The sequence below is a fragment of the Homo sapiens genome, chromosome 8 (assembly GCF_000001405.40).
Source record: "Homo sapiens chromosome 8, GRCh38.p14 Primary Assembly".
Classification (NCBI taxonomy): Eukaryota; Metazoa; Chordata; class Mammalia; order Primates; family Hominidae; genus Homo; species Homo sapiens.
The window spans coordinates 102,764,821-103,020,242 of record NC_000008.11 but is presented as its reverse complement, the minus strand read 5'-3'; the positions used below and the strand labels follow the sequence as shown (position 1 = coordinate 103,020,242).

Below are 255,422 nucleotides of genomic sequence, written 5' to 3'. Positions count from 1 at the left end.
AGCCTGTTCACATGCAAAGTGGTGGTAATAATACCTTACACAGGTATTGTGAGGATTAAATGAAGCCTGTGGTTAGCACAGTGCCTGGTACATAGGAAACAACCAGTAAATGGTCGTCATTATTACTATGTATTATAGGACCCAGGTTTTCTGACCTATACTATGCCTTTTCTGCTGTGTCCCCCTACAGAAATTCACCACAGAATTTCTCAGAGCCTCAGTATTAGGTTGGACAGAAAGTAACAACCACCAGACTATCCCCAACCTGACGCTTTCACCAGTTTTGGATGAAGTTCATGCAATTACAATAACCAGTTCTATAACATGGCTTCAGAAACTTATCAGAATTCCAGAGGCTTTTATCTGCCATCACGAAATGAGCCTAAAGGCATTTTTTTTTTGGTTAGGTCCACTAAAACTTTCTGCCATGATGCAAATGTTATCCTGTGCTGTCTGTACAGTACCCACTAGCTACATGGAGCCATTGAGCACTTGAAATATGGTTAGTGTGACTTAGTAACTGAATTTTAAAATTTATTTCACTTTAATTAAAATTTAAATAGCCACATGAGACCAGTGACAACAGCCTTAGACAGTGCAGTTTTAAGGTCCATGCTTGAACTATCTTGGTTTCTTCGTGCTTGTGTGTGGTCCTGAGGCAGACTTTTTGTCTTGGATTCTTAATTTCTAAACTGAATTATACCTCGCGCAACTTTCCAACATTTGGGGTTTTTTTTTTAGTTTTGGGGTTTTTTTTGAGATGGAGTCTCGCCCTGTCGCCCAGGTTGGAGAGCAGTGGTGCGATCTCAGCTCACTGCAAACTCCACCTCCCGGGTTCAAGCGATTCTTGTGCCTTGCCCTCCTAAGTAGCTGGGACTACAGGCGTGCACCATCACACCCAACTAATTTTTGTATTTTTAGTAGAGACGGGTTTTCCTCATGTTGGCCAAGCTGGTCTCCAAGTCCTGAGGTCAAGTGATCTGCCCACTTGGCCCTCCCAAAGTGCTGGGATTACAGGGGTGAGCCATCGTGCCTGGCCTCCAGTGTTTTAATTACCATGTTATACTTGGGAGGCAGTACAACAGAGTGTTCAATAAATGTTAGCTCTAATTTTTATGAGGTTTAATGTATCTCACTTAAAAATTTAGGAAACATAGCTGGGCATGGTGGTGCATGCCTATAGTCCCAGCTACTCGGGAGGCTGAGGTGGGAGGACCCCTTGAGCCCAGGAGTTCGAGGCTGCAGTGAGCTAAAATTGCACCATACACTCCAGCCTGGGCAACAGAGCAAGACCCCATCTCAAAAAATCAAATAAAAATCTAGCAAAGATGTTTAATATAAGCAGGGCATGATTGCTCTCCAGTGGTTTCTAATAGTAAAGTAATATGTTTTTACAGAGAAGCAACTCACTTTTTAAAAACTGTACTATGCATAGAAGCATACTAGGTAGCCATGGGCATGTCACACCTTTTCCTCCATTTCCACCTATCTAAAGACTACTCATCTCCAAACATCTAAGTTTAAAGCACTCCTAAGATGCATGGGAGAAGATTTATTTTTTTCTTACAACTTTTTCCGGGGAAAAAATTTATTTTTTCCTTTATTAAAATATTGAGCTTATTTCAGTTACATATTTTTGTCTTCCCACCATTTCCATTTGTCTGACCACAGCTACTACTATGTCCTATCATAATATTCCATACATACATATATACTGAAAACCAAGCAAAGAGCCAGGCGTGGTGGCTCACACCTGTAATCCCAGCACTTTGGGAGGCTGAGGTGGGCAGATCACTTGAGGCCAGGAGTTTGACACCTTCCTGACCAACATGGCAAAATGCCATCTCTACTAAAAATACAAAAATTAGCTGGGTGTGGTGGTGCATGCCTGTAATCCCAGCTGCTTGGGAGGCTGAGGCAGGAGAATTGCTTGAGCCTGGGAGCCAGAGGCTGCAGTGAGCCAAGATAGTGCCACTGCCCTCCAGCCTGAGTGACAGAGCAAGACTCTGTCTCAAAAAAAAAAACAAGCAAACGATGGAGTTTCATCTTTAAAAACTACAGGGGCATTTTGGACAACACATTTTTGGCAATGGAACCTGGACAATATTTATCCAACGTGCTAGGGAACTTCTCACTCTGAATTGTAAAAAGGACAGTTAGATATCAACTGTTACAGAAATGAAATGACAGATAATTTTTTTCTCTAAAAGAACTATTAACGAAATGACAGGTAATTTTTTTCTCTAAAAGAACTATTGGGTTAAAAGATTTAAAAAAAAAAAGAAGAAAGAAAATTTTAACAAGCTGTTTAAACTATTTTTTTTTTTTTTTGAGACAGAGTCTCACTCTGTTGCCCATGCTGGAATGCAATGGCGTGATCTCTGCTCACTGCAACCTCTGCCTCCCAGGTTCAAGCGATTCTCCTGTCTCAGCCTCCCAAGTAGCTGGGAATACAGGCATCCACCACCACGCCTGGCAAATTTTTTGTATTTTTATTTATTTATTTATTTATTTTTGGAGAGACAAGGTTTCACCATGTTGGCCAGGCTGGTTTTGAACTCCTGACCTCAAGTGATCTGCCCACCTTGGCCTCCCAAAGTGCTAGGGTTACAGGCATGAGCCACCACGCTTGGCCTAAACTGTGTTCTTAAAGAGACTTCTTCCACTGCCAGAGATGGTGAATAGCCTCCTAGTTGGTCATCCAGAAGTAATTCTTCACATAATTGATGCACTTAGCTTTGGGAAGAGAACCAACTTTTTCTATACTTGCTTGCATTTTTGCTTTTAATATATTCTACAAAACTAGGTCCTTTTGGTGTTTTAAGAGGTTTTTTCCCCCTGTTTTTGAAGGATTCTTGACCTTTTGGTCTTAATCTTGATAGTTCTGAGTCTTTTTTATTTTGGTTTGATCTTTGTGCATTTTTTGGATGGAGTATCCTGTATAAATTTCATCACTAGAGCTTTTTCTTCAGTTTTCCCTTCATCAAAATGTTCTTCCTCTTCATCATCATCATGATTTTCATCAGCAAGAAGTTTTATTTTTTTCTTGTAGAAATGTACCCACTTCCAGGGGCAGATCACTTTCCAGATATACTGAAAAGTCTCACATCTCCCTCCTCTTCATGTCCTGCTTTGTATCTTCCTTCATACCTGTTAAGTGCTGTGTACTCATATGCCCAGGCCCTGAAACACACTGAGTGTAAGGCCACAGGCAATGTTATTTCAAAGCCCCCAAGATAAACCATTGACTGTACATACCTTTTTAAAGTTGCTAGTATTACTTTAATTGGACTGCCTTCATAGTTCATTACTTCTGCTTCAACAATATAAAATCCATCCTTTCTACCAGCCCCTAAACTGACCATTCTTAAAGATAACTTGTGCTCATTTTCATCATTATCCACCTTAAAGTGATAATCTTTGTTGGCCTCTAGTCACAACCAAAAAGATAGTTCTGGGGCCTCAGGAGGCTGATGTCCATGTCCGTCAAATCTTCCATGGGTGGCGGCAAGCACTTAGGTAGGAGAGAAGCCAGGCAGAGGTAAACAACCACGCTCCAGAGAACAGCTGTGCAGGATGGAATCATACCAGCAACCAATTATTTTGTTTTTTGATTACTGTTTTCTTTTTTTAATTTTTTAAATATTTTTTAACTTTTATTTTAAGTTCAGGGGTACGTGCGCAGGTTTGTTACATAGGTAAACTTGTGTCAAGGAGGTTTGTTGTACAGATTATTTCATCACCCAGGTATTAAGCCTAGTATCCATTAGTTAAACAAAGTGGAGAAAGTATTTGAAGCAAATAGGGCAACAGGATTCAGAACTCTTTTTCACTCTGGTATAATAGTCAAGATATCTTGAAAGTTGTTACTGGCATTTCCCTTAGGAAACTAAGTGTCCTTGTTTAAGAAAATACCTTGATAAACTAATATCTTCCACTAGGGTGGAAGAAAAACTGAGAGTATGGTTAAATGGAGGCAAAGACCAAAGAAATAACTTGAGCTAGTTTCCACTGAAAAGCAACAGAAATTGGAGAATGAAGAGATGGGAGAGAGGCATAGGGAAGAGAAGGAAAGAAAGAGAAAAGAGAAAGACAAATGACAAGGGACTTATAAAAAGAGGAATATTTAGAACTCAATTTGAGCTTACTTCAGTTGCTGTGATTTAAATCCTTTGCCATCTTCCCAGAGCTTTAATAAAGTCTACGCTCAAATGCCTTTATGCAAAATTCTTTTGTAGACATATATGCTATCCAGGTTATAATATACAGAGAGCTTGAACAAATTGATAAAAGCAATACTAAGGGCTGAGCACGGTGGCTCATGCCTGTAATCCCAGCACTTTGGGAGGCCAAGGAAGACGGATCACTTGAGGCCGGGAGTTTAAGACCAGCCAGGCCAACATTGCAAAACCTTGTCTCTACTAAAAAATACAAAAATTATTAAGGTGTGGTGGTGTATGCCTGTCATCCCAGCTACTCAGGAGGCTGAGGGATGAGAATTGCTTGAACCTGGGAGGCAGAGGTTGCAATGAGCCAAGATAGCGACACTGCACTCCAGCCTGGGTGACAGAGCAAGACTCTGTCTCAAAAAAAAAGGAACAATACTAAGACCATCCAAAAGACAAATGAGCAAAAAGCACAAAACAGTTAAGAAAAAAAGAAGTGCTATTGGCTATAACATACGGGGAATATTCACTCTTACTAGTGCTCAAAAATATAAATAAGAACAATACAAAATTTTATAAACACAAATATTAAAATAAATAGAAATAACTCATATTAGCAAAGATAGAAATATACACATAATAGCCAATGCTGGTGAGGGTGTGGTAAGATAGACTCTTACACTACTAGTAGAAATGTAAATTGGTACAACTCTTTGGTCAGCAATTAACAGTATGAATGAGAGGCCTTTAAAATGTTTGTTCCATTTGACTGTCATTAGAATGTTAATCATGCAAAAGATAGAAAAGTATTTATGCAAAATATGTTTATTACATCATTATTTATGTTTGTTTTCATCATCAACACCATTTATTAAAGATTTCATTAAGAACTAAGCCCCTGTGAAGGTGAAGTGTTGAAAATGGTATTGAGGTTTATATCTTGAATTTTCGGAGTTCATTGCTCAAGGGTAATGAATAGAATATACTAGACCCATGATTCTCAACCTGAGGACATTTGGCAATGTCTGAGACATTTTTGGTTGTCACAGCCTAAGGGTAGGGATGCCACTAGTACCTGGTGGGTAAAGGCCAGGAATGATGCTAAACGTCTTAAAATGCACAGGACAGACCCCAAACAGAATTATCTGATCCAAAATGTCAACCGTGCTCATGCTGAGAAACCTGGTACTTGACTTATAACACTCTCAGATTCCCAAATTCATGACTTACTGCATAATGTATAATACCCTCAGTTTTTTAATCTGTAAGGTGAGACAATAATATCTACCTCTATTGTTATGAGAATAAAATTGAATCATATAATAAATTGTAGTCACATCGCCACTTTGAGATGTCAGCTAGGTTTGATGCAGGGCAGGCAAGCTCCAAAGTGGAGCTTAGCCCATGAGGATTCTTGGCTTTTCCCAGGAAAGAATTCAAGGGCAAGCCAGAGGTAGAAGAAAACAGCTTTATTGAAGAGGCATTGTTACAGTTTGGTGACTACTCCTGCAGAGTGAGGCTACCCAGTAGACAGAGTAGGGCAGTTTGGGTCATATTTATACCCACTTTTAATGGCATTCAGATTAAGGAACAGTTTTTGAGGAAATTTCTAGGGAAAGGGTAGTAACTGTTAGGTCATTAGGTCATTGCCGTGGAAAGAGGTGGTAACTCCCGGCTGTTCCCATGGCAGTGGTAAATTGACATGGCACACTGGTAGGTGTGTCTGACTGAAAGCTGCTTTTGCCCCTGCCCTGGTTTAGGTAGTCCTCCATCCGATTCGGAGCCCTGCCTCTGGAGTCGAGTCCCGCCTCCCACCTCAGGTTCACTCACTAGCTAGGAGATCCGCTCCTATATGCCAGCCTCATAGTGAATTTCTGACTTGACATGGTCACACGTTTCTACAGATTGAGTCCCTTGCCGAGAAGACTAGAAACAGAAATTGTTATATCAATAAATGTCAAGTATTTAGTGAATACCAGCTTTTTTTGTTTTGTCTTGTTTTGTGTTGTTTTGTTTTGGAAATGGAGTCTCGCTCTGTCTCCCAGGCTGGAGTGTGGTGGCGAGATCTTGGCTCACTGCGACTTCCGCCTGCCTGGTTCAAGCAGTGAATACCAGCTTTTTAAGCAATGTTTTTCTTTATTCTTGTTTTAACAATTAATACTTATTAACTGGTTAATAATTGGAAAGTATAGACAAGCAAAAAGAAGATATAAACATCACTCATTATTCCACCACTCAGGAAAAATCACTTGGGCACATCCTTCTAGAATTTTTTTTTTTTTTTTTTTTGGGACAGAGTCTCGTTCTGTGGCCCAGACTGGAGTGCAGTGGCACGATCTCAGCTCACTACAACCTCCACCTGCCTGGTTCAAGCAGTGAATACCAGCTTTTTAAACAATGTTTTTCTTTATTCTTGTTTTAACAATTAATACTTATTAACTGTTTAATAATTGGAAAGTATAGACAAGCAAAAAGAAGATATAAACATCACTCATTATTCTACCACTCAGGAAAAATCACTTGGGCACATCCTTCTAGAATTTTTTTTTTTTTTTTGGGACGGAGTCTCGTTCTTTGGCCCAGAGTGGAGTGCAGTGGCACGATCTCAGCTCACTACAACCTCCACCTCCCGGGTTCAAGCAGTTCTCCTGTCTCAACCTCCCGAGTAGCTCAGATTATAGGCACACGCCACCACACCCGGTCTTAATTTTTGCATTTTTAGTAGAGACAGGGTTTCACCATATTGGTCAGGCTGGTCTCAAACTCCTGACCTCAGGTGATCCACCCACCTCGGCCTCCCAAGGTGCTGGGATTACAGGTGTGAGCCACCGCGCCCGGCCTCTTCTAGAATATTTCTATTCATGTTCATGCACTTATGCAACCTGTGCTATGGGCTCAGTAAGTTAGTAAGTGGCAGGTATGAATTCTAAACCAAGGCTGTCTGGGTCCCTTGGGCCATGCTTTAGCATGACCCCATGTCCTCTGTGATGTAAAGCCTCTTCTCACTTCTTTCTTTTTTTTTTTTTTTTTTTTTTGTATTTTTAGTAGATACGGGGTTTCACCATGTTGGCCAGGCTGGTCTCAAGCTCCTGGCCTCAAGTGATTCACCCACCTTGGCCTCCAAAAGTGCTGGGATTACAGGCATGAGCCACCGTGCCCGGCCTCCTTTTTTTTCTTTTTCTTTTTCTTATTTATTCATTTATTTATTTTATTGTCTCTCAGACATACTCCTTTTATACTCTGAATTTTCATGGCATGTTTTGGCATTTAGCTAATTCCACTTGCATTATATTTTATCAGCCTCATCAAGACCACCCTGTACCAGAGAGTCCTGAATATGCATTGTACCTGGTAAGCATTCAGTAAGGGTAGCTGAATAGATTTCACAACCAAATGAAAGACCAGATTTCAAACATTTTATGACAGAGGATGAGGAAGGGAAGAGGTACTGTGTTGTCTGAGTGGTTAAACCTGTCAGTTCCTTTCCTCTGGTCCTCATAGTGTCGGTCCTTGAACTAATAGAAATCATCATTTTTGTCATTGCATCCTTAGAAATGGTATGAAATCTTAGGAGCAGCAAATGTTCATAGAAATAGGAAGTTATTTTCTTAAAAAATTAGTTCTGCTCTCCCGCCTTCATTTCAGGATTTTGTTCCCTTTATTACTACTTTTTACTTTGCTTAAATGACACAGTGAGAAAGATTTTGAACAATTCTTAGTACTGTGCTATACTAAGAAGTAGTCGCCTCTGGACTAAATCTAATTTTCATCTTATTTACACCAAATAGTCTAAAAGTGACAGAACTGGAAGTTAGTATTTAGTAGTTATAATGTACCAATCTGATTAGAAAAAAGAAATGAAAAGAAAAAAACTGACAGGGCAAGATGGTTCACGCCTGTAATCCCAGCACTTTGGGAGAACAAAATGGGAAGATTGAGCCCAGGAGTTTGAGACCAGTCTGGGAAACATAGCAAGACCTTGTCTCTACTAAAAATTAAAAAATTAGCCAGACATAGTGGTGCACACCTATAGTTTCAGCTATTACAGAGGCTGAGGCAGGAGGATCACTTGAGCCCAGGAGGTGGGGGTGGCAGTGAGCTATGACTGTATCACTGCACTCCACCCTGGGTGACAGAGTGAGAACTTGTCTCTAGAAAAAAAAACACAAAACACTGATGCACTGTATTTAATGATTATAAGCAGCATCCCTTTAGTCCCCCATGTGTTGTTACACCTAATTCCTGAATGTACAAACATATGTCTTTCAAAATAGTTAACGATACATAGGGCAACTGATTTACTAAAGGGGAGGGTGTGGTTAAAAAATTATCAACAGGAGGCCAGGCTTGATGGCTCATGCCTGTAATCCCAGCACTTTGGGAGGCTGAGGCAGGCTGATCACTTGAGCTCAGGAGTTCAAGATCAGCCTGGGCAACATGGTGAAACAATGTGTCTACAAAAAAATATAAAAATTAACCTTTAGCTGGCGCGGTGGCTCACGCCTGTAATCCCAGCACTTTGGGAGGCTGAGGTGGGCGGATCACGAGGTCAGAAGATGGAGACCATCCTGGCTAACATGGTGAAACCCCGTCTCTACTAAAAAAAAAAAAATACAAAAAATTAGCCGGGCACGGTGGCGGGTGCCTGTAGTCCCAGCTACTCGAGAGGCTGAGGCAGGAGAATGATGTGAACCTGGGAGGTGGAGCTTGCAGTGAGCCGAGATTGCGCCACTGCACTCCAGCCTGGGTGACTGAGTGAGACTCCATCTCAAAAAACCAAACTAAACTAAACTAAATAAAATAAAATAAACCTTGTGTGGTGGTAGGCACCTATAGTCCCAGCAACTTGGGGACTGAGGTGGGAGCATCACTGGAGCCCAGGAGGTTGAGGCTGCAGTGAGCCGTGTTCCTGGCAGTGCACTCCAGCCTGGGTGACAAAGTGAGAGCCTATCTTGAAAAAAAAAAAATTACCAACAGAAATAATGAATACTCATCTTAAGCACAGTTTGAGAACAACAACCCCAGCATCTGGAAAACAACACCTTAGACCTCAGCCAGGACTGGGGAGGGAGACCTTAATGATCATTGTCTTTTGAAATCATCACCAGAGCTTTCTTCAGGAAGGAAAACATCTTAGTGTGATTCTCCTAAACTTGCACCTTAGGAGAAGCACCTTAAATTTAACTCACTGCTGGGTCAGCCATCTCTTGCCAGATGGCTGTGACCACAGTTTGATCATCACTCCTCTTAATCTTACCAAGAAGCCTATCCAAAACAGCAGGGGATAGCCCCAGCTCCTGCACCTCCCATGCAAATCCCTGTCAATACCTCCAGATGTCTTCCTCAGCCTTATTCCTATCGCTATTGCTCAGTCATTCCATGGGGTTGACAATGTCACCCTGCTGGTGACATGAACAAACAGGAGAGTCTGGGCTGACTGCCCTCAGGCAGTTCCTCCATAAATAAGGATTAGATTCAGTTATTTAAAGTGACCTTAGAACTTTTGATTTAACAGCTGACCCAGAGGTCATGTTGGTGTTACTGTCGATCTGTGCCCACCGAATGGTATAAGTCTCATTTGGGGGATGCTAAGAATTGTAAACAACATTTTCTTTTTTTTAATTTTAATTTTAAATTGTTTTAGAGATGGGGTCTCACTCTGTCAGCCAGGCTGGAGTGCACTGGTGCCATCATAGCTCACTGTAGCCTCAAACTCCTGTGCTCATGGGGTCCTCTCCCCTGAGCCACCTGAGGAGCTATAACATGCACCACCACACCCGGCTGATTTTTATTTTTATTTTTTTGGTAGAGATGGAGTCTCACTATGTTGCCCAGGCTGGTCTCAAACTCCTGACCTCAAGCAATCCTCCCACCTTGGCTTCCCAAAATGCTGGAATTACAGGCACAAGCCACCGTGCCCGGACCTTTAAACAACACTTTGTTCCCAGAGCTGCCCTGTGCATCCCAGGACAGTATGGAAGGCAGGCATTATCTTGACTCTCTCCCCAAAATATAGTGACTTATACCTTGTAAGTCATCATAAAAAACCTTCAAGTGTACACCACTAGTAGCTCACATAGCCCTCAGATGATTGTGGAGATTTCTCCAAAATGAAGCTTCCTTTGATTACCTGGAGGAACTCCCCAAAGTGATAACAGGCTTGTTATTTATCCACTATCAGTGGCCACTTGTTGCTGCAGTGGAAGTCATCCCATTAGAAGAAGCAGAACAAAATTTGCCCCTGACTTTAGCTGAAGTGATCAGTGATACCAGCTTTGCCCTTGAAGTATTCGCATTTGCCTCAACTGAGTAGCCAGGTGTGTTATACGTAATACAATTGCTTTAAACTTCTTCCTTGTGGGTCAAGGCGGAGGGGTCTGTACAATTATTAATACATTCTGTCATGCCTACATTAATGTCTTGGACTGAGGGAAAAGGTCAGTACAGAAACTTAAGGAAAGATCCCACTCCCTGACTCTTCTTAAATGAAGCCTTGGTGGCTTCTTGAATTTGTTCAAGGAGTTGATTCTGAGACTCTGACAGGCATATTTGAGGTCAGTGCCACAAATAGCTTCCTCCTGCTTTGTGGATTCTTGTTTATAGTCACCTTAATAAGGCCATATTTGACAAATTAAACAGACTTGGTCCCAGTCTTTGTCAGCTGGGTTAATTGGAGAATGCCAGTGGCATATCTATGGGAAACTTCACCAGAAGCAAGACAGTGTAAAAAGGAGGGTGAGCCACTGTGCCTGGCCAGTTTTCTGTCAATAAACAAAAATTTGGCAATCCAGGAGGAAAGAATAGTCTCTCTCTACAGCTATAAGGTTGCTGGGTACTATAAACTATGAAGAAATCCAATGGAATAAATTGGTGTTAGGGAACAATAAATATGAGAAAATGTTTTCCATTTGTTATCAAAGAGCAACTTGATAATTTTAAGGGATTGTATTCTAAAATAAAGCAAATACCTTCAAACCTGAAAATATTGTTTCATTATTCAGATATAATTCACCTTTTCATCAGTCAATAACTATTTAGGCCCAGAAGGGAAAAGTTGTACAATCCTTTGTACATATGGTTCTTTGATAAGAACTACTAAATACAGGCTGGACGTGGTGGCTCACCTATGTAATCCCAACACTTTGGGAGGCCAAGGCAGGTGGATCACCTGAAGTCAGGAGTTCAAGACCAGCCTGGCCAACACAGTGAAATCTCGTCTCTACTAAAAATACAACAATTAGCTGGGCATGGTAGCGGGCACCAGTAATCCCAGCTACTCAAGAGGCTGAGGTGGGAGAATCACTTGAACCCAGGAGACGGAGGTTGCAGTGAGCCGAGATTGAGCCACTGAACTCCAGCTTGGGCGACAGAGTGAGACTCCATCTCAAAAAAGAAAAAAAAAAAAGAACTATTAAACACTTTTTTTTTTTTTTTTTGAGATAGAGTCTCTCTGTGTCACCCAGGCTGGAGTGCAGTGGCATGATCTCAGCTCACTGCAACCTCCCCCTCCCGGGTTCAAGCGATTCTCCTACTTCAGCCTCCTGAGTAGCTGGGATTACAGGTGCGCACCACCACGCCCAGCTAATTTTTATATTTTTAGTAGAGACGGGGTTTCACCATGTTGGTCAGGCTGGTCTCGAGCTCCTGACCTTGTGATCTGCCCGCCTCAGCCTTCCAAAGTGCTGGGATTACAGGCGTGAGCCACCGCACCCAGCCAAACACTATTTTTTGGATCTTAGCAATCACTTTACAAATATCAGAAGGTAAACTCGTAGGTCTTTAATTTGATGATTTATTAAATGATTTTGGGAGTGGGGAAACAATACCTATTTACCCTAACCACACGCTGCAGCTACCTTCCCTAACACTAATGGAGGTTGTACTGAAATTCTTGTTAAATCTGCAGTCCATGAAAACACTGAATCCAAGTTTTGGAGGTTGTGGCCTGGGTATCTGCATTGTCACAAGACCTCGTGAAATTTGATGAATCATTGCACTAGAACTTCTTGAGCAGTCATTCTTCTGAGCCTCTGTGGCATAGCTGTGTTATTCACTTAGCACCCAAGGTGTAATATTAGTATGTGTTCATTCATTCAGTGAATATTTTTAGGTGCCTACTGTGTGTTTAGAACCTTACTAAACATTCTTTTGTCATTTTTTGGTGTGTCTACCCACAACTAGATTAAAAGCCTCTTTCAAATAGGGATCCTAAGTAAACATGTCTTTGTAGTCCTAGAAACTGATAAGCAATGTACCCTCCACCCAGGGTCCCACCCAGAGTCCAATTCCCTCTTTTTGCTTCCTAACAGAACCACAGTTTTGTTCAGGGACCCATCTGTTTAGCCAAGTATGTTGGAGGAAACTGTCAGGAATGGTTCTAAATGATTGCTTCAGGTATTTGCATGTGACCTAATTCTGGCAGATGAGGCATGAGGGGAAATGTGCTGGAAAGCTTCCATGAAGTTCTCTTGCTCTTAGGAGAGACCTACAGGACGAGGTGGTCTCTCTTTTTCCTCAAAATAGTCATGCTTCTGTTGCGATCTGGAAGTGCTACAGCCATCTTGCTACCTCCCTGAGAATGAAGCTTCCACTGGGGATGGCTTCCACTGGAGAAATGGAAAAAAAAGTGAGTCCTTAATTACCCCCCTCCTTTTTTTTTTTTTTTTTTTGAGACAGGGTCTCGCTCTGTTGCTCAGGCTGGAGTGCAGTGGCATGATCTCAGCTCACTGCAACCTCCTCCCCCAAGACTCAAGTGATCCTCCCACCTCAGCCTCCTGAGTAGCTGGGACTACAGGTGCTCACCACTATGCCCAGTTAATTTGTAAATTTGTTGTAGAGATGAGATCTCACTATATTGCCCAGGCTGGTCTTGAACTCCTGCGCTCAAGTAATCTTCTTGCCTTGGCCTCCCAAAGTGCTAAGATTACAGAAATGAGCCACAGCACCTGGCCAAGACTGTGTTTCTGTATTTGCACCCAACTGAGGGTCAGTAAATATCGGTTCCAGATGATGCTGACAATGATGTGAAAAATAAAATGATAGAATTGCCATCTTCAAGGATGTTGCTACTGACCATGATTAAGATTTATTTGTGAGGTTTTGAGTAAAGTTATCAATCCAAGACCTACAATCTTGACTCCACAGAGCTACCCTCTTTCTCTAAGACCCTAGAACACTTTGTGATATGATGATACACTAAGAAATACATATTTGGTCTTCATCTCTGGTTCCTGGCATTGAGCTCTTAAAACCCTTGTAAATTCCTGAAGGATAGGTATAAGAAGAGCATCTTCATCATTCATAATAAGCTCCTTTTAATCATACCTGAGTTTATGCCAATGAGATGACTGGTGGCTGGGGCTCTTAGATAACTTCAGGTTGGGGGTGAGTCAGCAGAAAGACCAAGTGATTAGAGGGTTGCAACTTTCAGCACCACCCCTAGTCCCAACCTATGGGGAGGCAGAGGGGCTAGAGATTAAGTTTATCTCCAATGTCCAATGCTTTAATCAATCATGCCCCAATAAACCTCCATAAAAACCATAAGTGGGGTTTGTGGATCCAGAAAGCTTCTGGGTTGGTAAATATATCCATGTGCTGGGAGGGTGGCACACCCCAAACTCCACAGGGACAGAAGCATCTATGCTCAGAACCCTTCCCAACCTTACCCTATGTACCTCTTCATCTGGTTGTTCATGTGTATCTTTTATAATATCCTTTATAACAAACCAGTAGTAGTAATGTGTCTTCCTGAGTTCTGTGAGACTTTCTAGCAAATTATACAATCCAAAGGGGAATTGTGGGAACCCCCTGACTTTATAAGTGGTTGGTTATGCAAACCAAAAATAAAATTCAAAGCCCCTCAACCATCTGAATGGACCCTTCCTCTCAGCCAAGGGCATTACCCAAAGTTAACCTGAAAAACTAGTTCAGGCCATGATGCGAAGAGGGAGTTGGACTTGCCTCATTATACCATCCTCCCTTTTGGAATTCAGGCACAGCTGACCAGCATTAACATTAAAACAGATCTTAAGACAGACAAGCCAGACAAAACAGACTCTTTGTAGCAATAAGACACCAAATTTCAGCCTGACTGTAGTATAGCATCACATGACAAATAGCAGCCTGAAAGAAATTGAAGTATTTTACCCCCAAAATTATATTTTTTGACGTATTTTGAAATGGCCCTGTAAAGCTGTCTCTTGTGAGGAAAAAATCTACATTTTGTAGAGAATCCCCATTCCTTCTTTTTCCTGATCCAGGAGAGAATCAACTCTGATAAGAAACATTTATGATCTATTCTCTCTGAAGCCTGCTACCTAGAGGCTTCCTCTGCATAGTAGAAATATCAGTCTCCATAACCCCTATCCTAACCCAGACATTCCCTTCTATTGATTCTAGGTGTTTAGACAATAATTTAACTCTTTCAGCCAATTGCCAATCAGGAAATCTTTGAATCTACCTATAAGCTGGAATCCCCTCCCCACTTCCCCCCGACTTCAAGTAGCCCCGCCTTTCCAGACTGAACCAATGTACATCTTGCATGTACTGAGGGATGTCTTACATCTCCCTAAAATGTATAAAACCAAGCTGTAGCCTGATCACCTTGGGCACATGTTCTCAAGGTCTCCTGGGGCTGTGTCACAGGCCATTGGTCACTCACATTTGGCTCAGAATAAATCTCTTCCAATATTTTACAGAGTTTGACTCTTTTCATTGACAGAAGTACAGGTTACCCAGGCTTTTGACTGGAATCTAAAGTGAGGGCAGTCTTTTGGGAATGAGTCCTTAACCTGTGGGGCCTGTACTAACTCCTGGTAATTAGTATCAGAATTGAATTAAATGGTAGGACATCCAGTTTGCATCTGGAGAGTTGAAGAATTGGTTGGTGTTTGGGGAATAAACCACAAACACATTTGGTGTCAGAATTAGTGTGGTGTTATAAAAACGTATCATAGAATCATAGAAGTAGTACCTTCTGATATATCATCCAGAAGCAGGGAGGTCAGGAGAGCAGGAGTGCCCCCCACAGATATCTACTGCCTCAAGCTTTTCTCCTCATTTTTGACCACTTCCCATCCCCTGGCTTGAATCTATCTCCTCTCTTGACTTATGTGATGCTACTTTCTATGTCACTTCTCTTCCCACATATCAAACCTCTCCTCCTTCTCCTTCAATGGCTCCCTTCCTCCTTTACCCACAAAAGATGAGTCTTTCCACACAAAAGATTCTGCATTCTTCTGTTCCCCTAGAGTTTACACTATTTACCCATCCTCCACTTGCAACTGCTTAGTAGACAGTTTCACTGAGATGGTCCACTCTAATTGAAATCAATGTGTTCAAAGTCAGGTTACCAATTTATATCTAAAAATCATCTCCCTTTTCTGGAAATGATACTACCATACTTTCCAGATTAAGACCTTTATACCCTCTTTAATTTTTCCATCTTCCTCATAATTTTCACCTGATGTTAAGTCCTAACAAGTTCTCTGTCATGCGTGTCCATGTGAAGAGACCACCAGACAGGCTTTATGTGAGCAATAAAGCTTTTGAATCACCTGGGTGCAGGTGGGCTGAATCCGAAAAGAGAGTCAGTGAAGGGAGATAGGGATGGGGCTATTTTATAGGATTTGGGTAAGTAAAGAAAAATTACAGTCAAAGGGGGTCGTTCTCTGGCGGGCAGTGGTGGGGCTCACAAGGTGCTCAGTGGGGGAACTTCTGAGCCAGGAGAAGGAATTTCACAAGGTAATGTTATCAGTTAAGGCAGAAACCAGCCATTTTCACTTCTTTCGTGATTCTTCAGTTGCTTCAGGCCATCTGGATGTATACATGCAGGTCACAGGGGATATGATGGCTTGGCTTGGGCTCAGAGGCCTGACATTCCTGTCTTCTTATATTAATAAGAAAAATAAAACAAAATAGTGTTGAAGTGTTGGGGTGGTGAAAATTTTGGGGGGTGGTATGGAGAGATAATGGGCGATGTTTCTCAGGGCTGCTTCGAGCGGGATTAGGGGCAGTGTGGGAACCTAGAGTGGGAGAGATTTAGCTGAAGGAAGATTTTGTGGTAAGGGGCAATATTGTGGGGTTGTTAAAAGGAGCATTTGTCATATAGAATGATTGGTGATGGCCTGGATGCCGTTTTGTATGAATTAAGAAACTAAACAGAAGACACAAGGTCTGAATAAGAGAAGGAGAAAAACAGGTATTAAAGGACTAAGAATTGGGAGAACCCAGAACATCCAATTAGAGAGTGCCCAAGGGGGTTCAGCATAATTACTTCCTTGATTGGTGAGTTTTTGGTCTCTATCCTTGACAGAGTCCTCGTTTTTAAGTTGGAGGCTGAGCTTGGTGAGGTGTGTTTTTAAAAGACCATTGGTCCATTCTACCTTTCCTGAAGATTGAGGACAGTAAGGGGTATGAAGGTTCCACTGAATACCAAGAGCCTGAGAAACTGCTTGGGTGATTTGACTAATAAAGGCTGGTCCGTTATTGTATACAGCTGGGACTGTATAGAGGTGGGAAGGCCAAACCGAGGGATTATGTCTTACAGAAGGGAAGAAATGACCACGGTGGCATTTTCAGACCCTGTGGGAAAGGCCTCTACCCAGCCAGTGAAAATGTCTACCTAGACCATGAGGTATTTTAGTTTCCTGACTTGGGGCATGTGAGTAAGCCAATTTGCCAGTCCTGGGTGGGGGCAAATCCCCGAGCTTGATGTGTAGGGAAGGGAGGGGGCCTGAACAATCCCTGAGGAGTAGTAGAATAGCAGATGGAACACTGAGAAGTGATTTTCTTGAGGATAGATTTCCACAATGGAAAGGAATTGAGAGGTTCTAAGAGGCAGGCTAGCGGCTTGTAACCTACATGGAAGAGGTTATGAAATGACGATGGAATAGAATGGGCCTGTGAGGCTGGAAGAAGATATTTTCCTTGGTCCAAGAACCATTTGCCTTGTGTGGGAAGAGATTGATAGGTGGAAGTTTCAGTGGGGAAGTAAGTGGGAGTGACTGATGAGAAGGAGAAAAACTGCCATGAGGGATAGAAGTTGGAACACTAGCTGCTTTTTTAGCTACCTTATCAGCATAAGTGCTGCCCTGAGCAATGGGATCTGATGCCTTTTGATGGCCCTTGCAGTGAATGACTCTAGTTTTTTTTGGAAGTAAAGCGACCTTGAGAAGAGTTTTTATTGAAGAGGCATTAACGATGGAGGACCCTTGTGTAGTGAGGAAACTTCTTTTCGCCCATATAACAGCATGGTGGTGCAGGATATGGAAGGCATATTTAAAGTCAGTATAAATATTGACGCGTAGTCCTTTTACAAGAGTGAGGGCTCAAGTTAAGGAAATGAGTTTGGCTTGTTGAGCAGTAGTGAAGGGGGGCAGAGCAGTAACCTCAATGATAGGTGTCGAAGATACTATAGCATAGCCTGCCTTTGCTGGTGAATGGTGATTAGGCATGGTGGAACTGCCATCAATAAACCAAGTATGATCAGGGTGAGGAACAGGAAAGAAGGAAATATGGGGAAATCGAGTGAATGCCAGGTGGATTAGAGATATACAGTCATAGGGGTCAGGTGTGGTATCAGGGATAATCCTGGGTTTTGGCACCAAATGTCACGCGTGTCCATGTGAAGAGACCACCAAACAGGCTTTATGTGAGCAATAAAAATTTTTAATCATCTGGGTGCAGGTGGGCTGAGTCTGAAAAGAGAGTCAGCAAAGGGAAATAGGGATAAGGCCATTTTATAGGATTTGGGTAGGTAGTGGAAAATTACAGTCAAAGGGGGTTGTTCTCTGGCAGGCAGGGGTGGGGTGTCACAAGGTGCTCAGTAGGGGAGCTTCTGAGCCAGGAGAAGGAATTTCACAAGGTAATGTCATCAGTTAAGGCAGGAATCAGCCATTTTCACTTCTTTTGTGATTCTTCAGTTGCTTCAGGCCATCTGGATGTATACGTGCAGGTCACAGGGGATATGATGGCTTAGCTTGGGCTCAGAGGCCTGACATCTTCTTTCTTAATTTCTTTCACACATACCCCTTCCTTTCTGCTTCTATGGCCGATATCCTGGTTCAGCCCCTGACTCTATCACTTTTAACCTGAAATAACTGCAATATCGCTAAAACGTATTCCTCTTCTTGTTCTCCTCCCACCCCAATCCTTCCTGCATACTCCAGAACAGCTCCCCATTCAGAAACTTTTTTTTCTTCGAGATGGAGTTTTGCTCTTGTTACCCAGACTGGAGTGCAATGGCATAATCTCGGCTCACTGTAACCTCTGCCTCCTGGGTTCAAGCAATTCTCCCACCTCAGCCTCCCGAGTAGCTGGGATTACAGGTGTAGCAGGACAAGCTACTGACAAAACCCCTCAGACACCGAGTTAAAGAAGGAAGGGCTTTATTTGGCCAGGAGCTTCGGCAAGACTCATGTCTCCAACAACCGAGCTCCCTGAATAAGCAATTCCTGTCCCTTTTAAGGGCTCACAACTCTAACGGGGTCCACGTGAGAGGGTCGTGATCGATTGAGCAAGCAGGGGGTACATGACTGGGGGCTGCATGTACCGGTAATTAGAATGGAACAGAACAGGACAGGGATCTTCACAGTGCTTTTTCTTATGCAAATAACCAATTAGGTCAGGGGTTGATCTTTAACTACCAGACCCAGAGTGTGGCGCCAGGCTGTCTGCTTGTGAATTCCATTTCTGACTTTTAGTTTTTACTTCTTCTTTCTTTGGAGGCAGAAATTGGGCATAAGACAATATAAGGGGTGGTCTCCTCCCTTGCAGGCATGCACCACCATACCCGGCTAATTTTGTATTTTTTTTTTCTTTTAAGTAGAGATGGGGTTTCTCCATGTTGGTTAGACTGGTCTCAAACTCCTGATCTCAGGTGATCCACCTGCCTCAGCCTCCCGAAGTGCTGGGATTACAGGCATGAGCCACCACGCCTGGCTGTTTCAGAAACTTAAATGTGAGTTCCCATTGTCTTTAAATTCATGTCCAAGCTCCCTGGAGTACCAAGCTTCCAAAATTAGACCCAAAGTAATCTTGTTAGGCATGACTCCAAATAAGCATGCTGTATAGAAACTCTTCATTTCAGACAAGATACTTTACTCCTAATCACCCACACACCCCTTAGAGCCTCCTTCCTTCAGCCTTGGATTTACGTAAGGTCGCTCTTTGCCTCCTTTTACCTCCATCTACTGAAACTGAACCTGTTTTCCAAGGCCCAAATCAAAGTCTGAAATTTTCCCATCACCTGATATGGAAGTTATTTATAAAATTAATAATGATGATTAAAAACAATAGCTACCATTCTTTGGGCATTTACTCTGTGCCAGCCAGGGTAAAATCACATTCTAGAAAACATGGAAGAATCAATGAGCCCACGTACGTAAAGGGCTGAGCCCAGACCCTGGGGCATGTGGAGGGTGCCCAACAAAAATTGGCTGAATTGTCACCAATTGTGCCATTGAAATGTCACAGTGACATTTGCTAGCAGTCAAAATGCCATATCTTGTCCACCTGAAAGAGGATGAGCACTGAGGAAGTGGTTTGGGAGAGGAAGCCAACCAATTCCTTCCAGCATTGCCTGGCACGACTTTCTGAGCCTTAGGCAAATAAAAATATCTTTGTTCCAAATTACATCTATCGTCTGGTGGTATTGCTTGTCTTTTACATTTCTATTATGTGTGTCTCTTATGTATCCCTTCACTTCCCTGTTCTGGCACCAAAATGCAAAACTCAGACAGCATTAGGAAAAAGAGAAGTTCTTCCAATGTGATCCATAGTACACAGTCATGTGGGAGACTCAAGAGAAAGCTCCTTCCTGGTGGGCAGAGGTGCTCCCTAAATTCTCATTCCCTTTGAGATCAACAGCAAAGTTTCCCCCTAATGCTGAATTTGTTCTTGCTGTTTCTCAAACCAAAATGCAATTTAAGAGAGGGTTATTACATAGGAATGTTAAATACATGGCTTTCATGCTAAATCTGTGACAATCTTTCCCCACATTCCAGTGCCGGGAAATTAGCAATTTAAATCTCTCTTTGAACTGTATTGTGGATTCACTCCTCAGAGCTTCTAAAAAATAAAAAAAAAGAAAAAACTGTATTCAGTTAAACTAATGTTAGAATGTTGTGATTTACATAAGTATTAATTAATAAGTAAATACCTTACTTTTATAAAACAGGGATGGGAAGTGTAGTAAGAGCTCAGACCTATTTTAAAAGATTCATCTAGTCCAAGGAGAGCCCCATCCTAGGGCTTTGAAAAATATGGCAGCATACATTCATGAATGACACAGGAATTAAAATTCCTGGAGGTGGAAGGTCCACCTGCCGCGGTAGGGGACTGGATTATAACCCCACAGGGGTTGCAATAATCATTTCTTGGAAATTCAGATACAAATTAGCATGTCAAGGGCAGCTGAGGTTTTCACTGGAAAACTACAGCGTTTTCTTCTAGCCCAATATTCTCATATAAGCAAGATCTTCTACTTAGGCTTTATCCCCAAATCACCTGGGTGCTTGTTAAAAATACAGACTCGCACACTTTACATCCAGTTTCACCTATTCCTTTTGTGCCCCCAGGCCATCCCACCCCCATCACCATTATCTTGTTTTGAAATCTTCAGCTGCTCCGGAGGGACCTCCGTGGACCAGGCCCCACTTTCCCTTTGATATTGATATACAAGCTTGATGCTCCAGTTCGTGCCTGGTCCACTCCCTCCCCTTCAGTTTCTTCTTCCCCCTGTGTCTCAAGAATACTCTTATCCCCTTGGGGAGCTTATCTGGCTACGGTCACCAGTCTGTCAATAAATGCTTACAAAACCCTTCAGTGGCTGGGCGCGGTGGCTCATGCCTATAATCCCAGCATTTTAGGAGGCCGAGGCGGGTGGATCACCTGAGGTCGGGAGTTCGAGACCAGCCCAACCAACATGGAGCAACCCCGTCTCTACTAAAAATATGAAGTTAGCCTGACGTGGCGGTGCATGCCTATAATCCCAGCTCCTTGGGAGGCTGAGGCAGGAGAATTGCTTGCACCCGGGAGGCGGAGGTTGCAGTGAGTCGAGATCACACCATTGCACTCCAGCCTGGGCAACAAGAGCAAAACTCCATCTCAAAATAACAAACAACAACAATAAAAAAACCCTTCAGTGGTCTAATCCCATGGGATACAGAAAAATCACTATTTCTCTTGCCCCAGTGATCAGAAAGCTTGGAAATAATTTACTTACTCCGTGGCCACAGATGTCAGTGATAGACACTTTGGAAAGTTATTTAGCTGCAGCCTCACTGTGTGCCAAGGCTGCAGCCCAGCCCACTGTCTAATTGAGTACCCTCAACACACACCCACATAAAACAGGTCCTTACTATCCTTTAGAGAGATTATTTTCCATGTTTTACAAAGGAATTTAGATATAAGAGACTCAATAACATGTCCAAAGTCAAACAATGAGTCAGTAACAGATCCAGGATTTTAACCAAGGTTCTCTGATACCCAGATCCATACGGTAAGTGCTCAAGAAGGGGTGGTTGTCAGAAAGGGAAATGCTCATACACTGTTGGTGGGAATGTAAAGTAGTACAGCCACTATGGAAAACAGTATGGAGGTTCCTCAAAACATTAAAAATAGAACCACCATATGATCCAGCAATCCCATTGCTGGGTATATATCTGAAGGAAAGGAAATCAGTATGTCAAAGAGATCTCTGCACTCCCAGGTTTATTGCAGCAGTAGGCACAATAGCCAAGATAGGGAATCAACCTAAATGCCCACTGATGCATGAATGAAGAAAATGTGTGGCTGGGCACGGTGGCTCATGCCTGTAATCCCAGCACTTTGGGAGGCCGAGGTGGGCAGATCACCTGAGGTTGGGAGTTCGAGACCAGCCTGACCAACATGGAGAAACCCTGTCTCTACTAAAAATACAAAATTAGCTGGGTATGGTGGTGCATGCCTGTAATCCCAGCTACGCAGGAGGCTGAGGCAGGAGAATCGCTTGAACCCAGGAGGTAGAGTTTGCAGTGAGCCGAGATCACACCACTGGACTCCAGCCTGGACAACAAGAGCAAAACTCCATCACCAGAAAAAAAAAAAAAAAAAAAAAAGAAGAGAAAGAAAATGTGGTATATATACACAATGGAATAGTATTCAGTCATTAAAAAATGAAATCCTACCATTTGCAGCAACATGGATAAAACTGGAGGTCATTATGTTAAGTGAAATAAGCCAGGCACAGAAAGACTAATATTGTATGTTCTCACTCACATGTGGGAGCTAAAAAAGTGGATCTCATGGAGACAGAGAGTAGAATGGTAGTTACAAGAGGCTGAGAAGGGAAGGGGGTGGAGGATGAAGAGAAATTGGTTAAGGGGTACAAACATACAGTTAAATAGAATAAGTACTAGTATTTGATAGTACAGCAGGGTAATCACAGTTAACTGTCATTTATTATACATTTCAAAATAGCTAGAAGGTTTAGAATGTTCCCAACACAAAGAAATGATAAATGTTGGAGGTGATGGATATCCCATTTACCCTGCTTTTATCATGACACATTGTATGTCTGTATCAAAATAGCACCTGTACCCCACAAATATGTACAACCATGATATTGCAATAAAAAACCAAAATAAAATTTAAAAGAAAACGTGGTTGTAATAGTAATAATAATTCCAGAGTTGGTAGTATTTTTCATTTGGATTCCTCAGAAGCAGATTCTGAGACGAGGATAATGCATATGAAAATGGCTTAAATAGAGAGCATTCTCAGGAAAAATCATTAAGTAAATAAGAAAAGGGAGCAGGAAAGGGAAGAGGCCAAATAAGCAAGCAGAGTTGTCTCAGGGATGGGGTAGGTCTCATCTCAGAGTTGTCCCCTCAGAGGAAAAAGAATGGAAACTTTTTTTTTTTTGAGACGGAGTCTCCCTCTACCACCCAGGCTGGAGTGAAATGGTGAGGTCTTGGCTCACTGCAACTCCCGCCTCCCAGGTTCAAGCGATTCTCCCGCCTCAGCCTCCCGAGTAGCTGGGATTATAGGTACCCACTATCATGCCCGGCTAATTTTTGTATTTTTAGTAGAGACAGGGTTTCACCATGTTGGCCAGGCTGGTCTTGAACTCCTGACCTCAGGTGATCTGCCCACTTCGGCCTCCCAAAGTGCTGGGATTACATGCGTGAGCCACAGTGCCTGGTCCAGGAATGGAAATATTTCTATTTCATACCTGTCAGTCATTGATTAAGGGCTGCTTTAGGGGATGGGGAGAGGGATAATCTCCAGGCACACAGGGCTCTCTTATGATCATAGGTAATGTGGGCTCTGGCAGAGAAGGTTCAGGGTGGGAGGAAGACATGCCCAGAGCCAGTGCGCACTGATGGCATCTGCTACAGTGATCTTGAAACTGGAGTAGCATCATGAAAAGAAGCAAAGCTGGGCAGAGGGATAGCATTAGGAGATGTATCTAATATAAATGACGAGTTTAATGGGTGCAGCACACCAACATGGCACATGTATACATATGTAACAAACCTGCACGTTGTGCACATGTACCCTAGAACTTAAAAGTATATATATATAAAAAGAAGCAAAGCTGTTACCTCGCTTTGTTTTATAACCTTACGTATACCACACATACCATTCAGCGCTGAAGAGAAACCTGAAGAGAGAAACAAGCACCATCCTGTGTCAGGAGGGCTGGGTTTTGGTCCCAATTTTGCCAGAAATGAGCAACATGACCTTGGGGAAGTCATTTAGTCCCTGTGGTCCTCAGCAGCCACTCAGGACCTCTGGAGCCTCAGAGGCAATGCTGAAGACACTAAGTAAACTTGTTGGTGGACTGAAATCATTTTATTATTTCAGCATGTTAGGAATTCATGCTGTGGTTAACCTCTGAGCTCCTTTCCCGCTACATCTGTAATGGTGGGCCTTCCTCCCATTTTCCATGTTTCTATTATTCTCCTAGGGGAGTTTACTTTTGTAGATGTGATTCAGCTCTGCAGAGGGAACCCATGACAGTCATGTGAGATGTGTTTAATTTTGTACAGTGTAACTGCATGTTAGTAACAGGGTTTACTAGATGACTCTGCTTTTCCAGTGATACTGAAAAGGAAAAATTATTCCTTTTTTTCTAGAAGATTTATTTTAAATTTAACTTTTTTATTTTTGGAGACAGAGTCTTTCTCTGTTGCCCAGGCTGGAGTGCAGTGGTGCGATCTCGGCTCACTGCAACCTCTGCCAACCGGGTTCAAGTAATTCTCCTGCCTCAGCCTCCTGAGTAGCTGGGATTGCAGGTGCCCGCCACAACGCTTGGCTTTTTTAATTTTTTTTTTTATTTTTAGTAGAGACAGGGTTTTGTCCTGTTGCCCAGTCTGGTCTCAAACTCCTGAACTCAAGAAATCTACTTGCCTCAGCCTCCCAAAGTGCTAGGATTACAGAAGTGATCCACCACGCCCAGCCTTTTTTCCTGTAAGATTTAAAAGAGGAAAATATATATGACTATTTTTTGTGAGTATCCGTGTTGTAATAAAGACATAGCAAAGGTTGTTTTTTTTTTCCCCAAAAATGTGTGAATAAATGACCCTTTCTTTTCCACTTAGGATGAGATTTATGCTATTAGACTTGTACTCTGGTTTTATAGTATTCTACAATTGGTTTGCAACTGGAATGAATTTTTGTCAATGTTGCCATTTGAGGCAGAGCTGGGTGTGAGGAATGTGACCCCCAAAATACGGCAGACATAGAGCTGTGTCATCCAAATCCTCCTCCAAGCAAGGGCATGCTGCTCGGCTGTGGGAGTGTGGTCAGCAAACGGCTTTCAGCTGTCAGCTCCGACAACGTTAGCCTCAGCTGTGTGAGCCGCTTCATCTGAGGTCATGCCCAGGACAGCCTGAAGCCCGTGATTGAGGGAAGTGCGGGTGTAAAGGCGCAGCCATTTTGACCTAACTGGGGAGACTCTGAAAAGATACACCTGCTCCAGATTTTTCTGCTGGGTTGGCCAAAGGCTTTGATGGGCTGACATTGTGGTTATCTTTGTTGTTTATCTTCTTCCTCAGCACAATCCTGCTTCCTTTCACATTTTTAATAGATATTGATCTCTAATAAATATCTTATAACCCAAATTTTCAGTCACTCTAACCTGAAACAGTTGATGCCAGGAGTGGTCCAAGAAAACAGGCAGTGAGATGGTTTTGGAAATGGATGATACACCACTGGGTTGGCTGTGAGGACCCCATCACTGGTGGCAGGTAGAGCCCAGGCACCTTTGGCACAGTGGCCATTCAATTGTTACATCTTTCACTGGAAGGACTTGGGAGTGTACTAATGGGAGTGAATGCACTAGCAGGTGCAATGTATCAGGCATCCGAGACTTTGAAGGGAAAGGTAGGTATAAGGATAATGGGATTGTATGGCTATTGCTAAGTGACACTGATGTTCCACAGAAAGATGGAATAGCTAAGGGTGAAAGCGAGGTGTGAAATTCAGGTGTGAAAGCCAGACTTGGTGGATGCATGCAAAGCTCCTTCAGCCCTGCAGTGGCAGTACAGAAAAAGTTTAGGGCTAATAGTCCAAGTGGCTGAACTTCAAAAAAATATAGGCAGATCTGTGCTAAGGTCAGGGCCCAGGTTAGAAAAACCTTTAACCCTAACAGGTGGAATGGAGACATGTTGGTAGATAGCCCCAAGGATTTTAACATCTCAGTCTCTGACTTTCCTAAGCCATCAGCTGCCTTGGATTGGCATGGTGAATGCATAAGTGGAATCGCCACAGTGACAGAAATGGAGTCCCCATATACTTCCAAGAGCATATAAAAGCACTCCTCGGCCAGGCGCTGTGGCTCACGCCTGTAATCCCAGCACTTTGGGAGGCCGAGGCGGGGTGGATCACGAGGTCAGGAGATCGAGACCATCCTGGCTAACATGGTGAAACCCCGTCTCTACTAAAAATACAAAAAATTAGCCGGGCGTGGTGGCGGGTGCCTGTAGTCCCAGCTACTCGAGAGGCTGAGGCAGAATGGCGTGAACCCGGGAGGCGGAGCTTGCAGTGAGCCGAGATCGCGCCACTGCATTCCAGCCTGGGCAACAGAATGAGACTCCTGTAGTCCCAGCTACTCGGGAGACTGAGGCAGGAGAATGGTGTGAACCCAGGAGGCGGAGCTTGCAGTGAGCTGAGATCGCGCCACTGCACTCCAACCTGGAAGACAGAGTGACACTCCATCTCAAAAAAAAAAAAAAAAAAAAAAAGCAGTCCTCACCTTGCATAGTAGTGTAGGATGGTAAAAATAACTGTTCAACCTGAAACTATGCAGAAATCTCTTTTTAATGCAAATTAAAAAAATTTATTTTTAACTGACAAATAAAAATTAGGTGTATCTATGGCAGTGGTCCCCAACCTTTTTGGCACCAGTGACCGATTTCATGGAAGACGATTTTTCCATGGACCAGGGAGGGGATGGTTTTGGGATGATTCAAGTGCATTACATTTATTGTGCACTTTACTTCTATTATTATTATATTGTAATATATAATGAAATAATTATACAACTCACCATAATGTAGAATCAGCAGGAGCCCTAAGCTTGTTTTCCTGCAACTAGATGGTGCTATGTGGGGGTGATGGGAGACAGTGTCAGATCATCAGGCATTAGATTCTCATAAAGAGCACACAACCTAGATCCCTCACATGCACAGTTCACAATAGGGTTCATGGTCCCATGAGAATCTAATGCGGCTGTTGATCTGACAGGCAACAGAACTCCCATGGTAATGCAAGCGATGGGGAACAGCTGTAAGTACAGATGAAGCTTTGCTTGTTCGCCTGCTGCTCACCTCCTGCTGTGCAGCCTGGTTCCTAACAGGCCATGGACTTGGGGATTCTTGATCTATGGCATACAACATGATGATTTGATATATGTATATCTTGTGGAATGTCTAAATCAAGCTACCATACCTACTATCTCACTTTGTGGTGAAAAGATTTAAAATCTACTATCTTAGCAATTTTTAAGCTATGATACATTGGTATTGACTATAGTCACAATGTTGTACAATAGATCTCCTGAACTTTTTCCTCCTGTCTGACTAAAATTTTATTTTTTTATTTTTTTTGAGACACAGTCTCACTCTGTCGCCCAGGCTGAAGTGCACTGGCATGATCATGGCTCACTGCAGCCTCAACCTCCCAGGCTCAGGTGATCCTCCCATCTAAGCCTCTCAAGTATTATGTTGATGCAAAAGTTATTGCAGGTTTGCCCTTAAAAGTAATAATGGCAAAAACTGCAATAACTTTTGCACCAAGCCAATACCTGGGACCACAGGCACGCGCCACCATGCTGGCTTATTTATTTATTTTTTGTAGAGACTGGGTCTCCCTATGTTGCCCAGGCTAGTCTCGAACTCCTGAACTCAAGCAATCCTACTGCCTCAGCCTCCCAAAGTGTTGGGATTACAGGCGTGAGCCACTGTGCTCAGCCCTGACTAAAATGTCGTACTCTTTAACCAACATCTCCCCAATCCAACCCTTATCCCCCAGACTCCAGTAACCACCACTCTACTCTTTATGAGTTTAACTCTGTTATACATTCCACATACAAGTGAAATCATGCAGAATTTGTCTTTTTTCTTTTTTTTCTTTTTCCACGTTTGAAAGAATTTCCGTTTCTGTGCCTGGCTTATTTCACTTACGTGTCCTATAGATTCACCCATGTTGTGATAAATGACAGGAATTCCTTCTCTTTCACAATGGACTGCTGTAGAGTATTCCATTTTGTGTATACATCACAGCGTCTTTATTCATTTGTTGATGGTTACAGATTGATTCCATATCTTGTCTATCGTGAATACTGCAAAGCAATCTTAATACTCAGTGGGAAGAATTATGATTATTCTGCAACTTTTAAGAAGTTTTGTCAAAATATTAAAAACTCTCTGTCAGTTATGAAAGAAGAAATGAAAAAATCATACTAAAACTAATATTTGCTTAGTATATATATATATATATATTTTTCTTTTTTGAGATGGAGTCTTACCCTGTCACCAAGGCTGGAGTGCAGTGGGATGATCTCAGCTCACTGCAACTTCCGCCTCCTGGGTTCAAGTGATTCTCCTGTCTCAGCCTCCCAAGTATCAGGGATTACAGGTGCCCGCCATCATGCCTCACTAATTTTTGTATCTTTAGTAGAGATGGATTTTCACCATGTTGGCCAGGCTGGTCTCGAACTCCTGACCTCAAGTGATCCGCTCACCTTGGCCTCCCAAATTGCTGGGATTTCAGGCGCGAGCCACCATGCCTGGCCTACTTAGTACACTCTTATTAATTGTTTAAAAAAATCATAATAGGGAGGGCATTAAACAGAGACAGGCCAGTATTTTAGCTTCTAGGTAAACAGAGCCCAATATAAAACAATAAAACAAAACTAACACCAACTGACCTCTAACCAGGGCCTTCCCACACTAAACCAATCAGGTACATTTTCATTGTCTTCCCTCCTTGTAAAAGCTCACAGCTCATGCTGCTGCAGCCAAGCACTCCCAATCTCTTTTGATTCTGAGTGCTACCTAAATCATGAATTGTTCTTTGTTTAAAATAAACTCTATTACTTTTATTTTGTCTAAAGGTGTTATTTTTAACAGATTTGGTGTCAGAAATGGGATCCAAGGCATTCTATGGCAGCCCCGGGAACACAGAGCTACCAGGGGAGGTACCCACAGACCACACTGTGCTCACTGTTCTCTTGTTTGTAACTGGAGGCCGTGATTAATTTCCTCTCAGACTGAGCTTCATGAATTATATTTTGAGCTCTCCAGACTTCATTTGAGCAAACAGGGTCCAGGATCAAATTGGATTTGATGATTAACCAGATCAGATCCAGATACAGTCCTTGGCTAGGTACCTGTTGACAATAGGTTCATCTGAATCAAATGAGTCTGGCACTCTATCTTCTGGAACTCCAGCAAATTTTATGTATAAGAATTATAGACTCAGGACTTGCACATTTTTAGAAAAATGGGTTAATCTTACAAAGATAACTTAGAATTAGAGTGGTCACTATGGGGAACTTTCAACCTAAATAAAATCGTTCGCCTGTGAGGCACATTGGAAAAGGAAGAATCCAAAATGCAACGGGATGCATTTTTTAATTGGTACAAAGAAACATCTAGAAGATAAAATGAATTAAAAATTGCCTCCCTAAAAAATTCCTTACAGGAGGCAAAGGAAAATCTTAAGCAACAAACTCAGGACATTAAAAAAAAAGGACTGTACCTTGACTGAATTAACTCTGACTGCTCCTTCTCTTTATCTGTCCTTACCTCAATGTTCTGAGTTCTCTAACCCTTTTGCCCAGCTACCCTTTCACCCTGAAGACAATGAAAAAAGGGAAGTTAGGCAAATGCTTGCAAAATGAGACCCTCTGATCAGGCAGGCATGCCTGCCATAATCACCTTTACTCCATGGTCTAAAATTGAGCTTAGGGCCATTGTAAATGACTTCCCTAGCCCCAAGAAAACCTCCTGGAAATGTACTAAGGAATTCAGAAACCTTATTGGAGCATTTGATCCAGTACTCCCTGATCTTTACCAATTTATTCATATGCTATTGGGACCTGGTGATGCTTGAAGACGGATAGCAGGAGTGGAATGGGACCAACCTGGGGAGGATGTGAAAGACCCTCCAAAACCTCCTTAAAAGAAAGGCAGAAAGAAGCTGGAAGAATTGCCAAGACCTTTCAAATTCAGTTCCTAAGATTTTTCCACAAAAAGTTGATTGGTCCATCATACAATCTTATAGACAAAAAAAGATGAACCAATTTCAAATTACAGAGCCCATTTAGAAACACTATTTATAAAACATGCTGGACTTGAAATACCATAAGGGGCGCTTCCTGCAGAGACTGAAATGGCATTAGCTTCTGTATTTGTAAATGGACTTCATCCTAAATTTAGTGATTTAATTAGAAAACATACACCAGGACGGAAAGTTATAGATATGATTGAATTGGTGGCCCTAGTTGAAAATTCTGAGAGGATTCTAAAGCAAGAGAAAAATCAAAAGACAAATAAAGGGCAACACAGAGAGAGACCCCATCTCTACAAAAATAAATGAAAAAATTAGCCAGGCATTGTGACATGTGCCTGTAGTCCCAGCTACTCAGGAGACTGAGGTGGGAGGATCACTTCAGTCCAGGAGGTTGAGGCTGCAATGGGCCGTGATTGTGCCACTGCACTCCAAGCTGGGTGATAGAGCAAGACCTTGTCTCAGAAACAACAACAACAACAACAACAACAACAGAGGCAAATAGGCTCATGTCTTTATGTTACCAAAATGCCAGGGGTTTGGTTTAGGTCTTGCTGCTCGCTGCACAGAAAGCCAATCACTGAGACAGTGAGTATTGCCAGAGAAGAAGGCCTTCATCAGGTGCCACAGCGGAGAAGATGGGAGACTAGTCTCAAATCCATCTCCCTGACCAAATAAAATTGGGAGTTTATATAGCAGGGAAGCAACGTAGCCATGTGTGGAAAAACAGGAATTTAGAAAGGGTAAGGAGGAGGAGTTGGTCAATAGGAAGCAGGTGGTCAGTTAAGCCAGCAGTCCCCAACCTTTTTGGCACCAAGGACCAGTTTTGTGGAAGACAATTCTTCCACACATGGTGGTAGGGGTGTGAGATGGGGGATGGTTTCGGGATGAAGCTGTTCCACCTCAGATGATTAGGCATTAGTTGGATTCCCATAACAAGTGCACAATCTGGATCCCTTGCATGCACATTCACAACAGCGTTCCTGATCCTGTGAGAATCTAATGGTGTTGCTGATGCAGCTCAGTTGGTAATGCTCACTCACCCTCCACTCACTCCCTGCTGTGCAGCCCAGTTCTTAACAGGCCATGGATCCCAGTCCATGGTCTGGGGATTGGGGACCCCTTAGTAGGCAATCATCATGAGCAAAGGATCTGGCATTTCATTGTCCAGATGTGGTAATCTGGTAAGTTTCAGCTCCTTAATACTATTGGGGAGGGCTGATGTTTGATTTCCTGAAAAAAGAACTCAGATAAGACAAATGAAACTTTCTCAAGTTTCAAGACTGGAGGGTCAATTTCTTTTTCTTTTTCTTTCTTCCTTTTTTTTTTTTTTTTTTTTGAGACAGAGTCTCACTCTGTTGCCCAGGCTGGAGTGTAGTGGCATGATCTTGGCTCACTGCAACCTCCACCTCCCAGGTTCAAGCGATTCTCTTGCCTCAGCCACCCCAGAAGCTGGGATTACAGGTGCATGCCACCATGCCCAGCTAATTTGTGTGTGTGTGTGTGTGTGTGTGTGTTTGTGTGTGTGTGTGTGTGTGTGTGTGTTTTTAGTAGAGACGGGTTTTGCCATGTTGGCCAGGCTGTTCTCAAACTCCTGGCCTCAAGAGATCCACTCACCTCGGCCTCCCACAGTGCTGAGATTACAAGCATGAGCCACCATGCCTGGCCTGCGAGGGTTAATTTCTATGTTTATTCAAAAGAAACTATAAACATCATTTATATGGGATGATTGGGCTGGTTTAAGTAATAGTCACAGCAACTACAATAAAGGCAGACATCTCGAGGCACCAGTTTCTTTAGTTTGGACCTCTTAGTATTGATTTCAAATACATGAATATACTGGAGGAGGACCAAAGAAACTTCTGCCTCAAGATGTCCTTCTTTATTGTAAACAGCCAGGCCACTGGAATCAAAATTGTCCAGTCTTTTTTTTTTTTTTTTTTTGAGACAGAGTATCACTCTTTCTCCCAGGCTGGAGTGCAGTGGTGCAATCTTAGCTCACTGCCTCAGCCTCCTGAGTAGCTGGGACTGCAGGCACACACCACCATGCCCGTCTAATTTTTGTATTTTTAGTAGAGACGGGGTTTCTCCATGTTGGCCATGGTGGTCTCAAACTCCTGACCTCAGGTGATCCACCCGCCTCGGCCTCCCGAAGTGCTGGGATTACAGGCATGAGCCACCGTGCCTGGCCAAAATCATCCAGTCTCGCACTAGGCATGTGAGGAACCCATTTCTTTTGACCCAGACATTTTCCCCTCCAGATGAAGCCCCTGAGGGTTTGACTCCTGGAATAATAACACTAATGAGGCTCCCAGGGTTTTTTTCCATAATACCTTTAAATGAACAAAGGGAAACTAAAATTAAGATTAATGGGAAACAGGCAGGGTGATTCATGCCTGTAATCCCAGCTATCTGGGAAGCTGAGGTGGGAAGATCACTCAAACCCAGGAGTTCGAGGCTGCAGTAAGCTATGATTGCATCACTGCACTTGAGCCTGGGTGACAGAGGGAGACCCTGTCTCAAAAGGAAAAAAAAAAAAAATAGATAAAGTGGCTCCCGTATTTACCAAAACTGTATAAGACTTCCCATTACTCCTTTTTTTAAGAGGCAGGGTCTCACACTGTCACCCAGGCTGGAGTGTAGTGGCGTGATCACAGCTCACTGCAATCTTGACCTCCTGGGCTCAAGGGATCCTCCCACCTCAGCCTCTCGAGGAGCTAGGACTACAGGTGCATGCCACTGTGCCTGGATAATTTTTTAAAAACTTTTTTGTAGAGATGGAGTCCTGCTAGATTGCCCAGGATGATCTCAAACTCCTGGCCTCAAGTGATCTTCCCTTCCCTGGCCTCTCCCAAGTGTAATGATTACAGGTATGAGCCACTGTGCCCGGCCACGTTATGTACTTCTTTAATTTTTTTATTTTCATTTTTTTTGAGATGCAGTCTCTCTCTGTTGCCCAGGCTGGAGTGCGGTGGCACAATCTCGGCTCACTGCAACCTCTGCCTCCCAGGTTCAAGCGATTCTCCTCCTTAAACCTCTGAGTAGCTGGGACTACAGGCATGTGCCACCATACCAGCTAATTTTTGTATTTTTAGTAGAGATGGGGTTTCACCATGTTGGCCAGGCTGGTCTCGATCTCTTGACCTCAAAGTGATCCACCTGCTTTGGCCTCCCAAAGTGCTGGGATTACAGGCGTGAGCCACCACGCCTGGCCCACCTTATACACTTTAAAACCCCACCTTATATACTTTAAAACCCCACCTTCGTAAATCAACAACTCCCTTGCAGTAAAAAGAATAGTTTCATGGTGGAGGTTTCAAATCAAGTCCAAATGTCTCCATGTCTGAACCTGTTCAAATGATACTTGGACCATTTTCAGAAAAACATGCCTTCTTACTTTGTGATGCTGCCCCAGTGAATCTATGGGGACAAGACTTGCTAAGAATGTACAGAAAATTATCTTCAGAAGGAGAGATAATCTTATAATTTCCTAACTCTCCTGAACCTGAACTGCTCTGTTACATACTAGTAGAAGCTGATAACACTGAAACTCAAATCTATAAAAACCTGTTCTTTCTGAAGAACCTAGATATTTGTGGGCTTCCTCCTTAAATGACATAGGAAATATTTAAAGTGCTGAACCCACAAAAATCAAAACAGGAAAAAAACCAAATAAATCATTCTAAGCTGCTACCTAATTTACCTCAATACCCACTAAAACCAGATGTATTCAGGGGCTGTCACCAGTTGTAGAGGAATTAATTATACAAGGACTTCTAATGTTTTACACTAGTCCTTGTAACACCCGAGTCTACCACTTTAAAAACCCAGTGGACAAGGTTGGAGATTTGTTCAAGACCTACATGCAGTAAATTAGATTGTAATACTGACGTTACCAGTAGTTCCAAATTCTAATACCTTGTTGTATAAGGTACCCCCAAATTTAAAATGGTTCACAGGGATGAAACACAGTATTCCAGCTGATAGAGTCACTACTTATTTGCTTTTACTTGGAAAAAAATCAACAATATAATTGGACTGTAATGCCAAAGGGATTTACCAAGGCCCATCTTATTTTTCTCAGACTTTGCATCACGATTTGCCAAATTTGCAATTTCCTAGGAATTCTGCTCTTATTCAATATGTTGATAACCTACTGCTATGTTCTTTCTCATACTAAGGCAGAGTCAGAAATAGATTCAACTTACTTCTTTTTTTTTTTTTTTTTTTGTGATGGAGACTTGCTCTGTTGCCCAGGCTGGGGTGTGATGGTATGATCTTGGTTCACTGCAACCTCCACCTCCCAAGCTCAAGCGATTCTCATGCCTCAGCCTCCCAAGTAGCTGGGACTACAGGAGCATGCCATCACACCCAGCTAATTTTTTGTAGTTTTAGTAGAAATGGGGTTTCACCACATTGGCCAGGCTGATTTCAAACTCCTGACCTCTAGTGATCCACCTGCCTCAGCCTCCCAAATTGCTGGGATTACAGGCATGAGCTATGGCCCCTGGTCCCCAATCTACTTCTTTTTATTATTATTATTATTTTTTGTGTGTGTGTGTGTTTTTTTTTTAGACGGAGTCTCGCTCTGTTGCCCAGGCTGGAGTGCAGTGCCGCGACCTCAGCTCACTGCAAGCTCCGCCTCCCAGGTTCACGCTGTTCTCCTGCCTCAGCCTCCCGAGCAGCTGGGACCACAGGCGCCCGCCACCATGCCTGACTAATTTTTTTGTATTTTTAGTAGAGACGGGGTTTCACCATGTTAGCCAGGATGGTCTCGATCTCCTGACCTCGTGGTCCGCCCACCTCGGCCTTCCAAATTGCTGGGATTACAGGCGTGAGCCACCGCACCTGGCCTCAATCTACGTCTTACAACAATTAGCTTACAAAAGCCATAGGCTTCCATGGAAAGACTCCAATTTTCTAGAGGAAATGTCCACTGTTGCCTGCAGAAGAAACTTTCCTGTCACCTGAAAGAATGAAAATTATTCAAAGTTTCTCTTGATCCATGTCTAAAAGACAACTAAGAGGTTCCTTTGAATTTGCAGGATATTGTAGGTCTTAGGTCCCAAATCTTTCCTTGTTGGCATCTCGCTTGTATGAACTTGCACAAAACTCTGACCCAGAGCCTTTAGCGTGGGAGGATAATCATGAACAGGCTTCAGCCAACCAAAACTGGCCCTACCACAACCTCCAGCCTTAGGACTCTGAAATTATAGCAAACCTGTATCACTTTCACTTCATTCATTCATGAACATAACAACGAGGCTTTAGAAATTCTTACTTAAGAACACAGAGGAAAACATAGGCCCATCACTTAATAGGCTGCAATTAGACCCAGTAGCTAAGGTGGATCCCAATTGTTTAAAGGTAGTAGCAGAAGCATCCAGATTGGTTGAGGTCTCATCTGAGCTGATTTTAGGAAATGAATTTTATTCGCAAGCTCCACACGCTTTGGAAAGTCTATTAAATTCCAGTCAAACTCAACATTTCTCAGCAAGTAGACTAACATCTTTTGAAATTCTTCTCCTGTCTCCTTCTAATCTCATATAAAATGCTGCAATCTTGGCTGGGCATGGTGGCTCACACCTGTAATCCCAGCACTTTGGGAGCCTGAGGTGGACGGATCAGTTGAGGTCAGGAGTTTGAGACCAGCCTGGCCAACATGGTGAAACCCCATCTCTACTAAAAAAATACAAAAATTTAGCCAGACATGGTGGCAGGTGCCTGTAATCCCAGCTATTTGGGAGGCTGAGGCAGGAGAACTGCTTGAATCTGGGAGGCGGAGGTTGCAGTGACCCGAGATTGTGCCACTGCACTCCAGCTTGAGCGACAGAGGCTCCGTCTCAAAATAAAACAAAATAAATAAATAAATAAATAAATAAATAAATAAAATAATGCTGCAATCTACTTAACCCTTCTACCCTACTACCCTTACTTGACAAAGGTGAGGACCACAACTATGTAAATCTCATATCACAGCTATTGACTCCTCAACTGATTTATAAGATGCCCCATTAAACACCTTGAGATAATACATTTTGCTGATGGATTTTATGCTAAAAATGCGGAAGTAAAATACCAAGGAGGGCATGCCTGGACTACCCAGAATGAATTAACAGAAAAGGGAGCTCTTCCCCAGTTGAAGTCAGCCCAACCAGCAGAGGTACATGCTCTCACTCAGGCCTGTCAAATATCTCAGGGCAAATCAGACAACATTTATACAGACAGTAGATAAGCCTTTGGGGGTAGTCCATGATTTTGGCATGTATTAGAAGCAAAGAGGGGTCCTCATTTCAAGTGGGTCCACCACCGAAAATGAGCCCCAGGCAAATGAACTTCCTTCTGCTATTTTGCTGCCCTCACAAGTTGCTATTATTAAAATTGAAGCTCACTTGTAAAACTGAACCTAAATATCAAGACAATGCCTTAGTGGACTTCCATGCTAAGGTAGCTGTCACTAAACATGTTAGGATATATAATTTGGTTGAACTCTATAACATTAATTCAGATCAAATCACCTATGATAATTTGTTAAATAAACGATTCTATGCACCTGAATTAGAAAACCAAAATTGGCACTTAAAAGGATGCAAATTTAATACCAAATGTGAACTCACTGAGGGCCCTGACAGCCACCTAGTCCTCCCTAAGTCCTTAAAACTACCAGTATTAAAGGCTCTGCACTCCACAGCTCACCAGAGTGTAGACAAAATGGTTCAAATTATGAAAAAGTATTGGTGGAGTAATTGTTCTAAAGTTGCAAAAATGGTTCATAACCCAAGTCTGATTTATCAGATTCATAATTCTGTGAAAACCATTAAGGTTTCAAACGGTACATTTCTACCACCTGCTGGACCATGTGAACACCTACAAAAGAACTTCATTTAGTTGCTACCCTCAATGGGCTACCAGTATGTTCCTGTAACTGTATGCCTGTTCTCAGGGTGGATTGAGGCCTTGCCATGCAGGAAGGCTGATGCCACAACAGTAGCAAAAAAAAAACAACACAAAAAAATACAAAAAACAGAGCATATGTTTCCTTTATGGGATATCCCTAGAAAGATTTCCAGTGATAGAGGAACTCATTTTACTGGACAAATTTATTATTATTATTATTATTATTATTATTATTATTATTATTATTGTTATTGTTATTTTTGAGGCAGAGTCTTGCTCTGTTATCCAGGCTGGGGTGCAGTGGCATGGTCTCGGCTCACTGCAACCTTCGCCTCCTGTGTTCAAGTGATTCTCCTGCCTCAGGCTCCCAAGTAGCTGGGATTACAGGCATGTACCACCATCTGGCTAATTTTTGTACTTTTAGTAGAGACAAAGTTTCACCATGTTGGCCAGGCTGATCTCAAACTCTTGACCTCAGGTGATCCGCCTGCCTTAGCCTCCCAAAGTGCTGGAATTACAGGCATTAGCCACCACGCCTGGCCTACTGGACAAATTATTAAACAATTTTTTTAAAGGTTTACAAACAAAATAGCATGACCATTGTCCTTATCCCTAGTCTTCTGGAAAGGTTGAATAGGCAAATGGCAACCTAAAACTAAAATTGGCCAAAATGATGGAATCTTCTGGATTGCCTGGCCAAAAGTTTGAACACTGGGCTTAATGGCAATTATATCTACCCATGCTGGAAAGCACAAGATGACACCTCATGAAATAGTACTGAAAGACCTATGCCCGTAATAATACAGCTTCATGTACCTCCCATATTTGTAACCTGTGGTATGACTCAATATTGCCAGACCTTGATAAATTATGCTGAAGCATGCAATAAGTTCTCACAACATCATTGATCAGCTCTTGGAAAGTGTGATTTTAAGCAAAACAATGTATAATAAAACAAATTTAATTTTTCTCATCAACGTTAAAATGAAACAACATTGAATGAAATACATTATTCAAGGAACACTGTTTTGCTTAAAATCATTGTTTCCATAAAACTATCAACGACGACATCAATTGAGGACTTACTGTATTTCTATCTGGTAATAGTAGCTTTCTGTGACCCACTGACTGATTATCAGAATCCTCATGGTCTAGAACTTGGAAACTGGGTCTTTTGGAATTTATATCAAAGAAAGTCTGCCCTTGAGTCTCACTGGAAGGGACCACACCAACTTCTCACCACTTACACTACAGTAAAGCCTTGAGTTTTGGACCAATGTTTCTCAACTCAAGAGGGCCCTTCCAGACTCTCAGAACTGACCACCAGTTAAGGATCTCAAGGTAAAGTTGGCCAGGAACATCTCTCCCCAAAGCAGATGGCATCTTGAATGTAGACAGCCTTCCCAAGATCAGAGATCAAGAACCTCCTCTTCCTGGGGTGGGTGCAGTGGCTCACGCCTGTAATCCCAGCACTTTGGGAGGCCGAGGAGGGCAGATCACGAGGTCAGAAGATCAAGACCATCCTGGCTAACACAGTGAAACCCCGTCTCTACTAAAAATACAAAAAATTAGTCGGGCATGGTGGCGGGTGCCTGTAGTCCCAGCTACTCGGGAGGCTGAGGCAGGTGAGTGGCGTGAACCTGGGAGGTGGAGCTTGCAGTGAGCCGAGATAGTGCCACTGCAATCCAGCCTGGGTGACAGAGCAAGACTCCATCTCAAAAAAAAAAAAAAAAAAGTACCTCCTCTTCCTATCATGGAACCCCTGTTCTTTTCATCTCCTGTTTCTTACTCTTCCTTTCTGTGTATGGCACGATAATGCCATAATTAGAATCTCACAGTCTATAGCTTCTGCAGAAAATTTAGCTAAATTCTGGATTTTCCATGCTAAGTCAAAATACTTGCATGGCTTTTTAGAGACCCATTAGTATATCTTGTGACTCAATTTGCCAGAATCTCAAATGCAACAATCTGTTTAGATTATACTGTTGGTCCCTTTATAGAGTTAAACTTCTAGACCCCTTTATTCTTACTTCTTGTTTAACCCAACCATAGAATAGGATGGCCAGGTCTGCTGACCATATTGCAAGGAGGCTATGCACAAAAAAGGAGAACATTAACAGAGCTATTTACAAGAATGCCTATCTACATACGTATTTTGGTAGCCTTCTAGGACGTAATAACTCAGTATCAGTCTCTTGGTTAGAAACTGCTGATGCCAACTAATTACTCCATAACTGAAGTCTCCCAAGGAGGAGGCTTGTTCACCCTAGGTACATCCTTCCTACCACTGCCCTCCGCCACCCCACAACCAGGCTTTCAGGAATGTCCTAGGTACATCTTTATAAGCAGAGAATTTAACTGTCAGCCATATGCTTGGACCACCCCATACCTTGACAGATGGAGAATGAAAGACCAATGGGGACTAGGGATTTTAATGGTGCCATTGTCACTACATAACCAGTCAGAAGCTAAACATCAGTACACCCCTCTAAACCTGCATCATAGATTAAAAAGAAACTGACCAGCAGATGACAACCCTGCCAAGGGGGCATCATATGTTAGGTCCATTTTTCCATGGCTTGGGATGACTACAAATGAAATAAAGGTCAAAAATTTTTCTTTGACATTAGTTACTATTGCGGGTTCTACAGCTAAGGCTATAGCTATCCAACAAAAATCTCTAAATTCCCTTACTTGAGTAGTTTTAGATAATAGACTTGCATTGGACTATTGGCTGAACAAGGAAGAGTCTATGCAATATGCTCATTTTATCCTATTCCTCCTGTTGTGCCTGGATAAATACCTCTTGTATTAGAAACTCAATCACAAGAAATTAACAAACAGGCCACCTGGTTAAAACAAGTTGAATCCCCCTCTGGTTCATTCCTTGATTTATTCAATTTTAGCTGGTTTGATTCATGAGGACCTTGGCTAAGGAGCATACTCTAGTCTCTTGGTATTATCCTCCTGATGGTCATCATTGTAATCACCCTGTTTGCTGTATTCTGTCAAGAGTCTTAAATGCATGCTCTCAGCCATCAGTGGTACATTAGATGCTCTCACCTTGATCAGAGTGACAATAATGATGTGAACAACAAAGGGAATCTTTCTTCAATGAGCCTAACATCATGACTTGTGAGTTCCACAGAGACAAAGACAACTTACCTGTGATGGTGACAGGGAGGGGTGCCTATGCCTAAGTATTGTTCAGTCTCTCATAAGAGGCTGACCAAAAGCAGAGAATAATTGTTTTTAACAAAAATTCTAACAGGGAGGGCATTAGACTGTTAAAGCAAACTAAATATGGCCTGAGAAGGACTTCGTGCTTCTATATTTGAGTCCTTGTGGACAAACTGTAACTTAGCTTAATAGGCATACAAAATTGAAATCCTAATTTAGAAGCATGCACCTGTAACAATAGCTGCATTTTTGGCCAATCCCAGCAGCCATATTTCAGCCACTCATAGCCTGCTAAGTGTTGAAACCATGTTCAAATAAAGCAAATGCCAGCCTGTAACCAATCCAGCTGTTTCTGTACCTCACTGCTGATTTCTGTACATCACTTCCCTTTTTTTGTTTATAAATTTGTTCTAACCACAAGCCTTCTCTGGAGTCCCCGAATCTGCTGTGATTCTGGGGACTGCCCAATTCGTGAATCATTCATTGCTCAATTAAACTCCTTTAAATTTAATTCAGCTGAAGTTTTTCTTTTAACAAGACGGAGGCAACCCTACCACTTTAGGTTCCTATATGTAAGCAGACTGGAGCCCAGTGTAAAGAGTAAAACAAAACTAAAGACTACCAATAAGAAAACACCAGCTAACCTCTAACTAGGGTCTTTCCACCTAATCCAATGAAGTACACTTTCATCTTCCCTTTGTGTAAAAGCTCACTGCCCATGCTGCTGCAACAAAGCATTCTGAATTTCTTTTGATTCTGAGAACTACCAATTCATGAATTGTTCTTTGCTCAAAATAAACTATTAAATGTATATTATCTAAGGTTTTTAAACGTTAGTAATTTAAACATTAGAAATATTAAATTTCTACGTAAATAAACAACATAGAAAATAAATAGCAAGAGTAGACCGGGCACGGTGGCTCACGGCTGCAATCCCAGCAATTTGGGAGGCCAAGGCAGGTGGATCACCTGAGGTCAGGAGTTTGAGACCAGCCTGGCCAACATGGTGAAACCTCGTCTCCACTAAAAATACAAAAATTAGCTGGGCATGGTGGTGTACACCTGTAATTCCAGCTACTTGAGAGGCTGAGGCAGGAGAATTGCTTGAACCTGGAGGCAGAGTTTGCAGTGAGTCGAGATTGCGCCACTGCACTCCAGCCTGGGCTACAGAGTGAGAGTCCCTCTCAAAAAAAGAAAAAGAAAACAAATAGCAAGAGTAAATAAATTGTAAATGAAACAACAAGAGTCATTTGGATAGTGCTTACCTTCTTGTGTAACTTACGACATGGAGAGAGCATCTTTTCTCTGACGTGATGAATTGTTCTCCTTTCTAAGACTGGATCAGCTCCCAACATTTTATCCTTTGTGTTTTCAGCGTCATGAAAAATTTCCCAGAGTTGCTTCAATGTGAAGTTTCTGCCAGGACCGCTTCCTCTGAGACAGCATGCTTTTTGCCACACTTCCTTCCTCATTTATGTTAAGTTTGCCTTTGCTAAGTTCCTCTGGCTGCATATCCTCTTGAATGATGCAGTGGCCACATTCTCACAGTGAACTGTTTTTCTGTAACTCATTCAATTTGGAGTTCATTTCTAGCATTACTACTTTTTGGACTTTTTTCTGCGCTTTCATCTTTGTTGGCCAATTTCCTCTTTTGAGTATCCATTATTGTAAACCATCATGTGGCTTCATTCACAGGAAAATCAGCAACACAACTACACGCTTTGCTGTGTAGGAACTGAACATATGTGCAGTGGCCAATCATTAGTGGACTTTGAAAGGAGAGGTGTGATTGGTTATTGATCATGCTATGCATCTGTTATTTACATAGTGATTTGTGGACTAAAGAGCTGACAGTGAGGTTTGTACTTTGTGTAATTGTGCACAGTTAATAACGTTGTAGCTGAAATTTGAACCATGTTGTTGGGGTTCTGGTGTGATTTAACTAAATGGTGGTAACTAGGATTTGTGCATATTGGGACCATGCAAAGTGAGGACTAACTATACTTCCAACCCTTACCAAGACTGATCCAGCTGCTGCCATTATCAAATGTCTGATATATCTGCAACAGAGACCAACACTGAGCCCTTGATGTGACACCATTCCTCAATGAGACCAACTGGCCGCTTGATGGAAGCTGACTACCTTAGGTCTCTTCCACCCTGGAAGGGTCAGTGGTTTGATCCCACAGGACATATTCAGGTTATGAGTTTTCCTATATAAATGTAAATTGTCTAAACATCATTCTTTGTCACTGAATAGAATGCTTCAGAATATATATACTATAATATTATTTAGAAAAACATTTAAATAATGTAAAAACAATATTAAATATTGATACATATATAGAACTTTTGAAGTATTTTTTAATAGATTGATTAGATACACACTACACTCACTGCAAGGATTCAGGTGGTGGAAAATAAAGCAGTGAAGATCTCTTGCTTTGCAGAAATATTTCTTGGATTTCATATACTTTTAAGGCCATATTGGAAGCTGGCAAAGATCCCACTGAGTCCTGGTTGGTAAGTAAACACAGCCTGCTTTTTAGCTTCCAGCTCTTTGCAGAGAACCATGATCCTCCTTTTCCTTTCTCCAGGGCTAACCCACTTCTTCCTACGCTCAGATTTCTGATTCTGGAATACAAAACGTACACTGTGAAAGCCTGAGGGAAAGGAATGCCCTCCCACCCCTATCCCAGCCCTCCTATCCCCTCAGCCCCCACTCCTGTCACAATTAAGCACAATGGCAATGAGCACTAGGACCCCGCACTTGACCGTTTTAGGGACCCTCTGTCTGCAAGTGGGTGAAGAACCACTGAATCTTTCTTGTTTTTTAAATTTTTTTTTTTTTTTAGAGGCTGGTGTCTTGCAATGTCGTTCAGGCTGGAGTGGCACACTCACAGCTCACTGCAGCCTCGAATTCCTGGGTTCAGGCGATCCTCTTGCAGCAGCCTCCTAAGTAGCTGGGACTACAGGCGTGTGCCACAGTGCCTGGCTGAATCTTGTTGAGAGGAGCTTAGTCAGAACTGGAGGTCTACTGAAAACCACCCTAGTGAGTGAGGCATGGGCATACTAATCGTGCTCCACTATTGCCCAACATCCCAGCATCGGGGTTGCTGCTGGTACTCCTTCTACCCTGTTCGGTATGGGCTGTACGCTGAGCTCAGGGAGGGGCAAGAAGGTACAAGGACTTCATGTTTTCCAGTCTGGGCAAGGAAAGGGCAGACTGTCTTACTGCCTTCTTTGGAAAGAGAGGGTTTGGCCCTCCCTTTTTGCATAAACTGCTTAGACACGCAGCACTGTAAGAATACCCAGACTTTATTGCAAACTCTCTAAGATTTGGTTCAATCTGATTTATCATTTCCAAATTCCACTTAATAGAGTGTATTTCTTGCTGATTTTATTTTATTTATTTTTTACCCTGTCCTAACCAGAATGCTTTTGAGTTTCCCCTTGTGTTTTTTTTTTCCTCTCTCTCATAGGTTGAAATTATCAAGGAGTTTGAGATCTTCCTACCTGTAAGAGTTTGCAACCCAGCCAACGAAGGGAGTAAAAAAAATTATGTCAAAATATTTTACATACTGAATTTCAAAAAGCAATTATTTGAGATTTTTGAGACACTAATGTATTCTTTATACCAACTTCAACCAAAGGGATGGCAGAAAGCAGAAAAGACTGTTTCATTATTGAGAATAAAGATCAATTCTATTTTACAAAACTGGGATCTTTCAGATAAGTAAGACAAGGTTTGCAAAGCACCTGGTAGTTTGCCTGGCATATAGAAGGTGCTTAATAACTCAGTTGTCATTATGTTTTATATGTGCCATATTAACTCTACAGTGCAGTTTAGGAAGACTCTCACTCTCTCTAAACCAGCCTTTCTCACAGGTTAATGTGAAATTAAATTACCTGGAGTTTTGTTAAATTGCAGATTCTGATTCAGTGGGTCTGGGCTGAGGCCTGAAAGATGCTTTTTTTTTTTTTTTTTTTTGAGACAGGGTCTCATTCTGTTGCCCAGGCTGGAGTGCAGTGGCACAATCATAGCTCACTGAAGCCTCAACCTCCCAGGCTCAATTGATCCTGCCGCCTCAGCTTCCCAAGCAGCTGGGACTACAGGTATGTGCCACCAGACCTGGCTAAGTTTTTGTATTTTTTGTAAAGACAGGGTCTCATTATGTTGCCCAGGCGGGTCTTGAACTCCTGGGCTCAAGCAATCCTTCTGCCTCAGCCTCCCAAAGTGCTGGGATTACAGGAGTGAGCCACAGCACTCAGAAAGATGCATTTCTTTCTTTTTTCTTTTCTTTTTTTTTTTTTTTAACTTTTAAGCTCACAGGTACATGTGCAGATTTGTTACATAAGTAAACTTGTGTCATGAGGGTTTGTTGTACAGATTATTTCATCACCCAAGCATTAAGCCTAGTACCTATTCACTATTTTTTCTGATCCTCTCCTTCCTCTCACCCTATGTGCAGTTCTAACAAGCTCCCAGGTGTTGCTGATACTGCTGGAATGAGATCCACACTCGGAGTTATCAGGGTTCTACCTCATAGGTTGAAATGACTATTCCTACTCATTTCTAACCCTACAGTTGTATGCTGTTTGTTTCATCTCGTGTGCCTTGCTTTGACCCCCAACCATCCATTCAGATCCCACATAACATCCACGATACAGTTTATGCTCCACTCTCTTGATTAAACCTTTCTGCCAAATTATTATCTTAATAGATTAGTATTATCTCTAAAACGCTGAATCAAATTTAATTGGATTCCTCTTATCAGGATTGGTAAGAGGTTGGTTAGTTAACCTGAAAAGTTGGTTAAGGCAGGCAAATCATAATTTAAACATACCTACTTTAAACGTTTAACAGCGTTTAAATGTGCATTTGTTGGCCAGTTTTTTGACATGGGGCCTAGTCCTTTTGTTTGAGTAGACCTCCCTTGAGAAATATTCTGCCTCTTCTTTCTTACGCAAGCCATCCCTATATATATTGATTAATCCTTCTTGAGTTGTGAATTATTGTCTAAAACTTTCATAGATTTCCTGGCCACACCTAATTTGACCACTTTTTTTTTTTTTTTTTTTTTTTTTTTTTTGAGATAGTTCCTTGCTATGTTGTCCAGGCTGCACTTGAATGCCTGGGATCAAGTGATCCTTCCTCCTCAGTCTCCTGAGTAGCTGGAACTACAGGCACATGCTACATACCCTATGTGACCATATTTCTTTAGTGACTTACCTTAGTTCATTTTACTTGTTTTCATACACACTGCAAGTCTTTCTTTTTGCCCTCAGATTTCACTGGTTTCTTAATTTTTAAAATTAGTTACAAAAGCGAACACAAATCAAGTCCAAAAACAAACACAGCCAACTATTCTTAGGCATACAGCTCAACTGTGGGAGGAGAAGATGGGGGATAGTATCTGTGGTGGGCTGAATAATGGCACCTCAAAGATGTTCGTGTCCTAATTCCAGAAACTTACAAATGTTTCTTATATGGCAAAAGGGATTTTTCAGGGTGTGATGAAGTTAAGAATCTTTCCCGAATTATCTGGATGGGCCCAATGTACTTCCAAGAGTCTTTGTAAGAGGCAGGCAGGAGGGTCAGTAAGTAGTAGAGGTGACTATCTTAACCTTTTTGTGTTGCTATAAAGGTATATACTCAGGGCTGGGTAATTTATAAAGAAAAAGAAGTTTAATTATTCTAAGTGAAGTAACTCAGGAATGGAAAACCAAATATCATATGTTCTCACTTATGAGTGGGTGCTAAGCTCTGAGGATGCAAATGCATAAGAATGATAATAATGGACTTTGGGGACTCGGGAGGAAGGGTGGGAAGGAGGTGAAGAATAAAAGACTACACATTGCATACAGTGTATACTGTTTGGGTGACACGTGCACCAAAATCTCAGAAATCACCGCTAAAGAACTTATCTATGGAACCAAAAACCACCTGTTCCCCAAAAACTATTGAAATCATTTTTTTTAAAGCGATTTATTTGGCTTACAATTCAGATGGCTGGAAAGTTAACGATTGGGCATCTGCACCTGGTGAGGGTCTCAGGCTGCTTCTATTCACGGTGGGAAGAAAAGGGGAGCTGGCCTATGCAGAGATCCCATGGTGAGAGAGGAAGTGGAAAGGTGGGGGAGGTACCAGGACCATTTTTTTTTTTTTTTTTTTGGAGACAGGGTATTGCTCTGTTGCCCAGGCTGGAGTGCAGCGGTGCCATCACAGCTCACTGCAATCTCAAACGCCTGGACTCAAGTGATCCTCCTGCCTCAGCCTCCCAAGTAGCTGGGACTACAGGTGCATGCCACCATGCCTGGTATCCAGACTCTTTTTAAACAACCAGCTCTGATGGGAATTAATAGAGTAAGAATTCACTTGCCTCTGAGGGAGGCCATTAATGTATTCATGAGGGATCCGCCTTCATGACCCAGACAACTCCTATTAGGCCTCACCTCCAACATTGGGGATTAAATTTAACATGAGGTTTGGATGGGACAAATATCCAAACCATAGCAATGATGATAGAAGCAAGAGGTTGGAGTGACACCAAGAAACAGCCATGAGCCAAGGAATGCTGGCAGCCTCTTGAAGCTGAAAAAGGCAAGGAAACCAATTTTTCCCTCAGACCTCTAGAAAGAAACAGCCTGTCCAAGACCCTGACTTTAGCCTGCTAAACCTGATTTTTGACTTCTGAGCTCCAGAACTGTAATGTGATAAATCCATGTTTTAAGCTATTATGTTTGTGATAATTTGCCACAGCAGCCAAAGGAAACTTAATACAGTACCCAAATGTCCTGTTCTCAAGAGGCACTCAGAGTGCAGTGTGGTACTGAGGGAACGTGTTCATCTGTCTGGCAGCTGGAGTAAGTGAAGGGTAATTGAAAAGCACTTCTGCAATTACTCTGGGACTGTATTTTTGTTCACTAGTTATTACATATGTCTTGCCAAACAGATGGCAAGTTCTTTGAGAGCATCAACAGGTTCTTTTGCTGACTTTGCATTTTGAAAGATAGCATTTTTAAGAGGGCAACTAATCACTTGAGGTATTTATAATTTAAAAATAGTCTGTGCGGAGCCAGGCATCTGCCTGGAGTGCTTGTAGTCCCAGCTCCTCAGGAGACTGAGGAGGAAAGTTTGTTACACCCAGGAGTTTGACTCTACCCTAGGAAACACAGTAAGCCCCTCATCTCAAAAAAAAAAAAAAGTTTGGTGTAGAATTTTTGTCACTTAATCTTTAGTGTATTTAAGGTTTGATTTTCTCCCTGTCAAGACAATTGGATTCTCTACTGTGCTTTTAAAAAATTCTTTAATCAGGCCAGGCACGGTGGCTCACACCTGTAATCCCAGCACTTTGGGAGGCGGAGGCGAGTGGATCACCTGAGGTCAGCAGTTCCAGACCAGCCTGGCCAACATGGTGAAACCCTGTCTCTACTAAAAATACAAAAATTAGCCAGGTGTGGTGGTGGGTGCCTGTGATCCCAGCTACTCAGGAGGCTGAGGCAGGATAATTGCTTGAAACAAGGAGGTGGAGGTTGCAGTGAGCCAAGATTGTGCCATTGCACTCCAGCCTGGGCAACAGAGCAAGATCCCATCTCAAAAAAAAAAATATATATATATATATATATATATGATGTGAGATGGAGAAAACATAGCAAAGGTTTTAGAGTCACACTGGCCTGCTTTAGATGCCTTGACTCCCAGTTCAAAGGCCGAATGAGGCAGAAGAGATGACAGCTTCCCTGTGAGTCCAGTTCAAAATGGGGTGCTTGGCGGAGTTTGGCTCTGATTTTGGCTTCTAGGAAAGGGCTGCCAAGTGTCTTCCCCAGACACCCGTAAGTTGGTTCCACCTCCTTGTCCTGACATGTGCAGCTGGTAGACCTACCCTACAAGAGAGTCCTTTAAGTGGAAATGAAAGGGCACTAGACAGTAACTTGAAACCATGTGAGGAAATAAAGAGCACTGGTAAATGTAACTACCTAGGTAAAAACAAAGCCAGTGTTATTATACTTTTAGTTTGTAATTCCTTTTCTTCCCTGTATGATTTCAAACACAAGTGCATAAATAATAATCATAGGTCTATATTAATAGCCACATAATGTCTAAAGATGTAATTTGTGACAATATAGCCGGGCGTAGTGGCTCACGCCTGTAATCCCAGCACTTTGGGAAGCCGAGGCAGGCGGATCACGAGGTCAGGAGATCAAGGCCATTCTGGCTAACACGGTGAAACCCCATCTCTAATAAAAATACAAAAAATTAGCCGGGCGTGGTGGTGGGCGCCTGTAGTCCCAGCTACCTGGGAGGCTGAGGCAGGAGAATGACATAAACCCAGGAGGCGGAGCTTGCAGTGAGCCGAGATCGCGCCACTGCACTCCAGCCTGGGGGATAGAGCGACACTCTGTCTCAAAAAAAAAAAAAAATTGTGACAATACTAATAACCTAAAAAGGGGATGGAGCTATAGGAGCAGAGTTTTTGTATATGTTTGAAGCTAAGTGATGTGAATTCAAAATTGATTGTTGTATGTTTAAGAGTTGAATTGTAACCTCCAGGATAACCAATAATAATGTAACTAACAAAATACAGAAAAGGAAATAAGAAAAGAATCAAAACAGTACACTACAAAAAACAATTAAACATAAAAGAAAACAATAAGAAGGAATAGAGGAACACTGTTTTATTTTGTTTTTCAGACAGAGTCCAGCTCTGTAGCTCAGGCTGCAGTGCAGTGGCATGATCTTGGCTCACTATAACCTCTGCCTCCTGGGTTCAAGCAATTCTCGTGCCTCAGCCACCCAAGCAGGTGGGATTATAGGCGCATGCCACCATGCCCAGCTAATTTTTGGATTTGTAGTGGAAACAGGGTTTCACCATGTCGGCCAGGCTGGTCTCAAACTCCTGACCTCAAGTGATAGCCTGCCTCGGCCTCTTTCCAAAGTGTTGAGATTATAGGTGTAAGCCACCATGCCCAGCCAAGGAACACTGGTTTTTTTCCCCAGGTTCTTTGACTTAGCCTTTATTACAATAATGACTGCAAAACAAGATTAAGATGAGATGCTGCTTACTTAAGAATATTTGGAAACGCTTCTTAAGCGACTGAGTGTCACAAGACAGCAGCCATCATTGGTTCCTCTTTGGCTTTCAAGACTTCCCTAGTTCTTTCAGTGGGCTCCTGGGTTGCTTGTTCCTTACAGTGGTTCTGTAGGGCAACGCCAACACTGATTTAATTCATTTCTTCAGGTTTTATTGTGATGTTTGACAGATTTTTGAGTTACCTTTTTTGTATTTTTTTTTTACCATCTTCTTACACATACATTGATAAAAGATTCAAAATACCTGAAGAAGCTCAGATAGACCCTCAGTGAATGAAGAGAAACTGGCTTGTTACATCAGGATATAACAATTAATATGAACATTTGAGATTATTGTGTCCTTTTTAATAAAATTAGGTGCTATTAAAACAAAATCTGGAAAATTAGGGCTCTTTCTGCATGTGACAGAAAACCCAACCTAAGTTAAGCCAAGAAGAAAGCCTGATGGTTTAATAACTGAAAAGTCTGGGCCAGGTGCAGTAGCTCACACCTGTATCACACCTGTAATCCCAGTACTTTGGGAGGTCAAGGCAGGAGGATCGCTTGAGCCCAGGAGTTCAAGATCAGCCTGGGCAACATCATGAAACCCCGTCTCTGCAAACAACTTAAAAATTTGCCATGCGTGGTGGTGCACCTTGTAGTCCCAGCTACTCGGGAGGCTGAGGCAGGAGGATCTTCTGAGCCCAGGGAGGATGATGCTGCAGTGAGCCATGATCGAGCCACTGTACTCCAGCCTGGGCGACAGAGTGGGACCCTGTCTCAAAAACAAACAAACCAAAAAGCCTGAAAAGTCCAAGACTTCAGGCACTCAAATTATGTCATCAAATCTGTTTATGTTTCTCCAGCTCTTGTCTTTGTTGGCTCCTTTCTGAGATAGACATTCCCTCTCCTTTGGTGATAAACTGACTATAGCACCACTAGCTCCACAGCCCCCCAGCTGCAGGTGGAAAGGCAGTCTCTTCTTGGGAGAGCAGAAGTTTTGGGATTCACTTTGATTGGGCCAGTTATGGGTCCTGGGTGTTGGGGTCACTGATTGTCCTGGCCTGGAGTCTGAGTCAGAGCTCCCCCACCCCAAGCACATGGACAGAGAGTGCATTCCCCTAAAGGAATGCAGAGTGCCGCTACACTAGAAGGGGGCATGGCTGCTGGGTGGTCTCTATACTCCTTCCTCACACAGAATGACAGATGGGAAGAAGACCACCAATGTTCACACATTTTTCACTCAGAGGGCTCTAAGTGGAAAGGCGGTGGGGGTTGGGGGGAAAAGAGAGATTGATCAAGAAGGGAGTCAGAGCCCCAGAAAGTCTGCAGTAGCCACATCCTTGAGTGTCCTCTAGTCCATTGTGTAACTGAAGAAACTGAATCCAGAGAAATTAATCACTTCCGCAAGGTTACAGCTTCTTTCTAGCACTATGGGGAGAAAGATTCAGGCATCCTGATCCCTCATTGCAGACCACTCCACTAAGAAACCCTAGTAGGGGTGGGGCACAGTGGCTCATGGCTCATGCCTGTAATCCCAGCACTTTGGGAGGTCGAGGTAGGCAGATCAAGAGATCAAGAGATGGAGACCATCCTGGCCAACATGGTGAAACCCCGTCTCTATTAAAAATACAAAAATTAGCTGGGTGTGGTGGCATGCACCTGTAGTCCCAGCTACTTGGGAGGCTGAGGCAGGAGAATCACTTGAACCCAAGGGGCGAAGGTTGCAGTGAGCTGAGATCATGCCACTTCACTCCAGCCTGGGCAACAGAGTGAGGCTCCATCTCAAAAAAAAACAAAAAACCAAAAAAACAACAACAAAAAGAAACCCTAGTAGGAAGGGGTAATTAGTAGAACTTCCTAAGAACTTAGATCAAAAAAATCTTTCTCAGAAATAGACAAAGATCATAACTTATATTTTCTCTACCTCCCCATATAACCAATAAGATGTGTATACACTCACGCACATATATGTCGTATATTAATATATATGTATGTGTATATAGGTATGTATATAGATATAGGTATATGCATATAGATACATATTTGTAGATATATAGTAAGAAAGGAGAGAGAGGGGTTGATTGCATTTTAGACTCAGGTCTGACTAGAAACGCTTAAGAAAAAACTTTTTTTCCTTCAAAATGGGAGAATTACAGGATAATTATTGTTCAACACCAAGGAGAAGGAACTGATTATCTTGAAGTTTCCCTGCAGTTTGTTATCTTTATTGATTTTTCCAAAGCTCATTTCCAAACATCTGAGTAAATACACAAAATAAATATCTCTCTTAAGTCATTACTATTGTCGCTAGTGCTGGAAGCCAGGCCCTGGCATCTGTGAGCTTTCCCACATGCATCAGCAAAGTGCCAAATGAACAGATGGATTGTGTGTTCTGCTGAAACATCTGGCAAGCCTGGATGTGTTTGGCTAGATTCATGCGTGTGGCTGGGTGCTGCATTATACCAGAGGCCCGCCTCAGCACAGCTTCATTTGACTATATCATTCTGGGACAGAGCTAAAGACCCAGAACCAAAGGCATGAACACAGAAATCTCACACTTGAGACAGAGGGATGTTTTTTTCTCTGATTTAAGCAACACCAAATGAAATCTAATCCAATAAACATTTGTACTAGGCCCAATATTTAGCTTTTTCTTCCTAGAATAATCCAACATGCAACAGACCCCACCAAAAATAAGCTTTGTTAAGACCTCCATCTGTAACTTGGCTGCTCACCTGACCTTTTCACTCTGGTCTTTAGTCTGGGCTACAATTTGTAGGTGTAGTGACTTCTACATTATGGGTATCTAAAGAGGTTTTTTGACTTAGAGCTTTCTAGATGTAAGTAATAAAATGAACTCTATGCAATCGTCACCAGTGAACTGGTAAAAACCCTTAGACATTGTTATCCAGAAGGCTGTCTGTTGCTCAACTCAGCTGCTTTTCTTCTGTTGTCCAGCAACCCTTTTCATCCTCTCAAGTGTTTGTGCTGTCTGGTTTTCCACCCCAATTACAGAAAATTCAAAGTCTCTCCATTTATACATACACCAAGTTCATTCTCTAAGTTCAGCTGTCTCTTTGTCAATATTCATGTATGTTGGTTATGGTGGGAATTCATATAATGCTAGAATATAAGAAAAGAGCTGGGCATGGTGGCTCAGGCCTGTAATCCCAGCACTTTGGGAAGCTGAGATGGGAGAATCACTTGAGCCCAGGAGTTCAAGACCAGCCTGGGCAATATAGTGAGACCTCATCTCTACGAAAAATAGAAAAAATTAGCATGGTGTGGTGGCACAGGCCTGTAGTCCAAGCTACTCAGGAGGCTGAAATGGGAGGATCGCTTGAGCTCAGGAAGTTATGGCTGCAGTGAGCCATGATCGTGCCATTGCATTCTAGCCTGGGCGACAAAGCAAGATGCTGTCTCAAAAAAAAGAAAGAAAGAAAAAGTAAAAAATGTCTTCTTTTTCAATACCTATTTTTCACAGCTTGGGCTGCCACAAGGCGTCCTGTCCTCCCCTTTGCCTGGAAACACAGCTCACCACCGTCCACCTGAAGCGCAGGATAGTATTAGGAGGGTTTTCACAATCACACACTCTTAAGGAAGTGAAGAACTTCCAAGTTGAGAACAAGTTCCAGGTACTTTCATTACCTGGAGGAGTCTCCTCTTTGCTCAGAAGTTCTTGGACTCTATGAAACTTCCTGCTCAACATCATTAGCTGTTTCCTCTGAGTTTGGCATTCCTCTTGACTCCCCCAAATTGACATAATTCTCTTCCCTAGTTACTACCTGAAGTCTGAGATTCCTAGCATTAAATACTTTGGTTAGCCCTACAAACAGGAAGTATATGGTCCTGGGGGTGGGTAACTGAGAGAAAGTCAACCTGTCTCCTTAGGAGCCTCTCAGGAGACTCATCTGGCCTTATTTCCATCCCACCTCCTTCCCTGACCTGCTCAACTGGACAGACTGCCTGAGTCTTAGCTCAAGGCCACTTGCCATAGGTCAATAATAAATCATTTCTATTCCTTTCTGCATTTTAAAGAAAATGTTTTAACAGTCATACTTTAATGTCAAGAGCACAATTTTGAAAACTGCGTAAAGATGACAGTTTCAGAGGCAGATTTGGGTTGAGCTAAGTGATTTTCAGCTTCTGCTCTAGCAAATTATCCGAAGGCTGCTTCTTCTGAAATTCACTCTTCATCACTGCTAGGACTTGATCAGGTCAGCTTGCCACAATTGGCCAGGTTTATTATTTATTGGCTAGAGGTAAAATATTCAAATGATTATCTAGTACATGTGACTATTTGCTATCAACCTCGGTTTCCAGTAGTGGAGGAAAGGATGAATAAAATGGGTGGATTGCATACTATGGAGTCTTGTGCAGTGATAAAAACAACAAATGAAATGCATGCACGGCAATAATTTTAGTTCTTTAAAATATAGTACTGAGAAAAAATAGCAAAAAACAACATTTATAGCACATACACTAACACAATACACTTTATAAGACAAAGGCATATTTAAGAAAATATATGAAAATGTGAAAGTAGTAACTTATGGTCAGGGGTAGGGGTTAGGGGTAAAATAAAATAAAATAAGAGAAACCTTCCCAAAAATGTGATGATAAGGTAGCATGAACTGAGTAGTATGATTAACTCTTTTGAAGTCTCAAAAACTGCACAAATAAGCCTGGACAACATGGTTAAAATTGTCTCTACAAAAAATACAAAAATTAGCCAGGCGTGGTGGCATGTCTCTAGTCCCAGCTACTCGGGAGGCTGAGGTGGGAGGATCACCTGAGCCTGCAAAGTCAAGGCTTCAGTGAGCCGTGATGGCACCACCACACTCCAGCCTGAGTGACAGAGCGAGACCTTGTCTCAAAAAAAAAAATCATAAATTAGTGCTTCCCAGCAGTGTTCCAGTCATAGAGCATGAACATTCTGAAAGATGCTAACGCGTGTTACCAAAAAGCAGATTCCATGATCCTGTACATTAGGGAAACTTAGGTTAAACAAAGTTAAACAAGTTTCTTCACTTCAGATCTCCTCAGAGTCTGTAACAGTCTAATTTATGATGGGTATACACAGTATTTCCCAAACTTCTTTGGCCTTGGAACTATTTTTGGCAAATGCTGTTTTGCAAAACACAGATTGGGAAATGCTGCCCTCACCGTTTACCCCAGTTACTTTCTTCTCTCAAGACAGCCTCAGTACTCCATTCCACCTGTCCTCCAGGTCTCCTCTCTTCCAGGAAACCCCCTCTGCAGCCCATAATCATCTCTATTCTCATCTTATTGCTGCAACTCTTTGGCCAATAAGCAGTAAGATCAGAGTATTTTACTGTTGCTGCAGAAATGTATTAGTGCAGCAGGAGGTTCAGAATACAGCAGACATACTCTACTGTTGCTTCTGTATCTGCTATTGCTTTCTTAAGGATGAGGGCGACACAGTTTTTTATCTCTACCTTAACTTTTGGTGATGTTGACTTGAATAAATTACATGGAAGGACCTTTCAGCCAATCATTTCACAGCATCTATTCAAATCAGGTTAAATTAATACTGTCTGAGGTGAGGGTGAAAGAGTCATATTTACAAAGCATCCCAAACAACAGAAAACAGCTTTTTTCATAATGTTTTGATGCTTTAATACATTTAAGGAAAAGTGAGAAGGTGAAACAAGGACAATTATACGCTTCCCAAAACAGCTTTAAGTCAGTTGAATGGTTTCTTAGCTTTGCCTAGCCCTGCTCTACACCAGGATTCAATGATGATGATGATGATGAACAACAAGGAGGGTGAGGGAGATGAAGGAGAAGAACAACAAGGAGGAGGCAACTACCTTTATAAATTCCAGGCCAGGCGCAGTGGCTCACACCTGTAATACCAGCACTTTGGGAGGCTGAGGCAGGTGGATCACCTGAGGCCAGGAGTTCAAGACAAGCCTGGCCAACATGGTGAAACCCCGTCTCTACTAAAAATACAAAAATTAGCCAGGCATGGTGGTGCATGCCTGTAGTCCCATCTACTCAGGAGGCTGAAGCAGGAGAATCACTTGAACCCGGGAGGCGGAGGCTGCAGTGAGCCAAGATTGTGCCACTGCACTTCAGCCTGGGTGACAGAGGGAGATTCCGCCTCAAAAATAAATAAATAAATAAATACGTAAATTCCAGATTTCAGGACCAGTACTATGTTAAGTACCTCACCTACTTCATAGGTTTAAAAGAGTGGCCACCTAGTCCGGGCATCATAGCAAGACCTCATCTCTACTAAAAGTAAAAAAAAAATCAGCTAGATGCCGTGGCGCATGCCTGTCATTCCAGCTACTTGGTAGCTGATGTGGAAGGATCGCTTGAGGCTGGGAGATCAAGCCTGCAGTGAGCCGTGATCACGCCACTGCATACCAGCCTAGGTGACAGAGCGAGACCCTGTCTCAAAAAAAGGAAAAAAAAACGTGGTCACTGAAAAGCCCCTTTTACCAACATGTCTTTCTCCCATGGCTTTCAGAGACCTAAAATTTCCATCTTTATACATCTGTTCCTACAGCCCCTTTAACATCTGTAAAAACTCCAGAAGTATTATACTGGTAATACCCTTGTATGAATGGATTTGTTGTAGATTTTTTTTAAAATCACCTATCAGAAGACCTTGGGAAAATATTTAGCATTGCTCATGGTGTAAGGGGTACTCTCTGGGAGGCTAGAGACAGATGAAACAAAGCAATGCAGCTTTTCCTCCTAGTTCCTGCTTAAACACTGTGACATTCACTAAGAACTCACAATTTACAAGATATCTTGAAGGCACATAGGGTTTTAAAGGTGAATATAGATTGCAATATTTGCCCTTAGAACTTAGCAGAGAGACAATCACAAATACTTGTAATATGATGCAACTGCTCTAATAGAAGCATGAGAATTATGTATGTAAAGCACCCAGCCCAGATGCTTAGCACAGAGGAATTGCTTTCTTCTCCCTGTTCCTCTGTAGGAGTCCAAGAAAGCTTCAGAGAGAAGCACTCTGTCTTGGAGGATAAGTAGAAATCTTCCAAGCAAAGAGCTGGAGATGACAATGGTGTGCTGGTGAATGTTCAACTGGCATTCCAGGAGGGGGACAAAAGCCGTGATTGTATCACTTGCCAATTTCCATGGTGTAAATACTCCTCCTGCAGCAAATCTCAAGCTACCAACATGATGTCACTGAACACGGAGTTGGGACTAGAAGTGTCTAAGCTAGTTAGAGCAGCTCCAGCACACCATAGGGAGACCAGATGAAAGAAACAGCCCGTGAACTGAAAACATCTGGTGATGAGTTGGCTATTGTCCCACATAGTGTGAGAGAGGGGCTGGGAGAGAGATGAAAATAGAGAAGCATGCACAGTCTAAACCAGAATCTGCAAAGAGAAAAGCAGGTATAGCCTGTGATGGGAGAAACAGGTCAGGAAAGAAGAATTTGGAAAACAGTTCAGAAATAGATCACAAAACGCAGTGAACTTTTGTAATTTTATGTTCTATGCAACTAATCATGATCTAAACAATCCATGTTTTAAAGAAATAACTCAGCCAGGCGCGGTGGCTCACGCCTGTAATCCCAGCACTTTGGGAGGCCGAGGCGGGGGGATCACGAGAACAGGAGTTCAAGACCAGCCTGGCCAACATGGTGAAGCCTTGTCTCTACTAAAAATACAAAAATTAGCCAGGCATGGTGGCATGTGCCTGTAATCCCAGCACTTTGGGAGGCTGAGGCGAGTGGATCACTTGAGGTCAAGAGTTCAAGACCAGCCTGGGCAACATGGCGAAACCCCATCTCTACTAAAAGTACAAAAATTAGCCAGGCGTGGTGGTGGGAGCCTGTAATCCCAGCTACTCGGGAGGCTGAGGCAGGAGAATCCCTTGAACCCAGGAGGCAGAGGTTGCAGTGAGCTGAGATCACGCCACTGTACTCCAGCCTGGGCAACAGAGCAAGACTCCGTTTCCAAAAAAAAAAAAGAAAGAAAGAAAAATGAAAAGAAATAACTCTAGGCCAGGCATAGTGGCTCACGCCTGTAATCTCAGCACGTTGGGAGTCCGAGGTGGGAGGATCACCTGAGCCCAGGAGTTTGAGACCAGCCTAGGCAACATGGTGAAACCCCTATCTCTACAAAAGAAAAATATATATATATAAAATTAGCCTGACATGGTGGTGTGCACCTGTAGTCCCGGCTACTGTGGAGACTGAGGCGGGTGGATCACCTGAGCCAGGGAGGTTGATGCTGCAGTAAGCCAAGGTTTTGCCACTCCACTCCAGCCTGGGTGACAGAGTGAGACCTTGTCTCTCAAAAGAAAAGAAATAATTCTAGTGGCAGTATAGAGGATTAACCAGAGGGCAGAAAGACTGGGAGTAAAATGACTAGTTAATAAATTTTCAGGCTGGGCGCAGTGGCTTACGCCAGTAATCCCAACACTTTGGGAGGCCGAGGCAGGTGGATCACTTGAGGTCAGGAATACGAGACCAGCCTAGCCAACATGGAAAACCCCATCTCCACTAAAAAAAAATACAAAATTAGCCAGGCGTGGTGGATCAGTAGCCTCTGATCCCAGCTACTCTGGAGGCAGAGGAAGGGGAATCGCTTGAACTCAGGAGACTGAGATCACGCCACTGCACTCTAGCCTAGGTGACAGAGTGAGACTCCGTCTCAAAAATAAATAAACAAATTTTCAAAATAAAGATCTAGGCTGACAATGTTTGGCATCTTTGGGACACAACTCAGCATTTCACAGGGTGTGTATATCCCACCTCAAGGGGTTCTTTCACTCAGGCCTTTAGAGAACAAAGAAAGGAAACAATAAAAATAACTAAAAAATACCAGTAAATATAAACTATACAATGTACTGCATAGCTTTACCAAGCATAAATGTGTATGTGTACCTTTTTATATGGTGAATTCTTTTATGAATCCCTGTTCCTCCACAACAGGGAATATTTCTCCGCTTCTGCTTCTTATTGCTAATTCTTCTTGCTTGTTCCTGAGAATAACACTGGTCCTATTAAGCTCTCAGATCTGTTCTGTATTTGCTTGATGTTCAATTATGTAAGTGCTCACCCCCTTTAACCACAGGAACGTTTGTTTCTGCAGCTGCAGTGCCCTGCTGCTTGCATGCCAAGCCAGATTTCCATGGCCGAAGCATTGGAACTGAGTGCAACATTTACCTTGGAGGTGCCACAGTTTCTCAGGTCTCCTGCTTCTGTATTTGACACTGGCGGCATGGCCACGTGGTTGATGGGCCCTGGGTCTACATTAGCTGACTGGTCTAAAGCCTCCCTGACCTCGTTCTAGTTCCCTTGCTAATAGCAGCCCACAAGATGGTCACATAAGTGCAGCTGCTGTGGTTTTGCTGCAGGTTTCTGTGATCGTTTTGTAGGTACAGGCATCTACCCGTGGGAGGTCCTGCAATTTATACAGGAAGATGTGCATGTGATAGTGTCTGCAGATCCCATACTGACTCATTTTTTCCTGTTTTCCTCTTCCTTCTGTTCTTGGTGTCAGAACCAAGCACTTGTTACTAAAGGCTGGGACTGCATAGCCCAGGGCCTTTAACTCTATCGCCACCAGCAGGTGGGTGTAGCCGCAGTATCAAGGGAGCTGGGGAGAGCAGGGGAGGGGAGGGAAGGAATCCATTGCTCCTTCTCAGGTTTCCTCAATCTAAGCGCAAATCCTAGGAGGAAAGGTCCACTCACTTCCTCCCACACATGCTGGTATTAGCGCTGACCCTTCTTCTCCAGCCAATCTGGAATGCGGTGGTTATGAGTGTGGGCCCTCAGTCAGACCACCTGATTCAAACCTCGCTTTGCAGGGTGACCTTGGTAAGATTGCCAAATTTAGCAAAAACAAACAAATGCAAACTGGATACCTATTTAAATCTGAATGGCAGATAAACAATGAATTTTAGTATGAGTACATCCCATGCAATATTTCTACTAAGAGATTATTTATTATTTATTACATTTATCTGGGTGTCTAGTATTTTACCTGGCAACCTAGACCTCAGGCAAGTTACTTTACCCCTCTAGGCCCACATTTCCTTATCCAGAACTTGAAAATAATTGCACTGCCTACCTGAAAGTGTTGTCTTGAGGATTAAATGGGATAATGTAGAATGTTAGGGAAGTGCCTGCAGGCACACATTTGATAAGTGTTAAGTGGATATTCAACATAGTATGGTGGATATTCAGTATAGTATAGTATAGTATAGTATAGTATAGTATAGTATAGTATAGTATAGTATAGTACAGCACAGCACAGCACAGCACAGCAAAGTACAGTACAGTACAGTACAGTACAGTACAGTATAGTATAGTATAGTATAGTATAGTATATGCATGGCCTTGGGAGGCACACAGACCAGGTTCAAACCCTCCTCTGTCACTTGCCTGCATTGTGACCTTGGGCAAGTTATTTAACTTCTCTGCGCCTCAGTAATCATCTTCTACAGAATGGGGATAATTGTAGTCTTTACCTTATGATGTTGAGTGGAGTAAATAAGACAATACATGGAAATCAGCACAATGCCTGGTAAATGTAATAAATAGTATTCTACGTATTAAATAGTGATAAGAACATTATATAAATTGTTTACCTCCTCCAAGACCCTCCTTACCCCCTCCATCCACCATCTTTGTTGCAAAGCTTCTCTGTCCTATTCCAGCGGGCACTGATTTTTCCTTCCTCTGAATTTCTGCAGTCCTTGCTGATCTTACCACCACAGGAACCTTGATTATACTCTGCCCTGCACTGTTTGTTAACTATCCCATTTATGGATGCCTTTTCTCATTGGTCAAAACCTGGAGGCCTTGGGCTTCTTCTCCAGCTCCTCCCTTAACTGCTGGGCACCACTATCAGTAGATATCTGTTGCCTAACTTATTAGTGCCATTGTCATGGATTTGTGGGCCAAGAGAAAAAGTCAAACCTACCTATCCAATGACCTACTTCTTGAAATCTACCGGCAGGGAAAAAAGGTCCTGTTTAAAATGTTACTGTAGGCTGGGTGTGGTGGCTCATGCCTGTAATCCCGGCACTTTGGGAGGCTGAGGCCGGTGGACCACCTGAGGTCAGGAGTTTGAGACCAGCCTGGCCAACATGGCAACACCCCATCTCTACTAAAAATACAAAAATTAGCCAGGTGTGGTGGAGGTGCGTGTAATCCCAGTTACTTGGGAGGCTGAGGCAGGAGAATTGCTTGAACCCAGGAGGCTGAGGTTGCAGTGAGCCGAGATCGCTCCACTACACTCCAGCCTGGGTGACAAAGCAAGACTCTGTCTCAAAAAAATAAATAAATAATAAAATAAAATGTCAGTGTAGGTTTTCCTGCGCATGTAGAACCCTGGAGAAATAATACCAAGTGTCAGGTTTGCCACTGTCCTGAGCATAGTCAAGCACAGCATTAAGGGGCATGCTGTCCCTGGCCTGTGTCTAGGTTTCTTTCATGGGTAGGCAACTTCTCTCGAATCCTGCTATTGGTGCTTGAAACATTAAGATACTCAGCACAGGGCTACTCTATCAATGACAATGCATAGGAAACATTGCCTGACTTTAACAAGATACAAAAACAGGATTTTTTTTTTTTTTTTTTTTTTGAGGAGACAAAGTCTCACTCTGTCGCCCAGGCTGGAGTGCAGTGGTGCAATCTCAACTCACTACAACCTCCGCCTCCTGGGTTCATGCCATTCTCCTGCCTCAGCCTCCCGAGTAGCTGGGACTACAGGCACGTGCCACCAAGCCCGGCTAATTTTTTGTATTTTTAATAGAGACGGGGTTTCTCAGTGTTAGCCAGGATGGTCTTGATCTCCTGACCTTGTGATCCACCTGCCTTGGCCTCCCAAAGTGTTGGGATTACAGGCGTGAGCCACCGTGCCTGGCCCAAAAACAGGATTTTTTTTGGTACATCTGAAACATGATAACAATAGTAAAATCGCTATACCAGCGACACTCAACTTTGGCTATTAGAATCACCTGGGGAGCTTAAAAAGCTACCAAGATGCTGATTGATTTGGCCTGTGTTGGGGACCTGCATATCAGGAGTTTTAAAACCTTCCCAGGTGATTCTCATGAGCAGCTTCTCTGCAGTATGACTGCTTTAAATGTAAACTGCATGGCTTGCCTGACGTGGTTTTTGCAAAGTACAGAATGTTTCAGAATTGGCTGTAGGTTAAGACCTAAATACCTTTTTTTTTTTTTGCTTCTGGACAGTAGGTAAAACAACTCTAAAATGACCTGATGTTCTTCCAAATTACTGTGTAATTAACTATCGCCAAACAAACTTCTTGTAAGACTTTGCAGCGGTATTTTCCAATATCCTGTTCAGCCACTAACTGAGAGCCAGTTTTCCAGTGTGGGGTAAACCTTGGTTCATGGACACTGATTACTACAATCACCTGGTGGCCCAGGAAGGAAAGAACAGAGGTCACAAAACTAGTCTGCTAGAGAGGCTGGGAGGCTTGGAGCAGAGCTTTCCAAATTTTAACGTGCACATGAATCACCTGGTGGTGGTGGGCAGGGGTCTTGTTAATACCCAGATGCTGATTCGGTAGGTCTGGGGAAGGGCCTGAGAGTCTGCATTTTGTTTTTGTTTGTTTGTTTTGAGACGGAGTCTCGCTCTGTCACCCAGGCTGGAGTGCAGTGGTGCGATCTCGGCTCACTGCAACCTCCGCCTCCCGGGTTCAAGCAATTCTCCTGCCTCAGTCTCCCGAGTAGCTGGGACTACAGGTGCCCGCCACCACACCTAGCTAATTTTTTTTGTATTTTTAGTAGAGACAGGGGTTTCACCATATTGGCCAGGCTGGTCTCGAACTCCTGACCTTGTGATCTGCCTGCCTTGGCCTCCCAAAGTGCTGGGATCACAGGCATGAGCCACCGTGCCTGGTCGAGTTTGCAGTTTTAACAACCTCCCAGGTGGAGCCAATTCTGCCAGTCCAGGGACCACATTGGGATAGCAAAGCCTTGGAGAAATCTGGTTTACACAGCTTTTTAAAATTTGCAATGCCTTAGGCAAGGACTTCATGTCTAAAACAACAAAAGCAATGGCAACAAAAGCCAAAATTGACAAATGGGATCTAATTAAACTAAAGAGCTTCTGCACAGCAAAAGAAACTACCATCAGAGTGAACAGGCAACCTACAGAATGGGAGAAAATTTTTGCAATCTACTTATCTGACAAAGGGCTAATATCCAGAATCTACAAAGAACTTAAACAAATTTACAAGAAAAAATCAAACAACCCCATTAAAGTGGGCAAAGGACGTGAACAGACACTTCTCAAAAGAAGACAATATGCAGCCAACAGACACATGAAAAAATGCTCATCATCACTGGCCATCAGAGAAACGCAAATCAAAACCACAATGAGATACCATCTCAGACCAGTTAGAATGGCCATCATTAAAAAGTCAGGAAACAACAGGTGCTGGAGAGGATGTGGAGAAATAGGAACACTTTTACACTGTTGGTGGGACTGTAAACTAGTTCAACCATTGTGGAAGACAGTGTGGTGATTCCTCAAGGATCTAGAACTAGAAATACCATTTGATCCAGCCATCCCATTACTGGGGATATACCCAAAGGATTATAAATCATGATGCTATAAAGACACATGCACACATATGTTTATTGCGGTACTATTCACAATATCAAAGACTTGGAACCAACCCAAATGTCCATCAATGATAGACTGGATTAAGAAAATGGGGCACATACACACTATGGAATACTATGCAGCCATAAAAGAGGATGAGTTCATGTACTTTGTAGGGACATGGATGAAGCTGGAAACATTCTGGGCAAACTACTACAAGGACAGAAAACCAAACACTGCATGTTCTCACTCATAGGTGGGAACTGAACAATGAGAACACTTGGACACAGGATGGGGAACGTCACACACCGGGGCCTGTCATGGGGTGGGGGGTGGGGGGAGGGAAACCATTAGGAAATATACCTAATGTAAATGATGAGTTAATGGGTGCAGCACACCAACATGGCACATGTGTACATGTGTAACAAACCTGCATGTTGTACACCGGTACCCTAGAACTTAAAGTATAATAATAATAATAAAAAGTCTTTCATAATTCGAAAAAACAAAATAAAATAAAATAAAATTTGCAATGCCTAAGCCCCACCCAGATCAAGTGAATTAGAATCTCTGGAAGTAGGGCCTGAGCATCAGTGTTCAAAGTTCCCTGACTGATTCTTATGTGCAGCCAAGACTGAGAACACCCATCTGGCAGATGAGGAAACCAAGACTCAGAGAGGAGAAAGAGTAAAAGGGCTAGCTGGGGTGGGAGGGTCCCACGTTTTGAAACCAGCACCCAAGCTTCTGGCCACAAAAACCTTCTTCCTCAATTCTATAGAGACATAAAGCATGAACCCAGGAGGCAGAGGCTGCAGTGAGCGAAGATCATGCCATTGCACTCCAGCCTGGGTGACAGAGCAAGACTCCATCTCAAAAAAAGAAAAAAGAGGCTGATACCTGATTGGATATGGACTAATCCAGGAGTGTTTCCAGCTGAGTTTCCTTAGCCCTTAAAAGCCACCCCACTCTCCGTACACTATTAACTACTATCGTTTTATGACCTCCTGGGACCTCCATTCTGTATGGGCTTTCAGCTGCAGGGTGAAATTTGGGGTAGAGTTATTAGCTTTCAGTCACTGTCAGATTACTCGAATCTCAAAGGTAGACACCCTACATTTAGGGGAAGAAGACTTTTCTCCTATGGAAATTAGGGCTACAATAAGATAATTTCCTTGAGATGACTTTTCATCTTCTATTTCTGGGGACAAGGAAATAGGAAGTAAAACTTTTTCCCATAGAACCCGCTAGTATCATTTTTTTTTTTTTTTTTTTGAGACAGAGTCTCGCTCTGTCACCCAGGCTGGAGGGCAGTGGCTCAATCTCAGCTCACTGCAAGCTCTGCCTTCCTGGTTCACCCCATTCTCCTGTCTCAGCCTCCCGAGTAGCTGGGACTACAGGCGCCTGCCACAACGCCTGGCTAATTTTTTGTATTTTTAGTAGAGACGGGGTTTCACCGTGTTAGCCAGGATGGTCTCAATCTCCTGGCCTTGTGATCCACCCGCCTCGGCCTCCCAAAGTGCTGGGATTACAGGCATGAGCCACAGCGCCCGGCCTTTTTTTTTTTTCCTTTTTTTTTTTAAGACGGAGTCTCGCTCTGTTGCCCAGGCTGGAGTGCAGTGGCACAATCTTGGCTCACCACAACCTCCGCCTCCCGGGTTCAAGCAATTCTCCTGCCTCAGCCTCCCAAGTAGCTGGGACTACAGGCGTGCACCACTATGCCTGGCTAATTTTTGTATTTTTAGTAGAGACAGGGTTTCACTATGTTGGCCAGGCTGGTCTTGAGCTCCTGATCCTGTGATCCACCCCCCTCGATCTTCCAAAGTGCTGGTATTACAGGCATGAGCCACCATGCCCAGCCCCTCATTTTAACATATTTAAGGTTCATGCATATTTGTATTCAATATAAGATTGAATATAATCAATCTTATATATTATGTAATATATTACATAATATATCAATATAAATCTTATATTTATTATTGGGATCTTCCTAATCTTATATAAAATCTTAGATAGGTTTAGGGTGATAAACACTTGGCAATCTGCCGGTAACAGGCAGACAAAAGTATTTAAAAGTAAAGCGTATTTTTAATCTTTCATCCTAACTGAAATAGGTGAAGACATTCTTAATCTTATAGCAAAAGATGGAGAAGTGGCTGGGTGCAATGGCTCACAGCTGTAATCCCAGCACTTTGGGAGGCCAAGGTGAGCAGATCTCTAGAGGTCAGGAGTTCAAGACCAGCCTGGCCAACATAGCAAAACCCTGTCTCTACTAAAAATACAAAAATTAGCCAGGTGTGGTGGCGCACACCTGTAATCCAAGCTACTCGGGAGGCTGAGGCAGGAGAATCACTTGAACCCAAAAGGCAGAGGTTGGAGGCAGAGGTTGTAGTGAGCTGAGATCACACTACTACACTCCAGCCTGGGTGACAGAGTGAAACTCCGTCTCAAAAAAAAAAAAAAAAAAAAAAAGGTGAAGTTAGGGATAAAATGTCAGCATAGCATCTTGTTGTGTGTCTCCCTTTTCAGTTTTACCCAAAAGGGGTTTCAAAAGACTCAGGCTGACAGATTCCAGAGCATTCCTTGTCCACCTGGAGGGACAGTCTATCTCTTCTAGTTAATTCCTGGAGTGCAACGCTAGCCAATCAGGAGAGCATTTCCTCCATCTCTGGACTCAGACTAATTGTTAATCCACACACAATTTCAAGGCCGTTAACCAACAGAAGATTTCTTTGTACATGCTCCTCAAAAACTGTCTCCAAGAAATAGGAATGTGAAAGGAGAAAGCTGTATTATTAGTAGAGACGGGGTTTCACCATGTTTGCCAGGCTGGTCTTGAACTCCTGACCTCAGGTGATCCGCCCACTTCGGCCTCTCAAAGGGCTGAGGTTACAGACATGAGCCACTGCGGCTGGCCATAACTTGTAATTTTTATAATTAATTAAGTACATATTAAGAGATTAATAACATCTCTTAAATATATAAGGAACTCGAACAACTCAAATGCATGAACACAACCTGATTAAAAATGAACAGAGGACCTGAAAAGAGATTTCTCAAAAGAAGACATACAAATGGCCAACAGGTATATGAAAAAAATACTCAACATCACTAATCATCAGGGAAGTGTAATTAAAACCAAAATGAGGCCGGGCATTGTGGCTCACACCTGTAATCCCAGCACTTTGGGAGGACGAGGTGGGCAGATCACTTAAGGTCAGGAGTTCGACACCAGCCTGGCCAACATGGTGAAACCCTGTCTCTCCTAAATATACAAAAATTAGCCAGGTGTGGTGGTGCATGCCTGTAGTCTTTCCTAGCTACTCAGGAGGCTGAAGCAGGAGAATCACTTGAACCCAGGAAGAGGAGGTTGCAGTGAGGCAAGATCATGCTGTTGTACTCCAGCCTGGACGTCACAGCAAGACTTGGTCTTAAAAAAAAAAAAATGAGGCTGGGCACAGTGGCTCATGCCTGTAATCCCAGCAATTTGGGAGGCTGAGGCAGGTGGATCACCTGAGGTCAGGAGTTCAAGACCAGCCTTGCCAACATGGCAAAGCCCCGTCTCTGCTAAAAATACAAAAATTAGCTGGGTGTGGTGGCTGCATGCCTGTAGTCCCAGCTACTCGGGAGGCTGAGGTGGGAGGATCACTTGCCTGGGAGGTGGTGGTTGCAGTGAGCCAAGATTGCTCCACTGCACTCTAGCCTAGGCGACAGAGTAAGACCCTGTCTGAGAAAAAAAGAAATATATATATATTATTAATTCAAGTCCTAGTTTATTCAGATTTCCTTAGTTTTTACCCAATTTCTTTTTTCTGTTCCAGGATCCCATCCTGGATCTCACATTTAATCATCATGTGTCCTCAGGCTCCTCTGTGGCAGTTTCTCAGTCTTTTCTTATTTTTGATGACCTTGACAATTTTGAGGAGTTCTGGTCAGGTAGGTTGTAAGACACCCCTCTATTGGAACTTGTTTGATGTTATTCTTACATATATACTGGGGATATGGATTTTTGGGAGGAAGGTCACAGAGGCAAATCACCATCTTTATCACATCATATCAAGGGTACATACCATCAACATGATTTCTGACTGTTGATATTGATCACCTGGCTGAAGTAGTGTTTGTCAAGTTTCTTCACTGTACAGTTACTTTCCTCTCCTTTCTACATTGTACTCATTAGAAGGAAGTCATGATGTACAGTCTTCCTTTAGGGTGGAGTATTTATATAAATTATTTGAAATTCTGTACAGGATGTTCATAATGGAATTTTAAGTGTGGAGGTCATAACTGTATCAGGCAAAGTTTGTAATTAAATTTCATCAACTTTTTGCTCCAGGGAAAGAAAGAAAAGGATCAGAGGCCAGGCGAGGTGTTCTAACCCTAGCATTTAATAGGGAGTAAACGGCTTGGGTAACTTGGATTGTCTTTTGTCTCTTGAGGATCCGATCAATGTGTGGGGTTATCCAAAATGAGGTATGTCTTAATTTAGTACTCCTTAAAAGACGGTGACAAAACAAAGGGACGTTTTAGCCTGGTTTCTCCAACTGGGTTGAAGGAGAGACTGGGGGCCGCTGAGTTACTCCAAGCATAAGGGGATGAGGGTCTGAGGCAGTGTGGGGGCCATGAAAATAAAAAGTGGTAACTTCATGTTAGAATTTAGTGACTGATGAAATATGAGGGAAGGGAGGAAGAAACGGTATTTCTTTTCTGAAACTTTGTTGAATGGAAGAACATGATACATAGAATATAGGAACAGAAAGAGCACTAGTAAATGCGAAGTTTAATAGCCCATATCTACTCAGAAATGTTTATCAGAACATCGGAAAGGAAGGATTGGCTCACACAAGATAAGGGTATAGATTTTGGAGTTATCTATAAAAAGCAGAAGGAATTGATGGATTCTTCAAGAACAGAGTACATGTAGAGAAGAACGGAAGGCAAGAGTGAAAGTACGTGATGCTTGATGAAGAGCAGAGATGACTTCTACAGCAACTCGAAAACCAGAGAATGGTGGGATAAGGGATGAGTAGGTTTTCTTGCCTGGAGGCCAAATACAAGCCTGTTTTTGTTTTCTTTTGCTTTGTGTTTTGAGACAGAGTCTTGCTCTGCTGCTCAGGCTGGAGGGCAATAACACAATCATGGCTTACTGCGGCCTCGACCTCCCAGACTCAAGCAATCCTCTTGCCTCAGCCTCCTAAGTAGCTAGGACCACTGGTATGTGCCACCTTGCTAATTTTTAAATTTTTATTTATTTTATTTTTAAGAGACAGAGTCCCTCTATGTTGCCCAAGCTGGTCTTGAACTCCTGGGCTCAAGCGATCCTCCTGCCTTGGCCTCCCAAAGTGCAGAGCCACTGCACCAAGCCCCAGCCTGGTTTTTAAAAATATATATATTTTAGCTTCTTTATAAAAATAGAGATGAAGTCTCACTACATTGCCCAGGCTGGTCTCGAGCTCCTGGGATCAAGTGATCCACTCAGCACTTTGGCATCCCAAAGTGCTGGGATTATAAGCGTGAGCCACTGCACCTGGCCCAAGCGTGGTTTTAATGACTGATTCAGGTTTGAGGGGATAGAAAGGTGGCCAACTGATAGAAACCCTAGAAGTGCATGATTAGCAGAGTTCATTGGCATTGAGAAGAAACTGGAAGCTTAGGCAGGAGCACCCTGTGGTGTTCAGGTACTACTGCTGTGCTTCCAGTTTAGTCACTACAAGATTCCTATCAGAATTTTCTGTTGGAATTTAAATTGGGAAGGGGAAGGGAGAGGGCCGGGGACTGTGTGTATTTAATTCACTTCATGTCATGCCAAGCATCCTGGCTAGATGAACACTTGCCACTGTTTGATATGCTGATACAGCCAGGCTTGATAATTTATTAAGAGTAGCAGAGAAATACATGTAGGGTATGTTTCTAGAAAAAAAATGTGCTTAGGTCTCCTTTAATATATTTAATATTGAAACTAGACAGGTTTCTATGCTTGTCTTTTAAATAATGGAGTCTCATTTGATTTTGTAAAAATAACTGCAATAACCTTTTAGGACTTAGATGCCCAAACGTTTTGTCTTGAAACTCAAGTATTGTTAATCCTTATCCTAAACTCTTAATCTGTTCAATTTTGAAAGCCACAATCCTTAATGGCCGACAAGGCCCTCCTCAATTTACTCCCCCTCTCAGCCTCCATTTCCATTACCTCTCTAACCTGGCCACCTATAACTCTCACCTTTTTTTTTTGAGACAGTGTCTTGTTCTGTTGCTTAGGCTGAAGTTCAGTGGGTTAATCATAGCTCACTGCAGCCTCATAATCTTGGGCTCGAGTGATCCTCCTGCCTCAGTTTCCTGAGTAGCTAGGACTACAGGTGCTCACCACCATGCCCAGCTAATTTTACCTTTAGCCTCTTCTATCCAGCCCAATGGCCCACTTGCTGTTCTGTAAGGATGCTGGGCACACTCTCAACTGGGGGCTTCTGTACTTGCTGTTCTTCTGCTCAGAAGGTCTTCCTCCCAGCTCCCACTGTGGCTGTTTCACTTCTGGGGGGGTGTTTGTTCAACTATCATCTTTTCAGAAAGACTTTCTCTGACCGTACTATTTAAATGGTGACCCACCTATTGCTGGCATAGTCTATTTTCCCTTTCCCTCATTGATTTTTGTCTATATCACTTAACACCATCAAAAATACTAATACAGGCTAGATGCAGTGGCTCATACCTGTGATCCCGGTTCCTTGGGAAGCTGAGGCAAGAGGGTTGCTTGAACCCAGGACTTTAAGACCAGCCTGGGCAATGTAGCAAGACCCTAACTCTACAAAAAAATTAAAAATCAGCCTGGCACTGTGGCATGTGCCTGTAGTCCCAGTTACTCAGGAGGCTGAGACAAGAGGATTGCTTGTGCCTAGGAGGTCAAGGCTACAGTGAGCTATGACTGCGCCACTGCACTCCAGCCTGGGCAACATAGCAAGACCCTGTCTCAAAAAAAAAAAAAACCAGGCTGGTCCAATGGTGGTGGGTTATCACAGCTTATTAACATTAGTGTCACTAAAGTTGGTATACAACACCCCCACAATGTTAAATTTGACTGGCAAAAAAAAAAAAAAAACAATAGGCTGAGCTTGGTAGCTCACGCCTGTAATCCCAACACTTTGGTAGGCTGAAGCAGGCAGATCGCTTCAGGTCAGGAGTTCAAGACCAGCCTGGCCAACACAGTGAAACCCCATCGCTGCTAAAAATACAAAAATTAGCGGGGCGTGGTGGTGCACACCTGTAGTCCCAGCTACTCGAGGGGCTGAGGCAGGAGAATCGCTTAAACCTGGGAGGCAGAGGTTGCAGTGAGCCGAGATCGTGCCACTGCACTTCAGCCTGGGCAGCAGAGTGAGACTCTGTCACACACACACACACAAAAAAGTGTGTGTATATATATATATATACACACACACACACACACACACTAACATATATACATATATATACACATACACACTAATACACTGTGTAGTTTGCAGTTTGCTTATTTATTTTGTCTGTCTTCTCCATGCAATTATAAAAATGTAAGCTCCCTGAGGACGTGGATTTTTTTGTTTGTTTGTTTTACTGCCTACAACAGTGTTTGGGACATAGTAGTTATTCAATAAAAAGTCATTGAATGAATAAATTTGATTCCATGTATTAGGGACAGACTTTTTCTTGTTATGTTTATAGGGAAGTTATTTTCTTTCTTTCTTTTTTTTTTTTTTTTTGAGATGGAGTTTCTCTCTTGTCACCCAGGCTGGAGTGCAACGGTGCAACCTCGGCTCACCACAACCTCCGCCTCCCAGGTTCAAGCAATTCTCCTGCCTCAGCCTCCTGAGTAGCTGGGATTACAGGCATGCACCACCACGCCCAGCTAATTTTGTATTTTTAGTAGAGACAGGGTTTCTCCATGTTGGTCAGGCTGGTCTTAAACTCCTGACCTCAGGTGATCTGCCCGCCTTGGCCTCTCAAAGTGCTGGGATTACGGATGTGAGCCACCGCGCCCAGCCAGGAAGTTATTTTCTGTAGAGAAGCTTAAAGCATTTTAGGGTGATTCTACAGACACAAGAAACAGGGTTATGCGTGACTCTGATTAAATTCACTTTACCAGCCCTTACTGAGTTCCTACTCTGTACCAGGTTCTGCTTGTGCTAAGGCTTAGGCTACTGACACAAGGACATGGCCTAGCCGATGTGAATTTCATTAGTACCTTTCAGGGGAGACTGATGGGTGAACAGTTGGGTTCACTGTCTTGTAGCTAATGTTGTGGTAGGTATATGCCTTGGTGCTAGGGTAGCATGCAGATGGGGCCCTGTGCCAGGCCAGACAGGGAAGGGGAAAAGGGATGAGAGAATCCAAGGGTTTTATGGAGGTAGTAACATCTGAACTGAACCTTTACGTTTGAGTAGGTGTTAGCTAGAGAAAGCAGGTGGCAGCTGGAAAGGAGGGAATGTGGAGAACATTCCAGGTAGAAGGAAAAGCATGAGCAAAGGCATGGAGATGTGATGCCCAGGAAGTGTGGTGGAGGTGGGCATTAACTCAGGACAAATTCTGTTGATCAGTTGGGTGTCATCAACTAGCAGGAAAGAGAGGGGCAGAAAGAACCAGCAACCTATGAGGCAAATGCTGGTCTTCCTTCATGGACAAGGAATCCGACATAGAGAGGTTTTGTATAAGAAGTGGTGTGGCATAGTAGTTAAGTGTGTGTGTGCAAAAGCCAGTCTACCTGGTTCCAATCCCAGCTCAACACCCAACAGTGTGGTTTTAGGTAAGGTTCTTGTCCTGTCTGGGCCAAAGTGTCTTCGTGTAAAAAATGGAGCTGATAATACCTAACTCAGAAAGGTGATTTTGAGAATTAAATATCTTAATACTGCAAATCATTCAACCCAGTGCTTGAAACAGAGTAAATGTTCATAAATGTTAGCTATAATCATTACTAGTAACTTGTCCAACTTTGCCACTAAGCTCATAAGGAGCTAGGATTTGAACATGGGTATATTTAACTTCTATGTCTTGCTCTCTATGACACTCTGGCTTTCAGAATCATGTATATTTCTGATGCATAGACATGCTGCACTTTTAATAACACTCGTATATTTCTTGCATATTTCCATCTTCTTTTTCTAAAAAATATTAGAGTTCTAGAAATTTATATGTCCCACAGTAAGAAATAGATTTGAATTCCAGCCCAGTATATGTTCTCATATAAATAAAACAAGCAAAATTTTCACAAAGCAGTAGTGGCACCCAATCCATGTGCCATATACTCTGATATGTCTATTCTATTTTTTTTAAATAATAGTAAATAACAAGTTGGGGGTGGTTTCATATCCATGAGTAGACTGAGACTCAAAATTTAAAGAATATTATCCTATAGGAATGTCCAATTTATGTTCTAATTCCCAGCCAATCTAGCAACCTTCTGTTTACTAAGTCAGGAAGGGAGCAGCCTGGTTGGAAGACTCTAGTCCAGGATTTAAAATTCAAATGCCTTTATGGGACAGGTGTAACACAAATGTTTATAAGGCTATCAAGATGCAGAAAATGATGAAGGCTTGCCTTTCTGAAAGCTGGATTTTGGTTTCGTTTTGTTTTTTAAATTAAGCCCCTCTATCCTTGGAGAGAGACACATTGGTTTACAAACTGGTTTTATTTAGTGAGAACTAGTTTCTACCATCCTATCTAAAATAAGTATTGATATGGTTTGGATCTGTGTCTCTGCCCAAATCTCATGTCAAATTGTAATCCCCAAAGTTGGAGGTGGGCCTGTTGGGAGGTGATTGGGTCATGAGGGGTGGGATTTTCCCTTTGGTGCAGTTCTTGTGATAGTGAGTGAATTATTGTGAGAACTGGTTATTTAAAAGTGTGTAGCACCTCCTCCTCACTCTCTTCCTCCTGCTCCAGCCATGTAAGACATGTCTGCCTCCCCTTTGCCTTCCACCATGGTTGTAAGTTTCCTGAGGCCTCCCAAGCCATTTGTTCCTGTACAGCCAGTGGAACCATGAGCCAATTAAACCTCCTTTCTTTATAAATTACCCAGTTTCAGATATTTCTTTATAGCAGTGTGAGAACTGACTAATACAAGTATCTTCTCTCTCACCCTTTATTTCCTACTTCAGTCTCTTATTTATTTCCTTCTTTGCTGATAGAAACTTACAATTAATTTGTCTGTTTACTTGTGTTTTGTCTGTTTCTCCAGTGAATATTGGCTATACAAGTACAGCCATGACTCTCCTATTCACCGTTGTATCCCCAGTACCTACACTCAGTACACAGCACATATTAGATGCTTAATAAATATTTGTTGACTAGATGGTGGGATGGATGCATAGATAATGTAAGGATGGATGGATGGAAGGATGAACAGATGGAAAAGTGATAAAAAATAAGATTTCTGGGCTGGGAGCGGTGGCTCACGCCTGTAATTCCAGCACTTTGGGAGGCAGAGGCAGGCAGATCACGAGGTCAGGAGCTCGAGACCAGCCTGGCCAACATGGTGAAACCTCATCTCTACTAAAAATACAAAAATTAGCCGGGTGTGGTGGCAGGTGCCTGTAATCCCAGCTACTTGGGAGGCTGAGGCAGGAGAATTGCTTGAACCTGGGAGGTGGAGGTTGCAGTGAGCTGAGATTTCACCACTGCACTCCAGCCTGGTGACAGAACAAGACTCATCTCAGGGAGAAAAAAAAAAGTTTCTGAACCTACAGAACTGAAGATCTATGATGACTGGTGATTCCACTATGTCACATCTACCCACTGAGACCTATCGTGAAACAGTTCCAATATACCTTTGCTATGATATGTTTTCAAATTTGTTTAAACAATTGTAGTAAACATCTATATTTCTTATTGATATACAAGATTAGCCTACAAACCTAAGAACATTTCTTATATGTGGGATGGGTATCATCTATCATTTGGAGGAGTGGTCTGCCTACTCTTCCTTCTCTGTAGAGATTCAGATGTAAAATACAGCAATGCTAGTCACTATAACCACAGAAATCAAATTCCACAAGACAAAGTCACTTTTCTCTGCATTGGAAAGTAACATTTGTGTTCGGGTAAAATACCTACATAATTAGACTCATTCCTGCTCCTGGAGTTACCCACTGGTATTTTTATACTATATTTAAGAGAATCAGATCTGTAATCACACATGATTTTCTCTCCCAAGTCTCATGATCCCACTCCTTGAGGCCAGTTGAAGAAGATTAATCAGACCATGATTCAGCGTGCAGTGAGGTGCTTTTAAAGACATCACAAGTTTCTAACGTTGTCCCTAGCACAAGGCCCTTTTAATCTTTGAGGGGAATTCTCATTTTGGAAGACTAGATGAGAGGCAGGACACTTCCTGCCACCATGGAAGCTGGAGGATGGTCATGCTAAATCAATCAATCAGATACTCACAGCAGGACTTGGCCTCTTGATGCAATAGTGGAGGGAGGGGTATTTTTCAATAGGGCAGCAGCAGGCTGAGGGTCTACTGGGTGGTGAGCAGAGGTTCTAGTACCTGCAACAGCAACTCAGCCAGATTGTGACTGTGGTTTGACTTTATTCCTGCTGCTTAGCTCTTATGTCTTTTTTTTCCCCCGAGACAGAGTCTCACTCTGTCGCCCAGTCTGTAGTGCAGTGGCGCCATCTCAGGTCACTGCAACCTCCACCTCCCGGGTTCAAGCGATTCTCCTGCCTCAGCCTCCCAAGTAGCTGAGATTACAGGCATGTGCCACCACGCCCAGCTTATTTTTATATTTTTAGTAGAAATGAGGTTTCACCATGTTGGCCCAGCTAGTCTTGAACTCCTGACCTCAGGTGATCCACCCACCTCGGCCTCCCAAAGTTCTGGGATTACAGGCGTGAACCACCACGCCCAGCCTCTTATGTCTATTTTCTGAGGCAGATTCTCTATCCCTCCCATTGATTCTGTGCAATACAATATCCTCCCAGTACATTCCAGCCGAGAGTCAGTTTCGGCAGCAGACACTGTGATGGGCTCTCCACGGTTCCCTTCCAGTCTGAAGGACTTATTCTCTCAGCTGTTGAGTGGGCTGCTGGCAGACAGCCCTCAGCTGTCAGCCCTCTTCAGCATGGCCTCAGTGAAGAGGGTCTCTTTACCTAAGGTTACACCCCCTCACTGGAGCAATCTGAATCCAGAGGCTGGTCAACATAGGTCATAAGGCCCCCTTTCCCACTCAAGAGGGGTTGTCAGATAACATGATACTCAGTTAATTTAAATTTCAGATAAACAGTGAAAAAGATATATGTATGTTGAAAGTATTACACGGAGCACACATATTAAAAATTATTCATTGTTGGCCGGGCGCGGTGGCTCACACCTGTAGTCCCAGCACTTTCGGAGGCTGAGGCAGGTGGATCATGAGGTCAGGAGATCCAGACCATCCTGGCTAACACAGTGAAACCCCGTCTCTACTAAAAATACAAAAAGAAATTAGCCAGGTGCGGTGGCAGGCAGCTGTAGTCCCAGCTGCTTGGGAGGCTGAGGCAGGAGAATGGCGTGAACCTGGGAGGCAGAGCTTGCAGTGAGTCGACATCGTGCCACTGCACTCCAGCCTGGGGACAGAGCAAGACTCCGTCTCAAAAAAAAAAAAAAATTATTCATTGTTTATCTGAAATTCAAATTTAACTGGACTTCCTGTATTTTTATCTGCTAATTCTGGCAACGCTACGCTCACGACAACTCTGGCCATGGTAGCCTTGAGCATCCATGGGACTGGCTGAGGCCTACACTGAGACTTCATTGCAGCCCCTCTCCTCCTTCTGCCCACTCCTGCTTCCATCTCTTTTTTTTCTTTCTTAGGTGGTGATCCCAGGAGCACTTCCTAACGTACCTGCTGCAAGCTGTTCTCCATTTTATTTATTTAATTTTTTTTTTGAGATGGCATCTCGCTCTGTCACCCAGGCTGGAGTGCAGTGGTGCAATATGAATTCACTGCAACCTCCGCCTCCCAGGTTCAAGCGATTCGCCTGCCTCAGCCTCCCGACTAGCTGGGATTACAGGCACCTGCCACCACACCTGGCTAATATTTGTATTTTTAGTAGAGATGGGGTCTCACTATGTTGGCCAGGTTGGTCCGGAACTCCTGACCTCAAGTGATCTGCCTGCCTCAGCCTCCCAAAGTGCTAGGATTACAGGCATGAGCCACCACACCCGGCCTGTTCTCCATTTTAGAGCCTGGTTCCCAAGCAATCCAAACTGTGACAGTTTCTCTTCCTTGCAAAAGGGTGATCAATTGTCCTGGTATGCCCAGGACTGAGGGAGTTCTTGAGATAAGATGATTGCCCACCTTGCAACCAAGAATTCTAAGAGATATAACTCTCAATAGCTTGGGTGACCAAAAAGTGTCACTGTTTATCACCCTTTGAGGAGTCTGTGATGTAAATAAAAATATATTTGGTCTTTGCCCCACTGCCTGGCACAGAGCTTTTAAAACTTTTGGCATTTCCTGAATGATGGGAATGTCTTTTGTTACCCATGACAAGCTCCTTTTTTTTTGAGATGAAGTCTCACTCTTGTTCCCCAGGCTGGAGTGCGATGGCACGATCTTGGCTCATTGCAACCTCCGCCTCCCGGGTTCAAGCAATTCTCCTGCCTTGGCCCCCCGAGTAGCTGGGATTACAGGCACTTGCCACCATGCCCAGCTAATTTTTGTATTTTTAGTAGAGATGGGGTTTCACCACGTTGGCCAGGCTAGTCTAGAACCCCTGACCTCAGGTGATCCACCCGCCTCGGCCTCCCAAAGTGCTGGGATTACAGGTGTGAGCCACCGTGCCCGGCCACAAGCTCCTTTTGATAACACCTGAGTTTATGCTAGCAAGGTAACTTAGGGTGGGGCCTCCAGATAGCATCAGGATGGGGGCTGGTTACCAGAAAGACCAAGTGTTGGGAGGGTTGTCATTTTCTTTTTTTTCTGAGACGGAGTCTCACTCTGTCGCCCAGGCTGGAGTGCAGTGGCGTGATCTCTGCTCACTGCAATCTCTGCCTCTTAGGTTCAAGCGATTCTCCTGCCTCAGCCTCCTGAGTAGCTGGGATTACAGGCACGCACCACTATGCCCAGCTAATTTGTTGTATTTTTAGTAGAGATGGGTTTCACCATGTTGGTCAGGCTGGTCTCGAACTTCTGACCTTGTGATTCCCCCTCCTCGGCCCCCCAAAGTGCTGGCATTACAGGCGTGAGCCACCGCACCTGGCCAAGGGAGGGTTGTCATTTTCAACCCTACCCTCTGACCTCCTGGAAGGAGTAGAGGGGCTGGAGATAGAGCTCTACAAAAGTTCTGCATGAGATGTGATGAGCTTCCAGCTTGGTGAACACATTGAGGTGCAGGGAGGATGGTGTGCCTGGAAGGCCATGGGAGCTCTGCATACCCCTCCCCTCCCCATCCCATGTCTTGCCCTGTGCATCCCTTCCATTGACTGTTCCTGAGTGGTAGCCTTTATAATAAACCAGTAAATGTAAGTAAAGTGCCTTCCTGAGTTCTGTGAGCCATTCTAGCAAATTGTCAAACCTGAGGAGGGAGGCATGGGAGCCCCCAATTTGTAAGCTAGTTGGTTAGAAGTACAGGTGGCCAACCTGAGGTCAGGAGTTTGAGACCAGCCTGGCCAACATAGAGTAAAACCCTGTCTCTACTAAAAAATAACAAAAAATTAGCTGGGTGTGGTGGCACACACCTGTAGTCCCAGCTACTCAGGAGGCTGAGGCTTGAACCTGGGAGATGGAAGTTGCAGTGAGCCAAGATTGTGCTACTTAACTCCAGCCTGGGTGATAGAGGGAGACTCCATCTCAAAAAAAAAAAAAAAAAAAAAAAAAAAAAGAAGTAAGTACAGGTGGCCCAGACTTTTGATTTGGGCATCTGAAGTAGGGCAGTCTTGTGGGATTGAGCCCTTTACCTTCTGGGATCTGACACTAACTCCAGGTAGATAGTGTCTGGATGGGATTGGATTGGACTGGATTGGATTGGATGGGATTGGATGGGATTGGATGGGATGGGATGGGATGGGATGGGGTGGGATGGGATGGGATGGGATGGGATGGGATGGGATGGGGTGGGATGGGATGGGATGGGATGGGATGGGATTGTTGGACACCCAGTTGGTGACAGCAGTGAATTGGAGAATTGCTTGTGTGGAAAAACTCCACACATTTGGTATCAGAAGTGTTGTATGAGAAGGGCAAAAGAGTTTTTCTTTAGTGCCTAATGCTCACTGTAGGCTAGCCACTCCATCGGCCTAGGCTTTTGCCATGTTATCTTTGTTCAGTACTCCTCAGCCCTGCCAGGACCAAATATTTGTCCTGAATCCCAGCCCTTTCCTCTGAGGCCCTAAGATCCTGCCTTCTCGCACATGAGGTCAAATCCTATGTTGTCTAGGACCCTGAAGCTGTTACTTCCTGAGTTGGACAATTGTCTAGTGGTTAGACATCCCCTCTTTTAACTGTAGGATTGACTTATCCATCTCCCACCCCACTCTTATGACTTGCCTTCAACTATACGTGAGATTTCTGTTGATTGATAGTTCAGATGTCTTCTGTAAGGCCAGGCTCTCTCCTTCCAGAGTTGTCTTTTTCTCTGTCTCAATAGCCCATGTTTCTGAGGCCATATGCCTGAGCATCCCTATGTTATGGATAGAAGCATGAGAAGGGTGAAAAAGTATACAGACTCATGTTTCCAACAACATTAAGTGAACACTTCCTATATGCCACACACTGCACTAAGAGCTTCCTTCATTCATTTAAGAAAGTAATTGATTGCCAGCTATGGGGCAGGTACTACGCAAATGGCATTAGGGATATATCAGTAAACAGGAAGATAAGGTATCTGCCCTGGGGAGCTTACTTTCTATTGTGGGATGTAATCGATAAGCCAGTGTAGCCAGTGCTGTCCTGGTCCTGTTGGCTGGATCCTACACTGTTTCTCTGTGCCTCTCCCCCAGCTCCTGTGTGTGTTTTCTGCGATGGCCGCACCTGCAACTTTCCAGAGACATGTTCTTGGGCAGCTGGAGGAAGATGGAAGTGCATGGGAGTCTATCCCACTCTAAACCCTACCCCAGTGGCCCTTAGCCACTGACTGACTGCTACAGGAATAAAAACACAGTTTATTTGCTTCAAGTTGGGATAAACTCCAAGGCAGAATTTATACTGCAGAGCTCCCCTGTGGGATCAGGTTTAAGCTGAGACTCTGCCTCAAATCCCACCCGCACTTTCCTCCTTGCCTACCCCTGTCCTGCTCCCCCACTCCCTTACTGGCTGCCCCTCCTTAATAAATCACTTGCCCATGTATCCTCATCTCAGGATCCATTCTTAGAAAGCCTGATATAAGACAGCAAGTCCTCAAATAGATAATGATAAGCTGCAATTCGTCTATGAGGAAAGGAGTGTTGTGATAGAGAACGATGGAGGAAACTACATTAGACAGGAAAGGCAACCCAAAAAGGGGATATTTCAGCTAAGAAGGAGCCAGATACATGAAAAGCCAGGAGAAGAGTATTTCTGACAGAGGGAATGGAAAGGGCAAAGGTCTTGAGGCATGAAAGAAGCAGGCATTGCATGGTGGCTCATGCCTGTAATTCCAGCACTTTGGGAGGCTAAGGTGGGCGGATCACTTGAGGTCAGGAGTTCAAAACCAGCCTGGCCAAGATGGTGAAACCCCATCTCTACTAAAAACACAAAAATTAGCCAGGCATGGTGGTGTACACCTGTAATCCCAGATACTCAGGAGGCTGAGGAAGGAGAATTGCTTGAACCTGGGAGGCCGAGGTTGCAGTGAGCCGAGATCACATCACTGCCTCCAGCCTGAACGACAGAGTGAGACTCCATCTCCAAAAAAAAGAACCAGGATTTAGGAACAGAGAAGCCCATACATCATCTAATTTATCCCCAACAGCCCTTTAATCAATGTGGAAACTGAGGCAGGAGAAATGAAGTAACTGGTTCCAGATTACCACCGACACACAGTATTGGAGAATTGAAACCCTGATCGGAATACTGACCTTGGTGACTCTGGGCTGTCACAGCTGGCCACCAGAGTCTTATTTGCATGAGAGGCCCTCTGTCCCCAGGGAGGAAGATGGGGGAGGGCTCATAATAGATGCCGAGGTTTAAAGAAAAGGAGGAGATAAAAGAGGAGACTGATCAGGGGGCTCACCTTGGAAGTTATTTTTAACTCTTATCAGAGGTTGGCTGAAAAATGCATCTAACAAAATTACCTTCCATTTGGGACAAAAAAGTGATGCCTCTTTGCAGCTGTGGGAGAAATGGTGGGTAGGAGGTGGTTGGGGTCGCAGGCTCACATGGCCAGACTCCAGGGGACCCTTTCCCCCGAACCCCTTCCGCTTCAGCACTACCAGGCCCCTCCCCCAACCCCCACGTAGCCCTCACTCCAGCAGGACCATTACCTGCTGCTTCATGAGCACAGCAAGCTCTTTGAGGCCTTTGTCCAAAGCACAGGCTGTTACCTCTACTGGGGGACAGGGAGCAGGGTTCCTTCCAACCCTTTACCTGCTGGCAACACCTCCTTCACTTTTAGGACTTAACTCTAAAATTAGCTTCCTTGTGAAGTCTTCCCCCCTCCCAGGCAGTATTAGTCATCTTTCTGTGTTTCCAAAATGTTCTGTTTAGACGTGTGTTATGGATTTCACTACCCCTGTTTTTCAGGTAGGGAAAATCTGAGCCTAGCAGCAACTGAACTTTGAGAAAAAGTTGTAGGGCTGGCAGTGAGCACTAGAAAATTCTGTATCATAAGAGCCAGATGGGGCAAGAGAGTTCCTGATGACCCATGCAGACCCGACTTCTTGAGGACAGGGGATCCAGGAAAGATGGCAGTGAAGGCAGAAGAAGGGAAGGCCCATTTAAGAGGCTACGTAGGTCATTTAACTCTACTTCTGAAACCTTTTCCTACTGAGATTCACAAATTAAAATTAATTTTTTTTTTTTTGAGATGGAGTTTTGCTCTTGTTGCCTAGGCTGGAGTACAATGGCGTGATCTCAGCTCACTGCAGTCTCTGCCTCCTAGGTTCAAGCAGTTCTCCTGCCTCAGCCTCCCGAGTAGCTGGGACTACAGGCACACGCCACTAAGCCCGGCTAATTTTTTGTATTTTAATAGAGACAGGGTTTCACCATGTGGCCCAGGGTGTTCTCGAACTCCTGAACTCAGGCAATCTGCCCACCTCAGCCTCCTGAAGTGCTAGGATTACAGGTGTGAGCCACTGCGCCCAGCCTAAAATTATTCTTTGATGAGCCTATTCTCTGGAACTACTAAGAGGGACTGTGGCCATGAATAACTAGTTCCATTTGTCTGCTTTACTTATGAAAATCCTCAATGTGGCTCTCCACCAAAGTATCCTGAATTAGTCTTGTGTGTCTGCACATGACACTATGTGATCCAAACTAAGAAGAACTATTCCCTGCTTTATGTCTGTCACTGGTTTCCTATTAAAGTTTGCATTAGTAGCAACTCCCATTTTTGTAGTACTTTACAATTCACAAACTATCATATTGTTTCAGTTTAGTTTTCACACTGTAGGGACCAGGGGAAAAAATTCCCCTCTGCCCTTTAAAGAGTCACTGAAAGTCACTGACAAGAGGCAAATTGATAGGAGAAAAGGCATACAAATGTATTTGATCAGAGTTGTATGTGACATGGGAGACTTCAGAATGAAGACCCAAAGATACAGAAGACGCTGCCCATTTTTATGATCAGGTTTGAAGTATGGACAGCTGTGTAGAAAAGTGATTGGACAAAAAGGGGTGATCTAATGCTCACAGGCTGGGGAAACTGAGCCAGCCCTGTCTAGATTCTTATTGGCCTCTCTGTGCAGCATTCCTTCCTTCTGGGTATGGAGCAGGGCCCTCTCTGGAATGAGGATCCAATAACCTACAATTAAATAAGACAGGTCAGATAACTTCTTTAAGGCCAGTTTTTACACAAAAAGGCTGGTGAGGGTAGAGAGGTAAGGTTAGAGTAATATTTTTAGGTTTTATGGTGGGCTTTGAGAGAAAAGGGGTTCTGGTTTCTATGATCTCTCTTGGAGATGAGAGCTTCTAACTTTTTCTTTCTTTCTTTCTTTCTTTCTTTCTTTCTTTCTTTCTTTCTTTCTTTTTCTCTTTTTTTCTTTCTTTCTTTCTTTCTTCTTTCTCTTTCTCTCTTTTCTTTCTTTTCTCTTTCCCTCCCTCCCTTCTTTCCTTCCTTCCTTCTTTTCTTTCTTTCTTTTTTTTTTTTTGACAAGTCTCAGTCTGTTAGTCTGTTGCCCAGGGTAGAGTGTAGTGGCACGATCTCGGCTCACTGCAACATCCACCTCCCTGGTTCAAGTGATTCTCGTGCCTCAGCCTCCTGAGTAGCTGGGATTACAGGCATGTGCCACCATGCCCAGCTAATTTTTTCATTTTTAGTAGAGACGGGGTTTCACCATATTGGCCAGGCTGCTTTCAAGCTCCTGACCTCAAGTGACCCATCAGCCTTGGCCTCCCAAAGTGCATGCATGAGCCACCGTGCCTAGCCAGAGACTCTAGTTTCTGTGGCTAGCCTAGTGGCAGAATGAGGTGCCAAGGACAGAACAGGATAAGGTCAGAGAAAAACTTTTGCTTCTGAGGGCTTCATTTTGGGTATCTTTTTCTGAGAACTTACAACACAACATCAGAATAATGCTACTGTACACCCATGTGATAGATGAGGATATTGAGGCTCAGAGAGGTAAGGTGACTAGCCTGGCAGCTACCTGGCAGGAAGTAGCAGAGCGAGAACTTCACCTACACTTCACCAATTTTAAGTCCAGTACTTACCTAAGAACTTCCAACAGATGCTCCCCTGAGGCGAAGACTGGTTTCCAGAATTCCACTCTTCTACAAGCCTGAGAAAATTCTAATTGCTTGACCTTCAGAACTCAGGAAGACCTTTTTTGACTGTGGTTTGTGTCCTGGCCAAAGAAAGCATTATTACAGGAGCAGTATGCAGCATGCCCTAACCAAACCAGGAAGAGCTCCATCACAGGTTGATAAATAACCCTGCTTCCATGAAGGAGAGATGATTCCAAAGAAAATAAACATACAGCAAATTGCTCCTTGTCGTAGGAAAGTTCCAGAGTATGGGCACAAGAAGAAGAATTTCCTAAGGAAGGAAGAAAATGGTGTTGGGGGATAGGAATAGAAAGTATTATGAAAAATAACTAATAAGAAATAGGGAAGGAGCAACAATCAGGATGGAATCATTTGCAAAACGAAGAAGTAGAATGTGGTCCAAGGGAAAGCCCATTCAATTCAGAAATTAATATTTATTTAACAATCCAAAAGTAAAAATGAAGAAATTTGAGGCTCTTAAGTAAATTAATGTGCATTGAATCCCATGGGGTGATTGTGCCATGGGAGACACCAATGACAAGAGAGGAAAGTAGTGGTCATTATAGCTACATTTATTAGTTCTTGCTATGTGCCAGGTGCTGTCCTGTGACTTCAAAGATATAATTCCAGCCAGGTATGGTGGCTCACCCCTGTAATCCTAGCACTTTGGGAGGCCAAGGTGGGTGGATCATGAGATCAGGAATTCGAGACCAGGATGGCCAATATGGTGAAACCCCATCTCCACTAAAAATACAAAAATTAGCTGGATGTGGTGGTGCGTGCCTGTAATCTCAGCTACTCGGGAGGCTGAGGCAGGATAATCACTTGAATTTGGGAGGTGGAGGTTGCAGTGAGCTGAGATTGCACCACTGCCCTCCAGTCTGGGCAACAAGAGCGAAACTCTGTCTCAAAAAAAAAAGAAAAGATATAAGATATAATCGCATTAAATGTGCACAATGATCCTCTTAGCATTTTGCAAATTGTACAAATGAGAAGCTAAGGCAGGTCGCTTAGCTAGTCGGTGATGAAGGTAGAATTTGAACCCAAGGCTCTTGAGCTGAAAATCTTCAACCCTATCTTTTATCACCTCATGGAGAGTTGCCTGCTTCAATGATTTAAAGTTTACATGTTTAGTATTCAGATTGCTGCTTAAATCCAATGAATTCTACAGTGATCCTAGCAAATGTATGTGGAGTTGAGGGGGGTGTACAGGAGGATTCTCTGGATAAGAAATAACAGAAACACAACTTAAACATTAGTTTAAACTTAAGCTAAAAGGGAATTTTTGGTTTTATTTTTTGAGATTGAGGTCTCACTATATTGCCCAGGCTGGTCTCAAACCCCTGAGTTCAAGAGATCCTCCCACCTTGGTCTCCCATGTAGCTGGGATTACAGGCATGAACCATTGCACCCAGCTCAAAAGGGAGATTTTTGGCAGCAGGCTGAGGTGGCTTCCAGAATGAAGGGTGAATTTGACAGCTGAGCCTTGGGAGGTCAGGAAACAGAGAATCTCTGAGATTTCAGCTCCTGAAATCAGGAATTTGAAAGCTCTCAGGACCCTCCCACTTCTCACCCTGTTTCTCTCCTTGGGTGGGCTGCTTCTTCTATTGCAAGACAGCTCCTTCACGGGGTAAGGGATGGCCTCTGATAGCTCTGGACTTCCAGCCAAGCAAGCAACTTCACAGAGTGGGGAAAAAAGCCCTCTTCTTTCCCAACTTATTTTCCTGTTTTTCCCAAGTAAAACCTTTTGGAGGGAAGAACCATGATTGGTCCAGCTTGGGTCATGTGCTCAACCATGGGCCAATCACTGTGGTCCTGGGGGTGAGGTTCTATGATGTCACCTTCCCCACATACTAGGGTCACATGGGGTTTTGATGGAGCCTTTCTCAGAAGGGAGTTGCTGTTCTGAATAGTCAAAACTATAAGTGTCCATGAGAAATCGGACTACCAGCAAGAAAATTACAAACATCAGAAGAGATGCAAAAAGAGGTAAGATCAAACAGTTTGGTAGCAGAATAAAATGCTCAGTAGACTTTCGAAACACTATATCACGAAAACAGGATTTGGGCACAAGGAAAGGAGATTTATTTAACAATGTAGGGGGCATAAAAAGCAATTTAAGAGATGAGTTAGGATGCCGGCTCTGAAACCTCCAAATAGTTCTATTATGAAGAGAGATGCATTCTTGGAGAGTTGACTAATACAGGGTTCGTGCTCCTAGTTTGTGCCTACTAAATATTAATTCATTTTGATGGCAGGTTTTATTAAGAATTATTGCTTAGAGCACTTACATATTTATAACATATTTTAGCAGAGTAATTTGCATATATAAAGCTCTGCATAAATGCAAACGATAATAATGACAGTGTTGTTGGGCTTATATTTACTCTTTCATACATGCATTTATTCATTCATCTCTTGTCTACCAACTGAGTGGATACTCTATTCCAGGCACTCTGTTGGACATTCCTAGCTTCTGCCCTCATGATGTGTCTTAGTTTGCTCAGGCTGCTATAATGAAATACCATGGATTTGGTGTTTTAAACAATAGACATTCATTTCTCACAGGCCTGGAGTCTAGGAAGTCTAAGATCCAGGTGCTGGCAGGATGAGATCATGGCAAATTCAGTGTCTGATCCCATCATGGGGATACCACACTTGATATGGTTTGGTCCTGTGTCCCTACCCAAATCTCATCTCGAATTGAAATCCCCACATGTCAAGGGAGAGACCTGTAATCTCCACGTGTCGAGAAAGGGAAGTGATTGGATAATGGGGACGGTTTCCCCCATGCTGTTCTCGTGACAGTGAGTGAGTTCTCATGAGATCTGATGGTTTTATAAGGGGCTCCTCCCACTTCACATGCAAGCTCTCTCTCCTGCTGCCTTGTGAAGAAGGTGCCTGCTTCTCGTTCTGCCATGATTGTAAGTTTCCTGATGCCTCCCCAGCCATGCAGAACTGTGAGTCAATTAAACCTCTTTCCTTTATAAATTACCCAGTCTCAGCCGGGGGTGGTGCCTCACACCTGTAATCCCAGCACTCTGGGAGGTGGAGGTGGGCAAATCAACTTGAGGCCAGGAGTTCAAGACCAGCCTGGCCAACATGGTGAAACCCCATCTCTACTAAAAACACAAAAAATTAGCCAGGCATGGTGGTGCACACCTGTAATCCCAGCTACTCGGGAGGCTGAGGCATGAGAATTGCTTGAGCCTGGGAGGCGGAGGTTGGAATGAGCCGAGATTATACCACTGCACTCCAGCCTGGGAAATAGAGGGAAAATAAAATTTTATTTTATTTATGTATTAAAAATAAATAAAATAAATTATCCAGTCTCAGGTATTTCTTTATAGCAGAGTGAAAATGGGCTAATACAACCCTCATGACCTAATTACCTCCCAAAGGCCCCACCTCCAAATACTATCACACCGGAGATTAGGACTTCAATATAAGAATTTTGGGAGGATACAAACATTCAGTCCATAGCAAGGTGCTTAGAGTACAGTGGAGGAGACAGAGCTATGAACAGATTATGTCTAGATAGGTCTATAGTGGACACTGTGGTGCACTGCCCAGATCACCGCTTCAAGATGGAGACACTCTTCCTCCCTATGCAGAGTTGCCCATTAAAGACTCAGATGAGTCCATCCCCAGGAATTGCCCTTGGCTGAAGGGAGCTGTCTTCCCCAAGGTTAATGCCCCTTCCTGGAATTGGGGCAGTCTGCATCCAATGACTGGCCAATGACTGGCCATTGAGGGAGTACCAAGGCCAGTCTCCTTGTCTCAACTGGAGTAAACACTGAAAGGTTACCCAGTCAGCTGAGGCCTCTGCTGCAACTGCACCACAGTTCAACTCTTCCTTTACCCAGTTCTGCTTCTCTCACTCCCTTATAGGTGTTGTTCCTGAGAACACACTCCAAAACATCCCATCTGCATATAAATCTCCATCTCTGAGTCCATTTTACAGGGAACCCCACCTAAGACAAGATGCAGCTTAGAAAATTATTATTAGGAAAAGCTGTCCTATTCACAGTTGCCAGAGCCTACTTTCCAAATAGAAAACACTAGTTACCTTGGAAGAAGTCTTTGGAGAAGAATCACCAGGATGGCTTATCTACATTGTATAAATATAGAGAAGGAGGCACCCATTACCTGGGAGAAAGAGGGGACAGAGTATTTGCAGTGTGAGAAAACCTGGTCCCAGTGTACAGAGCTGGTCTGTTGGGGAGAATGTGGATAATTTTGCATAGAGGACAAGAAGCTTCCTGGGAGGGGAGGAATGGAGACCTGGAACCCTCTCCCTTTTGAGGTTTATATAACTCCTCTGATAAATGGGGCAGTCCCAACTGAGGTCCCCTGGTGAGAAAAGAGAAAAAGGCTCTAGAGAAGAACTCACTAGGAGCAAAGGAGAAGTCCCTGGGAAGCCCCTCACGTCCCAGTCATCCTGGTGTGAAAGTGGGCTTTGGGGAAAAGAATGATCATAAGATTGTAAGTTAAAGAGCCAAAGAGGGAAAGATTTCTAACAAGACAACACTGAGGGCATGGGATCACCTTCCCCCCGAGGACCTCTTGGCCGGTGAGGAATATTAACTTGAAAGACTGTCATCTCAGCAGCAGCAGACAAGCACATACTGGACTACAAAACCAACTTTTAATACCAGCACTGTAGAGTAGTAACAGAATCAACCACAGTGGAAAACAGGGGCCTACTGGAAACTGGTGAGAATTTCCAGTTCTAGTTCTCTAATGTGAGCCACTAGAGTTTCCACAAATTGGCGAAAGGAGGCTGTTACCAATTTATTTAACACTCAAAAAGAATGTGATTTTATTGGTACTTTAATCTGGTGAGGGGGGTCATATGGTTACAAGTAATTCCAAAACAAAGTGAATAGTACATTAGGAAGAGGAATGGCTGGGCACGGTGGCTCATGCCTATAATCCTAGCAATTTGGGAGGCTGAGGGAGGTGGATTGCTTGAGACTATGACTTTAAGACCAGACTAGGCAACCTAGCAAGACTGTGTCTCTAAAAAAATTTTTTAAAAATTAGCCGGGTGTAATGGTGCATACCTATGGTCCCAACTACTCAGGAGGCTGAGATGGGAGGATTGCTTGAGCCCAGGAGTTGGAGGCTGCAACGAGCTGTGATTGTGCCACTGCACTCCAGCCTGAGCAACATAGTGAGACCCTTTCTCAAAAAAAAAAAAAAAAAAAAAGAAGAGCATGACTACTGCCAAGGAGGAAATCTTCCCAGAGGATATGAACCAAGCTAAGTCCTGTAGGCTTAAGAGGAGTCCCCAGGGGGATTATGAGGTGTGGCCATTCATCAGAAGGGCATCCTAGACTTTTCAGGACCAAAGCACAGAGGTGAGAAGAAGCACTGTCTCCTGTAAATAATCTACATGGCTCTAGAGCCCAGGAGGCACTGTAAGCAGGATGAGATGATGGAAGGCCCTAGCAGCCATGATCAGACATGTAAACTTGATTCCCATGACCCTGGAGTTCAGGACTGAAGGATAAGTAAGGGAATGAAGAAGGCCCTGCTGGGATTGAAGCAAATCTGTCAAACTGAGTCTATTCCCAACTAAAGGAAGTAACGGTCAACCAGCTTCTGCCAGTTGTTGCCATGGAAGGGTACAGACCCAGGGTTAGCAAATCTTCGAAATCGTCAAGAAAAGCTGGAATTCCCAATATTTATAAGACAGGCCCAGATTTTTTAAGTTGGCAATTATTCCAAAAACAACGACAACAACAACAACAAAAAACAAAACCACTGAGGGGGCTAAACAAAACACCTTTAGATGCAGTCAAGGGCCTCCAGCTCACCACCTCTGCTGGACTGAAGGGAGCTCTCAGGCAGAGAAATGGAAAGTTCAGATTTGCATATTTAGTCACTCTTGGGCAGTATGATTAGAGGGAGTAAGAGACTAGAGATAGGCAGTCTGGTTAATTCAACAACAGACTTTTTGAGACCTCTGTGTGTGTGACAAGAGCTGGAGTCACAATAGTGAGGTTTTGGAACCTCAAGTCTGGTGTGGGAGAGCAACTTAATGAACAGTCCCACAAATGTGTAATCACGCACTATGAGTGTACTCCAGGGAAGAAAAGAGTAAGGCCCAAATTGTGGGGAAATATGGAAAAGAACAGACTAAAGAGCTATTTTGGAAGTTTGGCAACAACTTAGATGGGGGAGAAAAGAAAGGGCATTTCAAGGTCTTACCCGGGTGAGTGGGTAGATGCCGTTGTGGAAAGAAGCAGAAAAAAGAGCATGGGAAACCCTGTCACTATTGAGAGTTACATAAACAGAGGAAAATGTGGTTTAAACAGATGATGACGCAAAGGAATGAGTGAAGTCCTACATTTTCATTTTTGTCCTCTTATGGAGGCTTCCAAACTGCCATATTTGCTTCTTTCTGGAGATAAACCTGCCCTGCCTGTCTCATAAGGCACTTATATTAGTCAGGATTCTCCAGAGAATCAAAACCAATAGGATCTATGTTCATATCTATATTTATTTATTTGTTATAAGGAGTTGGCCCACATGATTATGAAGGTTGTTGAATCCCCAAATCTGTAGTCAGCAAGCTGGAGACCCAAGAGAGCCAAAAGTGTGGTTTGAGTCTGAACGCTGGCAGGCTAGAGACGCAGGACAAACCAGCATTTCAGTTCCAGTCTGAAAACAAGAAAAAAAGCCAATGTCCCAGCTTGAAGACAGGCAGGAGGAGTTCTCTCTTGCTCGTGGGAGGGTCAGCCTTTTTGTTCTATTCAGACCTTAGCTGATCGGATAACATCCATTCGTATTGGTAAGGGGGAGTCTGCTTTACTCCATCTACCAATTCAAATGTTCATCTCAGGCCGGGCGTGGTGGCTCACTCCTGTAATCCCAGCACTTTGGGAGGCCAAGGCAGGAGGATTGCTTGAGCTCAGGAGTTCCACCAGCCTGGTCAACATGGTGAAACCCTGTCTCTACAAAAAAATACAAAAATTAGCCAGGCATGGTGATGTGCACCGGTAATCCCACCTATTCAGAAGGCTGAGGCAGGAGGATCACTTGAAACCAGCAGGCGAAGGTTGCAGTGAGCCAATATCATGCCACTGCACTCTAGTCTGGGTGACAGAGCCAGACCTTGTCTCAAAAAAAAAAAGTTAATTTCCACCCAAAACACCCTCCCATACACCCCCAGAATACCTGACCAAATGTCTGGGCCATCATCTTCTCTCTCCTGGGCTACTGCCATGGCCTCCTAACTGGACATGATGTTGTCTGTGCTGGCGATTTATCTGTGATCTCCAAGATATCTTTCTATGCTCTTCTCTGTAATCCTGGGGTTGGGATGATGCAAACGAAATCTCTCCACCTCCCAGCTAGCTGGCTTCCTGTTAGGTTTTCCAATCTGAGGCATTAGAAGGAGATCACAAAGCAGAAGAAAAGAAGGGACTTCTACCTTGTTTTCCACTTCCTGTTTTCAATTTTACTTCAGTAGCAGCACATAACTGGCCCTAGCTCCAGCTTCTGAGTATTCTCAGTACCAACCTTGCTGTGCCTCCCCTCAAGCCCCAGGTGCCAGCAGCAGCCATGCCACACCCCCTCACCTGCTGGGCTGCACCCCAGGGAGGTCTGAGCACCTGTAGAGCCACGCCCCTTTGGTGGAAACACCAGCCAGACAGCAACCCCCTCATCCGAGATCTGAGCCAGGCAGAGCTGTCCTCAGAAATCCAAGCACCAGCCCCGTGGGGCCCCTCCTCCAAGCTCCTCAGTACAGGCAACTCCACCTGTTCCCTCCTGTTGGTCAGCCTTGGGAGCGAGAGCTGCTTCCTGCAGTTATTAATCCCTAGGTTACCTAGCCTCTTCCTTTTTCCTTTTACTCTTTCAGCCCTCTAATGCCTGTGAAACCAATTCTTTATATTTACTGAAATACCTACAGTGTCTTCTGTTTCTGACTGGCCAATGGCTGATAACCCTTTTAAACCATTTTCCATTTAGCAGACTTTTGAAATCCATTTTCCATTTACCAGTTATCTTTTGAAAATGTGGCTCACTCCCCCGCTGTACTAGTCAAGGTGCTGGGTTTCAAACAACAACTTCTGGCTAATGTTTAAACAGAGGAGGGATTTATTGAAAGTGACTAGGGAGCTCAGAGAATCAAGAGGAAGACTGGAGAACAAGGTACCAAGTAAGGCTGTCACAGCAAAGCTCCCAGCACGGCTTGCTATGCCACTGATACCATACCACAGGAGACATACGGGCAGCCAGGTGTCAGTGGACATTGGTTGCCATATGCTGGACTCTGCTGCCACGGCACACTCATTCCTGGGCGCTCCTGACCCCACCACAGCCACCCTATTAATTTCTTTTTTTTTTTTTAATTTATTTATTTATTTTTTTTTATTGATCATTCTTGGGTGTTTCTCGCAGAGGGGGATTTGGCAGGGTCATAGGACAATAGTGGAGGGAAGGTCAGCAGATAAACAAGTGAACAAAGGTCTCTGGTTTTCCTAGGCAGAGGACCCTGTGGCCTTCCGCAGTGTTTGTGTCCCTGGGTACTTGAGATTAGGGAGTGGTGATGACTCTTAAGGAGCATGCTGCCTTCAAGCATCTGTTTAACAAAGCACATCTTGCACCGCCCTTAATCCATTTAACCCTGAGTGGACACAGCACATGTTTCAGAGAGCACAGGGTTGGGGGTAAGGTCACAGATCAACAGGATAAGAATTTTTCTTAGTACAGAACAAAATGAAAAGTCTCCCATGTCTACCTCTTTCTACACAGACATGGCAACCATCCGATTTCTCAATCTTTTCCCCATCTTTCCCCCCTTTCTATTCCACAAAACCGCCATTGTCATCATGGCCCGTTCTCAATGAGCTGTTGGGTACACCTCCCAGACGGGTTGGTGGCCGGGCAGAGGGGGTCCTCACTTCCCAGTAGGGGCGGCCGGGCAGAGGCGCCCCTCACCTCCCGGGCGGGGCGGCTGGCCGGGCGGGGGGGCTGACCCCCCCACCTCCCTCCCGGACGGGGCGGCTGGCCGGGCGGGGGGCTGACCCCCCAACCTCCCTCCCGGACGGGGCGGCTGGCCGGGCGGGGGGCTGACCCCCCAACCTCCCTCCCGGGCGGGGCGGCTGGCCGGGCGGGGGGCTGACCCCTCAACCTCCCTCCCGGACGGGGCAGCTGGCCGGGCGGGGGGCTGACCCCCCAACCTCCCTCCCGGGCGGGGCGGCTGGCCGGGCGGGGGGGCTGACCCCCCCACCTCCCTCCCGGACGGGGCGGCTGGCCGGGCAGAGGGGCTCCTCACTTCCCAGTAGGGGCGGCCCGGCAGAGGTGCCCCTCACCTCCCGGACGGGGCGGCTGGCCGGGCGGGGGGCTGACCCCCCCCACCTCCCTCCCGGACGGGGCAGCTGGCCGGGCGGGGGGCTGACCCCCCAACCTCCCTCCCGGACGGGGCGGCTGGCCTGGCGGGGGCTGACCCCCACCTCCCTCCCGGATGGGGAGCCACCCTATTAATTTCTAACTGACCTTACCTCTTGGAAGATGACCTCATGATTCAAAGTCCCAGGTAGGAGCATCTATCTGATTGACGTTGCTCTAAGTGCCAGGGGGAAGGGGAGAGAAACCATCTTTTCTATTCATTTCTAAGTTGTAGCTTCAATAGTGGAACTGATGCCTGATATGCCACAAGTTTTGTGATTCCCAAAAATAAGAAGGGCTTTTCAATGCCCAGGGTGGTAATTATCCAGTATGTTGCCTAAAACCATCCAATAGCTTCCCCTCTCAGAGTAAAAGTCCCAAAACTGGCCTTGATGTATGGTATGACCTGGCACCACCTAACTTTCTGACCTCATCTCATGCCAATCTTCCATGCTCATGTTTCTGTCACATGGGGTTTCTGTCTGTCCCTTAAGCAAGCCATGCTTATTCTGACCCCAGGGAATCACCGTTCCCTCACTCTGGAAGATGCTTCCTTCTTGCCTCCAAGCATCAGCTCAGATATCTTCTCCTCAGTGAAACCTTCCTAAGGAAGCCTCTACCACATTCCTCTTCTCTTTGTAGCACTTGTTTGCACGTGATCTTTTCTTGTGTGTTGATTTGTTAATTACCTGCCTCCCGTGTCTGGAATGTCAATTCTGTGATGTCTATTCATTGCTGCTGCATCCCAGCACCTGGGAGAGTGGCTGGCTCTGGCAGGTGCTTACTGTTTGTTGAATGGACAGACAGCTAGATGGCTCAATTCTGTTTATTAAAGAGTCCTGCTTGATAAAAGAAAAGCAAAACAATGTTCTAATGAAAACAATGGCAAGTGAGATTCCATGGATGCTTTTTAAAATAATTAACTTTAGAACGCATCCATGACATTTATTTTGGAGGTTTCACTAAGGAATTAGGGCTTTAAGGTGGACCCTAATGAGGCTGTTTTAATCTTCGGGAGAGACTATGGTTTCCTTCTCATGGCAACCAGCTAGGAGTCCTCCATTTTATAAATTAAAGCAGAAGGTAAGGTTTAGGTAAGGAAAGCCACAAAACATACCACATTCATACTGAGTATGGGTTTATTTTTCATTTTTTACTTTTTGGTTTTTTGTATTTTGGCTTTTTTTGAGACCGAGTCCAGGCTGGAGTGCAGTGGGGTGATCTCGGCTCACTGCAACCTCCACCTCCCAGATTCAAGTGATTCTCCTGCCTCAGCCTCCCACGTAGCTGGGATTACAGGCAGGCACCCCTACACCCGGCTAATTTCTTTGTATTTTTTACAAAAAAGTACTAAAAAAGAGATGGGGTTTCACTATGTTAGCCAGGCTGATCTTGAACTCCTGACCTTAAGTGATCCACCCACCTCAGCTTCCCAAAGTGCTGAGATTACAGGCCTGTGCCACCATGCCCGGCTAATTTGTTTATTTTTTAGTAGAGACAGGGTTTTGCTGTGTTGGCCAGGCTGGTCTCGAACTCCTGACCTCATGTGATCCGCCCGCCTCAGCCTCCCAAAAAGCTGGGATTACAGGTGTAAGCCACCGCACCTGGCCTTATTAGCTGTGTGTTGTTGGCTCTGTCACTGCTAGCTATGTGACCTTGGGCAAGCCACATAACCTCTCTTTGCTTCAATTTCCCGTTTGCAAAATGGGAATAATAACCGCATGTACACATAGGGCTGTTATGAGGACTGAATGAGTCAGTATGTAGAAATCACAAGAAAAGTGTCTAGCATATAGTTACCTTTGATAAAGTATAAGTAATATAAGCATAAGCCAGTATTATGGTTTGGATCATATTTGTATGTTGATAAGAGCAACTTCAACAAGATAAAAGTTTATATATCTTTCAGGGGCCAGGTGCGGTGGCTCACTGTAATCCCAGCACTTTGGAGGCAGACGTGGGCAGATCACCTGAGGTTAGGAGTTAGAGACCAGCCTGGTCAACATGGTGAAACCTCATCTCTATTAAAAGTATAAAATTAGCTGGGCATGGTGGCAAGTGCCTGTAATCCCAGCTATTTGAAAGGCTGAGGCAGGAGAATCGCTTGAACCCAGGAGGCAGAGGTTGCAGTGAGCCAAGATCAAGCCATTGCACTCCAGCCTGGGCAAAAAAGTGAAACTCTGTCTCAAAAAAAAAAAAAAAAAAAAACCAAAATGTTTATATATCTTTCAAATAAAAGAAGTCGGAGGTAGGCAGCCCAGGGCTGGTATAGCAGCTCCTTGGTCACTGGGGGCAGAAGCGCTGTCTTCCTCCACCCCTCTACCACCATTGAATACATGCTTTATATCCTCAAAGTCCAAGATGGCTGCCAAAGCTCACATCTGCATTGTAGGCACCAGAAAGTAGGATGGGAGAAGGGTAAATAGGGACATACCTCACAGCCAAATCAATACCCTATAAGAAACCTTCCCACGGGGCCCTAGATAGTTCTTTTATTTGCATCTCTTTGGCTACAACTTAGTCGCATGGCCACACATAGCTGTCAGAGGTACTGGGAAATTTATTTTCACTGGATGTGAACACTCCAAATAAAGCTGAAATTCCGTTACAAAAGAAGAAAGGAAAAATGGATATGGGCCTTATGTAAGTTATTTAACGTCTCCAAATTTTAGTTTTTTCCTTTTAAAGTGGGAACAATAGAACATGCTTCATACAGCTGTCTGGAAGATTACATGAAGAAAGCTTAAAAACTGCTAGCACAGCCATGACACACACTAAGTAAACATTAGCTGTTATCACAAGGAGGAAAAAATGTATCTCTGCATGCTTTTAAAAATAAGATACACAAAACCAAATGGAACAAAAAGAAGAAAAAATATTCCCGCACAAACTACTCGGTAACTTCAGAGAGAAACCTACTCTATCTGTGGGTTTCTTCCACCTTTTTGTTGCTTTGGCCTTCTTTATCTCAACTGACTCTCAGCTGACAAAGTTCCAGTTTTAAATATCATATCACCCTGCTTTGCTGCTTACAAAGGGCCACTGTGTCTGGGCGGGCCGTCTCAAACTCACTGTTCTGAATCTTTCCAGTCTCGCCCACCACCCAACTGCTGTCTAACTGTGCCCAGTGTTCTCACCCAGTGGTTCATAAGCCCGGCTGACCTTAAGAGTCACTTACCTGAAGAGTTCTGTAAAAATACAGACTCCAAGTTCCCACCCCAGAAATCAGCCTGAAAAATTCCCCTACAACCGCCTCAGCTGTGTCAAACTGCCTTGGGGTTTTCTTGGACTAAGTGACTCAGCAACTTGAATGTTTATAGAGTACAGATGAATATATCTTGTAACACAAACTAATTGTTACCAGGAGCCAGGCACTGATCTAAAGCACTTTACATGGACTAACTCATTTAAGTTCTATTATTCCCCTTTATATAGATTAGAAAACCAAGGCACAGAGAGGATAAGCGACTTGCTCAAGGTCACACAGCAAATGGGGAACTGGGAGCTGAGATTTAAGCCTCAGCCTGTACACTTCACCTGTATGCTCTACCACCCTCCAGTCTATATTAAACAGTGAAGGCACTCCAATACAAATTACAAAAAAATTTTAACAGACTTCCTCCTAGCATTTATTAAGTAAACTGACAAATATTCTTATATCAATTGATATTATTCTTATGATTATTTGTTTTCCCAAGAACTTATGGCATAGACAAGTCTGTTATAAAAGTATTTCAGGTAGCCATCAAAATGGTGTTAAAATTATATTTTTATGTGTGCATAGGTACCCAGTGATGCTCTTTATGTAAAGAAATATATCTGCACAAACATATATACACATACACACTGTATATGCCTATAGACAGTCTCAGGGGAAACAGAGAAGTGTGACAGCTAATTCCGGAGGTAACATTTTGGTGGATATTTCTTTCCCTCTTTAAATTTATTTGAAATAAACATTTGAATTTTGTGCCTTTTCTGCCCCCAGCACTGCTGGGCCTGCAAGGTCTCTGTTGAGCAGCGGATGCGGGTCTCTGTTCCACAGGATGGAGTTTGTTGTTCAAGTTGTTAAGAATAAGGCCTACTTTAAGAGATACCAAGTGAAATTCAGAAGACAACTAGAGGGTAAAACTGATTACTATGCTCACAAACGCTTGGTGATACAGAATAAAAATAAATACAACACACCCAAATACACGTTGATAGTTCGTGTAACAGATATATCATTTGTCAGATTGCTTATGCCTGCATAGAAGGGGATATAATAGTCTGGAGCATATGTACACAAACTGCCAAAATATGGTGTGAAGGTTGGCCTGACAAATGATGCTGCAGCATATTGTACTAGCCTGCTGTTGGCCTGCAGGCTTCTCAATAGGTTTGGCATGGACAAGATCTATGAAGGCCAAGTGGAGGTGACTGGAGATGAATACAATGTGGAAAGCACTGATGGACAGCCAGGCACCTTAACCTGCTATTTGGATGCAGGCCTTGCCAGAACTACCACTGGCAATAAAGTTTTCGGCACCCTGAAGGGAGCTGTGGATGGAGGCTTGTCTGTCCCTCACAGTACCAAATGATTCCCTGGTTATGATTCTGAAAGCAAGGAATTTAATGCAGAAATACACCGGAAGTACATCAAGGGCCAGAATGTTGCAGTACATGTGCTACTTAATGGAGGAAGATGAAGATGCTTACAAGAAACAGCTCTCTCAATACATAAAGAACAGCGTAACTTCAGACATGATGGAGGAGATGTATAAGAAAGGTCATGCTACTATACGAAAGAATCCGGTCTATGAGAAGAAGCCCAAGAAAGAAGTTAAAAAGAAGAGGTGGAACCGTCCCAAAATGTCCCTTGCTTGGAAGAAAGGGTAGCTCAAAAGAGGGCAAGATTCCTCAGAGCTCAGGAGTGGGCTGCTGAGAGCTAAATCAAACAACTTTCTGTGAGGATTTTTCAGATAAAGACAATAAACTTATTGACAGCAAAAAACAAAAACCCCCTCAAATTTGAATTTTGTTAATAAAAATTTCCTAAATTAAAAAAATAAGATGTTGTATGTATTTTGAAGCAAAAGCTTTGGGAAATAATAAATAATGCCTGTCTGTTTTCTTGGAGAGCCTTGCAAACCCTTCATTTAAAATTTCTCCATCCTGGCTAACACAGTGAAATCCAGTCTCTACTAAAAATACAAAAAATAAAAATAAAAATAAAAATAACCTCGGTGTGGTGGCAGGCGCCTGTAGTCCCAACTACTGAGAAGGCTGAGGCAGGAGAATCGCTTGAACCCAGGAGGTGGAGGTTGCAGTGAGCTGAGATTGTGCCATTGCACTCCAGCCTGGGTGACAGAGTGAGACTCTATCTCAATAAATAAATAAATAAATAAATAAATAAATAAATAAATAAATAAATTTCTCAGCCTGGGCAATATAGTGAGACCTTGTTTCTACAAAAATAAAAATAAAAAAATGAGTCAGGGGCCGGGCACGGTGGCTCATGCCTGTAATCCCAGCACTTTGGGAGGCCGGGGTGGGCAGATCACAGGAGTTCGAGGCCAGCCTGGCCAAAATGGTGAAACCCTGTCTCTACTAAAAATACAAAAAAAATTAGCTGGGCATGGTGACGTATGCTTGTAATTCCAGCTACTCGGGAGGCTGAGGCAGGAGAATTGCTTGAACCTGGGAGGCGGAGGTTGCAGTGAGCCGAGATCGCACCATTGTACTTCAGCCTGGGCGACAGAGTGAGACTCTGTCTCAAAAAAAAAAAAAAGAAAGAAAAGAAAAAAAAATTAGTCATGGTGGTGTGCACCTATAGTCCCAGCTACTTGAGAGGCTGAGGTGGGAGTATTGCTTGAGCCCTGAAGGCGGAGGTTGCAGTGAGCCAATATCCCGCCACTGCACTCTAGCCTGGGGAACAGAGCGAGACCCTGTCTCAAAGTAAAATTTCTCCTTTAAGATAGTTTAGAATGAAATTTGGTGGACATACTGGATTACGAGTGTGCTTGCATAGTGGTGAGGCTATTGGTTTTAGAGTCTAACAGATGTACGTTTAAATTCTGGCTGTGAAACTTCCTGGCTGAGCGACAGACTCCTGAACCGCCCAGGTCACTGAACCGCCCAGCCTCACTCACGCACTGTCTGTGAAAAGGTTCAAGGGCCAGGACGTTTAGCAGGGCTGAACATGTGTATCTCGGTAACTGATACAAGGTAACCATATGGTTAGCAAGAGTCTGTCATCATCAGAACATAACTCAGTGTTTTTAAATGCCAATCACAAAACTGGCACTTTTTTGGATAATAATAAAAGTTATAAATAATAATTACTATTGAAAGCTCAGCCTCCACCCTTTCAAAGACATTTGAGAAATGGAAAACGTCACCCTGACCTCAGGGATCCAGCTGAAGTTGGTTTAAGAAATTGTTTCTAGGCTGGGTGCCGTGGCTCATGCTTGTAATCCCAGCTCTTTGGGAGGCTGAGACGGGTGGATCACTTGAGGTCAGGAGTTCAAGACCAGCCTGGCTAACATGGTGAAACCCCGTCTCTACTAAAAATACACAAATTAACTGGCCGTGGTGGTGCACGCCTGTAATCCCAGCTACTCAAGAGGCTGAGGCAGGAGAATCGCTTGAACCTGGGAGGTGGAGTTGGCAGTGAGCCGAGATCATGCCACTGCACTCCAGCCTGGGCAACAGAATGAGACCCTGTCAAAAAGAAGGGAAGGAGGGAAGGAGGGAGGGAGGGAGGAAGGAAGGAAGGAAAGAAGGAAGGAAGGAAGGAAGGAGGGAGGGAGGGAGGAAGGGAGGGAGGGAGGGAGGGAGGAAGGGAGGGAGGGAGGGAAGGGAGGGAGGGAGGGAGGGAGGAAGGGAGGGAGGGAGGGAAGGGAGGGAGGAAGGGAGGGAAGGAAAAGAAAGAAAGAAAAAAAGAAAGATCGTTTCTAGTTTGATGCATATATGTTATTAGGAGAGGGCAAAAGTCTGTCCTCTTCTGAACTTTCTGTGTTCCAAAACAGATTTATCTGCAGTCATACTTGGCCTTATCTCCCTGTGATGATTCATTTTAGATATAAACTTAACTGGGCCATAGGGCGACAAGATATTTGATCAAACATCATTCTGGGTGTGTTTGTGAGTATGTTTCTGGATGAAATCAACATTTGATAAAGCAGAGCAAAAATGCAGAGGAAAAAAAGGGAAAAAAAGAAAATAGTCTTGGAATTGGTAGACTGAGTACAGCCAATTGTCCTCCCTAATGTGGGTTGGCCTCATCCAATCAATTGAAGGCCTGCATGGAACTCCTCCTGCCTGTCTTCCAACTTGGATGCTGGATTTTTTTCCTGCCTTCGAACTCATTCTGAAACATCAACTCTTCTTAGGTCTCAAGCCTGCTAACATTGAGACTGGAGCTACATCATCAATTCTCCCGGGTCTCCAGCTTGCCAACTGCAGACCTTAGAACTTGTCAGCCTCTATAACCACTTGAGCCAATTCCTTATAATAAATCTCTCTCTCTGTCTCTCTCTCTCTCCATAAACACACACACACACACACACACACACACACACACACACACACACACACACTCCTATATTTTTTCTGGGGAACCCTGACTAATGCACTCCCTTTCTGCTGCCTCTGGATGGGGCTGTCTCCATCCAACCCTCGGGCATTGCCACCCCTTGTGCTTAAATGGTGGCTCTTAAGCCCTTTTTCCCCTCATTCTGGTTCATCTGGCTTGTCCCCAGCTGCTGCTGAAACTGCTATCTGAGAAGTCACCAGTGATTTTCTCGTTGTCAAATCCAGGGCTCAGCCTTATCCTCCTGGACCTTGCTCTGTCAGACATCACTCTCCGCATGTCTCCAGGCACCTTTCTTTGTGTCTATAAATGTGCTACAATCTCCAGTAGCCTTGAGTCACTCTCTAGCAATGGCTGCATTTCTGGAATCCCAGTTTCTTACTGGTCAGGAGTTTGGTTTCTGGAGCCTTAAGGTCTCAGTTCTGCCACTTCTACCTGCATGACCTTTGGCAAGTTGCTTAACCTTTCTGTGCCTCAGTTTCCTCATCTGTAAAATAAGGCTGTGGATAATGTCTACCTCTCAGGCTGTTGTGAGAAATGAATGCATTAGAGCCTTGTCATATAGAAAGTGGTTTGTAAATGTTAACTATCATCTGAGTGTAGGCTCACCTCCCTTTCACTCCTCAATATACCAGATCCTGTCTCAGGCCCTACCACTCCTGAGAAACCACTTCATCAAGGTCACCCATGACCTATTACTTGTTAGTATCTTCAGCCCTGTGTTTCTGCCCCTCTGTTGCACTTGATGTTCTCAATAACGTCCTCCTTTCCTCATTTACTGCCATTTCCTGCTGCACACATCACATCCTAGTTAAACTGCGTGAACACACATACCCCTGGGGTGTTTTCTCACCTCTAAGCCTTCGCTCTTGCTGAAACCGTACCCCTCCTATCACACAGAAGGCTCCTTCTCACTCTCACACAGGTAGTCCTTACCTCCAATATCCAACCCCGCTCATCCCCCTCACCCCACCTTCCCTGGTTAACTTCCACTTATCCTTTAAGCCTTTCCTCACGCGTTGCTTCCCCAGGAATCCCTTCCTATCCCACTCTCCCACGAAAGCTGGGTTAGGTGCCCCTTTCTGGTGCTCACATAGCACCCACGTACTTCCCACGCTGTACTTTATTTCTGTCTCTCCAAAACAACTGTAAGTGCCTTAAATTCAGAATCATTTCTCATTCTTTTTCAAGTTTCCAGCACTGACATGGTGCCAGACACATACTAGGGACTTAGTAAATGTTTATGGAATGAAGTAATCAATTAATAATATTAACACCCATTTACTTCCATGGAGTCTTAGAAGGACCCAGGGCAACTAGACTTGCAGGGAGTTAGGGGATTAGAAACAAATCAGAAGGAAGGGGGAAAAAACCTGCATAAAATTTTGCAATGTGTAGTAAGGAAGTTGGAGACTGGTAGTGTTTGGCAGGAGTATAGGAGGGCTTGCCATGCAGAGAAACTCTCAAAACAGAGAAGTAGTGCCCACTGGGAGGCCAACTTCACATTCCTCTAAGCTGTGCTTAGAGGTTCTCTCACAAAATTGCTAGCTAAATAGAAGGCAGAAGAAACGTGAAGAAAATGTATATCCACTCTCCCTCTTGCTTCTTTCCAAAAAAAGCACAGTTAAATCCATATGGCTCACAGTTGACATCCAAATGCATGTTAACTATGCATTTTTATGCTGGAAGAAATGAAAAAGAAAAAAATTGTTTTCAAAAACTTGGGAGAAATACAGAACATTCTCTGCCGATTGATACAGATTCCGTTGGGCATAACCAGGTTATTATCTCCTCGTGAACAACTCCCTTGCAAGCCAACAATTACATCATCAAGCACAGAACCCAAAGAATGTCTGGGTCTTTAGTACCTTTGTTATCATTGCTTTTGTATTTGACATTTGCTGTCATTGAGAGAGATTTACCATCCACCATTCCTAGAACCAATCATCACGTAACAGGTAAGAAGCATTGAGCATTAGTACTCACAAGTTTTAAAAAATTAAAATCTTCACCTTTTTTTTTAAACAGATAATACATTCACATGGCTCAAATTTCAAGAACTACAAAAGAGTGTACAAAAAAACTTTTCCTCTACTCTGCCCTTTCAGAGGTCTTCTGGTTATATAAAAAGACACATGGGCTGGCGCGGTGGCTCACACCTGTAATCCCAGCACTTTGGGCAGCCAAGGTGGGCGGATCACAAGGTCAGGAGTTCGAGACCAGCCTGGCCAAGATGGTGAAACCCCGTCTCTACTAAAAAATACAAAAATTAGCTGGGTGTGGTGGCGGGGTGCCTGTAATCCTAGCTACTCGGGAGGCTGAGGCAGGAGAATTGCTGGAACCTGGGAGGTGGAGGTTGCAGTGAGCCGAGATTGCGTCATTGCACTCCAGCCTGGGCGGACAATAGCAAGACTCCATCTCAGACAAAACAAAACAAAACAAAACAAAAGACACATGCATACAGGTATATATTTTTTTTCCACAACCTGCTTTCTGTTATATCCTGCTATACATACAATCCTGCACCTTGCATTTTTCATGTAACAATCAATTTGGGAAAGTGTTCCACATCAGTATATACAGGAAGTTTTTCATTTTATTTGTTGCATTGTATAAATAGACCATGATTTATTTAACCTTTCTCTACTCATGGATATTTAGGTTGCTTCCAATATTTTGTTAAGCAAACAGTGCTGAAATAAATAACCTGAAGCTACCTTATTTTGCATATGTGCCAGGATATCTGTGGCATAAATTCCTGGAAGTGGACTGACTGGGCCAAAGGACATGTTTATTTGTAATTTTCTTAGCAGTTGCCAAAGTTCTCTCCGTGGAGCAGGTTGTACCAATTTACCCTCCCACCAGCTTCCCTGTGTTCCACCAACAGTGTCAGCCAACTTCTAGGCTCTGCCAATTTGGAAGATGAAGAATGACATTTTTATGCACTTCTAGCTTGTGTTTCTCTTATTATTGTGTATAGCTGTGCCTTCCCCACCCCCCGCCCCCCGAGATAAGGTCTGGCTCTATCACCCAGGCCAGAGTGCAGTGGCATGATCTTGGCTCATTGTAACCTCCGCCTCCCAGGCCCAAGCCATCCTCTCACCTCACCTCAGCCTTCCAAGTAGCTGGGACTACAGGTGCATACCACTATGCCTGGCTAATTTTTGTGCTTTTTGTAGAGATGGGATTTCACTATCTCGCCCAGCTGGTCTCGGACTTCTGAGCTCGAGCAATTCACCTGCCTCCACGGTCTCAAAAAAGGCTAGGATCACAGGCGTTAGCCACCGCACCCAGCCTTTTTTTCGTTTTTTGTTTTTTTGAGCCCTCGGTGCTAGTCACCCTTCTCTCTCTCTCATTATAAAATAATAACAATAATAGCTGACACTCAGGCGGTGGCTTGCCATTGCCAGATACGTTGTAGGTGTCTCATTTAGCCTGTCAACGGTCCTGTGTTGTAGGTACTGTTCTCACCCCTGGTGTACAAATGAGGACATTAAGACTTACTGTGTTTAAGTGATTTGCCCAAGGTTTCACAGCAATAAGTGGCAGAGCCAGGACTTAAACCCAGGCTTCTATGACCATAAAGACAATTTTCTTAAAAATTAGGCAACTTTGGCCAGGCGCAATGGCTCACACCTGTAATCCCTTTGGGAGGCTGCGGTGGGTGGATCACTTGAGATCAGGAGTTCAAGACAAGCTTGGCCGACATAGTGAAACCTTGCCTCTACTAAAAATACAAAAATTAGCCAGGCATGGTGGCAAGCGCCAGTAATCCCAGCTACTCAGGAGGCTGAGGCAGGAGAATTATTTGAACCTGGGAGGCAGAGGTTGTAGTGAGCCGAGATTGCACCACTGCCCTCCAGCTTGGGCGACAGAGTGAAACTCCATCTCAAAAAAAAAAAAAAAAAATAGGCAACTTTGCCTACCACTCAACAACAACAAAAATAGAGGCCCTCAGGTATCATTCACGGATTTTCTCCCTAAAGTTCTAAGAAAGTAGCCCACTAGTGTCCTTTTGCACTCCTGCCATCTTTTCAGGGTAATGTCTTCTCACGTTCCTGCCTCCTTTTGAGATGTGCTGTAAGGGGACTACACTAATATGTGGACCCCGGCCTCCGAGATGAGACTGACACTGGCTGGAGGCTTCCAGAAATGCAGCCACATGAGAGGAGTGAGTAACCATTTGAGCAAACACTAGTTCATGAATTATTATTTCTTTTCTTTTTTTTTTTTTGAGGGTCTTGCTCTGTCACCCAGGCTGGAGTGCAATGGCACGATCTCGGCTCACTGCAACCTCCGCCTCCTGGGTTCAAGCAATTCTCATGTCTCAGCCTCCTGAGTAGCTGGGATTACAGGCACGCCCCACCACGCCCAGCTAATTTTTTTGTATTTTTAGTAGAGATGGGGTTTTGCCATGTTGCCCAGGCTGGTCTCAAACTCCTGAACTCGGGCAATCCATCCTCCTCAGCCTCTGAAAGTGCTAGGATTACAGGCATGAGCCACTGCGCCCAGCCTGAATTATTATTTCTTAATAGCAACTTCAGGCCTACAAGTAAGGAAGAAGTGAAGTTCATTCATTCAACAAATATTTAGGGAGCATCTATGTGCTAGGCACTGTTCAGGCACTTGGACACAGCAATGAACAAGATAAATCAGGTCTCATAAAACGTACATTAATGGCCAGGTGTGGTGGCTCACGCACATGATCCCAGCACTTTAGGAGGCCGACATGAACAGATTGCTTGAGGCCAGGAGTTCAAGACCAGCCTGGGCAACATGGCAAAACCTCGTCTCTATCAAAAAAAATTACAAAAATTAGCCAGGCGTGGCAGTGTGCACCTGTGGTCCCAGCTACTCAGGAGGGTAAGGTGGGAGGATCAGAGAAGCTGAGGCTGCTATGAGCCATCATCACGCACTGCACTTCAGCCTGAGCGACAGAGTGAGACACTGTCTCAAAAAAAGAAAAAAAAAAAAAAACTTAAGACCAAAAATGTTGCATTAGATAATAAATAAGAAAATTTGTAAAAATTGATAGTAGTAAGTGCTATACAGGTTAAAACTGCATATTTTGTAAAAAGGAGCTGCTTTGGATTTGTTCATTGGCATAAGGCCCCTCTAAAGGGGGTGCCAGTTACACTGAGCAGAAAATGACATGAGGGAACCAGCAACTGAAGTTCAAGGGAAGAGCATTTTAGGCAGAGGGAACAGCCAGTGCAGAAGTCCCAAGTCAGGAACAAGCTGATGCACTGTGGGAGAAAGCCCGTTGAGCTGAAGCCCAGAGGAAGGGGGAAGGGAGGTTTTGGCAGACGCTGGAGTGGTAGGTGTAGTCAGATCTCACCTCAGGACTCTATGGGTCAGGAAAGAGAACTTGGATTGTGTTATGTCCAATGGAGGCCATGGGAGATCTTAAACTGGGGGATAGAGGGCGTACGTGTGATATAATCTGATACTGTTTTTAAAAACAATCACTCTGGCTGTAGGGGGAGAGCAGATTCTAGTGGGTAAGTGAGTAAGGGGAGCAGTTGGAGGCTATTGCAGTGGCTTGGACTGGAGATTATGAGGGCACTACCAGAGTAGTGCTTCTCAAACCTGGGCAGGCATCAGAATTCTCTGAAGGGTGCCATCCCCAGAGTGTCTGATTCTGGACGGAAAGGACCTCAACATTTTACATTGCTAACAAGTTCCCTGGTGACGCTGATGTGGCTGGTCTGTAAACCCCACTTTGAGTAACATTGGACCAGACTGGAGATGCAAGAAGTGGACTGATTTCAAATCATTTTGGAGGTAGAGTCAATAGGATTTACTGACAGATTGCATTTGCAAGGGAGAAGAATCTGACCTTGAGTTTCCAGTTCAGCAACTGAGGGAACAAATGCCAGTATATACTGAGAGTGGAAAACCAGAAGAAGGTGCAGATTGAGGGGGGGAAGATATCAAGAGTTCTGTTTTGGGCATGTTAAATTTGAGATCCCTGTGAGAAATCCAAATGGAAATTTCAGTCACACAGTGGGGGGTGCTGGTATTGGAGCAGGAGGTCAGGACATCTCAGTGTAGAGATGAAATTTAAAGTGATGGACTAGACACAATGGCCTTCTGAGAGCGTGTACCTGGGGAAGAGAAGGAGCATGGGACAGAATCCTGGCATTCCACATCTAGAGGTCAGAAACAGGAGGGGAGACAGTGGACAAGAAGACAACCTGGAGAAGAATGTCACTAATGCTCAGAGGAGAAAGACTTTCAGGAAGAGGGGATGTCCAGCAATGTATAATAACTGGAAGCAAGGTCAATACAAGAGAGCCAGGGAGCAGAGGAGAGAACCCTCTGAGAAGGGGAAGAAAGAATGAGTAAGAATAACTGAAGACCTTTTGAGAATCCACAAATCTTTGTAGCTGCAGCTGGATTCTTCATGCATTGTGATTAGCCATAAACTAGAAACAGAAAGAGGCCCCATGCTTTTCTTCTGGGACAGTGAAAGAGATGGAAACCTCAGCTATCCCATCTCACTCTCCAGCCAGCCTCAAGTCCTGGGGTGGAGGCAGCATTCAAGGGGAGCACAAAATAGATTGAGTCCTGGGAAGTGGGAGAATATAGGCAGGAGGCTGTCACGGGAATCAGAAATGACCCTGGGTGGCTTCTCGGACAGGCCTGCATCATTCTGGAAACTTCTTCACTTTAGCCTCCAAGAAACAAGCATCCCTAGTCCCATCCAAGAGCAATTCCTCACCCAGTGTTTGTGAGCCCCGGGCCGCCTGCCGCAGCGGAGCCCTGGCTCCACTGCCCGTCTCCTCCCTCTTCTGTATTTTTCATGGCTTCCTCTAGCCTGGCTCCTTCCCCTCAGACTACAATAATGCCACTCCAGTCTAAAATAAAGCTCTGTCCTCCACCCTTCCTTCCCTGTGCTACTGCTTTCATTGCTTTTTCCCCAAACTTCCTATGTCAATGCTTGTGCTTCCTCACTTTCTTTTTCATCTGCAGCCACTGGAATTTGGCTTCCATCCCTGCCACTGTCTCAAAAGCCACAGCCCTCTCCTAATCATCAAGTGAGGGGCCTGCTCCTGTTGGCCTTCACCTCTGGCCATCTCTCTACTGCATTTCACACACTGGCCACCCACTCCTTCTGGAAACTCTTGCCTCCTTCTCTCACGCCCTCACCATCCCACACAAAGGCTTTCCTCCCCAGTCCCCCGGGGTCCGTGGTCCATGATTCCCCATGTTCATCACCCTCTTGGCTCTCCTCGACTCTCTCCTGGTGATCTCATCCACACTCTTTCACGATCACCCAGTTATGAATTGGTGACTTCCAATTGCTCTGGTATTTTCAGGTGCCTATGTGCCATGTCCATGTTCCACAGGCATGTTAAAGATGCCCAAAACAAAATCTCGATCCACAGTTTGCACTTAATATGTGTATTTTATTTTATTTATTTATTTTTATTTTTATTTTTATTTTTTGAGATGGGGTCTTGCTCCTGTCGCCCAGGCTGGAGTGCAGTGGCACGATCTCAGCTCACTGCAGCCTCCACCTCCCAGGTTCCAGCAATTCTCCTGCCTCAGCCTCCTGGGTAGCTGGGATTACAGGCATGCACCACCACACCAGGCTAATTTTTGTATTTTTAGTAGAGACGGCGTTTCATCGTGTTGGTCAGGCTGGTCCCAAACTCCTGACCTCAGGTGATCTGCCCACCTCAGCCTCCCAAAGTGCTGGGATTTCAGGTGTGAGCCACCATGCCTGGCCAATACATGTATTTTAAGTATATGTTTGTTGAATGAATTATTTTCTTCTTGCCCACTCCTCCTTTTTACATAGTGAAGAAAAAGTAGTAAACAATAAACAAAACACAAATACCTCCTCCCCTTTTGGACCACCTCACACCGTTTTCCCTCACTGCATGTAATTGGGTGCTTGGTCTGATTGATTCCATCTCCAAAGTGTTCTGAATCTTTCCTCTCCTTTATTCTTCTTTCCATTCGTCTTCTGCTCTTCTCCTCTCTCTGGCTGTCTAACATTGGAGACAGCCAAATGGTTCTTAAAACTGGCTATACATTGGAATTCCCTGGAAGATGTAAAAAATCCTGATGCTCTGCCTGACCCCGACCAACTGAATCAGAATATCTAAGAGTGACGCTGGGTGCACCAGGGTTTCTAAGAATCACTACAGGTAATTATAATGTACAGTCAGATTTGAGAACCAGCCAGGTGCGGTGGCTCACGCCTGTAATCCCAGCACTTTGGGAGTCCGAGGCAGGCGGATTGCCTGAAGTCAGGAGTTCAAGACCAGCCTGGCCAACATGATGAAACCCCGTCTCTACTAAAAATACAAAAATTAGCTGGCCATGGTGGTGGGCGCCTGTAGTCCCAGCTACTTAGGAGGCTGAGGCAGGAGAATCACTTGAACCCAGGAAGGGGAGGTTGCAGTGAGCTGAGATCACACCACTGCACTCCAGCCTGGGCAACAAGTGTGAAACTCCATCTCAAAAAAAAAAAAATTTGAGAACCAAAGTTGGTGTCCTTCTCCAATACCCAGTATTTCTCCCCACAAAAATAAAAAATAAAACCTGATATTAGCACTCTCCTGCTTTAAAATTTCACATAAAGACGAATGCATTGGCTTACCCCTGTAATCCCCACACTTTGGGAGGCCAAGGAAGGCAGATCACCTGAGGTCAGGAGTTCAAGACCAGCCTGGCCAATATAGTGAAACCCTGTCTCTATGAAAAATACAAAAATTAGCCGGGCGTGGTGGTGGGTGCCTGTAATCCCAGCTACTCAGGAGGCTGAGGCAGTAGAATTGCTTGAGCCCTGGAGGTGGAGGTTGCAGTGAGTTGAGATCACACCACTGCACTCCAGCCTGGACAACAGAGCAAGACTCTGTCTCAAAAAAAAAAAAAAAAAAAAGAAAGAAAAAAAGAAAAAGAAAGCTTCAGGTCAGGCGTGGTGGCTCACACCTGTAATCCCAGAACTTTGGGAGGCCGAGGTGGGCAGATCACCTGAGGTCAGGAGTTCAAGACCAGCCTGGCCAACGTGGCGAAATCCCGTCTCTACTAAAAATACAAAAATTAGCTGGGTATGATGGTGGGTTCCTGTAATCCCAGCTACTCAGGAGGCTGAGGCAGGAGAATCGCTTGAACCTGGGAGACGGAGGTTACAGTGAGCCAAGATCACGCCACTGCACTCTAGCCTGGGCAACAGAGTGAGACTCTAAAAAAGAGAGGAAGAAAGATAGAAAGAGAGAGAGAGAGAGAAAGAAAGAAAGCGAGAAAGAAAGAAAGAAAGAAAGAAAGAAAACTTCAGATGAGAGCGCAGAGTTTTAGGACAGTGAAACTACTCTGTATGATACTATAATGATGGGTATGTGTCATTATGGATTTGTCTAAACCCATAGAATATATAACACCAAGGACAAACCCTAAGGTAAACCATGGACTTGGGGTTATTATGATGCATCAATGTGGGTTCATCAGTTGTAACAAGTGTACCACTCTGGTAAGGGATGTTGATATCATCAGGGAAGTTATACATGAATAGGGGTGGGGAATATAAGGTAAATCTCTGTATCTTCTTAATTTTGCTGTGAACCTAAATCTGCTCTAAAAAAAAATAAAGTTAAAAAAATTTTGAGAAGACACAGCAGGACTCTTATCTTGGACTCCAGTTTCAGGAGATAATGTGAATCCCCTTAAATAATATACAAAATACTGTATATGAGGAGAGGACTCATTCATTCTCAAAGGAACCTGATTCAAAAAAGATTAGGAAATATTACTGGATAGTAGTTAATAGTCAACACTTACTGTGTGCTAGGCACTGTGCCAAGCACTTTATATACACCAGCTTATAAAGTGCTTATCAAAACTAACCCAGAAGGTTGAGTATAACCCCTATTTTACAGATGATGATTAAGCAACTCCCCCAAGTCAGCAAGTTCTTGGAATTTGGATTCACACCTAACTAGATCTGCTCTTTACTGCCTCCGTGGTTTGTGGGACTAATTCAAGCCTTTTGGCACAGCAAACAAGGCTCTCCACCATCTGCTAATCGAATGCATCCTTCCTTCCCCTCTCATTCTCTGAAGAAATCATGTAGTCCATGCCTCTGCCCCCTTATATGCTGCACCCATTCCCTGGAATGTCCTCCCTTCACTTCACTGCCAGACAGAATCCTATCAGCACAAACATCCTCTGCAGCTCTCTGAAACCTTCTCTCCTCTCCCTCATTTTCCCAGAAGACATTGATTATGGCACTTTTAGCATCTGATGATAGTGGTGTTCATGTCTCTCTCCTGAGAGACGGAGTTGAGAAAAGCAGCTGTGTCTTGTTCATCTGTTCATCTGCAGCTCTCCAACATCTTGCAGTGCCCACTGGCCCATAGGTGGGGCTCAATGGACATTTGTTGAAAATAATATAATTTAAGTGTGCATTCTACTTATCAGAGAGTACCTAGGTTCTAAACTGGGGAAAATAGACCTTTGTCTTATGAGAATGACGTTTAATATGTTCTTATGTTGCCAGGATATCCCTACCGATCTCATAGGGTTATTGTTAAGATTAGCTAAAATAATTATTTAAAAGCACTTTGCATTGTTAAACACTATGAAAAAGAAGGCTTGATTATTAACCAACTCTCTGCTCACATCCAGCAGCTTATGGACCATTATGCATGGCAGGAAATGCAGATTTAACAGCCACCAGCTACATGCTTTCAAAAAGTCTGTCATCACATTGGCATCTCCTGCTTGGAAACAAACAGTTTCCTCATTGCTGTGGCATTCTGCAGAGCTGAAAGGGCCACACCAGGAAAACCCAAATGAATGAATACTCACTTCAAACTGCTTTTGTAAAACATGTCTCCAGAGTCTTGAGAGATGCAAACAAAATTGCTCTTACAGAGGTGAGAGAAGACAGGGGTACCCGAGTGCAGTTGTACATACATGGATCATTATGAAACTTCCTAATTTTGATAGCGTTCTATTATGTCAACCCTAAAATACAACACGTGGGAACAAATTACATGAATTTTTCTTTTAATGAAAATCATCAAATTGTGGCAAAACCATGATGTTTGATGTATCCTAATTTTAAATATTCTCATATTTTCTAAGTATTTTTTTAAAAAATGTTATTTTGTGTATTTAAAGTATACAGCATGATGTTATGAGATACATATAAACAGTAAAATGGTTACAAATTACATGAATTTTTCTTTTAATGAAAATCATCAAATTGTGGCAAAATCATGATGTTTGATGTATCCTAATTTTAAATATTCTCATATTTTCTAAGTATTTTTTTAAAAAATGTTATTTTGTGTGTATACAGCATGATGTTATGAGATACATATAAACAGTAAAATGGTTACTATAGTGAGGCAAATTAACATATCCATCATCACACAGTTACCCCCCGCTTTTTGTGGCAAGAGCAGCTATAATCTATTCATTTAGCAAAAATCCCAAATGCCATACACTATTATTAACTCATGTTGCACATTAGATTTCCAGACTTGTTCATCCTACATGTTTGCTACTTGCATTCTTTGACCTACATCTCCCCTGTTCTCCCCTCTACCTGCCTCTGGTAACCACTGTTTTACTCTCTTTCACTGTAATTTGACTTTTTTCTTTAGAGTCCACATATAAGTGAGATCCTATAATATTTTTCTTTCTGTGTATGGCTAGTTTCACTTAGCATAATGTCCCCCAGATTCATCCATTTTGTAGCAAATGGCAGAATCTCCTCCTTTTTTGAGGCTGAATAACATATTATTGTATAGATGCACCACAGTTTCTTTATCCATTCATCCACTGATGGGCACCTAGGTAGCTTCCATATCTTGGCTATTGTGAATAATGTCACAAAGAACATAGGAGTTCAGATATCTTTACAAGGTGTTTTTGTTTTTTTTTTGTTTTTTTTTTTTGAGATGGAGTTTCACTCTTGTTGCCCAGGCTAGAGTGCAATGGCACCATCTCGGCCCGCCTCCCGGGTTCAAGCGATTCTCCTGCCTCAGCCTCCAGAGTAGCTGGGATTACCCACCATGCCCGGCTAATTTTGTATTTTTAGTAGAGACGGGGTTTCTCCATGTTGGTTAGGGTGTTCTCTAACTCCCAACCTCAGGTGATCTGTCTGCCTCGGCCTCCCAAAGTGCTGGGATTACAGGCGTGAGCCACTCCACCCAGCCTACAAGGTGGTGATTTCATTTCCTTTGGGTATAAACTGAGATTGCTGGATCCTACGGTGGTTCTATTTTTAATTTCTTTGGGAACCTCCATATTGTTCTCCATAATGGCTGCACCAAACTACACTCCCACCAACAGCACATAAGGGTTCCCTTGTCTCTACACTCTGGCCAACAGTTATCTTTTGTCTTTTTGATAATAGCTATCCATGGATGTGAGGTGACATTTCATAGTGGTTTTGATGTTTTATTTTTATATACCTGTTGGCCATTTTTATGTCTTCTTTGAAGAAATATCTATTCAGGTCCTTTGTCCATTTTAAAAATTGGGTTATATGTTTTCTTGTTATTGAGTTGTATGAGTTCTTTGTAAGCTTTGGATACTAACAACTTACCAGATATATGGTTTGCAAATATTTTTTTCCCAATCTGTAGGTTGCCTTTTCATTGTGGTGATTGTTTCCTTTGCTGTGCAGAAGCTTTTTAGTTTGATGCAGTCTCACTTATTTTTACTTTTGTAGCCTCAGCTTTTGCTATGATATGCAAAATAATCATTGCCAAGGCCAATGTCAAGGAGCTTTTCTCCTGTGTTTTTTTCTAGGAGTTTTATTGTTTCCAGTCTTATGCTTAGGTCTTGCATGCATTTTGAGTTGATTTTTGCATGTGGTGTAAGAGTCTAATTTTATTCTTTTACCTGTGGAAATCAAGTTTTCTCAGTACCATTTATTGAAGATACTGTTCTTTTCCCAGGTGTCTTCTTGTTACTCTTGCCAAAAATTAGTTGACCATATAGGTTTGGCTTTATTTCTGGGCTTCTAAGAATTCTTAAAGGTTATCTGGCCGGGCACAGTGGCTCACACCTGTAATCCCAGCACTTTGGGAGGCCAAAGAGGTAGATCACGAGGTCAGGAGTTCAGGACCAGCCTGGCCAACATGGAGAGACCATGTCTTACTAAAAATACAAAAATTAGCCAGGCATGGTAGCGCACTCCTGTAATCCCAGCTACTCAGGAGGCTAAGGCAGGAGAGTTGCTTGAACCCTGGAGGCAGGGGTTGCAGTGAGCCGAGGTCACACCACTGCACTCCAGCCTGGGCAACAAGGCGAGACTGTGTCAAAAAAAAAAAAAAAAAAAAAAAAAAGAAGTTACCCTGGTTTGCCCCACTTGCTTGTGAAAGGTTAGAAAGTTCATTGGTGGGGCAGTTATTTCCAAGCCCAATCCTACAATCCGATGCAGAAAAAAATTATAAAACTGATGATGGCCTCATATACCAAGCATCATAAAGTATGAGGCATGAAAAGGAGGGAGAGGAGAATAAAGAGAAGAAAAAGAAGAAAGACTCACAAAAAAATACTAAAAATGGAAAGTCTATGAGAAGAGGATAAAAGGCAGTGGCTTATGTCTGTATTCTTAGCATTTTGGGAAGGGAAGCAGGAGGATCACCTGAGCCCAGGAGTTTGAGACCAGCCTGGGCAACATAGTGAGAGACCCTGCCTCTACAAATCAGTTTTTAAAAATTGATTTTTATTTTTTGACTACAAGTGGCGTACACCTGTAGTCCCAACTACTTGGGAGGCTGGGGTGGGAGGATCCCTTGAGCCCAGCAGGTCAAGGCTGCAATGAGCCAAGATTGCACCACTGCACTCCAGCCTAGGTGATAGAGTAAAAACCTGTCTCAAGGCAAAAAAACAAAAAAAGAAAAAAAAAGGAAACATTACTTGATTCCCCATCAATGTTGAACAACTTTCACAGTAAGCGTTATAATATTATGGCAAGAGCAGCTATAATCTATCCATTTAGCAAAAATGTATGTGCATACATGTGTTAATGAAGTCTCAAACTGTAGAGAAAGACCTTACCAACTGTGGACCTCATTTAATTCTTCTAAAACAACAGCATAATGAAGATTATGGTTAAGAGTTCTGGCTTTGAAGTCAAACTGTTGGGTTTGAATCCCAGTTCGACTTCTGACTGTGACAGAGATTCCTATTTGTTTTCCATTATCCATTCTCGCCTTCTTCCCTGAATTTTAGCTGTATGAGTCACCTTCCAGTCAGACTACATTTCCCAGATTCTTTTGCAACTGGGTATGGCCATTGGACCACATTCTGGCCATTGAAATATGAGCCCAACTTCCAGGTTATGCCCTTAAAAGGGAAGGTTGTGTCTTCCACTTCCTCCCATTTCTTCCATTGGAATGCAGAGGTGGCATTGCTCCATCTTTGACAAGGTGGAATAGGGTATTCCCTAGAGAAGGCAGAGCAACAAGAAAGAAGAAACCTGGGTCCCCAACAAGACTCAGCTGTCTTATCAGCCCTGGACTGCTCATGATGAGACTAACATGAGAGAGAAACTCCTATTTTGTCTAAGCCACTGTGACATTATGCCTTAGTAGTCAAATGGATTTCCTTAAAAGTAACAGTGATTGGGCTGGGCACAGTGGCTCATGCCTGTAATCCCAGCACTTTGGGAGGCCAAGGCGGGCAGATCACGAGGTCAAGAGATTGAGACCATGCTGGCCAACATGGTGAAACCCCGTCTCTACTAAGAATACAAAAAATAGCTGGGTTTGGTGGTGCACGCCTGTAGTCCCAGCTACTTGGGAAGCTAAGGCAGGAGAATCGCTGGAACCCAGGAGGCTGAGGTTGCAGTGAGCAGAGATCGCGCCACTGCATTCCAGCCTGGCGACAGAGTGAGACTCCATCTCAAAAAAAGAGAAAAAAATAAGTAACAGTGATTAAAAGTAAGTTACTTAACCTCCATGGGTCTCAGTTTTCTTTTCTTTTACTCACTGCAACCTGGACCTCCCAGGTCCAGGTGATCCTCCTGCCTCAGTCTCCTGAGTAGCTAAGACTACAGGCACGCGCCACCATGCCCGGCTAATTTTTGTATTTTTTGTAGAGATGGGGTATTGCCATGTTGCTCAGGCTAGTCTTGAACTCCTGGGCTCAAGCAATCCTCCTGCCTTGGCCTCCCAAAGTGGTGGGATTACAGGCATGAGCCACCACACCCAACCTTATTTTATTTTTTGTAGAGATGCGGTCTTGCTTTGTTGCCCAGGCTAGTCTCAAATTCCTGTCAGCCCTCCTCCTTTATTTCAATCCACTTTACCCACCAAAAAGAGCTCAGTCCCCATCACGTGAGATGAAGAACCTATCTATGTCCCCAAGACCTCAGGGCTGAGGTGCTTCTGGTATATGAAGTGTGCTGGCACTCCTCCCAAAGCCACCCATGTTTGCAAGAGGCAAAAGAAGCTTCTGGAAGGGAGCAGTGAGACCTAGAGTCTCTCCTTTTATTTCAAAGTTAATGTAATATCTCCACTGTACTCAGGGGGGTGCAGACTTGGGTGGCTTGGGCTGAGATCGGCTGGCAAGAAATAGGAGCAGTGCTTCTGAAGAGGCCCAAGGTTGAGGCCTGTCCTGGAGAGCTGACTCCAGGAGCAGCGTGCAGCTGGTCCCTTGTGCCCAGCCATCTTCTGCCATGGCTGTACCTGGGGAAAGTGCCTGAATGTCATGGAAGAATCGTCACTGAGAGTGTAGGCCCTCTTGGCTGTGGAGGAGTCACATCTAATTACAGCACAGGCACTCTGTCCTCAGCCTGAGGCTGGGTGCCTCAGTGATGCCTGCATTTCCACTGTGTTCAAGGGTCTCACACACACTGTCTGGTGCAGGCCAGCATGGGTGCCTCAGTTACTTCAGTAGGTCCAGGGATAGATGGAGGCCTCGGCCATTGTGGGGCCTCCTAAGGCAATCAGGCCTTGCCCCACTGGAAGGCTTTTTGTTTGGGGCCCTTAGACTGTAAGGTATTGCAGAGGAAAAGGGCTTACTAATAGACAACGGCAACTAGGACTGACTCCTTAGGTCTGAATGAGTTCCCCTGGGGCTTCCTAACTTTATCCTAAGAAGGACCCCTGTCCCCAAGAAAGAATGGAAATAAAAGGGGGAAAGGAAGAACGTAAAATCATATTTGCTTGACTATAGGTTTACAAAAATCCCTGGAAGGATACATAAGAGACTAGTAACAGATCCGCCCACCACGGCCTCCCGAGTAGCTGAGACTACAGGCATGCGCCACCACGTCCAGCTAATTTTGGTGTTTTTGTAGAGATGGGGTTTCCCCATGTTACCTAGGCTGGTCTTGAACTCCTGGGCTCAAGTGATCTGCTCACCTTGGCCTCCCAAGATGCTGGGATTACAGGTGTGAGCCACCGGGCCCATCCAGTGGTTACCTTTTGCAGGTTGGGGTGGGAAATGGATGGATGCAGGGTGGCTGAGAGGAACATTCTTTACTATCTTCTTATTCTTTCTTGATTTTTGAAGTATCCATAAAACTGAGTCAAAAAAAAAATAAATTAAGACAACAGGAAATTTAAAGGCCATGTCTTCAAATAGTTTAGGAAGGCTGAGTAAGGGTGCCCTAGAGAAGAGGAAGGAGAGAGAAAAAGCAGCTACAGGCCCCATTCCCATGGCAAGGCTGAGGCTCCTGCGGCTTGGCCACAAGAAGCGGGTACAGGAGGAACCAGCTGCCCTTCAGCTCTGCGGGCTTCACCTTGCTATAATTCCAAGATGAAAGGAACGGTGACCTCATTTTGAACTTCATTCTAGTGAAATAGTTACAATTCTTGTCTCTGCTGCCTCTGAAATAGCTCTGGAACCTGGGCTTTCTTCACCTCTCACCTGGATTCCTCTGACAATCTTCAGACTAGTCTCCTTGTCCCAAGCTTCAAATCCATCCACCAGACTTAAATTTCTTTTTTGAAATGAAAACCTGATCATGCCCCTCCAGGCCCCTTCCACACTTAAAACCCTTCAACAGTTGCCCATGTTGCCCATTGAGCTATGACAAAATCTCAGTTCTTTCTATGTCCTTTCAGGATCTGCCACTCTCCTACTCGCCTTTGCTCTACCCACACACGGCTGCTTGTGGTTTTCTGGGTGTCCCATCCTGCCATGCTTTGAGGTTTTGCATATGCAGTTCCTTCTGCATATGCAAAAGGAATATGCATATTCCTTCGTTTTGTGTTTTGTCATCCTGGAAAACTCCATTCTTCCTTCAGGATGTGGCTCAAATGCCATCTCATCTCTGTGACCTTGCCCTGGACCCTGACCCCAGTCACCCAACACACTTTGAATATGTGCTGATTAACACTTATTGTACCCTAGTCGCATTATTTCTACGCCTCTGTTAGACTTTCAACCCCATGACAGACAGCAGGAGTTATGCCTTATCCATCTTTTTATTTCCAGTTTACAGAGAAAACTTGGGTTATAAATGGATCACCAGTTTGCTCTGGATTAAATGCTCAGGACCAGCACATAGAACACTGCTAAGGTACCCCGAGGTTAAGCTTGCCTTCCAGAATTCCGTAAACTTGGCTCTGTCCCTGTCTAAATAATAATGCTGTTTAAACACTACAATTGGCTCTGTCCCTGACTAAATAATGATTGGAGTTTAAACTCTAGCCAGATAAATCCTTTGCTCACTTTTTTTTTTTAAATGCTGAAGTACTTGAAGATGTGGCCTTATACCAAGGAGCACAAAAGTGGTATTATTCACTGTGTAAATGCTTTGAAAGTCAGAACGTGTCACACTCCTTAGTAACACAGCACAGTGATACAGTAGCAACAGGTAGGGTCCAATAGCAACCACGTGTGGACAGACTCACTCTGGGGAAACTCCAAGGAGTAGAGTAATGGTGTTTTTAGTTCCAGCTCAGAAAGCCAAGTGTGGTGTTCACATAGTATGCCTCTCTGTAGGGTAGCTGTGGCAAATGTTAATGGATTTATGAACTGCTAAAAGATTAAACCCCACAGAACTTTTTACATAAAATTTTTTGTTGATTTTTAAAAACTATAGTGAAATGTTCATAATGTACCACTTTAACCATTTTAAAGTGTACAATCCATTGGCATTAACTACATCACAATGTTGTGCAACCATTATCCATTTCCAAAACTTGTTCATTATCCCAGACAGACTCTATGCCCATTAAACAATACCTTCCCATTTCTCCTTTCCCTCTGGTCCCGGGTGTCCGTTCTACTTTCTCTCTTTATGAATGTGCCTATTCTAGGTATCTCATACAAGTGGAATCATACAAAACTTGTGTTTCTGTGTCCGTCTTATTTCACTGAGCATGTTTTCAATGTTCATCCATGTTGTCGCATGTATCAGGACTTCATTCTTGTTTACGGCCAAGTAATATTCTGTTCTATGTGTATAGCACACTTGGTCAACCCATTTATCTATTGATGGACATTTGGGTTGTTTCTCAATAACCTTTAAGCTATTTTGAATAATGTTGCTATGAACATGGATGTACAATTTCTGAATACCTGCTTTCAATTCTTTTGGATATATAGCTAGAAGTGGAATTGCTGAATCTTACGGTAATTCTGTTTACCTTTTTGAAGAATAGCCAAACTGTTTCCCACAGTGGCTGTAACCAGGTGGCGTTTTCACCAGCAATGTACAAGGGTTTCGATTTCTCTACATCCTTGCCAATACTTGTTATTTTTCATTTTTTGATAACAGTCATCCTAATGGGTTTTGTAGTTTTGATTTGAACTTCCCTGGTGACTAGTGAAGTTAAACATCTTTTCATATGCTTATTGGCCATTTGTATACCTTCTTTGAAGAAAGGTCTATTCAAATTATTTGCCCATTGTTTTTTTCAGAGATGGGGTCTTACTCTGTCACCCAGGCTGGAGTGCAATGGCATGATCATAGATCGCTACAACCTTGAATTCCTGGGCTCAAGTGATCCTCCCACCTTGGCCTCCCGAGTAGCTGGGACTACAGGCATGCACCACCACACCCAACTACTTTGCCCTTTTTAAAAATATTTCCAACTTTTACTTCAAGTTCAGTGGTACACGTGCAGGATACTTTGCCCATTTTTTAATACGATTTTTTGTTGTTGTTGAGTTGTAGTTCCTTATGTATTATGGATATTAATCCCTTATCAGATATAATATTTGCAAATATCTTTGCATAACGTTTTTTTGAGATGGAGCCTCACTCTGTTGCCCAAGCTGGAGTGCAGTGGCATAATCTTGGCTCACTGCAACCTCCGCCTCCCAGGTTCAAGCAATTCTCCTGCCTCAGCCTCCCAAGTAGCTGGGATTACAGGTGTGTGCCAGCATACCCAGCTATGGGATGTATTTTTAGTAGAGACGGGTTTCGCCATGTTGGCCAGGCTGGTATCTAACTCCTGACCTCAGGTGATCTGCCTGCCTCGGCCTCCCAAAGTGCTGAGATTACAGGCATGAGCCACCATGCCTGGCCATGTCTGGCCTTTGCATAACTTTTTAAACGTCATCCAAAATAAAGTACTAATGTTATAATTAACAGCAATCGGAGTGGTGATGCTCAGCTTTTCGGATGCTAAAATGAAACCTATGCTGCCAGCTGGGAGACACCCTTCCTTCCTGTCAGTGTCTTAGAAATGGGGGTGAGCAATCAGCAGCAACAGGTGGCAAGGAGAGTCCAGTAGGTAGTGTGGGAGCCAAAGGATGAACAGGGCTGAAGTCTCATTTCCAGAACAAGAAGGTCAAGGAACAGATCCTGGATTCTCCTGCCACCATGAATGCTGACTGAGAAGGCCATTCCTGCTTCTTCCTCTCAGTGATCAATTAGAGACATCAGTTACTGAATTACAACCTGGTCAGATCCTGCCCCCTCCTCTCTCCTCCCAACCTTGTTCCCTAATTGGGATTTGGCAGTTGTTTCAGGCCAGGTTTTCTTTTCACTTTATTTCTAAGGGCTCCTTCAAGGCTGAAAACGAGATGGCAATAAGATAGCTGAAAGTCCTCATCTCCCCAAAATAAAGCACAGGGAAGGACATGGGTTCAGGGGCCAGTTGTAGCACCATGTTTGAGCCCAATCTTTGAAGCTGCTGGCTGTGTTGGAATCCTGGATCCCGTTTATGAGCCTGGTGATTGTGGGAAATCAGGTCCCCTCTTTGTGCCTCATTTTCTTCATCTGCCAATGGGGGATAGTAATAGGATCTGCATCAGCTGGTTGTGGTGAGGATTAAATGAGGTAGTTCCCAGAATGTGCTTAGATCAGAGATGGCATATTGTAAGGGCTTAATAAGCATTAGCTATTATTATCCTCACTCCCTCCAAGTTCCCTCTTAAGCTCTGGAATTGGCATGTTCCTGCAGGGTCATTTGGGGAGTGACCCCAAATACTGCTCCTCTTATGGTGTTCTGCTGTATGCCTTTCCAGGATGGCTGACGGCATGTTCTACGAATAGGCAATGACGCCACCAAATGTATCTAGCACTCGTAGTTGATAACCTTAGAAACTGAGTCACAGTGCCCAGATACAAAGCAAGTGAAGAGGGTGTCCCAGAGGAAGATGATTCGTTCAGAGCCACCCTGTGGAGAATATCAACAGCACTCTGCGATATTATCCTTGACCACCTAAAATAGCAACACGCTCACCTGGGAACCTGATATAATTTCAGTGTTGCCACCAAGAGCCAGTTATAGCAGCAGCAACCCAACCATGGATGGGGCTAGCATGCCCAGGAAGAGATGTCTGAATGAACACTCTGACTCACGCTAGAACCACTATGGAAGAGAAGCAAAGGATTAAGCAGCCCAGATTCCTACTCATCAGCTGCGTAACATGCGCAAGTTACTTAATTTCTGTGGGCCCCAATTTTTATCATCTATAAGATGGAGATAATAGTGCTACCCACTTTGTGCCATTTTATGAGGATAAGAGTTAAGATGTGTACAGGACTTAGAACAATGCCTGGCATATAGTAAGTGCTCTCTTAAAAATGTATGTAATTTTCATCTACCCATTCAGATCAGTAACAGAAAAAAATAAATTTTAAAAAATGTATGTAATGCTCTAGGTTCATCCACTGCCAAACACACAGTGATGGAAGAGAAATGTAACTATCAGGGAGAGACAGACGGAGAGGGTGACCCCAAATCCACCAAGCAGCCCGCCTGGCTGTACGGTGAGGGAGAAGATAGCTTGGTGCCATGTCTTGGTGTTGGTGCTTAACCACAGTGGTTTCCCCCACAATCACCCAGAGACACCTGCAGCAGCAGTGTAGGAAGCAGGGCAAGGAAAGATAAGGAAGCCTTACTGGAGCTCTTTTGAGGGTAGGTATTGGGAGGTACCCAGGGGAAGGGCATTCATTCCATTCCAAACATCTTGAAGGAAGACCAGTTTACATTTGCATATAACTTAAGCAACATCAACTTCATTATTTTTTTCAAACAGCCTTTAGCACAGAGATTACATTAGAATAAATTATAAAACCCATCCATGGCTCTCCACACCTCTGCAATTTCCAAACTGAGTTCATGTCAGGCAATGGCCAAGGGTGCTATCCTTTTATGCTCTAAGTAAGCATGCAGAGTCCGCTGCTAGTGATACCACTCGGTGTCCCATGAATACCTCCACGCAGCCCCGTGGTTTTGCAGTGGTGAACTGCCAACTCTCAGGTTTCAAACCCCTTTTGGTTTGGCATTTTGGCAGTTGTTCCCTTCCTGTCTCACTGGCATTTCCTGGTACCCACTCTTGCTAAATTCATCAGCTTGAAGCAGCAGTACAGTGTGAGAATGAAAAGCGCAGTGCTTGAGAACCAGAAGGAAGTTCAGACCCGCTTCCAGTTTTTACTGGCTTTGCGAGTTTAGGCAAATTCCTCCATCTCTCAAAGCCTTAGTTTCCCCATAATCAAAATAGGAATCACCTGCATCTTCCAGAGCTGTCTCGGGGATCAGAGGCAACAAAGAAGTGCTTAGCACATACCTGGCAGAGTGAGCGCTGGCTAAAATGGGAGCTATTATTAGCAGGCAGGGGACAGCAGATCTGAGCCCTGCAGCTGCTCTTTTGAATCCTGACCCCTCTTCTCTCCTTCCTCCCAGTCACCAGGTTGTAGGAGTGGAATAATTCCTAATGTGTTGAAATCTGGGTGGGGCACAGGTATATTTAAAATTACAAACCATCTTGTGACTAGCCATTTCAGCTGTGCAGACTGCAAAGCACCATGTGCCCTAGGAACTAATTATTGCTACTTTGTGAAGAAATTCGGGTTGGGGACTGGAAAGGAGAAGGTCCCCACAGAGTGGATTCCTCCATGGCAGAGTCTCAGATACTGTGTGTCATCTGGGAAAGAACTCTAACGCACCACCCAGGGGAAGGGGAAGTCAGTTGTTCTCTGTTCTCCGCGTTCCAACTGGATCACTTGAGACGGCTGGGGACAGTTGAGCCAGAAACAGGAGGTACTAGGGTTTGTTTTTGGCACCAGGGAAACCAGACTCTAAACTGATCATTATCTGCTCTTGCAAAATAAAACAACAAACAACAAGAAGCAGAAAACAACCCCAGGTGTCTTTGGTCAGTATTAAATAGTATGTTTGCTTCCTTTGAAGCAAGTTCACAGAAACAGTTACTACAACAAGACTGCAGGGTATTTGGTGACCTTTTACAGAACTGGAATGAGCTCTACTTGTCTTCCAGGCAGAAACAAAACAAAGAGATCTTTGGGTCCTCTAGTTCTAAAGGAAACAGACCTTATCACTTTGAGGTCACCCTTCTCCCTCTTGTCTAGCTATGTTAATATCAAATGAAAGACACAAAAGGGTCAAACGTGCCCACGCTTATCTCTTAGCCAAATCCTGGCTTTCTTGGCTGAAAGCAAGTTTTTAGCACAGGTTGCTTTCCACCAGTCTCGGGTGAACCAGATCTTTCTCCCAGGAGTTCCCTGGGACAGCTGTCCAAGAACCTCACCCACAAAGTCCTTTTCACCAGGAAGTGTTAAGTTCCACCTGCCTGGCTTTATGAAAGTTGATGTGTCGCCCAGGGTTGAGCGCAATGGTGCGATCTCAGCTCACTGCAACTTCCACCTCTTGGGTTCAAGTGATTCTCCTGCCTCAGCCTCCCGAGTAGCTGAGACTACAGGCACACACCACCACGCCTGGCTAATTTTTGTATTCTTAGTAGAGACGGGGTTTCACCAGGTAGGCCAGGTTGGTCTGGATCTCCTGACCTCAGTTGATCCACCCTCCTCAGCCTCCCGAAGTACTGGGATTACAGGAGTGAGCCACCGCACCCAGCCCCCTGTGGCATTTCTAAGTGAGGCTGTAATATATACACACACGGAGATACATTATCTGCTCTAAAAAGAAAACTTGTGATTTTTTTTTCATTCAGATCAACCTTCCTTGGAAAATTTCCTAACCCGTTTCTTTGGTATTGGCTTTCCCCTTTTTTATTTCCCTTTCCCTTCATTGTTCCTAGGTCTTCTTTGCTCCTCTCCATGGACATTTTTGGAGGAAGGCAAACCAGCTCTACTTGTCAACTGCAAAGGCCAAATATGGGAGTAAAGAAGGTTGGACGAGCAAACCATGCCACAGCTTCAAATCTTGCAGAATATTCCCTCTGACAGCTAATGCCTCTGAACAGAGCTGTCTGGGAACATCAAGAGAAGTCTTAAGCCACTGGCTTGTGAACTCTTTTCATGCCTTTAATCCTCAAGCCTACAGAGACAGGACAATACTAAAGGGAGGGAGTGGGTCTGCAGTTCGGAAGAGCTGCTGTGCCCAGACTCTAGTGCAGCCCAGCTACCCACAGGTCTCCCGGGGTGTTCCTGGAAGCTGCCCACTTGACCCAGCCCTCTCTGCTCTGTCCCTCCCTCAGTGGTCCTGGAATGCTGACATTCAGGCTAGAGCAAGTGAAACACTGTGGGTAAGTGTAAGCAGATATGGTCCTTGGGCCTGCAGCTCCCTCAGTGACCAGGAAACATGCATCTGAGACTAATAGGACTGGAAAAGGAATAAAGGAAGGAGTCCCAGAGCCTCCCCACATGTAAGTTCCAAGTTGGAAATCCACCATGCAATGTTCTTTGTGAGCAGCAGCAGCTTCTCTCCATGGAGTGGCTGGGCACATCCTTGATGATCTCTACCTTGAGGAGAGATTCACGAATCCCCTTGGTATACAGGGAGCAAATTTCCCTGGGGCTTCTCTTGGATAACTCAGCTTTGGTACTGGAGGGGAATTGGAGCTTTGGAACAGGATGGTGGAACCATTCCCTCCCAACTCCCCCCGACCAACACCATCTAACCCTGCCCAAGAAGGAAAAAATCTTTCCTTTTCTTACATATGGGAGCCTTGGATAGAGAAACGGTTTCAGTTCATCTGGTTTTGTTTTGTGTTGTTTTTCCATGTGTGCATGAGAGCCACAAAACAAAAAAAATAAGAAAAGAACAAAACCGGGAGTGTTCACTTTGTTGTTATTGCTACAGAGATGTTTATTCTAAATTTAAATAAACGCATAAAGGAACTTCTCTAAACTTTTTGCTCAGAGGACCAAACTTGAACTTCAATTGGTGAAGGAATCCTGGAATACTGTTCAGGGGAGCAGAGAATCCCCACTCATATCCTCTCTCTTGCCCCTCTCCCCTAAGGGTTTTGATCTTTGCTGTCCACTGTTCTCCACACACGCAACAAATAGACAATGTGTCCCAACCCAAGAAGCTGAAAGTCCTGTGAAGTTCAAACAGAAAATTGTCTTAATAGGCTGCACGTGGTGGCTCACGCCTATAATCCCAGCACTTTGGGAGGCCATGAGGGTGGATCACTTGAGGTCAGAAGTTCGAGACCAGCCTGGCCAACATGGTGAAACCCAGTCTCTACTAAAAATACAAAAATTAGCCAGGTGTGGTGGCACATGCACCTGTAATCCCAGCTACTCAGGAAGCTGAGGCAAGAGAACTGCTTGAACAGGGAAGCAGAGGTTGCGGTGAACCGGGATTGCGCCACTGCACTCCAGCCTGGGTGACAGAATGAGGCTCCCGTCTCCAAAAAAAAAAAAAAAAAAAGAAAAGAAAAGAAAGAGAAAAGAAAAGAAAATTGTCTGAAGGCTGCTGAGAATAAACAGAGAGTAGCAAGGCTGCAGAGAGGCCAGAACTAATCAAACTGACAGTAGCTCCCACTGTTTCACAGGCAGCCACCATGCCCATGCTGTAAATGGATTATCCCACTTGAATATCACAACAACCTAGGGAGGAGGTGCTACATTTATCCCCCCTTTTACAATTCATGAAACAGGCAGCGTAGGATGGGGGTCCAGTGCTCAGTTTCTAACCTCACACAGTGAGGTGTATGTCCTGACCTTGGCAAACCAACTCTATCCTGTGCCGCAGTTTTCTTCTCTAGAAATCAAGTATAGTAATAGTACCAAGAGTTTCTGTGAAGAGTAAATGAGATAAGAAACACAAAGTGCTTAGGGCAGTGCCGGGTACACAGTAAATTATATTTTATCATTATAATCTCATTCACTCAGTTGGGAGGCCATGGAACCAGGATTAGACCCACATCCGGCCACCAAGACCTCTGGCTCCTGGTTGTACAATTGGATTCCAGGAAGGAAGGAGCCTCTGACAAAGCCCTGGAGGCTCGGCCTTGCTTCTCTTGCTTCAAGTACCTGCTGCTCACACAGGTCTGGGTTTTCACTCCACATGAAGGCTGGGCCAAGGCTCAGGTGGCTTCTGACATGCGTCCATCAGCAGTGAACCACAAACACACACACAAAACCTGTGAGTTCCCATCTGTCTTTGCAGTGGCCAGTCTGTGATGCAAATCCCTGCTCTGACAAGCGATTCTGGGAGGACTTTGCTGTACCTTTCAGCCCTGGTGTCCTGCCAAGCACTGTGCTTGAGGCAGCCTCATTCTCGAGCCCTGGCCTTTTGGGCACCAGTCTTTTCTATGAAAAATTCAAAGAGCTCTTTCTTCAGCCCAGCCATGCATCAGCGAAGCACGACATGGGCTTGGCTCAGCACTCCCAATCAGTGGGACTGCTGGACTCCAATCACCAGTGAGGCTGGCCCTCCTCCTACTGGCAGCTCTTTCTGGGGTATTCCCCTGGCTGGTGAGTTCACCCTGGTAACAATTCCAAAGGGACCTCTGTGATTGTTGCTAGAGCAACCATCCCCCACCCCCACATCCACTGTCAGGCAGTGCTTCCCTGAGCTTAGGGAAAGTAGGCCCCAGATTTAAGCCCATGTCACTGCTTAGTGGAGAGGATTGAGGGACATCAAGGAACTACTGCCCCCAGTGTTTTCCCCACTGGTTAGCATTCAGCCTGAGTCTTTTCGTTACAGGCCTTCCTTTAGGTTATACTTAACCTAAACCTGTGTCCCAGGTTGCTAGGACATACCTAGTTTATACCTGTTATCCTGGAATAATTGTTAATAGGGCCCCTTTCAGTCTCAAAAGTGTCTTCATTTTTGTGATAAACTATATGGTCCTCCCAGCTTCAGTACATGTTGTCTGTGGGAGGGTCCTGTTAAGATTCACATGGTCCTTGGGCATTGGTATTTACTAGCTTAGTTAACTGAGGGCAGGAAAGTACTTATGGAGATTTGGAGGAATTGCTCTAGGTTTGTTAATCTGGTGTGGGGGTTGGGGAAGGTAGGGGACAGACTTCAGATTAACTAGGTTTAAGAAAAGACCTGAGGCTTCTGATTTGGTTTGGCTGTGTCTACACCCAAAATCTTATCTTGAATTGTAATCCCAATACCCATAATCCCCACGTGTCAAGGGTGGGACCAGGTGGAGGTAATTGGACCATAGGGGCAGTTTCCCCCACGCTGTTCTCGTGATAGTGAGTCTCATGAGATCTGATGGTTTTATAAACGTCTGGCATTTCCCTGGCTTGCACTCCCTGTCCTGCTGCCCTGTGAAGAAGGTGCCTGCTTCTCTTTTGCCTTCTACCATGATTGTAAGTTTCCTGAGGCCTCCCTAGCAATGCAGAACTGTGAGTCAATTAAACCTCTTTCCTTTATAAATTACCCAGTCTCAGGTATTTCTTCATAGTAGTGTGAAAATGGACTAATACAGCTTCTATCCTCACCTCCTATGCAAACCTCAGTCTGGTCAGGTGTCATATTCCGTGGTTTTTTTTTTTTTTTTTTTTTGGAGATGGAGTCTTGCTCTGCCATCCAGGCTGGAATGCAGTGGCGTTATCTTGGCTCACTGCAACCTCCACCTTCAGGGTTCAAGCGATTCTCCTGCCTCAGCCTCCTGAGTAGCTGGGACTACAGGTGCACACTGCCACGCCTGGCTAATTTTTTGTATTTTAGTAGAGACAGGGTTTCACCGTGTTGCCTAGGCTGGTTTTGAACTCCTGAGCTCAGGCAATATGCCTGCCTTGGCCTCTCAAAGTGCTAGGATTACAGGTGTGAGCCACTGCACCCAGCCCATCTTCTGTATTTTCTAACCCTTCCCAAGGTTTACCTCAGGATTGTAATTGTCTGTGGATCTGCCAGATTTCCCAACAGACCATATATTTCCTAACAGCAAGGACTATGTGTCATTCGGTTTTCTATCCCCAGTGTCTAATCCCATGTTTTTCACATAAGAAGCACCCATTAAAATTTGTTCCTTAGTTGGGCATGGTGGCTCACACCTGTAATCTCAGCATTTTTGGCGGCTGAGGCAGGAGGATAGCTTGAGCCCAGGAGTTCGAGACCAGTCTGGGGAACATAGGGAATCCCCATCTCTACAAAAAAATTATTTTTATTTAAAAATCTCTTCCTTAATGAATAAATAAATCAAATATTCAACTTCTTCATCTGTGAAAGGGAAAACCTAGCCTTTCAAAGTTATTGTGAGGCTTTCAGATGATTTATGTAAACTGGTTAGCACATGCCTAGCAAATTACAGACTTTCATTAACTAATAATTTAGGTGCTATCGTTGCTGCTAGTTATTCAATCAACCTAAAAGCAGCCCCACTGAAACAAAGCCAGAGGACTGGAAATGCAGCTCTTAAAGAGTGTTGCCATCTTGTTGTGATGTATTATTCCTTCTGCAAGCTGCCTCTGAGGTTCCATGTCAATGAGGTTTATCTCCACGGACATGTGGGATGAGAGACGAAGCATACAAAGTGGTGTGTGCCAAAACTTACTTATGGTCATCAGTTCTTAGAAAATAAGGTAAGGCCAAGCACGGTGGCTTACATCTGTAATCCCAGCACTTTGGGAAGCTGAGGCACACGAATCACTTGACTCAGGAGTTCAAGACAAGCCTGGGAAACCTGGTGAAACCGTTTCTAACAAAAATGCAAAAAATTAGCTGGGCATGATGGTGTGTGCCTATGGTCCCAGCTACTCAGGAGGCTGAGGCAAGAGGATCACTTGAGCCCAAGAAGCAGAGGTTGCAGTGACCTGAGATCATGCAACAGCACTCCAGCCTGGCTGACAGAGACCCCATCTCAAAAGAAATAAATAGAAAACAAGGTAAACAAATTACATGAGTGGGAGGATGCACTAAGTGTTTGGGAGGGGGTTATAATACAATTGGTTGCAGAAAGCGGGGCTGGGTGTAGAGGTGGCAGAGCAAATATGAAAAATGGGAAGGAAGTTCCAAGGGCACCTTCATATGCTTTGCAGAATTCCAGGCACAAGATGATAGCTACATTCCCTATTTAATCCTTTTAAACTCCTATGAGATGGGGTATTACCCCCCATTTTCATCTGAGAACACTGTGGGGATGATGATTAGATAACTTACTTAGGGATCTATAGCTGTTGAGAAGTGCCACTGAGATTCACCCCAGGTCTGTCCCCATCAGACCTTATACACACTCTTCCCACAGCACCTGCCTTGGGACTGGGAAGGCAAGAAGGTTCTGGGATACAGTAGCTGATCTCCATTTCCTGACCCAAGCTACAAGAAGTGAGACACCACTAGGCTCACCCTCAGCATAAGACCTCGCCCATAGTACGCTCCCAGCAAACGTCAAATGACCAACGAGAACTGAGTTCAGGGATACTCTCATGAGGACATGGCAGTAGGGCAGACAAGTGCCAAAATTGAAAGTATCATTTGTATCATTCCTAGGTGTTCTTTGTTATTCTTCTTCTACAGAGATCTTGAATCAGGAACTCAGAGAGAAATGTAATTTATATATTTTGCTGGAGAACAATTACTTTTCATTTTACTTATTTTAAATAAGATGAAAAGTACCCATTTGATGCCTATAAAACATAAAACATGCCTAAATAACATGCACATAATTTACAATTCATGCTTCATGACTTTTCTTTTACTCTAAGACATTTTAAAATGAGAATTTATACTTACAGGTATAATATTTTGGATCTGGAAAGGACCTTGGCATTCATCTGATCAAACACTCTATTTTTCAGATGAGAAAGCTGAGAGACATTATTATGTGGCTTGTTGAAGGGCAGGCTCTATAGAGTGACAGAGGCTGGGATGTAGTTATTAGGTTGGTGCAAAAGTAATTGCCATTTAATGGCAAAACCGCAATTACTTTTGCACCAACCTAAGAGAAACCCAGGGTACTCCCCACCAGGCCACGGCCACAAGTTTTCAAACCATGGAAAGCAAGTCATTAATGGATAGTAAAGTCAATTTTAGTAGGCTAAATCCAACTTCGTGTTTTACTTTTACAAATATTTATAATATGCTCTAGAACAATTTTAGGTTAACACAAAAATTGCACAGAAAGTATATTTGATACAATTAATGAACTAATATTGATACACTAGCATTAACCAAAGTCCATAGTTTGGCCGTGCATGGTGGGTGGCTCACACCTATAATCCCAGCACTTTGGGAGGCCGAGGCAGGCAGATCAGTTGAAGCCAAGAGTTTGAGATCAGCCTGGGTAACATGGTGAAACCCTGTCTCTACTAAAAATATAAAAATTAGCCTGGCATGGTAGCGTGCACCTGTAATCCCAGCTACTCAGGAGGCTGAGGCACAAGAATCACTTGAATCCAGGAGGTGGAGGTTGCAGTGAGCCAAGATTGTGCCACTATACTCCAGCCTGGGTGACAGAGTGAGACCCTGTCTTAAAAAATAATAATAAAAAGTCCACAGTTTACATGAGGATTCACTCTTTTGTTGTACAGTTCTGTGGGGTTTGATAAATGTATAATGTCATGCATCTATCACTGCCCTAAAAGTGCCCTGTGTTCTGCCTATTCATCCCTTCCCTGCTCCTGAACCTCTGTCCCAACTTTTGTATATATAAAGTGGAATAGAATTTTAAAAAACCATAGTGCATACCTCATTGCAAGAGTATTATTTCATGAAACTTGTTTTAGATATATATGTAAATATATGTGTATTTAGGTTAACATGCAAAATATATTTCTTATTGTGGGTTGGAGTAAAAAAAAAGTTTGAGAAACACTCTTACTTAAAATTCTAGGGAATAAATCCAGAAAATGAATACACAGATGGAACATTTCATATATGAAACCAAAACAGGAAAAAACATTACCAAGAGACATTAAGAAAATAAACAAGCATACAAAAATTCTCTGAAGAGTACAAAGAGGTCAGAAAGTAAACGGTTTTTCCCCAAATCAGTTTTGATTTTAGCTTCTTCGCTGGGACTGCAAATCATTTCAAGACTTTAAGGTTCTCAGAGTACAAGATATGGAAAGTCTGGGCCCAGGCGGGGAAGAATGAGGGTTTCATCCCTACAAACTGATTCTGTTCAAAGTTTCAAACAAATGTTGTCTCTGGATGGTAATCAACAAAGAAAAAAAGTCTCTTCAGGAGGTTTTTAAAAATATTGGTTTCACTCTGTGGTGTCATATTTCTTATTCATCAGAAATATCATGGAACTAAGTGGGGTGTTGTTTTAACTTCATGTTATGCCAAGTGTCTGAAGATTTCTAAAGGATCCAAATTTCTTTTCCTTTTTTTTTGAGATGGAGTCTTGCTCTGTTACCCAGGCTGGAGTGCAGTGGTATGATCTCAACTCACTGCAATCTCCACCTCCCAGGTTCAAGTGATTCCTGTGCCTCAGTCTCCTGAGTAGCTGGAACTACAGGCACACGCCACCACCCCCAGCTCATTTTTGTATTTTTAGTAGAGACAGGGTTTCACCACGTTGGTCAGGCTGGTCTCGAACTACTGACCTCAGGTGATCCTTCCACCCCGGCCTCCCAAAGTGCTGGGATTACAGGCGTGAGCCACTGCACCTGGCCTTGAATTTATTCTTGAGTTAGATTCCTCAATTAAAAAAAAAAATCTCCCTTCTGTGTACAGCAGCTCTTCATCTGTCCAAGAGACATACAGAATCTAGATACACCAAAGTTTTCAGAGAAATACGGACTTCAAACTTTCAATCACACTGGGCAATCACGTGGCAATCTCTGCTTTGATGCAGTAGGAAGATGGCAGATAAGCTAAGGCTCCAAGTCCAAGCTGTGGCACTGATCACTCTGTGACCCTGGGAAGAGGTTCTCCCTTTGAATTCTTTTTCAAGAATACATATACAAGTTCTATAGTAAATAATTTTTTTTTTTGAGACGGAGTCTTGCTCTGTTGCCCAGACTGGAGTGCAGTGATGCGATCTCGACTCACTGCAAGCTCCACCTCCCAGGTTCATGCCATTCTTCTGCCTCAGCCTCCCCAGCAGTTGGGACTACAGGCGCCCACCACCATGCCCGGTTAATTTTTTGTATTTTTAGTAGAGACGGGGTTTCACCGTGTTAGCCAGGATGGTCTCGATCTCCTGACCTCCTGATCCGCCCGCCTCGGCCTCCCAAAGTGCTGGAATTACAGGCATGAACCACCGCACCCGGCTTGAATTTTTTTTTTTTTTTTTTTTTTTTTGAGACAGGGGCTCATTCTGTTGCCTAGGCTGGAGTGCAGTGGCACAATCTTGGCTCACTGCAACCTCCACCTCGGAGGCTCAAGAAATCCTCCCACCTTAGCCTCCCCCTCCTGAGTAGCTGGGACTATAGGCAGGCACTACCACACCCAGCTAATTTTTGTATTTTTTGTAGAGATAGGGTTTTGCCATGTTACCCAGGTTGGTCTCGAACTCTCGAGTTCAATTGATTCACCTGCCTCAGCCTCCCAAAGTGTTGGGATTACAGACGTGAGCCAGCAGGCCTGGCTGAGGAGCTTCTCCTTGTATGAACACTGAGCTGGGCTAAGCCCTTTGCATGTGTTTCCAGTCCTATCAACAATCTTATGACATAGAAATTATTGTACATATTTAACAGTTGAATAAACTCAGGCTCAGAAAGCTTAAGAAGCATGCTCAAAGTTACCCAGAAAGATAGTGGTTAAGCCAGATTGGAACCCATGTCCGAAAGGGCATTCACTCTTCTAAGTATCCCCAGCGCCTAATATAGTGCTCGGAAGGCTGGGTGGAGTGGCTCATGTCTGTAATCCCAGGACTTCGGGAGACTGAGGCAGGCGGATCACCTGTGGTCAGGAGTTCAAGACCAGCCTGACCAACATGGTGAAACCCCATCTCTACTAAAAATACAAAATTAGCCAGGCGTGGTGGCAGGCGCCTGTAATCCCAGCTACTTGAGAAGCTGGGGCTGCAGAATTGCTTGAACCCAGGAGACAGAGGTTGCAGTGAGCCGAGATCGAGCCATTGCACTCCAGCCTGGGCAACAAAAGCAAAACTCTGTCTCAAAAAAAAAAAAAAAAAAAAAATATATATATATATATATATATATATATATATATATATATATATATATATAGTGCTGGGTAAATAGTACAGGCTCAATAAACATTCCCTAAAGGAACGACTGACTGAAGAGCAAAGGCTTGTCAAATAATTCAGGATGGCTGTGAAGATAAACAAAATAATAATGCTATGATTATCTTTTATTGAGCACTTACTTTGTGCCAGGCACTATGTTAAAGGCTTTACATGGGCTATGTGCGGTGGCTCACATCTGTAATTCTAGCACTTTGGGAGGCCGAGGCAGGCAGATTGCCTGAGCTCAGGAGTTCAAGACCAGCCTGGCCAACACATTGAAACCCTGTCTCTACTAAAATACAAAAAAATTAGCTGGGCGTGGTGGCAGGCGCCTGTAGTCCCAGCTACTCGGGAGGCTGAGGCAGGAGAATTGCTTGAACCTGGGAGGTAGAGGTTGCAGCGAGCTGAGATCACGCCACTGCATTCCAGCCCGGGCGACAGAGTGAGACTATGTCTCAAAAACAACAACAACAAGGCTTTACATGTATTATATACACAACATACATAAAAGATTTAACACACAGGATGGCATATAGTAAAGACTTCAGTGTTACTAATATTATTGCATATCACTACAATGGTAGCTATCATCATTATAGTAAAATAGTTTTAATATTATGATCTTTTCCAGCCATACCCTTAGTGCTTCTCTCAGTCTTACTGCACAGGTCAGACTGAGGGTAAGCCCTTGCAGCAGAGAATCAGCTCCAAACCTGGTTCCTCCTTCCATTTCTTTTTCACATAGGCACAATTGCAACATGATGTGTTAGTTAACCTCTAAATTACACAAGGAGCCCCAGTGTGCTTCTCTGTGTTGGGGAGGAAGGGGGTTGCGCTCTTGTGCTCCCACCTGGTTTGCATAACGTACTTTTCTCTTTCAGAGTTAATTGAGAAAGAAGCCATGTGGTCTGTGGCAGCAGCTGGAGGAAGGCATGGTGACTCAACAGGGCTCTGCATGGAAGAGTACAAGGTGGTTCTGGGAAGCAGCAAAGATTGGCCACCCCAAGGCTCTGAGGGAGCCGCATGCAGGCTCTAAGCAGAATCAGGCCAACCCCTGGCCTGGAGGAAGTAGGGGAAGAGAGCTGCCAGTGGCAAGACCTGCTCAGGCTGTGTGAGTGGCTGTGGAGACACTGGGAAGAAGTTCTGGGGAACTGGACCGTGGGGTACTATCCTAGCACTCAAAGTTCCTTGTGACCTGAGCTAGCATATTTTACAGTGGGGAAGTAACAGGTACTGCCCATGAGGATAAGTAACATCTTGAGCTCCAAACCTTGCAATTAAACTTTCAGATAGTAACTGGAATTCTTCATGAAGCCCATGACACAGGCAAGTATTATGCATATTTTTAGAAATAAAGTACTTTATTAGAACTACAGATCTCCACTCTAGTGGTCCTATCATAGAATTCATTATCTATCTATCTATCTATCTATCTATCTATCTATCTATCTATCTTGAGATGGAGTCTCACTTTGTTGCCCAGGCTGGAGTGCAATGGCATGATCTCAGCTCACTGCAACCTCTGCCTTCTGGGTTCAAGCGATTCTCCTGCCTCAGCCTCCCAAGTAGCTGGGGTTACAGGCATGTGCCACCATGCCTGGCTAATTTTTGTATTTTTAGTAGAGATGGGGTTTCGCCATGTTGGCCAGGCTGGTCTTGAACTCCTGACCTCAGGTGATCCACCCACCTCGGCCTCCCAAAGTGCTGGATTACAGTCATGAGCTATCACACCCAGCCACATTATCAATATATTTTGAAACAGGACTCATACAAATATAATATGAAGTCACTGTTACCTCTTATGACTTCAAAGTCTTTTACCAAAAATTCTCAAGGGGATCTTAATCAATCTGCAAAGACTTACCATTAAAAAAAAATTTATATTCTCTGAGGTAGAGTTGATGACCACCTGAGTAGATAGAAGTCAGAGACTGGTGTTTGAGTCCCATTTCACTAGGACTTAATTGTGAGATCTTGGGAAAGTTCCTTTGTTTGTAAAACATGGGGAAAAATTCTTAGCCTGTATCATAAGAACTTTTTAAAAATTCACATGAGATAATGTATGGAAATTGATAAAGCACCATATGAAATTATTGCATTTTACCTACTAAAGAAACTGAGACACAGAGTGATATGGTTTGGCTCTGTGTCCCCACACAAATCTCATGTTGAATTGCAATCCAAATTGTAATCCCCACATGTCAAGGTAGGGTCCTAGTGGGAGGTGACTGGATCATGAGGGCAGTTCCCCCTGCTGTTCTCGTGATAGTGAGTTCTCATGAGATGGGCTTGTTTGATAAGTATCTGGCACTTACCCCTTTCTCTTCTTCTTGCCTGCTGCCATGTAAGATGCGCCCTGCTTCCCCTTTTCCTTCCAAGATGATTGTAAGTTTCCTGAGGCCTCTCCAGCCATGCAGAACTGTGAGTCAATTAAACGTCTTTTGTTTATAAATTACCAGTTTATAAAGATACCAGTCTCAACAGTATCTTTACAGCAATGTGAAAATGGACAAATACACAGAGTGAACAAAAGATTTGCCCAAAGTCATAATTAGCAAATGGAGAGTCAAAGATGAAATAGAAATTCAAGTGACTGGACATGGTACACGGCAGAGTTGATTCAGATAAACAATTTGCTTTGTTGAAGTCAGCATGCATGTGACTCTAAAAAGCATTAGTCCAGTGAGGTAAAAAGGAGCATTTACTGAGTGTATAGAGAGACCTCACAGTATCGACGGATGGAACACAAAGAGTTGCTGGGTTTCACCCAAATTGGCCAGAAAACTGGGGAATTCTCAGGGACAGGGTGGCTTGTCCCTCTGTGTCCCCCTTGTCTTTGCTTCTCAGCCAGCTCCAGCCTCTCCCACATTCTGTCTGTCTTCCTCGGCTCCTTCATCCTGTGTGAGGCACAACATGGCTGCTCTTTCTGGATCTAGACAAGGAAGACCACTGAGCTCCAGTACTCACAATCAACTGGCAATACACACTAAACTTCTTCTTCATGAACTAGCCTGGCTCCTCTGAGAGAACCTGGACCACACAAGTCATTTCTGAGCAAATAATTTACTCCACCTGGGTCAGGCATGTTCGACGCTGGTCTAAGCAGTGATGGGCTTCCCCACCACCACCTATCCCCAGAAGTCACATTACCTCATGTTATCTTGTACAGCTGTACCTTCCAGAGAGCTGTGGGTGGCAAGGGTGCTATACTGCCAGGCTGGGTGTTATCACATAAAGAGAGGAACTATGTATAGAGAGAGCATGCTTTGGATGATTTCATGATATATTTCAGTTATGAGATTTAAGATCCAAATTTCCTGGTCAAAAAAATCAACTCAGTTTAACTAATATTGTGTTGGGCTCTTAAGATACATGTCCACAAGTTGTGTCCACAAATAACTGTAATATAAGATAGTCTATGAAAGTTTCTTAGAAATTGTCTTATAAAATTACATGAAAGCATAAAAAAAGAATTAAGCCCTCCTGGGGGAGTCAGAAAGCTTTTACTAAGTGCAATTTGAGACTTGTCTTGAAGCTTTCATTTAATTTTTATAGAGAGGTGGAAGATGGGGAAGACACACACAAAGCAGTGGGGAAAGCATGAACAAAATATGGAGAAGTGAAATTACATGTACACTCTGAAAGTGTGAAGAGTATAGTGTGCTGAAGAGCAGCATGCAGGAGGGTGAAAAGGAAACACGTTAATTGACTCATCACAACTATACACTGGAAATTTTCAGGTGACACCTCATTTAATCTTTTTTTTTTTTTTTGAGATGGAGTTTCACTCTTATTGCCCAAGCTGGAGTACAGTGGCGCAATCTCGGCTCACTGCAACCTCCGCCTCCCAGGTTCAAGTGATTCTCCTGCCTCAGTCTCCTGAGTAGCTGGGACTACAGGTGCCCACCACCACACTCGGCTAATTTTTTGTATTTTTAGTAGAGATGGGGTTTTACCATGTTGGCCAGACTGGTCTCGAACTCCTGACCTCAGGTGATCTCCCTCCTTGGCCTCCCAAAGTGCTGGGATTACAGGCATGAGCCACCGTGCCTGGCTGCTTCTTCGTCTTTTTTTTTTTTTTTTTTGAGACCAAGTCTCACTCTGTCACCCAGGCTGGAATGCAGTGGTGCCATCTTGGCTCACTGCAACCTCCAACCACCACCTCCTGGGTTCAAGCGATTCTCCTGTCGCAGCCTCCCGAGTAGCTGGGATTACAAGCTCGTGCCACCACACCCGGGTAATTTATGTATTTTTAGTTGACATCGGGTTTCACCATGTTGGCCAAGCTGGTCTCAAACTCCTGAGCTCAAGTGATCTGCCCACCTCTGCCTCCCAAAGAGCTGGGATTACAGGCGTGAACTACTATGCCCGGCCTCATTTAATCCTTTCAACAATCCTTGAGGTAGTGTCTATTGCCCCTATTTGACCAAGGTACATGAAAGCTGAAGCCACTTTTCTACTGTACCATGTGGGGGCTGAGCATGAGAACAGATGGAGGGAAGGTCTGCCCACCATCTAAGGAGTTCATACCAGATTCTAAAGGCATTGTGAGGTCACACAATATTTCTAAACAAGGAACAGCACAAACAGATCTGAATTTTAGAAAAATAATGCTGGTAGTAATGTAGGGATTAAACAGAATATTCTTTCTCTGTCATTCATTCATTTAATTTTAAAAAATATTGAAAACTTACTGTGGGTCAAGATTGTGTTACAAGGCACTGTGGGAAAAAATGTTACATATGCCAGATGTGGCCACTAATCTCATGATGCTTATTATACTAACTTATATATGTCTTCCTCAACATATATATTCTATAAAACAAATGATGCTCCACTTATGATGGGATTACATCCCAATAAACCCATTGTAAATGGAAAATAGTCTAAGTCAAAAATGCATTTACTACCCTAATAAGCCCATCATAAAGTTGAAAAATTGTAAGTCAAACCATCATAAGTTGGGGTCTATTTGTATACTCACATACACACATATACAAATACATATATATATAGAGAGAGTAAACCTCTAAATTTTAATTATCTTTTACCTCACAAAAATAGTATATTTTTGTTTTAAAAAGTAATTTATATATTCTGGAAATATCCCAAACATATCCCTTATCAGATATATGATTTGCAGATATTTCCTCCCATTATGTAGGTTGCCTTTTTACCCTATTGATAGTGTCTTTCGGCACACAAAAGTTTTTAGTTTTCATGGGGTCCACTGTTGGTTTTTTCTTTTGTTACCTTTGTCTTTGGTATCACATCAAACAAATATGCCAAATCCAATGTCATATTTTCTCCTGCATTTTCTTCTAAGAGTAGGTCTTACCTTTAGATGTTTGATCCATTTTGAGTTAATTTGTATATATGATGTAAGGTAAGAATCCAACTTCATTCTTTTGCATATGGATATGCAGTTTTCCCAGCACCATTTGTTACAAAGATTGTCCTTTTCCCATTGAATGGTCTTGGCATCCTTCTTGAAAATCAATTGACCATATATGTGAGGGTTTATTTCTGGGCTCTCTATTCTATTCCATTGGTCTATATGTCCTCACACTAGTACCATATTGTTTTGACTACTGTAGATTTGTAGTAAGTCTTGAAATCAGAAAGTGTGAACCCCTCCAACTTTGTTCTACATCAGTTGTTTTGGCTATTCAGGGGCCCTTGAGATTTCATATAAATTTTAGGATGGGTTTTTCTATTTCTGCAAAAAAAAAAAAAAATTGGGATTTTCATAGGGATTGCATTGAATCTGCAGACTGGCTAGTATTTACACAGCACTTGGAATGCACTAAATGCCACTGAAGTGTGTACTTTAAAATGGTTAATTGTATGTTATGTGAACTTCAGCTCAATTAAAAAGAAAAGATTGGGTGATTATACCTTAAAAGCAGGTATGGGGACAGCATGAGGCAACTAGAAGGGAAAGGAGGTTGTAGTTAGAGGGAGGAAGGTTGGAGTTTAAGCCCTCTAATACAGAATAGTTGGGGGCAGGTGAAGGTCCCTGGAGTTGAGCAGATAAAAGTGCAGGAAGGGTAGGGTGCTTTAAAGGTAATCCACAAAGACAATGACCTCTAAAGTAGATTCGAGACTGCAGTTTCAGAAGCACGCACACCAAGCTGTGCATGGTGGTCATCACTGGAGTAGGGTGCAGATAGATAAGATTATAGAGGGATTTTATTATAGTAGTTTTTTTTTTCAAGGATACAGTTTCACTCTGTTGTCCAGGCTGAAGTGCAGTGGCTATTTACAGGTGCGATCATAACTCACTACAGCCTCCAACTGGGTTCAAGCAATCCTCCCCCCTCAGCCTCTTTCATAGCTGGGACTGCAGGCATATGCCATCATGCACGGCTAATTTTTTTAGTATTTATTTTTTGTAGATATGAGGTCTTGCTATGTTGTCTAGGCTGGTCTCAAACTCCTAGCCTCAAGAATCTCCTGCCTCAGCCCCCCCGTGCACTGGGATTACAGGTGTGAGCCATCCAGCATGGCGTATTATAGTATATTTTTAAGGAGAAAGAATAATAAAAAAATATTGTTTTAAAGCTGTAATTTAAGATCTTTAATCTAGGAGAGAAAGATTATAAACCAGGTGCCTTTAAAAAAAATCATCGTAGGAGTGTCAGGAAGGTGTTAGATGATACAGGCATGGACGGATGGGGGGCGGGCATGCCAGCTGGCTTAATCTCTTATTTATTTTCAGAGCAATGGCGTAGCAGTAGCACTGTGAAGCTGGGAGAAGGCCAACCCTGCTCCCAACCCCGCAGTATATGAGGACTGGTAAAGTAAACACCCCTCAATTCAAGACAGCAGCAGGGGAAGCTATGTTCTTGTAAGATAGCCAAGTTTCTGTTAAGGCAAGGAGTGGGAGACAGGCTGGGGATGTAGGATGGTTTGCTCTCCATAAAATGGGGGTTCCGGAGAGTACAGCAGAAAGGTATGAGGAGGAATGAAGCAGTGAGGGAATGAGTTTGGGGAGGCACAAGGGGGTCTGGGGACCAGTGTACAGGATAAGATGGATGAGTGGGGACACTTACATTTTAGGTACTTGTATGGAAAGAGAATAGGGAAGTTTAATGGGGAATAGCAGCCCCTAAGGGTCTAGAAAGATCTGTGATATCAACTTTAGCAATAGTGAAGCCTCTTGGGATCTGAGCAGGATGTTGGATTTAGCTGGGATGCTATGGATGGCAGAATTTGGGTAAACAATAAAATAACAATCCAAAGACAATACAAAGTTTCAGAGGCAGACACCAGCATGGATAACTCAAGGGCCCAAGAGCAAGCCAGATAGACTGAAGCAGGAGGTTTGTGTTGGGGATTAGAAAGCTGGCTCCCAGGGGTGGTGCTGGCTTTTGGAGAGCTAAGCCAAGAGAGGAGTGGGACATAATTTATAAGAAACAGGGGCTCATTATGGTTTTTGGAGGCATCGATGAAAATAGCATTTAAAGAAGATTAGTATGAGAAGTATCCACACAAAGTGGATTGGGCCAGGAAAAACTGGACACTCTGTCGGTTTTGCAACTATCCACACATGATATGGTAGAAGCTTGAACTAGGGAGAAGAAGAAAAAGATAATTTCAAGAAAAAAACGTGCAGAACTCATTTTATACATGAGAAGGGAGAAAAAAAGAGGGCGTTAAAATTTTCAAAAGTTTGAGCCTGACTGATTTGACAGTTAATCAAGAACATGGGCAGGCGAAAAAAAAAGAAACAAACAAAAAAAACATGGGCAGGGAGCCTGAAAGAAGAGGATGGGTGTAGGGGGAAGGAGGGGACAATGATGAACTTAATTTGGGACCTAGATTCATTAGACTCTTATAGCTAAATGACACTTTGCATCTGGCCATGTGGAACAACTACATTTTATAGATGAGGAAATCTTGAGTTTGAGTGACAGGAATTTTGGCTCTGCTATTTGCTAGATATACAAACTTGACAATTTACTGACCTCTGGGTCTCAGGCTGTTGTCATATCATGGCTTGAGTGAGGGGAGGATCTGCTTCCAAGCTCATTCACAAGGCTTGCAGTTCTTGCTGGCTGCTGGCTGGAAACATCAGTTCCTTGCCATGCAGGCCCTTCCAGAGAGTACTCAGAACATGGCAGCTGGCTTCCTTCAGAGAGAGAGAGAGAGACAGAGAGAAGATGCTCAAGAAAAAGCCCTAGTTGTTTTATAACCTAATCCCAAAAGTGACATCCCATCACCTTTGCCAAATTTTTTTCATTAGAAACAAGTCAGTAAATCCAGCCCATATTCAAGGAGAAGAGATTACACACCAAAAGGTGGGATCATTGGGGACCATGTTAGAGGCTGCCTGCCACAGTATCTAACAGTTATATTCTTAGATATCTTAGTCTATTTTTTGTTGCTTATAACAGAATATCTGAAATTGGGTTGGTTCGTTATTTATTTATTTAGAGATAGGGCCTTGCTCTGTCACCCAGGCTGGAGTGCAGTGGCACAATAACAGCTCACTGCAGCCTCAAACTCCTGGGCTCAAGTAATCCTCTGCCTCAGTCTCCTGAGTAGCTGGGACCACAGGTGCACACCACCACATCCAAGCTACTTTAACATTTTTAAAAATTAAAAAATAATTTAATTTTTGTTTTGTAGAGACAGAGCCTCGCTATGTTGACTAGGCTGGTTTCTAACTCCTCCTGGCCTCAAGCAATCCTCCTGCCTTAGCCTCCCAAAGTGTTGGGATTATAGGAGTGACCCACCACCCCTGGCCTGAAACTGGATAATTTTTAAGAAATGAAATTTAGTTCTCACAGTTTTGGAGGCTGGGAAGTCTATGGTTGAGGGGCCGAATCTGGTGAGAGCCTTCTTGCTGCTGGTGGGGACTCTGCAGTGTCCTGAGGTGGTGCAGGGCATCACATGGTGAAGGGGGTGAGTGTGCTCACATGCTAGCTAGGTCTGTTTTCCTTTTGTTATAAAACCATTAGTTTCTCTCCCATGATAACCTATTAATCCATGAAGCCATTAATCCATTAATCAATGAATTTATTAATCCTCTTAAAGTCCCTACCTCTCAATACTGCCACATGGAAGGTTAAGTTTCAGCATGAGTTTTGAAGGGGACATTCAAACTATAGCAATACCCATGTCTTCAATTTTGTAATTGGTTCACACATGCTGGGTAATTCAATAAATATTGAATCCATTGAGCTAGGACAGATAGAATTTGGGCATCAAGGAAGGCAAAAATAACTTTACCTACAGGAAAAATTCATTAAAATTTCCATAGAGGAAAATTAGGCTTATACTGATTTTTAAAGAATAAACAGGAGGTTATCAGGAGACAAGACGGGAAAGTTTAAGGTTATCCAGTGATTTTAATTTGGATGAGAGTTCTTTTGTACTGATTTTAAGGCTGAGTGAAAATATCACAGACATGAAGAAAATATTTTATAATTTGAAAAATCTCCAATCTTATTAAAATGTAAAATATTGAGCAACTCATAGGATTTTATCATTTGATTTCAAATATATCTTTAGAAATCCTAATAATCTAACTCAGTCTACCAGATCTTTTTTTTTTTTTTTTCTTTGAAAGAAGGTCTCACTGTCACCCAGGCTGGAGGGCAGCAGTGCAATCACAACTCACTGCAGTCTCAACCTCCCGGGCTTGATTGATCCTCCTACTTCAGCCTCCCGAGTAGCTGGGACTACAGGTGTGCCAACATGCCCAGCTAATTTTTTATTTTTTGTGGAGATGGAGGTCTCACTATGTCATCCAAGCTGGTCTTGAATTCCTGGGCTTAAGCAAGCAAACCTCGGCCTCCCAAAAAGCTGGGATTACAGGCATGAGCCATGATGTAAGGCAGTCTGCCAGATCTTGACAGCCATTTTACTAAATTAGCACTCCTAAGTTTCACTTGTTTTCTAAAAGTATTTTTATGAGCACAATGACCAACTAAAAACTTGTATGTAAAAGTTCAGAAATTTCTTTAACAGTACAATTTAGAATGCATCTAGGAAAAACACAAAGGCTATATTCTCCCATTTTCATGTCCATTATGATAAAGCTGAAATTCTAGTTGTATTTTTTATTGTCGATTTGATTAATTATATGAGCTTTGAAGGCCCCCATATTTGCCCCCACATTCTAGTACCATCCTGCTTTCCTCACATTTTGATTTGGTATTCTGGGTGCTTGGGATGAAAAAGAATATGGATGAACTTCAAATAAGCAGGTTTGGCAGTTTCCCGAAATGGCAAAAATGACAGAACATGAAGTAGGTTTCCCAAGGGCTTCTCTCCTAATAGTAAGGCCATCATTGTAGAACATGTTGTCCCATATTCTCCCCTGCGATTCTGGTCTGCTCACTGAGGCTGTCAGATCATGCAGGCTTTGCCCCATCTAACGAGGCTCCCCAAGATCTAAGCAACCAGAGGGCAGGAGCAAGCAGCAGTGGAGGCCCCAAGTAATACCATCTGGAAGAACACCGATTTTGCCTTACGGATCATTGTTCTCTAATAATTAAAAGGTTTAGTTCATGGTTTTATGGCACTATGAGCAGTAGGATGTTGGATCCAAGTGCTCAACAGTCCTCTAGCTCTGCTACCAGTGGGTTCGGTGCCTGGGAAGCAGGAGGCATGCTGCAACCAACTTGCTCGCACTAAATCACCTCCCACTCAAGGGTGGCTGCTGGCAGCTGGAAATTTGATTTAGGAACCAATATATTGTTAAGCACCATTGTTTTTGTGTACAAAGAACAATTCTGAGACTGTTTTTTTAAGCATTCTTGATGTTATACTATTATAGTGTCTCCCATTTTCTATTCATTCACTTTCTTTGAATAGCATTCTTGTCTTAGTAACTAGGAACAAAAATAAATATAAAACCTCCCATTTTACGACAGTTCATTTCCACTTCCCTGACTAAAAACTTAAAATTTATAAATTTCTTTCAAATTAGGCACAGGCTTTTTTAAAAATTTTTATTTTATTTATTTATTTATTTATTTATTTATTTATTTATTTATTTATTTATTTTTGAGACAGGGTCTCACTATGTCTCCCAGGCTGGAGTGCAGTGGCATGATTATAGCTCATTGCAGCCTTGATCTCCTGGGCTCAAGCGATCCTCCCATCTCAGCCTCCCAAGTAGCTGGGACCACAGGCGTACTGCACCACGCCCAGCTAATTTTTGTATTTTTGGTAGAGACAGGGTTTCGTCATATTTCCCAGGCTGGTCTTGAACTCCTGAGCTCAAGCTATCCATCTGCCAAAGTGCTAAGATTACAGGCATGAGCCATCGTGCCCAGTCGACATGGGCATTTTTTCTTTTTTCTTTTTTTTCAGATGGAGTCTCACTCTGTCACTCAGGATGGAGTGCAGTGGCAGGATCTCGGCTCACTGCAACCTCTGCCTCCCAGGTTCAAGTGACTCTCCTGCCTCAGCCTCCCGAGTAGCTGGGACTACAGGCACACACTGCCACGCCCAGCTAATTTTTTTGTATTTTGTAGCGATGAGGTTTCACCATGTTGGCCAGGCTGATCCCGAACTCCTGACCTCAGGTGATTTGCCTGCCTTGGCCTCCCAAAGTGCTGGGATTACAGGCGTGAGCCACCACGCCTGGAAATTTTTGTATTTTTTAAGTAGAGACAGGGTTTCACCATGTTGGCCAGGCTGGTCTTGAACTCCTGGCCTCAAATGATCTGCACGCCTTGGCCTCCCAAAGTGCTGGGATTACAGGTGTGAGCCACTGTGCCCAGCCATAGGCATTTTTTTTCCTATTGTACGTTGCTGATTTCTCTTGGGAGGAGAAATCAATAATATGGCCAACACTGATTAAAAAGTTTCCTAATTTTGCCAGGTGTGGTGGCTCACACCTGTAATCCCAGCACTTTGGGAGGCCGAGGTGGGTGGATCACGAGGTCAGGAGTTCGAGACCAGCCTGGCCAAGATGGTGAAACCCTGTCTCTACTAAAAATACAAAAATTAGCTGGGCATAGTGGCGCACACCTGTAGTCCCAGCTACTTGGGAGGCTGAGGCAGGAGAATCGCTTGAACCCAGGAGGCGGAGGTTGCGGGGAGCCGAGATCGTGCCACTGCACTCCAGCCTGGACGACAAGAGCGAAACTCCGTCTTTAAAAATAAATAAATAAATAAATAAAAAGTACCCTAATTTTAGTATGGGTAAGCAAAGAATTATAAAGAATTACAATTATATATAATTATATATATTTCTTTATAATTATAAAGAATTACAATTATATATAATTATATATATTTCTTTATAATTACAAAGATTATAAAGAAATACAACTTCTTTATGTTAATATGCAATCATCATATTTAAAGTTAAAGCTAATTTCATTTTGAAAAATGTAATATGTAATGAACACTGGGGCTATGGAAGTAAAGTGTCTAAGGAGTTCCTCTGGTCCAACATCCAATGCAGATATTCCCTCTGTATCTCTGAACAAATCCAGTGATATAATAGCTTTCTGCTCCATGAGAAATCCCATTCCATTGTCAGTTACCCCATGGTTAGGAAGACACTAGAAGTCTGTGCACAAGGCACTGTATTGAGTGTTCTGTGAGATTAAAAAAAACAGAAAACAAAAAACACCAAAGTTTTTGCCCTAAAGAAACTTAATATCTTGTTCACAGAGTTCAGACAATAATACAACAACATCAGACAAGAAATTCAAAGGGCATTAGAAAGGCACAAACCAAACCTCATGGAAACTCAGAGGGAGAAACAAGATAGCCTGTCTGGCAGAGGGAACCACTGATCCTCATGTACTGACGCTAATTTATTTCATTTACCTGTCAGAGCTTGACATATTATTCAGTGAAAGTTATCCAAAGAGGTAGTATAGCTAAAGAGTTTGGCTTTAGGTATTAGATTAGACATGTTTGGATATAAATGTGGACCCTCTCTGTCTAGCCAGGTGACCTTGAACAAATTACATAACTTCACTGTACTTCTGTTTTCTCATTTGTAAAATGGGCATAGTAAGACCTATCTACCTGAGAAGCTTACTGAAGGATTTAATAACAAAATAAAGTGCATGAGTATAGTGCCTGGTATTTGGTGTTTAAAGATGGTGGCTTTTGCTTCTACTTTTTTCCATTTCCCTTGTTATTTTTCACCAACCTTTCTCTAGAATTTTTATCATTACTAGTAATACATTTTTCTCCTAAATCTCCTCACTTTTATGGCTATCCTCCTCCATACCATCTAGTTTTCATTCTCCTGTACAATGTGCTATCTAGAACTTTACAACAATACAACTTTTCCCCAAAACAGAAAAGCTACAGCCAGGATCTGACCAAACATAGTAAACCAAACTGCTACCTCCCTTCTGACCTATACTTTTACTATTGCAATCCAAATTGCACTCAGGTTTTGTTCTGTTTTAAGCAATTCTGTGCCTTCGTTGGTTCATGGCAGGCTTGTGGTTAACTAACATTTCTAGGTACTATGTAAACTGTGAATAATCAGGCAGGCCTCTCCTGTCTTGTACTTGTGCAACTGATTTTTTTAACCTAAATATCTTTTTGTTTCTGTCTCTTGTATAAGCCTGGACTTTTGGTTGCAAGTGACAGAAAGCTAGCCGGACCTACCTTAGATAAGAATGAAAATTTTCTTTTTTTTTTTTTTTTGAGACAGAGTCTCACTCTGTCACCCAGGCTGGCGCGATCTCGGTTCACTGCAAGCTCCGCCTCCCAGGTTCACGCCATTCTCCTGCCTCAGCCTCCTGAGTAGCTGGGACTACAGGTGCCCATCACCACACCTAATTTTTTGTATTTTTAGTACAGATGGGGTTTCACTGTGTTAGCCAGGATGGTCTCGATCTCCTGACCTTGTGATCCACCCGCCTTGGCCTCCCAAAGTGCTAGGATTACAGGCGTAAGCCACCGCACCCGGCCTAAATTTTCTTTATTTGTATAACTGAAGAGCAAGAAAAATGGGACAACTGGAATGCTGACCCACCCCTTATGATGACAAATGGTGGCTTCATCTTCTCACATAGGTTTCTCCTGGAACCCCAGTTACTGGCAGCTCTTGACTCATATTGTCATAACTTGAGACGGAAAAGAAATGATTCCCTCTTCAAGTCTTCCTTCCTGCAACCATTTATTAATAGAAAAATCCCAGGGAGAGAACGGTCTGAATCAAACATGTGCCAATCATTATTGAGCTGCACTAACTCCCAAGATTGGGCAAGAAGTTGTAAGCCCTTGTACCAATTACTTAGCCAGGGAGGCCCAGGTTATGATGACAGCTCACAACAGAACTCAGGGAATAGAAAGGGAAAAGTACTTCCAAAAGAACAGAAAATACATTTTCTGAAACAAATGGAGATGGTTTACAGTTAAGTCACTTAGCCAAGCAGAGCTAGGACTGACTGAAGTCTTTTAACTGCTATTATCATAGGTGACTGGATAATCTTTTTTTTTTTTGAGACAAGATCTCACCTTGTCAACCAGGCCAGAGTGCAATGGCACGATCTCAGCTCACTGCAACCTCCACCTCCTGGGTTCAAGCAATTCTCATGCCTCAGCCTCCCAAGTAACTGGGATTACAGGTGCACACCACAACGCCCAGCTAATTTTTTTTGTATTTTCTTGGTAAAGACGGAGTTTCACCATATTGGCCAGGCTGGTCTTGAACTCCTGACCTCAAGTGATCTGCCCGTCTTGGCCTCCCACAGTGCTGGGATTATAGGCGTGAGCCACCAAGCCTCGCCTGATAATCTTTTTGAGTCAGATACAAAAAGATTATTTTTGTGAAAGAAAGTTGTTTATGTTTCTCTTCTCCCTATTTTGATAAAGAACTAATATCTTATTGTCTTTATTGCATGGACTTTTCTCCTTCCAGTTACAATCAGAGAAGGCAAATTTATATCGATAAAAAGGTTAAGAAAACGTGCAAAATATCAAATTAAATGACACAGTAATCTTAAAAGTCTCATTCAAGAAAATGTAGCCTGCAGTTACCATTATTAACATTTAGGAAGAAGAATAAGCTCATGTGATAGCATCCAGGCTACATTATGAAAGAATATAAAGTAAACCGCAATTCAAACCCAACAAGACTCAATCTCAGAGCTCCCATTTTCTAAGCCCTTAACCAAAAATGTTAGGCTAGCTGCCAGGTCGCTATTTTGAGATAGAGAGATACAAACCTATCTTACAATATATTATGCAATAAACAATATATTTGTCATCGGAAAATGCCTGGTAGCAAAGTGAAAATGAAATTAATTTTACAAGGATTTACTAACTTCCAAAGCAAGCTCATGGATCTGTCCATTGTTTATTCTAATAATCTGTGGTGTTATGATATACATTGGTTTTTATCCACAGTTCCTGGCTCATAACTCCTACAGCCCTTGTTACAGTCTTTTGTTATAATGTGAGGTGTGTTAAGCCTCAGGAGCAAGCCTCTGACCTTCTCCTGCCCTCCTTTCACCTGCCCCAAGGCAGGACTCTAATCTTCTATCTTTCTGATTGTGGGTTTTAAGACTTTTCCCAGAAAGAATCTGCCCTGTACCCTGGGGGAAGGAATGCTGATGTCAGGAAGCCTCCATAAAAACCCAAGGGAACTGGGTTCACAGAGCTTCCAGATAGCTGAACACATGGAGGTTCCTGGAGAGTGGCGGGCCCAGGGAGGGCATGGAGGTTTCACATCCCTCCCCCTGTATCTTGCCCTATGTGTCTCTTCATCTGTATCCTTCGCAATATCCTTTATAATAAACCAGTAAACACAGGTATGTGTTTCCCAGAGTTCTGTGAGCCGTGCTAGCAAATTAATCGAACCCAAAGAGGAGGTCATGGGAACCCCAACTTGAAGCCTGTAGGTCAGAAGTTCAGGAGGCCTGGACTTAATGACTGGAGTTGCGGGGTGGGCAGTCTTGGGGACTGAGCCCTCAACCTGTGGGTTCTGACAGTATCTTCAGGTAGATAGTGTCAGAATTGAATTAGAGGACACCCAGCTGGTGTCCACTGCTTGGTGCATGGGGAAAAAAAAAACCACGTTTGGTTACAGAAGTCTTCTCGTGTTGTTGATTGTTGTTGTGGTGTCAGAGTAGAGAGAAATCATAGAGTTTTCCCTACACATCACCTAAGTTACATTTAACTTGTAAAACTGGATTATTCCTTTGGCCTCTTACAGAGGTTTCTAAAGCAGCCCTCTTAAATTAACAGTGAGTAATTTGTTGTTTCTGGAAGTAATAAAAGACGTCAGTGTATGCTTATGACTTGTTTATTGCAGAAACCTTCCAAGTCACTCAGATGAGGGAAAATGCTGACCCCCATCTACTGGCATACACAGCCACTGAAATCAAAATAGGAAAAATGTTTTTCTTTTCCCTTACATGTGAATTTTAATCTGGACTCTATCACCCTTTTTTTGTCATGCACACCATTCCATAGGTTAAATTATCCTGTGAACAAAGATATAGGTGATGAATATGAGCCAGTGCTAGGATGCAGGGCATCTCTAGACTGGAACGGCACAGAACCCTACTGACCTAAGTGCTACATTTTGTGAAAAGAATTAAACATAACAATTATATTAAATAAAATGATTTCTCATCTGAGGTGAAAGCCAAGCCAGGTAAAGAAATTACAACTCTAGCCTGGCGCAGTGGCTATGCCTGTAATTTCAACACTTTGGGAGGCCAAGGCGAGCAGATCACTTGAGGTCAAGAGTTTGAGACCAGCCTGGCCAACATGGTGAAACCCCATCTCTATAAAAATACAAAAATTAACCAGGCATGGTGGCACATGCCTCTAATCCCAGCTACTCAGGAGGCTGAGGTACAAGACTGTGCCTCCAAAATAATTTTTAAAAGGAAAACAAAAAATGACTCCAAGGATTTGTGTGTGTTTTTTTTTTTTTTTTTTTTGACAGAGTCTCACTGTGTTGCCCAGGCTGGAGTGCAGTGGTACAGTCTCGGCTCACTGCAACCTCTGCCTCTGGGTTTCAAGTGATTCTCGTGCCTCAGCCTCCCGGGTAGCTGGGACTACAGCCAATTTTTGACTTTTTTTGGTGTGCATGTTTTTAGTAGAGATGAGGTTTCACCATGTTGGCCAGGCTGCTCTTGAACTCCTGGCCTCAAGTGACCCACCCACCTTGGCCTCCCAAAGTGCTAGGATTACAGGTGTGAGCCACTGCACCCGGTCAGGATTTTAGTAACAGATACTCAGCAAATAAAGGAGCATCTGTTAGGCTTTTTACATCTATTTAGTTAAAAGAGAGAATAGTATATAATCTAAACTCTGTACCCAGCAATGTAATTTGAAACATTTTTGCTAGTCCATAAATACCATAGCATTAGATTATTGGTAAGTGAGTTGGCTTTTTAGAAAGGTTATTGGAGCACAAAAAAGATGTAGTGGATGGCTAAAATATCATGTTTTAAAATGTGAATGTTTTTACTATTCAACATCTATATATGTTGGTTTTCTACAGGATAAGGAGTATTCCAGGAATTTACCTTAGCAATAAAAATTTATAGGAAGCTATCTTTAAACATTCCTATTGTCTTAGTCCATTTTGTGCTGATGTAACAGAATACCACAGACTAGCTAATTTATAATGCACAGAAATTTGTTGGCTCATCGTTCTGAAGGCTGGGAAGTCCAAGATCAAGAGGCCAGCATCTGCTGACGGCCTTCTTGCTGGGTCATCCCATAGTAGAAGAGCAAAGAAAGGACAACAGAGAGAAAGAGAGTAAGAGGATTGAACTCCCCCTCTTATAAGGAACCCCCTCTGGCATTAATCTATTAACTCCACCCTCATGACCTAATTACCTTTCATGAGGCCCCACCTCCCAACAACATTGCACTGGGGATTAAGTTTCCAACAGAGGCATTTTGGGGTACACATTCAAACTATAGCATCCATTAAACTGGGATTTTTACTCTCAATTACCAATAAACTCTTAACTTTTATATATGTGGTTACATGAGATTTCTATTATAGGGTGATGATTTTGTTTACCTTTTTTTTTTTTTTGAGACTGAGTCTTGCTCTGTCACCCAGGCTGGAGTGCAGTGGCACGATCCCAGCAGCCTCGACCTACTGGGCTCAAGTGATTCTCCTGCCTCAGCCTCCCAAGAAGCTAGGACTACAGGCACATGCCACCATGCCTGGCTAATTTTTGTATTTTTTGTACAAACAGCATTTCACCATGTTGCCCAGGCTGGTCTTGAATTATTAGGCTCAAGGGATCCCCCCACCTCAGCCTTCCAAAGTGCTGAGACTACAGGCATGACCTATCATGCCCAGCCTTACCTATTTATGTTGAGTGACTTACCCTTATCAATCATCTAATTCATTCAATCTTTCATATCTATTGGCACAAAAGCATATAAGTTTGAATCAATGGACCTAGGTGATTTAAGTAGGAACAGTATTATATTATTTTATCTTAGGGCTCTATTTAATGATAATATTTTTGCTGGCACTACCTGCATATTTGTGTATGAGTAACCTGACTTGGCAAAATAACTAAAACCCCAAACACAGTTAAATATGCCATTCTCATTAGATAGCTATCCTTCCATTAAAGTTACACTATGTTGTCTATTCCAATGTAGTACAGTTTTCTTTTTGTTTTTTTGTTTTTTGAGATGGAGTATCACTCTTGTTGCCTAGGCTGGAACGCAATGGCGCAATCTCAGCTCACTGCAACTTCTGCCTCCCAGGTTCAAGTGATTCTCCTGCCTCAGCCTCCTGAGTAGCTGGCATTACAGGCATGACCACCATGCCCAGCTAATTTTGTATTTTTAGTAGGGACGGGGTTTCTCCATGTTGGTCAGGCTGGTCTTGAACGCCTCGGCCTCCCAAAGTGCTGGGATTACAGGCATGAGCCACCGTGCCCGGCCTACTGTGGTATAGTTTTCAAAGCACTATTGTATTCATGTAAAGCTAGCATTATTCTTTAAATCTGAATACAAAAATACTAATTGTGTGGGCACATACTTTTCATAATAAATGTTGTTGAGTTGCTTCATGGTGCAAATGATGTTGGCTTAGGCTCTAGTCCAGTATCATCTACTTAAAGAGAGGTCAACATTCACTGACTGCAAGTGCCCCTCACTCAACCCTTTACAACTTCCTGTTTCTCCTACTCTGCTGATATTACTCTGTTAAAGGTTACAGATAAAATTCTTTCCAGGCCCTTGCTATTCTCCATGAATGACTACAATGGCTTCACGTATGTTCTGCCTGCCAAAAACTTAAGAGTATTTTACGTTTCCAGCCCCACTTTCTCACCTTTTCTAAAATACAAATCATTTCCATGATTGAAGCCTTTTCCAACGCCTTTGGAATATAAACCCAAACTTTTTTTTTCTTTAAAGATCAACAACAGTTTATTAGTTACACATTCCCTCAGACAAGAAGAGGAAAGTAGTGTAAGCTATGCAGGCCCACACAGGGATTGCACTTGGGAGCAAAGAGAACAAACAGGGGACTGAGGAAGGTTTTGTAGTATCAAGAAGGTGAGATACGCTTGGTGTGGTGGCTCACACCTGTAATCCCAACACTTTGGGAGGTTGAGGTGGGAGGATCGCTTGAGCCCAGGAGTTCGAGATTAGCTCTGACAACATGGTGAAACCCCATGTCTACAAAAAATTTAAAAAAAAAATTAGGCATGGTGGTGCACACCCGTCATCCCAGCTATTCGAGAGGCTGAAGTGAGAGAATCGCTTGAGCCCAGGAGGTGGAGGTTGCAGTGAGCTATAATCATGCCACTGCACTCCAGCCTGGGAAACAGAGCGAGAGTCTTTTAGGAGAAAAAAAAAAAAAAGAAAGTGAGATGTGCCTTGAATTTCAAAACAAAATTTTATTGGTTCATCTGAATAATTCTGTGGGCTGGCAGGGAACTAAAACACATTATACTCCCAACTGTTAAGACTGCAATAATATACTATAATGCTACAATGCCATAATCTACTATATACAATAGTACTTAATACAGTACATCCTCATTTGATGTCATCCATAGGTTCTTGGAAACTGTAACTTTAAGTCAAACCATTAACCATATAACAAAACCAATTTTGCCAGAGACAAATTGATTTAAATAAGAGTTAGGGTCCTATGGCATATAGTTCCTATAGCATTGATAAAATCAGAATCCCCTTTCCAACCTGTTTGAGGATATGACAACCCTGATCACTCATCCCGTTTTGCGATAAGCACCCTCTTCCTTGAATAGCATAGCATTGCACTATTGTCATTTTCTTCGGCCTCTTGGTCTTCTCTGCGGCTGTCTTTTATCTCTGGCATTCTCTAGATCCTGTGCTTATACTCTTTTCTTCTATACCTCAATAATTCCTTAATTATCATGTCTGTAGGAAAGGCTCCCAAATTCACACCCAAAGGGTTCTAGATCTCCCCATTTTCAGAGGCCTCTGGACCATTTTTACCTGGCTATTTCTTCAACAGCTAAAACTCTGTATCACAGCAGCCTCAGGCCTGGTGTGATGGCTCATGCCTATAATCCCAGCATTTTGCGAGGCCTAAGTATGTGGATCACTTGAGTCCAGGAGGTCAAAACCAACCTGGGCAACATGGCAAGACCTGTCTTCACAAAAAATTAGCCAGGCATGGTGGTGCACCAGTAGTTCCAGCTACTCAGAGGCTGAGGTGGGATGATCACTTGGTCCCAGGAGGTGGAGGTTGCAGTGAGACGAGACTATGCCTCTCCACTTCAGCCTGAGCAACAGAGTGACACACTGTCACATACACACACAAAAGGCAAAAAAACCTAGCCTCATCTTACTCCCTCTTTTTTTTTTTTTTTTTTTTTTTTTGAGATGGAGTCTCGCTCTGTCGCCCAGGCTGGAGTGCAGTGGCACCATCTCGGCTCACTGCAAGCTACGCCTCCCAGGTTCATGCCATTCTCCTGCCTCAGCCTCCCAAGTAGCTGGGACTACAGGGCACATGCCACCATGCCCAGCTAATTTTTGTATTTTTAGTAGAGACGGGGTTTCGTCATGTTGGCCAGGGTGGTCTTGATCTCTTGACTTCGTGACCCGCCTGCCTCAGCCTCCCAAAGTGCTGGGATTACAGGCGTGAGCCACTGCTCCTGGCAGGGTCCTTCTATTTCTATCTCTGTTTATGGCTCCAGAATTCTCCCTGTTGATAAGCTTAATATCCCCAAATCACTTGACACCTTCTCATCTCCTTTGAAAGTCAAGATTATCTCTACTCTCTCTGTGCGTTTTCCCTCCCATCCATTCTGAATCCCCTTAGTACTTTCATTATTATTATTATTATTTGAGACAAAGTACATCTCTGTTGCACAGGCTGGAGTGCAGTGGTGCGATCTCAGCTCACTGCAACCTCTGCCTCCCGGGTTCAAGCAATTCTCCTGCCACCGCCTCCCAAGTAGCTGGGACTACATGCGTGTACCAGCACGCCTGGTTAATTTTTGTAGTTTTAGCAGAGACAGGGTTTTGCTATGTTGGGCAGACTGGTTTCAAACTACTGGCCTCAAGTGATCCGTCCGCCTCAGCCTCCCAAAGTGCTAGGCCACCACACCATCACTAGGCCACCAAGTGAGCAACCACGCCCGGCCCCCTTAGTACTAAAATAAATAAATAAGTAAACCAAAAGACCCCAGAAAACTGCTGTAAGAGTTTCCTTCACTTCCAAACTTTCTACCTCTTTTCAATCCCACCCACTGGTGCTGGAGTAATCTTTTAAAAAACATATTTTTGAGCATATCATGTTCCTGTTTATATGGTTCCAGAATAAAGTCCAAGTTCCAATTTTTTGTTTTGTTTTTTTTTTTTTTTTTGAGACGCAGTTTCACTCTTGTTGCCCAGACTGGAGAGTGCAATGGTGTGATCTCGGCTCACTGCAACTTCCGCCTCCCAGGTTCTAGAGATTCTCCTGCCTCAGCTTCCTGAGTAGCTGGATTACAGCCATGTGCCACCATGCCCAGCTAATTTTGTAGTTTTAGTAGAGCCGGGTTTTCTCCATGTTGGTCAGGCTGGTCTCGAATTCCCGACCTCAGGTAATCCGCCCTCCTCGGCCTCCCAAAGTGCTGGGAATACAGGTGTAAGCCACTGCGCCCAGCCTCCAATGTCTTCTTGATGTCACCCTAATCTACCGTTTCAATCTCATTTGCAACCATGCCCCTATGCTGGAACCAGAAAGGCTATTCACAATTCTCTAAACCCACCCACTTCTGTGCCTTCTCTCATCCGTTTCCCTTGCCTGGAACACTGGAACATCTACTCTCAAAATCACCAAACAGGCGAGTTTGGTGAAAAAGGAAGCACCTTTGTCTAGAAAGGCTTTTCTCAAAATCACTCTTTACCTTTCCCCAGCAGCCTTTCTCTCACTTAGCTGCAATCATCTCTTCCCTCCACTTGGTCCTTGCAGCATTTTATTTGTATCAGCCAACAATTTATTTTGTATTGCTGTCTTATTTCCCCTGCTAGATTGTAAGCAAGGTTTCAAATATTGTATTCATCTCTAGTTTTTCTTCCTCCACCAGAGAGGGTCTAGTGAATGGCTGTGTTTTCAAATGTTCTGAATAGAACAGAACTTTGAAGAAATAAAAGACAGAGCCAAGATATAGCCGAGCAAAATAAGGAAAAACAAAATCAGGAATGCGTCCACAGCTCCTGATTCTACCGAATACTCTCTCATACAGCCTCGCAAGATACCCTGCTTTTCCACACAGGAAGGTCGCTTTCTTCCTTTCACATTTGATGATTTATTAATCAACCACAGTGCTGCTCAAAGTACACAGAGGGTTCGGAAGAATGAAAGGGAAAAAAGTCAGGGTCTTAATATCAAAGATCTTAACTTCAGAGGGGTGTGTCAACACATATTCCATTTGTGCTATGTGTTGCGAAGCGTAGCAGCACGAGAGAACTCGGGGTCTCTGATCATGATCATTAGTGCTGAGGCATCTAAAAAAGATGAAAATAAATTAAAAGCTATGTAGGTAATCTTAGAACCCCTAGTAAAAAAAAGTCTGTTGTGGAGTAGAAAAATTAAAACGACCGCGAAAATGAGACCTAGGGGATTGAAGTAATGTGCGCTTGTAACATCAGTAATCCCCTCTCCAACGCGGGTCCTGCTTGGGACTGACTCCACCAATCCTTTTAAAAATGAAGACATAAAAGCCATATTCCTTTAAAAAATTTCCACTGCACCGTATTGCAACGTTCGAGCACTGAGGACATTTTCACGTGGTCACAACCCTTTTTAACACCCGGACACTGGGCCGGTCCTTTCTGGCCACGAGGAACTCGCTTCCCTAAAGGAGTACCGCATCACCGAGGGCGGGCGCCTCAGCCCGGGAGGACACTCCCCAGGGTAAACTACAGGCCTCACAAAGCGGAGGGAGCTGGACGCGAAGGCTCGGCAGCGGCGCCGACAGGCTTACCCCAGGCCCACTCTAGGCCGCACAGGGTTCGCGCCACCTCCGGCCCAGGACAGCTCTCAGACGCTGCCAGCGTGGAGCTCGACCCGGCTCACAATGCGCTGGGCCCCGCAGCGTGAGCGCAGGCGCCCGAGAGGCGGCGGGGGTCGGGCGGACGGCGCGCTCCAGCCGAGCCGCCTCCCTCTCTCGGCCCACACCCGCGCGGCCGCCCTTCGCCTGCCGGGGAGCTGCGGGTGGCTGGAGGGCGGGAAGCGACCGGCCAGTCTGCACCTGCATGACCCGGTCGCGCGCCGACCCCTCCCCTCTCTCTCCCGGGCTCAGTCCTCCTTCCTCTTCCGTCCCCCTCCCTTTTCTCCGGGCTGCAACCGGGTTCCGCCCCGCTCGCGCGGCTGCCCGGCCAGCTGTGATGTCACCAGGCCACGCCCCCTAATATAAATACTGGCGTCGCTGGCGCCGCCTTCTCACACTTTCAGGCTCTGATCGCGGCCGCAGTTTTTCCTTTTTTCTTCTGCCGTCGCCTTCTCTGCCTCTTCTCATCCTTTCTCGCTCTGCTGCTCTGCAGTGTGACGAGTCCGAATCCTCTTCCCACCCAGCCCGCGCCTTTCTTCTTTTGCCTGCGCTGTTCTATTTCTCCTTCGGCCGCCGCCGCCACTGCTGCACACAGCTGGTGTCGGTGCCGCGCTTTTACCCCCAAGTCGTTCCCGCAGCCTATGGCCCAGGCCGCCTTGGGTATTTCTGCTCAAGGTAACCACATCCCTCTTTAAAAATTCCGCCGAAAAAGAGAAGACGCTTTACCCGACTCTTTGGGCCGTTATCTCACGTGAGTACCGAGCCGAGGAGCGCGGGAGGGGCCAGGACGCGGGGCTGGCCTTGGGGGGCGGCTGGGGGGCTCCGGCTGGGCCCCGCCGCCCTTAAGACGTCCCCGCAGCGCCCCGCGGCCGGCCGCCTCGAACATGGCGGCGGCGGCTGTCTGTGCCCCCGGCGGCGGCGGCGGCGGCGGGGCTGGGCGGCGGGCCGCGCCTCAGGACCTTCGGGCGGCTGCTGGACGCTTGGCGGAGCCGGAGCCGCAGCAGTTGGGGCGAGGGGGCGTGTGCCAGTGGGGGAGCGCGCGGGGGTCTCGCCGCCGGGGGTCGCCGTCCCCTCCTGGCGGCGTGCGGCCCCCACCCCTCTCCCGTGGTGCATTGCTGTTTCCGGGGAGGGGGCCCGGCCGCAGCCCTGAGGGGCCGGGGTCCCGCAGCCCCTACTCCGCGGTGCGCCGCCGCCACCTTTGCCTCCCGAAGCCCGGCGGGCGGGCGGCGCTGTGGGCTGCAACGGCTGGGGTCCTGGTTATGAATGGAGCGGGGCGGGCCCCGCGCCGGCCTCTGGTGACAGCTGCGGAGGAAGTCGGATTCCTGGGGGGCGCGGGGAGCGCGGTCCCCCTCTGGTGGAGGAAAGTTGACGCCACTTGGGGCCTGGCGGCGGGGAAGCCCCGGTGTCAGGTAGCCAGCGAGAGGCTTTTGGCCCCTTCTGGAAGCCTCGAGGCTGCTGCTCCGCCCCTGCGGCGCTCCTGATTGGGTCAAGTCGCCTTCACTCACCCCAGTCACCTCCTGGAGCCTGAGGATTAGTCACCATGGCTTCGTTTTTCCGTCCGCGCCATGGTTCCTAGGCAGAAAGAGGGAGATTGGTAGACGGGTGGCTTATCAACTACTGTCTTGACTGCCAACAGTTGGTGGTGGTAACATGTTCTAACCCTTACACGGTATCCTGAATGTGTGTTTCGTAGACAAAGCTGCTGGTTCAGAAACCCGAAACAGTCGGGGACACAGTTTACCGCCTCATGTTTCAGCACATTTAACTGAATTTTGTGGTGGCATCTTGGTTATATTAGTTCTGTGTCCCGTCGTGTTTCTATCGTGAATTCCCAGACTGGGTGGGAATCTAAGGACTCAAAGGAGGGGGAATTGCCTTGTGCTCAGCGAAGGTTGATGTAGAGGTGCATCAAAGCACAAAGTAGAAGTACATCAAAGCACATCAAATACAGCAAGGGTTGGCAGAAACATGGCTCATGATTGTCTAGAAAGGCCCTCATAATTCATTAATTTCTTTTACATATACGAGAGCGTGCAGATGCTGATCATGATTAGAAATAAGCCCCAAGGAGTTTAGGAAAGACTCCAAAAGAAAATGATTATCGGTGGTGATAAGTGAGGTCGAGTAGTCAGTGCCTTTCTCCCCCAAGGTTTTATCACATACGTTTTCAAACAGAAGGTGAAAAAGAGTTATACTTCCACCTAGATTCTGTAATTAACATTTTACCTTATTTGTCGATGCATTTCAAAGTAAAGTTGGAGACCCCTCCAACTTTAGTATGTGCATATTAAATAGAGCTCAGTACCGCTTACTATTTTTTAAATCTTAGAGGGTAAAATTCACATCAGTATAAACCCACAAGTCTTAAGTATGCAATTTGATGAACGTTGACAAAAATACAGCTGTGTAACCTAAACCTTTTGTCAAGATGTAGAACATCGCCATCACCCTCAAAAGTTTTTTCTTGTCCTTTCAAATCGTCTTCCAGTCACCACAGAGCCAACCACGATCTTGGTTTTTTTTTTTTGGAGTCTAGCTCTGTCGCCCAGGCTGGAGTGCAGTGGCACAATCTCGGCTTACTGCAACCTCCGCTTCCCAGGTTCAAGCGATTCTCCTTCCTCAGCCTCCCGAGCAGCTGGGATTACAGGCGCCCACCACGCCCAGCTAATTTTTGTATTTTTAGTAGAAAAGGGGTTTCACTGTTGGTCAGGCTGGTCTGGAACTCCTGACCTCATGATCCGCCCATCTCGGCCTCCCAGAGTGCTGGGATTACAAGCGTGAGCCACTGCGCCCGGCTGATCTTGATTTTTTTTTTTAAACCCATAGATTATTTTCGTCTATTCCAGACTTTCCACATGAATGGAATCATACAGTATGCATTCTTTGGTATAAAAGGCTTCTTTTAACTCAGCACATTTTTAATATTCATCCCTGTTGTCTTTATCTGTAGATTATCAGTAGATTATTTGTGTTGCTGAGTAGTAGCCCATTAGGTGACTGTCCCTTGGTTGTTTTTTTTAAAAATAAACTTTATTAGGCCGGGCGCGGTGGCTCAAGCCTGTAATCCCAGCACTTTGGGAGGCTGAGGCGGGTGGATTGCCTGAGGTCAGGAGACCAGCCTGGCTAACATGCTGAAACTCCATCTCTACTAAAAATACAAAAATTAGCCGGGCGTGGTGGCTGGCTCCTGTAATCCCAGCTCCTCGGGAGGCTGAGTCAGGAGAATCGCTTGAACTGGGGAGGCAGAGGTTGCAGTGAGCCGAGATCTCACCAGGGCACTCCAGCCTGGGGGACAAGAGCAGCGGGACTTCATCTCAAAAAATAATAATAATAATGAAAAATAAACTTTATTTTGGAGTATCTTAGTTGCGCAGCAAAGTCACAAAGATACAGTTTCTTCATACTTCCCACCCAGTTATTAGTAACATCTTACGTTATTACAGTACATTTGTTAAAACTAAGAAACTGACTTTGGCACTATGAAACGTTCGAGACTTTTATTTGGATTTCGCCAATTTTTCTTTAATGTCTTTTTCTGTTCCAGAATCCAAGTTACCACATTGTATTTAGTTGTCATGTCTTCCCAGTTTTCTTTGGTTTGTGACAGTTTCTCAGTCTTCCTTTGTTTTTCATTACCATCACAGTCTAGAAAAGTGCTGCCAGATATCTGGTAGAATACTCCCCTCCCCTAAACTTGGGGTTTACCTGATGTTTTTCTCATGATTAGACTGGGGTTTGGAGTTTTTACAAAGAATACCACAGAACGATTTTAAAAATCATTGGTAAAGGCATTGTGTTTTCAGAGACGTACTGATAATTTTGAGATACTAAGTTTGTAATAGTTACTGTCAAAGTGATAGAAAGTTTTTGTAGTTGGGCACGGTGGTTTGCACCTGTAATCCCAGCACTTCGGAAGGCTGATGCAGGCGGATCACTTGAGCTCAGGAATTCAAGGCCAGCTTGAATTCCTATTTTATTTTTAAGAAAATAAAATAGGCCAGGCGTGGTGGCTCATGCCTGTAATCCCAGCACTTTGGGAGGTCGAGGTGGGTGGATCGCAAGGTCAGGAGTTCGAGACCAGCCTGGCCAATATGATGAAACCCCATCTCTACTAAAAATACAAAAAAATTAGCCGGGCATGGTGGCACATGCCTGTAATCCGAGCTACTCGGAAGGCTGAGGCAGGAGAATTGCTTGAATCTGAGAGGCAGAGGTTGCAGTGAGCCAAGATCGCGCCACTGCACTCCAGCCTGGGTGACAGAGCGAGACTCCGTCTCAAAAAAATAAAATAAAATAAATTACATAAAATGCTTCTTGTTTCTTACTGACCAACCGAGCCCTCTCTGTGCTATTCTCTAAGGTGTTAGAGAATTTGCAGTGTTTACATACACCATTCTAAGTGAAAATAATTTATTTTTTTCCATACTGCCTTTTCTCCGCATTTCCATTTAACAAGTCCTTCTTCATGCTTTTTTATCCTAACTGTCCGGATAAACATTCTATCTATCCTGTATGTAAGTGCTTATAAGAAGTGCTTATCTATCCTGTATGTGTTTATAAGAAGTGCTTATCCTATGCACCTTTTGGGTCTTGCTGTGTTGCCCAGGCTGGACTCAAATTCCTGGGCTCAAGCAGTCCTCCTGCCTTAACCTCCTCAGTAGTTGAGACTATAGGTGCATACTGTCACATCTGGCTCATTTTTTCTTTTCTTTTCTTTTTTTGGAGACAGGTTCTCCCTCTGTTGCCTGGGCTGGAGTACAGTGGCACAATCTCGGCTCACTGCAACCTCCGCCTCTTGAGTTCAAGCAATTCTTGTGCCTCAGGCTCCTGAGTAGCTGGGATTACAGGTGTGCACCGCCATGCCCAGCTGATTTTTGTATTTTTAGTAGAAGATGGGATTTCACTGTGTTGACCAGACTGATCTTGAACTCCTGGCCTCAAGTGATCCACTGGCTCAGAGCCACTGCGCCTAGCCCTATTTTTTGTATTTAAATAATGCCTTTCAAATTCTAGAGCCTTCATTCCCTACTAGTATCTTTTTGTTAAATGGAAATGTTGTAGGGTTCTCACTGAGGAACATTCTGGAATGTCTGACGTTTAATGTCCATAATGTTTCACATCATTGCTCTTGGGTTGCATTAAGCAGCAAAATAGCTGTGGATATATGTATTGAGAAAAAGATGAATAATGTCTTACCTAGGGTATCTGATCCTATTCCTTAGGATAATTGAGAATGATCTGTCCCCAGCATGACTCAACTTTTTATTTATTTAGAAAATTACGTTGGTGTTGAAAGAATCAGAATGTTATGGAGTAGTACATTATTTGGAATCTAATGTAAGATTATTATCATCATTGCATGTTTGTAGGAGTTCTTTCCTCATCATCCATAAATGTCATTCATTGAGCATGTGATCAGCTTCTCCTAGATAGATGAAACATTTTGCCTCCACCAGGAGTGCCTTGATCCTGGTGAGATACACTTTAGGTATGCCTACAGTGCTTCTGAAATCCCTCCAACTCTTGACTTTATAATTTCTGGTTTTCTGGCTTCCTTCTTACCACCCCTTTCTAGCAAACACTGTCAGATTATTTTACTTGAAAACAGTAACCACTGAATTATACATAGAAACATAGGTATATCATTTTAGCTTAGAAGTGATGAGTGGTAACAATGTCTAAAACTCACCTACCATGTTGTATAGTGTGCTGTGCACTTATCACATTTATTTGTTCCTGGTGATAATAGAATGAATTATGTCCAAATAGGTTAGATATGAGAAGATAAATCTTAAGAGATTAGTTGCTTAATATTATAAGGAAGTTCTCAAGTTATTTTATGTTTTTCAAAAGTTATGTTAGATACATATATAATGCATTAGCTAAGTCATAAAATCTTTTGGTATTGTGGTGGATTTTTACATTTAAAATGTAAAAGACAAATATTTGAGGAGTAAAAGAGTGTTCTGGGTGGTTCCAAACTATTGGGTCATGCTAGTACATTATTCATATAAAGTCTTGTATATACACTAGGTTGGTGAGGGTACTTGGAATTTTTTAAATTCTGGACCACTTAAAAATGTGGAATTTTAGAGGACAAATAAAAGCAAAAATGAAGTTTTCATCTTCAAAAATGAAGGCTGGTAACTCTTGAGTAGGCAGATAAAACGACTTGGTAAGATGGCTATGACATCAAGTTCTGTGAATTTTTTATAGCAGCTTGGAAATGTTTACTGCATAAAGTACTTGGTACTGTGGTAAACCCTTTGAAAATATCACTTGTGTAATGTGACTTTAATGAAACATTGTTATAAAATGAACACGTATTCTACAGTTCATGTTTAAGTCAGCCTAAACATTTTTTTAACATAGGACTATCTTCTGCTACTTTTATTTCCTTCTTTTAGGGCGAACTTTCTGACCAAGTATACAACTACCCAGAGGGCCTAGGAGAAGTGCTGTATAGAGAGCAGTTCGACTTCAACGCTGAGCCACCTTGGGAACCTAGCTGATGATAGGGGGGTTCCATCTCCCAACTTGTCCATGTAAGTATTTGCACATTTGTTGGTGGGGAGGAGGTCTTTAAAATCGAAGGAAGAGTGCTGCCTTGCTTAGTATTTTTCAGAATTTGAAATTGCATTTACCTCTTAAAGTGCAGTGACTTTTAAATTTCTGAAATAGAGATAAGACAGTTACTGGTTACAGACTTGACTGATTTAGTTGTGTGCATTGTTTACCAATGACTGGATCATTTAAAACTATCTTGTATGCATAACTTAGAAAATATACGTTGAAGAGGGCTTTTGGGAAATAAGGTATAGTTTATCACATCATTCAACCATTTAACTTAGTGAAATGATTTTTGCTACTCAGCTGGTAGGAACAACTAACTGATTGTTTTTAGAGGACTTGCTGAAAGATGATAGAGATAGATAGAGATACATATATATATCTCAATTTATATATGTATCTAAATATGTATATGGTATTAAAATATATGTATGGTATTAAAATATAGATATTTAACAGATTTTCAAGGATAGTTTTTGACTATACTTGGTTTTCTATGTGTGAATTTTACTTTAGAATTGAGCCCCTGTGCAAAATGTAATTCCACAGTAAACTGAATTTGGGCTACTAGATTTGTGTGGGTTCATTTAAAAATTTTGTGGTATATAGACTTATTGTTACGGAAATTCAGATTTTGTTATTAAAATTTAAGTGTTTTTAAGTTTGGTCAGAGACTTAGAGGTAAGTTTTCAGGAAAGCTGAGGGTATCAGTTTTAGTGTTTCTTTAATCTGATCTTGTTAAACAGATCCCTATTCGATAAAAGTGTTTGCTCTAAGCAAACATTTGATGTTAATACAAATTAGAATTTTAGACTCAGGTTTTTAAGGCTAAAGAGAAGGAAACACAGTTTAAATAGTAAGATTTCTTGAAACCTTTGACTTAGAATGTTGGCTAGAGGGTTTCCTATACTGGCTTTCTCCTACCTGTGTAAATTTGAGCAAATGTGAATCCCAGCTATAACATAATGTTGGACTGGAACAGTTCTTTTTGTGTTAAACTGGCATAATTTCTTTTTTTGAGTGTATTACTGTCCTTGGTTATGCAGTGTAGTCTTCGGACGAATTGCATTAGCATCCTCACCTAGAACAGAAATACAGAATCTCAGCCTCACCCAAACCTGAATCAGAGTCTATATCCAGGTGGCTTGTGTGCACATTAAAGAGAAGCAGGGTCATTGCTGTTTCAATACTAAGTCAGTTGCCTAATTTTTGTTAGTCCATCTGTTCTATTTGCAACATACCTGATGTTTTTCTCCCAAGTTGACTTGGAGATATAAAACCTTTTTGGGTGGTGCAATCTGTTAAAGTTAACATCATAGTTGTGAATCCATTCTAAGGCAGAAATTTAAGAACAAGCTTCGTCTTTTGAGGAAGACCGTAATAAAAGATAATCCTTCTTTTAATTCGTGTCTCTTGCTTTAAAGAAAAGTTACCTTGCATTATAGTTAATATTTCTACTGGTGTTTCCTCTTAGAAACTTGAGAGACTATTGTCAGTGAGCTGAATGATTCTGCAAAATCAGGGAAAAGTAGTCTTTAGATTAATAATGTAGGATTCAGAAAGTCTATAGTGTCTCCCTCTTTGTGGGTAGGAGGGAATGGGAGCAGATAGAAGCTAAAGATAATTTATTCTGCAGGTTCTGGCAGTCAGAATAACTGGCTTTTAACTTTATTATGCCCGGGTACAATGCATATTATGTCAAACAAATATAACTTCTTTAAATATTCACATGTAATCTTCTCATTTTGCATGTCTAGTATTTGATGCTTTGCTATAAAGCTACAGGTCCACAATCCCTTTTTCATAGAATTCTGAAATCCAAAAAGTCTTTAAAAAAATTTTTTTATAGCTTCCTTGATGTGACCTTAACTGATTTGGGAAAAAAAAAAAAAAACAAAAAAAACTTGACCTGGATCTGTGCTGATTTGAGGCTATTTTTGTCTTTACTTATCCCATTTAGTGTTAATATTCCTAAATTTTGCTTCAGAAATATTGTGGTTGCAGGGTGCTGACTCATTCTCCTGAAGAATATTACATAACATATGTAAAGTATGTGTACTACATTATGGTTCAAAATCTGGAGAATTCTGAATTCACAAAGATACCTAGTCCCAAAGGTTTCTTGACTAGAATTTGTAAAATTGGCAAGAGAAAATTCCGCATTCCAGAAATGTGTTATCCTTACAAATCAATAAGAGTTTGCTCTATTGGACACCGAAATCCTGGGGTTAATTTTCTGTAGATCAACAATATTATTTGAAAACCATTAAAAGGAGTTAAAACAGCTTCATGGAAATTATTTGGCCCATAGCATTGCAAAGCATGTAGCTATATGAACTCTGCTTGAACTGGTCCACTAGGATTCCCGTGCAGGTAGTCTGAGATCCAGAATTGGCTTCAGAGTTAGGTTTTAAATCAACCACCTGAATTTTGATGGAATAAACTAAGTATCTGGAAATTTTGGAAGTTGCTTACATAATCCTTTTCTTTCATAATTTAGAATGTGTGTATGATGTAGTACGCAAACACTGTAAAAATGTCTTAACAAAATATTTTAAGGTCAATATCAAAGATTAATGGGCCCCTAATTGTGAAAAAGTTTTTGTGAGCCTTTTGAGAAATCCCCTAGGCCAGGTGAGGTGGCTCACACCTGTAATCCCAGCACTTTGGGAGGCCAAGGCGGGCGGATTACATGAGGTCAGGAGTTCAAGACCAGCTTGGCCAACATGGTGAAACCCTGTCTCTACTAAAAAAAAATATAAAATTAGTCGAGCGTCGTGGCAGGTGCCTGTAATGCCAACTACTCGTGGGAGGCTGAGGCAGGAGAATCACTTGAATCTGGGAGGCGGAGGCTGCAGTGAGCCGAGATCGTGCCATTGCACTTCAGCCTAGGCTACAACAGCAAATCTCCGTCTCAAAAAAAAAGAAATCCCCTAGGTCTTGATGCTGGAGTAAAGGTTTTCCAGTGGGCTAGTTTTCTATTTATTTTGGTTGTAGGTTTAATTATAATTAATGAATTAGCCTAATGGAAAATATTTTAAAACTTAAAAAGCTAAGTTTGCTTCTCATAGTGGATCCAGTGATGTGGTCAGATTCATTATCACATACCCTTTAATGTTGTGCAGTATGGAAAAGGGATTCAGTTAATTGATTTGCTTAAATGGGCTCTTAACAAGTTTGCTTTAAAAAGTTTTTTTTTTTACCTGGTTGTCATTAGTCGGCTCTATATATTCATGTAGGAACTTCAGAAGAACATCAGCATTTTAAATATTCACATTTTGTCTCCTAATCTTTAGTATTTACACATGCCTTAGTAGGAGCTCCCTACCTAATTAGGATTATTTTAACTAGGGAAAAAAAATATATATATATATATATATTTTTTTTTTTTTTGACAGAGTCTCCTCCTTTCGCCCAGGCTGGAGTGCAGTGGCACAATCTTGGCTCACTGCAACCTCCGCCTCCCTGGTTCAACTGATTCTTCCGCCTCAGCCTCCCAAGTAGTTGGGATTACAGGCACCCACCATTATGCCCGGCTAAATTTTGTATTTTTGTGGAGATGGGTTTCACCATGTGGCCAGGCTGGTCTTGAACTCCAGACCTCAGGTGATCCGCCCCCCTTGCCTCCCAAAATGCTGGGATTATAGGCGTGAGCCACCGCGCCTGGCTGGAAAGATGTTCTTTACGAATTTGCTAGTACTCCTTCCTCATGTTTCACTGTAAGTTATCAGTAGGAAAGGGAGGTTGTCCGCTGGGTGCGGTGCCTCACACCTATAATCCCAGCACTTTGGGAGGCTGAGGCCGGCAGATCATCTGAAGTCAGGAGTTTGAGACCAGCCTGGCCAATATGGTGAAACCTTGTCTCTACTAAAAATACAAAAATAAATTAGTTGGGCATGGTGGTGCACGCATGTAATCCCAGCTACTAGGGAGGCTGAGGCCTGCTTGAACCCGGGAGGCGGAGGTTGCAGTGAGCCAAGATGGTGCCACCGCACTGTAGACTAGGAGACAGTGCAAGACTGTCTCAAGGGAAAGGGAGGTTGTTGACCCTGACTGCAGAGAAAGGGGAAAATTTCAGTTTTGATATTTGGTACTTTTTTTTCTTTTCTCCCCCCACCCCCCGATTTAATTTCTCACAGATGATATTTGGTACTTTAAGGATACTGTGATATGAGCAAATGTAACAGAACATTCATTAATGGCGGTTGATACTCTTTGACCAAAAAGATGAGTAAAACCACTATCGTTGAAATACACAGTCTGTATATCCCCTTGGCATACATAAAGTAGAGTCAATGGTGTGTCAGTGCTTGTGTAAAGTAGCAGAAAAATATTCTGTAAAAGCACAATGTGAATACTAGCATATTAATGGATAAACAAGGTTTTAGAGACATGGTATTTCTTGCTTTGAGCAAATTTAGCATTTTTTTTAGGAAGGTCAAAAAGATTGGAAAGCAACGTAGACCAGTTTTTTCTTTCTTTTTTGAGACGAAGTTTCGCTCTTGTTGCCCAGGCTAGAGTGCAGTGGCGCGATTTCAGCTCACTGCAAACTCCACCTCCCGGGTTCCATCAATTCTCCTGCCTCAGCGTCCTGAGTGGCTGGTATTATAGGCATGCACCACCATGCCCGACTAATTTTGTATTTCTAGTAGAGACAGGGTTTCACCATATTGGTCAGACTTGTCTCGAACTCCTGACCCCATGATCCGCCTTCCTTGGCCTCCCAAAGTTCTAGGATTACAGGCATGCGCCACTGCGCCCGACCATAGACCAGTTTTTAAACGGGATAAATGGCTTTTGCATTTATTACAGAGGTTAGTTTAGCTGAGAAAATTAATACTGACTACCAATCTGTGTGTTCCATCACAGTCTTCACCCAACCTGATCTTGTTTCAGAGTTTTCCAGTTTGGGTCTCCCCATACCCCACCCCAGGTAAACCAATCCCTTTTGCGATATTTAACTTCCATTAGAATAAATGAGATATTGCATCTATGAAAAAGGCTTGTAAACCTTAAAATCTAGTATATGGCAGGCTACTGTTCTAAACTGGCCATTGTTCAGATAAGCCTAAGGAGACTCTTCCAAGTTGAAGTGCTTACATACTGGTGAGGCCCCAGGGAGCACAGATATTTTGTCCTTCCTCCATTCCAGGGACATCCATGCCCAGTCAAATCAAGCAATTTGTCACAAGTTAACTAAAGCAGATATTTAGCTCTCCTTTTCGTTAATCCACTGTTTTTTACATTATGCATGAGTAGAAAATACTGTGTAGCATACTGGGTTACGGGGATTAGGATAGTCAGGTTCAACCTGCCCAGGCCATAGCCAGCCATCATGAGGTCCAGCCACGTTGTGCATGCCACCACGCCCTGCTAATTTTTGTATTAAAAAATTTTTTTTTTACTATTATTTTTTTGAGATGGAGTTTCACCTTTGTTGCCCAGGCTGGAGTGCAGTGGTTCAGTCTCACTGCAACTTCTGCCTCCTTAGTTCAAGCAATTCTCCTGCCTCAGCCTCCCAAGTAGCTGGAATTACAGGCACACACCACCATGCCCAGCTAATTTTGTATTTTTAGTAGAGACAAGGTTTCGCCATGTTGGTCAGGCTGGTCTCGAACTCCTGACCTCAGGTGATCTGCCCTCCTCAGCCTCCCAAAGTGCTGGGATTACAGGCGTGAGCCACCATGCTTGGCAGTATGAGCTTTATGTTGACTTCAGATTACTTTTTATCTGCTTCTTGCTCTTTACTGCAAGGATCCTCTGATGCCCAGTTTGCAAAGATCTCCTAAACAAGTATGGTATCTTCTTAGCTCATGTAGGTTCAGCATGAACATGTTATATTTGGCATGACCAAAGGTAGGATGGGGTTATCCTGGTATGTTCAACATGGAAATTCTGACAAAACAATCACCCCAAAAATAATACTCCTAATGAGAGGTTTGCTATCCTAAATTCATGAAGAGCTCCTTCAGATAAATAAAAGGCAAAAACAAGAAACTGAGCAAAAGACTTGAAAACTGTTTGCCACTAACAATCTAGCAGTTCCAGTCCCAGGTATAGACTGTAGTCCCTAGATCAGTGCTACTTAAACTGCCAGCCAGTGGAATAAGGACTCTAGTACTAGAATGTAAAGTACCACATTGCCCAACACTGTTTTAGGGTCACATAGAAGAATAAAACCATTAAGTAACAAAGGAATGATGATTAGAGAAGGTCTAAACAAATTCTAAGGGAGAGGTACAGGGGCCTCTGAGATATTACATCTTATTTCTTTCTTTTTTTTTGTTTTCTGAGACAGTCTTGCTCTGTCACCCAGGGCAGTGGCGTGATCTTGGCCCACTGCAACCTCCACCTCCCAGGTTCAAGCGATTCTCCTGCCTCAGCCTCCCAAGTAGCTGGGATTACAGGTGCCCACCACCACGCCCAGCTAATTTTTGTATTTTTAGTAGAGACAGGGTTTCACCATCTTGGCCAGGCTGGTCTGGAACTCCTGATCTCATGATCCACCTGCGTCAGCCTCCCAAAGTGCTGGGATTACAGGCGTGAGCCACCATGTCCGGCCAGCATCTGATTTCTTAATAACCTGCTTAACTTGGTCTTGGTTGCAATTACTGTATTGCACATGTATTCTATATGTTTTCCTTGGGTGAGTAGTGGACAGGCAGGCAATGAGCTCTGCCTTAAGGTAACCAAAATAGTGTGTCTCTTTAAAGGATTATTCCCTATGCTTAATTGTAATCAGGAAAGCTAGAAAACTTGAAATTAATATGATTGTGTACTTCATGTTGTATTGTAATAGTTATCTTTAATGTTATCACATCTTAATTGCCAAAAGGGATATAAATATTTCACTTGAGTGCAGGTACACACACACTTTAGTACACACACATTTTCTCCAGAAAAAAAATTTAGTCTTCACATTGAATAGTCAAGACATTTTTAAGGGAGTCTAATTGTGTTAATTCCACGTGCAAAAATAATATTGCTGTGAGAATTGTGTATTTTGTTTTCTCATTAAGCTACATTTTAATATTTATGGTGAGGCAGTTCATTGGGCAGTCTTTACACAGGCACTTCAAACTTAGCCTGTTGGGCTTATAACTTTTGGGATTTTTTGCCCCCTTATATATTTCCTATTCATTCTTGTTCTTCTCTTTTAAAATAAATCTTTAGCAGTCACCTTTAGTCTTCTTCCTCTAAGGTTACTCAGTTTTTTCAACCTCATCACCTGAAAAATAAGTTTAGGGGTATGCATTGTGATTACTGGCTTTCTTATTGAAGCAAGCCTTGTCCTGATTTATCCTGAGTACTCAATGTAGGCTGTTGTTATTGTCTATCACTTATTTTGGGGTCCAGGGTGGCAGAAGTTTACCTGATCTTATGATCACTAAATTTATAGGATTTCCTACCAGTTTCAGTATATAGCTTCCTGGAATTCTTTTGTAGTGTTTCAGACCTACTCAAGGTCTCACATCTATGGTAGATGTCATTCTTTAGAAGCTTCTAGTGCTCTTCTGGTCAATTACTTTTAAAGGTATTCTATGTGGTAAGTAACATTTTCTGTTGTAGGTAGAATGCAGAGGGGACTTAAGCAACGTTGTATATTTTTAAAGCTGTGAGCTGGGTGCTAAGTCATCAAATGCCTATGTAAAAATAAAAGTAGAAATGCACCTAGGCATCTTCAGAGTAACAGTAATAGTGTAAATTTCAGAATATCTTTTCTCATTTTTAATGAGTAAAAATCCTTTTAGAAAAATGGTTGATGTATTAAGGTTGGGTTTCCTGCTTAGGTATCTCTGAAACAGTATTCTCAACCTTTCAGCTCTCCCTGTTCTACTTCCAGGGAGGTCTTCACTTCAGAAATCCAAGACTCATATTCATCCAGCTTGGTGTCAAGTGGGCTGTTGCTGCCAGAATTATCTTGTGATTATTTGAGAGATGTATCAGTTTCTTCTGAAGTACAATCAACTGTAGAAGCCTTTGTAGCAGGTGTGTAACAAGGCAAGTGCCCAGCTCCTGCAGCCACTACTCTTGGAGCTACCCTGTCGATGAACATGAGGACTCAGCGGCCTCATGAAAGGCTCCAGGGAGCAGTGTGTGGTTCTTTGGAGCCTTTTGTTTCTTTTGGCAGCTCTTCATGGAAAAATGTATTAAAAAAACACCCATATGAAGGTGTGAATAAGGGATGTTACATATTTTTTCTTCTCAGTTATGAGTCTAAGAGGAAATTATTAATAAAAGTAGTATTGTGGTTATACGCTACTGTATTAGTGTAAAATAACCTGAGCTTTCTCAACCGTATGTTAATAAGGTGGTTGAAAATAGCTTAAAAGTGCTTGTGAGTAGAGAATACTTTCTAGTGTCTATTGATAATACTAGACATCAGAGCTAGATTTGCTGTTCAGTTCTAATGAAGAGAATCTAAGATTTACATGGAGTAGTTTTTTTTTCAAGTTTAATATAATTAGTTCAAGGTCCAATAGCACCAGAATGTGTTGCAGCCAGTAAATCAGTCCTGTTTCTGATCTGTAAGCCAGAAGAAGTGGTACAGTTTCTTTTGGGAATTATTTCCACTCAGAATTGCAAGGAGATACTTGATATATCACCTTGGTTTGAGTCTGCATTCTTAGTGGAGGGTATGGAGACGTCCTGGAAAGAGTCCCTGTGCGGGGGTTTTTGTTTCTTGTTTTTGTTTTGAGATGGAGTCTTGCTCTGTCACCAGGCTGGAGTGCTGTGGCACAATCTCAGCTCACTGTAACCTCCGCCTCCTGGGTTCAAGTGATTCTCCTGCCTCATCCTCCTGAGTACCTGGGACTACAGGTGTGCACCACCACACCCAGCTAATTTTTATATTTTTAGTAGAGACAAGTTTCACCATGTTGGCCAGGATGGTCTCGATCTCAACCTCGTGATCTGCCTGCCTCGGCCTCCCAGAGTGCTGGGATTACACTGTGCCCAGCCCCCTGTGGTGTTGAAGATTGAGGTAGATTAACTTAGTGAATCTGGAGTAAGGTATAAACTGCTCACCCCCGAAACATGCACACTTATTTTCATGCTTGCTCCCTAGAACATGCTGTGTCTTAAGACTTTTGGTTTGACATATTGTCGCCAATTAACTTTAATACCTCCTGAAAACGTTTTGGCAAAATATTTCTTAGTGCTTTCAGTAAGGCATAAATGTCACAACATAAACCTTTCTTTTTTTTAACAATGGAACTGTAAACTATTTTTGCTAATATATTAAGAAAACTGCAAGCAGTGATCCCAGAGGTATGATTTGAGCTGCTTTTTTAGGACTCTTTCAGTGAGATTGGGGCACAACATATGAAAGACTCAAGCAACCTACCTCACCCACCTACTTGTCCCTTTTCAGTTGGAAATACTGGGTTTCCAAGTGGCATTTCATTTGAACAAAGAGTTTGTTGCCTCAAGATATATTAGAAAATTTGACCAGGCATAGTGGCTCACACTGGTAATATCAGCACTTAAGAGAGGCAGAGACAGGAGGATAGCTTGAGCCCAAGAATTAGAGACTAGCCTGGCCAATATAGTGAGACCCCATTCTCCATAAAGAGAAAAACAAAAAAAGAAAACTTGTTGCTGCAGATGTTTGTGTTTTACAGATTCTTTTGAGGAATTGGCTTTTTTTTTTTTTTTTTTTTTTGGCCTTTTAGTCTTTAACAGTAGCTGATAGTTGAGCTTTGCATTCACAGGCATGGGTAGCTTAATGACAGAGATAGATTCTGAGAAATGTGTCGTTAGGTGACATTGTGGTTGTTTGAACATCATAGTGTACATACAGAAACCTAGATAGTACAGCCTACGACACACCCAAGCTGTATGGTGTAGCTTACTGCTCCTAGGCTACCATCCTGTATACCGAGTTACTGTACTGAATACTGTTGACAGTTGTAACACAGTGGTAAGTATCTGTGTATCTAAACATAGAAAAGGTACAGTAAAAATATGGTATTATGAGACCACCTTCATATATTTGATCTGTCCTTATTAAAAATGTTGTTATGCAACGCATGACTATACATCTGGATTGCTTGCATATCAAAGTTACGGGCTTCTTTTAAGAATGTGAAAGAGCTGGACAGAGTGGCTCATGCCGGTAATTGCAACACTTTGGGAGGCCATGGTGGGAGGATTGCTTGAGGCCAGGAGCTTGAGACCAGCCTGGGGCAACATAGTGAGACACTATGAACAAAGAGTTTTCTACAAAAAATAAAAAATTAGCTGGACATGATGGCATGTGCCTGTAGTCTCAGCTACAGGGACTGACTGAGTGGAGGTGGGACTGAAGGCTGTGGTGGGAGGATCGCCTGAGTGGTTGAGGCTTCGGTGGGCTGTGATGCCACTGCACTCCAGTCTGGGTGACAAGAGTGAGACCTTTTCTCAAAAAAAAAAAAAATGGGAAAAATTGAGCTACTTTTTCAATACACTTCCAGGGAGTTCATTACCACCACCCCTAAGTTTAAGAACTCCCCACTGTTTGTTGTGAAGTCTTTTGTCCATTTGTTTCTGAGTACCTATTCTGGGCTAGGAATTTACAGCAATCTCAAAGCCTTCAAGAGAGCATCAAAGAAAATAAACCTCCATTAGAGCTTTATTGTTTTTTTTTTTTTTTTTTTAAGAGATGGGTTCTCCCTATATTGCTCAGGCTGATCTCAAACTTCTGGCCTCACAAAATCTTGCCTCAGCTTCCCAAAGTATTGGGTTCAATCAACTACTTTATTGTAGTTCTCTGTATAATGAAAGAAAACAAATGTTAATGTACTACATCTGTGGATTCAGGTGATCCTTAATCCATTTTGTCAAGTACTGCCAATATAGCAAATGAATTTTATTTCATTTTTGCAACAGAATGATTTTGTCACTCAGCTGGGACGTGGTTAACAACTCTGCTGTTACTTCTGAAGTAACAGTTCCATTTCAAAGATGAATAGTCAACTCCACAAACATTTTATCTTTCCTTTAGAAGAGGTCATATTTTTTCACTATTTTTATTTATATTGATAATGACACTATATGTCAGCTGTTTTGGTTTAGCCTTCAGTTGATTAAAATTATTTAGCTTCTATAAAAGTCTTAATTTATAGTGACAAGAAGCTGGTCAGTGGTTGCCTGGGGTGGAGTTGGGGATTTGCTGCAAAAGGGACATCATATGAAGAAAGGCTGTGAGTAGGCGTGATAATGTTTTTATACCAGTGTGAATAAACTTAGCATTTTTCAACAAGTATGAGTGTTCATATGTCTGAAAGGGGTTAGTTGATTATGTGGATATGATAAAGTTCTTTTAAAGAGACTGAGAACTGTGTTGGATTTCCCAAAAAAAAAAGGAGTCCTGTGTTTTATAGGGATGGGGTGCTGGGGAAGCAAGGTTTTCATATTGTTTTAAATGTAGTTTGATCATTAGTATCTCTAGAGCTAACCTACTTAATTATTCTATTCCTCAGTATATCAATGGAGATAATACCGTCATTGTGGTTTTAAGGGTTAAGAGAATTAATATTGAATAGATGAAACACTTAGGCTGGGAGACTGCTATAAACATGTTTACTGTTAGATTTAAGCTAGCTTAGCAGGCAGTCAGAGTTGAACCTATGAAATTATATGGTTTGAAAATATTTGGGAAAAAATATCTTTATCCATATCATCATACTACTGTAGCAGAAGCTCTGAAGAATGTAGGTAGTCAGCCAGTAAGACTTGATCCAGTGGGCCTGATGTTTTTATAAGTACTGAGGATCCTGACTGTTAAAGGAAAATTACCCTTCCTAAGAACACTATGGTTGTAGGAAATGGAGGTTTATCTTATCCTGACTTAAAAGCTAGACCTTCTGTATTTGGCAGCAGTTGTGTGTTGTCGTTTATAATCAATAACCAAAGGTTTTCAACTAAGTACTAAATACTACATATATATTAGACTATGCCCAGAGACTTAGCAACAGCAACTGAGATACAATTAAGTCCTCATTGAACATCATCAGTAGGTTCTTGGAAACTGCGACTTTAAGCAAAAAGACATAGACAGCAAGCCCTCAAATAACATTTCATTATAATGTTAAGAAAAAAAATGGTTTCGTTTTACCTCTTACTTAAAAGACACAGTTTGCAAGAAGCTATTGACATAAAGTGAGGACACAATTTACTTATTTTTTTTTCCATTTCAAAGTATTTTATTTAGGCCAAAAGTCTTGATTTCGTATTTTTTCATTTATTAATAGTAAGATAAATGAAAACTGGCTGCTATGCCAAAAAGGTTAGTGATGTTAAACTTAACAGGAAGTTTCTACCTTATTTTCTTATATTTATCTTTTTAAATGAGTGACCTTTATTTTTTTAATTGTTCTTAGTGCTCAGTTGAATATCCCCCCAAAATTGGTGCTTTAAATTGCTTAAAATAAACATGTATTCTTAGCCTAAAATGTCTATATTTTCTGGGCACAGATTTACAGCAGTCCTGTTATAACAGTCTTTAGAGAATGTGCAGGCTGTGATTTGACGTCACTGCACAGGTATTAGGTCTATTTAGATAGGCCTCAATTAACTTGGTAAAATAAAAACATCCTAAACTTTTCAGTCTGTGCTATATGGCATGAAAGATCTGATGAGTTGAACTGAATGTAGTTGGCTTCTTGGAAATGAAGCTGTTAGTGTTTGAAAAGTTAAAACTGAGTATTTGTATTTCATGAAATTTGACTAATACAGCTTATTAAGGACTGTTTTGGTGCAGCCAAAATGCTGACACTTTTAAGAACCATCGAAATGGAGTATACTTTCAGGACAGTGGCCATCACCCAAGGGTGAACTCTAGTTTGGGGCATTAGGGAGGGTGGAGGGGGGTGGTGGGAGGAATCAAGGACACAGGAAAGGATGTGCAGGTTTTAAAACAGGCTGCCCAGACAGCTGGTCAATGGCCATTATTAATGTGGCAACCAGAAATTAGTACCAGATATTGAGTAGTATCCTGTCTGGTGGACCTGTTTTATCTCATTTATGTCGAAGTTATTTCCTAAAGTAACCTAAGGACCAGTGAAGTTCAACAAAGAAGATAAACCTTTATGTCAGTATAGTATGTGCTGCCTTAGGACAATGAGTGCTCCGGGGGAGTGGGCAGGTTTATTTCATTGATTTGAGTGGAGAGGGATAGGATTTAGCCTAAAGTCTTTTTAAAAATCAGATTACTTAGTAACTGGCTCAGGATGTACAGATACCTAATTTACAAATGTAGTTTCTAATTGTGTTATTTTTGCATTTCTGGTAATTGACAATTTTAGCTCTATTCTAGCCAGCACTGAAACAGATGTTTTTAATTTATATGCTCTATGATTTTTTTTTTTTTTTACAACAACCTGTTGAAGAAATAATTAAGGTAGTTAACTGAGGTTTAGAGAAATTGATGTAGATTCTCCTAAATGATATAGCCAGGACGAGGTCTTCTGACTCCTAGTCCAGTGATTTCACCAAAGCAACTCACCTCATAACATTGCTAACTTGATACAGCTAGTACTATTTTAGCTTGAGGTAAGGCTTAGGCAGTCTGTATCAAAGCTTCAGATTGTTCCCTCAAGCCACCCTCCACTCTCACCCATTTTTATTACTTTCACCTATTTGGGAATTTTTTTTTTTTTTTTAGGAGAGACGGAGTCTTGCTATGTTGTCCAGGCCGGTCTCAAACTCCTAGGCTCATGCAATCTACCGGCCTGGGCCTCTCAAAGTGCTGGGATTACAGGCATGGGCCACCATGCCCGGCCAGGACTTTTATTTATAAGACATTTATCTGCAATTACCTGGCAGTGCTAATACGTGGCTGACAGTATATTGGAAGTTGAGACTGGTATTTTGATTTCTTGGATGCAGATACTTATTTCACTAGCTTTCTTTACTCTTAAAATGGGTAAAATTATGTGTGTTATAGGAACGCAAAACAAGATAATAATACAGATTGGGTCTGCAACTCTGTAAGTAAGGTGACCATATAGGCTTGTAATACATTGTGTATATATGTGAGTTACCCCTTCAAATTATATTGACCTTTTTGGGTAAATGTATTTTAATTCATGTATTTGCTTTTTTAAATGGGCGTTAAAGGAAATTAATAATCTGATGTTTCTGAAATTGTAAAATTGCGTAAATTCCTCACTAAATTAGGCACTTAGCACACTTTCATTGACTCGTACATTATGTCTATTGAAATAATACAGACTTTTATATAACTTATATTTTGACAGTTTGTTGCATATTCTAAGGACCCAGACATAGGCTTGGTGGCCCGTCTCTTGTCTTTCCTGGTTTATGACTTTCGGCTTTGTGGAATACGGCTGAGATGAAAGGATTTATTGATGATGCAAACTACTCCGTTGGCCTGTTGGATGAAGGAACAAACCTTGGAAATGTTATTGATAACTATGTTTATGAACATACCCTGGTAAGTGCCATTTCTCAAATACAGTGTTTGTCATTTTCCAAGCTCTGAAACGAGTGCTTTTTAATTTCCAAGATGGTAATCTGATCAGAAGTACTTGGTTCATATGCTATCTGATTTAACTTGACCTTCCTCCCCCACACCCACTCCCCTTGAGTAGTGATCCATTTTTCTTTCCAATCCACATTATTTTAAAATCCTCCCTATGGCCCTTTACCTTCTATGCCTTTTAGCATCTGGCACCCACATATGTTCTGTTTATTCTGTTGATGTGATGCCAGCCAACCTTCTAATCAGTACATGGCTTCTTACTCATTTTTCTCAATTTTCTTTTTTTTTTTTTTTTTTGGAGACGAGTCTCACGCTGTCGCCCAGGCTGGAGTGCAGTGGCGTGATCTTGGCTCACGTGCAACCCTCGCCTCCTGGGCTCAAGCAGTTCTCTCTCAGCCTCCTGAATTAGCTAGAATTACAGGCGCACACCACCACACCCGGCTAATTTTTGTATTTTAGTAGAGACGAGGTTTCGCCATGCTGGTCTTGAACTCCTGACCTCAGGTGATCTACCCACCTCAGCCTCCTGAAGTGCTGGGATTACAGGCACGAGCCACCGCGCCCAGCCTCAATTCTTTTTTTTTGCTTGCTTGTTTGAGATGGATTCTTACACTGTTGCCCAGGCTGGAGTTCAGTGGCACGATCTCAGCTCACTGTGACCTCTGCCTCCTGCGTTCAAGCAATTGATTTAGGATCCTTATGCCTCAGCCTCCCGAGTAGCTGGGATTACAGGTCTGTGCCACCATGCCCAGCTAAGTGGTTTTTTTTTTGTTTTTTGTTTTTTGTTTTTTTTTTTGAGATGGAGTCTCCCTCTGTATCCCAGGCTGGAGGGCAATGGCAGTATCTCGGCTCACTGCAACCTCCGCCTCCCAGGTTCAAGCGATTCTCCTGCCTCAGCCTCCCAAGTAGCTGGGATTACAGGCGCCCGCCACCATGCCCAGCTAATTTTTTGTATTTTTAGTAGAGGTGGGGTTTCACCATGTTGGCCAGGCTGGTCTCGAACTCCTGACCTGAGGTGATCCGCCCACCTTGGCCTCCCAAAGGGCTGGGATTACAGGCGTGAGCCACTGCGCCTGGCCTAAGTTTTTGTATTTTTAGTAGATGGGGTTTTGCCATGTTGGCCAGGCTGGTATTGAACGCCTGACCAACATGTGATCTGCCCGCCTCAGCCTCCCAGAGTGTTGGATTAACAGGCGTGAGCCACTGTGCCTGGTCTCAGTTGTATTCTTCAGTGGATATTAATTTACTTTCAGATAATTTTGGTTGTGTATGTTCATTGAGAATTTGATAATTTATCCTGAGTACTTACTCTCTGCTGCTCTAGGAGTCAACTTCTACAGAATCATATACTCACTGCTACTTAAGGTGATTTTCTTTTTTTTTTTCTCTTTGAGACGAAGTTTCACTCTTGTTGCCCAGGCTGGAGCGCAGTGGTGCGATCTCAACTCACTACAACCTCGGCCTCCCTGGTTCAAGCGATTCTCCTGCCTTAGCCTCCCAAGTAGCTGGGATTACAGGCGCCCAGCACCAGGCCCAGCTGATTTTTGTATTTTTAGTAGAGACAGGGTTTCACCGTGTTGACCAGTCTGGTCTCAAACTCCTGACCTCAGGTGATCCACCCACCTTGGCCTCCCAAAGTGCTGGGATTACAGGCGCGAGCCACCGCGCCCAGCCTGGTCTTTTTTTTTTTTTTTTTTATATATATATATATTAGACTTAACTGATACAATCTTTCTTTATTGGAGGAAATTTCCTGTATTCAACCAAACTTGTTAGATAATTGTTTTCATGTTACCGGTGTTCAGTAATTGAATATCCAAAATTTTCTCCTTCTCTTGACCTTAAGTCTGCAGACGTGTTCATCTTCCCCTCATCCTAGCAAAAATCCCTTTGTCTTCCTCTGCCATTCAACTTGTTAAAACTTGACATATTGGTCATGAAACTTGTCATATTGGTCAACCAATTTCTGCCAAGCCATTCTTCAGTTGCCACTGGGAAGCTCCTAGTCAAATTCTGATGATCATTTTTATCACTTAACTTTATTCTTCTGACTTTTTGCAACACTTTTCGGGGGTCAGATATAATCTTTGAAATATTCCTTCCATCCCACATCTAAATTAACCCACGTTTAGTAGCATTCAATGAGGATTACTCCTCAACCCCATTCTTTTCTGGCTCTGGGGTGACACTTCTGTGTTCTCTAAGTCATTCAGTCCACCTTTTGTTTGTCCTCTCTTATTTAACCTTGGTCTTGCCTTCATAACATCCTGGTATTCATCTCCTCCATTCCCACTATCTATCCGTCTTTGCACATGTCATTATAGTGACCTCCTAACTTATTTCCCTTTTCATCGTCCTATTGTTTGCCCAAGCCTGCTTAATTTTGTTGAATATTCATTAAATACAAGGCTTCCCTGCTCCCTAAATTTGTTTTTCGTTGCCTACTGAGAATTTTCCAGACTCACATCATGCCTAAGAAAGGAAGCTGAATACCTTGTTGTTTCATCCCATTTCTCTTGTGGTTCCCGTAAATACCTTATTTTTTCCCAAATTAAATATAAACTTTGTGTCTCCGGAATACCATAGATATCATATCTTGGGAGGATGGATAACTTAATACAACTGTTAAAATTCTGCTGCACATAATGTGCGTTTTGCATTTATATCAGTTGGGCACTATATTCTAATGACATTTTCAAATACTGTGAATTAAAGAGTTGAAAACAGTAACATTGTCTTCATGGATTCTCAAACAGTATTTGGATGTTGTACGTCCTAAATAAGATTTTTTTGCCTGCTATCTAACACTGAGTAATATATGTTCTGTCCAACTGCATAAGTCATCTCTCTAGTCCTAGAATAGCCACAACTTTAAGGAAGATTATTCTTATTCAGGCTTATCTGATATTTGGTAGACTTATGTACTTTTAAAATCTAATTTTGACATCTCCATGTGCAGACTAACAACCTTGTCTTTTTAAAAATGGTTTCCTGGTTGGTCACGGTGGCTCACACCTGTAATCCCAGCACTTTGGGAGGCCTAACATGGGAGGATAGCTTGAGCTCCAGGAGTTGGAGGCTGTAGTAAGCTATGATTGCACCACTGCCCTCCAGTCTGTTGCTACAGAGCAAGACCTCAACTCTTGAAAAAGTAATAAAATAAGAGGTTTCCCAGTGAAGATGGTCTCTTATTTTACCATGTTGTCTTAAGGTGCAGTTTTAATGGCGATATATAGCTTGTTTTATTTAGCATTTCTGATTCTACTTACTGTATTAGGAAATTATATCCTGAACTGCCAAAGTATTTTAAACAGTGGGGGAAGCATGGGAGAAAATAGGTTCCCTTCCTTCAACTGCCAAAAAGTAAAATCAAGGCAGTTTCATTCTGACTTTTGTCACTGTAATTGATAATAGTTTTTTTATCTCAAAGGGGAGAATATTTTATATGCTAGTGTAGCACAGCAAAAGTAATCAAATATAAGAAGAAAGAACAAATGTATTCAGAGTCTCTTTTAATGTTTACTAAATCTAGTTAACAAGCTTTAAATGTATTACTGTATGTAAATATATGTCTTGACCCATATATTTGTGGAGGAAAAGAGGTGTTCTTTCCTGTTTTGATACTTGATTTTCAATGGTTTTTTGTTCATATTTGTCTTTTTTTTTATAACCATAATAGACAGGGAAAAATGCATTTTTTGTGGGAGATCTTGGAAAGATTGTGAAGAAACACAGTCAATGGCAGAATGTAGTGGCTCAGATAAAGCCATTCTACACAGTGAAGTGCAACTCTGCTCCAGCTGTACTTGAGATTTTGGCAGCTCTTGGAACCGGATTTGCTTGTTCCAGTAAAGTAAGTATTTTTCATTTTTTAACTAAACTGAAACATTGAATAATTTAACTTAATGTAGTTACAGCGGTTAGAGAACAAATGCAAGGAAGTTTGACTTTTGGATGGAGTTTCAAAATAATTGTTTAAATCTCCAGCCTCATGTTGGAAAATTACAAGCTTTTCAAGTGCACCAATGAAAGGGAAGTTTCAGTGTAATGAGCCTTTGAAACGTTTTATCTTTATTAATTGAAAACTTTAATTTGTTCCTCATTCTTAGGCTAGAGCTACTTCTAGACCAAACTACAGCAGATATCTAAACTCTGAGATTTCTTTGGTGCTTCTTTTTAGTAATGTTTAGGCCAGGAGCGATGGCTAACACCTGTAATCCCACCACTTTGAGAGGCTGAGGTGAGAGTTGCTTGAGCCAGGAGTTTAGGATCAGCCTGGGCAACATAGTGAGACCTCGTCTCACTTTTTATTTATTTATGTTTTTAAATAAAAATATTGGTTTGGCTAGGCACAGTGACTCATACCTGTACTCGTAGCACTTTGGGAGGCTGAGGCAGGAGGATCACTTGAGCAGCCCCAGAGATGGAGGCTGCATTGAGCTATGATTGTGCTATTGCACTTCAGCCTGGAATACAAAGAGTGAGACCCTGGTTTTAAAAGGGGTGGGGGTAATAGTATTAGAGGAAGCATTACCAGAATATGAACTGTGACATTATGTATTCTCACTTTAACCTCATTTTCACAGAATGAAATGGCTTTAGTGCAAGAGTTGGGTGTACCTCCAGAAAACATTATTTACATAAGTCCTTGCAAGCAAGTGTCTCAGATAAAGTATGCAGCAAAAGTTGGAGTGAATATCCTGACATGTGACAATGAAATTGAATTGAAGAAAATTGCACGTAATCACCCAAATGCCAAGTAAGTATAAAATTAAGTACTTGAAAATATTATTTAGCACTTAGAGGGTTGGGTTTGTCTTTTGTCTGGGAAGAAAGGAGCATTTGTGGTAGGGCAATGATGTGTATCATAATTATAACTTATTTAAAGGGCCTCTGTGGGAAACACTAGTAACATTTTATTGGCTCTCTACCTCTGATCCTTCATGTGGAATTGGAATTTAAAAAAATAAGAGCAGTTTGGGGATATGATCTAATAATCTTCAAGGAATCCTTGATAGTTGGTGTGATAATCAAATTAGGGCCATGGCTGTATTTTCATTATTTCTATAACTTTGTTTGATGTTTGATAACGTTAGGAACAGGATAAACTTTGGTCAGCATTTTTTCCTGTTTAGCTGAGGATTTAATCTACCCTAGGCCATAGTTCTTGAATGGTCATCTTTACTGACAGTGTCTTCGAAGCCTAGACCATAGATTTGGGGGGTTTTGTTTTTAAGGCTAATACTTTTATTTTTGAACATGAAGTTTAATTTTTTACTTGCATCTTCATGTATCCAGAGAATTTTTTTTTTTTCTTGATTAGAAAGTTTACTTTTTAAAGGCTGGGCGCAGTGGCTCACACCTGTAATCCCAGCACTTTAGGAGACTGAGGCTGGTGGATCATTTAAGGTCAAGGTGGCCTGCGCCTGTAATCCCAGCTACTTGGGAAGCTGAGGCAAGAGAATCCCTTGAACCCAGGAGCCGGAGGCTGCAGTGAGCCAAGATCGAGCCACTGCACTCCAGCCTGGGCAACAGAGCAAGACTCCCTCATAAAAAGGTTTACTTTTTTAAAAGCAAAAAGATTTAAGGCAAATTTTATGTTTTCACAAACTGGTATATCGAGAGGGCTTAAGAATATGCTAAAAGCATATTGAATTATGCAGTTGTTGGCTTACTTTTTAATGAGTTATGTGTGTTTCCGGAAATGAATTCTATCTGTATTTTCTTTGTATGTCTATAATTTTCATACTGACTTTAATGGTGTACTTAAGATATCCTGACAGCATTGATTACTCTGGTAAATCTTTGTGTGGATAAAAGCCTTGTTGGGAAAATTCTAGGGAACCACTTGTTTTTCTAAAAAATATTGTTCTGTGATCCTCTGAAGACAAGCTGTGATTTGTGATGTTTAGTATGTTAGATTGTGGACTGGCATCTTCTTGATGGAGCTGATTCTAACCTTAGAATAATTTTTGCTTTCATCAATCTTGTCCTCTGATTATCAAATTAGGGCCATAGCTGTATTTTCATGGCCATATTATTAACCTTCTTAGTTTATGTAATTATTACATCCATAGGAAAACAGTTACACAAAAAGAATTTGTATATTTTCAACTTCTAGCAGTTTGTAATTACTCAGCTCCTGAAATTAAAGAAATTTAATCAGTTTTAGTCATCTTGTCTTGGTTGCCATGGTTTGGAAGGAAATACCAAATAGATTTGAATCAGTAGACTAGAAGGCTGCTGTTTAAACACATGAAATAATTTTTTAAAAAGCTTTCTGGGTTGGGCGCAGTAGCTCATGCCTGTAATCCCAGCACTTGGGGAGGCCGAGGCGGGTGGATCACTTGAAGTCAGGAGTTTGAGACCAGCCTGGCCAACATGGTGAAACCCTGTCTCCACTAAAAATAAAAAAAATTAGCTGGGCGTGGTGGTGCACCCTTGTATTTCCAGCTACTTTGGGAGGCTGAGGCAGGAGAATTGCTTGAACTCAGGAGGCACTCTCATGAGGCGGAGGTTGCAGTGAGCTGAAATTGCGCCACTGCACTCCAGCCTGGGCGACAGAGTGAAACTCCATCTCAGAAAAAAAAGAAAAAAAAATTTAAAAAATGCTTCCTATTTTTTTCCAGTTAGAGACCTGCTGGGATGTAACAATGTTAGTAGGAAGAATGTTTGCAGTAACCATGGAGGTTTAGCTAGTTAGCACAATCAAAGAAATTTGAAGACATTTAAAGCCCTGATATTTTTATTGAAAGACAATGATGGCATTGCTATTCAATTTAGTCTTCCTAGGTGGATTTATGGACTGATGGACTTCATTTGAAAGTAATGTCGTCTTTCATTACAGAGCCCAACCAACTCTTGATGCTACAACAGAGTCTTAACTTGCTGCATTTTCCAAAATCCCATCCTTGTAAGCTTCATGCTTTAGGCCCTAATTGCTAGTTTTTTCTCTATACAGGATTGTTTTTCATTAGGTTCACTTGATTCATCCGTCGCTGGATTTGGGAGCACTGGCAACATAATCAACACACTTCCTACAATCTTCAGGCTTCACATGTGCTGATGATGATGTAAACCAACTCTGCCCCAATCATCTCCCCTTCTCTTAGGGTCTTACTACATATTGCAACAGAAGATAATATTGGAGGTGAAGAGGGTAACATGAAGTTTGGCACTACCCTGAAGAACTGTAGGCATCTCTTGGAATGTGCTAAGGAACTTGATGTCCAAATAATTGGGGTTAAGTGAGTATTTGTTTTAAACTTTTAAAGCTGTGAACATTTTATGGTGGTAACCTGTCTTTCTGGTTATTGATTTAAGACTTTATTTGCATGAAATCTAAGATGCAATTTTTTCTAGTCTTTTAACACACATGTATGTGTTTTCTTCTTAGTTTAGGCAAAACAACTTAAATATGCCTTGTCCCTTTTCATACTGTTTTGTGACTGTACCTCCTTCCCCACAATAAAAAGAATAGCAAATAATATTTTGATTCAGTTAGTGCAGAGTAACTTAAATCGCCGCCTTTTAAATTGGATGGGAGGGGATTTGCTAGAATTCTTAATGAAAATAAAAGTGTCAGACTTTTTTGTCCTTTTAACGATTACTCTGGGGGACTTCAATAAATTAGACTTTGCTTTAGCCTTTTAATTTTATATGTGAGGAAACCGAGACTCCAAGAGGTTCAAATACTTGATAATAGCCTCAGAACTAATTACAGGCATAGTAACACTAAGCCCTAGATGTTATTTGCCAGCCCATTGCTACTTTTACTAAAGTAAAAAGGTCTTGCTTTTTCAAACACTCACAAAGATGTATTGTGTATCTTTCTTTAATTTTATTATTTATTTTTTGAGATAGTATCTCATTCTGTCTCCCATGCTGGAGTGCAGTGGCACGATCACGGCTCACTGCAGCCTCAAACTCCTGGCTCAAGCAATCTTCCTGCCTTGGCCTCCCAAAGTGGTGGGATTACAGATGTGAGCCTCTGTGCCTGGCCTTATTGTGTATCTTTCTATACTACTTTGTACATAAATAGGTGGTAGTCTTTTAAACAAAGAATGGGATCATGCTGTGCCTTACACAATAGATAACATTCCATGTCAGTCTAGTTTTAAGTTTTAATTTAAGTCAACATAAAAATTAATGAAGTACTATCTCGAATAGATGAAGGGAAAAGAAGAATGGACTTTACGGGTACAGTTCTATGGATTTTAGTACTTGTGTGACCACTGCCACAATCAGGAAGTATTCTATTCTGAAACTTTATCACTAGTAATACTAGTGAATAATAGTAATGCTGTTACTCAGCTTGATTAATGTTCATTTTTATTTATTTCACAACAGACACATTTTTGTATTTGGTTGGGTAAAATTGAATGTTCAGTTTTATGCTCAACTGAATGTGATACGATTTGGTAGTGCTTGTTACTTCACTATATAAACATAAAAGTGCCACATATACATAAAAGCACACCTTATTGTATAACCGTGGAACAGTACTGATAATTGACTTATTGTTAAGAATTTTTGTTTATAGAATTACAGTTTTATCTTGGCATTGCCTTTTCTATAAAGCTGGTACTGTAACTTTTGGGTAATTAGAAGCTAATGCTTCTAATACTTTAAATATTTGGTAAAGTTAATGGGGATACTTAATGGTATGAATATGATGAGTGACAGTTGAAAGAAATTACAGGAGGTGTCTCTACAACTTTCTGCTCCTTTAAATTTAGTATTCTATGTGTTTCAGATTTCATGTTTCGAGTGCTTGCAAAGAATCTCAAGTATATGTACATGCTCTATCTGATGCTCGATGTGTGTTTGACATGGCTGTAAGTTCTTTCTTTTAAGTTATTTTGATATTTTATTTTAGCCAGGATGTTAAGTTAAAGACTAAGTATTTTCTGCCTGTGTGAATTACTCTGACTACATTCAACGTGACACACACCTCATTTTTATTATATAAGCATTCAGAGCTCTGTACAGTCACACCTTTTAAGCAGGTAAAGGAGTGAAATAGTAATTTACTTGCATAAGTCTAGAAGAGAGTACAAATAAAATCAAAGAGACAGCATACCTAACATTGAATAATCTGTTTCTATCAGTAAAAAACCAAGAATTTGCTGTACTAAAGATCAGAACAGATATTTACCTCCCTAGGAGGGGGTTTTTAAAATGTTCTCATATCCATTACAATTTGGAAAAACATTTAAATTTTTTTTTTCCATCTCTAGGGAGAAATTGGCTTTACGATGAACATGTTAGACATTGGTGGAGGATTCACGGGAACTGAATTTCAATTGGAAGAGGTAAACTTCTCAGTAGATGACATTAACAGAATAATTGCTTTCTTTGTTACTTAAGTGGTGGATGTGTAGAGCAGGATTTTTACAATGGCAGAAACTAAACCCTATAACATCTCTTTAAAATTATGTTCTTAGAAAAGGAATAGGCAGTTAGTAGACCTAGCTAACTTTGAAAAGTTTGATAGAATTCTTTGAACATTATCATAAAACATTTTCTATTTCAGTTGTGTTTCTGTACTTAATGGCACAAATGATTTAATACTTAGAAAACTTCACTACTACCTTTTTTTTTTTTTTTTTAAAGTCTTCCTGTGTTGCCCAGGCTGGAGTGGAGTGGCGCAATTATAGCTCACTATAGCTTCCAACTCCTGGGCTCAAGCGATCCTCCTGCTTCAACCTCCCAAGTAGCTGGGACTTAAAAAAAAAAAAAAAAAAAAATTGAGTCTTTCTATATTGCCCAGGCTGGTCTCGGAACTCCTGGCCTCAAATGATCCTCCTGTCCCCAAGTGATCCTCCTGCCCCAGCCTCCCAAAGTTTTGGGGTTACAGGTGTGAGCCACCACTCCCAGCCAACTTTAGCATTTAGGCCAGATACACGTCACACCTGTTTCTCACCTTCCTGCTCTGCCCTCCTTCCTTCTGTGATATCTAGAAACTATGATTTGAAAATTTTACTTCTGTTTTTAGTGATCAAGTATAGAAAAATGACTTAAAAAAAAACAAAAACAAATACCAGTGGGTATTTGTTATTAGAGCTATTTTTAAAATTAATGCCATTCTGATAGTTACAAAATAAACTGACTTGAAAGCATGCCTAATTAATTGCTTGGAGATAACTACAAAGTTGCTAAGGTTCATGATCTGTGATTGGAACTGCTTCATTTTCCTAGAAAATTTTGTTAATATCAATCTCTGAATATTGCGAATTATCTAATCCAATATTGAAACCATACTGTGGCATTTAAAATCCATAGGTTAATCATGTTATCAGCCCTCTGTTGGATATCTACTTTCCTGAAGGATCTGGTGTTAAGATAATTTCAGAACCCGGAAGCTACTATGTGTCTTCTGCATTTACACTCGCAGTTAATATCATAGCAAAGAAAGTTGTTGAAAATGATAAATTTCCCTCTGGAGGTAAGTTATAAAGTTTATAGTTTTATTTTTGTTGGTAGATAATTGCAGTTAGTCTGGAAATGAGCAGATGGTCATGAAGTTGTAGGTGGTTTTCAGCTTTTAAAAATCTTAAAACTGGCCGGGCGTGGTGGCTCACGCCTATAATCCCAGCACTTTGGGAGGCAGAGCCAGGTGGATCACAAGGTCAGGAGTTCGAGACCAGCCTGGCCAATATGGTGGAAACCCCATCTCTACTAAAAATATAAAACTTAGCTGGTCATGGTGGCGCACACCTGTAATCCCGGCTACTCGGGAGGCTGAGGCACAAAAATCGCTTGAATCCGGGAGGCAGAGGTTGCAGTGAGCCAAGATTGTGCCACTGGACTCCAGCCTGGGTGACAAGAGTGAGACTCCGTCTCAAAAAAAAAAAAAATCTTAAAGCCAAGGTCCCATTCCGTAAGACTTCCAAATCCAACTTTCTTGGTACTGATGTTTAGATACGTGTGTTTTAGATAAATGTCTAGCAGATGATTAATTCTCATCCATTATTCAGAACTACTTTTATTGTGATCTTTTCTGTTCTCCTTACCTCACATGGGTCAGAGGGAGGCTCTGTTTTCACACTTTCTCACATAAGGGCCACAAAGAGTCCCTGTAATCTAACTCAAGTCAAACCAACAAAAAGGCACTAGACAGTACCATCTTGTTGGCTAATATTGTAGGAAATACTGTTTTACATTAAGAAGACTTTTTTTTTTGGCTGTGGACTAATCCACAGCCCATAGGAAAGTTGTCCATTTCCCCAATATTGTCTTTTTTTTACAGCTTTGTTTTTCCTTGCTTAGAATCCAGTCCAGGACCACATTGAATTCGTCATTTCTCCTTGAATCTAGATAAAGTTTCTCAGCTCATTACTTTGTATTTTTTAACTTTGACATTTTTGAAGAGTAGAAATTTCATAGCTGATCCTTAGTTTGGGTTTGTTGGATGATTCCTCATGATTAATTTTTTAGGCTATGCATTTGGGGCATGAAGTCCACTAAAGTGTTACTCTGTTCTTCTCACTTCATCATGTTAGGAGGCACATGATAGTGGCCAATTCTAATATTGATGATGCTAGGTGTTTTTTCTTGTTGTTTTGTCGCCCAGGCTGGAGTACAGTGGCTCCATCAGGGCTCATTGCAGTCTCCACCTCCCGGCTTAAGCAGTCCTCCTACCTTCAACCTCTTGCATAGCTGGGACTACAGGCATATGCCACCATGCCTGGCTAGGTTTTTTTCTATTTTTATTTTGTAGAGGGTTTCGTCGTGTTTCTCAGGCTGGTCTCAAACTCCTGAGCTCAAGTGATCCACCTGCCTCAGCCTCCCAAAGTGCTGGGATTACAAACTTGAGTCAATACACCTGGCCTTATGATTTTTTTTTTTTTTTTTTTTTTGAGACTGTTTTGCTCTTGTTGCCCAAGCTGGAATGCAGTGGCATGATCTCAGCTCACTGCAACCTCCACCTCCCAGGTTCAAGCAATTCTCCTGCCTCAGCCTCCCAAGTAGCTGGGATTACAGGTGCGTGCCACCACACCCGGCTAGATTTTTTTTTTTTTTTTTAATTTAAATGCTAGTTTTGAGCACTTGTTTAAGGTTGTGTCAGGCAGGTTTCTTTCCATTGTGAAGTGGCAAGTTTAAATTAGAGACTCTGTAAACTACCTGTTTTTAACCAGATTTTCACCCCATTAGTTTTAGCATCTATTGTTGAATTTCTAACTTCATTATTGTTTATATTAGTTGGCCTTTACTTAAAGAATATCTTTTCCTTCCCTCCTGTTTATGAGTTTAGACTCATAGATCTTTATTCAATAGGTTTATATAATCTGTTACTCTTATTTTTCCCTTGACATGTCTCCATTATTCTCAGAGCAATTCGTTATTTTTTGGTATATCAAGATGTTCCAGGCTCATTTTAACCTTTTAAATGAGCCTCAGTCCCGTAATCAGTTGTTTCTCCAGGGAGCCTTGGTTTGTTTTCGTGGAGAGTGATATTTTAAAAACCTGAAAATTAGTATTGGTTGTGCTAAGAGTAGAGTAGCTGTGAGTAGAATGGGCGTTTTCAAAGGTTTCAAAGTGAGGTGAGAGGATCTATTGATCCCTGAAGCTCGAGGCTGCGGTGACCTGTGATCACGCTACTGCACTGTAGCCTGAGTAACAGTGAGGCCCTGTCTCTACACACACACACAGATTCCCACTGGCAGTGTATACATGTGAGCTCTGGTTGCTCCTCCTGCTCTCTGATGTTTTGTAGTGTCAGTCTTTAAGTTGATCCAGTCAGTAGGTTGGTGGTAATGGTAGTCCATTGTGGTTTTAATTTGCATTTACCTGATGACTAACGATGTAGAGCACTGTTTTCTTTTTCTTTTTCTTTTCTTTTTTTTTTTTGTTTTTGAGACAGGGTTTTTGCTCTGTTATCCAGGCTGGAATGAGTGGCACAATCTCAACTTTTATTTTTAATTCTACATTCAAACACATATTTAACTCCTTGTGCATATATTGCCTTCCCCTTGCTGATTTGAAAAGAAACTAAAAAGTGTTTTTCCTTGCTGCTTCATTTCCTCTTTTTTTGAAACAGCAACTATCAGAAAGTCTTCTAGAATCTTAATACTTTTTTCTTTTTTTTTTTTTTTTTTTGAGACAGGGTCTCATTCTGTCACCCAGGCTGGAGTGCAGTAGCACAGCCTTGGCTCACTGTCTCACTGTCTTACTGTAACCTCCGCCTCCCGGATTCAAGGGATTCTAGTGCCTCAGCCTCCCAAGTAGCTGTGATTACAGGCATGCACCACCACACCTGGCTAATTTTTGTATTTTTAGTAGAGATGGAGTTTTGCCATGTTGTTCAGGCTGATCTTGAACTCCTGACCTCAAGTGATCCTCCCACCTCAGCCTCACAAAGTGCTAGGATTACAGGTATGAGCCACCGCATCCAGCCCTAGAGCACTCTTTTCTTGTGCTCATTGGTTATCTTCCTTTGTGAAATGCGTGCTCTATGTGTCTTTTTAAGTTTAAATAGTTTGAGAAATGTGAAAATTACATTAATTTGTTTCATATGAGCCATTTTATTAAAAATTCATTTTCCCCTTTCCTGTTTTATTCCAGTAGAAAAAACCGGAAGTGATGAACCAGCCTTCATGTATTATATGAATGATGGTGTTTATGGTTCTTTTGCAAGTAAACTGTCTGAGGACTTAAATACCATTCCAGAGGTTCACAAGGCAAGTTTTATCAGAAATATCAAAACCTATTTGGCATTTTATAAGCTGAGCTGTTATTTTTAAGATGCTTCCCAGTTTTTTGAAAAACATCTTAGAATGGGGAAAAATGTCCTTTTTGAGGATTTGCGTTCTTCTGGTGGAGTCCCTTTTTTAGTTTGTTGCCTTTACGTGGAGTTAATGGTACCATCGAGGCTTAAGTAGCACCCTGCCCTTGGCTCTAGGCCTTTTTTCCATGAGCACATTGGATCTGAGACAGTGAAAATACTTATTTACTCACAAATTCAATACCTGCGTAAGTATGAGTAAAAATTAAATTGTAAAACTTTTCCTACAGAAATACAAGGAAGATGAGCCTCTGTTTACAAGCAGCCTTTGGGGTCCATCCTGTGATGAGCTTGATCAAATTGTGGAAAGCTGTCTTCTTCCTGAGCTGAATGTGGGAGATTGGCTTATCTTTGATAACATGGGAGCAGATTCTTTCCATGAACCATCTGCTTTTAATGATTTTCAGAGGCCAGCCATTTATTACATGATGTCATTCAGTGATTGGTAAGGTGATTTTATTTTAAGGCAGATGGGATATTTGAACTGTCCTTTTAGACTTGCTAATAAGTTTTAATTCTGTAATGAATGCTAAACTTAGAAGTACAGTCATGTATTGCCTATACAGTGTAGTTACTTAATGATGGGAATTTGTTCTGACAAATACAACATTAGGCGATTGTATGATGGCATAACCTACTACATAATCTAGGCCATGTGGTATATTGATCCTAGGCTACAAACCTGTACAGCATGTTACTCTGTTTAATACTGTTGGCAGTTGTAATGCAGTGGCGTTTGTGTATCTTAAGTTACTTAAACATAGAAAGGATAATACATTGTGCTATGACATGATTGCTGCGATGTAACGAGGTGATAGGACTTTTTAAACTTCACTGTAATTTTACGGTATACCACAGTCATATGTGTAGTCTTTGACCAAAACATCACTCTGCAGTGCATGACTATCATAGAAAAATGATGATCTTTTAAAGGTTTTTGGAAGACTAGTTATAATCCTGTTTTATTATCCATTTGTTATGTGATTACGTGGTCTTTGGGCTTAAACTGAGAATTTAGCTGATTTTTTTTCTACGTAGGTATGAGATGCAAGATGCTGGAATTACTTCAGACTCAATGATGAAGAACTTCTTCTTTGTGCCTTCTTGCATTCAGCTGAGCCAAGAAGACAGCTTTTCCGCTGAAGCTTAAACAGGCATTAACGCTTCTTTAGATCTGAAGTTGCAGGTTAAGCTTGTCTGGTCAACATTCCAGTGTGGAAAAATAATTTAAACAATCTTATTCTCTTAATTCTTTTGGCAACAAAAACTATTAGTAATAGCTATTTGGGACCAGACAAAATCAGCTTTCATCTATAATTCATTGGGGATAATGGGAGATTTAGATAATGTATCCAGATTTAAACCTACCAGTTTGTCCTACCCCTTAAGCGTTTAAAATAAAATATGCAACAAAATGGATGACTTAGTGGAGATGGAAGCCCATTAATTGGGTTCCCCATTAAATCGTTTACATACAAGAACACAGTTTTTATACTAAGGATTTGTGTTTAAAGTCTTGTAAAGTTCATGTCTTTCACCCAGATATATCAAATGTTAGAAGACCAGTGTGACTTCATTAGATAACGTTTAGTGTATTTAGAATGTGTAAATTTGTGCTTTGAACTGTAGTTTAATAAATGTAAAATTGCATCATAGTATTTGTTGACCTAATGTAACCCTTGTATGATTGCAATAAAATTTTGTGTAGATTTTACTGTTTTTTCAGGCTAAAACTTTGGGAAAGGGGCTAGCTAGCAAAGGTAGTTTTGAAATAGATGTGTATATGGACTGTTTTGAAGGGTTTTTTTCTTTATAGCCCAGTTAAGTTTTGTTTGGCTCGGTGCATTTTTCATTTATTTAATTAGTAATTTAAGTAAAGTGTTTGGTAAATCATTGTGAAGTTCAGATTCATTATGGAGAGTTGATGTGCAGTAAGCATGATGTTTAACAATTTTAACACCAAAAATGTTAATCCTGCATAAATCAACTGTAATAATAAATAGGTGTTTCTGTATAGATAGAATGCATAGAGTACCTTAGTAAATCTTTGAATCACAATCTTTTGGCTGAAATGGAAGATTCTGTTAAATACTTTGAATAAACTTGGGGGGAGGGAAATAAAATTGCAGAAAACTGCAGAGCACTAAAACTTAAAGAAGGGCTACATCTTTATCCAGAAACCTGTTGCTCTTTTGCACGGAATGTTTAAATTCAGAGTTGGGATGGGGGTTGGGGTGAAGCACACTTATTATCTTCAGTTGCAGTGATTTCAAATTTAGGATTTTTTGTTGTTGGTTTGAACTGTCCCCTTAGTTTCTTGTTATTTCCAATTTGTTCTGCTTAGTCATTACTTTTAATTCTTTTCTTACTAAAATTTTATGGTGGTTGGGGGAAGGGAGTTAGCATCACTAACCTGACAGTTGTTGCCAGGAATTTGCTTTGTTTACTGCTAGTATATTAGAAATCCTAGATCTCAGAATCACAATAGTAATAAACAACAGGGGTCATTTTTTCCTAACTTACTCTGTGTTCAGGTGTGGAATTTCTGTCTCCCAAGAGGAAATGTGACTTCACTTTGGTGCCAATGGACAGAAAATTCTACCTGTGCTACATAGGAGAAGTTTGGAATGCACTTAATAGCTGGTTTTTACACCTTGATTTCGAGGTGGAAAGAAATTGATCATGAATCTCTAATAAATTTAAATCTCTTAAACCAGTAGGTGCTTAATATTTTTTGATTTGATTAATGCCCATTTAAATCTCATGGGTTCTATTAAAAATATATATATATAGGGCCCCAATCCATTGCCATCAAATTGCCCTTGGACTTTTCCAAGGTATATTATGGGGTTTTATGCAAAATTCCAAGCTACCATGTAACTTTTTTTAACCATTTAACAAGGAGGGGGAACTGTTTCCTACCTTCTTTACATGTTGTGCATTGTTGTGGTCCAGAAATGCCAAACCTTTTTAAAGATGGTGCAACTTTGAGTCCTTGGCTTGACTATACAGGCCTTGAACTTCATGGCATATCAACTTTGCCATATCTGCAGGAGAGCTGTTCTATAAGAAATAGCTCAGAGTTGCAAATATCACATGTGAATGATACGGTAACTTTTAAGAAATGTCTGTATTGTATTTGAAGACTGTTTGCCATAAATCTGAAATTTGAACCTATGTATTTCAATTTGGTATGCTAAAAAGTTCTGAATTAATGTAAAGTTTTTTGTTATAATATTGTAATCTCAGTTCAAAAGTTAACTGCAAATATAAAACCCAATGATTTCTATATAGTAAATTGAACTGTAAAGGTAACTTGTGTGTGATTCTGAATACATAGATAAATGTTTTTATTCCTCATGTTTTACTTTGGCTTCTATCTGAAATAGAGGTAAAATTTTACATATCAGCTTTATGTGTATTAACAATCTTGCTTTATTAGAAAGAAAATTGATTCTGCTAAAAAATGCTGGAAGTTATATATAGAACAGTGAAATTTTGGTAAAGTCCAGTATATATGTGAGCACTGTTTCCAGGACAGCCTTTTCTAGACACTTCAGTTCACTAGCCTCCTAACAATTTAAAACCCGGACTAAATGAATAGATTGACAAATTAAGCTAGATTTATTCCAAGTAAATATGGGCATTAATACCATTAAATGGAAATACTGGGTTAGAGAAGCCACACATTGCTTAATTCCTTTTTTCTTCTTTTTAGAGTATATATTTTAGTTTCCTAACCTGTCTTGGCCTTAAGAAGTCTTCTGAACTCTGCTGAAATGAAAAGCATCATCTCTTTGTTCTTTGAACACTTTAGTTAACTGGGTGACTTAATATTTTGGGGAGTAACTTTAAATTCAAAGATTTACTTAATTATTCAGGCAATGCACTAGTATAGGGTGGTGGTTAAAGGTGTAGACCTTGCCTCCAGTCTGCTTGACTCAAATCCTGCCTCTGCCATTTACTGTCTGTATGAACATAGGCTAGTCACCTAACCCTTTTGTGCTTCGGTTTTCCCAGATGGAAAATCGTGGTAAGGCCAGGCACAGTGGTTTATGCTCGTAAATGCCAGCACTTTGGAAGGTTGAGGTGAGAGGATTGCTTGAGCTCAGGAGTTCAAGACTAGCCTGGGCAATGTAGGGAGACCTGTGTCTCTCCAAAAAAATTCAAAATTAGCTGGTAGTCCCAGCTACTCAAAAGGCCAAGGTGGGAGGATTGCTTGGGCCCAAGAGGTGGAGGCTGCAGTGAGCCGCGATCACACCACTGCACTCCAGCCTGGGCAACAAAGTAAGACCCTATCTCTAATAAGAAAAGAAAGAAAATGATGGTAGTAAAAGTAGCAGCTTCATAAGGTTATAAGGATGTAACAGTTACAAGGTGCTTAGAACTGGCTGGCACACAGGGCTCAATAAACGACCCTTATTACCTATTAGATTGATTATACTGATTTGGACAAGTTGCTCTGGGCCTTGGTTTCTTGTCTGTAGGATGAAGACACTAGAACTTAACCTTACCAGGCCTTGAAAGTGCCTGGCACATGGATGCAAATGGCAGATACTGCCAGTGGTTGATAGCTTGGTATTAAGATCTCTTTAGCATGTACTTGACCATTCTCTTTTGTCCTTGTAAGTTGGACTTTTGGTTGGGCATCAGAGAAGGTTTTGTATTGCTGCCTTTTAGTTGATTTAATTTTAATGTAACCTTATAGTATTAAAGCACAGGCCAGGCACAGTGGCTCACGCCTGTAATCCCAACAATTCAGGAGGCTGAGGCAGGCAGATCACCTGAAGTCAGGAGTTTGAGACCAGCCTGGCCAACATGGTGAAATGCCATCTCTACTAAAAATACAAAAATTAGCCAGGCATGGTGGCGCACACCTGTGCCAGCTACTCGAGGCTGAGGCAGGAGAATTGCTTGAACCTGAGAGGCAGAAGTTGCAGTGAGTGGAGATTGCACCACCGCACTCCAGCCTGGGTGACAGAGCAAGACTCCATCTCAAAAAAAGAAAAGAAACACAGTAATAGTAGAAACTTAAATTGGCAGGAATCAAAATGTAAAACAAAAATTAGTCTTCTACATTTGAGTTGTGAGTAAATCCTATGAATCGCATCCATCCTGAGAGGAAAAAGGTGTGATGCAAGTAATTACGGCAGCAGGCTTTCATAATGAGGATAAACCTGGCCTAGGAACAAGCAACGAACTAGTTCTGGTCTTTACTGGCATTTGCATTAAGTTAAAGCTAACCTGAAAAGTCTCAGTTCCTACTCAGACATCCGGAGAAACTTTTCTCTTTGCATACAGATGGCCTCTACTACACATATCTTCTAAATCATAGTGCATGTCTTCACCCAGAAAGGAGTGGAACACAAACCACCTAGACTCAAAAGGCAATGTGACTTTAGTGTTACACAGTTGAAGATTTTGTTTTATTTATCGGAAACAGACTGTAAAAAGTTTTTTTTTTTAATGGCAATTTGTAGAAAGCTTAATCTACACAGCATGCTTCATTTTTTGTGGTCTTGGGGTACTAAATGGAGAGAAAAAGAACATCTTTCATACGCCTGAACTCCTTTACCTATGTATGTAATTGTCATCAGCTTTAAAAGCAATTCCATTGTTAAGTGGTCTTTCAAACCCTGATTCTACCATGATACTGCTTATGTCTGTCAAAACCCTTTGCAGTTGATTTGTTGATGGCCTGAGAAGATTAGCACTGGATCAGTTATGGGCAATTAAAGAGTTAAGTATCTGCTATTGAGTGACAGATGAAGTGATTGCACATTGGCAGTAGAGCAAAGGGGTTGTGTAGATGTGCTAAAGATACTGCAATATCTTATTTAGATTATTTTTAACCCCAGAGTCCAGCTAACCTTTATTTGTAAATAATGGTGCCCAACTTCATCTGGTGCGTACCTGTGCCTACAACTTTGTCCCCATTCAGTTTTTAGCAGCAATATGCAGAGGAGGGGACACTTGGCTGAAGTTTAAGAATTTTAGTTCTGTGAGTTGATTGGTTTTCTCCCATCTATTTTCTATTTTATGTTTCTCAAATTGCTCTGCTTTCACCAGGTATGGTGGGGTGGAGGATTCTCAGCTCTATTCCAAGCCTTCTGTCTTCCACTTAGGCAATTTTAAACTTCTGAGCCAAGGTTGCAACAATATGTTTTATCGCTAAGAATGTTCTTTTTTCCCTTCATCACTTTGGTCCCCTTTCCTCCAGCTCTGGACAATCTAAATTGTCTTGTTTTTGTTTTGAGACAGGGTCTCACTCTTGGCTCACTGTAACCTCTGCCTCTCGGGTTCAAGTGATTCTCGTGCCTCAGCCTCCCGAGTAGCTGGGATTACAGATGCATCACCACCATGCCTGTCTGGTTTTTGTATTTTTATTAGAGAGGGTTTCACCATGTTGACCAGGCTGGTCTCAAACTCCTGACCTCAGGTGATCCACCTGCCTTGCCCTCCCAAAGTGCTGAGATTACAGACGTGAGCCACTGTGCCCTGCCTAAATTGTCTTGTTTTATAATCTGTAAATCTTAACGATTCTAAGCATTCCCTGTATCTGAGTGGGGACTAAAGAGCCAACAGGCAGCTCTGAGTGCATGAGTGCAGTTTGTCGACTGAAAAAATGATCTGTCCCAGCTGATTAGTTAGGGAACTTTGTATGACATATGATTGGTTAGGGAATTTTTATGCCATTATGTCAAGGTCTTAGCTGATTCTCAATCAATTTGTATCGTGCCTGAAGGGTGATAGACCGTCTACCAGCATTCTAGAACCCAGCAGGGTGAGGGTTGGGCCTCTGCTTTCAGTGTAACACACCCCTGCCATCCCAGAGACTGGGCTACCTTTTCTAGAGAATGAACAAATGAGAGAGGGCTGTTGCCCAACTGCGCAGTGTAGGGAAAAGGATCTGGGATTTGAGTGGTTAGACAGATTCATCCAATCCTTATTTTGCCCCCACCTCCAGGGGTTTGGACTGCTGCCAAGTCCTTCATTTTTTTTTTTTTTTGGTTTTTTTTTTTTTTTTAATTTCTGAGTTTTTTTTTGCCCCCACTGCTGGCCTTGGTATTCCATTTCCTGAAGCTGCTAAATTATAAACTAATCTGTCCATTTTCTAGCTTGCTTTTTTTTTTTAATCTCTCGATTTCTCCATCCTGGTGAGTTTCGCTCCTTTTAAATGCCGTTTTAGTTAGGGAAGGAACAAGGATAGGTATGCATTTCCAATCCACCAGTGATTATGTGCCCCTCAATATGTACCACATGCGTAAACCTAATTGTCAAAACAAGGGCCTTTTAGATTTTTGGAGACAATCCAAACTCTCCATCTGCCTCTCGGAACTAAATTTGGGTGGTATTTTAAAGGTACTCTGGTATCAGCACAAGATAATAAGAATAATACATGAAGTTTTATACCTTTTGTGGATTGATGGTACAGGTAACCAACAACCCTTTACCATAGTGATATACAGAAATAGAGTTTTAATTTCTGCATTTAAGTGGTGTGTGTGTGTGTGTGTGTGTGTGTGTGTGTGTGTGTGTGTGTGTGACGGAATCTCGCTCTGTCGCCCAGGCTGGAGTCCAGTGGCACGATCTGGGCTCACTGCAAGCTCCGTCTCCTGGGTTCACACCATTCTCCTGCTTCAGCCTCCTGAGTAGCTGGTACTACAGGTGCCCGCCACCACACCCGGCTAATTTTTTGTATTTTTAGTAGAGACGGGGTTTCACCGTGTTAGCCAGGATGGTCTCAATCTCCTGACCTCGTAATCCGCCCGTCTCGGCCTCCCAAAGTGCTGGAATTATAGGCATGAGCCACCTCGCCCAGCCTATCTTGTTTTCTAAACGTAATGAGTTGGGATGCTTTTAACTTGTAAGTTAGGTAATAGTCTTTGAAACATATATATTCTGTGCTTTTTAAATTTTTATTTAAACAGTTTCTGTCACCAGGCTAGAGGGCAGTGGCGCCATCTCTGCTCACTGCAACCTTTGCCTCCCGGGTTCAAGTAATTCTGTCTCAGTCTCCTGAATAGCCAGGATTAAAGGTGTGTGCCACCACACCCAGCTAATTTTTCTATTTTTGTTTTTTTAGTAGAGAAGGAGTTTTGCCCGGCCATGCACTCCAGCCTGGGTGACAGAGTGAGACTCCGTCTCAAAAAAAAAAAAAAAAAAAAGTTTTGCCATGTTTGGCCAGGCTGGTCTTGAGCTTGTGGCCTCAAATGATAACAAGCATAAGCCACTGTGCCCTGCCTACTCTGTGGTGTTTTTATGTCACAACAAACCTGTCTCAATGCACTCAAGGCATTTTCTCTATGTTTAGTGCCCAGTAATGCCTTTCCGATTTCATTACTTCGTGATTTAAACCTAACCTTCCATACTGTTAGATTATCAACAGAAATGAAGTAAGAGCATTTTCAAAGTTTGGTTTTCTCCTTTCCTAATTCTATGATTCTGCTGGAGGCAAGAATATAAACAACACTTTAAAAGCTTGCTAGAGGAGGGAAGAGAACTTTAGTGATCCCCAAAGAAAGACTGTATATATGTATGTATGTATGTACGTATGTATTTTGAGACGGAATTTTGCTCTTGTTGACCAGGCTGGAGTGCAATGGTGCGATCTCGGCTCACTGCAACCTCCACCTCCTGGGTTCAAGTGATTCTCCTGCCTCAGCCTCCCGAGTAGCTGGAATTACAGGCATGCGCCACCACACCTGGCTAATGTGTTTTTAGTAGAGACAGGGTTTCTCCATATTGGTCAGGCTGGTCTCGAACTCCCGACCTCAGGTGATCTGCCTGTCTCGGCCCCCCAAAGTGCTGGGATTACAGGCGTGAGCCACCGCGCCCGACAGACATCATTTTTAAATGTTAAAAAAGGGTTTAGGTAACATTAGCTGCATATTGCCCCAAATGACTGAGGATTTGGGACCAATGTATAGGAGGTCAGTCAGGGAAGGGAATAGTAGTGCAGAGCTTATGAGAAGTTCACATTGAGGAGGAAAATGGTGCTGTCCTTTCCAATTGGCATGATGCTACCACTCCCTTTTATGTATTGCTATAACTTGACATATGCTTTCCTAAAAATCACTATGTGAAATTGTACAAATTGAAAAAATGGGGTTCAGGCACAGCACTCAAACTTTGTCAGTGCAACATTACAAAACTGATAGAAACTAATTAAAAATGGAGTACAGTTTGCACGCGTTAAATGGTAAAGAAATACACAAATATTACAATCAATGTAGCACTTTACCTTGAAGAAGACCCACAGTTTGAGGAAGTGGAAGGGTTGCAGCTTGTGAATTGTCAGATGGTAGGGTGTCTTGGTTCACTTTGTGTTGCTATAACACAATACCACAGACTGGGTAATGTATATAAAGGAACTTATTTCTTACAGTTCTAGAGGCTGAGAAGTCCGAGGCTGATGGGCCCACATCTGGTGAGGGCCCTCTTGTGTCATCCCATGGTGGAAGGCAGAAGGGGAAGAGAGCAAGATGGGGACCAAGCCCACTCGCACAATAACTGACCCACTGCCGAGATAATTACATTAATCTACTGATGAGGGCAGAGCCCTCATGACATAATCACATAATCACCCCTTAATGAGCCCACCTCTCAACACCGTTGCAATGGGGATTAAGTTTCCCAGAGTAACAATGGGTTATACTACTAATAACTTAGTTCCGACCTTTAGTTCCGCCTGTAAATTTCATAAGGGGAATAGAGTTGCTGGTAATGAAGTGTTGAGTAAAATCCTTGCTTTGAATCTCTCTGTTCCTAGGCCTTTATTCATTCAAGGTAGAAACTAATCGTTGGCTTTTCTTGTGTATATAACCTCAAGCTAAGACATGGGAAAAGCAGGTCTTTATATACATCTTTTAAGTCGAAAGTGAAGAGATCTTTTAGGAAAAGCAGCAAGGACCCTTCCTGAAGGTAAGGTATTAGAGGAGTGAAGTAGTAGGTGTGGCAAGGTTACCAATGTCAAGCCTTTCAAGGGGTCAAATAAGTATCTCTTGATATGCCTTATCTATATGACCCAAATCTTTTAGCTATTTCAAGGTTTGACCTTCAATCTTTATGTTCTTACACTTATGGCCATAGGCCCGGATGGGTAATGGGTGATAAGAAAACTGAACTGATGTTGACCTCTTTAAAAAGCAGAGGACTCCTATTTCCTTAACTGTAAGCTCTGTGCTGTATTGTGGCATGAATGAGAAGACCAACATTACTGTAATTGTATAATAATAGCAGCAAGGAAGTTCCATTGCCCAGCTAGGGGACTGCAGGATCATGCAACCATTGCAACACTGTTTCTGGCACTGTTCAAGGGCTTTGGTTAGTAACCTGTTTAGTCTTCTACATGAACTCAATCTTCAGAACCATCCTATGAAATAGAGACTCATGGCCCCATTTTACAGACCTTAAGAAGGTCATATAGGCCAGGCGGGGTGGCTCACACCTTATAATCCCAGCACTTTGGGAGGCCAAGGTGGGCAGGTCACTTGAGCCCAGGAATTTGAGACAGCCTAGGCAACATGGTGAAACCCATCTCTATGTTAAATAAAAATATTTAATATATTTTTTTAATTTTTGTTTTTTGAGACGGAGTTTCACTCTTGTTGCCCAGGCTAGAGTGCAATGATGTGACCTCAGCTCACTGCAACCTCCGCCTCCTGGATTCAAGCGGCTATCTTGCCTCAGCCTCCCAAGTAGCTGGGATTACAGGTGTGTGCCACCACGTCCAGCTAATTTTTGTATTTTTAGTAGAGATGAGGTTTCACTATGCTGGCCAGGCTAGTCTCGAATTCCTGATCTCAGGTGATCCACCCGCCTCGGCCTTCCAAAATGCTGGGATTACAGGTGTGAGCCACCGCGCCTGGCCTTAAAATATTTTAAAATAAAATTAAAAATTGTTATAGATAGCTAGGAGTAAGTGGTAGAGTTAGGATTGTAGCCCGGCAGGCTGGCTCTGGATCCGGTCTCTTCCCCATGATCCTACAGTACATCACTCAGATTTCACCCACATTTTGAATTGCCTATAGGAAGTTCCATTCAGATGGAAAACCCAGACACAAAACATTCTGTGAAGCTCTGTGTCTTCAGCACTTTTAAAATTTTTGTTCACTGTTATTTTCAAATTTAAAAACCCTACAAACCTGAAGAGAGTGATCAACTCCACAGTTATCATTAATCATGTAGTATTGTGCGTGTAACTGCTGAAGCTGTCATTTTTACCACTTCCGCAAGAACTATTGGCACCATCTAGGGTTTGTATGGGAGTTCTGGAGCTGGGATGGCCCTTCAGAGTTGAACCAAACTGAGACAGGACAGCTGGGACTTTATCCCAGCATTAGCCAGTCATTGGCTACAGGCCACTCCTTTCAAGGAGGCATAACCTTGGGCAAGCCGTCCCTGTGACAGAGGCTAGTTCCCAGTGATGGACACAGTTATATGCTGATTTCCAGTGAAGAATGCAGCCATGAGCTACAACTGCGAGTCTGCAGCAGCTGACAGTGCCGGTAGCAGGGGAATGGGTACATGGGACCTGCACATGCAACTGTGGTGCCGTTTTCCAATCATTAAAAGAAAAAAGTTGGGAGGCCGGGTGCCCATAATCCTAGCACTTTGAGAGGCTGAGGTGGGAGGAACACTTCAGCTCAGGAGTTCAAGGCTGCAGTGAGCTCTGATGGCACCACTGCACTACAACCTGGGCTACAGAGGGAGACCGTGTCTCGAAAAAAAAGGTAAAAATTTAAAAAAAGCCTGTGCCACGTTGTCTGCTTAACAAGGTCAGAACCACGGTTTCTGCTGATGTGTGTACTAGCTTGTTAGGGCTGCCCAAACAATACACAAACTTTAAACTGGGTGGCTTAAACATCAGAAATGTGTCTCACAGCTCTGGAGACCAGAAGTCCAAATGGTCAGCAGGGTTGGTTCTCTCTAGGGCTTTCAGGGAAGCCTCCGTTCCTGGCCTCTCTCCTTGGATTGTAGGTGGCCATCTTCATGTTCACATGCTTTTCTCCCTGCACACTGTATGAGTCTCTCCAAATTTCCTCTTTTTATGACACTGGTTATATTGGACTTGTTCTCACCTTAATGACCTCATGTTAATTGGACTAATTACATCTGCAATGACCCTATTTCCAAATAAGTTCACATTCTGATGTACTGGTGGTTGGGATTTCAGTGTATGAATTTTGATGGGGACACAGTCCATAACAAGTATGTTTGGTCATTCGGAACAGAAGCACTGTATTGACCCTTGACCCCTGACTGGCCCCTGCACGTCCACTCCCAGCCCTTCTCAGTCACTGTTCCTTTCCCTTTCCCTCCTTCCCTCTCTCCCTCCCTTCCTTCATTCCTCTCTTTCTTTTTGAGATGGATACTTGCTCTGTCACCCAGGCTGGAGGTTAGTGGCATCATCACAGCTCACTGCAGTATTGACCTCCCATGTTCAGGCGATCTTCCCACCTCAGCCTCCCGAGTAGTTGGTACCATAGGTGTGCAGAACCACACCTGGCTAATTTAAAAACATGGTTTTTTTTTCTGTAGAGATGGGGTCTTGCTACGTGTCCCAGGCTGGTCTCGAACTCTCCTCTCATTTTCAAGCTCCCATTGCATTCCTGCTCTCTTTTGTCTTCTTTGTTTCCCTATAAAGTTAGATCGTTGTTTTTTCCCCATTATAAAATCTTTTAAATGATCAAAATTCCAGCAATAAAGTATATAAAAGCTATTTTTAAAAATCCCCTGACAGCTTTCTAACAGACTCCTGCCTTAATATTGTGTGGCACTGCCTTCTAGACACCTCCCTATTTTTATTCTGTCATTCAGCCCCCTTTTCTCCTCTTCCCAAACCAGGAAAAGTCTGAGTTTATTATTTTTTTGAGACAGAGTCTCACTCTGTTGCCCAGGCTGGAGTACAGTGGCATGATCTCGGCTCACTGCCAACTCCACCTGCCAGGTTCAAGCGATTCTCCTGCCTTAGCCTCCTGAGTAGCTGGGATTACAGTCACCTGCCACCACACTCAGCTAATTCTTGTATTTTTAGTAGAGACGGGGTTTTGCCATGTTGGCCAGGCTGGTCTCGAACTCCTGACCTCAGGTGATCCACCCACCTTAGCCTCCCAAAGTACTGGGATTACAGGTATGAGCCACTGTGCCCAGCCAAAAAGCCTGAGTTTATTGTTAACGCTGACTGCCAGCATTTTTTCTCCACACTTCCAATTCTTTTACGCCTTTCCCTTTCTAATAATACAGCCAATAGCCTTCAGATATTGCAGAAGGTGTCTTCCTGGCCTCTGAAGTCATTTCGCCCTTAGGTAAGCCCTTGGGGACACTTGCACCATGACTTAGGAGCCTGGCCCTTCCAGAGGGTGTGGCTGTTTTGCAACCCTCCAGTGACCTCTCCTCTAGCAGAAGGTGAGCCCAGGGTCCAGGCTCCTGGCCCAGCCAGGGCCTGAAGCCATGAGATTTCTTTAATTCGAATGACCCCTTTTTTCCTCAACATCTTCATCTCTTTCTCCCATAACTCAACCCGAAACCATCAACCAGAGGCCCATCACCCAGTTCTCTCCTTCCCCTCTCTCAGCCTCAGCCTGATGACAAGGCACAAACGGCCCGGCCAGGGTCTGTACCTAGGGTGGGCAGAGCCCATGCCTGCTTCCAGATCCTGGCAAGCTCCACCCTCCCACGTCCTGCCTGGACTATTTCAGTAGTTTCAACTGCTGTCTCTGCCACCAGGATCTCCCCTCAGACCACTATCCTTGTGGCTGTAGGGTAAGCTTCTGAAACTGGCTGGATTAAGTTGCTAACCTGCGTTAAACTCTCCCTTCACAGTCTTGTCTGGAGTGTGACTGGGGTTGAGCTTTCCAGGCTCTGGTTGGCCTTCAAAGGGAAGCATCCCGCAAGATCCCTCAGCCCCTCTGAGTCCTTGACTCCTGTACAGCACAGCCCGATGGGGGCTTTAACTCTCATCCATCCATTCATTCGTTTATCCAGCCAACGAGTTTTTATTTGGTTTAATATTTAGGTGCCAGGCACTATCCACGATTCTAGCACTAGGACAGCAGCAAACAAAATAGCCCCAATTCCCTGCCGCATGGCACTTCTATCCCTGTGTGCTTCAAGAGCCTTCCAGCTGGGTTCTTGGTTCCACCTGAGAGATAGGCCTGCCCCACTCCATCACAACGGCTGGCACCGCAGGCGATCCGACACATTAGGTGAGACTGTCTCTTCATATCCCTCATATCTGGGATGCTACGCTGGGCAGGCATCAACAGCTGTAATGCCCACGCAACCCCAGTCACTTACCAAGCAACCACAGCTTGTTCTGTGCCCCAAAAATCCCCAGCTCTGGCCGGGCACAGTGGCTCACGCCTGTAATTCCAGCACTTTGGGAGAGCGAGGAGGGGTGATTGCTTGAGGCCAGGGGTTTGAGACCAGCCTGGGCAACACAGCAAGACCCCATCTCTAATATATATATATAAGATTATACATATATGTATAAGATTATATATATATGATTTTACATATATATAGATTATATATTAGATTATATATATGATTATATATTAGATTATATATATGATTATATATATATATTAGATTATATATATATTATCTGCAGGGATCTATTTATATATATTATTTATATATATTACATATTTTATATATATATACAAAAATAAAAAATTAGCCAGGCATGGTGGGACATGCCTATAGTCCCAGCTCAGAGTTCCCTTCGAGGCTTGTTTTCTACGCTGCAGAGCAGAATGCCCGAGGCAATTAGGCTGAATGCTGTCCCTGGCAGATGTGGCTGGCTGGCCATCTTGGTCCTAGACCTCTGGGCACCGAGTGTAGACTTCTCACCCGGCAGAGCTGCCGCTCAGAGCTCAGGGCTTGGCCGACACTGACAGATTGTACCACTAGATGACGCTTGTGGATTACATTTGCTATAGTGCCTTGGAAGTTGCAGCAAACAATTGCTGAGTTTCCCACTGTTCAGAGTTGATTTCACATAGTATTAAGCTTTTATGTTCTATCACACTTCTGAGTGTCACAAGTGTCCCCGGTTCCCTGACCTTTGCATCTCTACATCCCTGCCCCTAGTCCTTTGTGGAGGAGCCAGGAGGAAGAAGGGATTCCTGCCTCACTTTCCCTCCCGTTTCCAAAGCCCTCCTCCCCCAACCGCCCTCCCCCTCCCTCAGTAGCAACAGCCTTTGACTCTCCAAGTCCCCAGCAAAGTACAGTACAGGCTGGCAGTGGGGATTTGGGAGGATGTTCCAGAAGACCCCAGCTCAAGTGTAGGGATTGTTAAATGTTTAGTTCAAGCCATGGCTGTTCCAGGTGGGCCACCAACTCCTTCAAGTCGGAGACGTCAGGCCCACTAAGGATGTGCCTATGGCCACAAAATGCCAAGTTTGCTTACTTTGATGCATCAAAGGAACCCACATGTTGGGTGAGCCTTCGGAGCCACTCAATAAAAGGGTTAGGAAGGGTTTTTTGTAGGGTCAGGTTGTTGAGGTGGGCTTACCTGGTTAGGGTTGGTTGGTTGGAAGAAAGGGGGCCTTGGCTGATTCATTCAGGCTCAAAGCAGGGATCTTTTTATCTGTAGGAGGCAGTTCCCCTGTGGCTTTGAGAAACATTGCTTTGTGACTTTGTGGGTCTATTTTTGTGTTTTAGAAGTTAAGATCTTGAGGTGGCAGTCAACTGGTTTCTCAGAGACCAAGTCTTAAACGTGCTTGTAACCCACAGTGAGTCCAGCTGGGTGTTTTGCAAGCAAATTTTTTTGTTTGTATAGTTTTTTTTAGCAATGGGGTTTCACTATGTTTCCAAGGCTGGTCTGAAACACCTGGGCTCAAGCCATCTTCCCACCTCAGCCTTCTGAGTAGCTGAGACTACAGGCACATACCAGCTACAAGCAGGTTTTGAATGTGTTTTTTTCTCCAAGAAGCTTTCTGATTTACACCTAAGATAGGGATTCACCAATTCACCAACGTGAGACATTGCGTCTCTGTCCTCCACCTTCCTAAGATACCTAGCTTTGTGCGTGTGTGTGTGTGTGTGTGTGTGTGTGTGTGTGAGAGAGAGAGAGAGAGAGAGAGAGAGAGATGCATTTATCCTCCCCGTTTGCAAGTGAATTTTCCCATGAGGTATCACCCTTTGGCATAGTCCTCCATTTGGACTGGGTGAGGTGGCGCTTCCTTTTCTTTGTCTTACACTGAGCTTTGACATTAGAATATTTTGTCCTTTGGCCCCAACTTTACTTAATTTGATGACACTCCCTCTGCAAGGGTCATTATGCTTCTGACCTCTCTCTGCCAGCCCAAACCCAGTCCAGGCCAAGCCTGTGGTCATGGTATCTGTGACTATGATCACATCCCTTCCTGTTCCTGTTGGCTATCACAGCCTCATTCTTGGTACTGGATAGCTTCCAGCTGTCCTGCCACCCACCATCCACCCTGCTCTGCACCTGGAGGCTGATGTTCACAGACTGCCTCAATGCTTCCCCTGCCTCTTTGCTTTGTGGTCAAGCAAAGTGGAGCGGAGAAGCCTGGGGGAGGATAGTGGGGTCAGGGTAGTCCTTCCTGGGCTCATTTCCTGTCCAGTTGCCTCTGGCGGGCTGAATCTCCCAGCAGAGGCTGGAGCCCTTGAAGGGGCCCTGCACCTAGCTTGCCCTCTCTCTCTAGGTCTGGTTAACCGCTCCCTCCTCTTGCCTTTCCCCTTTGGCTCCCGGGAACTGGACCATCCCCTGGCTATCCTACACCTTGTCCACACCCTTGAGCATGCCACCTGCTCCCTGTTTTGACCCTGCTGACAGGTCTTTTCAGTCTCGCTCTTCTCCCAGGCTGGAGTGCAGTGGTGAGATCTCAGCTCACTGCAACCTCCACCTCCCAGTTTCAAGTGATTCACCTGTCTCAGCCTCCCAAGTAGCTGGGATTACAGGCTCCCACCACCACGCCTGGCTTTTTTTTTTTTTTTTTTTTAGTAGAGATGGAGTTTTGCCATGTTGTCCAGGCTGGTCTTGAACTCCTGACCTCAAGTGATCCATTTGCCTCAGCCTCCCAAAGTGCTGGGATTACAGGCGTGAGCCATCACCCCTGGCCTGCATCTTTTTTAGATCCCCACAGCCTAGCACAGAGCCTGGCACATAACAGATGCTCTGTTGGATGGGCAAACTAACACCTCCCCCTTTCTATGATTCTGGTTCTCTGGGGCTTGTCCTGAGATGGGATAAACAGAACTCCACACATGACTCCAGGGGAGGCAAACAGGATAGAGTATTCATCATTCATTCATTCATTCATTTATTCATTCATTCATTCGTTCATCCAACACATATTTATGGAGCACCCACTCCATGCTGAGAGTACTATGGTGAGCAAACCAGACAGGGTGGTTTCCTGAGAGAGACAGGCATGGATGGGATTAACATAAACTTGTGAGACTACAGCAGTCAGCTTTGAAGGAGCAAAACATGGTGCTACAGAACATGTGATGGGACTGAGCATGGTGGAGAGTCACCTTATATGCGCACTGTGAATAATTCTAAATCCCAAACACATCTGGCCTCCAGATTCTTGTTAAAGAGGCCAGTGGGGCCAGGCGCGGTGGTTCAGGCCTGTAATCTCAGCACTTTGGGAGGCCAAGGCAGGCGGATCACCTGAGGTCGGGAGTTCGAGACCAGCCTGACCAACATGGAGAAACTCCGTCTCTACTAAAAATACAAAATTAGCCAGGTGTGGTGGTGCATGCCTGTAATCCCAGCTACTCGGGAGGCTGAGGCAGGAGAATCACTTGAACCCAGGAGCCAGAGGTTGCAGTGAGCCGAGATGGGGCCATTGCACTCCAGCCTGGGCAACAAGTACGAAATTCCGCCTAAAAAAAAAAACAAAAAAAGAGGCCAGTGGACCATCCATCTCTCACATATTCTCATTGAGGGGGTCGGGGCATCATACTAGCACATTTAAGTATGCTAAAAATGATGGTCCTACTGTGTAAAGCATGATTCCATTTTGGTAGAAACAACAAATGGTTTTTGAGCACCCAGACAACTACCAGTGTTCCAGGCACTGAGGATAGAGCAGTGAACAAAATAAGGCCTCTGCGTTCACAAAGCTGACAATATTGTATAATTTATTAATTTATAAATTAATTTATTAATTTATAAATTAATTAATTTATTAATAAGGCCCTGCTCTGTCACCCAGGCTGGAGTGCAGTCGTGTCATCATAGCTCACTGCAACCTTGAACTCCTGGGCTCAAGCGATACCCTAGATCATCTCGTCTCAGTCTCCTGAGTAGCTGGGCTTACCAGCATGAGTCACCACCGGCCTTTTTTATCCTCTAAAGAATGCATACATGCATAGATTTGCAGATAAGAAGCCCTGGAAAGACAGACACGAATATTCTAAGTGCTTCTTTCTAGATAAAGGTATGATGAGTGATTCTTTTTCTTTTTTCCTTCTCCACATTTCAAAACTGCAACGCCTATGACACATTATTGAATTAGGTTTTTCTTTCTTAGTTTATTTCAATGTATTAATTTTTTAAAATTGACGAATAGTAATTAGGCATATTCACAGTAACACAGTGAGGTTCCGATTCGAATTAAGTTGTTTTTTTTTTTTTTAAGTGGATGGTGGTCTTTAATTAGTCTCATGCAGTTCTCAACCCACACCAGCAGAGAGCGCTGTGCCCGCAGGACTCGGGCGGGGCCGTGCCGCGCTTTTCTCCCCAGCAACACCCGCCCGCGCACAGCCCTGGAGGCGCGGCCTCGCGGCATCCCCGGCCACGCCTCACCCCGCCCTGCCCCCGCTCGCCGAGCGCCCGGCAGGGGCGGTGGTTGCGGCGCTGCGACTCGCCCGCGCCTCTCCCCGGCCGACCTGGGCGCAGCGGGCGGGGCCCGGGCAACCCGCCCTCCCCTCACCTCCTTGCCCCGCCCTCCCCGCGCCCTCCCCGCCCTCCCCGCGCCCTCCCACCCAGCGCGGGGTCGGCGCGGCTGCGGCTGGCTCTTACTTTGGGGCCGGATGGGGAGACGTGACTGCCACGGCTCGGGCTGCGCCGGGAACAGGCGCGGGGGTGGGAGGGGAGGCCGGGCTTCGGGGCACCTGGCGGTCGAGGCGTTTGGAGGGGGCAGCGGTCGGGCCCCGCCCCCAGCACCGCGTTCCCAGGCGCGGGGGAAGGGAAATGGGCGCCTCCCTGGCGCTCGAATCCTGCCTGGGCCTCGGCGAGTGCGCGCCAAGCCCGTTCCTTCCGTTCCCTGTCCCGCCGCGCCCGGGCCGCTCCGCAGCAGGGAGAGCCCGGCCTGGGACGGCGGGCGGGTTCCCCTCTGGTGCGCAGTAGGTTGCCAGGGCCTCTTTTCGAGACCAGGTGAAGAATTTGTGGGTTGGAGTCAGATCCATTCACAGTTCAATCCTGGTGGTGTTTCTGTCCAGTCTCAGTTTCCTGATCTGTAAAATGGGAAAAGGAGTATCTTTCCTTCTAGTAGTCCCACGGGCTGTCGCATCAGGAAGCTTGTGACCTACAAGGAGAGGTGACAGGGAGAATCCCAAGAACAATTACCAGGCTTTGTCTTTCTGCCGCCAGTGGCTAAGAAGGAGCAGCACTGTCCAGCCCGCCATCTAAGAAGGGGCCATTTCTGGACCCTGCTCTGTATTTCCAGAGGCTGTTGACAATCGCCTTCATTTTCTTTTTCTTTCTTTCTTTCCTTCTTTCTTTCTTTCTCTTTCTTTTTCTTTTCTTTTTTTTCTTTGACGGCTAAATAGTACTCCATTAGTATAGATGTACCACACTTTCTTTTTTGACAGAGTCTCACTCTGTTGCCCAGGCTGGAGTGCGATGGCTTGATCTCAACTCACTGCAACCTCTGTCTCCCGGGTTCAAGCGATTCTGCTGCCACAGCCTCAGGAGTAGCTGGAATTACAGGCATGCGCCACCCCACGCCCGGCTAATTTTGTATTTTTAGTAGAGACGGGGTTTCTCCATGTTGGTCAGGCTGGTCTCGAACTCCTGACCTCATGTGATCCACTCACCTTGACCTCCCAAAGTGCTGGGATTACAGGCGTGAGCCACCGTGCCTGGTCAATCGCCCTCATTTTCTTGCTAGGAAATACCCTCCAATAAATACTGGGTACACGTCACAGAATTTTCTTTCCGTGGTGGGATTCAAAGGGAGAAAAGTGCAGGAGTATTCCAATAACATGCTTTCTCTCTGGGTTTAAAGCCCACACCCCCAGGATTAGGCGCGGCTTTTGTAGGACTCTGATTCCCAGGCTTAAGCAGAAAAACACAGAATCCTAGGCTCTTAGCGCTGAAAGTCAGAGAGGACTTGCCCTACCACTTTTAACTGCTGATCTACAGATTTCAGCTATATGGTGTGCTGGTTGCTGCTTCAGCAAGTTATTACATGTCTCTCAGCCTCAGTTTTCTCACCTGTCATATGGGAAAAACACTGCCTGGTGGAGAAGGGTCTGGTGCTCTGCTCGGGAGTCTCCTGTTTTCACAGAGCTTCCTGAGTCCTTTAGGCAACATTGTCCTTTGTCAGGAAATTCTTCCTATTGTTCTCTTAGACCCTCTAGCCTCAGGGCCGTATTTCTGCTTTTCAGTCTTGGAAAAGGATAGCTGGTCACCTCCTTGGTAACCGATGTCATTTCCCTTGCAGCAGGGAGGCCAAGTTCCTCAGCCTGACTTTCCCTCTTCTGGGTCCTCCTCTATGAACCCTGTAGATCCAGGAGGTGGGGATGGTCAGATGCTGAGTGAGGAGTGGCAAGGCCCAGACTCGGAGACTCTCCTAAATTTGTGAAAAGAGTTATTAGCAAAACAGGAGGAAGGGAACAGTCACTGAAAATTCTCCCCATGCTGAGCACTGCTAGGGGATTTATCTCAAGACTCCCAACAAGAACCTTTGGGGCCAGGAATCATCACCTCTATTTTCCCAGAAAGCAGAGGACCTGTTCCCCAGATCCCCCATCTGGCCATGGCTGGGCCTCCTCCACCTCTGAGGCCCAGCGTTGCAGAGGATGGTGACACATCCGCCTTGGGGCCCCCTGCAGGGATGTGGGGTTGATGAGAACTGGCTGCAGTGCCTCGTTCTCCCACCAGTGAGGTTTGTGGTGGTTATCACTAGCTTCAAAGGTCAGCTGGCTCTTGGGAAACAAATAGAAGCCTCACCCTCCCTTCCCGTTGGAAACTTTGGCCTCAGCTGCAGAGTGGATGCCTGGGAGAGGCTGCAACATCCAGCCTCAGGGAGTCCAGCTGCCCCTGGAGGTCTGCCAAGGCTGTTCTCAGGGTTTGTCCCAGTTGGGTCTGAAGGCCAGGAGGCTGCACTCTTCTGTGGCGGTCTGACCTGGACACTCCCTGGTGACCATCTCCATCAGTGGTTCTCCTCTCTAACTGCTCATTAAAAGTCTGCTGATGCCTGGGCCCCACCCCAGACCAATAAAATCAGATTTCCTGGAGGAGGGCCATGCATCAACATTTTTCTTTTTTAAAGCACCCCTAGATAATTTCAGAGTGCCGTCAGGATTGAGGGATGCTGATGTAGATAAACATAAACGTTAGTGATCAAAGGACAGAATAGGAAAAATATTTGAAATCTGGATGAAAGAGGATCTGCATTAGACAGCAGCCATCCAAGGCCAGGAGGCTTGGCGGCTAGGATTGAGCAGGACTGTGGAATTCTTGGAAGGAATTCATCTGTCTGGGAACTGGCATGACTCGGTTCCCCAGGGGCAGCGGGCGGAACCCCGTGACTCCAGGTCCTCGGTCCTCCTGGGCCACTGTGCCTGCCTCTGTGGTCTGCATCTGGGCCGTGATGCGCCTCTGAGCCTCAGGTCTTCCAGTCAAACTGGACTCCCTGCCATTCCGAGAACGCAGTCTGCTCTTTCCTGCTTCTCGGTTTGGGTTTCAGGCATTTGTTTCTGTCTGGAATGTCTTTTCCGATCTGTTCAAATCATTCCTTTTCAAGGTCCCTGCCCTACTGCCAGCTCCACCAGGAAGCCCTCGCCACACCTTCTGCATGTGCCTGTACTCCACAGCGCCCTCCTGCGGCACTGCCCAAGGTGTGCCCAGACTATAAATGCAGAGGGTGAGGACCAGTCAAATCCCCTCCTCCACCTGTCCCGGGGGCGGAAGGCACGTGCACAGAGGAGCCTCCCACCTCTTTTGAATGCCATGGACTGTGTCCGTGTTCCAAGACAGGGTGGAAGCCTCTTCTCTGCCCACACCCCTTCCTGATAGTTCTCCAGCCCCCCTGCCGCATTTCCTGAGTGCCACGGCGCCTTGTGGTTAGCAGTCAGTGACAGGGAAGCGCTGGGACCAGGCCTTTTTACCCAGCACGTGGTGTCTACAGTGCCAGTGGAGCCTCCCCCGGAGAGGGTCGGCATAGAGTGGGGTGGGGAATGAAAGCTCTTCCCACAGACAGACCCAGAGTCTTAAGGGGAAGGGGAAGACCCCAGCGACCTCCGGTGTCACCGAGGCCCGTGCTGGTGCTCAGGAACCGCCTTCTCCCAATAACGCAGCGCGAGCGACACGGGGCGGGGGCGCCTCGGGCGCGCTGGCTGGGGGCCCGCGGGGCGCCGCTCCGCAGTGGAAGGGGGCAGACTTCGGAAGCGGCCGCCGGCTGCTGGGGGTGGGAGACTTGCTCCCTCCTTCAGTCGCCCGCCGTCAGCCCGCGCTGCAGGTGACCTGGTCAGTGCCGATCGCCCCGCCCCCGCCCAGCCGTCTCCGTGGGGTTTTCCGGCTCTGCGCGCCTCAAACGACCTCGGCTGCCGCCTGCCCGGCAGCTCCCCGCGGTCCCCCACGTTCCCCCGCCCCCCGGGCCGCGCGGCAGGCCTTTCTGATGAGTCAGCGGGAGCCCGGGAGCCTCCAACCGCCCCGGGCATCTGCTCCGGTGACGCACCCTGAGTCACGGGCGCCCGGGCCGCCGCCGAGGCCGAGCGCGCAGCCGGGAGCGCCGAGCGCAGCCCCTACGCCTGCCGCGGGCGCCCACCCAGCCCGGCCCGGCCCCGCACCCTTCCTCCCTCGCTCCCAGCGCCGCCCGCCCTGCACTCCCTGGCCCAGCTCCAGGCTGACATCAGACGCTGGCCGCCCGGCCACCCTCTGAGTCAACAGTTTCCGAAGCAGAGCCCGCTGCCAGGGGCGGGGAGAGAGCGCGGCCTCCGGGGGAGGCGGGGGCGGGCACCGGTCTGGCAGCCGCGGGAGGGCGGAGGTGGGTGGGGACGCCGGAGCCTTTTACAAGAAGTCACGGGGGATGGGGGAGAAGAGAGGGCGAAAACCACCCTCTGCAGAGCTGCCGGGGCGGAGAGGAAACCCGCCGCCCCACACAGCCACGTGCTGAAGCCCTCACTGAGTGGGTGGCTGGGAAGGGAACCCGAGGGCGGGAGGAGGGGGAGGCACTTGCTGGGAAAGGCCCTGGGCCAAGTTTCTGAGGGAGGAAAAGAACCACCTTTGGACACCCTGGGTCCCAGGGGCCCAGCAGATATTTGTGTCTGGATAACAGGGCCCCACCCAGTTCCCTTTGATGGGAGCAGCTCTGGCCGAGCCCTACTCTTGGGGACTGGTGCTGCCTGCTTGGGGTCCGACTTGAAGAACTGCACTGACCTAACCTGACCCCCTCCCTTGACCACAGACCCTGTCACCATCGTGGGATGATGGGGTTGGAAGGATGTATGTCTGAGGGTAAAGGAATTCAAGAGCCCCAGTCCATTGAGAGTCACCTTCCTCGCTGTAACAAGGCTGGGCACTATGGTCTGCCCCTGAGTTGGTGCTGGGTAACCACTCTGAGAGGCTGCATCTGTGGTTCTAGAATGCTCAAAGTGAGCAAGAGACCCTTAAAAAAAGCATCTACCTGCAGGGGGACTAAGTGGCTTCTAGAAGCTTCTTTAACCCCGCAGATTTCCCTGATCACGTCAGGCAGGAAGGAAGGGTGACGTGGAGCCAGGAGGACAGAGTAAGGCAGTAAGCATCCACAGGTGCTTGGATTTCCTTCCCTCCACCCCATCGCACCCCGCCCACCCATGCCATGCCCCCCAGGATAGCAAGACAGGGCTGTCATTGGTGGGCCTCCGGCTGGAATTCACGCTCAGCTTCTTTCCGGGATTTGAACTTGTTGTTCTTTCCAAAGCCATGGTTCAATAAATGATGCCAACCTGGGAAGGGGAGGTGTCTTTCTCATCTTGCAGGCAGAAGCGGCATAACAGCTGGGTGAACAGAACCGGTCTGGATCTGTCCAGAGCTATTTGTCAGCACAGCTTTGCAGAAACTATGTGAGCGTCTCCTTGCTCCATATGACCCCCATTCAAACTCATGCTGAGAAAGAGCTCCCAGTCCACCTCTGCTGGGGCAGTCTTTTCCCAAGTGTGACTTTTCCAAGGGTGGGTGGTTCATTTCTGCCAATCTAACCCAGCTCAAAATAGCATTGAATCAGACTTCTGGGAAGCCCTGTGCTCCAGGCGCCTGTAGAAAAGAGTTAAAAATGACATCTCTTGGGAAACCAGGGGGTCTAATTTTGCTGAGGTGGGACAAGATGCAGAGCCCTGTGACATCAGAGGGAAGAAATAGTGGCCAGGGATAGGTCTGGAAAGTGTGAGTGGTGGAAGGTCCTGTGCTTTATGTGGTTGCCCTTTGGGAAGTCCGTGGCCTGGCCCAGTGGGGGGCAGGTATCCTGGGAGCTAAGGCCAGGTGTAGGAGGGGGCTGTGGCTTAAGCCACAAACTCCACAACCTCCAACTTCCACATTTTCCTTCAGGCTGAGAACCCGAACTGTCTCAGTAGGGGTTGACTCCTCCACCGTTTCTAATTCTGATTACTTACGCTTTTGGCTTGGGCCCAGCTGGATTGCCACCTTTATGAAGCTTTTCTCATGAGTTAACTTGACCCTTGGCACTTCCACTACAGCCTTTACCATGCTTTGCCTGCTTTGAGAGGCTTTGCTTTATTCGGCTTTCCTCTCCACCCAGCAGCCCACTGGGAGGCAAGCACTCCATCCTTGCCACTCGTTAGTGGAACTCCCAGGGAAACAAATGAGCTGTCGGCTCTTCTGTCTTCTGCCCCCACGTTTGGTCTCATAGGCTTCCTTTGTGTCTGATGGGGCTTCCTGTGTGCTGTCTCTGCTTCCAAGACAGCCTCATCTTGGGTTTTGACCCTATCTGCGTTTTTTTTTTTTTTTAAGGAAAACAATTTTTCTTAGTTCAAATAGAAATTAGCTTAGATTTTAGATTTGATCATTTTCTAGATTTTTTTAAATTTATGGGTACATAGTAGGTGTGTATGTTTATGGGGTACATGAGCTATTTTGGTATAAACATACAATACATAATAATCATATCAGGGTAAGTGGAGTATTCATCACCTCAAGCATTTAATCTGTTCTGTGTTACAAATATTCCAATCATACTCTTTTAGTAGTTTTTGTTTGTTTGCTTGTTTTGTTTTGTTTGAGACAGAGTCTTACTCTGTCACCTAGGCTGGAGTGCAGTGGCATGATCTTGTCTCACTGCAGCCTCTGCCTTCTGGGTTCAGGTGATTCTCCTGCCTCAGCCTCTGGACTAGCTGGGGCTACAGGTGCGCACCATCACGCCCAGCTATTTTTTTTGTATTTTTAGTAGACACAGGTTTCACAATGTGGGTGTTCTCTTGACCTCGTGATCTGCCCGCCTTGGCCTCTCATTTTTTGTATTTTTAGTAGAGACGGGGTTTCCACATGTTGGCCAGGCTGATCTCAAACTCCTAGCCTCAAGTGATCTGCCTGCCTGCCTCAGCCTCCCAAAGTGCTGGGATTACAGGTGTGAGCCACCACATCCGGCCTTCTTTTAGTTATTTTTACATGTATGATAAATTATTATTGACTGTAGTCATCCTGTTGTGCTACCAAGTACTCGATTTTATTCCTTCCGTGTAGCTACGTTTTTATATCCATTAACCATCCTCACTCCCCCTCATCCCTGGCCCACCTACCATTCTGGTAACCATCCTTCTACTACTCTCTGTCTCCATGAGTTCAATTGTTTTAATCTTTTTTTTTTTTTTTTTTTTTGAGACAGAGTCTTGCTCTGTTGCCCAGGCTGGAGTGCAGTGACGCAATCTTGGCTCACTGCAACCTCTGCCCCTGGGTTCAAGTGATTCTCCTGCCTCAGCCTCCTGAGTAGCTGGGATTACAGGCATGTGCCACCACACCCAGGTAATTTTTGTATTATTAGTAGAGTTGGGGTTTCACCATCTTGGCCAGGCTGGTCTTGAACTCCTGACCTCGTGATCCACCCACCTTGGCCTCCCAAAGTGCTGGGATTACAGATGTGAGCCACCGTGCCTGGCCCATATGTACGACATTTTCTTTATCCATACATCTATTGGTGGACACTTAGGTTGCTTCCAAATCTTGGCTGTTGTGAATTTTAAACATAAGAGTACAGATATCTCTTTGACATACCTAGTAGTAGAATTGCTGGATCATATAATAGTTCTATTTTTAGTTTTTTGAGGAACTTCCATACTGTTCTCCATAGCAGCTATATTAGTTCACATTCTTACCAAAAGTGTATGAGGGTTCCCTTTTTTCCACATCCTCGCCAGCATTAATTATTGCCCATCTTTTGAAAAAAACCATTTTAACTGGATTGAGATATGACAACTCATTGTAGTTTTGATTTGCATTTCTCTGATGATCAATGATGTTAAGCACCTTTTTATATGTCTGTTTGCCATTTGTATGTCCTCTCTTCAGAAACTTCTATTCAGATATTTTCCCCATTTTAAAATTTGGATTATTAGATTTTTTTCCTGTTGAGTTGTTTGAGCTACTTATATATTTTGATTATTAATTTCTTGTCAGATGAGTAGTTTGCAAATATTTTCTTCCACTTTGTGGGTTGTCTCTTCACTTTGTTGATTATTTTGTTTGCTGTGCAGAAGGTTTTTTAACTTGATGTGATCTCTTTTATCCATTTTCCCTTTGTTTGCCTGTGCTTTTGGGGTATTTGCTCAGGAAATCTTTGCCCAGACCAATGTCCTGGAGAGTTGCCCCAGTGTTTTCCTTTAGTAGTTTCATAGTTTGAGGTCTTAGATTTAAGTATTTAATCCATTTTGATTTGATTTTTATATATGGTGAGGTAGGGGTCAGTTTCATTCTTCTGCATGTGGATATTGGTTTCCCAGCACCGCTTATTGAAGAGACTGTCCTTTCCCCCAATGTATGTTCTTGGCACTTTTATAAAAAATGAGTTCACCGTAGGTGTATGGATTTGTTTCTGGATTCTCTATTCTGTTCCATTGGTCTATGTGTTTATTTTTATGCCAGTTCTGTGCCTATTTTGGTTACTATAGCTCTGTAGTATAATTTGAAGTCAAGTAATGTGATTCCTCCAGTTTTATTCTTTTTGCTTGTGATGGCTTTAGCTCTTCTGGGTCTTTTGTGGTTCCATATAAATTTTAGGATTATTTTTTCTGTTTCTGTGAAGAATGTCACTGATTTTTTTCTTGTGGTTTTGTTTTGTTTTGAGACAGAGGTCTTGCTCTGTCACTCAAGCTGGAGTGCAGCAGCATGATCTTGGCTCAATGCAACCTCCATCTCCCAGGCTCAAGTGATCCTCCCATCTCAGCCTCCCAAATACCTGGCACTACAGGTGTGTGCTACATGCCTGACTAATTTTGGTATTTCTTGTAGAGATGGAGTTGTGCCATGTTGCCCAGGCTGATCTCGAATTCATTGGCTCAAGTGATCCACCCGCCTTAGACTCCCAAAGTGCTGGGATTACAGTTGTGAGCCACTGCGCCTGGCCATCATTGGTATTTTGATAGGGATTGCATTGGATCTGTAGATTGCTTTGGATAGTATGGACATTTTAACAATATTGATTATTCCAATCCATGAACATGGAATAACTTTCCATTTTTTGGTGTCCTCTCCAATTTCTTTTCTTTTTTTTTTTTTTTTTTTTTTGGTGAGCTGGAGATATACTCTTGTTGCTGAGGCTGGAGTGTAGTGGTGTGATCTCAGCTCACTACATCCTCTGCCTCCCAGGTTCAAGCAATTCTCCTACCTCAGCCTCCCGATTAGCTGAGATTACAGGCATGTGCCACCACGCCCAGCTAATTTTGTATTTTTAGTAGAGACAGGGTTTCACCATGTTGCCCTGGCTGATCTCAAACTCCTGACCTCAGGTGATCTGCCCACCTCGGCCTCCCAAAGTGCTGGGATTACAGACTTGAGCCACTGTGCCTGGTCTGTCCTCTCCAATTTCTTGCATCAGTGCTTTATAGCTTTCAGTGTAGAGATCTTTCACTTCTTTGGTTAAGTTTAATTCTGGGTATATTATTTTATTTGCAGCTATTGTAAATGGGATCACTTTCTTGATTTCTTTTTCAGATTGTTCACTGTTGGTATATATAAATGTTACTGATCTTTGTATGTTGAATTTTGTATCCTAAAACTTTACTGAATTTATCAGTTCAAATAGTTTTTTGCTGGATTCTTTGAGTTTTTCCAAATATAACATCATTTCATCTGCAAACAAGGATAATTTGACTTCTTCCTTTCCAACTTGATGTCCTTTATTTCTTTCTCTTGTCTGGTTGCTCTAGCTAGGACTTCCAGTACTATGTTGAATCACAGTGGTGAAAGTGGGCATTCTTGTTGTGTTCCAGATCTCAGAAGAAAGGCTTTCAGATTTCTCTCATTCAGTGTGATACTAGCTGTGGGTCTGTCATATATGGCTTTTATTGTGTTGAGGTATGTTCCTTCTATGCCCAGTTTTTTTAGGATTCTTTTTTTTTTAATCATGAAAGGATGTTGAATATTATCAAATGCTTTTTCAGTATCAGTTGAAATGGTCATATGGCTTTTGTCCTTCATTCTGTTGATATGATGCATCACACTGATTGATTTGCATATGTTGAACCATCCTTGCATCCCTGAGATAAATTCCACTTGGTCATGATGAATGATCTTTTTGATGTGTTGTTGAATTCAGTTTGCTAGTATTTTGTTGAGGATTTCTGCCTGCCTGCTCTTTGCCTGAGAGTTTAGCCCAGGCTTTTTGGCCTGGCAACATCATCCTGCTTGACCCACAGCAACTGTTCAGCAGAAAGAGCCTTAGCTCCTAACCTAGCAATTGGAACCAGGGCTGAGGGTCAAAGGGATATAAGTGTACCTCACTAAAGCTAACCTGTTGTGCGTAAACCCACACTCAGGAACACAAGCGAACCTCACTAAAGCTAGCATGTCATATTTAAAAATAAATTAGAGGCTGCTTCTCTTCACAAAACTTTTTCCAAAGAGCAATTTGCTGTGGTTTGGATGTGACCTCCAAAGTTCATGTGTTAGAAATTTAATTGGCCGGGCGCGGTGGCTCATGCCTGTAATCCCAGCACTTTGGGAGGCTGAGGCGGGCGAATCACGAGGTCAGGAGTTCCAGACCAGCCTGACCAATATGGTGAAACCCCGTCTCTACTAAAAATACAAAAATTAGTTGGGTGTGGTGGTGCGTGCCTGTAATCCCAGCTACTCGGGAGGCCGAGGCAGGAGAATCACTTGAACCTGGGAGGTGGAGGTTGCAGTGAGCCAAGGCTGTGCCACTGCACTCCAGCCTGGGCAACAGAGTGAGACTCCATCTCAAAAAAAAAAAAAAAAAAAAAAGAAAGATTTTTTGTATATGTTTAGAGGGCTCACTTTCCTTGCAACTTTTTGGGCATAGACTTATTGAAATTGAGATATAAAAATCAAGAGGTGAGTTAGCAGGGATTAGCTTATTTTCAGGGGCCATATGATGACAAAATTCCTTATTACTCCAGATGCCAGAAAAGGTGGAGATGAAACTGAGTGGAACTGGGAACATCTGCCTCAAAAGGTTTGGCATAAATTCTCAAAACATCTGGCATCCCTTGTTAGCATTTATCACTCTACTGACAAGCTGCCTTCCACTGATCCTCTAAGCCATTCTTGACTACCTAACAGAACAGACAGCCAGACACTCAGTGTTAAAAAGACTTGACTCTGCTTCTGGCTCTGCCATGTACAAGCTCTGCTACCTTGGGCTGCCTGCTGGTATTTCTGGTCCTCAGTTTTTTAAATTGTAAAACAGAGATTGTTGTACTTATGTAAAGGAAAAAATAGACTTCTTTTCTCTCTGTTTACACCCAACAGGATACTTCGGTGATCAAATGTCGGGGGTAGAAGTTTTCCCCCAAGAACTAATTCTCCAACACCAGCTGGGTGTATAGAGTTTAATTAAATTCTGACACCATTTACCTGGAGTTAAAGTCAGATCCCATGGGTTTCAGGCTCAGCCCCCCACTTCAGATGCCAGGCACAAATCTGGGCTTCTGGATCTTCTGATCTGTTTGCTATAAATCGGAGGTTCTCATAACCCCTTTTTCAGGTTTGATCATTTGCTAGAGTGGCTCACAGAATTCACGAAAGCACTTTAGGTACATTTACCAGTTTATTATAACAATATTACAAACGATACAGAGGAAACGCCAGATGGGAGAGATGCAGAGGGCAAGGAATGGGGGAAGGGACACAGCATCCTTGTCCTCTCAGGGACACCACCCTCCATGTACTCAGCAGTGCACAAGCTCTCCACACTCCCATAGTTCAGGGGTTTTGATGGAAGCTTCATCACATAGACATGATCGATTATTAACTCCATTTCCAGCCCTTCTCCCATCTTCAGGGAATGAGGAGTAGGGCTGAAAGATCCAGGATTCTAACCATGGCTTGGTCTTTCTGGCGACCAGCCCCCATCCAGGAGTCCACTGAGAGTCATCTCCTTAGAACAAAAGATGCTCCTGTCACCCAGGAAGTGCCAAGGGGATTGGGAGCTCTGTGTCAGAAACCTGTGCCAAAGATAAAATATTAGAACCCAAGATGCACCTAGAACCTCTATTGTTCAGGAAATTGCAAAGGTTTTAGGAGCTCGGGGCCAGGAATTGGGGGAAGAGACCAAATATATGTTTCTTATTATATCACAGCCTACCTTGTAGGGCTTTTGTGAGAACATGAGGAAGTAAGTGGCACCCAGTGAGCACTTGGTAAAGGATGGCTGAAAATGTGTTAGACTTTTAACTCTTGAGGTAACAACTTCCTTAAGTGTATAATACGCACATGGGGTTCTTTAGGTCCCAGTTCTGTCCAAGATCAAGACGATCAACCTGAGAGGGCAACTTTTCAGAAGCCACGAGAGAAAAGACGGATCTAGGAGTAGTCAGGAATGTAACAGTAGCTCAACCTCCCAGCCTGACAGTCAGGGGCTTAGGGCCTGAGAGGCCCTGGTAGTGAATCCGTCTGAGGCCTGATCAGTGACAAAGTGTGAGCTGCTGAATGAGGCTTTAATCCAGGAGGTGTTGAAAGAGCCTAATAAATACTTATTCCATTTTGTTAAATCTAAGAGCTTTTTTTTTTGGAGACAGAGTCTTGCCCTTTCACTGCAACTGAAACTTCTGCCGCCCGGGTTCAAGTGATTCTTATGCCCCAGCCTTCTGAGTAGCTGGGATTACAGGCATGTGCCACCATGCTCAGCTAATTTTTGTATTTTTAGTAGAGATGGGGTTTCAACATGTTGGTCTTGGACTCCTGGCCTCAAGTAATCTGCCTGCCTCAGCCTCCCAAACTGCTGTGATTACAGGTGTGAGCCACTGCAGCTGGCCAAAATCCAAGAGTTTGAAGAAAAACACTACGTTGATTTTTTGTGTGTTCCTCTTACCACGTGAGATGTGGCCCTGAAGAAAGCATTAAACCAGACCCTGCCCTAATGGATGACAGGCCTCTGATGGACCCTTACTGGGCTCTTGCTCCTGTGACCAGAAGCAAGAAATGTTCCCAGGGAAAACAGATTAGCAGGCTGGACTGGATGCCTTTCTGAGAGGGAGCAAGAACTGTCCTTTGTACCTTAGGTTTTCGGGCTCAGCTGACACCACACCAGGGAACATATAGTAGATTAGTTTCCTAGGATTGCACAACAAAGCACCGGACAAAATAACAGCAATTCATTCTCTCACGGTTCTGGAGGCTAGAGATCTGAAGTCCAGGTGGCAGCAGGGCTCCTTCTGCTTTCCTCACCTGTTCCTGGAGGGCAATCATTGGCGTTCCTTGGTTTCCAGCTGCATCACGGCACCCTCTGCACATGGCTTTCTCTCCACGTGGCTGTGTCTTCACTTTCACTTGGCACTTTTTTTGTTTTTGTTTCTGTTTTTTTTGTTTTTTAGATGGAGTTTCACTCTTGTCGCCCAGGCTGGAGTGCAGTGGCATGATCTCAGTTCACTGCAACCTCTGCCTCCTGGGTTCAAGCGATTCTCCTGCCTCAGCCTCCTGAGTAGCTGGGATTACAGGCATGTGCCACAACACCCAGCTAATTTTGTATTTTTAGTAGAGACAGAGTTTCTCCATGTTGGTGAGGCTGGTCTCCAACTCCCAACCTCAGGTGATCCATCCGCCTCGGCCTCCCAAAGTGCTGGGATTACAGGCATGAGCCACTGCACCCAGCCTTACATTAGCTTTATAACCAAGGGGAAAAAACAATTTTTAAAAAATACATATACAAGTAATTTCCTGAAATGTGCATTCCAGGAAAGTTGTGGCTGGGAAGAGAGCAGCAGTTGCTGGGGTCCAGCTGATTCCCTTGCCTATAAGCCACAGCCATCACCCCTGTGGAGTCTCTCCACTTGGAAGGATGGCTGCTTGCATCAGAATGAGCCATGATGCTTGCTAAAAAATGCAGAATGCAAGGTGCCACCCTAGACCTACTAAATCAGAATCTCTGGGCACAGGGCACAGGATTTTTCAATTTAACAGGTTTTACACACTGCATTTGAAACCCCTGGGATTTAGAGGCTGTGGACGACCCACTCTTCAGTAATCCAGTGGTTTGTCACACTAGCCGAATGTGCCTCCTCAGCCCTTTCAGTACTCAACACTGTGCTTTTTTTTTTTTTTTTTTTTTTGACAGAGTATCGCTCCATCACCCAAGCTGGAGTGCAGTGGTGTGATCTTGGCTCACTGCAACCCCCCAGGAGGAGGAGGTTCACGCGCCACCACATCTGGATAATTTTTGTATTTTTAGTAGAGACGGGGTTTCGACATGTTGGCCAGGGTGGTCTTGAACTCCTAACCTCAAGTGATCCTCCCGCCTTGGCCTCCCAAAGTGCTGGGATTACAGGCATGAGCCACTATGACTGACCTAACACTGCTTTGAAGAATAAAACCAAATAAAGAGAGCTGTTATTCTTTTTATAAAGTCAATTCTTGGTTGTACCTATGATGGGAAGCTGCAAAGCAAGTTATTCAAAATAATATAAAATTCATAATTATATTTTATTTTGGAATCTAGTGGCAGCAGAGTGCTCTTCTTAATTTGTCCTAACAATTAAAATGAGTTGACATCCCCATACTCAACACTATCAAGTTTAGAATGAAGAAAAGTACTTTGCCCCCATTAAAAAGTAAGTATTCTGTATGTAGTTAGTTGAGAGTTGTCATTATAGACATGATTATTTTTAACTCACAATCTTGAGTTTTCCTTTATTGATTGGTGTACAAGACTAATATCTGGGGACAGTAGAAAATTCTCTGCTTTTTTTTTTTTTTTTTTTAAAAGACAGAGTTTCACTTTTGTTGTCCAGGCTAGAGTACAAGGGCATGATCTCGGCTCACTGCAACCTCTGTCTCCTGGGTTCAAGCAATTCTCCTGCCTCAACCTCCCGAGTAGCTGGGATTACAGGTGCCCACCACCACGCCTGGCTAATTTTTTGTATATTTAGTAAAGATGGGGTTTCACCATGTTGGCCAGGCTGGTCTCGAACGCCTGACCTCAGGTGATCCATCCACCTTGGCCTCCCAAAGTGCTGGGATTAGAGGCGTGAGCCACCGTGCCCAACTACAAATTCTTTAAGATGTGCCTGAGTTCAGGGCAGGGGTTGGCTGAGAAGGCCCTTCCAGCTCCGAGACGCTGTGACTTGTCAGAGCAAGGGGTGTTGTAACGTGCTCTGAGAGGTCCCAACAGCTGTGCCACTGGCCATCTCTTAAAGAGGTGAAATTCAACACTGCAGAGAGGCAATAACTCGTGGTATTAGTCCACACTTGCTTCCGGAGCGGGTCATCGCCTCTTAGGAGAAAAGATGAGCCATCTCGAGAATGAGAATTTTTGTCTATGTGTGGGAGCAAGCAGAAAAAAAGAACCAGCAACTGGGAGGCTCTGCCTTTCGCCTCCTGGAGGGGTCACATTCCCTTTTGAGCCTTCACAGGGATGGCTTCAGGAAGCCATTTGCACCCCTCCCTCCACCTGACCCCCCTTTTTGTGAGGGAGGAGGGTGAGAGGAAACAGCCTGTGGAGGGCTAAGTGCTTGGCACCTTAAATAGCACCTCCATTTGTGCTTTGTCATGATCCCCGCGCTCTGGCAGGAGCGGGCTCTCCGGGCGCTGGGTGACAACTGCCTGGGTTCAGGGAGGCCTTGAGCAATCAGCGGGAGGAACGCGGGCTCTGAGGAGCAGAGGGCCGGGACATCAGGCCTGTGCCTCCCCCAAGCATGCCCTTCTTTCCTGCTGCACAGGGAGGAAGCAGAGGGAGGCAGCTGACGGGGTCAAAACCCATCCAGGAGAAAAAATTTTTAAAGGAAGCCTGGTATCTTTCACACAACATGTAATTAACTCTCAGCAGAAAATGCCACGGATTCATAATGGGAGCCGACAGCGGGGGAGGACGACTCTGACAAGCATGAGATTTCTCATGTTGGGTTTTTTTTTTAATTTAATTTTTTAAAGGAACATGAACAGTTGCAATGATAATCGCGGACCTTCAGTGATGGTGTCTCCCAGCAACAAGCCAGATCCCGCTGTAGCCCACCCTCTGCCCTGGCAAGATGAAAGTGGAGTAGGGGGCTTTGTTGCTTCAGAGCAGCAGTCATGGAGCCCTGGCCTGGCCCTGATGGATGTTTCTCATCCCTGATGCCCTGAAATGGGCCCGCCAAGAAGCCCCGACTCTTTTGGGCTGTCCCCACATGTGGGCTGTCCCCAGAGCTCTCTCCTCTCCATGACAGCAGTCCTTGGCTTCATCCGAGTCTCTGGCCTGGGGCTCTCAGGGTCATGCTTCTGGCACAGCTCAGGCTCCCCTGGGTGCCCTGCCCTCAGCAGGAGACTGCACCCTGGGAGGAAGGGAGGTGCAGCTGGAGAGGAGGAATGGTGGGGAGCCCCAGGGCAGGGTGGCTCGAGGCAGGCAGTATCTGGATGGCTGCCAGAATAGGGGCCAACCCTCTCCCAGGCACAAAGGGCTCTCTGTGAGGGACACACCAGCCCCAAGTGGAATCCAGGAGGCTCATGTTTCTTAACACAAAGGAGGGTCATTCCCAGACCAGCCTGGGTGTGGCCTGGAGGCTGAACCCCTCTGGGCAGTGCCCTTGGACTCCCAGGGACCCATGTGGGGGCTTCGGTCCTCATTCTGATCTGGGCTGCGCAGGCAGATGGAGAGAGGCCTGGGCAGGCGGCCTCACCTCTTCCTCTGGGAGGGGCCTTCCTAGGTCTCCCCTACCACATTCTCCCTCCCGCACACACAGGTGCACACATACACTTGCACACTCAGAGTCCAAGGGAGAGAAGATTCCCAACCTAACCACACTTAGATTAGCCAAGTACGTTGTGCAGACCCTTCTTCTGGCTGGGAAGCATGTCACGAGAGCCACTGTGTGACCACAGGCAACAGGATTCCTTCTCTTCAGAACTCAGAAGTGCTCCCTGCCACGAAGCACCTCCTCAGTGTGACCCTGCCAAGCATAAAATAGATATGCATACATGTACACACACATACACACATATACACACACACACACACACATATATATATATATATAGAGAGAGAGAGAGAGAGAGAGAGAGACCTAAAAATGGCATGGAACAGATTTGAAATGGTCCGTGCTGATGTATCTTTCAGCCAAGCCTGAGGCTGATTTGGGTGGCTGTGCCCTGTGGAAAGAGATGGGTCAGGGAGATACCTAAATACTCATTGGGACTTGTGGGCTTTGTGTTTTTAAATGGAAGAGTTGGAGTAGGATCTCTACGGTCTCTTCAGCTCTTGGTATAGGCCTGAAAGCCACAAGGCTGGATGTCCACCCACCAGCCCCACTGCCTACCCAACTCCCAAGACCCCGCTGCATCAGAGGTCTCTGTGGATGTCTGTTGGGGCACTGGCAGGCACAGTCCCTCCCTGGACCATAGCTGAGGTCTGAGGGTAATGGATAAGAAGTGTGTGGGATTTTCAAAGACTGGCCTTTTCCTATCCTGTATGTTCTGCATTGGGAATTATGGAGAAGACATTCATTTATTGAACACACATTTCTTGGGCACCATTCATGCACCAATAAATAAAACAGACACAATTTCCTGCTCTTAGGAGCTTACATTTGACACAACACATAGGAGCTTCCCCTCCATATAGTTTGCTAAGGTGGCTGTAACAAAATACCACAATCTGGGTGGCTTGAACAACAGCAATGTATCCTCTCACAGTTCTGGAGGCTGGAAGTCCAAGGTCAAGGTGTCAGCAGGGCTGGTTCCTCTTGAGGGCTGTAATAGAGGACCTGCTCCCTGCCTCTCTCTTCTGGTGGTTTGCCGCCATCTTTGGCATTTGTGTGTTGTAGAAACATCACGCTGATGCTGACTTCATCTTTACATGGGGTTCTCCCTGTGTGAGGTTTGCCTCTGTGTTCAATTTCCCCTTTTTATAAGGACTCATTGGATTAGGGTCCACCCTCATGACCTCATCTTAACTTGATCATTGGCAAAGACCCTATTTCCAAAAGAGGTCACATTCTGATCCTGAGGGTTAGGACTCCAACACATCTTTTTTTGGGGGTGGACACAATTCAATCTGCAATGACTTCTATAGAAAAGTGTACGAAAGCACGGAGGGGAGCACCCGCCCTTGAGGCACCTGAGGTCTCCTGCTTCCACAGGCTCTCACCCAAGTCCCTCTGATGTGGAGCCTGGCCATGGCCCATTCCCTACCATAAGGGATGCTGAGAATTCGAGTTTCTGGCTTCTACCCTGGGGAGGCAGGGACATTTATTGTGAGATTTTCTCCAAGTGCAGGAGGAACATTCAAAGGATTCATGCAAATGTGGCCATAAAGCAAAACAGAAATCCACTATGCTTTACCTGGGTATGGTAGCACACGCCTCTCTTCCCAACTACTTGGGAGGCTGAGGTGGGAGGATCACTTGAGCCTAGGAGATTGAGGCTGCAATGAGCCAAGATCACACCACTGCAATCCAGCCTTAGCAACAGAGTGAGAGCCTCTCAAAGAAAGAGAGAGAAAGGAAAGAAAGAGAAATAGAGAAAGGAAAGAAAGAGGAAATAAAGAAAGAAAAAGAAAAAGAGAAAAGAAAAAAAGAGAGAAAGGAAGAAGGAAGGAAGAGAGAGAGAGAGAGAGAGAGAGAGAGGCTGGGCACGGTGGTGCACGCCTGTAATCCCAGCACCTTGGGAGGCCGAGGCGGGCAGATCCCGAGGTCAGGAGTTTGAGACCAGCCTGGCCAATATGTTGAAACCCCGTCTCTACTAAAAATACAAAAATTAGCCAGGTGTGGTGGTATGCGCCTGTAATCCCAGCTACTCAGGAGGCTGAGGCAGGAGAATTGCTTGAACCTGGGAAGTGAAGGTTGCAGTGAGCTGAGATCGTGCAACTGCACTCCAGCCTGGGCGACAGAGGAAAACTCTGTCTCAAAAAAGAAAAAAAAGAAGAAAGAAAGAAGGAAAGAAAGAAAAAAGAAAGAGAGAGAAGAGAAATCTACTATGCAGGTGCTTTTAGGTTTTCTCCAAGGGTACCTAAAAGCAGCAGCTGAGGGCGACAGCTTGTATTTCTTATGTCTGCAATTTAGTGCCTTGTACTGAGTGCTGCCCACTGCAGGGACTAAATGTTGATGACCATAGAGGACACCTGGCAAATCTAGATGACAGCTGACATCTAATAAGCACTTACTATGTACCAGGCATTTTTCTAAGCTCTTTCAATGTGTTGCCTCATTTAATTCTCAACAATAGCCTGTGATACAGGATGGTTATTATCCCCCTTTCACAGATGAGAACACTAAGGCCCAGAGAGGTTAGGTCACTCCACCTAGTAAGTAGGAGAGGTAGGAGAGGTAGGATTTGAACCCAGCAATCTCAGCCTGAGACTGAGAGCTTTACCACAGGGCTTCCTAGTAGATTTAGAAGGTGAGAGATGGAGGAAACTTGCCAGCCCATGTTCGGGGAAGGCAGGGCCCTGCTGTCAACATGGGAGTTCAGTGGAGCTGCTCTTGGTAGCACGTACGCTGTGTCACACTCCCTGAGCCAGGTGAGTATGCTGCTGGCCTGCTGCAACCTAGCCTCATTAAGGCATCCTGACAAAGTGCTGGAGAATACTGGAAGGCAGGTGTGGGAAGAGACGTGGGAGGTTGGGGGAGAGACCGGCAGCTGGTGAGCTGCAGGGCCCCCCCCCGGGGAGGCTCTGCCTGCGTTCGTGGCTGAGGAGGAACTGCGTCAGAAAACTGAGGATTTCCAGACTCAGCGGGGTGGTTCCAATGCTGGCTCCCCGCAAGGGTAGGAAGGGCCCCAAGCTGGTACCCTGCCAGGGTGCTGCCACAGGCAGGCCAGGATGTTCCCAAGGCTTCTTCCTGAGTGACCTAGAGGAGCAGCTGGGCCTGGGAGGGGTCGGGCAGCTGCCGGGGCAGGCTCTCCAAGCTGGGGTGCATTTGCAAGGTGACTCAGGTCCCCACCACATGCTCAGAGGCAGAGACCTGGGACCTTTGTGCAGGCCCTGGAGGAGCTCTACCCCCAACACCCTCATCCTGTGACTCTGGACTTTAGAACATTGATATTTCTATTCCTTTGGAGAAAAGATGGGAAAAGAAGCAGAAGGAGGCACAAATAAAGGGAACACATTCTCACAGCCCTAAAAACATCCAAAAACGCCCTCCTCCGGCCCAGCCTGTAGAATTGGGCCTCTGGCCTCACATACTCAAAGTCCAGAGCAGACATTTAAGACTCTGCGTACACCAGGGGTGTCTGTCACTCACCAGGAGCCACCCTCCCAAAAACACTGGGACCCACCTAGCAGCTTCCTTTTCCAGGGGAAACAGAGTACAGGCTCGTGCTTGGGTTTTTCTTAAAAGGAACAGGAGAGAAAGGTAAAAGGATATTTTCCTTCAACAGCATTGATAATTAGATAAGAATAGAGTAGTCTCCCATACGCTAGCAGGACATTTCCAAAACACATATGGGTAACAAAATACAGAAAGAAAAGCACAGAAAACAAATTAGCCACTGGAGATTTTATTACAATAAGGAACTATGTAATATGTAGTTAATACAAAGTTTAGTTTAAGAAATGTTTGCGGCTGGGTGAGGTGGCTCATGCCTGTAATCCCAACACTTTGGGAGGCTGAGGCAGGCGGATCACTTGAGGCCAGGAGTTTGAGACCAGCCTGGCCAACATGGTGAAACCCTGTCTCTACTAAAAATAAAAAAATTAGCTGGGCGTGGTGGTGGGTGACTAATCCCAGCTACTCGGGAGGCTGCGGCAGGGGAATCGCTTGAACCTGGAAGGTGGAGGTTGCAGTGAACTGAGATTGTGCCACTGTACTCCAGCCTGGGCAACAGAGTGAGACTCTGTCTTAAAAAAAAAAGAAAAAGAAAGAAAGAAAGGAAATGTTTGCAAAGATCAACAGTGTCCCAGAGTTTTAAAACCAGATTAATACTTGTAATCACATGGAAAACACTAATGCCTTATGTGTACTCTTATTTCTTTTACAATTTTAATTAAAATAAAAATTTTTTAAAGTAGAGGCAAGGTCTTGGTATGTTGCCCAGGCTGGTCTTGAACTGCTGGGCAAAAGCGATTTCCCATGTTGGCCTCCTGAAGTGCTGGGCTTGCAGGCATGAGCCACCACGCCCAGTTGCCCTTATTTCTAAGTGTCTCCCCACAGATAAGAAGCTGAGAAGAGGGATATTCTTAGAATTTAAAAAATGAGGTGAGGCCAGGATTGCCAGGTGGCCTATTAAATTTGAATTCTAGATAAACAACAAATACTTTTTCGTATGTCTCGAATATTGCATGGGACATACTGATCATAAAGAATTGTTTACGGTTTACTTGAAATTCACATTTAACTGGTCATCCTGTATTGTTATCTGCTCCAACTGGCCATCCTAGATACTCTTCATCTCCACCCCAGTAGGAGAAGGCAGAGAAGCAAATTCTGGAGAAGCAGCTGGCAGGGACTCCAGAGCTGAGACCTCTGAGGCCTGGCTCCAGGGCGGCCCCCCGGGGCTGGGAAAAGGCCCTGGGCCTCTCTTTGAGCAATGTCTCCCGGGAGGAAACAGGCGGGGCCCAGCAGCTGCAGTAGGAAGCCTTGAAAACAATTCAGGCTTCTGGGGGCAGTCCCCAGTGCGGGAGAGGCAGGCTCAGTGTGGCAACATCCGCAAGTGCGCCTGGCCTGCAGACCACGCAGCTGGCTGTCTTCCCTGGGCTTGTGGGGGCCACCCTGACACCCAGGGGTACAGTACACCACCCCACACCTCAGCTGGCTCTGTCAACTCCCCAGCCTGCCCTGACCTTCCCTTCAGGCTGGGCTGTGCAGTCCTGCCTCTCATGGAATTCCCCCACATTCTCTGAGACTGAGGTCACTGAATGTCCCTGGGGCCTACAAGGCTGTCCTGCCAATTCAGGGACATGAGCTGAGTAACTGGTTATTTGTGCACCACCCAAAGGTACCCTGGGAAGGGGAGATGTGAGCACCCACTCCCTAGGAGCCCTGGGGAAAGGTCACTGGGTGAGAATGCAGTGGTGTCTTCTCAGCAACCCCGCAGGCCCCTTGCTAGCCAGCTCTGATGGGGCAGGCCTTCCTGGGAGCTGCTCTTGGGTCCCTTCTAGGTGAACAGGGAGGGAAGAGGGCAGGAACAAAGCGGGTGGGCCTGCCTGGGAGGCCTCAACCCAAAATGTGGGCCAGAGCGTTCATTAGAGAGCTGAGAAGGGAAGGAAGACAGTCCAGTAGCAGAGTATCTCTGTGATAATCTTGTGAGGTGCTTCAGCCCTATTTTGCACAGAAGACAAAATCGAAGCTCAGAGAGGTTATGGAACTACCCTTAGGGCACACCGTTAGCAAGTGGCGGGGTCAAAGATCCCACCTAGACCACTTGGGCTCTAAAACCTGGGCCCATTCTATTATTCTTTGCTGCCCAGGAAAATTCTGGTTTAGCTCAGGAGGAAACATCCACTGTCAACTCTGTTATTCTACATTGTCAGATTCCCATCTTTCCCCACCTCTCCCCACCTCCAAAACTTGGCTTGTGAAATTTCCACTAGAAAATAAAGCTGAAAGGAAACAGCTGTACTTCTCTGTGTCCACGCCAGGAACTCCAGCTCCCAGGCCCTCAAGCTTCCTCCCACAGAATTGAGTGCATGCGGTGTGGGCCAGGCCATAGTGGCCTGAGCATGTTGGGAACCGTTGCCGGTTCCTGTCCTTGGATGTCTCATTTGGTAATTCTGACAGACTGAAAACCACACTCCCTGGTGACCAGCCTCATAAATCTGACCTGTGTGTTTAATTGAGTTTGGTGAAACTTAGGGATATTGGCTCTCATGAAGAACCTCCCACCCTACAAGGGATTCCAGGTGTTGGCCCTGCCCTTTAGTCCTCCTCAGATCTCTCCACACAGAGGGAGTCAAGCCTTCCTTATCTTCCCCTTTTGGCCTTGGCTATTTCTCATACTTTCTGACACTCCCATCATATTGGGTCACTGTGTTTCCCCCTCATCATCGCCTTACAGCAGTAAAATGCCAAGAAACTTTCAATTCTGTGTGGGGTGGGGAGAGAATTAGTGAGTTGGGGGTAGGGTTTGGGAAGGCTTGAGGAAGGAGAGCTGGGAGGGAAGAGAGACAGCTCTGTTTCTTCTAACCTTTAACTTCAATCATGTCTTCATTTACTTGATAATGCACATATATTGGCTGGATGAGGTGATATAGGAGGAGAAGGCCTGCTGAAGACAGAGACAGAGATTGGAGTTATGCAGCCTCAAGACAAGGAAGGCCTAGAACCACCAGGAGCTGGAAGAGGTAAGGAAGGGAGGCTTTGGAGAGATTGCAGGCCACCTTGACTTTAGACTCCTGCCTCCAAAATTGTGAGAATACACTTCTATTGTTTTAAGCCACCCAGTTTGTGGTCATTTGTTTCAAAGGCCACAGGAAACTAATACAAGGAACAACTGCAAAATCCCGCCCCCCCCCCCCCCCCCCCCAGGAAAAAGAAGATAAGAGGCTGTCTCACTCAGCTCAGTCTGCTCTCACAAAAATACCACAGACAGCCGGGTGCGGTGGCTTACGCCTGTAATCCCAGAACTTTGGGAGGCCGAGGCAGGCGGATCACTTGAGGTCAGGAGTTAGAGATGAGCCTGGCCAACAAGGTGAAACCACATCTCTACTACAAATACAAATATTAGCTGGGCATCGTTGGGGGGTGCCTGTAATCCCAGCTACTTAGGAGGCTGAGACAGGAGAATCGCTTGAACCCGGATCATGACACTGCATTCCAGCCTGGACGACAGAGCAAGACTTCATCCAAAAAAAAAAAAAAAAAAAAACCCACAGACAGACACTTATTCCTTACAGTTCTGGAGGCTGGAAGTCTGAGATCAAGGTGCCAGCATGGTCGGGTTCTTGGTAAGGGCCTCTTCCAGGTCATGTCCTTACATGGCCTCTCCTTGGTGTGTGCATGTGGCGAGAAAGCTCTGGTCTCCTCATCTTCTTATAAGGGCGCTTATCCCACCATGGGGGTTCTACCGTATTGACGTCATCTAAACCTAATGGGTCTCCCAAAGGCCCAACCTCCAAATACATCACACTGGGGAAAGGGCTTCAGCACATGGATTTTGGAGCAACACAAACATCCAGTTCATAGCAGGGGCCTTTGAAAATGGAGAAAACAGAGATAAGTGAAACTCAAAGGACCAGTGAAGGACTTTCATCAGGGCTGTTGCAGATGAAGGTGCAGGTTGTGCGCTGCACAGCTCTCGGGTGCTATTTATCAGTGGTTGTAGATTTGTATATTTATTTCTATGTTTTTCCTGTAGGGGTCAGTAAGATGTCTTGAGGAAGAGGGGCCTTTTCCTAAAACACCCAAAGGCATTCTATGACCTTAGTGGGTTTTGGGGAGAAACATCTAGATTGCACTGTCCAGTAGAATTTTCTGCAAGGATGGAAACATTGTACATCTACACCACCCAATACTGTAGCCACTAGTCAAATGTGGCCCTTGTGCACTTAGAATGTGGCTTGTGCTACCAAGAAGTTGAATTTTAAAATTTATTTAATTATAATTGTAAATTTAAATATCCATATGTGTCTGGTGACTACCATATTGGATGCACAGCTCTAGAACAAGAAAAATGGCAGCTCCGGACTGTAGAATTTAGTCACTACAGACATAGGCATTATTCATTTGATATTGTTCAGAGGCCCCTCTGCAACTGCACCCCTTGTTAGGAGGGGGTGAGGGGGCTGAACAGGGACCCAAGGTGATGGCCGAGGTGGCACAGACAGTAGCGGGTACCAGGGAGCATAAGAAATGCCCCAGTGGACTGGATCAGGGTCCAGCAGTGGATGGAGGAGGACAGAAAGGCCTGCCTGAGGAGGAGTTCTTACTCTCCAGCCAGCTGGATTTCCCGTCTTAGTGGCGTTTTCTGAATATGTCCATCAGGAAGTTAGCTAAACTCTTTTTTTTTTTTTTTTTTGAGACAGAGTCTTGCTCTGTTGCCCAGGCTGGAGTGCAGTGGCGTGAAGCTAAACTCTTTTGAACCTACTTGTGTTTTGATCTCTCAATTTGGAATAATGAACTTTTATAAGGAGATAATCCTAGAGATGGGCAGAGGGTACTAGTCTGGAGCTCCAGGGCCTCTAGGTCTTTTGGTCCTTGAACAGGGCTCCTTAGGAGCAGGTCTGTTAACAGTCCCAGGCAACTCTCCAGCAGGAAGGTGGGATCCCTCCCTGTCTGTGTCGTCTCATATCACCCAGGTACAGCTGCACATGAGGGAGGGATGTCGAAGCTGCTGGGGTTCATTTTGTTTTGTTTGTTTGTTTGTTTTTAGACAGGGTGTTCTGTCACCCAGGCTGGAGTGCAGTGGCGAGATCTCAGTTCATTGCAACCTCCACTTCCTGGGCTCAGGTGATCCTCCCACCTCAGCCTCCCACGTAGCTGGGACTACAGGTGTGTGCCACCATGCCCAGCTACTTTTTGTATTCTTTGTAGAGACGGGGTTTTGCCATGTTGCCAGGCTTGTCTCAAACTCCTGGTCTCAAGCAATCCTCCTGCCTCAGCCTCCCAAAGTGCTGGTATTACAGGCGTGAGCTGCTGTGCCCAGCCAAAGCTACTGTTTCAACTGCTGGAGAAGAGGACATTTAGCCAGTGGTGGCATCATCCATGCACGGACTGGAAGACTTCTCCACTGTGGGAAGAGAGGTCTCAATATGTCATGTGATCCTCAATACACTCTCTGCTCCTGTTGGCAGGCAGTGAGGGGGGTTTTGCAGGAGACTTAGGGGGGTAGCAAATGCTGGCAGGACAGCAAGGGCCTGGTGACTCCCTGGCAGCATCAGCAGCACTCATGGACTTGTTGGAAATGCGGAATCTCAGACCCGACCCAGACTTAGGGAATCTGTCTGTCGTAAGCAGATTCCAGGTGATTTGGGTACAAAGCAGAGGTTGAGGAGCACTCAGCTAGAACAAGGCCCATTGCCTGGCATTGATTTAACGGACTTGTGTTGAATTAGTTAACAGAGCTGAACTGACCTTGCTGTTTCCGAATTTTGTTGGCTCCACTGCCCTGGAGAACCTCTCTCTGAAACATAAATCTGCCAAATGGCTTCCAAGCCTTATTAGCCCAAATGAATCCCCTCTAATGCAGTGGGTATTCTGAAAGCTGAGAGTGAAATGCGTTCCACATGCCTGATCTTTGGGGGAGCCACCTTTGGGGCTGGGGAGTGAGAACCTCCTTTCAAAGCCAGCTCTGAAGCTTGGCTCTGCATGTGTGGCCACTTATCCTGCCACACCTGAGAGGCCCTGTGTCCTGCCCCATGGGGAATGGTTGCAGTATCTCCGCCCTCACCTGTGGCTTCTCCACACCCAAAGCCTGGTAAAGAGGTGATCCTTCTCAGAATTTGCCAAAGAAAGCCAGCAGTCCATGGCTGATATCAAAAAAGCATTAGGGCTGGGTGCAATGGCTCACACTGGTAATCCCAGCACCTTGGGAGACCAGGGCAAGTGGATCACCTGAGTTCAGGAGTTCGAGACCAGCCAGGCCAACATGGCGAAACCCCGTCTCTACTAAAAATACAAAAATTAGCTGGACGTGGTGGTGCGCACCTGTAGTCCCAACTACTTGGGAAGCTGAGGCAGGAGAATCGCTTGAACCTGGAAGGCGGAGGTTGCAGTGAGCCGAGATCGTGCCACTGCACTCCAGCCTGGGCGACAGAGTGAGACTCTGTCTCAAAAAAAAAAAAAAAAAGCGTTAGATCCTGCTCTCAAAAGCCTTAAAGAAACATATCATCACACACTTAGAAAGTGGTATTAGTGAGCCTACAACATCTGTACAACAACAGCTCTTTCAAATAATATTCCTAAGAGATTGCTCATTTTTTTAAAGTGCAAAATAGAATTATAGTCCTCTCTTGGCTGGGCGTGGTGACTCACTCCTGTAATCCCAGTGCTTTGAGGGGCTGAAGTGGGAGGATTGCTAGATGCCAGGAGTTTGAGAGCAGCCTGGGCAACATAGGGAGACCCCATCTCTATAAAAACTTTAAAAATTAGCTGGGCGTGGTTGTGCATACCTGTAGTCCCAGCTACTTGGGAGGCTGAGGCAGGAGGATCACTTGAGCCTAGGAGTTAGAGGCTGCAGTAAGCTATAATCACACCACTGCACTCCAGCCTGGGTGACAGAGTGAGATCCTGGCTCAAAAAAGAAAAAAAAAAAAAAAAAAGAATTGCAGTCCTCTCTCATTTTTAAAATAAAAATATATCTATGTTCATAGAAAAAATAATGTCTAGAGGGGTATTTTCCAAATTCTGTGGTGTCAATGCGCCCCAGCCAGAGACCACCAGGACCACACGTGGAGTTGGGTTTACCAGCTTATTGCAGTTTGGAAGCACGCACACCATGGGAACCGTGGGGTGTCCCAGTAAGAGGAGCAGGAAAGGACTCATAATAAGATGTGGGCCTGGGGTAGGTAGCTGGAAGCTTGGGGATGGTGCAAGGAAGCAGATCTTTGCTCTGGATTGGATGAGATGAGTGTCTAATAGTTCTTATGGAGATGAATTGACTGAGGCTATAAATTGGTAGAAACAACAACCACACACAAAAACAAAGAAAATAGTCACCCATTAGCCAGGATAGGGGGATGGTGGGTTATTTTTGTGGTTTGGACTGTGCTCTTGTTTTTGTTTCGATCTTCACAGTCACAGTGGCCTTGGCTGGTGCTGGTGCTCTGAGACGCTGATTGTGCTCAATGGGACATCAAGCCCCAGCTGTGACAACCAGGTCAGCTGCTGGTTCTCCAGTTCTCAACTGGCGTCACCTTTGGGTGTTGAGATTAAGGGCGATTTTCATTTTCTACTTCATGTTTTTTTTGGGGAAAATAGTGTGTTACATTTGCCTTTAGAAAACAAGCAATTTCTTTTTTAGAAAAAGATTACCTATATAAGAAAATGCTGAACAGGATAAACCATGTGCCAATACAGTTAGGCAGGAGGAGCAGACAGCCCAGCACAGAGTCCCCTGAGAACATGTCACAAAAGGCCACCCAGGTCATGCAGAACAGCTCCACTCAGACGCTTTCCCAGGAGGGAGGCTGGGCGTGCCCATATTTAAGTTTAGATTGGATGGAAATTGATGTTGCTCAAGACCTCACCCCAGGGTCCAGGTGGCGAGAAGCATGGCTGGCTTGTCTACACTGGGTGGAGGCCACCTGGACACCTGCGTGGTGAGGCTCCCAGATAAGAGGCCATGGCATGGCCTGGAGCTCCGGCTCTCAGCTTTGCAGCCTATTGAAATCACCTGGCTGTTTTGAATGTCTTTCCCCAGTGCTCAGCTACCTGTACCGATCAAATAGGGATCCCTGGTGGTGGGGAGCTCATTCCCAGCATTCCTTTAGCTCCCCAGGTGATTCCTCCAGCTTTTCTTGTTCTGCCTTTACCCAGCTCCCTTATTTATTCTGCTTCTGAGTCTCTACCTCCTCTTTTCCACTCCCATCATCTTCTGGATCCTCACAGCTCTCCTCCAAATCACCTCTGTCCCTCCACACACCCAGACTGATCCATGTAAATAAAAATCAAAGTCACTGGTTCTCAACCCTGGCTGCATATTTAGAATCACCAGGGGAATTTTAAAAAACACAGTGCCTGGGCCCCACCCTCAAAGTTTCTGATGCCATTGGGCTGGGGGTGGGACCCAGGCGTTGATATTTATAAAATGTTTCCCAGGGGATTTTACTGGGCAGCCAGGATTGAGAAACACAGCTTTAGGTATTTTAACTCCCCAGCCCAGCAGGGAGTAAGTCAAGGAGCTAACCCTGTAAACTGAAGCCTAGGAGTTTTTTTGTTTTTCAGATAGGGTCTTGCTATGTTGCACAGGCTGGTCTCGAATTGGCCTCAGGGGATCCTCCCACCTCAGCCTCCTGAGTAGCTGGGCACAAAAGTTCTTTAGGGTTCCTTTAGGGGAGTGTGCCACAAAGGGGAATACTCTGTACCCCGCTTTGCCACAGAAGACTGCATAGCTCTGTCTGTTCATGTATAGGCAGCCAGGTAGAGTGGTGGGGGAAGAGTTTGACAGGTACTGCGGAAGTACATGAGCTGGTCCCTGGCAGAAGAGGAGAGGGGGAAAAAGATAGGAATTGTGTCTTGGCTGCTGTCCTGACATATTCAAGGGGAACTCTGCAGAGGACTGGCTCCTGCAGAAGCAGATGGGGGCAAGAGCCAGGAAACAGCACACATCAAGACTTGTTGGCACAGATCTCTGAGCCAAGCAGGCTGCAATGGACGCTAGTGTCCCACCCAGACCCTCTGCACGACCCAGGACCTCCATCCCCAGTAGCAGGAAGTGTGGCCTGCTAACTGCTCATAGCTGAGTCCCTCCCCAGACGCTGCCCTCAGCCGAAGGGAGCTGCCTGGTCCAAGGCCATGGGCCCCGTGCCACCTGCATACAATAATTGTTGATGAGGGGGTACACAGACCTGGCCCCTTGCATTATTTTGGGACATCCGGGCTTCTGAGCTCTCCACAGGACCAGTTGAGGTCTCTGTTGCAAATGCATCTCAGTTCAGCCTCTGCCCTACCCAATCCTGCTTCATTGACTTCCCTGCAGGCGTAGCTCTAGCTATCTCCCTAGTAAGCCCCATGTAAGTCTGCCTCAGAGCCTGTTTCCTGACCTATGAGCAAGACTCTTAAATGTATGTGGGTGAAAAATGAACAGGCCAGGAAGGTGTGTAGGGGGATTGCATTACAGCTGCTTTGTGGGTCTTATGGAACATTTGCAGGCTCAAAGGACATGGAAACAGAAAATCTGATCGTATCACTCCCCCGCTTAAAATTCATCAGTGACTCCCGGCTGCCCAGGGGATGGCTTCTGAGCTCTTCATCATGATTTGAGTGCTTTTTTGTTATCTGGCCTGACCACCACTGTGGGTACCCACTCTTCTCCCTTGCTCTCCAGGTAATCAAAACTCTCTGCAGTTTTCCATCCTCCCACCCTCCCTGAGGCTGTCTCCTACCCCTGCCTACACAAGCGCTTGATGTTCCTGGAGAGCCCTCCCCTCTTCCTCACTGGGTCACTCGCATCCCCTCATCATTGAAATCATCTGTCTACTTGTTCTCTTCTAGCTGGTACATTCAGTGAGGCCCAGGGCCAGGTCTGGTCATCTGCTCCCCCAGGGCCCAGCACAGTGGTCAGCCCCTAATGAATCTTGTAGGATAAATGAATAAATGAATGGGAAGGGTGCAGTCTTTGAAGTGCCTTCACTTTCTGGGTATGTGATCTTGTGCAAGTGACTTAACCTCTCAGCCTCATATATAAAGAGGAGAAAATAATACACCTTATAAGGCTCCTGGAAGAATGAACCAAAAGAGACGACCTTGAGAAAATGCCCACCACAGTGGCTGTTAGGGAGCAGATGCCGCCGTCATGGTGGAATCACTACAATGTAATCTGGTTTCCATCCATTGAGATCAAGATTCCCTGATGGGTTGTGAATGTGGACAGAGTGGAATTTTTATTTATAGTCAGCTCTGATGCAAAGAGAGCAGGATGTTAGATGATGCTCATGCTGACATGTAGTGATCACTCACATTAGGTGCATGACAGTGGTAAAATGTATAGGGGTGCACAATAACACCATTTTAGGTGCATTCATCTTTTTTTTTTTTTTTTTGAGATGGAGTCTCGCTCTGTCACCAGGCAACTGTTGCTCACTGCAACCTCCGCCTCCCGGGTTCAAACAATTCTCCTGAGTAGCCTCCCGAGTAGCTGGGATTACAGGCATGTGCCACCACTCCCGGCTAATTTTTTGTATTAGTAGAGACAGGGTTTCACCATGTTGGCCAGGCTGGTCTCAAACTCCCGACCTCAGGTGATCCACCCACCTTGGCCTCCCAAAGTTCTGGGATTACAGGCATGAGCCACCGCGCGGGGCCCGCATTAGTCTTTTTAAATTCTCACAAAAGCCTAGGAGCATACAGGTTAAAGCCACTCCTTTAAGGACAGAGCCAGGACTCCAGATCCAGTGGCTTCTGCCATTTTCTGTATCACCAGGTTCCAGTGACTCTGCTGTCCACTACACCCCACCACTGCAGCCCATCACTCAAGAGTGCCACAGCCTGTGGCAGGGACTGTCTTTCGGGGATGAAGTTTCCACTGCTTGAAAGCAGGTGTGTTTTCATTGATCCTCAAGAAATTAGGTAGTAATGGAGTGCCATGCTGTGTGCAGTACAATGTTGGGAACCGTGGGCTCTACTAATAGGGATGGACACCTGCCAGGTGGAACTTTGAGGGGTGGTGTTCTCAGCACTTCGCCTGCACAGCAAATGTCCAGGCCCCAACAGGATCCCACAACATGCAGCCAGCCCACCCCGAGCCAGGTGCTGTGTGGGTTGAGGAATCCCTCCCGCGATAGCTCCCCTGTGGAGGACTGGAAGGGAAGCAGTACTCACTGCGGGTCTACGGTGTGCAGAGAACTTTTGCTTGTCTTCCCAGCAGTCTTGAGTGGTGGGCGTGACTGCCCACTCCGTCTTCCAGATTTGGAAGCAGATGGAGAGCCAAGGAGCTTTGTTCTGCCCCATTTTCAGCTTGGAGCTGGGCCCCGCCTGCCCTCCCAGGACAGATGGTGTACCGCAAGGATGAAGGTGGGGTGGGGACCGGACTCTGGAGACAACTTAGACTTTCCTTGTCAACACCTGGCCTTTAGGGCATGGCGGTGGAAGACTCATTTATTCACTCATTCATTCATTCATCCGAAACTTTTTTTGTTGTGGTAAATTACACATAACATAAAATTCACCGTCTTAACCATTTTAAAGTGTGCAATTCAGTGGCATTTAGTACATTTACAATGTCGTGCAGCCATCACCACTGTCTAGTTCCAGAATATCTTCCTCCCCAGAGGAAACCCTGTATCTGTGAAGTAGTCACTCCCCATTCCCCTCTCCTCCCAGGGCCTGGCAACCACTACTTTACTTTTTGTCCCTATGGACTTGCCTGTCCTGGATATTTTATATAAGTGGAATCATACAACATGTGGCCTTCTGCATCTGGCTTCTTTTACAGCATAATTCTTGTCATAGCATGTATCAGTACTTCATTCCTTTTCATGACTAAATAATACTTCATTGTATGGAAGTACCAGATTTTGTTTGTCCATTCACTGTTTGATGGACATTTTGGGTTGTTTCCACCTTTTGGCTGTTATGAATAATGCCGCTATGAGCTTTCATGTGCAAGTTTTTGTTTGAACACTTGTTTTCCTTTCTCTTGGGTCTATATTTAGGGGTGGCATTGATGGCTTTTGTGTGAACTATACATTTAACATATGAGGAACCGCCACACTGTTTTCCAAAGTGGCTGCATCATTTTACATTCCCACCAGCAATGAGGGCTCTAATTTTTCTACATCCTCGCCAACACTTGTTATTTTTTCTTTTCTTTCTTTTTTTTGTTATGTCGCCCAGGCTGGAGTGCAGTGACTACTCACAGGTGAGATTATGGCATACTGAAGTCTTGAACTCCTGGGTTCAAGCAATCCTCCTGCCTCAGCCTCCCAAGTAGCTGGGACTGCAGGCCTGCAGCACCACACCTGGCTACTTGGTGTCTTTTTGATGATAGCCATCCTAGTAATGTGAAGTGTTATCATTGTAGTTGTTTGATACATACTTTTGACCTTTACTGTGTTCCAGGCACCACGGTAGTCACTAGGAAGATGGCAGAGAACAAAATAGACAAAGCCCTTCCCTTCTGGAAGTTCTATTCTAGTGAGAAATGCTCTAGTAGAGTGGAGTTAAGAGGCCAGGCAGCAGGGACATGAATACAACTCGCTGCAGCTGGGAAAGCCGAAAGGCGTATGCTTTAGGCTCTGCTATTTCTCTTCATCCTGGAAGAATGGAGCAGAGTTTACAAACTCAAAGTCGATGTACAGGACACGGCCAGAGTGATGAGTGTGCACGCAGCATGTGTGCATGGTTGGATTGGAGGGCGCCAGCCTTGCCTCAAGGGCAGATGCTCCATAGTACCGGCTTCTTACTACTGACTGGTAAAGTAGACTTGGTCTTGCCTGTGCTCTGGATGAAAATAAAATTTTTATTTTATTTTTTTAATTAATTTTTTTTTTTTTTTTTTTGAGACGGAGTCTCGCTCTGTCGCCCAGGCTGGAGTGCAGTGGCGGGATCTCGGCTCACTGCAAGCTCTGCCTCCCGGGTTCACGCCATTCTCCTGCCTCAGCCTCCCAAGTAGCTGGGACTACAGGCGCCCGCCACTACGCCCGGCTAATTTTTTGTATTTTTAGTAGAGACGGGGTTTCACCGTTTTAGCCGGGATGGTCTCGATCTCCTGACCTCGTGATCCGCCCGCCTCGGCCTCCCAAAGTGCTGGGATTACAGGCGTGAGCCACCGTGCCCGGCCTTAATTTTTTTTTTTTTGAGGCAGAGTCTCTCTCTGTCACCCAGGCTGGAATGCAGTGGCGCTATCTTGACTCGCTGCAACCTCTGCCTCCTGGATTCAAGCGATTCTTCTGTCTCAGCCTCTGAGTAGCTGGGATTACAAGCACGCGCCACCATGCCTGGCTAATTTTTCTACTTTTAGTAGAGACGGGGTTTCGCCATGTTGGCCAGACTGGTCTTGAACTCCTGACCTCAGGTGATCCACCCACCTTGGCCTCCCAAAGTGCTGGGATTACAGGCGTGAGCCATCGTGCCCAGCCAAAATTTGTACACTAAATCTCCCAAGTTTTCAATGATGGCACAGACATTTTTTAAACATTGCTTGGGGGACAGTTTAACTTGTGATTCTGACGGGGATGATATTTCTCAGTTGCAGAGTCTCATCCATCGGGTAAGAATTTATGGGGGTGTGTCTGGGAATCTGCCTTCTTAACAAGCTTCCTCCCCTGCCCCCCAGGTGGTCTGATGCACACTGAAGTTTGAGAATCACCAAACTGGAGTTGTAAGGACAACAGCTTCCCGCCAGTGGAGGGCTGAGCGGGCAGGATCATGTTCCCTGTGTCAGCCTGAGCATCCCATGGCCTGGTTCCAGCTTCTCAGGGCAAACAGCCATGCAGAGAACATATCTCTTTGTGCCAGAAAGGGGGGGGCGGAGAGGGGACCTGCAGGAGGAGCACCCCACCCCCACCCCAGGCTGGCTTCGACTCTCCAAAGCCCCACGTGGTTAGATGCCCGTCCTAGTGGCTTTTGCCCTAGTGGGCAGTGGGACTGCAAACCCTAATGCCTTTTGCTTCCCTGGTGAACTTTCTCTGGATGGAAACACTTTGCAGGGGAGACTGTCCAAATAGAGATGTCAGGTTCCATGAGAAGGCAGCCACAGGTCTGTGGACAGCCCGGGTGTTGACAGACAAGTGTTAAGCAATATGTTTGTAGGTCTCTTGCTTAATTGTCACAACTGCAGTTAAAACTAGTAGTTCTCTGGCAGGGGTGTCAGTTCCAAAAATCCACAGGCTCCTCTTCAACAGCTGTGAACACCCTGGCCTTTGTAGATGTTTATTCTGAAGCTGCCAGGGCACTTCACCTGGTTCACCTGATAGCCCGGAATGCTCCGTGGGATTAGTATTCCCACCCAATATTTACAGGTTCCCATAGTTCAAGGACTCAGGATGGGCTCCTTCCCCAATGTGTCCTCTGCCTGCTCATGTAGTGGTGAGGTGCAAATATGCATGTTGGCAAAAATGTGTGTTTTTCTCCAGATGGAGAAAAATAGAAATCTGGAGTTCATCTTCATGGGAATAATCATCAAAGCAATCCATCCCATTCACCCACCAGCCCCCAAATACTCACATGTTACTCTACGGAAAGAACTTTGGTTGATTTTTCCAATAGGAAGCAACAAGGAACAAATTAATAACCTATGTTTCTGTGTACATTTCTACGTCTAAAGGGTCCATTTAAGTAAAGCCTTCTTCCTAGATTACTCTGAGCAAATATTTTTAGTTGTTAAGAACCATAATCAATGTAAGATATAACAGCTGTAAAACTTATAGTAGTCATAATACCTGTAATAAAATATTAAACTTAGTAGAGAATATAGGCAATAACCACAAGGGCTAATGTTTATGGAGCACTTACTCTGGGACCAGGCATGGTGCTAAGTGCTTTACTCAGATTATTTCACTTAATCTTTACAACCCTATGAGATTTAATCCTCAAATCCAATCAACCAGGGATGTAATGTTACCATCTTACAGACGGCGAAATGAAATCTTGGAAAGGCTGAATGTACAAGATGTTTTACATGGTTATATCATTGGATCCTTAGGCTGACCCTGTGAGATTGGCCCCCTCAATGCCCCTATGGAAAGGTGTTATCACCTTTTTATGGTTAAGGGAACTGGAGTGGGGGAGTGGTTAAATAGACCCACAATTGCACAGTCATTAGGCAGAAGAGACGAGCTTTCCCATTAGATAAAGGAGATGGGATTTGTACCCAAGGAGATATGGCTCCAGAACCTACTCCTTGACCTTTAAGGTTTTTTGTTTGTTTGTTTGTTTGAGACAGGGTCTTACTCTGTCACCCTGGCTAGAGTGCAGTGGCATGATCTTGGCTCACTGCAGTCTCCACCTTCCAGGTTCAAGTGATCCTCCCTCTTCAGCCTCTCGAGTAGCTGGGACTACAGGTGCATGCCACCATGCCTGGCTAATTTTTGTGTGTGTTTTTGTTTTTGTTTTTTTGAGACAGGGTCTCATTCTGCCACCCAGGCTGGAGTGCACTGGTGCAATCTTGACTTACTGCAACCTCCGCCTCCTGGGTTGAAGCGATCCACCTGCCTCAGCCTTGCAAAGTGCTGGAATTACAGGTGTGAGTAACTGCACCTGGCCAACCTTCAAGTTATATCAGGCATGTTTAACCCAAGGAAACACAGCTTAGACAGACAGACATATGCAAGTATGTTCATTGTGTCAGTGCTTGTGAAAGGGAAAAAAGTTGACAACAACCTAAATGTCTGTCAGTGGGGAAGGTCACACCAGTTAGGAAATATGCATTCTAGATGGCACATGCAAGTATTAATAGGGGTGATTATTTGTGCTGACATGGAAAGATACAGGCGATACAGAAAGTGAAAAAAGTTAGTTGCTATGTAATAGCATAGCATCATACCATTTAAAACCGTGGGGGTATGTTACATTTCATCAATTAAGAGCACACTTATATTGGACATTGGGTAATGTGCAGAGAGTTTAATAAGAGGAATATTTATAGAGTTGTGGGCAGGATATATGGAAACCACCAGGCACACTGCGGTCCCCTGGGGCACATAGCACTGGGGACTCTATTATCACTTGCTGTGTCATCAACATAAAATATAACTGCTGTGAAGCTCACAGTGTAATCCAAAGGCAGAGATAAGGATGCAGAGGATCCATGCACAGGAGTTGAGACTGTAGTGGACACAGTCACCTCACTGAGACAGCCAGGGAGGGAGATGGGGAAATCAGTACTCTCACCTCCCTCTCTCCTCCCTTTCTCCCATCTCCACCTGGTGCCCCCCAGTTGTCAAACCCACCTGGAAGCCCAAAGGTGAGGGAGCCCATTGCAGCAGGTCAGCCTCCCGGGGCACAGGGCAGAGTGGGGAAGTGTGCAGAGTAGCCCTGGAGGGCCCCTGGAAAATTGTCAGCACATTCATACTTAAGTACGTATTTGTAAGTGCTTAGAAAAGGAATCTGAATACCAACTGGTAAGAGAGGTTTCCTTTGGGTAGCAGGATAAGACAGGAACTTTCATTTTTTGTTTTGTTTTGAGACAGAGTCTTGCTGTGTCACGCAGGATGGAGTGGAGTAGCATGATCTCGGCTCACTACAACCTCTGCCTCCTGGGTTCAAGCAATTCTCCAGCCTCAGCCTCCCAAGTAGCTGGGATGACAGGTGCCCACCAGCACTCCCAGCTAATTTTTTATATTTTTAGTAGAGACAGGGTTTCACCATGTTGACCAGGCTGGTCTCAAACTCCTGACCTCAGGTGATCCACCCGCCTCGGCCTCCCAAAGTGCCGGGATTACAGGCGTGAGCCACTGCGCCCGGCAGGTACTTTCACTTTTTACTTTATGTTCTATATGGTTTGAATTATAACAAAAAAGAGGCGTAGCTTGGGATGAAGCTACAGTGTCAGACTGCCAAAGATGGCTGCACCGGCCACATCCCATGCCGTACGTTCTTCTTGCAGTGTGATAGTGACGTCCCTCCTTGGAGAGGTGGGGCATGCTCCATGGCCTTGAACCTGGGTGAACCTTTGAAATTGCCTCTGTTGGTCTAGTGCTGTGGAGATGATGCTGTGTGACTTCCAAGACTAGCTCATAAAAGGTAACATAGCTCCTGCTTGTCTCTTGGAATATGTGCCTTCAGGCCCCTAAGTCAACATGGAAGCAGTCTGGGTACCCTGAAGCCACTATTGCTGGGGAGACCACATGGAAGGGCCCTAGAGCAATGCAGAGAGATGCCTGTGGAGCCCCTGCTGGGCAGCCCCCAGCCCAGACAGCAGACCTGTGAGTGTGGAGGTCTTCCAGTTGACCCAGCCCTAGCCACGATGGGACTGCAATCCATGGGAGAGCCTGCTATAGTTTGAATGTCCCCTACAAAACTCATGTTGAAACTTAATCCCCAAGGTGGCACTGTTGAGAGGTGGGGCCTTCAAGAGGTGATTGGATCATGAGGACTCTGTTCTTATGAATGGATTAATGTATTCATGGATTAATAGATTAATGGGTTATCATGGGAGTGGAACTGATGGCTTATTAAGGAGAGGAAGAGAGACCCAAGCTAACACATTAGCACATTCAACCTCCTGCTCCACTTTGGGAACCTGCAGAGTCTCCACCAGCAAGAAAGCTAGCATCAGATGTGTCACCTCAACCTTGGACTTCTCAGCCTCCAGAACTGTAAGAAATAAATTCCTTTTGGCCAGGCACAGTGGCTCGCGCTTGTAATCCCAGCACTTTGGGAGGCTGAGGTGGGCAGATCGCTTGAGGCCAAGAGTTCGAGACTGGCCTGGGCAACGTGGTGAAACCCCCATCTCTACTAAAAGTACAAAAAATTAGCTGGGCATGGTGGCACGCACCTGTAATCCCAGTTACTCTGGAGGTTGAGGCAGGAGAATCACTTGAACTCGGGAGGCGGAGGTTGCAGTGAGCCAAGATCACACCACTGCACTCCAGCCGGGGCAACAGAGCGTGACTCTGTCTAAAAAATAAATAAATAAAATAAAATAAATGTCTTTTTTCATAAATTACCATTTCAGGTATTCTGTTATAAGCAACAGAAAAGGGACTAAGACCCCCAGCCAGAATCACCCAGTCAAGCAGCCCCCAAATCCTGTCTCTTAGAAGCTGTAAGAGGTAATAAATGACAACTATTGCTTTAGCAGCTACGTTTTGGGGTGATCTGTCACTCAGGAATAGGTTTGGTACAAGCTGGGAGGAAGCATGAGGACTAATTCCCAGCAGGCCTCCTGAAGCTCCATGGAGACTGATTTTAGAAGAAAGACTAGAACAGAAATCCCGTTTGGCTCCTCGCCCTTGACCCGTAAATCCAGGTGCACTTTATTCTTCACAGTCACGTCTCCTCCCCAGTCTGTTGCAGGGACCCATATTGAGCTGGGGTCCACTCTCGATTTCCTGCCCTTCCCTGCTCACTCTCATTTCTCCCTCCCCTCCAATCCCCTCCCCTCTCCTCCCCTCCCCTTCCCTTCCTTACCAACCTCCCCCCTACCTCTTTCTCTCTTTCTTTCTTCTTCCTTTCTGACAGAGTCTCATTCTGTCTCCCAGGCTAGAGTGCAGTGGCGCAATGCGATCTCAGCTCCCTGCAACCTCTGCTTCCCAGGTTCAAGCAATTCTCCTGCCTCAGCCTCCTGAGTAGCTGGGATTACAGGCAGGTGCCACCACACCTGGTTGATTTTTTTTTTTTTTTTTTTTTTAGTAGAGATGGGGTTTTACCGTGTTGGCCAGGCTGGTCTCAAACTCCTGACCTCAGGTGATCCACCCGCCTTGGCCTCTCAAAGTGCTGGGAGTATAGGCATGAGCCACCATGCCTGGCCTCCTTTTTTTTTTTTTTTTTCTTTTGAGACAGAGTCTTGCTCTGTCGCCCAGGCTGGAGTACAGTGGCGTGATCTCAGCTCACTGCAACCTCCACCTCCCAGGTTCAAGCAATTCTCCTGCCTCAGCCTCCCAAGTAGCTGGGACTACAGGCGCACACCGGCACGCCTGGCTAATGTTTTGTATTTTTAGTAGAGATTGGGTTTTGCCACATTGGCCAGGCTGGTCTCGAACTCCTGACCTGAAGTGATCTGCCCACCTTGGCCTCCCAAAGTGCTGGGATTACAGTTGTGAGCCACCGCACTTGGCCTCTCATTTCCTTTCTGAGTAACCCTCTTAGTCTTCTTATTTCCTTTTTGCCCCCACCTGCTGCCTGGTGAGCCCCCAGAGGCTCCTGGCCCACTGTGTGTTTGGAGGCCTGGATCTGGAAACTCTTCCCACTCGCAGCAATTGTGCCGTGGATGTTGGGCACTACCTGTCCGGAAAGGACCGTCCACCCACTTTTTGGAGCTAGTACCTCCCACCAAGACTTTGAATGATAATTACTGTCTTCTTGTGGATCTCTCCCCCTTGCCCACTGTAGACTGGCCAGGAGACAGCACTGACCCAACAGGCTGGTCAGAGCCCTCTTCTGGAAATTTCAAACTTGGAAGCACAGGGAGGAGGGCAGTTTGTTTCTCTGTGAGAGCTGACGGTAGCTTTGCAGTGGATTTTGGAGGAAATTAGTCTGCAGTAGATGAGAATAAATCCAGCCTACAGGAAAACAGGAACTAAAGATCCAAAAGGGGAGGCCAGGGGCACACTGATTCCTGAGACCAGGGATTTGCCATGGGATTAGAGTTCAGAAAACAGAAAAATTAAAAAGAGAAAGAGGCCAGACAAGGTGGCTCACATCTGTAATCCTAGCACTTTGGCAGGCCAAGGCAGGAGGATTGCTTGAGCCCACGGGTTCAAAACCAGCCTGGGCAACATAGCAAGACCCCCAATCTATAAAATAAAAATTAGCCAGGTGTGGTGATGTGCAACTGTAGTTTCGGCTACTCAGAAGGCTGAGGCGGGAGAATCACTTGAGCCTGGGAGGTTGGGACTGCAGTAAGCTGTGATCACCCCACTGCACTCTGGCCTGGGCCACAGAGCAAGACCCTGTCTCAAAAATAAAAAGTGAAAAACAAAAAGAGAAAATTCCTGATCCCTGTCTTCCAAGACCCACCTGCATCTCCTTTCTATGACGTGGTTACACAAGCCCAGCACACCTGATGTTTTGCCTGTTTGATCTCAAAAGGCTGGAGGGGGGAAGAGTTAGCAGGAGCGAAGTTGCAGGGTTTTAATCCTGGCTTGCCAAGCTCCATGACGTTGGGCAGGTTACTCAGTGACTATGTCTGTAAAATAGGGATGATAATAGGATTCCTTCCTCATACGATTGTTGACAGGAGTGAGTAATTAATGTAGAGAGGGTTGGGATGGGGCCTGACATACAGTAAATGCTGTATGATATTTCCTATTGTTACTTTTACTTGAGTTGGATTTTCTGTTACTTCAACTGCAAGATCAAGACAAAACCTTCCTTGGTTGCCTCTGGGTTAAAATGTTCCTAAGCACCCACATGTCCCAGGAACGGGAAATTACCAAGCCACTCAGGTATGCCAGGAAGTGCCAATCAGAAGCGCTTTCCCCATGCCAGGCCCTGGCATCTACCACCCACTGCTGGGCTGTCCTGTTTCCATGCAGAAAGGGTACAGCCGTACAGCTCTCTCCCTGCCCTTCGGCCCACTTAGGCTGTTCTCACGCTCCGGCCCTCTGATTTGGAAACCAGACCCGCTCCTTCCTGGGCAGCACCTGGCCCTGCCTCGGTCTCTGTACCTACAGGAAACCAGATGTGAGGCTGGTTTATGGAGGAGTGAGAAGAAAATACAATCTCTCAGGATGTTTGTTCTAGTTCCTTTCTAACCCTAGCTTATCTTGTTACTTGGCCTCTATTTTTGTTTGTTAGTTTGTTTGTTTGAGACAGGGTTTTGCTTTCTTACCCAGGCTGGAGTGTAGTGCTGTGATCTCGGCTCACTGCAACCTCCACCTCCCAGGCCCAAGGGATTCTCCTGCCTCAACCTCCTGAGTAGCTGGGACCAGGGGCATGCGCCACCACGGCTGGATAATTTTTTGTATTTTTAGTAGAGATGGGATTTCACCATGTTGGCCAGGCTGGTCTTGAACTTCTGTGTGATCCACCCGCCTCAGCCTCCCAAAATGCTGGGATTACAGGTGTGAGCCACCGCACCCGGCCTACTTGACCTCTATTAAATGTCTGTGCTCACCACCAGTCAGGCAACTGAGTTAGAGGAACAAAAGAACTTCTGGTAAGAGAGAAAATGACAGGAAATTCAATTCACTGGGATTTGTTGGGGAACCTACTATGTGCACATCACATGGAAGAAACAGGAATGGACAGCAGCACTGATACAGGCAGGGCAGTGGCTCATCAACAACTCCCCACAGGAGGACTTCCTTCTGCTCCCATCCTCATCTCTGCTGCCACTTCTGCCTTCCTGGTGGGGGTTGGGGGATTTTTCGGGGGTTGGGCATGCTTGCAGGGAAGGGAGGCAGAGGCAAGGGGAGTGAGCAAAAATGAGGAACCAATGCTGTGGCTGACACGGCAGTCCCAGCAGGAGGGCTGGACAAGACACTGCAATGGAAATGGTGGCCTGGGAGCTCCAGGCCAGTTCCAGGTGTGGATCTGATTTGAAGGAGGAGGATGGGATCTGAGCGTCCCATGTGTGGAGTGGAGGCCAGCAGGCTCACCTAGGAGCCAGCCTGGGAGAGTAGGAGCCCCAGAGAACTCAGCAGAAATTCCTTCGCAGGCAGCTCGGCTGCTCCTTGGGATGCTGGGATACCTAGAATAGAGAGCTCATGATTTCTAGGCTCGTTAGGCCTTGGGCCTAGAGTGTCAAAAGTCAATCTTTCCAAACCCTGTTGGCCAGTGTGAGGAAGGGACTCATGTTCTGCTTTGCTGTTTCCATGATGTCCAGGGAGGGCGGGGTACCCTACAAGGGTCTGAATGCTCTTGTGGGCAACCGATGTGTATATGTCAGGGTGGTGTTGGGGGTGGGAATTGGAGGCCAGTTCTACTGGTTTTCTCACATGGGTCCTGAGTAATAATCTTAGTCCTGCCGCCCACTCACCCTCTGATTTTGAGCATGTCATTTACTTCTCTGGGCCTCAGTTTCCGCATCTGATAGATGACAGGGTTGGCTTCAGTCATCTTTAGGTCCCTGCTGCCCTCACAGCCAGGGGGGTAAACTTTGCCTCAGGAGGTAAGCTGGGTATGCACCCTCACAGCTTTGGCCTTCAGGGAAGGAAACTGAGTCAGAAGGAGCCTTGAACCACTTGGCATAAGGAATGAAGGGCTCCCAACTCAGCCTTTACTAGCCCTTCTCAGCACTTGCTTTCTGCCTGTGTTTTTCTAGAATCCTTCTGTCCCCTGACTTCACTGCTGAGGACAAGTCTGCATTCCCTAGGCCACTGCTCAGCATGGGGAGGGTTCCAGGAGCTGAAGCCAGGCCAGGTCTGAAGGAAGTCAAGTCGGGGGTGTAAGGATTGGCCAGATTCAGGCTCAGGCTAAAACATGCCCAGATGGCACTTCTGAGGGGGGATGGGACAAAAGCCACTGTGGCAAATCACTGACCATACCTGTCACCCTGGAGCTTGGCTCCAGGCTGCTGTTGTCAAGAAAGGAGAGGGTTGCTAAGAAAACAAACCCTCTGTAGCTGGCAGCTGCCTGACGCTGGCCCCAGCTGTGTTCGCAGACGACATGCAGACCTGAACTCGTGTTTGACAGAGTTTGTGTTCGTCAAGGCAGTGAAGAGGAAACTTTCTGGCAGGCAAGAAAAGCTCAGTAATGCCTCCAGGAAAAGGCACGTCGTGCTGAACTACCTCTTTCAGCTGGCTTGACATGAAGCTGTTTTGCAAGAACTTTATTGTGACTGCTCCTGAAGTATGAAATTCACTCCGGGATCCGGGGAAGTGCTCTGCAGAAGGCAACGAACTTCATTGTTCTTGCATATTTTCCATGCATAAGCCAGAGTCCAGAAAGCAGCGTCAACATTTTCGTGAGGTGTCTTACCTATGGTGGTCCTTCCATCTTCATGTCTGTTTCCCCAGACAGACATGAGCCACTGAGGGCAGGGAGCCCAAGCCCTTCCTCCTGGGTGCTCCCTCCACCCCCAGCCCACTGCCTTATTCATAATTCCAGAGTCTCCTGTAAAAGTTGCCTATTGCAGGTTCATTATTAAGGACAATGGGAAGAGGAGAAGCCAGAGGAAGACTTTGTAGAAGGCTGAGCTCCTCCAGAGGAGTGGGAGCCCTTGGGCTATCCCAGCATATAACCTCCCACCCCATGCCCCAGTGACTCCACTGCACACTGCAGGACAGCATGCTATGTGCAGGCTGCTTGAGGCTGACCGTGCATCCTTGCCCAGATCATCTCAGCCCAGCTGCAAATCCTGGCCTCCATTATCAGGAAGATACTCAAGCTGGGCCCACGTGGACCACTGGCTGGATGGCACCATGCATCCTGTGGCCTGCTAACATGGGAGGACCCTCGTGGGAGGGACATAGCTACCATCTGCACCTCTGCAGAGCTTTCACTTAGTTCTTGTTGTTTTGGGGCAGCTGTCCTTCTGTCAGTTTTCTTCTGGAAAAACAAAGCTCCCCTGGAAAGGCTCCTCAGAGCCGGCCCTACCCAGCCAACAGCAGGACACTCTTGCAAGACCAGCTGCTTTGCCCCCACCGGACTCCCTCCCCTTCTGTCCTCAGAGATGAGGTGCCCACCCACCCCACCAGCCAGAGTGTGGGATGGAGCCAGGCAAGAGCTCAGGGCAAGCTGGCCTGGGCCTTCACGCAGTGGCCTCTGCCCCTTCTATCTGTGTGATGGACTCATTGCGTTAGTCGGGCCCTTTCCTACCCTCTCCAGGGCAAGCTCTCCTTGTAACATTAGGTTAGTCTGAGTAATGGCTCCTCAAAGAAGCCAGTGTACTGTTCTCTGGAAGCTCACATGGTAAAAAGGACTTTGCAGGTGTAATTGGGCTAGAGATCTTGAGATGGGAAGATTTTCCTAGATGACCTGGTTGGGCCAGTGTCACCACAGAGGTTCTCATCAAAGGGAGGCACGAGGTCAGAAGGGAGAGAAGATGCTACGCTCCTGGCTTTGAAGATGGGGGCAAGGGGCCAAGAGGCCGTTTAGTGTGGGTGCCTCTAGATGCTGAAAAAGGCAGGGAAACAGATTCTCCCCAGCACCTCCAGAAGGAATGCAACCCCGTGGATTTTAGACTTCGACCTCCAGAACTGAAAAGAGTACATTTATATTGTTTATTGCCACTAACTTTGTGTTAATTTGTTACAGCAGCAACAAGACACATATACAAACATAAACAAATGTCATAGCTCCTCATGTGATTTCTTTTGGCATCTGTTGATGAACAGAATACATAGTGACAAAAAGCCACCTTAAATTTATGGCACAATCACGGCTCACTGCAGCCTCAACCTCCTGGGCTCAAGCCATCCTCCTACCTCAGCCTCTCAAGTAGCTGGGACCACAGGCATGGGCCACCACACCCAGCTAATTTTTTATTTACTTATTTTTTGTAAAGATGGGGTCTCAAGGGCTGGGTGAAGTTGATCATGCCTATAATCCCAGCACTTTGGGAGGCCAAGGTGGGCAGACTGCTTGAGCTCAGAAGTTCAAGATCAGCCTGGGCAACAAGGTGAAATTCTGTCTGTACAAAAAAATACAAAAATTAGCCAGGCATGGGTGTGTGTGTGCCTGTAGTCCCAGCTACTTGGGAGGCTGAGGTAGAAGGATTGCTTGAACTCAGGAAATGAAGATTGCAGTGAACTGAGATCACGCCACTGCACTCCAGCCTGGGCAATGGAATGAGACCCTGTTTCAAAAAAAAAAAAAAAATGGGAAGAGAAATGGAGTCCCACTCTGCTGCCCAGGCCAGTCTCAAACTCCTGGGCTAAGTGATCCTCCTGCCTCAGCCTCCCAAAGTGCTGGGATTACAGGCTGTGAGCCACTGTGCCCAGCCAAATTTATGTTCTCAGTATGATCTCAGGCCCAGACCATCTGGGTTCAGATCTCAGCTCTGTCACCTAAAGCTATGTGTGACCTTGGACAACTCTCAAGGTTCTCACCTTGAGAGTTCTCACTTTGAGGTTCTCACCTTGAGAGGGGGAACCTCAAGTGCCTCAGCATTCTCACCTTGTGTATAGGAATAATAATAATACCTACCTTATATTATTGTGAGGATTACATGACAATGCACAGACAGCATTTGGAAAAATGCCTGGCATGCTGTAAGTACTATTAAAGTGGTTATTTTTAGTATTATCATTATTAAAACATATAATACATGTGAGAAGCATTATTATTTGTCCATTCAATAGACAATGGACACATAATTTTTAGTCCTGCTTTACTTCACTGCACTTCTATTTTTTAATTTGTCCCAAGAATGCCTAGCCTTGCATAGAAGAAAATACAAGTGCCCACCTCAAATCAATACAAACACATTGATTCTTTTCTAATTGAATCTCAGCCTTATCATGAAGCCCATTTCCTTAGACATTCATTACCGCCATCAGCCAGACCCAAAAGACAAACCCCACTCTCAGGCCAACTTTTCTTATTAGGACCCTCCAAACTGCACTGGGGTCTCCAAAGCACCAGTAGCAGCAACTATTGGTGTCTGCACACAGTCATTTTCCTCTTCTTTATTCAGATATGAGGCAGTAATATGCCCAACCCTGGGGGAGGAGTCAGGACTAGTTCAAGCCTGTTACGGTAATCCCATTTACCTTGGCCAATTGGCTGGGTTTTGTAGTATGCATGTGACCTACTTAGCTTTTTTACTCTAGATGTGGATAAAAGTCTGATGGTGGATAGCTGGGAAATTTTTCCTTTCCTGATAAAAAGAAAGTGTTTAGTTATAGTCCAGTTGGGAAAACAGACACCACCCCAGGTATTTCAAACAGAAAGGGGTTTAATATAGGGAATTAAGTGGTTACAAAACTACTGAGAGTGTTGGAGGAAGAAAAGTAAAGGCAAACTAGTCTT

General features: G+C 44.1%; 1 protein-coding gene, 4 long non-coding RNA genes and 2 pseudogenes across 19 annotated transcripts, besides 43 other annotated features; 4 read left to right on the top strand and 3 right to left on the bottom strand.

Moving 5' to 3' along the window:
• NPM1P52 (nucleophosmin 1 pseudogene 52) lies at positions 2,636-3,591 on the bottom strand (annotated as a pseudogene).
• Positions 40,390-40,539: an enhancer, noted in NCBI's record as "active region_27785". NCBI's record gives its function as "activates an Ori minimal core promoter by ATAC-STARR-seq in GM12878 lymphoblastoid cells {active_cell/tissue: GM12878}" and the evidence as "EXISTENCE:reporter gene assay evidence [ECO:0000049][PMID:35858748]".
• MAILR (macrophage interferon regulatory lncRNA) lies at positions 42,367-155,972 on the bottom strand. 2 transcript variants are annotated; one of them, NR_126338.1, is made up of 4 exons: positions 155,620-155,972; positions 140,185-140,348; positions 52,570-52,646; positions 42,367-42,656 (listed from the first exon to the last, which is right to left on the bottom strand). It is a non-coding gene; the product is annotated as a macrophage interferon regulatory lncRNA (long non-coding RNA). The 2 variants fall into 2 exon arrangements; NR_126339.1 differs by lacking the exon at positions 52,570-52,646.
• Positions 58,383-58,432: a silencer, noted in NCBI's record as "silent region_19453". NCBI's record gives its function as "represses an Ori minimal core promoter by ATAC-STARR-seq in GM12878 lymphoblastoid cells {active_cell/tissue: GM12878}" and the evidence as "EXISTENCE:reporter gene assay evidence [ECO:0000049][PMID:35858748]".
• Positions 58,453-58,502: a silencer, noted in NCBI's record as "silent region_19452". NCBI's record gives its function as "represses an Ori minimal core promoter by ATAC-STARR-seq in GM12878 lymphoblastoid cells {active_cell/tissue: GM12878}" and the evidence as "EXISTENCE:reporter gene assay evidence [ECO:0000049][PMID:35858748]".
• Positions 63,323-63,392: a silencer, noted in NCBI's record as "silent region_19451". NCBI's record gives its function as "represses an Ori minimal core promoter by ATAC-STARR-seq in GM12878 lymphoblastoid cells {active_cell/tissue: GM12878}" and the evidence as "EXISTENCE:reporter gene assay evidence [ECO:0000049][PMID:35858748]".
• Positions 88,527-88,626: an enhancer, noted in NCBI's record as "active region_27784". NCBI's record gives its function as "activates an Ori minimal core promoter by ATAC-STARR-seq in GM12878 lymphoblastoid cells {active_cell/tissue: GM12878}" and the evidence as "EXISTENCE:reporter gene assay evidence [ECO:0000049][PMID:35858748]".
• Positions 89,825-89,944: an enhancer, noted in NCBI's record as "active region_27783". NCBI's record gives its function as "activates an Ori minimal core promoter by ATAC-STARR-seq in GM12878 lymphoblastoid cells {active_cell/tissue: GM12878}" and the evidence as "EXISTENCE:reporter gene assay evidence [ECO:0000049][PMID:35858748]".
• On the top strand, positions 95,914-96,930 carry RPL5P24 (ribosomal protein L5 pseudogene 24; annotated as a pseudogene).
• Positions 100,014-100,103: a silencer, noted in NCBI's record as "silent region_19450". NCBI's record gives its function as "represses an Ori minimal core promoter by ATAC-STARR-seq in GM12878 lymphoblastoid cells {active_cell/tissue: GM12878}" and the evidence as "EXISTENCE:reporter gene assay evidence [ECO:0000049][PMID:35858748]".
• Positions 110,088-110,382: an enhancer, noted in NCBI's record as "tiled region #791; HepG2 Activating non-DNase unmatched - State 23:Low". NCBI's record gives its function as "activates a minimal TATA promoter and a strong SV40 promoter by Sharpr-MPRA in HepG2 cells {active_cell/tissue: HepG2}" and the evidence as "EXISTENCE:reporter gene assay evidence [ECO:0000049][PMID:27701403]".
• Positions 112,867-113,443: an enhancer, noted in NCBI's record as "NANOG-H3K27ac hESC enhancer chr8:103919028-103919604 (GRCh37/hg19 assembly coordinates)". NCBI's record gives its function as "activates a minimal SCP1, AML or CMV promoter by ChIP-STARR-seq in naive H9 embryonic stem cells {active_cell/tissue: H9 hESC(naive)}" and the evidence as "EXISTENCE:reporter gene assay evidence [ECO:0000049][PMID:30033119]".
• Positions 112,867-114,383: a biological region, named in NCBI's record as "MED14-independent group 3 enhancer GRCh37_chr8:103918088-103919287".
• Positions 113,184-114,383: an enhancer, noted in NCBI's record as "MED14-independent group 3 enhancer chr8:103918088-103919287 (GRCh37/hg19 assembly coordinates)". NCBI's record gives its function as "activates an origin of replication core promoter dependent on BRD2, BRD4, P300/CBP and CDK7 cofactors, and independent of MED14, by STARR-seq in HCT116 cells {active_cell/tissue: HCT116}" and the evidence as "EXISTENCE:reporter gene assay evidence [ECO:0000049][PMID:35650434]".
• Positions 114,598-115,173: an enhancer, noted in NCBI's record as "NANOG-H3K27ac-H3K4me1 hESC enhancer chr8:103917298-103917873 (GRCh37/hg19 assembly coordinates)". NCBI's record gives its function as "activates a minimal SCP1, AML or CMV promoter by ChIP-STARR-seq in primed H9 embryonic stem cells {active_cell/tissue: H9 hESC(primed)}" and the evidence as "EXISTENCE:reporter gene assay evidence [ECO:0000049][PMID:30033119]".
• Positions 121,023-121,082: an enhancer, noted in NCBI's record as "active region_27782". NCBI's record gives its function as "activates an Ori minimal core promoter by ATAC-STARR-seq in GM12878 lymphoblastoid cells {active_cell/tissue: GM12878}" and the evidence as "EXISTENCE:reporter gene assay evidence [ECO:0000049][PMID:35858748]".
• Positions 124,146-124,275: a silencer, noted in NCBI's record as "fragment chr8:103908196-103908325 (GRCh37/hg19 assembly coordinates)". NCBI's record gives its function as "represses an EF-1alpha promoter that drives an FKBP-Casp9 reporter gene in an ReSE screen in phorbol 12-myristate 13-acetate-treated (for megakaryocytic differentiation) K562 erythroleukemia cells {active_cell/tissue: K562(+PMA)}" and the evidence as "EXISTENCE:reporter gene assay evidence [ECO:0000049][PMID:32094911]".
• Positions 124,791-125,338: an enhancer, noted in NCBI's record as "H3K27ac-H3K4me1 hESC enhancer chr8:103907133-103907680 (GRCh37/hg19 assembly coordinates)". NCBI's record gives its function as "activates a minimal SCP1, AML or CMV promoter by ChIP-STARR-seq in naive H9 embryonic stem cells {active_cell/tissue: H9 hESC(naive)}" and the evidence as "EXISTENCE:reporter gene assay evidence [ECO:0000049][PMID:30033119]".
• LOC124902000 (uncharacterized) lies at positions 126,379-137,098 on the top strand. Of its 2 annotated transcripts, none has more exons than XR_007061041.1 (2): positions 126,379-127,958; positions 133,096-137,098. It is a non-coding gene; the product is annotated as an uncharacterized LOC124902000 (long non-coding RNA). The 2 variants fall into 2 exon arrangements; XR_007061042.1 differs by having other exon boundaries at positions 126,379-126,440; positions 133,096-133,589.
• Positions 134,381-134,430: a silencer, noted in NCBI's record as "silent region_19449". NCBI's record gives its function as "represses an Ori minimal core promoter by ATAC-STARR-seq in GM12878 lymphoblastoid cells {active_cell/tissue: GM12878}" and the evidence as "EXISTENCE:reporter gene assay evidence [ECO:0000049][PMID:35858748]".
• Positions 135,041-135,230: an enhancer, noted in NCBI's record as "active region_27781". NCBI's record gives its function as "activates an Ori minimal core promoter by ATAC-STARR-seq in GM12878 lymphoblastoid cells {active_cell/tissue: GM12878}" and the evidence as "EXISTENCE:reporter gene assay evidence [ECO:0000049][PMID:35858748]".
• Positions 135,881-136,080: an enhancer, noted in NCBI's record as "active region_27780". NCBI's record gives its function as "activates an Ori minimal core promoter by ATAC-STARR-seq in GM12878 lymphoblastoid cells {active_cell/tissue: GM12878}" and the evidence as "EXISTENCE:reporter gene assay evidence [ECO:0000049][PMID:35858748]".
• Positions 147,539-148,038: an enhancer, noted in NCBI's record as "H3K27ac hESC enhancer chr8:103884433-103884932 (GRCh37/hg19 assembly coordinates)". NCBI's record gives its function as "activates a minimal SCP1, AML or CMV promoter by ChIP-STARR-seq in primed H9 embryonic stem cells {active_cell/tissue: H9 hESC(primed)}" and the evidence as "EXISTENCE:reporter gene assay evidence [ECO:0000049][PMID:30033119]".
• Positions 155,002-155,734: an enhancer, noted in NCBI's record as "NANOG-H3K27ac-H3K4me1 hESC enhancer chr8:103876737-103877469 (GRCh37/hg19 assembly coordinates)". NCBI's record gives its function as "activates a minimal SCP1, AML or CMV promoter by ChIP-STARR-seq in naive H9 embryonic stem cells {active_cell/tissue: H9 hESC(naive)}" and the evidence as "EXISTENCE:reporter gene assay evidence [ECO:0000049][PMID:30033119]".
• Positions 155,002-155,963: a biological region, named in NCBI's record as "NANOG-H3K27ac-H3K4me1 hESC enhancer GRCh37_chr8:103876737-103877469".
• Positions 155,614-155,963: a silencer, noted in NCBI's record as "silent region_19448". NCBI's record gives its function as "represses an Ori minimal core promoter by ATAC-STARR-seq in GM12878 lymphoblastoid cells {active_cell/tissue: GM12878}" and the evidence as "EXISTENCE:reporter gene assay evidence [ECO:0000049][PMID:35858748]".
• AZIN1 (antizyme inhibitor 1) lies at positions 156,043-193,941 on the top strand. Of its 13 annotated transcripts, none has more exons than NM_001363011.1 (13): positions 156,043-156,436; positions 162,093-162,230; positions 170,099-170,244; positions 176,496-176,692; positions 180,420-180,593; positions 181,327-181,499; positions 183,853-183,987; positions 185,496-185,577; positions 185,980-186,054; positions 187,025-187,187; positions 190,310-190,422; positions 190,757-190,971; positions 191,565-193,941. In NM_001363011.1, exons 4-13 carry the CDS (start codon positions 176,591-176,593, stop codon positions 191,674-191,676), a joined length of 1,344 nt encoding a protein of 447 aa, NP_001349940.1. In that variant the 5' UTR covers positions 156,043-156,436; positions 162,093-162,230; positions 170,099-170,244; positions 176,496-176,590; the 3' UTR covers positions 191,677-193,941. The 13 variants fall into 13 exon arrangements, with proteins under 13 accessions (NP_001349940.1, NP_056962.2, NP_001349943.1 ...); NM_015878.5 differs by having other exon boundaries at positions 190,307-190,422; NM_001363014.1 differs by having other exon boundaries at positions 183,702-183,987; positions 190,307-190,422.
• Positions 156,624-156,853: a silencer, noted in NCBI's record as "silent region_19447". NCBI's record gives its function as "represses an Ori minimal core promoter by ATAC-STARR-seq in GM12878 lymphoblastoid cells {active_cell/tissue: GM12878}" and the evidence as "EXISTENCE:reporter gene assay evidence [ECO:0000049][PMID:35858748]".
• Positions 157,203-157,936: an enhancer, noted in NCBI's record as "H3K27ac hESC enhancer chr8:103874535-103875268 (GRCh37/hg19 assembly coordinates)". NCBI's record gives its function as "activates a minimal SCP1, AML or CMV promoter by ChIP-STARR-seq in naive H9 embryonic stem cells {active_cell/tissue: H9 hESC(naive)}" and the evidence as "EXISTENCE:reporter gene assay evidence [ECO:0000049][PMID:30033119]".
• Positions 201,848-202,142: a silencer, noted in NCBI's record as "tiled region #950; K562 Repressive non-DNase unmatched - State 23:Low". NCBI's record gives its function as "represses a minimal TATA promoter and a strong SV40 promoter by Sharpr-MPRA in K562 cells {active_cell/tissue: K562}" and the evidence as "EXISTENCE:reporter gene assay evidence [ECO:0000049][PMID:27701403]".
• Positions 206,215-206,264: an enhancer, noted in NCBI's record as "active region_27779". NCBI's record gives its function as "activates an Ori minimal core promoter by ATAC-STARR-seq in GM12878 lymphoblastoid cells {active_cell/tissue: GM12878}" and the evidence as "EXISTENCE:reporter gene assay evidence [ECO:0000049][PMID:35858748]".
• Positions 206,275-206,374: an enhancer, noted in NCBI's record as "active region_27778". NCBI's record gives its function as "activates an Ori minimal core promoter by ATAC-STARR-seq in GM12878 lymphoblastoid cells {active_cell/tissue: GM12878}" and the evidence as "EXISTENCE:reporter gene assay evidence [ECO:0000049][PMID:35858748]".
• On the bottom strand, positions 209,021-213,213 carry GASAL1 (growth arrest associated lncRNA 1). The gene is made up of 2 exons (NR_149020.2): positions 211,690-213,213; positions 209,021-211,309 (listed from the first exon to the last, which is right to left on the bottom strand). It is a non-coding gene; the product is annotated as a growth arrest associated lncRNA 1 (long non-coding RNA).
• Positions 209,186-209,935: a silencer, noted in NCBI's record as "silent region_19446". NCBI's record gives its function as "represses an Ori minimal core promoter by ATAC-STARR-seq in GM12878 lymphoblastoid cells {active_cell/tissue: GM12878}" and the evidence as "EXISTENCE:reporter gene assay evidence [ECO:0000049][PMID:35858748]".
• Positions 211,375-212,001: an enhancer, noted in NCBI's record as "H3K27ac-H3K4me1 hESC enhancer chr8:103820470-103821096 (GRCh37/hg19 assembly coordinates)". NCBI's record gives its function as "activates a minimal SCP1, AML or CMV promoter by ChIP-STARR-seq in naive H9 embryonic stem cells {active_cell/tissue: H9 hESC(naive)}" and the evidence as "EXISTENCE:reporter gene assay evidence [ECO:0000049][PMID:30033119]".
• Positions 212,987-213,786: a silencer, noted in NCBI's record as "silent region_19445". NCBI's record gives its function as "represses an Ori minimal core promoter by ATAC-STARR-seq in GM12878 lymphoblastoid cells {active_cell/tissue: GM12878}" and the evidence as "EXISTENCE:reporter gene assay evidence [ECO:0000049][PMID:35858748]".
• Positions 222,384-222,433: an enhancer, noted in NCBI's record as "active region_27777". NCBI's record gives its function as "activates an Ori minimal core promoter by ATAC-STARR-seq in GM12878 lymphoblastoid cells {active_cell/tissue: GM12878}" and the evidence as "EXISTENCE:reporter gene assay evidence [ECO:0000049][PMID:35858748]".
• Positions 224,648-225,158: an enhancer, noted in NCBI's record as "H3K27ac-H3K4me1 hESC enhancer chr8:103807313-103807823 (GRCh37/hg19 assembly coordinates)". NCBI's record gives its function as "activates a minimal SCP1, AML or CMV promoter by ChIP-STARR-seq in naive H9 embryonic stem cells {active_cell/tissue: H9 hESC(naive)}" and the evidence as "EXISTENCE:reporter gene assay evidence [ECO:0000049][PMID:30033119]".
• Positions 224,673-224,912: an enhancer, noted in NCBI's record as "active region_27776". NCBI's record gives its function as "activates an Ori minimal core promoter by ATAC-STARR-seq in GM12878 lymphoblastoid cells {active_cell/tissue: GM12878}" and the evidence as "EXISTENCE:reporter gene assay evidence [ECO:0000049][PMID:35858748]".
• Positions 227,357-227,561: a silencer, noted in NCBI's record as "fragment chr8:103804910-103805114 (GRCh37/hg19 assembly coordinates)". NCBI's record gives its function as "represses an EF-1alpha promoter that drives an FKBP-Casp9 reporter gene in an ReSE screen in K562 erythroleukemia cells {active_cell/tissue: K562}" and the evidence as "EXISTENCE:reporter gene assay evidence [ECO:0000049][PMID:32094911]".
• Positions 230,364-231,259: an enhancer, noted in NCBI's record as "H3K27ac-H3K4me1 hESC enhancer chr8:103801212-103802107 (GRCh37/hg19 assembly coordinates)". NCBI's record gives its function as "activates a minimal SCP1, AML or CMV promoter by ChIP-STARR-seq in naive H9 embryonic stem cells {active_cell/tissue: H9 hESC(naive)}" and the evidence as "EXISTENCE:reporter gene assay evidence [ECO:0000049][PMID:30033119]".
• Positions 230,364-231,320: a biological region, named in NCBI's record as "H3K27ac-H3K4me1 hESC enhancer GRCh37_chr8:103801212-103802107".
• Positions 230,661-230,720: an enhancer, noted in NCBI's record as "active region_27775". NCBI's record gives its function as "activates an Ori minimal core promoter by ATAC-STARR-seq in GM12878 lymphoblastoid cells {active_cell/tissue: GM12878}" and the evidence as "EXISTENCE:reporter gene assay evidence [ECO:0000049][PMID:35858748]".
• Positions 231,061-231,320: an enhancer, noted in NCBI's record as "active region_27774". NCBI's record gives its function as "activates an Ori minimal core promoter by ATAC-STARR-seq in GM12878 lymphoblastoid cells {active_cell/tissue: GM12878}" and the evidence as "EXISTENCE:reporter gene assay evidence [ECO:0000049][PMID:35858748]".
• On the top strand, positions 231,186-244,307 carry LOC124901999 (uncharacterized). The gene is made up of 2 exons (XR_007061040.1): positions 231,186-232,591; positions 240,328-244,307. It is a non-coding gene; the product is annotated as an uncharacterized LOC124901999 (long non-coding RNA).
• Positions 231,391-231,510: an enhancer, noted in NCBI's record as "active region_27773". NCBI's record gives its function as "activates an Ori minimal core promoter by ATAC-STARR-seq in GM12878 lymphoblastoid cells {active_cell/tissue: GM12878}" and the evidence as "EXISTENCE:reporter gene assay evidence [ECO:0000049][PMID:35858748]".
• Positions 236,994-237,494: an enhancer, noted in NCBI's record as "H3K4me1 hESC enhancer chr8:103794977-103795477 (GRCh37/hg19 assembly coordinates)". NCBI's record gives its function as "activates a minimal SCP1, AML or CMV promoter by ChIP-STARR-seq in primed H9 embryonic stem cells {active_cell/tissue: H9 hESC(primed)}" and the evidence as "EXISTENCE:reporter gene assay evidence [ECO:0000049][PMID:30033119]".
• Positions 238,173-238,672: an enhancer, noted in NCBI's record as "H3K4me1 hESC enhancer chr8:103793799-103794298 (GRCh37/hg19 assembly coordinates)". NCBI's record gives its function as "activates a minimal SCP1, AML or CMV promoter by ChIP-STARR-seq in primed H9 embryonic stem cells {active_cell/tissue: H9 hESC(primed)}" and the evidence as "EXISTENCE:reporter gene assay evidence [ECO:0000049][PMID:30033119]".
• Positions 242,856-243,360: an enhancer, noted in NCBI's record as "H3K4me1 hESC enhancer chr8:103789111-103789615 (GRCh37/hg19 assembly coordinates)". NCBI's record gives its function as "activates a minimal SCP1, AML or CMV promoter by ChIP-STARR-seq in naive H9 embryonic stem cells {active_cell/tissue: H9 hESC(naive)}" and the evidence as "EXISTENCE:reporter gene assay evidence [ECO:0000049][PMID:30033119]".
• Positions 245,917-246,116: an enhancer, noted in NCBI's record as "active region_27772". NCBI's record gives its function as "activates an Ori minimal core promoter by ATAC-STARR-seq in GM12878 lymphoblastoid cells {active_cell/tissue: GM12878}" and the evidence as "EXISTENCE:reporter gene assay evidence [ECO:0000049][PMID:35858748]".

Coding starts and splice junctions, on each gene's coding strand:
- AZIN1 (NM_015878.5), top strand. CDS start 176,591: ATGAAAGGATTTATTGATGATGCAAACTACTCCGTTGGCCTGTTGGAT. Junction 176,693..180,419: donor ATGTTTATGAACATACCCTG/GTAAGTGCCATT, acceptor TAACCATAATAG/ACAGGGAAAAATGCATTTTT. Junction 190,972..191,564: donor ATGATGTCATTCAGTGATTG/GTAAGGTGATTT, acceptor TTTTCTACGTAG/GTATGAGATGCAAGATGCTG.